Genomic DNA, 288,358 nt, shown 5'->3' with positions numbered 1-288,358 from the left:
TCCCAGCGGATCTGGTGGGATCACCTCCAAGACAAAAAATGAAACCATTGCAGTGTCAAATTTGTTGTGCAGACCAATGTAACTGGAGTTACAATTTTTCTATTACCCAAGTAACAAGTATGATCTCCAATTCTTTGTCCAAAAGGCCGTATCATTTTACCAACATAAAGTGCTTTATAACGGCACCTAGTGTCTAACGATACATGACACCTTGTGTCTTACAGTTTGTGAATGTTCAAGACTTGTGCCCTTTGGTAAATGAATGCTCTGGCCTTCAAACACCCATGGACACCGTTGGTATCCACCACAATGGTAGGTACTCCGTAGTGCTGGAGTGTTATTGTCTTGTTATAGTACTGGCTAGATGTCAGCTAAACTCACAGGGTGGTGGCTTAATACCATTTTTGTGGAGGGTCATAAATATTTGGATAGAGTGTGTTCTTCAGTCAAAAATGCCAATGTCTGGAAATAATAGACCGTGATGTTTGTTCATGTGTTGAGTATATAAAATGTCACAGTTCCAGTGTCCCGCTTGGTAGTATTCCAATATAGGAAAAGAATTCTGGGCCAGACCTTAGCTTTATTATAAGCTTTTCTAAGCAAAGATCGTGAATACCCCTGGGCAATCAGTCATTGCTGTAAGAGGTCCACTTGCTCTTTAAAATCAGTATCAGATGAACAGTTTAAATCACAGTTGTAGATATTGTGCAAATGGGATGCTTGTTATCAAGGGAGGGGGGTGTGAGATAGAGGCATACAAAAGTGTGTTGCCTGCGCTTTGTTTAAGATAAAGGTTGGTGGCTATATAACCCTCTGGTCAAACAATGATTTCTAACTCCAAATATAAATATACTTTCTTATCACTGTATGTGTGTGTAAATTTCAAATTAAAATCCCTAATGTTTAGAGCTTCCAAGAATGAACATAAACATTCTTCTGAGCCTGTCCAAATTATTAAGAGATCATCAATTAAACAAAACCAGTAGAGTATATGTGGTAGCCATGATGTAAAAATATTATTAGAAAAAATTACTCTTTCTCACCCCCCCTAGATATAAATTAGTATATGGTGGTGCACAACAAGTGCCCATAGCGACACCTTGGGTTTGCAAAAACAATTGATTCAATATAGAGTTAAGCAGTTCAAGAATGAGCTTATTCAATTGCCATGTTGATTCTTGTTGTTCCATGAGAAAGGACTCAATTCCCCGCTTTTGCGGTATACTAAAGTATAGGGCATTGATATCCACAGCAACAAGCAGGGCACCCGGGGGAACATGTTTTAACATGTTTGATGTATCACATATATAAGACAGGAGTCTCAACACATGAAGAAGAAGGAATTCATCTACAAATCTACTTGCAAGTTTAGCGAAAAAGGAGGTCCTAGTACTGAAGTACCTTAACATACAGGGTGACTCTGTAGGTACTTGATAGTCATTTGTGCCAACGTCCCCAACAATATAGTGTAGGCATCAAGAGACTAAATAATGGGACTTTAAGGGCACAACTATATAAAACTAGAAAATATAAGATAGGTTTTTGAAATTTTATTAATGTCATACAAAAAACAAAAGCAATAAACATGAAAATTTAAAAACAAGTCTGATTTAGACATACATCTCCAGTAAAATACACCGTATTGGATCCTATCCTGCAGTCTCTTATGATATCTCCCCTAACTTAATATAGACAGTTCAAAAATGAATTCCAAATAGGAACAAGAAAAAGTGTGCGCATTGGCCGAGCCTTGTCCCTCTGGGATTCGTTTTGGCGCATGCGCAGAGTTACCCCTGCCGCGCCTGCGTCGTACTACGTGGAGATGACGTTTTCCAGCGCATGCGCAGCTGCCCGCAATGGGGCCATGAGACGCCGTGTCGATCAGACCGGCTGCTTCCGGTCTGGGCACCCCTATATATATGGGGCTTTCTTGAGCTCCTTGTGATAGGCATAGACCAAGCACTGGCAGGATTAAGCGACGCACTCCCAGGCTCTCTCTGCTATTCATTCCCAGGTAAGTTTAGCTGCTGATGCTTCTCTTTGTTGGGATTCCTATGTATACTAACAGGGATTGGCCTCACAACTGATACTTATTGTTATGTCTACTTCTGTTTTTCTTGTATACTAGAACTACAGTCTACACAAGCTATTCTATCTACCCATGACTAGCAGATGTGACAGATACCTGGGAGTCCCCCTACCTCTGTTTGCTGCCTATCTGACCCATCTCAGATATACATTTTTACTTCCGATCGCCTCAGCTATCTACTAATCAATCGTACCATTGTGAACGCTCCTGTTCATCATATTTATTTGGTAAGTGCTCTTTTTCTTGGTATGAACATTTTTGTCAATATATTAGACTCCTATTCAAATTCACCCTTCCTTCCCTTTTCTTTTTCCTTGTTTTGAACTTTTTCTCTCTTTCCCTCTCTCCTTATCTTTTTCTTTTCCTTTTCTTGTTTCTTTTTTTTTCCCCCTTTTCCCTTCCTCTCTTTTTTTTCTTCTTTTTTTTTTCTCTTTTTTTTCTTTTTTCTCTTTTTTTTCCCTCCCCTTCCCCCTTTTTCCCCCTCTATTTTCTTTTCCCCCCTCCCCCCCTTTTTTCCCTGTTTCCCCCCCTTTCCCTCCCCCCCCCCTTCCTTCCCTTTTTTCTTCCTGTATTGGAGCTTTAATCACTTATGATCATATACGATCGCAACTTTGTGGTTCTTCTTCAGAGTTTACTCATTCTTTACCTGCTCATTTTAGTTTTTACCATCAAACATTTTCAGGCCTCATGTACGGGTCACCCTAGACCACCAGGTTGTGCTATCCTTCTATTTGAGACCATAATCTTTTGTAGAGCCTTTGCCTTGCTTCGCCATAGGGGGACGGAATTCCCAATATATTTGCTACATGTATTTAATTGCAATTTATCTTTTGATATTAGTTTATTTTGTTTATGATACATGTTCTCTTTTTCTATATGTATTTTTAATAGAACCTCTAGCTCCTGAAGAAGCGTTCCTTGTCAACGTGAAACATGTAGAGCAATTAGAGTCTATACCACCTTGGAACACCAGACCTGCAGTGCTCTTTTAACCCCAACTTCACATTTCTCCATCACTCCACATCAGGGGAAGTTTTTTTTCTTGTTCCTATTTGGAATTCATTTTTGAACTGTCTATATTAAGTTAGGGGAGATATCATAAGAGACTGCAGGATAGGATCCAATACGGTGTATTTTACTGGAGATGTATGTCTAAATCAGACTTGTTTTTAAATTTTCATGTTTATTTCTTGTGTTTTTTGTATGACATTAATAAAATTTCAAAAACCTATCTTATATTTTTCTAGTTTAATATAGTTGTGCCCTTAAAGTCCCATTATTTAGTCTCTTGATGCCTACACTACTTGCAAGTTTAGTTAGTGCCATATGATTGGGCTGCCTGGGTTTTTTTTTTTACATTTTTATGTACTTTGTTGTGGATATTTAATCACAAGATAATAAAGCGTATCTTTGTCTATTAATCATTCTAAGAATTGATATAACTGATTTCTGATTGGGACTCTAAAACAAAGTTAATACTGCAGCTGCAGGAGCAGATTCACAGGACTCAATCACTGTGTTTAAAATGTCCGTTCAGTGAAAATTTATTACATGTTATTTTATACATAGATAATAAAGGGGTGGTGTGAGATGTTATTAAAAGCTAACAAATAAAAATATATTATTAAAAACTAGCGAATAGAACAATTGCAAAAGTAAAACCTTGAGAAGGGAGGGGGGAGTAGAGAGCATTTAGTAGAAGTGTCTGTGTGTTAGGTGAAGGTTACAGAACACATTTCAACAGTGAGAACAAAATGGAGTCTATTGTGCTTAAATGAACAGTACAGTGAATGTCCATGTCATTTACCCCCTTTTGTTTATTTGACACCATTCTTCTCCGTGTTACATTCAGCCGATTGCTGGTAACTCCTGTTACATTGGAGCAGAGAGACGGCATCCTGTTCAGCTCTCTCCTAGCTTTCTCACAATAATGGGTTCATCAGGGCTGGTGGTACATTTGTTGGTACAGCGGGTAGTCACACAGAGGCATAGCCTGATGAGGAAGTAAATAACAAATATGAGAAATAGTAACATCACAATGTAAGCACCTAGTTTTTGTTACCATGTTGCTATGCCATATAAAAATTACCAAAACTTCCTAAACCCTGAAAGGGGTTCCATCCATCTTTAGCAATATCCCTGGCCTTATTCTGTAGTTCTCTTATCTTAGCAAGATGCCCTTTAATAATGTCCTCATTATCAGAAATGTATATACAACAGTCAGTGCGAAATACCTTACACATCCCACCTTGAGCTGCAGTGAGATAATTTAGCATCTGTGCTCTAATACTACTTTTTTAAGCTGAGCCATTTCTTCACTTAATAAACCTATATCAGTGGTAGTAAGGTTAATAATCTCATCTACAATTCTAGTGTAATTATTTATTCTTTTCATTGCTTCAATTCCCCATCCTGTCCAGGAAGGGAACCATGACCATGCCATGTCACCTTGAGTGATCACCTCTCTTTTGAACACTAAAGGGTATTCTGGACTTTGATCTGGTCGCACTGTATCTTTGCGAACAGCCAAAACAGGTACTAACTTCCCAATATAACATGTACCTGTAACATTAGTAGGAAGCCAGGCGTAAGCTTTATTTCCGCATATATAATATAACCCTCTATGTATGGACGGTATGCCTGCTCCTAAAAAAACTGGAAGCAATAACATGGAATCTCAGGTAACCGATATTTTCACATATTGGGAACTGTGAGTAATTTGTACTATAAAGGGTTCTATTTAGTTCTGGATCTGGGATATAATAATATTGACCATAGTTTCCTCCATAAACTGTAATTTTTGCTCCGGTGCAATCTGAATTGCCTAACCGTGTACATTTAGTATTAAACGGGCATGTAATGTTTAAACAAATCTGTGGAGTGTTTATCTGTTTTGAAACCATCAAAGTTACTGATCTGTGCTCATTAGCTGTGGAGAAAATGTATGAGCCATTTATTCTGGTCCTGTTTAGATCAGTGAATTTGAGAGGCATTGCTATCATGGGTATTGTTCCTGTTTGGGGATGTAAGTGAGAACACACCCAGCAGTTACTAGCGTTGCTATGGGTTGCATACAATTTTAACATTTGGATGAAAGGGTTATTTTTCCATGTCTCAGTTCTCACAAACAACAAAAAGAAAAGAAACATTATCATCATTTTTTTTCAAAGGATATCATCACTTCAGGATTTTCTTGCAGTGACTGGCGTGAATCCAGGTGGGCTTTCCTTCCAACTTGACAGCAGAACCGGTTGTCAAAAGCACCAAATGTGGTCCATCAAATTTTGGTTCTAGTGGCTTTCTGACGTGTCGCTTGACCACCACCCAGTCACCTGGTTGGATTCTGTGAATACCTGAAACAGAATCTGGGTCGGGGATAGATTTATGAACACCTTCATGTATTTTATTCAATGTCCTTTGCAAAATCTGAACATATTCTAACAGATTAGAGTGAGAAGCCTGCAACTGTTGGGGAAAATATAGCCCTGTTTTGGGTGGCCCTCCAAATAAAATCTCATAGGGGGACAGCCCATGTGGTTGTTTAGGGGTAGTTCGTACAGAATATAGGGCTAATGGCAAAGCTTCCACCCATCCTTTTCCTGTATCTGCTTTAATTTTTGCACATCTGTTTTTCAAAATTCCATTAAGTCTCTCAACTTTACCACTACTTTGTGGATGATAAGGTGTATGGAAAGCTTGCTGTATGTGAAGGGCTTCCATTACCTCTTTCATTACTTCCCCAGTAAAATGGGTTCCTCTGTCACTCTCAATAGTTTCAGGAACTCCATATCTACAAACTATTTCATTCAAAATTTTCTTTGCATGATGAGTTTTGCATGTCTCACTGGCTTCCCTGCACTAGTCAGAAAGTTCCATGCTTTCCAGATAGGCCCAAAATCGTGAGCTATTCCAAATGCATATCTGCTGTCAGTGTTTGTGTGTATCCACGGTGCCACTCCGTGTTACGATACACTTCCATTTTTTCAATTGATTGAAATGGGTGGAAGCACCCGGGCCCTTGGTGACCATTTGATTATGGGAACCAATTAGTGGTTCATATAATAGACTTTTCTATTTATACCAGTAGACAGTATATATTTTCCTCCCTAAATCTATAGTTCCCTTTTTTTAGTTCACTTGGTTTAGTATTTGAAAAGGAGTGACCTATGGACTTTGTAGGTACAGCATGGACGGGATATATGTCAGAAATTCAGACCAACTGCAATGTTGATACGGAACAAGAAATTGGGATCAATCAATATATAGCGAAAATGAAACGCCTTTTGAAAAAGAAGGCCAATCTTTATTGGCATATAGAATTCCTTAATAAGTATGTCCTGGAGAATATCAGTCCCTTGGGACTGAGGGTACAAGTATATCCCTCATTTCAGACCACAACTCCTGAGTTTAAGGTAGCATGGGAAAGTGCACTCACAACTTGCAGTATCAACTTGATGAAATTACTCATCTCCCAATACCAATCTGAATTGACTACACTCGATCAAGAGATCGTAATGCTACAATCCTCTAATGAGAGCATTAAAACCCATGCTTTATACACCAAACGATGGCAAGACATTAGAGATTTTGTCACCAAAATTACTAGAGATATAATTTATAAAAAACAAAACAAACTTTCTAAAGACAGATTGGCTTTTATGGATGGTTTTGCGTATCACTGGCAACTGCCTTCTCAGAACAAAGGGTCTAGGACCAGAAATCGTACTTTGAGAAATCAAGGGAATGTACCACATACTACAGATGATGACACATAATCTGATTCTTCTCTGTTTTCTTCACAGCCTTCTTCCAGGAAAAGCAACTCCACTACTCATCACTCTCATCTAGGAGCACGTAAGCGGATCTTGGTGGTGGGTCTTACACTCCTTATTTCAAAAAAGTCCTCCCCCGGACAACACCTCCTTTCACACCAAACCTTCACATGATACTTCTCTTAATGCTGACACTAATGGACATCCACCTGGAAAATACCTGGGAGCCATGGCTCTACAGGCGATCCAGCTTCTCAATTTACAATCACAGGCACATACTTTGTCGATGAATGCGACTCCATCTTCCACAGCCAGCGACACAGGCAGACCCTTAGTGCAGGGAGCCACTGCCGTTGAGAATATACAACCAACACCTCCAAACACTCTTGGTAACAATACACCTGGTACACACCTCCGACAAAGTACACTAGACTCACATGTCTCTCAAACAAGGAATTTGTTACTAAATTTTCAAGTGCCAGAATACAAACTACCGCTCACGTAAATGCGAACCTGGACATTCTTAATTTAACCCCTTATTCTTTCAATGCCCACCAAGTGGAGGTTCTCCAACTTGGTTTGAGTTTCTGTCCATCCACCGCAATTGACAAATACGAGACCATTAAGGACCTATACTTATTCTCTCGGAATCTCACATACAAATTTTTGTTCGATAAGGATCGGGCTCGATCTATACAGGACAAGCAGATTTCTGAACAAGTCAAAAACTTCACAATGGAGGACTTTCGAGCCCTCCGAGATCTAATTTTATTACTTGATGAAAACGATCAATCTAGCCAAGTAGAAACTCTTACGGCCCCCAACTCCAATCTTGGAGTCGCTACCCCTATTAACCCATTTAGAGCCAAATCTCAACGTTCTCCCGATCTGATGACTAACCCCAATATCTGGGCCTTCCTGATGGGCACGATCAATGATGTCAAGAAAATGAATGTAACACCTAAACACAAGAATTTGACTCAAGCCCAGGCACTAGCAATTACACAACTACAGAATCACCCCGACCTGGTGATAAAACCCGCCAACAAAGGCGGAAATATTGTTCTCATGACCAAAGCTGATTACAAACAGATGGTCATGAATATCCTATGTAACAAAGCATGGTATAGATGCATTGACTCTACAGAAATTGACCAGTATAAAACAGAGTTTTTGACTATCGTTGGTTCTGCCCATCAGGAAGGCCTCATTGACCAGGATCTTTACAATTTTCTGAATGTACGCCATCCCAGGATGGCTACATTCTATGCACTTCCTAAAGTGCATAAAAACCAGACTAAACCCCCGGGAAGACCCATAGTGTCAGGTATTGGGTCCTTAACGGAAAATGCCAGCCGACTAGTGGATTCAATACTCTTACCACATGTACTGTCCCTACCCTCATACATCAGAGACACACTGGACCTTCTGAAGCATATCAAAGGTATGGTCATGCCTCCTGATGCCCTGCTCGTGACTTTGGATGTCGAGGCCTTATACTCGAGCATCCCTCACGAGCTGGGCATCAGGACAGCGCGTACCTTCCTTCGTGAACAAACGCATCATCGTTGAGACTATTGCGAATTTATTTTGAAACTGTTACGTTTCATCCTCACGCACAATTGTTTTACATTTGACAAATCCCACTTCCTCCAGGTACAGGGCGTAGCAATGGGCACCTGCTGTGCGCCCACCTACGCCAACCTGTACCTGGGGGGGTGGGAACGTACAGTGTTCTCGGACGAAAGTTTATCACACTTTACAAGTCAGGTGATGTGCTGGTTGCGCTTCATCGATGACATCTTTATTGTATGGTCAGGTTCTATGGAAAGTCTAAACACTTTTGTTGAGAGATTGAACTGTAACACGTTCAATTTAAAATTTACAGTATGTAGTGACCACTCTACCATCACTTTCCTTGACCTTACAATTTGCAAGGATGGAGACGGTCGACTGGCCACCTCTTTGTTCCGCAAAGAAACAGCAGGCAACACCCTGCTACATGCGGAAAGTGCTCACCCACACACCCTCATACCTAGCATACCCTACGCACAATACCTCAGACTCCGTAGAAACTGTACGTTCACAGAGGATTTTAAACAACAAGCCAATACACTTCGCGATCGTATGAGGGCAAGGGGATACAGTAAATCACTACTTCGCCGCGCCTACAATAAAGCTCTGCGTCAACCACAAAATTCTCTTTTATACCACAATAAAACTCCTAAATCCAATCTGACGGTAAGATATATCACCAAACATTCCCAACATCACTCAGAATTACGTGACATCTTAACCACACATTGGTCTTTGTTACGTGAGGACCCAATCCTGGCCAAATATGTAACCCCTACCCCAGCTATTACATTTCGGAGATGTAGATCCCTTAGGGACAAACTTACATCTAGTCATTTTTGTAATGACCCTTTAGTACAATTTCATCCAAAAGGGATGCAGGAGATGTTCCTTTTGCCCCTGGATCCGTGTAGGGACCTGCTTTAAACTCCCCAATGGGGAAATATTCACCCCTCACTTTCATGCCAACTGTGAAACTCAGGGTATAGTTCACCTTATGACAGGCGAGTGTCAAGCTTTCTATGTTGGAAAGACTATCAGACAATTTTGTTCACGTATTAAGGACCATATTTATTATTCGGCAGGGGGGAAAATGATTACATCAGTGAGCAGGCACCTGGACCTCTATCACAGATTCGACACCTCGGTGGTCTCCTTCATCGCCCTTGCGGTGGTTCCAAGGAGCCCCCGAGGTGGTGACTGGGACAAACAGATCTTGAGACAAGAAACACTCTGGATAGAACGCCTAAATGCGACCCGGGCCCCTGGTATCAATGAAGCGCAGTCCTACAAACCCTTCCTTTGATAACCATTTTGTCATATAGGTTTCAATCATAGTTAATCTATGCAGGATCCACTGGCTTTTATAGTATATAGTAATGGTTGGGTAACCTACTGGTCCATTTCTCTATTTCCATCACCGCAGTTATTTCTCCTTCTTCCTTTTTTTTTTTTTTTTCCCTCCCCCCTCTTGTCATGATATATTCCCCCCTCTCACACATTTTTTATATATGATCTCCGACACATCGCTGCTATATAGGTCTATATCCTTTTAACCCCAAACACATAATAATTTTTCTACACATATACAGAGACATAATCAGGTGCTTATGAATGCTGGAGTACAGAGCAAGTATCCCTTATATTAACATTATAGATTTGGAGGTTATATATCATTAAAGAGAAATATCTTTAATGTTTCAATGTTAAGGTATGTTTAAAATTATCCATTGTATAAGTTATATATATTTTTTCTTCTTTTGCTGAGTTCACACAGTGCGGTTGATGTGGGTGCCACCTAGTGGTGGGTTCTTGGCTGCTATGCGGCCGCCCAGCGTCACACCAGCTTCTCTTGATGTGACGCTTACATCAGCTGGCATATCACATGCCGGCTTTTGTAGCTTGCAGTGGGCATGCGTTGTTTCCCCCACTGGAAGCGCCGTCGTTCACGTTGACGGCGCTCCCGGCTGGCTGGCGCGCATTCGGCCCGGTCCGGATGACGTCACGTCGGCGCCGCCGATTTGATGACGACGGACGGGACGTGCACACAAATAGGACGGCGTCCTATTACAGTGTGTATTCCGCTCCAGCCATAGGAGGACATTGCACGCTGCAGGTCTCTTTCCAACCAGATCCAGGTAAAACCCCCCCTTCTCTATTAGAGTACTAACTACTAGGAATCTGTCACTGCTGGATGTTTTCCATTGCAGATCATATATTAGCTCATCCCCTCCCCTTACTCTGCTCATATTCTAGGAGAAAGTACTGTTAGCCTACCCTGGATGATACTGTGCCTGCTGGCACCTAATTATCTATGACTACCTAAGCCCTACTGCAGAACCCAGGTGCATATAGATCTGAATTTGTCATTTCCAAGATTAACACTGGTGAGTGCTCTATAACATAGCGGGGGCTATATCACCACAAATTTTATTTATTATTTTCACGTATTTTTACTTTCTTGTTTCAAATTAGCTGTTTTCTTTCTAGGGATAGACCTACGCAATAAGCTAGCATCAGTTTATAGCTACCTCAACGTGCATAGGTACATTATATTGCCGGTTGTCCGATTCCTCCATACCTGCGGACTATTACCTTTTTCATGATTTTATATATGTTCTAGATGTGAGTATTCCCTTACATACTTACTATTCTCCTGTCTTTTTCTTCTTATTTCGTTCTTCGTTTTCTTCTTTTCCTATCCCCCCTTTTTTCCCTCCTTCTCCCTTCCCTCCCCTCCTCTTCCTTTTCTCCTCCTCCCTCTCTCCCCCCCCTTTTTCTATAGACTCCTCTTATTTTCCATCCTCCCTCCCCATTTCTTTGTTCCCTCCTTCCCTTCCACGCTTCCTTTTTTCCCCCCTGATTTTCCTCCCCCCTTTCCCTTTATCCTTTTTTCTTTCAGTTTTTCCTTTTCTTTTTCCTTGATTGTCCCTTTATCCCCCTCCTTTCTCTCTCTTCTTCTTCTCCTTTTCTGTTCACTCCCTTTTCTTGATATTGGGAATACAATACTCTACTTCTACTTCATGAACTTCTTTTATTGTGTTACACCCTTGAGATATCATCTAAGATTATGTTGTGCATGCCCCCATAGTAGCCTTTCATCACCGCTTGGTCCTTGCACCCATCACCATTCTGTCTGAACTAGCATACGTTTTCTTTTTTTAAATACAATATATGTGGCGTCAATATGGATGTCTGTTCCTTATGGATGTATATACTAATCATATATTTGCCATGTTATGTACTTTGATAGCCACAACACATACTGTTTCGCTCTTGAAGAACCGTGGCGACACGCGAAACATGTCGAGCATCGAATATTCACGTGACATGATTTGATTGTGGATCTGCTATCTAGCCATCTTCTCGGACCATTCTATATTTGGAGTGACTATCCAGACGTCCAAATAACTGTACACTGGTGTTGTATAGCAAACGCTTGAATATATACACATGTTGTGGTTTTTAAGTTATGATTCTTTTTACTATGTATTTTTCTAAGTGAATAAAATAAAATTTTAAATAATTAACGTTTTGTAGTTGTGCCTAAAAAGTCCAAAAGCCCCTCCTTTCTGGTTCTTGAATACGATTGTGTTAGGACGCGGCACAGGTTTATTTTGTGTGTATCCACGGTGCCACTCCGTGTTACGATACACTTCCATTTTTTCAATTGCTGTCAGTGTAAATGTTTCCCCTTTGATTCTCTAGGAGATTACATGCTTTGACTACAGCACACAACTCCGCTTCCTGTGCTGACATCTGGGGTTTCAATGCTTCCTGATGTAAAATGGTGTCTGTAGTTGTTACAGCAAACCCTGTGTGTGGCTGACCATCAACAGTGTAAAATCTGGAACCACCTACGAATAAGTGTGTGTCACAATATGATAAAGGCTCATCTTTTGCTGGTGTGACAGAGGCCCTTTTCTATCTCCATAAGAGACATACAATCATGAGAAAAACTCTCAGGTTCTACATCAGTACCATTTGTTGCATCTTCCTCATCAATTATGGGAAGAAGAGCCGGATTTAAAGTAACACATTGTTTGATTGTTAAATTCGATGGAGCAAAAAGAGCAGACTGGTACTTGTCAAATCTACTGGCTGACACTTGTCTGGTATTTACTTGATTCATGATTTCCTGTACTGCATGTGGCACATACAGGATCAGAGCAGAATCTAATACAAGCTCTGTTACTTTGTCTAGCGGCAAAATGCAGGCTGCTATGGCTCGCATACAACTGGGGGAGCCTTTGATGACAGGGTCTAATGAGGCTGATACATACATCACAGGCCTCTGTTTGCCTTCACGTAGCTGGGTGAGTACACCTGCAGCAAATCCATTGACTTCATGACAGAACAACGAGAAAGTCTTAGTATAGTCAGGAAGTCCAATGGCGGGAGCTTCAGACAAAATTTTAATAAGCTCCTTCATCTGCAATTCATTGTCCCATGTGAGTTTGAAAGGGTTTCTAGTGGTAGCCTCATATAGAGGAGCCATAAGTTCTGATGCATTTGGAATCCAGTCCCTACAATATCCCACTAACCCCAGGAAGGCACGTAGTTGCTGTACATTCCTTGGCTTTTCAAAGTTTTGTAGAGTTTTTAACTTGATCTTGGGTTAGGTGATGGATTCCATGTGAAATGCAGTGACCCAGGAAGATCACTTTCTCTTGGCAGTATTGTGGCTTATCTTTGCTAACTTTGTTGTTACTGTTATAGAGAAACATGAGAAGACTTACTGTTTCTCTGCTACAAATGTCCTTTGTATCAGAACAAATAAGCAAATCATCTATGTACTGAAACAAAACTGTGTTTGGGTGTGAGGGGGACCATCGGTCCAATACTTGGTTTAACGCAGTATTATATTCAGAGGGGCTACTCACACAGCCTTGGGGCAATCTTGTCCATGCTAACTTTTGGGCATCATGGGTAAATGAAAAATGGTGCCAGCAATCTGGGTGCAGGGTCACCGAAAAGAAAGCATTTGCAAGATCAATCACTGTAAAGCAGGTGCTGGAGGCAGGTATTCCACTTAGTAAAGTGCGGGGGTTGGGCACGATCTGGGCATCTGCCTCTATTATATTGTTAATGGCTCTCAAATCATGCACCATGCGGTATGTCACCTGCCCACCCTTCTTGTCTGGCTTCTTTGCAATTTGGAACAGGGGTGTATTGACTTGGGACTTAATTGGTACAACAACCCGTGCTGCTTTCAGTTGAGTGATTTGATCCTTTATCCCCTCAGTCTGAGCAATACTCAGTGGGTACTGTTTAATCTGTGGGAGATGGGCTCCTGGTTTAATTTTTATCATGACTGGGGTGCAATCCGGCAGACCTACATCATATTTTCTGGTGGCCCATAATTCAGCGAGAATCACTTTCAATTCTGGTGGAAATGACGGAGTGGAGTCTTGGATTAAAAATACTCCAAAGGCAGAATTTAAAACTTCTCCTGACAGACTACTAACCACCTGGACTCCTGTAGGAGTGTAGTCTATGTTTGCTAAAATTTGGTTCAAAATGTCAGCTCCCAAAAGATTGGTAGGAACTGTGTCTGAAACTAACACTTTAGTGACAATTTCTGTTTGCTGTCCTAGCCTGAGTTTAAGTGGCTTGGACTCAACCAAATCAGTAGAGGTCCCGGTTAGGCCAACACCAGGGATAACATTTGTAGATAATAATCCTGGAGGTAAGTCCTCTATATTAAAAACACTTCGGCTTGCACCAGTATCAATTAAACAGGTTAACCACTTGAGCCCCGGACCATTATGCTGCCTAAGGACCAGAGGTCTTTTTCCAATTTGGCACTGCGTCGCTTTAACTGCTAATTGCGCGGTCATGCAATGCTGTACCTAAACGAAATTTGCGTCCTTCTCTTCCCACAAATAGAGCTTTCTTTTGATGGTATTTGATCACCTCTGCAGTTTTTATTTTTTGCGCTATAAACGGAAAAAGACCGAAAATTTTGAAAAAAAATGATATTTTCTACTTTTTGTTATAAAAAAAATCCAATAAACTAAATTTTACTCATACATTTAGGCCAAAATGTATTCGGCCACATGTCTTTGGTAAAAAAAATGTCAATAAGCATATATTTATTGGTTTGCGCAAAAGTTATAGCGTCTACAAACTAGGGTACATTTTCTGTAATTTACACAGCTTTTAGTTTATGACTGCCTATGTCATTTCTTGAGGTGCTAAAATGGCAGGGCAGTACAAACCCCCCCCAAATGACCCCATTTTGGAAAGTAGACACCCCAAGGAAATTGCTGAGAGGCATGTTGAACCCATTGAATATTTATTTTTTTTGTCCCAAGTGATTGAATAATGACAAAAAAAAAAAAAATATTTACAAAAAGTTGTCACTAAATGATATATTGTTCACACAGGCCATGGGCCTATGTGGAATTGCACCCCAAAATACATTCAGCTGCTTCTCCTGAGTATGGGGATACCACATGTGTGGGACTTTTTGGGAGCTTAGCCGCGTACGGGGCCCCGAAAACCAAGCACCGCCTTCAGGATTTCTAAGGGTGTAAATTTTTGATTTCACTCTTCACTGCCTATCACAGTTTCAGAGGCCATGGAATGCCCAGGTGGCACAAAACCCCCCCCCCAAATGACCCCATTTTGGAAAGTAGACACCCCAAGCTATTTGCTGAGAGGCATATTGAGTCCATGGAATATTTTATATTTTGACACAAGTTGCGGGAAAGTGACACTTTTTTTTTTTTTTTTTTTTGCACAAAGTTGTCACTAAATGATATATTGCTCACACAGGCCATGGGCCTATGTGGAATTGCACCCCAAAATACATTTAGCTGCTTCTCCTGAGTATGGGGATACCACATGTGTGGGACTTTTTGGGAGCCTAGCCGCGTACGGGGCCCCGAAAACCAATCACCGCCTTCAGGATTTCTAAGGGTGAAAATTTTTGATTTCACTCTTCACTGCCTATCACAGTTTCGGAGGCCATGGAATGCCCAGGTGGCACAAACCCCCCCCCAAATGACCCCATTTTGGAAAGTAGACACCCCAAGCTATTTGCTGAGAGGCATGGTGAGTATTTTGCAGCTCTCATTTGTTTTTGAAAATGAAGAAAGACAAGAAAAAACTTTTTTTTTTTTCTTTTTTCAATTTTCAAAACTTTGTGACAAAAAGTGAGGTCTGCAAAATACTCACTATACCTCTCAGCAAATAGCTTTGGGTGTCTACTTTCCAAAATGGGGTCATTTGGGGGGGTTTTTTGCCACCTGGGCTTTCCATGGCCTCCGAAACTGTGATAGGCAGTGAAGAGTGAAATCAAAAATTCACGCCCTTAGAAAGCCTGAAGGCGGTGCTTGGTTTTCGGGGTCCCGTACGCGGCTAGGCTCCCAAAAAGTCTCACACATGTGGTATCCCCGTACTCAGGAGAAGCAGCAGAATGTATTTTGGGGTGTAATTTCACATATTCCCATGGCATGTTTGAGCAATATATCATTTAGTGACAACTTTGTGCAAAAAAAAAAAAAAATTTGTCTCTTTCCCGCAACTTGTGTCGCAATATAAAATATTCCATGGACTCGACATGCCTCTCAGCAAATAGCTTGGGGTGTCTACTTTCCAAAATGGGGTCATTTGGGGGGGTTTTGAACTGTCCTGGCATTTTATGCACAACATTTAGAAGCTTATGTCACACATCACCAACTCTTCTAACCATTTGAAGACAAAGCCCTTTCTGACACTCATTGTTTACATGAAAAAGTTATTTTTTTTTGCAAAAAAATTACTTTGAACCCCCAAACATTATATATTTTTTTAAAGCAAATGCCCTACAGATTAAAATGGTGGGTGTTTCATTTTTTTTTTTCACACAGTATTTGCGCAGCGATTTTTCAAACGCATTTTTTGGGGAAAAAACACACTTTTTTAAATTTTAATGCACTAAAACACACTATATTGCCCAAATGTTTGATGAAATAAAAAAGATGATCTTAGGCCGAGTACATGGATACCAAACATGACATGCTTTAAAATTGCGCACAAACGTGCAGTGGCAACAAAATAAATGCATTTTTAAAAGCCTTTAAAAGCCTTTACAGGTTACCACTTTAGATTTACAGAGGAGTTCTACTGCAAAAATTACTGCCCTCGATCTGACCTTCGCGGCGATACCTCACATGCATGGTGCAATTGCTGTTTACGTTTGACGACAGACCGCCGTTTGCGTTCGCCTTAGCGCGAGAGCAGGGGGCGACAGGGGTGCTTTTTTTTTTTTTTTTTTTTTCTTTATTTTTTTTTTGCTTTTCTATCTTATTTTTAAACTGTTCCTTTCATTTTTTTTTTTTTTTTTAATCATTTTTATTGTTATCTCGGGGAATGCAAATATCCCCTATGATAGCAATAGGTAGTGACAGGTACTCTTTTTTGAAAAAATTGGGGTCTATTAGACCCTAGATCTCTCCTCTGCCCTCAAAGCATCTGATGACACCAAGATCGGTGTGATAAAATGCTTCCCCAATTTCCCAATGGCGCTATTTACATCCGGCGAAATCTAAGTCATAAAATGATCGTAGCTTCCGGTTTCTTAGGCCATAGAGATGTTTGGAGCCACTCTGGTCTCTGATCAGCTCTATGGTCAGCTGGCTGAATCACCGGCTGCATTCTCAGGTTCCCTGTTGAGACAGGAGAGCCAGAGAAAAACACGGAAGACGGTGTGGGGGGGGCATTCCCTCCCACGGCTTGTAAAAGCAGTCTAGAGGCTAATTAGCCACTAGGATTGCTTTTACATGAAAGCCGACCGCTGGCTGAAAAGAATGATACCAAGATGATACCTAAACCTGCAGGCATCATTCTGGTATAACCATTCAAAGTCGTGAATGGCGTACCTGAAGACAAAAAAATGGTTAACAATGGTTAACAATAAAGCACAGTAAACAGTAAAGTATAAATAATTACATACCTGAAAAACAAACATGATAAAACATAATAACAATAACAATAACAATAAAACATTGCAGAATAGAATACAGTAAAAAAAGAGCAGAACAATAGAGAGAGAGAATAGAGAGAGAGAGAGCAATAAAACGACAACTATTTTTTTTTATTTTATATATATATTTTTTTTTTACACTTTTTTTGTAACTAACTTTTATAACTGTAACCGGTTCCAGGTTCGGGTCTCTCAAAATGCGATGGCATCTTGGGAGACCCTGTGAAAGTGTGCCTAGTCTGTGGAATGCTGTACCCTACGCTAATACTCAACTAGTGCATGGTAGCGTTCAAAACATTCACCAATGCAAAGACCAGGATTGTCAGGACAGGAGGGACAATAATAGCGGGTGTCACGCCTATATCCGCGCTTGCTGCAGACACGACATCTTTTTGGGGGGGTTCGTTGGGTAGGGGTACTCGGGAGGACATAAAAATGCCTCTCATGCAGCCGACTGCATTTGGTTGGGGATGTGAATGGGGGAAGTACGGGCGCTGCAGAAGCGGTGTGTTCCCAATTAGGATTGGCGAATGCAGCAGGAAGGGCACTATGGGCATGACGGGCCTGTGTTTGTCTTTTTGGTGGCAGCGGGACACTACTTGTGCTTGCCACCTCACCAGCTTGAACTGCACTTATGGGACTCGCCACGTCACCAAGTGTTACTGCAGCGCTGGTTTGACTACGACCGGGGTGTACTAGGCCGCTGGTGCTTGCCAGTTCAATAAAAAGCTTCCAAAAAAACTGTTAGCGATCGCAGGGATCAGGCCTGACTCTGCAAACGCTGCAGTTATGCGTTTAGTGTTTTGTAAGTGACAGTGATCTGCACTTGGGTGGGCTGGGCTGGGCCGGGCGGAGGGGCAAAACGCAGGTGCTAGCAGGTATCTTGGCTGATCCCGCTAACACTGCGTTTTTGGGAACCCTGGGTGTTAGTGGTACTGGCACTAACCTGACGCTGCCTGGGGCCGGTGCTTGCTAGTTCACCAAAATGCTACCAAAAAAACTGTTAGCGATCGCAGGGATCAGGCCTGACTCTGCGAACGCTGCAGTTATGCGTTTAGTGCCTTGTAAGTGACAGTGATCGATCGATACTGCACTTGGGTGGACTGGGCTGGGCTGGGCCGGGCGGAGGGGCACAACGCAGGTGCTAGCAGGTATCTGGGCTGATCCCGCTAACACTGTGTTTTTGGGAACCCTAAACTGCTGGGGACGCTAGTATAGATCTGATCGGACCAGATATTGATCCGTTCAGATACTATACCACTAAGGGAGGTGTATGGTACGTGCGTGGGTGTCAGTGGTACTGGCGCTAATCTGGCGCAGCCTGGGGCTGGTGCTTGCCAGCTCACCAAAATGCTACCAAAAAAACTGTTAGCGATCGCAGGGATCAGGCCTGACTCTGCGAACGCTGCAGTTATGCGTTTAGTGTTTTGTAAGTGACAGTGATCGATCGATACTGCACTTGGGTGGGCCGGGCGGAGGGACAAAACGCAGGTGCTAGCAGGTATCTGGGCTGATCCCACTAACACTGCGTTTTAGGGAACCCTAAACTGCTGGGGACGCTAGTATAGATCTGATCGGATCAGATATTGATCCGATCAGATACTATACCACTAAGGGAGGCGTATGCTGCGTGCGTGGGTGTTAGCAGTACTGGCGCTAATCTGACGCTGCCTGGGGCGACGCATATCACCGTCGGGCGACCGGGGGGCTAAACCTTTATTCGGTAATAAACGGCGGGTGCCCTGACACTATAAAAAATAAACAAACTAACCAGCGTCACCCGTAACAGTTATACGGTGATCAGTGGTGAAAGGGTTAACTAGGGGGCAATCAAGGGGTTAAAACATTTATTAGATAGTATATGGGGGTCCCTGTCGCTATAAAACGCTGACGGCGAACCTAAATATTTACCTCACTAACTAGCGTCACCAGCGACACTAATACAGCGATCAGAAAAATGATCGCTTAGTGACACTGGTGACAGGGGGTGATCAAGGGGTTAAAACTTTATTAGGGGGGGTTAGGGGGGTATCCTAGACCTACAGGGGGGTAATACTAACTGTCCCAACACTGTAACTGTCACAAACTGACACCAATGCAGTAATCAGAAAAAAAAAAAAAAAAAAACTGCTGGTGTCAGTTTGTGACGGGGGGGGGGGGTGATTGGGGGGGGATCGGGGGGGCGATCGGGGGGGGATCGGGGTGTTTTGTGTGCCTGGCATGTTCTACTGTGTGTGTGTTGTGCACTCACTCACTTGTCTTCTCTCCTCGGGCCGGAACGGAAATTACCAAGCCGAGGAGAGATGACATAATTTCCTTTGCTGCTGTTTAGCATACAGCAGCAAAGGAATGTTCTCATTGGCCGGCGGCGATCGCGAGGGGGGGGCCACGAAGGATGGCCTCCCCCTCATCTCCGATCGCCGTGGGAGAAAAGACGACCGCCTCGGGCACCGGGGGGGGGGTCCGATCGGACCCCCCACCCGCGGAAGGCAAATCACGTACATGTACGTGATTTTGCCTGTCCGTGCCACCTTGCCGGCGTAAATCGGCGTGAGGCGGTCGTCAAGTGGTTAATTCTGTTTCTCCTCCAGGATAGGGGAGTTCTTGTAAAAATACTTTTACTCTGGCCTCGGGACCATTGTCTCCCCTATTTAACATGATTGATACTGGCATGCCATTTTCCTATGCCTGATCCACTGCTTTTGGCAGAGAACTGGGATCAGCATGAGGTGCCTCTAAGCTCTTTTCCAGTCTACGGTCAGGAAGATGGCAGAATTTGGCTATGTGTCCTTCCCCATCACAATTGTAGCATATAATTGGTCCCCGATTGCCATGATTTCTGAAATTGCCTTTGCCTCTTCCTCTTCCTCTCTGCTTCCCCATGTACATAACCTTGGGTTTGCTGCCTTTTTGGTTAATCCTGTTTTCTATGGATAACAGGATAGGCAGGACGTCTCGAATAGACATATTGCCTGCCTCAGGCCTTGCTGTGAACAACTTTTCTTTCAACTGGGGTATTAAACCATCAAGAAACCTTCGTTTCACCAGTTGTGTAGATGGACTTGCAGTTTCTCCCACCTTCTCTTCCTCTATTTTAATGCCTGCTTTCTCAGCCATATCGCTTAACCGCCTCCAATAAGCCCCTGCTGCTTCCTCTTTCCCTTGCTTAGCATTCATAAATTCAGCATGTCTGGTTTGTCCATATATTTTGGGCAATTTTTCCTTCAATTTCTCACAAACCTCCCGTCCACTAACCATCTTACCTAGATTTTTGACGTCTACACCACATTCTTAAGTATATAGCCATACATGTTGCTTCCCACTGCTTTAATATGAAGCTGATGAATGTCAGTAGCAGAAGCCTCATATGCTTCCTGTGCAGCGCTGTTTGTTTGCAAACCCAATTGGATTCTTTCTAGGATCTCCCAATCCCTCTAATATGGCTCTCATATCTTGGGGACTAAAAGATACATGCCATTTAATTTGAGACTTACTGTCAACAGCATTACCTTCAAAAACTAACTGGGTTCTGACAGGATAAACTGCAACAGATTTCTCTATGCCAGGGGCAGAAGGGCTGGCATCTCCCTTCCTTCTCTCTTCATCTTGCTGCCACAATTTGGAAATTATGGTTTGCTCCAGAAGTTCAGACTCTATCTCTCTTTCTCTGGCCAAAGCCTTAAGTTCAGAGAGATCTAGTTTTGCATATGTGCCTTTTGATTTATGCCAATCATCTGTTTCTAGGATACAAGCCAAAATCCTCTTTGTAGGTTGATATGGGGCTGTTAAACCTCTGCTCTCTACTATATTGCATAGCTCATCTTTTGTGTGTTCCATGTAATCTAATTCTTGTGCGTGGACCCCTTAAAGCCAAACTGGCAGCCACATAAGGTGGGGGGTCCTCCTCTTCAGAGTCTTCTGGCCAAACGTAGTAAATTTGGGCAGTACTTTTATTAAATATCTCCGTCAAGCCAGTTTGATTTGCTACTTAGCTTCTGTCTTCCATGTGCAAGCTATTCTCCACGTTCCTTCACTGCACAGTAGTGGGCCATAATCGTGCAGAAAAGTTTGCCATACTTTTAAATCAAAAGTCCCTTCAGATTTTAAAAGGTTTAGCTGTTCCCTTTGTCCATTCTACCCATTTATCTAGGGGCTCAGTATAGGCAGAACCGTACCTTCGGTTCATATATTCACTAGCGCTCATCTTGCGCTGGGCATTTTCTGAAGGCCTCTCTCCCTTCATTCCCTTAATGAATTTAATGCCCATAATGACTGGCCAGTCTTCTCTACTTGTGCCTATACCCTCTTGCCTCTAAAACAAATAGTACAGCAAATCTGACAATAGACAATATTAGACAAATTATGACAATAGACAAAACACTCATTAAGAGACCCTCCTCGTCTCTTCTCTTCTTTGAGTTTTATCTGACCCTACCATGCGCCTCTGACCCAGGTCGCCCACAAGGAGTCAACGCAGGGAACTGCAGAGGATTTTCCCTATCCACACACAGTCCAACCCATGAAGGAGGACACATTCACACACACGTTACCCAACCAGAAAGGTCCGAGAGTGGTCTGGTTTCCTTGAGAACCGACAGATAGGATACATAGGAAAAGGCAGAAATATAGCAAGCTTAAGGGCAGCTTACCTAGCCGGCATTTGAGGTCTGCGTTTCCCGATGATCCCGATCGAAGCGCGGTTCCTTCTGGAGACTCTGCCAAACTCCTGATATGACTGATTTCTGATTGGTATTCTAAAACAAAGTTAATACTGCAGCTGCAGGAACAGATTCACAGGACTCAATCACTGTGTTTAAAATGTCTGTTTAGTTAAAATTTATTATTACATTTTATACATAGATAAGAAAGGGGTGGTGTGAGATGTTATTAAAGACTAACAAATAGAAATATGTTATTAAAAGCTAACAAATAGAAATATATTATTAAAAACTAGCGAATAGAACAATTGCAAAAGTAAAACCTTGAGAAGGGAGGGGGGGAGTAGAGAGCGTTTAGTAGGAGAAGTGTCTGTGTGTTAGGTGAAGGTTACAGAACACATTTCAACAGTGAGAACAAAATTGAGTCTCTTGTGCTTAAATGAACAGTACAGTGAATGTCCATGTCAGAAGGTACCAACGCACAACGTGTGGAATTCATTCTCAAAAAGAGATACTTGTTTAGAATCAATGGAACAATACCATTATCTTTTTTAAAGAATGTCTAGACATATTTTTTGATACTGGTAATGGAACATAATAACAATGTTACCACCTTTATCTGATGGTTTAGTGATTAGGTCATTACGTGTTTTCATGAGTGTGGTATGGAATCTTAATGATAATAAATATTGGGAATTCTAATTAACACTATAAGTACAGTGGTTTTACAGTGCCCCCAGGTACAGCAATTAATAAACAAAATATGAACTTTGTTCAGACAATCAGTAAAATACCACAATCATTTCCTGAGTTCATTAATCTATGGGGAATTCTTACCAATGTATAAATATATCCCAATCAGATTAATAAGTAAATACATTTTATTAATTTACAAGTATAATTATACAACTTCATACAAAACTGTAATTTCTGGTTATTAATATTTCACACACATTACCAAAGACATCAACGCAACAATAAAACTATTTTCCTTAATATTTGACAAATAAACCTAGGGTAGCTCCAATCGACTATGTTAAAAAGGGTGTGGTTAAAAGCGCTTTAAATTCAAAAACACAATATCTCTTGCCGCTCGGAGGACAAGTTTCTGCCTTTTTCCGACCGGAAGTCAAAATATATCTTGAGGAGCCAACATATAGATATTATCAATTTGAAAGACCTCTTAATTTAACAGGTCTTCCAGATTGGATTGGGCAATAAATAATTTCCCTGGGACCAAAATAGCTAAATTAGTTGCAATACAGGTTGATCTTAATTTCATCCACACACGGCTTCAACACAAGACAAGACAAATAATGTGGGACAATTATTAAATACTAAACTAAATATAAACAGTAAAATACTACTCTTATAATTTTGGGAGGAAAACGTTGATCAATATTTATATGGTCAGTATCTCACCACTGTTTAAAAGGAAAGGATGTATATTCGATTTGTCCTAACAACAGCGTCCAATGAGATGGGGAGTGGTCACTTAATACCAAGCTTGTGTTCATCCAGAGAGTGTATGTCAGCGTGAGGATCTGTGGTCCTCGGTCCCTTGAAATGTGTGTGTGTGTCTCTTTTTGTAGGGTGCAATGTAATCATTGGATGGTTACCTCCTTCTCCTTATGTTTACCATCTCGTGATTGGTTGGTTCCAAATATGGGAGGAAACTGCCCTAATTCTCATCAGCCCAATATGGTGATTGCTTGCCTTCATGTCCGGTTGTACTCTGTCCCCATGTATTTTTCTGGCTATAAGAATTTTAAACAACTATATTGAGATTAACAGAGATTTATGGAATCAAACAACACAACCTTTTAACCATAAAAGACTGGCGTCAAGTCTTTGTCCAATATGTGGATGACTCCATTATACACTGATTCTTACAAAATGCAATACAGTAAATTATATAAACATACATATATGCATATATATATATATATATATATATATATATATATATATATATATATATGATACACTCAGTTCTGTTTCAACTTGTGAATGGTGTCCTTTTGGTGTATAATTAACTGGGCGTCTCTGTCATTGTCTGGGGCCCGTTAAATCGACACAATTATAGAGGCAACTTTTTCTTTAAACATTGGGGCTTGTTTGACATGGACTTTCTTTGATCAAAGGTATTGATATCCTGGCCTCTCAAAATACCAGTTTGACCATTGTCAGTTGGTTTCGTGTAAAGAGGCACCATTGTTCAGGTTATTCTGTTTATCCTCCACTGGAGGGCATAATCCACTCAACCTTTTCTCTGGTGGGGGGAAATGCTCCCCTGGTATGACGACTCCTTGGCTGAGTGTTTCATGAATTATGAACATTTTTATTTATCCTAGCCATTAGGGATGAGCACCAGAACCTGCGAACGGAGCGAAAATTCGCACAAATGTTAGAACCCCATTGATGTCTATGGGACTCGAATGTTCTAAATCAAAAGTGCTCATTTTAAAGGCTAATTTGCATGGTATTGTCCTAAAAAGGCTTTGGGGACACGGGTCCTGCCCCAGGGGACATGTATCAATGCAAAAAAAACTTTTAAAAACTGACGTTTTTTCAGGAGCAGTGATTTTAATGACGCTTAAAGTAAAAAAAAAAAAGTGACATATTCCTTTAAATATCGTACCTGGGGGGTGTCTATAGTATGCCTGTAAAGCGGCGCCTGTTTCCCATGCTTAGAACATTCCCTGCACAAAATAACATTTTTAAAGGAAAAAAAGTCATTTAAAACTGCTTGCGGCTTTAATGTAATGTCGTGTCCTGGCAATATGGATGAAAATCAGTGAGACAAATGGCATGGGTACCCTCCAGTCCATTACCAGGCCCTTTGGGTCCTGTATGGATATTAAGGGGAACCCCGCACCCAAATTAAAAAAAGGAAAGGCGTGGGGCCCCAAGGCCCTATATACTCTGAACAGCAGTATACAGCCGGTGCAAACAAGACAGGGACTGTAGGTTTGTTGTTAAGTAGAATCTGTTTGTAATTTTGAACTACATTTTGAAAGTGTAGCTCCAGCCAAAAAATCTGTTTTTAAGCTTTTTGAAAAACATAGGGAACGGTTATCACCCCTGTGACATTTGTTTTGGTGTCTGTGCTACTCTTCAGAAGATTTCACCTCACTTTTTGTCCCAATGACAAATGTTTTTTGAAAATTTGGGGGTTTTAGTGAAACAAGGATTGGTGATAAAGCATCAGTGGAAAGGAGAAAAGTTTTTCCCATATTAACTCTTACAGGAGAGAACTTCCCTTCCTATGGGGTAGATTTAATCTCACTTCCTGTTGTCTCCTTCCATTTGCAAGTAGGAGTCATTTGTAAGTTGGATGTTTGAAAGTAGGGGCCTGCCCTATATACTCAGCAGAAATTTGTGCCTTAGGTGTTGTTGTGGCCTCAACACTGTAAGCCCTCACAGGGCCCTGCTGTGAAATATAAGATCAAGAATTGTAATTACATGCCCCTGTTGAACAGGGCCAGAAAAATTGGGCCTTTGGTGATGGTAGTGCTGGTGCCACAACACTGTAATGCCCCGTACACAATGTGTGATAGGACCTTGTTGTCGGAAATTCTGACCGTGTGTAGGCTCCATCACACATTTTCCATCGGATTTTCCGACACACAAAGTTTGAGAGCAGGCTATAAAATTTTCCGACAACAAAATCCATTGTCGGAATTTCCGATCGTGTGTACACAAATCCGACGCACAAAGTGCCATGCATGCTCAGAATAAATAAAGAGATGAAAACTACTGGCTACTGCCCCGTTTATAGTCCCGACGTACGTGTTTTACGTCACCGCGTTCAGAATGATCGGATTTTCCAACAACTTTGTGTGACCGTGTGTATGCAAGACAAGTTTGAGCCAACATCCGTTGGAAAAAATCCTACGATTTTGTTGTCGGAATGTCCAATCAATGTCCGACCGTGTGTACGGGGCATAAGTCCTCACAGTTACTCTTGGTGGGCGCTGGAATGGGCCCTGCTGTGAAATATTAGATCAAGAATTCTAATTACATGTCCCTGTTGAACAGGGGTTGAAAAATTGGGCCTTTGGTGGTGGTGGTGGTGCTGGTGGCACAACACTGTAAGTCCTCACAGTTAATCTTGGTGGGCGCAGAAACGGGCCCTGCTGTGAAATATTCAATCAAGAATTGTAATTACATGCCCCTGTTGAACAGGGCCAGAAAAATTGGGCCTTTGGTGGTGGTGGTGCTGGTGGCACAACACTGTAAGTCCTCACAGTTAATCTTGGTGGGCGCAGAAATGGGCCCTGCTGTGAAATATTAGATCAAGAATTGTAATTACATGCCCCTGTTGAACAGGGGCTGAAAAATTGGGCCTTAGGCACTGGTGCTGGTGCCACAACACTGCAACCCCTCACAGGTACTCTAGTTGGAATGCAGGAACAAGCCCTGCTGCAAAGTATTGCATCAAAAATTGTAATTACACGCCCCTGTTAAACAGGGGTTGAAAAATTGGGCCTTAGGCACTAGTGGCGGCGCCCAGAACCAAAAATGTTCTTACAAGCTATCAGCATGATCATTGAGGAGGAAGAGGAGTTGTCACTCAGCATAACAGGATAGTCTCTCAGCATCAGCATAGGGATCTGAGATTTAAAAAAAAATTATTCGGTTACATCAGCATCAGGTGCTTGGTAGCTGGTGGTGATCCAAGACTGATTCATTTTTATGAAGGTCAGTCGATCGACTGAGTCGGTGGACAGACGCACCCTGTGATCGGTTACAAAGCCTCCAGCAGCACTGAATGTGCATTCCGAAAGAACGCTCTGGACAGTGATCCATCCTCAAGACCCAGTAACCCAGAGGATTTTCGGTGGGAAAGGTGTCCAAGTCAGATCTTGCCCCTAGGTATTCCTGCACCATGTAAAACAGGCACTGCCGATGGTAGCTGGAACCAATCATACCTTGTGGCTGCGGACTAAAAAATTGTCTGACCGCATCGGTCAGACGGCCACCTTCTCCACCGATCCTTCTTTGACTGACCGAAGCCTCAGCAACACATTGTCCAGAAACATGAGTTTGTAACCTCTCAGTCTCTGGGAACGCGTTGCACAGACCTTTCTGCAAGTCCTCCCGAAGATGCTTCATCCTCTGCTCCCTCTGCGACGGCAAGATAAGGTCCGCAACCTTACCCTTGTAACGTGGATCAAGGAGGGTTGCCAGCCAGTATTGGTCCTTCTCCTTGATACCACGAATACGAGGATCCTTACGCAGGCTTTGCAGGATCAGGGAGGCCATGCAGCGTAGGTTTGCTGAGGCATTCGGTCCGGAGTCCTCTGGGTCACTAAGGACGACATGGTCCGCAGCCACCTCCTCCCAGCCACGTACAAGTCCATGTGTTTCTTGGGACTGATCCCTTAAAGACTGCTGCTGATGCTGAGTGCCAGGCTCCACCTCCATACTGACACAATCCTCCTCCTCCTCCTCCTGGATAAAGGGGGCCTTGAGAGCTAAGGAAGTCCTCCTCTTCCTGCCTCTGTTCTGCCTCAAGTGCCCTGTCCATTATTCCACGCAGCGTGTGCTCCAACAGGTGGACAAGGGGGACAGTGTCACTGATGCATGCACTGTCACTGCTCACCATCCTCGTGGCCTCCTCAAATGGTGACAGGACAGTGCATGCATCCCTGATCATGGCCACTGGCGTGGGAAAAAAAAACAAGCTCCCCTGACCCTGTCCTGGTGCCATAGTCACACAGGTACTCATTGATGGCCCTCTGCTGTGTGTGCAGCCGCTGCAGCATGGCCAACGTTGAGTTCCAGCTGGTGGGCATGTCACAGATTAGGTGGTTCTTGGGCAGGTTAAATTCCTTTTGGAGGTCTGCCAGCCAAGCACTGGCATTATATGACTGGTGGAAATGCACACAGACTTTCCTGGCCTGCCTCAGGACATCCTGTAAGCCCGGGTACCTGCCCAAGAAAAACGCTGAACCACCAAGTTAAGGACGTGAGCCAAACAGGGCACATGGGTCAGTTGTCCCTGTCAGAGGGTGGAGAGGAGGTTGGTGCCATTGTCGCAAACCACCATTCCTGCCTTAAGTTGGCGTGGCGTCAACCACCTCTGAACTTGCCCCTGCAGAGCTGACAGAACCTCTGCCCCAGTGTGGCTCCTGTCCCCCAAGCACACCAGCTCAAGCACTGCATGGCATCTTTTGGCCTGCGTACTTGCGTAGCCCCTTGAACACCTACGGAGCACTGCTGGTTCCGAGGACAAAGCACAGGAAATGGCCATGGAGGAAGAAAAAGAGGAGGGGGTGGAGGAGAGAGGTGTGTCACAATCATTAGTAGTGGCATTTTGGAGGCATGGTGGCAAAACAACCTCCAACACTACTGCACCTTGTCCTGCATCCTTCCCAGCTTCCAGCAGAGTCACCCAATGCGCGGCGAAACTTAGGTAACATCCCTGCCATGCCTGCTGGACCATACGTCAGCGGTAATATGCACCTTGCCGCCCTGTCCAGTGAGGCATGGACATTGCCTTTCACTTGATGGTAGAGAGCCGGAATTGCCTTCCGCGAGAAAAAGTGGCGTTTTGGTACCTGCCACTGAGGAACCGCACATTCCACAAACTCCCGGAAGGGGGCAGAGACTACCAACTGAAAAGGCAGCAGTTTAAGTGCTAGCAATTTTGCCAAGCTAGCATTTGACCAGTGGGCATGTGGATGGCTGGGAGCGAACTTCTTTTGGCGGTGCAGCAGCTGGGGCAGGGAAATTTGCCTGGTACAATCTGACATTGTTGTACCGAAAGCAGATTGCCCACAAGTACTTGGCTGTGACACACCTAATTCTACACCTTCATTCCTCTCAGTGCAGGTCTCAGAGAGGACTGAAGGTATAGTGGGGTTGGAGATCTCAGCTGATGAGGAGCAGGGAGAGGTCCTCTTTGTTCTTTGGCGTGGGTCTTCTAGATACGCTTGCCAACGAACTGCATGGCAGGTCAACATATGTCTGGTCAAGCATGTGGTGCCCAAGCGGGAGATGTTTTGGCCACACAAGATACGCTTGAGACATATGTTGCAAATAGCAGCGGTGCGATCTGATGCACTCGTCTCAAAAAAGGCCCACACCAAAGAACTTTTGGAATAACGCGCAGAGACAGCAGCGCCCTGCACATGCGAAGCTTTGGGGTGTGATGCAGTCAGTGTGCTGCCCTTAGGCTGGCCCCTGGAGGGCATCCTGCCTCTTTGGTGATGTGCCTCCTCCTCCTCTCTCCTATCAGGCACCCACGTTGAGTCAGTGACCTCATCATCCCCTCCCTCCTCATCACTGGAGCAAACCTGGAAGTATGCTGCAGCAGGGGGAGCATGACTGCCAGACTGCTGTCCTTCTTGGACACCCCCTCTGTCCATGCTCACGTTACTGCCTTCATCTAGCTCAGTATCATCATCAGAGCCTTCTAAACGCTGGGCATCCTCCTGGAGCATGTACCCAACACTGTGGTCAAACAGTTCAAGGGACTCCTCAGGAGGACATGGTGGGGCTAGGGAAGGAGTCACTGATGCCATTGAGCCGAGGGAAGAGGCCACGTTGGCAGCTGCTTTGCCAGACAAAGTACCCTGAGCATGGGTGAGAGAGGATGAGGAGGATGAGGAGGGTGAGGACGGCTTGGTCATCCACTCAACCAAGTCTTCCGCATGTTGCAGCTCAACACGGCCAGCTGCCGAAAAAAAGGCCAAGCGTGTCCAACGGCCACGTGCTGATGAGGATGCACCGTCTCCACGACCAGCACTGTTGCCTCTAGACACAGAGCCTGCTTGCCCTCTTTTATTGGCTTGTGACTGTCTGCCTCTCCTTGTTGGCCTTCCAGACATACTAATGGCCTGTAGCTGCACTAAGATGGGATATAAATATATATATAGATATAAATATAGATAGATAGATATAGATATAGATCTATCTATCTATCTATCTATCTATCTATCTATCTATCTATCTATCTATCTATCTATCTATCTATCTATCTATCTATCTATCCACATATACTGATACTGCAGGTAGCAAAATCAACTGCCTGCCTGTAGTATGAGAACACCACCAACCTTCTACAGGTAGCTTTAGCTGAACACTGTGCAGAGCTTGCAAAAAACTAACTTGTAGCTTATTTAGCTGCCTGTGGTAGTGATAGGATCAGGAAAACACCACCAACCTTCTACAGGTAGCTTTAGCTGAACACTGTGCAGAGCTCGCACTACACTAACTTGTATTTTTAGCTGAACACTGTGAGGAGAACGCACTACACTATCTTGTAGTTTTAGCTGAACACTGTGAGGAGGATGCACTACACTAACTTGTAGCTTTAGCTGAACACTGTGCAGAGGTCGCACTACACTAACTTGTAGTTTTAGCTGAACACTGTGAGGAAGACGCACTACACTAACTTGTAGCTTTAGCAGAACACTGTGCACTACACTAACTTGTAGTTTTAGCTAAACACTGTGCAGAGGTCACACTACACTAACTGTAAATAGTCTAGCTGCCTGACTGTGGTACTAATAGGATCAAAAGAACACCAGCAATTTTCTTCAGATACTGTAACAAGACAAGCCTGCCTGTCAGTAGGAAGATAACAGGAATGGATCTAGCTAAACTGAATACAGTGTGTGTATAAATATATATATATATATATATATATATATATATATATATATATATATAAAAAACACCTGGGATGCATATATATACACAATACACTGTACGTGCAGATAACTCACTGACTGTCCTGCCTAATCTATCTAACTTAAATCAAATGACACTCTCTCTGTCTATCTCTTTCAATGCCGGAACACACACTACACAGGGCGGCCGTGTAGGCGGCCTTATATAGTGTGTACTAAATCCCCTGAGCCATAATTGGCCAAAGCCTCCTTGGCTTTAGCCAATTATGGCTCTCTGTTCAGACGGCGCTGTGATTGGCCAAGCATGCGGGTAATAGTGCATGCTTGGCCAATCATCAGCCAGTAATGCACTGCGATGCCGCAGTGAATTATGGGCCGTGACGCGCCACAGGAATTTGGCACGAACGGCCCATATCGCTCGCAATTCGGCGAACAGGCGAACAGGCGAACAGACGATGTTCGAGTCGAACATGGGTTCGACTTGAACATGAAGCTCATCCCTACCGGACATGATAAATTGCCCCTTTGCATTCCAGGTATGTAAGTAAAACATGCATGGAATTCACCCCATGACATGGTGATGATCAAATTTGTAGCCTCCACTGATAGGTGGCAACTTTATAGGGATCCGGGGGGCCTTTTCTGTCAGTCATTTCAGATGACTCTAGGTGCATTTTGGGGAATGATGATTTCAGAGGAAGGTCCTGGTCGGGCGATGAGACCGGCCTGACTTGGAAAGGACTCCCCTTTTAGTGCCGGTCATTACCACTTCCGATCACTGGTTTGGATGGCGGCAGGGACCTCATTGTGCTCACGCATGCTGCAAGGGAATAGACAGTTAGAGTATCACATAGGTATAGAAAGATATTGATGGAGGCAGGAGGCGGAGCCTAGCGGAGCAGACATGCATTGTTAGAGCTCCACACCGCTGAGGAGAGAAGAGAAGGACAAAGCGGAGCCTGCAGGCTCAAAAGGTATCCATTTGAACCTTTTTGCCCCAGGGAACAAACTGTGAAAGTTTGGGCAGGAAATATGGTACTGGGAGGAAACCGTGGCAGAAATAAAAATCACCTCACAAAAAGCTCACAGGCACTCACTGCAGCTGAAGCAGCTCCAGTCACCTCACAAGATACAGCATCAGGGCGCTCTCACAGACAGAAAATGTCACAGCAAGACTCTCCATTTGAGTCAGATACAGAACAAATCCTCTCACAAACTTCTCCACAAGCCTCCTCAGTAATATTATTACAATTTGAAAAGATGCTTCATAAGGCTTTAAAACAAACCTCAGACCAAATAACAAAAAGCCTAACCAAAGAAATAAGAGAGCTGGGAAACCGCACCGCAGCCTTAGAAATAAAAATGGATGAAATTGAAATTACAACCCAAGAAAATATAACAGAATTGGAACAATTAAAAAAAGAGAATTTAATACTTCAAACTAAGCTCGAAGATTACGAAAATAGAGCCAGACGTTCAAACTTGCGCATAAGGGGAATACCTGAAACTGTGACAGACCTGCAATCTACTATTACTGCTCTATTACAAGAACTAAAGCCAGATATCCCTATTGAACGTTTAGAACTGGACAGAGTACACAGAGCCCTCACAGCCAAAAAGAAAGATGGACCCCCACGTGATATAATCACAAAATTTCATTATTACAGAACGAAAGAACAAATACTAATTGCTGCAAGAGAAAAAAAGGAACTTAATTTTCAAGGACACAATTATCAAATTTTTGCTGACCTATCCCAACTTACTATTACTAAAAGATGATCCATGAAACCCCAACTAATGGAACTGCAACGCCACAACATTATGTATCAATGGGGCTTCCCCTTTTCAGTCAGATTTAACTACCAAGGTACAATTTACAGAAGCAGATCAGCAGATGAACTACAACAAACCCTTTTAAAATTAAATCTGACAGAACCCACAAGCAGCAACACTCCCACACGCAGAAGAATGGCGTCATCTTCACCTTCAGGCAGCACCCAGAAAATTTCAGAACAAAATGGGAATCATCATTCTCACAAAAGAGGCCGTTATGCCACACCATACATGGACCAAGAAGATTCAATGGACTGACATCCTAATTCCTGATATCTCTTCATTTATTATACTAAGAGATGGTTCTCTATAAAAAACCTATATTTATAACTGAATGTAACTGCATTCTGATAGTCACACACTGTGTGGGATCATGTTACATTCCAGTTATATTTCTTATTACTTCTGATTCATATAGCCTTAGAATATATAAGTGAAATAAGGAAATTCTTGTTCAGTTATATATTATCAGGTAATAACAATAGATTTATTATTTTTTAGGACAAATATGTTCAATAATCCAGAAGTAATGGAAGCTTTTTCTTTCTTTTCTTAAAACAAATATATTATTACCTAACTAGTTCCTAGAATTATGTTTTTGTTTATTCTAATCTGAAGCAATACAACCTCAATTTTATGAGTTAACATATCTAAACAGTTACATATGAATAAAATATGTAAGTGTTTACTCTAAAAGGATTAAAATCCCAAAATAATTCAAACTATCTTCATCAATACCAAAGTTATTAACAGTACCTTTCTAACTGAATTATTTAGCCTAGGGCAAGACTAACCATATACAACCACCCTGGAATAAATAATTTCAACAAAAACTATATTCTGCACTCCAATTAATGAAACATCATTTTGATGTCTTTTGACATAGCACTTCTCTCCTGTAAGCGGAAGATCCGTGTACCCCCATTAGCCCTCCTCATTCTCCCAACCATATTATGTGGGAGTGTGACGAAGGCACTTATTCCCCTGAGAGAGATATTTATTCTCTTTCACGGGTAAATTGTGATTACTTGCAAAAAATAATTTATACAATGTATCATCTAATCTCATATGTTTTTTGTTTACTCTTTACTCCAGAATTCACTGGTTTCTTTTCTATCTATTCATCTCTTCAGTCCACACAGGTTGATCTGCGCAGTCAGCTCTGCATAACAAAAAGTAAGTCAAAACTATTTGATCTATTGCCATGGCACCACTGAATATACTTTCCCTGAATGTTCAGGGAATAAATGTCCCTCAAAAAAGGACCAAAGCCTTCCGTACTTTCCATAACAAGAAGGCTCACATAGTATGCCTCCAAGAAACACACTTCACCAAAGATTCTACTCCAAAATATATTTCTCCTTTTTATCAACAAATTTACACGGCTTCTGCCTGTACCAAGCAAAGGGGAACTCTAATTGCATTTCACCGATCCACACCATTCACCTTATCATCAGAAATTAAAGACCCAGAAGGTAGATACCTGATACTCATGGGTTATATAATGGATACAGCAATCACGGTGATTTCCTACTACGCTCCTAACAAACAACCTACACCATTCCTCTCACATATATTACAAGTGATTAATACACACAAAATAGGAACAGTGATAATGTGTGGGGATTCGAACCAGGTCCTCCTCCCATTTCTAGATAAATCACCTTTTACACCATCCAAAATAACCTCTAGATTACCTTTTTCTCAACTTCTTTCCAAATACAATCTGGTAGATTCATGGAGAGAAAGTAACCCAATGAAAAAGAAATTCACTTATTTCTCGCACCCTCATCAAACCTTCACCAGAATAGATCATATTTTTCTAACAATAGGAATGATACCAGAAATTATTGCATCAGATATAATTCCGATTCCGTGGTCTGACCATAATGCAGTATACACTACTATAGCCTCAGCCATACCAAAAGCGCATGACCCAACGTGGTACTTACCGGACATAATGCTCAAACACCCACTACATCAGATGGCCATTGAACAAGCTTTAAAGGAATACATATCAATTAATAATACAACAGACATCTCCCCAATAACACTGTGGGAAGCTCATAAGCCTGTCTTGCGTGGTACAATACAAAGACAAATGGCACTATTTAAACGGGAACGCAAAAATCTAGCAAAAAAACTAGAACTCAATTTTAATGCAGCCTACATATCATTTCAAGATAATCCATCTCAGAGTACAAAATCTCATCTGGAAAAATCTAGATTGGAATACGATCTATTTCTCACTGAGTCAGTTGATAAATCCCTCAAACGCTCCAAACACAATTTCTACATGAATACAAACAAACCAGGTACATATTTGGCTCGGGCATTAAATTCAACTAACAAATCTTTCAAACCAATACATTTGAAATTATCAAAAAATGTTTACACGTGTAATCCAGTTAAAATAGTCCATAAATTTCACTCACATCTCGCAACTTTATACAAGACAAACAATGAATTTAATCCTACAGAAGCTGAATCCTTCTTCTCAAAAATAACCTTACCTGAGTTATCTCAGAATCAAAAAAGAAGTTTGGATGAGCCTATAACTATAGATGAAGTTGCTAACACCATAAAAGACCTAAAACTTAACAAAAGACCAGGCCCAGGCGGCTACTCGGCTTTATACTATAAAACATTCTCAGAAATACTCTCTCCCATTCTCACTGAAACTTTTAACAAACTTCTAGATGGACATTCTTTTCGGCAAGAAACACTAATGGCAATTGTTTGTATGATCCCAAAACCCCTTTCTGATGATACTTCCTGTGTGAATTATTGGCCTATCTCTCTGTTAAACCTCGATATTAAATTATTAGCAAAAATAATAGCAAAACGCCTCAATAGCATTATAGGAAAATTAATACATAGAGATCAAGTAGGCTTCATGCCAAATAGACAGGCAGGCGATAATATACGCAGGGCAGTGTTATTGGCACATATTGCTAAAAAACGGAAAATCCCTTTATGTTTTCTATCTCTCGATATTAAGAGGGCATTTGACACAGTATCCTGGCAATATATGCAATATACTTTACAAAAATGGGGTTTTGGACCCCACTTTTTAACATGGATCAAAGCATTATATAATAAACCCAAAGCCTATATAAAATATGCTGGATACAAATCTGAAGCCTTTAATATCGAAAGAGGTACCCGACAGGGTTGCCCATTATCTCCCTTATTATTTGCCCTTATACTCGAACCCATGGCCCAATACATCAGAACAAACCAAACTATAACTGGCATTGAAGTAGGAGGTATTACACACAAATTATGTATATTTGCAGACGATATATTACTTTTTCTATCATCACCACAGGTCTCTGGTCCTAACTTAATACCAGCTCTTGATGGGTTTGCAGCCCTATCCGGCCTTATAATTAATCCTAAGAAATGCCTAGTGCTTAATATTTCACTCACAAACATGGAATTGATCCCGGCTAGGGCTGCACTCCCATTCACATGGGCAGAAAAATCAATCCCATATCTTGGAATTCATTTAACAGCATCTCATTCTGACTTATTCTCAACCAATTATCCTCCTGTATTAAGACAGATCACAAATCTAATAAAACAATGGTCGCAACTTCCTTTATCCTGGATAGGGAAGATTAATGCAATCAAAATGACTATTCTACCCAAATTGCTTTATCTATTCAGAGTCCTCCCTATTCCAATTCCTTCCTATTTTTTGAGAATAGTACAAAAAAGAGCAACTTCGTTTATATGGGGCTCTTCTAAACCACGTATACCTATACACACACTACATCTTCCCAAAAATAAAGGAGGCCTGGGATACCCTAATTTTACTAACTACTACAGAGCAGCACATTTGGCCAGTCTGTCCAAATACCATGCAAAACAGGAAATCCCATTATGGGTATTTATAGAGGCTTCAGAAAATGACCCTCTATTAATATCAAATTTATTATGGCTTGATCCTAAAGACCGCTTTAAAATTCATAATCCCATAACTAAACACTTCTTATCTCTCTGGGATAAACTAAAAACCAAATATCAGTTACAATCTCCACACAATCCTCTCCTTTCTTTTATCAGAAATCCGGCCTTTTATCCGGCATGGATCTACCCAAATTCTTTTAAAGCTTGGACAACATCAGGCATTCAGACACTAAATGACTTCATAGCATCTAAATCATTCCTTTCATTCCCATCGCTTAGAGAAAAATATGATCTACCAAACTCTGAGATATTTAGATATCTCCAAATCAAAAATTTCTATACACCATTCCTAAAGGGGGATACACCATTATCCCAATTATCCATTTTTGAATCAATCTGTACAAAAGATCCATTTGCTAAAGGTACAATTTCATCACTTTATAATCAATTATATGGAGTAGCAAATCTTAATAGACCCTCTTACGTTCAGAGGTGGGAGGAGGACCTGGGACGAACTTTAGAAGACACGGACTGGTCTAACATATGGCTCACATCTAAGTCATCTTCACCCAACATCTTAGCACTGGAGACAAATTATAAAGTCCTAACTCGCTGGTACCTTGTACCCGCTAGAGTGGCAAAATATTCACCTAATACCTCAACTCTTTGTTTTCGAGGATGCCCAGAAATAGGCACATATTTACACATATGGTGGACGTGCCCAGTAATCCAAACCTTCTGGAAGGAAGTCTTCGTGATTGCATCTAAAATATTTAAAAAAATAATACAACCAGATCCATATTTAACTTTACTTAATCTAAAACCGGAATGGTTAACACTCTCTCAATTCAAACTTATGATCCAACTAATAACGGCTGCAAAACAAACAGTGGCCAAGGCATGGAAATCTCCTACATTGGTACTAGCAGAAACAATTCACAGAATGAATAATACAATGTCCCATGCTAAGATGGTAGCCATCGATCATAATCAAATTCCAAAATTTGAAAAACTTTGGCATCCTTGGATAAAACAACAGTTCCTGTCAAACTTCAATGACTCTGTCCTGTTGCCATGGTAACAGATTAAATGACTTACAGAGACACCCATTCTAAGGCTTCAAAGAGAACTAAAAAGAATAATAAACTGACGAGCGGGACAACCTTGTGGACCATACCTCTACCTTTCAACCCTTTTTCTTCTTTCTCTTTCCTTTTCTCCACCTTACGATTAAAGCTCATTATCAGAATTTATTTGACCTATATACACTCTACTTGTAAACAATATGTATAGTAGGTATAAATCATTTAAATACCTACAAAAGTAACTAAGGAAATGATATATATCTTTAATTTAGGTTTACGTGAACCCAACGTTTAATATTTGAAATTTCATGATATTTACCTATATAAACCCTACTGTAAAACAATGAGCTTACTTTATAGATCCTTGTAAACTTACTTTATGTATCTTTATAACATTGTATACTCAATAAACTTCTTTTAACAAGGAAAGATATTGATATTCTGGTGAGGTAACATTTTTAATTCATCTTAAATTTAGAGGTTGCCAATCATGATCTTTCAATCACCAAGGAGGGGTAGGTGGGTTAGTCCTCCAACAACTGTTATTGGAATTTGGGATGGCAAGCACGTAATTGATTGATGTGTACCCATATCTCACTGATTTCACTATTGCATGGAATATGTAATTTATATGCCACGGGGGAGATCCTGTCAACAATGTTAAATGGACCTCTCCAGAACGGTAGAAATTTCCGTTTCTTGACCTGGTTCCTCGCAAAATTGTAGAAATATACCTTGTCCCCCAATTTCATATTCATTCTTGGTGGTCTTAAAATCATAGTATGTTTTAGCGCTATTTGCAGCTCTTTTAATATTGGGCGAAGGAGAACGCATTTTGTAAGTGTTTCATTAAATCCTCTATGTTTTGGTGAGTTGTGTTGGCATTGACCAAATTATGGTCAGTGGTGCGGTACAAGAGGTGTTGGGGCAGGACCATCCGCCTTCCGGTCATGAGTTTAAAAGGTGACATTTTCGTGACCGTATTCGGGGTTGCCCTTAAAGCCATCAGGACTAAGGGAAGCTTTATATCCCAGTCCTTGCTTGTTTCCTTGACAAATTTCTTGAGAATGTTTACAATTGTCTGACCGTTCTACTCCACCACTAAAGGCGGGCTGATAGGTGATGTGTAATTTCCTTTTTACAATATTTTCCACAGTTTAGTTATGACTTTACTAGTGAAATGTGTACCCCTATCAGACTCTATTCTCTGGGGGAGGCCGAAGCGTGAAAAGATATGATTACTCAATAGAGCAGCACATGTGTCAGAGCTGTTATTTGGTGCTGGAATACACTCAACATACTTGGTAAACAAACATGTCACAGTTAACATATATATCGATTCCCTCGTTAAGCTTTAGGTACAGGTCCAATGAAATCCATTTGAAGGTCTGACCAAGGCGTGCAGATCCACCTTTTCTGAAGGGGTGCCTATGGGTGGGCAAACCTGGTTGAAATTGAGGACCTATTAAGCATCCTTGGCAGTATGCCTTCACATCACGGAGCATAGGAGGCCAGTAGGCGTGATCCCAAAGGATCTCATAGGTGATCTTTTCTCTGCAGTGCCCGGAGGTAGGGGCGTCATGGGCATGCTGTAGCATTAAACCTATGAATTTAAGTGGGACTACCCATTGTTGTATACCCCCTTTTGAGGTGTGGATCAACAATCCCTGATGCAGTGTAAACTGGGATTTGGATTTCATTAAAAAATGTACATCTTCCTTGCCAGTATAATTTCCTTTGGTTTTGGCCCTGGTGTTCTGAATGGTTATAAAATAAGCCAATTATTGGGTCTTCTTTTTGGGCCATGATTAAATCTTCACTGGGGTTTTCATGACACCGTTGCAATACATTTGAATCATCAGTCATCCTAGCTTGTTGTCTAGTGACAACTTCTAACTGTACTGTACCTAAGAGATGATCTATGTCTAGCAACTCACCTGCAAGGGCCCCTTCTTTGGCTATGGAATCCTGATTATACCTTTCCTTTTTTTCACCTAGGACTTTGGAGTGGCCTTTGGTTTTCTTAAAATACAGAGTGATCTCTTTTTCCCTTACCAAGTGGTCTATTTGACAAAATAACTTACCATGTTTGACAGGTTTATGGTTACTTTTTACCATGTCATTCCTTTTCCATTGGGGAAGGTACTCAACAAAACTATTCCTGACATAATTTTAATCAGTGATGATGCCGAATTCTTTAAGGTGGTAATCTATGGCCATCTCAACAGCTTTCAGGATTTGTGGCAAGTTCAGCAACTTGGCTGCTCTGCGGCCCATGCTTGTATCCCATAGAGATTGGGGCTACACTTTGGTGTAACGAGCCCCTGCTCGCTCGGTTCCACTCTCCCGACACTCCTCTGTGGCTATTGAATCAGATTGCAGACCGCAATGTCTGATGGTTCGGTCATCTCATGCTCTGGGAATCGAACTACAGCTATGTGCCGTTCGAATCCAGTTGTAATAGCTCAGAACAAACACCAGGCAGGCTGTATGTAAGTTCAAACAGAAATCTCCCTTTTATTGGATGCACACAACACTCTTTTATACACAGCAGTTTGAACACCCCGCCCCCAACAATCACTTTCCTATTGGTCAATTGTAAAGTACACTTTAGTCCTCAATTAGGTCCTCTTGGCCATGCAAATGAGGACTTGAAACAGGGTCAGCAGGGATTGGTCCGATAGCTTGAATAGGAGGACTGATTGTGTAATGACACAGAGAAGCCCCAGGGGGTAAGTAAAGTACATAAACAAACAGTCAAACACAGAACAATGCCTTCCTTCCAGACCATGGAGCCGTCTGGAGGGGGTTAGCCTTAAAACGGGGCAGAAGACCCCCCCACTGTATAAATAGAATCAAAGGAGAAATACTTCAGTATTCCAAGCTTCATGACACTTGGGTCCATATAATCCCCATACCAGCCACTAGTTGGAGATGTTCTTTGTCCTTATGATGATAGGCGCAACTATCTACATATACACACGACAACTGTTTATAGTATTTATCTTCATAAACCTTGTAGGGAGACAACAGTTGTTCTTCTAAAAAGTCAATGTCCATGGTCCCTGCACAGGGATCAAGGGCGGAACAATCATGTAGCTCAGCAAGGCCCTGGGCTACTGGACTTTTCTTGTTCTGTTTGTATCGATTTTCCAGGGGCCACCCTTGCAAGGACAAAGTCCAAGCAGTGATGGGGCTATTAGACACATTTCCATCCCTGATATGTTCACTCTGTAAATACTGTAAAGGCTGGTGTGCGGTCTCAACAATAATACTTTCACCTTGAATATAACTGCGGAAATTCTGTAATGCCCAGACAGTGGACAATAAAGCTTTTTCGCAGTCAGAAAACTTAATCTATACAGACAATGTTTTACTGGCATAGGCGATAATCTTACTGACATTCTCTTGTTTTTGGTAAAGAACGGAACTCATACTCACCTGCGTGTACCCTTTCTCAAGAAAAAAGGGTTTACCTCCTTCTGGATATGCAAGGCAGGGGGCCTGGGTGAGTCGTACCTTCAGTTCCTTCACAACGTCTGCTTGTTTCTTGCCCCATGACCATTCGGTGTCTTTCTTCGGCAGATAAAGCAATGGTTTGCTAATCTCACCGTAATTGTCTATGAACTTACGCAAATAGTTAACCATTCCTAGAAACTATCTAAATTCTTTAAGATTAGTAGGGACCATACAGTTGAGTATGGAAATGGGGAGTTTTAAGTCTCTCATATTTAATTGTGGAGTTGACTTGTGACCACATTACTTAAAGAGGGCCATTCTAATTATCATATAATGATGTGGGAGATTTGCAATCATATTAAGGTGCCTAATTTCCTTATTACCTAATTTAAGTTTAAGCCAGGCAGTACCCATTACTTGCATTGGCTCTCCCTCCACCCGATTAGCGAGCAATCAAATCTCCTAAGTTTTGGTTTGTTGGGCATTGAATTTACTACTTTATTAAATTGTTCCTGCGACAGGATGGTGGCTTGGGATCCCATGTCAATTAAACATGAAATGGGGTGATCACCGGCCTCATGTACCTTTACTGTAGTTAAATATCTTCCATCAGATCAGATTTGGTCATTTACAACTACTCCAAGCAGCTCAGCTACATTAGAGGGGTTAGAAGGATACTGAAAAACAGGAGCAGAATTAACAACCCAATACTAATTCCCCCTGTCCCTTTGATTGAGCCCCCTGTTTAGGGGCATGTCAGGGGTATGGTATGTGTCTCCTGTCATCACAACCAGGGATGTCCCCTGCTGGAGGACTGCCTGGGGTTTTATGCATTCTGTGACCCTGGGTTGGTCACAGGAGTGGCCCCTAAAAAAGACAGGTTAGCAGATTGGAGGTTAATCAGGTGTGTCATTTGTTGCACATTCAATTAATCTGGGTCTCTACCTGTTCAATTCGCCGGCCCATGACACTTTGGCGATTTGCCCTATTTTGCCTGACCCGGTTACGTTCATAACAGGACCGCAGAGATGCATCAGACTCATCACCATTCCTCTGATCTTGATGCTGCAGCCATTCTCTCGAGAGTTCCCATGGTTCCCTATGATTTTGGGGAATTAGGGGAGCTACACCAACCCTGGGGTTACTTACGTGTTCCTGATTGGGAGGTGACCTGCGATTATGAGGATTTTCATTAAAATTAGGGTCGCTTATGAAGTTGGGGTCTCGGTTAAAGCTAGGGTTTCTGTAATAACCGGGGTGCCCGTGTCTGCCATAATGTCGCAGCCCTGATAAAAATTGCAGATTGCCTCCATTACTAGTAAAAAATAAATAGTAATAAAAATGCCATAAAACTATCCCCTATTTTGTAGACGCTATAACTTTTGCGCAAACCAGTCAATATATGCTTATTGCAAATTTTTTTACCAAAAATATGTAGAAGAATACATATCAGCCTAAACTGAGGAAAAAAAACATTTTTTTATATATTTTAGGGGGATATTTATTATACCAAAAATTAAAAAGGATTTTGTTTTTTTTCAAAATTGTCGCTTTTTTTTGTTTATAGCGCAAAAAATAAAAACTGCAGAGGTGATCAAATACCACCAAAAGAAAGCTCTGTTTGTGGGGAAAAAAAAGACATCAATTTTGTTTGGGTGCAATGTCAAACGACCGCGCAATTGACAGTTAAAGCGACACAGTGCCAAATCGCATAAAATGCTCTGGTCAGGAAGGGGGTAAGTAAATCTTCTGGGGCTGAAGTGGTTAATTTAACAGGGCTACCAGATTGGATTGGACAATAAATAATTTCCCTGGGACCACAATAGCCAAATTAATTGCAATACAGGTTGATCTTAATTTCATCCACACATGGCGTCAACACATGGCAAGACAAATAATGTGGGACAATTATTAAATACTAAACTACCCTTCACACAGTACTTGATAAGATTAAATATAAACAGTAAAAATGAGGTTCTTATAATTTTGGGAAGAAAAAGTTGATCAATATTTATATGGTCAGTATCTCACCACTGTTTAAAAGGAAAGCATGTATATTTGATTCGTCCTAACAGTAACGTCCAACGAGATGGGGAGTGGTCACTTATCACCAAGCTTGTGTTCGTCCAGAGAGTGTATGTTAGCATGTGGATCTGTGGTCCTCGGGCCCTTGAATCATGTGTGTGTCTCTTTTTGTAGGGTACAATGTAATCATTGAATGGTTACCTCCCTCTCCTCATGTTTACCATCTCGTAATTGGTTGGTTCAAAATATGGGAAATAACTGCCGCCCTAATTCTCACCCGCCCATCTGTGATCATGATAAAGGTGTAATCAAAATATGATGTCTAGTAATAATAAGAAATGTATTTATGTTAAGATAATATGGTGATTGCTTGCCTTCATGTCCAGTTGTACGCTATCCCCATCTCGTGTATTTTGCTGGCTATAAGAATTTTAAACAACTATATTGAGATTGACAGAGATTTATGGAATCAAACAACACAACCTTTTAACCATAAAAGACTGGCGTCAAGTCTTTGTCCAATATGTGGATGACTCCATTATACATTGATTCTTACAAAATGCAACATCCTAAAATTTATATATATACATATGCATATATATATATATATATATATATATATATATATATATATATATATATATATATATATATATATATATATATAATATATACACTCGGTTCTGTTTCAACTTGTGAATAATTGTGTATAATTACCCGGGCACCTCTGTCATTGTCTGGGGCCTGTTAAATCAACTCCATTGAAGAGGCAACCTTTTTCTTGAAACAATGGGGCTTGTTTGACATGGACTTTCTTTGATTAAATGTCTTGATATCCTGGTCTCTCAAAATACCAGTTTGACCATTGTCAGTTGGTTTCGTGTAAAGTGGCACCATTGTTCAGGTTATTCTGTTTCAACATAAAGCTTGTATATTGACCTTAATCCTCCACTGGAGGGGATAATCCACTCAACCTTTTCTCTGGTGTGGAGGGGGGGGGGGAAATACTCCCCTGGTATGACGACTCGTTGGCTGAGTGTTTCATGAGTTATGAAAATTTTTATGTATCCTGGCCATGATAGTGCCTGCAATTGTTTTAGAGCTATTTACTGCTGTTGTGAAAGATTAGAGGGAACCGTGTGACGTCACTGGTGTTTCAAATCCCTAATAGTCTGTTGAAGGAATGTCCAAACATTGGGGCAAACCAAAATATCAGGGAAGTGACAAGATTTTGGTTTGAAAGTTGTGCGCTCATGAGTAAAGCCTATCTACACTGGGGGTCCAATTCAACTGCCCCTTTATCATATAGGAGCATTAGGTCACAAAGGGCCGTGAACTCATCCATCGTGAAGTTTTTTACTTGTTCTGAGATTTCTTTCTCCAGCCTCTTCATAAAATAGAAATGTATTGGTTAAATTGGGAACAAAAATACATAACTCTTTAAGGCTGGACTTCGATGCGTCCCTGTTCTCCATTTCAGGCCCAAGTTTTTGCCTGAATTCGGAGCTTAAATGGAGACAAGGACTCACAGGACCTCTGTGCAATCCGTTCTGCAGCTGCCATAGAGATGTGTGAACCAGCTCTATTGGGAGTCAAGCACACTCTCCTGTCATGCGAAAAACCTGCATCCAGTTTGCACTAGTGTGAACCCAGCCTTATGGTCAGGGGTTCAGGGAATGGGAATGATTTAAATTGTTTTTGCACTCATTAAATAATACTACGTGATACTGCAAAAATAAAAAAAGAAGTTTGTAAACTCTACTATCAAACTACTGTGCCACCAACCAATTTGTACAAAGTTGAGGGTTTTATTTATTTTTTAACAACTTCAGCTCTCATATCTGTACATTCTATATAGACTACAGCGATTATTACATTGCTGCTATAGATCTGTTCATTCAGCAATAACTTTGTAATTACTTAAGGTGAAAAAGTAAGATATATTTCTTTTTTAAGAACAAAAAAGTCTTTTTTTTTCATATTATTGTCTTGCCAATTAATTTTTTTATGCAATCTCTAGGTAAAAAAGTAGCAAAACAAAAAAACACTGTTTTCTTTTTTGACCTGTGTTAGTTTAAAAATATGCAAAAAGGGGTGAGGTAGGGACAGTTGCTGAAGCTGTCTTCCTACAAAAACAGGGGAAAATGGACTATCTCGGTATCAATGAGCGCAAATAGACTTTGAATAAAAACTATTATTTATTACATAGAATTAAAAGAATCAAAATATAAAAGAAGGAAAGAAAGTCAATACAGTATACATATACTTGTAGACATCCGGGTAAATTTCTGGTTATGGAAATTTCTCATAGATTATGTAATCCTCTACCAGTTTTGTGTTCAAAGGACCGCTTCATCAGGAGGATAAATCTTTAAGGTAAATGACATATTTGAAAACCTGTACAGAAGATGGCAACACAATATAGAAAAAATGCATTTACACTAGAAATATATCAAAAAGCATATATATAACAGATACAGAAAAAGGCCCGGGTACAATCGCTTATCATGAGTCCAATGATAGAAACATGCTTCAATCACCAAAGGATTCCCCCGCGGCGGACATGGGGGATTTACACGGATAATATATCTAAATAAAAATGTAAATATATATGTACAGATGGTTATTAAATTATGGTGATACCAGGCCTGATGCGAGTGAGGACCCATATCTGTACATATGTAAATATATAAGTACAGATGGATATTAAATTGTGGTGATACCGAGCCCGCTGCGAGTGAGGAGGAAGGGGAAGGGGGGTAGGAAAGAGGAAAAAAGGGGGAGGGAGAAAAGAAGGATAAAGGGAGGAGGGGGAGGGGGAATGGAAAAGGGGAAAGAGGGAAAGGGAAGGAGAAAGGGGAAATGTTTTAACAGATCTGATGTATCACGTATATAAGACGGGAGTCTCAACACATGAAGACGAAGGAATTAATCTACAAATCTACTTGCAAGTTTAGTTAGTGCCATATATTGGGGATCTTTTTACATTTTTATGTACTTTGAGCAATGTATAAAACATTGGCAGTTGTTAACTACTTTAAACTTTCTCAAGAAAGTTGCTAATCAGGATGGTCTCCAAGCAAAAATCATAAGATCAGTCCTGGTGTTGGAAAAAGAGAAAAATGACTTTTCACCATCCTTTAGATTTCCAATATCTCACAGCAGCGGACGTAAAGTACTGGGAGAGCCCTGTGCCAACTTCTAGGAAAGCAGCAAGCCAATCAGACAAGCAGAAAATAAGATTTCTGGGGGCTTTCTGAACAAAGACCCGTAGGGCTGCCATCTGTAATTTGTCTTGCTAGATTTAGAAAATCATAACTGGCTGCAATGCCAAATGGAAAGGCAAATAGCGATTAATTAGAAATAAACATGGATAGTCAAGCATATCTGAGACACATACTGCAAGTTTCCTTTCTCCAAAAAACAGTTGTTGGAATGAGTGTTTTTTGATAATATGGAAGTAATCTTGTTGTGGAATGATTTTATACAGTTTCCCTATAACATATGAAGGGTTTGCACACTGATTATTTATAGATAAATTGTTTTAATAACAACCGTATTATTGAGTGTGATATGGTTTAGACATAGCAAAGTCAGATTTTTATTACATGTTTGTAATATACTGTATCCCCTTCCTGCCGACCATACGCATATGTGCGTACTCGGCTTTCCGGGGTTATACCAGGATGATGCCCGCAGCTGCAGGCATCATCCCAGTACCGTTGTTTTGAGCGGGCGATCGGCTACCCATATATAACAACCAATGTGGCTAAAAGCCGCTCGGCTGTTATACCGGAGGAGCGCCGCCTCCCGCCGCTCTTGTCCAATCAGCTGCCTCCAGTGGCTGTGGGCGGGCTGGAACGAAGCTGTGGGCGGCTCCATTCCAGCCTCCTCAATGTAAGCGCGGAAGCGACGTCATGACGTCACTTCCCGTTTACTCGGCTGCCAATGGCGCCGAATTTAAAAAGATACACAGTATTCAGAATTGCCGTTTTCCGTGATCTGAATACTTTGAAGTGCAGAGGAGGGATCGGGGGTCTTTTAGACCCCCGATCCCTCCATAAAGAGTACCTGTCACCACCTATTACTGTCACAAGGGATGTTTACATTCCTTGTGACAGCAATAAAAGTAAAAAAAAAAAACATTTTTTTTAAAAACACAATTTATAAGTCTAAAAATAAAATAAATTAAAAAAAATGTTTTAAAGCGCCCCGTCCCCGCGAGCTCGCGCAGTGAAGAAAACGCATACGGAAGTAGCGCCCGCATATGTAAACGGTGTTCAAATCACACATGTGAGGTATCGCCGTGATCGTCAGAGCGAGAGAAATAATTCTAGCCCTAGACGTCCTCTGTAACTCTAACCTGGTAACCGTAAAAAAAATTTAAAGTGTCGCCTATGGAAATTCATAGCTACCATAGTTTGTCGCCATTCCACGAGTGTGTGTAATTATAAAGCGTGACATGTTTGGTATCTATTTACTCGGCGTAACATCATCTTTCACATTATACAAAAAAATTGGGGTAACTTTACTGTTTGGATTTTTTAAAATTCATGGAAGTGTCCCTTTTCCAAAAATTTGCATTTAAAACACCGCTGCACAAATACCGTGTGATATAAAATATTGCAACAATCTACATTTTATTCTCTAGATTCTCTGCTAAAAAAATATATATAATGTTTGGGGGTTCTAAGTAATTTTCTAGCAAAAAATATGGATTTTAACTTGTATACACCAAATTTCAAAAATAGGCTTAGTCATGAAAGGGGTATATAGGTAACTTTAATAGGGCATACAGACATTTTGGGAAACACTAGAATAAAGAAATATCACACTAACCATATTTAAATATATGTTTCTAACTTTCTTAATTTTGCTTGGAAATATTTAGTATCACTTGTATTCTAATTTCGTTTTTAGTTTTTTTACACCATATTAGTATGGTAAACACAAAATCTCTTTCAGTATGTTTGGCATTATGTTTCACTGTATACAGGCTGCTTAAGTAGTTCTAAAAGCCTTAAATTTTTTCACCTTAATGGATTTATATCCATTAAGGTAAAATACCTTCTGTGCACGAGAGCAGGGGCTCTTGCTACTGTCTCCCTCTTTATTGGGCAGATTGATAGCAGCCATTGGCTCTCACTTCTGTCAATCAAATGCTGTGATGAGGGGGCAGGGCAGAGTCGCCTGGGCTGAGCAAGCACACACGGGTGTCCCCAGGGAAAGCCACTTTCCCTGGAGCACTCACCGAAGAGGAGGGGTGTGGAGCGCCAGAGGGGGAACCCAGAAAAGAATGATCAGGGCTGCTCTGTGCAAAAGAGCACAGAGCAGGTAAGTATAACATGTTTGTTATTTTAGTATTTAAAAAAAATATATTTTTTTTGTCTGAAAATTTAGAAAGCATACTTTCTGCTGCAGGCTGACAACACTAAGCTCACAAGAGCATTATCAGCCTACTATTACCATTTGTGTATTGCTTCAGTTGGCGGTTCTGATACATATCAAGTCTATCAGATAGGCAGCCCAACCACCAACTGATGGGGCTCATGCAGCAGGCTTATCATGAGTGGACTGGTGAATTACCTAGACCACATTCCCTGTGTACAGCAAGACAAAATATGGGAGAAAAACGGACATTTATGTCTGTATAAGATTTTAAAGACATCCCTGACTTAATCAATGTTCTAAAACTTTTTTTTATTAATACAAAACCAATATTATAAAAGACACTTAAATGAAGAAAAGTCCATGTAATTCAAATTATTGAAATTACACAGTTTGTGATACTTTTCTAACCCCATTGGTTTCACACATGCCTGATACCTCTGAGAGCTTCCTCCTTTGCTTCTTAACCAATTGTCTTCACAGATAATTACTTTACACAATACTTGTTTTTTAACCATTATGGCAAATTTCAAAGCATGTCAAGCTAAAATTTATCGGGGAGGGGGGCAGAAGTTATATGATACAGGTGAAAGCTGTAAAGAAATGCATTATGAAACTATTGGGCCACGCTTTCCCCACACCTGCCCTTGTTGGGGCTTCAAGGGAAGAAAAAGAGAAGAGCCATACAACAGCCACTGGTATTGATATCTGCTGTTTACTGCTATATCTACATTTAGTTGCACATGCACCCTTAAAACAAGGGGTATAGAGGGCCCAAACTGAAGGTTACACCATTCTTAAGCTGTAATTACCTTTCCATCATATAAGGCTGGAGCCAGTGATTGCTATCTGAAATGTCTTCTTACAGTACGGAGAACTGCTTAACGCCCACAGTGGCTGTTGCTTGGCTCTTCCTTTTTTTCCCTTTGTGGTCCCCTGCCTAGCAGGTGTGAGGGAGACTTGCTGCAGAAAACTGCAGGTTTCTGCAGATGGTTGCGAACAAGCCCTTACGCTATTAGCCTGCAGTATATAACCTTTATCTTCCTGATGAAGCTAAGTGTAAAACATGTTAAAGTTAGGAGCCTTCTAATCTAACTATCTACAAAAGCATGACTTACTATATTGGTTTAAAGACAAGTATTGAGTACACTTAAGTTATAGACATGAGAGATGGGCCATACACCCCTCGGTTTGGACATGAACGACCAACCCATTGAAGTCTATGTGACCCGATCAGGAGAAATCAGAAGTCCCCATTTTAAAAGCTTATATGCAAGTTATTGGCCATAAAAAGGGTATGGTACTGCCCTAGGGGACATATACCAATGCAAACAAAACTTTTAAAAAACTTTGTTTTTAAAGGAGCATTGATATTAACCGCTTGAGCCCCGGAAGATTTTACCCCTTCCTGAACAGAGCACTTTTTGCGATTCGGCAGTGCGTCGCTTTAACTGATAATTGCGCGGTCATGCAATGTTGCACCCAAACAAAATTGACGTATTTTTTTCCCCCCAAATAGAGACTTCTTTTGGCAGTATTTGATCACCACTGCAGTTTTTATTTTTTGCGCTATAAATATAAAAAAGCGACAATTTTGAAAAAAATATATTAAAAATCAATTTTTTCCCTCAGTTTAGGCCGATATGTATTTTTCTACATATTTTTGGTAAAAAAAATTGCAATAACTTAATTGCAATAATAATATTATTTTTTTTTTTACTAGTAATGGCGGCGATCTGCAATTTTTATTGGGAATGCGACATTATGGCGGACCCATCGAACACTTGACACATTTTTGGGACCATTGGCATTTATACAGCGATCAGTGCTATAAAAATGCACTGATTACTGTAAAAATGTCACTGGCAGGGAAGAGTCCAGTTTATCGATTTAATAAAAGCACTTTATATTTAACATTACTACACTATTGGGGTACTCTTTTTCTTCCATCCCTTCCCTGTTCTCCCCCCCCCCCGCCCCCCGTGGAGTACAAGAACATTATGATGATGTGGATCTAAGGCTTCCATTCAAGTGTCTTACTGGTTGGAGCGGAGGACACCATGGTGGTGGATGCTGGAATAGCGGAATATATTCCTTTACACAACTCTATGCTATTGATTAAAGACATTGAGGTGAGGGTTTTGTGAGCTTATTGATGGGATTTTATACCTCTCACATGCGAGATGTGGCGATCTGTCTAAACCCATTTTAAAGGAACATCTTGGACATTAATTTGAAAAACATCTGATTACACACTGATTTTATATAATTTTATCTATTCATGAATGCCCCCGGACTGATTTATTACTTCATTTATTCATTTATTTTTTAGGCACTGTCTGCACTTTGTATTGCTGGAGCGCGGGATCATTAATTGATTATTTTGCTTTTATGAGTGTGATGTGAACACTGTTAGATTTTGCTGCAAACGGCGTTTAATATATTTATTTGGTTGCACTTTAATTGCACATACGCACTTTGATTCTTCACAAATTTATGATAGTTGTTTTCATTTATTATTATTATATATCTTATATTATTTGAACACATCTTAGTAGCGCAAAGGCTTTTCGCATTTATTTATTTATTTATATTCAAATAAATGTTAATTCAATTTGAATGATTTCATGTCCAAAATAGGAGGCAGCTGTTTCAGTAACCACAAAGGTGGATGCCAAACCAGGATAGCTGGATGCATAAAATATAATGGTTTCACAAATATGTATAGCAGTAAGTGTGCTTGGCAGTGATCAGACTCCACCCATGGACGGTAGCAGCATATATAGTATCACCGGGACGGGATGTCTCTAAAGCTACAAATATAGTTCCTCAATAAGCCAATAGGATCCGTGGTGGTGGTGGTGCCACAACACTGTAAGCTCTCACAGGTACTCTTGCTGGGCGCAGGAACGGGCCCTGCTGTTAAATATTATATCAAAAATTGTAATTACATGCCCCTGTTAAACAGGGGCAGAAATATTGGGCCTTTGGGGGTGGTGGTGGTGCCACAACACTGTAAGCCCTCACAGTTACTTTTGGTGGGTGCAGGAACGGGCCCTGCTGTGAAATATTTGATCAAAAATTGTAATTACAATACAGTGTAGCCGTTGTGCAGTTGCTACTACACTTCTGGTGGTGTACACAGTACACAATACAGTGTAGTGTGGTGTTGCAAAACAAAATATACACCATGTCCGGAAGGCCACCAAGGAGAGGCAGATGCTCACAGGCCACTAAAAGAGGACAAGCAGCCTCTATGTCTACAGTCAACAGTGCTGGTCATGGACATGGTGTATCCTCTGCAGGTGGCCATGGGGCACGCTTGTCCTTTGTTTCTGCTGCTGGCCCTGTTATTGAGCCAGAACATGTAGAAGAGTTGGTGGAGTGGATAACAAAGCCATCCTCATCCTCCTCATTCTCTGTCACCCAAGCTCAGAGTAGTTTGCCTTCCAATGCGGCCTTCCAAAGTGGCCTATTCCACTCACTCTTTGTCCACAGTCACTCCTTCCATAGCCCCACCAACATGCACGAAGCAGTCTCCAAAATTATTCGACCACAGTGTCGGGTACATGCTGCTGGAGGATGCGCAGCAATTTGAAGGCTCTGATGTTGGTTCCCAGGTTGAGGAAGGGAGTAACGTGAGCTTAGAGAGAGGGGGTGCCCAAGAAGGACAAGAAACTGGCAGTCATGTTCCCCCAGCTGCAGCATACTGCCAAGTTTGCTCCAGTGACAAGGAGGGAGGGGATGATGAGGTCACAGACTGTACTTGGGTGCCTGAGAAAAGAGAGAAGGAGGAGGAGGAGGGGGCACAACTCCAATGAGGCAGGTAGTCCTCTAGGGGCAGCTTAAAAGCAGCCATCCTACTGCCTCACACCGCAGAGCTCCGCAGGTGCAGGGCACTGCTGACTCCCCGCTGATTTTGAAAAGTTCCTTGGTGTGGGCCTTTTTTGACATGTGTGCAGCAGATTGCAACATTGCTGTTTGTAACCTATGTCTGAAGCGGATCAAGCGAAACCAGAATAGCAGCCGCTTGGGCACCACATGCTTGACCAGACATATGATGACCTGCCATGCAGTCTATTGGCAACAGCACTTAAAAGACACACATCAAAGAAAAAGGCAGACTTCTCCTTGTTCCTCATCTGGGATCTCCAACCCCACTATACCTCCAGTCCTCTCAAAAACCTGCACTGAGAGGAATGAAGGTATAGCAATAGGTGTATACTTGCATCCAATCTGCTATCAGTACACCACCATCTGATTTTAGCAGGCAAATTTCCCTACCCCAGTTGCTAAACCGTTAAAAAAAATTTGGTCCCAGCCATCCACATGCTCAGCATCTGAATGCCAGTTTGGTCAAATTGCAAGCACTGCAACTGCTGCTTTTTCAGCTGGTAGACTCTGCCCTCTTTCGTGAATTTGTGGAATGTGCTGTACCTCAGTGGCAAGTTGCAAAATGCCATTTCTTTTCGCGGAAGGCCATTCCGGCTCTCTACCAGCATGTGGAAGGCAATGTTTTGGCCTCATTGGACAGGAGCGGTCAGCAGTATTTTAATATTACCGCTGACTCATGGTTTAGCAGGCATGGGCAGGGACGTTACCTTTCCTTCATGGCGCACTGGGTAACTCTGCTGGCAGCTGGGAAGGATGCAGGACAGGGTTCAGTATTGTTGGAGCTTGTTCCGCCACCACGCCTACAAAATGCTAGTGGGGATTCTGCCACAGGTCTCTCCTCCACCCCCCCTCTTCTTCTTCCTCCATGGCCTCTTCTGCAGATTTGTCTTCTGAACCAGCGGTGCTCTGTAAGCGTTCAAGGGCCTACACAAGCACTCAGTTAAAAAGATGCCATGCGGTGCTCGAGTTGGTCTGCTTAGGGTACAGGAGCCACACTGGGGCAGAGATTATGTCAGCTCTGCAGGGGCAGGCTCAGAGGTGGTTGACGCCACCCCAGCTTCAGCCAGGAATGGTTGTATGCGACAATGGCACCAACCTTCTCTCCGCCCTCCGACAGGGACAATTGACCCATGTCCCATGTTTGGCACATGTCCTGAATTTGGTGATGCAGCTGTTCTTGAGCAGGTCCCAGGCTTACAGGATCTCCTGAGGCAGGCCAGAAAAGTCTGTGGTCATTTCCACCAGTCATACAATGCCAGGGCTCGGCTGGCTGACATTCAAAGGGAATGCAAGCTGCCCACCAACTGCCTCATTTGTGACATGCCCACCAGGTGGAACTCAACGTTGGCAATGCTGCAGCAGCTGCACATGCAACAGAGGGCGATAAATGAGCTTCTTTTTGCCTCGCCAGTGGCTACTGATCAAGGATGCATGCGCTGTCCTGTCACCATTTGAGGAGGCCACAAGGATGGTGAGCAGCGACAGTGCTTACATCAGTGAGACTGTCCCTCTAGTCTTCCTGTTGGAGCACATGCTTCGTGGAATCATGGACAGAGCACTTGAGGCAGAACAGCGGGAGGAAGAGGAGGGCTTCCTTATCTCTCAAGGCCCCCTTTATCCAGATAGTATTCTTGCGGATCATGTGATCAGAATTGAATACCAGAGGACTCAGAATTGAATGCCTCAGCAAACTTACGCTGCATAGCCTCCCCGATTCTGCAAAGCCTTTGACCCTAGAATTTGTGGTATCAAGGAGATGGATCATTACTGCTTGGCAACCCTTCTTGATCCACATTGCCAGGGTAAGGTTGTAGAACTCATCCTGCCTTCGCAGAGGCAGCAAGGGATGAAACATCTTCAGGAGGCCTTGAAGAAAGGTTTGTGCAACGCATTTCCAGAACCTGGGAGGCTACAATTTCCTGGTGCTGGATAACATGTTGCTGAGGCTTCGTTCAGTCAGAGGAAGAGCGGTGGAGAAGGTGGCCGGCTGACCGATGCCTTTAGACAATTTTTCAGTCCTCAGCACCAAGGTCTGATCGGTTCATGCAACCATCGCCAGCGTCTGCATTACATGGTGCAGAAATATCTAGGGGCAAGAACAGACTTGGAGACCTTTCCAGCATCCACTGGGTTACTGGGTCTTGAGGATGGACCACTGGGCAGAACTTGCTCAATATGCAGTAAGCTACTGTCCTGTCCTTCATCCAGCGTTCTTTCTGAATGCACATTCAGTACTGCTGGAGGGTTTGTAATGGATCATAGAGTGTGCCTGTCCACAGACTCTGTTGATAGGCTCACATTCATAAAAATTAATCAGTCTTGGATCAGCAGCTATCAAGCACCTGATGCTGATGTAACTGATTGATTTTTCTATGGATGTGGGATCCCTTGAAGACTGTCTGTGCTGAGTGACTATCCTATTCCTCCTCAATCTTGATGATGCTAGCTTCCAACAATATTTTTTGTTTAGGGCACCACCACCACTGCCTAAGGCCCAATTTTTCTGTCCCTGTTTAACAGGGGCATGTAATTGCAATTTTTGATCTAATATTTCACAGCAGGGCCCATTCCTGCACCTGACAAGAGTATCTGTGAGGGTTTACAGTGTTGTGGCACCACCACAACCAAAGGCCCAATTTTTCTGCCCCAGCAGCAGAAAAAAAGGACAAGCATGCCCCACAGCCACCTGCAGAGGATGCACCATGTTCATGACCAGCACTGTTGACTGTAGACACAGAGGCTGCTTGCCCTCTTTTAGTGGCCTGTGAGCATCTGCCTCTCCTTGGTGGCCTTCCGGAAATGATGTATATTTTGTTTTGCAACATCACACTACACTGTATTGTGTACTGTGTACACCACTACCAAAGTAGTAGCAACTGCACTATGGCTGCACTGTATTGTGTGCTGTGTATACCACCAGAAGTGTAGTAGCAACTGCACTACAAAAAAGGAAAAGAAAGGCGCCTCTAAGTGCAGTATGCAAAATTTAATAAAGTAATTAAAGTAAGATGGTTGAGTGTTAAAAGACATGATAAAATCAGGAGTCCTCATCTGTGGCATGTGTCCATCCTCAGCATGGTGGTAGAGAGCAGTGTAGAGCCGTCCAGCAGCTGTAAAGCATTCTCATACATGTTGGAGAGAGGAGGCACAGTCTCCCCATCTACCTCATACCAGACTATCCCAAATTTCCATACAAGTATGTCACATACATCTCATAACCTTCCCTCAAGCAATTCCACTATTCCATCCACTCCCAGCTCCAGAGGCATCATAGACTATTCCACTGTAACTGGTGCTCAACTTACTTCAGATGCAGTACTACCTGTGGTCTCTTTTTTAGGGCCCAGCCTCTTCCCCACCAGACCGTCAAAAAGAAAACACACCGAAGAGGCTGTAGGGGATGAGGAGGAAAACTTAAACCCAAGCCCATACAGCAGAAAACAACGCCTACGGTGAAGATTTTTAACTTATTTTCACACTCACAATGAAGGAAACTACACTACTCACACGAGGACTTACTTTCGCACCAACTATTTTGCCGAACGCCTTCCAGTTGTTCAAAGATTTGAACAAGTTTATGCGAAACCTTACCCTCAAAAGATTTTATAATATAAAAGCAGCTAAAGATGCACCTATCATTTCAATCAACATAACCTCCCCCTCTTCAGCCTATAGCAACATCCTAGATGAAAAAATAGCCTTGGATATATTGGAAGAATTATATCAGGAAGGAACTGGACCGCTCCTTAACCCTGATAATCCTAAATCAGACGCCCTTTTATAAAAATATCTAAATTGTTCTTCTGCAGTTAAACACACCAATTTTGTCCCCTGTCTAATTTTTATCCCACACAATACAAAGGCCCATGCCTTGAAACATTTTACGGCATGGTATGCTCTGAATTATTGATGATGTGCCAACAGCAACACAACCCCTATAAAAATCACAACTTAACATACCCAGAAAGATCAGCCCTCAATTTATTGAAAACCAATGAGAATGTTATCATTAAATCAGCAGATAAGGTTGGTAGCATTGTACATCAAAGAGGCCAGTAGACTACTCAGAGACTCACAAACCTATAGAAAATTGCAAGAGGACCCCCTACCAAGTTTCACCATTGATGCTACAATTTTAATTAACCAAGCTACCAAAGATAATGTAATTACCAAAAATGAAGCTTCATTCTTGGTCAAAAAATATCAAACTCCGTATTTCTACCATTTGCCAAAAGTTCCCCCCGGCAGACCCATAGTTGCCTCTATGAACAGTATTACTAGTGTTTTTTCCCAGTATGTAGACCTTTTTCTACAACCTTTTGTTTCCAATTTACAATCCCATATCAAAGATGGAATACACCTGCTTGAACTATTAGGTCCATACCAATGGGAGCCCAACTACACCTGGCTCTCACTGGATATCCAATCATTATACACATCCATCCCCCATAATGTCGGCATGCAGGCCATACAGCACTTTCTGTCGGAAGACCCATCTATCCATCCAAACCAAGTTAAATTCTTTCTAGATGCCACATTCTTCTGCCTGACTCATAATTATTTCATGTTTGAAGACCACTACTACCATCAAACCCATGGCACTGCCATGGGCACCAATTTTGCACCTTTATATGCCAACTTAACTATGGGTCTCTGGGAAACACGATACATATGGGCGAATAACCCTTTCATGGCCAAAATTATATTTTACAGTCGTTTTATTGATGACGTCATTATTATCTGGGACGGTAATACCGATGATATTGAATCGTTTGTTTCCCATTGTAATAATAACAACATGGGGCTATCCTTTACATCTGTTCATGATAAAACACATCTAGCATTCTTAGACCTTGATCTATTTCATGATACTGGTCACATTCATGCAAAAACATTATTGCAAACCTACTGCTGGGAACTCCTATCTGCACTTCAATTGTTGCCATCACCTTCGTTGGTTAAAAAACATCCCAAAAAGTCAATTCTGCCATCTCAGACATAATTGCACCATGCAGTCAGACTATCAGACACAAAGCATAAACCTCAAACAAAAATTTATCGAAAAAGGCTACCCTCCATTACTCATCGAACAAGCCTACACCACATATGTCAATCCTGATACTCATACCCATAAAATGAATTCATCAAAGGACATTCAGTTCACTACTCAATTTCATAACAAATACAAAAATATGGAACACATAGTTCATAAACATTGGCCAATACTACTGCAGGATCCCCAGCTCAAAGACAGTATACCAAATAAACCCACATTTTCATATAGGAAAGCACCTAACATTAAGGGAAAGATTGCCCCAAGCAAACTCAAAAAGAAAACAAATACGTCATCTTCACTCAAACTCTTTTTTATGATTGTAATGTATCAATGCCGCAAACCCCTTTGCCTTACATGCAGTTTTGTACAACATGGTCAAAAAACGTTCACGATTAAAAAAAAAAAACATATAAAATTTCGCAATTTTACACTTGTTCTACAGACCATGTAGTATACTGCCTGACCTGCCCCTGCGGCCTCTACCATGTAGGTCAAACTATACGCCCCCTAAGCCGGTGTTTTGGAGAGCACCGCTGATTCATCGAGACTGGTAAAGACCAGCATAGCGTCACACGACATTTCACCCAACATCATACTAAATCCATCGTAGGCCTAAAAGTATGGATCATCGAATCCATACCAGCCACTCTCCCCGCGGCAGAGAGATTTAAACGTCTCTGCCAACGGGAGACTTATTGAACATACGCTCTTGATGTACTTTCACCTGGAGGTATTAATAAAGAACTGGAAATTAGCACCTTACTCTGGATAATACTACATTTAACATACAGACTGTGATATTAGGGTGTCTATTTGTTATCTACTATTAGTATACTATCCACCTCTAACCTCCTAATCTTATCTTGTGTAAGTTATATGATCTACTACAGTAAGTTATATGATCTACTACATTTAGTTGTTCATTTATCATTCATTCCCTCTTATTATAATATCTATACGTCATGGTGTTTGCCTGTCATACATGTACATATCTGCCATCTGTCAAAGTCAAATATGATCTATTATCGACAACTGTAGGCACAATCTGTACTATTTGTAGAGCATCCATTACATCTTATTACCTATTCCTATAAGTAAATTCTTTATAGTAGATTTGTGACCTTATTTGTGGGTGTGTAAATGCCAGGTCGCCCCTGTAACACACCTGCATACTTACTTACAGTCTATTATTATCTTCTATTATCGTCAGAGTATTGCTACAGGCATAATCTGTACTATTTGCATAAGCATCCACCACCTCCTATTACCTTTCTGTAGTTTATAGACGCCCAGCCACCCCTTAACACTTCTATATACTAACTCACAGTTGAGTAATACCTCTCACCGTGAGATTATTGCTACAGGCATAAACTGCCCAATTCGTACAACTTGTGTAAGCATCCACTATTTTCCTCTACCTGTCTTTAGTATATAGATGCCCGGCCGCCCTTGTAACACACCTATACACTTATTCATAGTCAAGTAATATTCAGCATTGTTTTATCATTGTTACAGACATAATCAGTACAATTCACACAACATCCACTATATACTATCGCTTATTCCTATTTTTAAAATCCCCTTTCAACAGATTTATTACTTCATTTGCATGAGTGTAGATGCCTGGCCTCCCCTGTAACACAGGAGTATAGCCACCCGGCCGCCCTTGTAACATGGCTGCATATTTATTCATTGTCAATTCAACATTAGACTTACAACCTTATTTGCATGTGTACAAACGTCTCATCACTATCATCTCTCTGACCAGCTATCCACCAATATATATATATACACATACTAGACTTTGTATATATATATATATAAATACACTACCTGAAGTATATTAGAAATAACACACCACGGAATGAACTGTAGATATAAGCTACACTGGATGCAGAATATATATACATATAGAAATAGTACAACACGGAATGAACAATGAACTGTAGATATAGCCTACACTGGATGCAGAGTGTGTATATATATATATATATATATATATATATATATATATATATGTGTATGTATGTATGTATGTAGTATAGAGTATAGTGCATACACTGTGCAGAAATAAGAAAAAACAGTCCACCTTAATAGATGTGTGAAAAAATTAGTCCATGCTACTTATAACTGGGAGCATGCGCAGTTACAATTTCCCTGATCCCGTTCACTATATATAATGAATGTTTGTGTCACGCTGCCTCATGGCCACTCCCCCTGATGACGTCTGTTGTGCCGAAAACGTGTCAGGTGGGGCCAGCACAAGTGACGTGACATGTAAGCCAGGCAAGTGCATACACACGAGGAGGAATTTCGGCAGCTGGCTCGTTTATGTATGGATTAATTGAACATGCCTGATTGACTTGCTGGATTGTGAGTACTTTTTTTTATTTCAATGGTTTTATTGAGTTTTAGGGAAACAAAAAGGACATACAGGAAAAAAAGGAAAATGTATACGTATAATGATTGTCGAACAACGACAATGCAGTTGAAGTACAGTTACATTATATGTGTGAGGAGTGAAGATCATCAAACATGGGATTACAAAGCGTATTGAACCTCTAAAGTTTAGATAACATAACGAAGGAAAAACTCCAGACCTTTGGTACCAAGTGGTCCAAGGTGCCCAGTTATTGATGGCAGAGGACAGATGGCCTTCAGCCGTAGCATACATACGTTCATATGAGCCATGTGTGTGCACCAAGCGTACTACTTCATCTATAGTAATATGGTCAGTAGATTTCCAATGACGGACAATAGTTAGTCTCACTGCTAGCAGAATGTGGATGGTTACACAATAGAGTTGGTAAGGAAGGTTATTAATTCCAATGCTAAGCAAGACTAATTCAGGAGTTGGGTGATGGGGATACCTATGACCTCTGTCAGTATATGGAACACTTCTTTCCAAAATGTGACAGACTTGGTGCATTCCCATAGTATGTGATACAAAGTCCCTGGATGTCCACAATGTCTCCAACATGTGGGTGCTATGGATGAATCATAAATATGAAGTTGAGATGGGGTGATATACCATCTGAGGTGGAATTTATGAGTGAGTTCCCATAGGTTGGAGGAGCGTGTCGCTTTGTGGCTGGAGATCAGTGCCTCCTGCCATTGGTGGTCAGTAAAAGAACAGCCTATGTCCCTTTCTCACTTTGCCATAGAATGGAGTTTGTTGAAAATGGATTTGCCTTTTAGTGTGTTATAAAAGAGTGAGATGCCTTTGGAGGAGGTTTTTCTATTTGATAGGAATTGCCACACTCCTTCAGGTATATCTTTTTGAAGCTGGGGGTTGTGTAGTAGGCAGTGGGTTATCTGGATATACTTGAAATAGTCCTTCGTGGGGAGTGAGAATGTTTGTTGCTGTGATGAGAATGGTTTGAGGAAATTGTTTGTGTATAGATCAGCAACTTGGGTTATACCTTTGTTCTGCCAGGAGGACAGATGTAAGTTAGGGATCAATAAGGTTATAGTGGCTATTGGGAGTGGTATTTTACATGTTTTTGATCCCTTGGAGATGTTAGCAAGGAAGTAATTGAAAGCTGCGATGGAGGCATGGATGGTTGGGGAGATATTTTTATTATTTTTCTTCAATTTAGGTGCACTTATGCCGTGTACACACTGAAGGACTTTTCGGCATCAAAGGTCCGACGATCTTTCCGACAGACTTTGGACGGACTTCTGACGGACTTTCGAACGAACGGACTTGCCTACACACGATCACACCAAAGTCCAACGAATTCATACATGATGATGTACGACCGGACTAAAATAAGGAAGTTGATTGCCAGTAGCCAATAGCTGCCCTAGCATCGGTTTTCATCCATCAGACTAGCATACAGACGAGCAGATTTTTCGACCGGACTCAAATTCGTCGGAAAGATTTGAAACATGTTCCAAATCTAAAGTCCGTCTGTCTTTTCGATTGGAAAAGTCCGCTGCAGGTCTGATGAAGCCCACACATGGTCGGATTGTCCAACGGATTCGTTCCCTGGGACCAGTCTGGTCAAAAAGTCCGCCCGTGTGTACATGGCATAAGAAGCCAGTTTTTTAGGTTATTTCCAGGGATCAGGAGGGCTTCAATGGTACTCCATGGGCAGTTAGAGTCAGAGTCAAAGGTTTTAATTTGTGCCAGAATTGTAGCATTATAGTAATATCTAAAATTAATATAACCCGTCCCCCCTGCTGGTGTGAGAGCTTCTAGCTTTTGTTGCCATACAAAGTGTCCTAGAATAGATTGCATTTGTGTAAAAAATGATGCTGGAATTGGGATGGGGAGTGTTCTAAAGAGATACAATAGTTGAGGTAATTTTAAGCTTAGGGAGGTTGTGCAAAAAGGGAATAAAGTTGAATTGGTAAAGAGCAGATGTTGATTTGGTTAAGGTAACCCCTAAGTAGGTAAGGGAATCTGTGGACCATGCATAAGGATATTTACTTTTTAAGGAAGTTTGTTGCTGTGTTGTCATTCCTAGAGGTAGGAGATTCAATTTAGATGCATTTACCCTAGAATAAAAGACAAAGCTAAATTCATCCAGTATTTTTTGCACCGAGGCCAGGGAAAAGACTGGGTTGGTTAACATGAGGATGATATCATCCGCAAAAAGGCTGATTTTTTGTTCTGTTGGACCAATAAGGAATCCTGAGATGTCATGCTGGAACCTAATTTTTTCAGCCAGCTCCATCATCAAATTAAAAATTAGAGGTGATAGGGGGCAGCCCTGACTTTTGCCATTATTTATATTAAAGGATGCCGACAGCATGGAAGAACAATATACTTAGGCTGAGGGTCATGAGTATAAGGCCAATATAAGGTCATAGCTAGGTAACACCAGTGGACCCTGTCAAATGCCTTCTCTGCATCCAGGGAAAGAAGCAGAGAAGGCATTCCATGGTTTACCGCGTGGTGGATACCATTGATCATCCAGCGGGTAGCGTCGGAGGTTTGGCAAACTTTAGAAAAGCCCGACTGGTCGGAATGAATTAACAGTGGCATTAAATCAATCAATCTGTTTGCAATTACTTTGGCATATAGTTTTACATCATGGTTAAGCAGGGAGATAGGATGGAAGTTTTGGGGTGAAGTGGGTTCCTTCCCTGGTTTCGTTAGAGTGATAATCAAGGCCTTTAGCATTTCTTGAGCAAAGGAGGCTGAGGAAGCAGCAACATTGAAGAGCAGGGTAATGTGGTCAACCAGAACGTGTTTAAATTGCTTGTAATACTCTCCAACAAAACCATCAGGGCCCGGAGCTTTGTTATTAGGAAAAGAATCTATGGCTCTGCCAACCTCCGCAGAAGTGAAATGGACATTAAGATCTTCTAATTGTTCCAGAGTTAGATAAGGGAGATGGACCAAGTCTAAGAAGGACTGGATATGAGAGGTTTCAATTTGGTTAGAGGAAGCCTCATCTTTTAAATTGTATAGGGCACTATAGTATATGGTGAATGCGTCTGCTATTTCTTGTGGGTTTGTTTCTTTTGGAGTTTGTGCTAGGGTGGTAGATAAAGGGGATAGAGGTTTTGGATTGGTAGCCCTTGATTTGATGGGCAAGCAGTTTACCTGCTTTATTACCAGAGGCATAAAAATGCATTTTAAGACGTTTCTGGGATTTGTCAAAATTTTCTAGGAGGAGAGATCTTAGTTCTAATCTGGGTGAAATTTATTTGGATTTTAGATCAGGGTTTGGTTGTTGTTTGTTAAGAGAGTCAGTGGTTTGAATATTTGACAAAAGAGCATCAATGCGCTGTTTCCTCTGCCTTTTGTCAAGCTCCCACTTGAATAAAAAGCATAAATATATGCGGCCCATACTATGCTTGAATCAGAAACCGAGTCCTTGTTCTGTGAGAAAAATATTTCCAGGTTTTTGCGGAGGGATTGAGTGTAGGGTTCAGTTTGCAAAATCTTAGTGTTCAGTCTCCATAGAAATGTAGGGGCAGATTTTGAGTTATCTTCTATTACTATGCTCACTGGGGAGTGGTCGCACCACGTACTGGGGGGGATGGTGGAAGAAGATATTTTTTGCAGTGTCCATTGGTCTGAAAGAAACAGATCAATTTGCGAATATGAGTTGTGGCACGGGAAGAAGAATGAATAATCTCGATCGTCTGTGTGCTGGCATCTCCACACATCATATAAGCGGAAACTTAAGAGAAGAGGGTTTAGCATGTGTCTACCTCTTTTGGGATGAGAGGTGGTATCCATTGGAGGGTCAGGGGTAATATTGAAATTCCCACACCAGATTGTTAAACCTTGCTGTAGAGCACTAACTTTTTTATGCAGTTTACTCAAAAAGCGCGATTGATGAACATTGGGCGCATAGAATGTAACAATGGTATAAGGGGCATTATTGATGTTGCAGAGCAGGATAAGGTAATGGCCTTCAGGGTGCTTTATGCATTGTTGAAGTTGAAAAGAGAGGGAGTTATTGATAGCGATTAGAACACCCTTTTTTTTTTGAAGGCGTATTGGCTGTAAAGATGTTATTAAAGTTCTTGTTGGTGCAGGTGGGTGGGTTAGCTGCTTGGAAGTGTGTCTCTTGTGTACATAGGATGTCACAGTGAGTCTGTTTGGGTGGTTCCACAAGAATGCTCTTTTCACCGGGTGATTGAGACCTTTGGCATTAATGGATACAATGTTGATTGTCATAGTTGGTAGGGTCTTAGAAAACTGTGAGTTAAGTGACTCACACTTACGGTGAGATGAGGTCCGGGCCTTTGTTTGCTGGATGTTATAGATGACGTAGTTGAAAACATTGCTAGGAGATATCAGGAGTGTGGTCCGGACAACCAAGTAGTTTACATCAGCTTAAAAAAAATAAAATAAAATAAAAAAAATAAAAAATAAGGAGAATCTTTAGGTAGTAGCTTGTATTAGCCGGGTGCAACCGCACTTGGAAAACTGGACAAAGAGAAAGAAAGGAAACTTGGTCTAGGTCAATACCTAGAAATTGCTTCCTTGCAATAGGCACAACTGGTGCCTAGGAATGCGAGGTAGGGGTTAAAGAGTTTTTGTGATGGAGAGAGGGTAGACGGCACAGCAGACCACTTGGCTGTAGATTTTCCCGAGCCTGCTACTTGGTTGGATGATTCTTGTTGGATCTTTGTGGTAGAGGTTGTGCTTGCCTGTTACCCGTATTGCTCTGGTCCATGGGGACTACATCAGAAGTATCCGGAACAATGTCCCATTCTTGTAAGAGCCTTATCCCATTTTGTACCAAGGCTACTGTGTATTTGGTTCCATTGTAGGCGATAGATATTTTGGCAGGTGCTATCCATTGGTATTAGATATGGTTGTTGTGGAGTGACATGGTGATGGTGTTAAGCTGCCAGCGACGCCTTAGGGTATGCTGAGACAGGTCTGCGAAAATTTGCAGCTGACCGTAGGGGTCAGGCAGGGTTCCCAGTGCTCTTGTTTTTTGCATAAATTGTTCCTTCAGGTGGTAGAAGTGAATCTTAAGGATCACGTCTCTGGGCACCGTGTCGGATAGGAATGCAGGTTAAGGCAGCCGAGGAATGTGGTCAATGACCAGCTCGATGTTTTTCATGTCGGGAAGCATGGCTTTAATCAGGCCTTGTGCATATGAAGACAGGTTGGCAGATTGCACCAATTCTGGAATCCCGTGAATCTTGCTATTGTTCTGTCGGGACCTGTCTTCTATATCAGCTATTTTTTCCTTTATCCATTTGCTATCATGAGCCTGGTCCTCTTGGGTATTGATTATGTCATTTACAGTATTAGTAAAGTCATCTATATTGCCTTCAATGTGTGTAACCCTGTCCTCCAGTACACCAATGCTGTGACCGAATCTCTGCATGAGGGAGAGCCTGTCTGACTGCAATGAGCTCCTTAGGGACACTAGCATGTCTTTAAATGTAGTGTCCAGCACTGCTTGTCCTACTGTAGGGAATACAGCTATAGAGTCTGGCTTGGGGCTCTGGTTTGGTGTCATGGAAGGAAGTAAAGGAATGTGGCTCACCTCATAGTTGATTGCTGCTGTATTCAGGCCCATTTTTGCCTTTGCTTGGCTGCTGGAAGCCAGGGTGCCTGGATGGGACATTGTGGGCTCCCTCCTAGAGCTCATGGATGTGGCCGGATCTTTCTGGTGCAGAGCAGGTTGACTGGGGTGAGGGAGAGAGATGTCCTGGGCTGTGAATGCAGGGAGCCGCCCGCGGCGTCATTTTGGCTGCGTCTCACGGTCGGCTGGTACATATATGCCGTCAGCTTGTGGGGCAGTTTGTCTTCCTTCCTTTTAAGTAACATGTCTCTCGGGAGCTTCGGGACCTCGGGTGAACAGGTAGCGGCAGTGGGAAGCAGGCAGAAGCTGTATATCATGGGCTGGTGTGCGGAGCTCCTTCCTTAAGTGGCCATCATACTCACGCGCCGGTCATGCCCTGATTGTGAGTGTTTTTAACCATTTTAATAGACGGTTTACTATTAGTACTACACCATGAGCGTTCTCTGTTATCTTTTGACATTTTTGATTGATACTGTTTGAGCAATGCAGTGGAAGTGTCTTCGGAGATACAGTGATCCCCTTGCAATAGTGATTATTAATGTATTTAGACCATCTGTTACAGGTGGTCTTACTAAATGGTAAGGTGAACTTATATTCATGAGTGGTGTTTTGGTTAAAAGCTTTTTTTGCTGCTCAGCTCTTCCTATAGTCACAGAAGAACAAGGTCTCTATAGGGGACCTGTCACATGTGTATTTGGACTAATTTTTTCACACATTTATTAAGGTGGACTTTTGCACACAGTGTATAGACTTTATTTTATTATACATTATACTGGTTATGTTTTTTCACTTCATACAGTATGTGTAATAAATTTCTGATTTATCTATTTACTTGCACAGTGGTTGAAGAGTTTTTTGTTTATTTATTTATTTATTTAATACATTTTTTTTCACATTGGATTACATTGGAATGTAATTATGTTGATCATGTCTGAGTAGCGCTGCACTTTCCTTGTAAGTTCCATGATGCCAAACATACCAAAAAAATGATATGGGGTTTACATACACTTTAGGACAATCATTTAAATAGTATTAACTTTTTAAATTTACCAGAACTTTTCTTTATCTTAAGAGCATCAGGAATAAACTTCAATTTGATATAAGTCTCCAATGCCTTTTTAAAATTTCCTTATAAAACATTATTATGTATAAACAACACCCAAAGGTTAAAGACTGACATTTTACAGTTTAGAGTGTTTATATAACACAGCTCTAGAAATGATTTTTTTTTACAACACAATGCTGTATTAAAATATGGTTGACACAGGCTATGCCACAATGAAAATCACAAAATAAAAAGATGATTTCCAAAGGCTATAGTAAAAAATGATGAGTTTTAGCAGTTTTTCGTGTTGTAAAATGCACCATTCAGTTGAATTGGGTAGATGAAAAGAGCAGATTTTTTTACAAAGTTCACCCATCTCTAGTCATAGCATTATGCATGTATCTGAATGACCCATACTTTGTCATAAAGGAATCCAACTTCTTTTATTATGATTTGTGAGCAATTTTAAAAAGTTAGACAGTATATGTGGTATTTTCAGCAAAATAGTCACATCACAACAATAAATCTAGAGGTGCACATAGACATTTTATTTTCACATGTAATTTGTTTCTTTGGCATAATATAGATTGATTTATGCACAGTAATATAAATGCAATATTTTCATGTCTAAAAAAATACCAGTTGATTATAAGAAAACCACTTCAGGACAAAAGTACAGAAAAAATAAAAATATTTTAAACAAATACATATACCATATTTATTTTTATTTTGTGGTACTTAAAATTCAGGGCACAAAATTAGTAACATCAGATTGCTGCTAATGAAATACTGACATACCTGCCAGCCTTTGGATTTAATAAACTGCTATCCGCAGCCAAGCTAAATGTACTAATTCACATTATAGACATTATAACATCTATTAACTAGTTAACTACATTTGAAAATACATAAGGAAACAGGCAAGACAACATAGGTATCTATGTACTTAGAGAACCCAAATGACATGTCATCTTATGCAGTTAAATACTATTTCCTGAGAAAAAATTGGATGGATTTAAACATCAGTGCGCTTAGAAATCAGGCCAATAGTAATAATCTCATAAATCCACAAACAGTTGTTTTTACTACAGGAACAAGTTTCTATGATATTGTAACATCTAACAGTGTTTCTCATCCGTATCCTAGGCCATTGCTGATCATAGATCTGGTATCTGGTACATAGGTCAGGGTGGAGAAGCATAGGTCTATTAGCAAACAATGGGGTTGAAAGGAGTAGACCATGTCCACTTTCAAAGTACATTTTTACTTATCTAAGTTAAAGAGTTATAGTCAGATTGATGGCTGTACACCAGGTAGCCAGTATCCTGGTTGGGATCCACAGTGCCAGCAACCAGTGGAACCCCAGAGTGACAGAAGCTGAGCATTTGTTTCCTGACTGGGGGATCCTTGTCTGTGCATGTGTGCTTCTCCGCTTCCATCACTCTGGGGTTCCACTGGTTGCTGGCACTGTGGATCCCAACCAGGATACTGGCCACCTGGTGTACAGCCATCAATCTGACTATAGGAAACCTTTCTGCTTTTCAACCGGGCATTTTTCTCTGCCTATGCAATTTTGTAAGTATGCAGCTTATTTTTTTGGAGCAACCATATATTGAAATGTAATTACTGTAAAGACAATTTGGTTTTGATATATTATTAAGTGTACACTCTTACTTTATAGAATGTGATACACAACTGACTTAAATATACCTCTGAAGAAGGACCCTTTGAGGTCTGAAACATGTAAGGCATCCACACCTGGAATGTACAGTGGTTTGCCCTATCAACATGTTCACTGTCTTTTATCCATGACGTGCATGTTGGGTAGCTTACTACGTGCTTTTATACAATTTTTTGTCATTGTGTATACTTTTTCTATGTGATATTCATGTTTGTTACTATTTCATAATAAAATATTTTGTACTTTTTTACCTACCTGGTCTGTCCCTTGTCAAATCCATGAGGGGTTTTGCTTTGTGCCCTAGGGCACTACTAGTTCTATTTTTCTGACTATACGAATTGGACAAGACCCGGTATACATACACACCAATCCCTCAAAATTTATTTTTAAATCTAAAACATGTTCTACTTAAATTGGGGTTAATGTCATGACTTTATCTGTGATCACGCAATCGTAACTTGTCTACTGTGAAAGACAAGAGTCTATTAAGTTCATCCACTGTTTAATCCACCTGAGTAGAAAACGAACATAATAGCACCAGTTGCTGATACCTGATAAGGATGAGATTAATTAACACAAACAGTGCATTACATAGATTACATTACAAATGCTTATTATACAGTCTTAAATTATGAACATTGTATCATGACTTGATTGATGTTTTATGAATATACACTGTTTTGCTAGTTTTAACAAAGAGACAATAAACATTGTTTAGAATTGTTTAAAGTGTATCTAATGACATACATTTTGAATCTATGTCTGTGAAGTTGAAGCAAAGTGGTTAGGGGTATATGATGACTACTATAACTATAATATTTAATATATAGAGTCCTAAATATTTAATCTCCTTATCTACATGTTTGTTCTAGGTCCCTTAAAGTATCAAAGCCAGTGGAATAGGATTACAGCCAGGAAACAAACATCTTTAAAAAGATGACAAAAATAGTAGCCTATGCAGTTCTTGCGGAACAGATTTTCTATACGTGTTGTCATGTAACTTTTGATTTATATTTTGTATGATGAGGGACTTCATGCAAAAATGAAATAATTAAATAGTGCACTGAGGCACCTACTAAAGTGCAGTAAAACATTAAATATCTGTTTATCAAGAAGAGATAGCCTTCAAAACAGTAGTTATTGAATACTTTCCTGAGCTTAAACTATGTAAGTATTTACAAACCAGGAGCCGCTCTTTGGCAAGGAAAGCTGTACTTTGCAAGGTAATTTTCCCTAGACGTTAGTGAATGAGATGAAGTTCTGCTGATGTCTATTATTCAGTACTAGGGATGAGCTTCAAGTTCGAGTAGAACTCATGTACATGGCTGTACGCAAGTTTGCCGAACAGCGAACAATTTGGGGTGTTCGCGGCAAATTCGAATGCCGTGGAACACCCTTTAATAGTCTATGGGAGAAATCAAAAGTGCTAATTTTAAAGGCTTATATGCAAGTTATTGTCATAAAAAGTGTTTGGGGACCCGGGTCCTGCCCCAGGGGACATGGATCAATGCAAAAAAAAGTTTTAAAAACGGCCGTTTTTTCAGGAGCAGTGATTTTAATAATGCTTAAAGTCAAACAATAAAAGTGTAATATCCCTTTAAATTTCGTAGCTGGGGGGTGTCTATAGTATGCCTGTAAAGGGGCGCATGTTTCCGTGTTTAGAACAGTCTGACAGCAAACTGACATTTCGAAGGAAAAAACCCATTTAAACCTACTCGCGGGAGTCGCGGCTATTGCATTGCCGACAATACACATAGAAGTTCCTTGATAAAAACGGCATGGGAATTCCCCACAGGGGAACCCCGAACCAAAATTTTAAAAAAAAATGACGTGGGAGTCCCCCTAAATTCCATACCAGGCCCTTCAGGTCTGGTATGGATATTAAGGGGAACCCCGCGCCCAAAAAAAAAAAAACGGCGTAGGGTCCCCCAAAAATCCATACCAGACCCTTATCCGAGCATGCAACCTGGCAGGCCGCAGGAAAAAAGGGGGGGACAAGAGGGCGGCCCCCCTCCTGAACCGTACCAGGCCACATGCCCTCAACATTGGGAGGGTGCTTTGGGGTAGCCCCCCAAAACACCTTGTCCCCATGTTGATGAGGACAAGGGTCTCATCCCCACAACCCTGGCCGGTGGTTGTGGGGGTCTGCGGGGGGGGCTTATCGGAATCTGGAAGCCCCCTTTAACAAGGGGACCCCCAGATCCCGGCCCCCCCCTGTGTGAAATGGTAAGGGGGTACTTACACCTACCATTTCACTAAAAAACTGTCAAAAATGTTAAAAATGACAAGAGACAGTTTTTGCCATTACCTTTATTTAAATGCTTCTTCTTTCTTCTATCTTCCTTCATCTTCTTCTCCTTCTGGTTCTTCTGGTTCTTCCTCCGGCGTTCTCGTCCAGCATCTCCTCCGCAGCGTCTTCTATCTTCTTCTCCTCGGGCCGCTCCGCACCCATGGCATGGGGGGAGGCTCCCGCTCTTCTCTTCATCTTCTTCTTCATCTTCTTCTCTTCTTCCTTCTTCTCTTCTTCATTTTATTCTCCGGGCCGCTCCGCATCCATGCTGGCATGGAGGGAGGCTCCCGCTGTGTGACGGCGTCTCCTCGTCTTACGGTTCTTAAATAACGGGGGGCGAGGCCACCCTGTGACCCCGCCCCCCTCTGACGCACGGGACATGACGGGACTTCCCTGTGGCATTCCCCATGACGTCACAGGGAAGTCCTGTCAAGTCACCGTGCGTCAGAGGAGACGCACGTCAGACGAGGAGACGCCGTCACACAGCGGGAGCCTAACTCCATGCCAGCATGGGTGCGGAGCGGCCCGGAGAAGAAAATGAAGAAGAGAAGAAGAGAAGAAGAGAAGAAGAGAAGAAGAGAAGAAGATGAAGAAGATGAAGAGAAGAGCGGGAGCCTTCCCCCAATGCCATGGGTGTGGATCGGCCCGAGGAGAAGAAGATAGAAGATGCCACGGAGGAGATGCTGGACGAGAACGCCGGAGGAAGAACCAGAAGAGCTAGAAGAACCAGAAGAAGAAGATGAAGGAAGATAGAAGAAAGAAGAAGCATTTAAATAAAGGAATTGTCAAAAACTGTCTCTTGTCATTTTTAACATTTTTGACAGTTTTTTAGTGAAATGGTAGGGGTAAGTACCCCCTAACCATTTCACACAGGGGGGGGCCGGGATCTGGGGGTCCCCTTGTTAAAGGGGGCTTCCAGATTCAGATAAGCCCCCCACCCGCAGACCCCCACAACCAACGGCCAGGGTTGTGGGGATGAAGCCCTTGTCCTCATCAACATGGGGACAAGGTGTTTTGGGGGGCTACCCAAAGCACTCTCCCAATTTTGAGGGCATGTGACCTGGTACGGTTCAGGGGGGGCGCACTCTCGTCCCCCCCTCTTTTCCTGCGGCCTGCCAGGTTGTGTGCTCGGATAAGGGTCTGGTATGGATTTTTGGGGGGACCCCACGCTGTTTTTTTTTTTTTTTTTTGGCGCGGGGTTCCCCTTAAAATCCATACCAGACCTGAAGGGTCTGGTATGGAATTTAGGGGGAACCCCACGTCATTTTTTTTTTCAATTTTGGCCGGGGGGTTCCCCTTAATATCCATACCAGACCTGACGGGCCTGGTATGGAATTTAGGGGGACTCCCACGTCATTTTTTTTTTTTAATTTTGGTTCGGGGTTCCCCTGTGGGGAATTCCCATGCCATTTTTATCAATGAACTTCTATGTGTATTGTCGGCAATGCAATAGCCGCAAGTAGTTTTAAATGGGTTTTTTCCTTCAAAATCTCATTTTGCTGTCAGACTGTTCTAAACATGGGAAACATGCGCCCCTTTACAGGCATACTATAGACACCCCCCAGCTATGAAATTTAAAGGGATATTACACTTTTATTGTTTGACTTTAAGCATTATTAAAATCACTGATCCTGAAAAAACGGCCGTTTTTAAAACTTTTTTTTGCATTGATCCATGTCCCCTGGGGCAGGACCCAGGTCCCCAAACACTTTTTATGACAATAACTTGCATATAAGCCTTTAAAATTATCACTTTTGATTATTCATGTTTGTATCCCATAGACTTTAACGGTGTTTGCGTGTTCAAATGAACTTTTTTCCTGTTCGCATGTTCTGGTGCGAACCGAACAGGGGGGTGTTCAGCTCATCCCTATTCAGTACGGTACAAGCAGAAGTGCTGTTTCTTTATTTGCTTTGCATGTAATTGGGTGTTTTTTGCAAAGTGATATTTCATCCACATTCAAGATCTGGGGAAAATTCCCTTGCAAAGTGCAACTTTCTTTGTAAAGTGAACAGCCTATTTGCCTTTAGAATATCAACCACGAAGAGTAAAGCCTAGTACATACCACTAGCTTTTTTTCCTTCAACCCGTTGGGTTGAAAGAAGAAAAATTCACAGCTCAGGTCGGAGCTGCTGTACTAACATTACAGTGATCTCCCCTGCTGTGCTATTGTGTTCTGACAGGGGGACAGCCCCCCAGAACACTCTGGTCAGTGCTCTCAGCCATTGGCATTAGCTTTTAAGGGACTGGATGCCATACACACGGGCTGAAATTTTGGCCATTTTTTATTGAACCGGACGATGTCGCCAAACATTCAGCCCGTGTGTACTAGGCTTTAGACAACACTACCCTAATTGCTCCATGTGAAATATGTTCCTAAAGTAAATCTATGTAATCTTTGGTAACAGATTTTACCCAAAATCATATGAAATATTTTACATACCACCCCCTTTTAATAAATTAAGACAAAAGTAAATATTTATTTGTAGGTAACTGGCGCACATATTGGAACCTGGCCTAAAAGCCATAATGTACATTTATATATATATATATATATATATATATATATATATATATATATATATATATAGGCCATGTCATAACAGGAAATGTATTGATGGACAACTCTTTCACAATCTCAGCAGCTATATATTAATTTTGCATGATGTGATATTTTTGTCATAATTAAAAACAATCTTATGCTCACGCTTAAATTAATCTTTACCTTACCATTCTTTCACCAGTGGCTTGCTATTTTGGTCCTTACACCCAGCTACACAGATGAGAGTTTGACCAATAAGCTTTAAGCTTTGCCCAAAAACTCATGCTACCCATTCTAAATATATTACACAAAAATGCTCTCACCAATTTAACTAACTTATCAGCCAGCATATTGTTTTGGCTATAGTGGCTAGAAAGAGCCATTTCCTCTACAAACAGGATACGAGGGAATTTGTATTTAATTTTTATATCCTTGTGAGTAAGTCAGGTCTTTCACTGTACTAATTAAAATATATTTCCATAATTAAATCATCCCTTGATGTTTTCAGCACAAATATTTTGATGAGAGCCTAGTTAAAGCTTTGTCTTTCTTAGCATTTCAGATGTAACATTTAATGTGGTAATTTACGGCTTTATGCAGATATCAACTTGCATTCAAACAAGTGAATGAGTAAGTTACAATGCAGTATAGGGGTTGAATTACTAAAGGCAATTAGACTGTGCACTCTGCAAGTGTAGTTGCTCCAGAGCTTAGTAAATGAGCAGAAGCTCTGCTGACTTCCACCATCCAATCATGTGCAAGCAAAAATGCTTTTTTAAAATTTAGTTTGCACATGCTTGGGTAATCTTTGTGTAAGCTTTACCTCATTTACTAAGCTCTGGAGCAACTGCACTTGCAAAGTGCACAGTCTATTTGCCTTTAGTAAATCAACCCCATATTGTTACTGAACACTGGGTTTGGAGGTAGATTTACTAAAAGCAAAAAGACTGTGCACTTTGCTAAGTGCAGTTGAACTCTGCAAGTGCAGTTGCTCCAGAACTTAGTAAATGAGCAGAAGTTCTGCTGACTTCCATCAACCAATCATGTGCAAGCAAAAATTCAGTTTTTTTTTAATTTTCCTTGCATGTGATTGGGTATTCTTTGCAAAGTGAAGTCTTACCTCATTTACTAAGCTCTGGAGCAACTGCACTAGCAGAGGAAAACCGCACTTTGCAAAGTGCACAGTCTATTTGCCTTTAGTATATTAGCCCCATAGTGTGCAATTAATGATACAAGCTTTATTAAATGTATGACTATATTCAAACAATAGCATTCAGAGAATAAGTATAAAACATCCACCTAGAATCAGTACTTGGCTATATGTAAATTCAGATAATGTTTTGTATAGTCTGTGTGCTTCCAGTAGTAATAATAATATTATCAATAATAGTCATTCCTGATAAGCCATCACTTCAATAGCACTCTGCAGAGTGCTTTTTGTGGTGTAGTGTAGAAGAAAGGTGTATTAAGCTGAGTGGCTTAATAAAAGCACTACTTTTTCAGAATGCAATGCACCAAACTGCATTATACTGCATTACCATGTGATTTGGTGCCCGCAAAAGTGCTGCTTTTGTGATTTGGGGTGCCGTAACCAATCCATTGGCACCTGCATGTTCTCTTGTAAGGCTAGAGCATGTTTTACATAAAATCATCAGATGAAAAAAACTGCAGTCCACCTATGTAACATAAACCCTGAGTTTCCTATTACCTATCACACTAAAATGATCAACTCAAGGAGAAATCTGAACCCAAAAATGTTCAATTAAAAATACTAACATCAAAAGCTCTCCAATGTCCCTTACCAATGACTGGCCATATATGACCCAATAAGAACATCTGAAGACAGAGGGGTTGATTTAATAAAGGCAATTAGACTGTGCACTTTGCAAAGTGCAGTTGCACTCTGCAAGTGCAATTGTTCCAGAGCTTAGTAAATGAGGTAAAGCTTCACGTTGCAAAAAATACCCAATCACATGCAAAGGAAAAAAAAATAGCATGTTTGCTTGCATGTGATTGGATGATGGAAGTCAGCAGAGCTTCTGCTCATTTACTAAGCCCTGGAGCAACTTCACTTTACAAAGTGCACAGTCAATTTGCCTTTAGTAAATCAACCCCACGGTCCTTTACTGCAGCATATAACAGAACTAATGATTACAAACACTTAGGTGCATAAAGATAGATAAAGAACATCTGTGCAACTAGATAAGAGCCAGGACATCAGACACCTCTTAATTGTGTATCAAAAATAACATACTTATAGGTTCCAGTGCACTGACTGATTTGTCATCTTTGAAATGGGTCCAAGATCAAAACATGCAGGGCAAAGCAACATACTTGCTTCAATTACCCCCCACCCACTGTGGGACAAAAATGTTTTGGAAAATTCAGCCTATTTATAAATAGTACATTTTCATTTAACATATACTTGCTCTTATGGTATAAGTAAATTACACAGAAACAAGTGTAATATTTCACTTTGAACAATAATGTGAACTCAATACATATTTAGTTTGTTTTCTGAAAACTACCCTATTCATGACAATAAAAAGAGAATTTGGTGCATTAATGTTAATGTTATGCTGAAATCTTTGTCTAGAAGGCTTCAAAATAAATACAGTACATTTCAATCCTCAGGTTACGGGTTTTCCATGAAGCTTAAATATAATTTTTGGATTATAAACATGTCTTCACTGGGTGAATGTCTTTAAAAGAGAAGTATGTTTTTTGTTTGTTTTTTTGATTCATACTTACCTCGGTGGATGGAGTGGCCTTTTATTGCGGCCAGCCTAAGGCACACCTGTGCAATAATCATGCTGTCGATTCAGCATCTTGATATGCCACACCTGTGAGGTGGATGGATTATCTTGGCAAAGGAGAAGTGCTCACTAACACAGATTTAGACAGATTTGTGAACAATATTTGAGAGAAATAGGCCTTTTGTGTACATAGAAAATGTTGTAGATCTTTAGGTTCAGGTCATGATAAAAAGGGCAAACACAAAAGTGTTGCGTTTTTAATTTTGCTCAGTGTAGTATGCCAAAAAAACCTTCTTACTTGTTATAATATGTTTTTGTGAACGCTCCTGCTAGTATTTTGCCGCTACCATTACTACTATTGTCTTCCGTGTCTATACAGTAATATATTTCCGTCCTCAGTATGTAGCTGTGGCTATAATCACATGCGTGCGCATTATTCCCTGAAGCCGAGCCTTGTCTCCTCTCCACAACCCCGGTGACGTAGCGAGTCACATGGGGTACAGGCTCAGCTTCTCAATGGGAGTATCGCAGTATCTCGGGGCATTAGGAAATGACGCATCCCCAGGATATACACAGCATTTTTCCACCAGCAATAAGCTTGCCGGAAAATAAGGGCTAACAGCGCCTGTGCCAGTGACATCATTTAAGAGAAACAAGGATTACACCGAAAGCAAGCGGGTAAGAAGCAATAAAAACATAGCAAACAATACTATAGCCTACACTTATTCATTTTAAAGAAACTGGTTGGAATGGGTTTAGAACTGCTGTAACAGGAAGACGCTGGGATTTCAGAAAATCTATTTTTTTAAACAGTTTCAACTCAGCACTATTGCCCCCAGCCCCTTTTGTGCATTTTTTTCTAAAAGAATGTACTCAAGGCAGTCTTTCTCCATTGAATAAAAGTGCAACCCCAGGACACTCTCTAAATATAAAAAATATTTACGTTCTATATTTTGCCATATTTGCTTTCATTATTATCACTTAAACACAAACTTAGGGCAAAGTAAAGAATCTAATCTCTGTTAATGGTATTTACAAACTAGTTGCGTAATTTCAGAGGACCCATCAACAATTTGACATTATTTGATAATTAGACTTTTTTCAATAGTTCTGTGTAATATTAGTGAAATGAATATTAGAAACATATGTAAGAAACAATGAGGTTGATTTACGAAAAGCAAAATGACTGTGCACTTTGCAAAGTGCATTTGGACTCTGCAAGTGCAATTTCTCCAGAGTTTAGTAAATGAGCAGAAGCTCTGCTGACTTCCATCATCCAATCATGTACAAGCAAAAATTTAGTTTTTTTTATTTTCCATGCACGTGATTGGGTACGCTTTGGAAAGTGAAACCTTACCTCATTTACTAAGCTCTTGAGCAACTGCACTTTGCAAAGTGCACAGTCTATTTAACTTTAGTAAATCAACCCCAAAGAGCAACTCCAGGTAAAGCGGTGTCTCAGACCTTATTGCATTGTAATAGGTTCAATCCTCCCAATCCTTGAGCCAAGCTTTCTATGACACCTAGAGAGATGAGTTCTCAGTACATTTATATAGAGTATCCACTAGGTGTCAGCACAAACACATAAAATAGTGTATGTGCCCTTTATCTGCCTTTTTAACATATAAAAAAATATATGGTAAAAGAATTCTTCTATTCCAGTGACAACTCAGCTCAGCCAAAGAGTCCCATTCTGTCACAGGCATTCTTGGACTGGGGAGATATCTCTCCAAAAGAGATACAGTATCTCCCCAAAAGGATCCCAGATATCAGTGAAAACGAAAAAATATATATTACAATTCACCCCATTCCTTCTAAGGCCTCTTTCACACGGATGATCCGTATGTCCGTTTTTCATCCATCCGTTTTCGGATGAAAAACGGACATACAGTCATCCCTATGGAGCGTCGGATGTCAGCGGTGACATGTCCGCTGACATCCGACCCCGCTCCGATCCGAAAAGTGTAACGGAGGAAAAACCTACTTTTCCCTCCGTTTTCGGATCGGATCGGATGACGACGGACACTACGGACCGTCATCATCCGATCCCCCCATAGGGGAGAGCGGCGCTCTGACAGGTCCGTCGCTGCACAGCGTGCAGCGATGCACCTGTCATCTTCCTGCTCAGCGGGGATCAGCGGAGCGATCCCCGCTGAGCCAGCGTGTGTTCACGGGGCGGATCATGACTGATCTGCCCCGTGTGAAAGAGGCCTAAAACATACATACATTTTTGGTGGATTTTCTCTTTTAAATTGAGAGTAAAACCTTTAAATGAGGTGCTTTTCCTATGCATATAGTACACTGGAAATAACTTCTGCCCAATGTTCATGTGACATGGCGCATGGCCGATCAGAAAAAGAAAAAAAAAAAGCCTTGTTGGATGGTTGAAACTTCCTAGTTTCACTTATCCCAATGCAGTTATTAAACGTTATATTTAGCTAAGTTTTGTTGGAATAATTTAGATCAGCATGACATATGCTTAAAAGTACAGTTGCTGGAATAGCTCTTTTGCTACTTCCCTGTGTTTTACAGACATGATTGTCTACATTCATTCCTAAGATAATGTACAGTTGTGCTCATAAGTTTACATACCCTGGCAGAATTTATGATTTCTTGGCCATTTTTCTGAGAATATGAATGATAACACAAAAACTTTTCTTTCACTCATGGTTAGTGTTTGGCTGACACCATTTATTATCAACCAACTGTGTTTAGTCTTTTTAAATCATAATCACAACAGAAACTACCCATATGACCCTGATCAAAAGTTTACATTCCCTGGTGATTTTGGCCTGATAACATGCACACAAGTTGACACAAAGGGGTAACCATCCTCACCTGTGATCTGTGCTTGTAATTAGTGTGTGTGTATAAAAGGTCAATGAGTTTCTTGACTCCTGACAGACCCTTGTTTCTTCCATCTAGTGCTGCACTGACGTTTCTGGATTCTGAGTCATGGGGAAGCAAAATAATTGACAAAGGATCTGCGGGGAAAAGGTAGTTGAACTATATAAAACAGGAAAGGGATATAAAAAGATATCCAAGGAATTGAGAATGCCAATCAGCAGAGTTCAAACTCTAATCAAGAAGTGGAAAATGAGGGGTTCTGTTGAAACCAAACCACGGTCAGGTAGACCAACTAAAATTTCAGCCACAACTGCCAGGAAAATTGTTCGGGATGCAAAAAAAAAAAACACAAATAACTTCAGGTGAAATACAGGACTCTCTGAAAACATGTGGTGTGGCTGTTTCAAGATGCACAATAAGGAGTCACTTGACGAAAGATGGGCTCCATGGTCGAGTCGCCAGAAGAAAGCCATTACTACGCAAATGCCACAAAGTATCCTGCTTACAATACGACAAACAGCACAGAGACAAGCCTCAAACCTTCTGGCACAAAGTCAGTTTGAGTTATAAGACCAACATTGAGCTTTTTGGCCACAACCATAAATGCTAGATTTGGAAAGGAGTCAACAAGGCCTATGATGAAAGGTACACAATTCCTACTGTGAAACACGGAGGTGGATCGCTGATGTTTTGGGGATGTGTGAGCTACAAAGGCACAGGAAATGTGGTCAAAATTGATGGCAAGATGAATGCAGTATGTTATCAAAAAATACTGGAGAAACATTTGCATTCATCAGCCAGGAAACTGCGCATGGAACGTACCTGGACATTCCAACATGACAGTGATCCAAAACACAAGGCCAAGTCGACCTGTCATTGGCTACAGCAGAATAAAGTAAAGGTTCTGGAGTGGCCATCAGTTTCTTGACCTCAATATCATTGAGCCACTCTGAAGATATCTCAAAACTGCAGTTCATGCAAGACAACTCAAGAATTTACAGGAACTGGGGGCTTTCTGCCAAGAGGAATGGGCAACTTTACCATCGGAGAAGATAAAGAGTCTCATCCACAAATACCACAAAAGACTTCAAGCTGTCATTGATGTGAAAGGGGGCAATGCACGGTATTAAGAACTGGGGTAAACTTTTGATCAGGGTCATTTGGGTAATTTCTGTTGTCATTATGATTTAACCACTGCAGCCCCGGAAGATTTGGCTGCTCAATGACCAGGCCATTTTTTGCGATACGGCACTGCGTTGTTTTAACTGACAATTGTGCGGTCGTACCACACTATACCAAAACAAAATTGACGTCCTTTTTTCCCCACAAATAGAGCTTTCTTTTGGTGGTATTTGATCATCTCTGAGGTTTTTATTTTTTGCTCTATAAACAAAAAAAGAGACAGTTTTGAAAAAAACACAATATTTTGTACTTTTTGCTATAATAAATATCCCCATTTTTTTTTAAAAATGAACATTTTTTCCTCAGTTTAGGCCAATATGTATTCTTCTACTTATAATACAATAAGCGAATATTGATTGGTTTGCGCAAAAGTTATAGCATTTACAAAATAGGGGAAAGATTTATGGCATTTTTATTATTATTATATTTTTACTAGTAATGGCGGTGATCAGCAATTTTTATCAGGACTGCGACATTATGGCAGACAGATCGGACACTTTTGACACATTTTTGGGACCATTGACATTTTTACAGCGATCAGTGCTATAAAAATGCACTGATTACTGTGTAAATGTCATTGGCAGGGAAGGGCTTAACACTAGGGGCGATAAAGGGGTTAACTGTATTCCCTTGTGTGTGTTCTAACTGTAGGGGGTTGGGACTGACTAGAGGAGATGACAGATCGTTGTTCCTAGCTAGTAGGAACACAAGATCTGTCTCTCCTCTCCTCACAGGACAGGGATTTGTGTGTTTACACACACACGTCCCTGTTCTGGCTCTCGTGCCCGCAATCACGCATGGCCAGTGGTTATCGCGACCGCTGGCCACGTGCATTGGCACCCCAACAGTGCCTTATGCGTGCCTACTATCCCCACATAAAGGGCGGACGTACAGCTACGACGGTTAGCAGGAATGTGCCAACCTGCCGCAGTATAATGATGGCAGCTGGTCGGCAAGCGGTTAAAAAGAGATAACACAGTTGATTGATAATAAATGGCTTCAGCCAAACACTAGCCATAAGTGAAAGAAAAGTTTTTGTGTTATCATTCATATTCTCTGAAAAATGGCCAAGAAATCATAAATTCTGCCAGGGTATGTAAACTTATGAGCACAACTGTATTTATAACATAAATAAAAAGTGATCATTTAATCAATATTAATACAAGTTTGCTAGTGGCAGCATGTTGTTGCAGCTTGCAATAAATAGTGATATGCTGGATATTTATAGATCACATATTCACATGTAAAATAGGTCTTATTTTGATGTCCTAATTATTTTAGTTTATTTTAGTTTATTTTTGTAAGCTGTAAAGGGGCATACAGTATATGAAGGTCCTGTCCTAAATTAGCATAGCTGGGATTTTCTGGGTGTAATTTAGGTAGGGTAGAAGTATTGTAACCATTTAGGGCACTAATAAAGGAAAATGTAAGGTTACCGTCATACTGAAATATATATATATATATATATATATATATATATATATATATATATATATATATATATATATTGTTAGCAGAAAACCTTTAGAATAATAATTTGAATACCTCAATCTTTTTGCATATTGGGAATAAATTTGTGAATTTTGAACTTTGTTTTGGAACCCATGAAATTTTTTTACCTCTTTTTGGTGCATTGTGTTAAACTGGTCTATTTGTATTTAATGCGCCTTCAATGCACATCCCCAGACCAAGAACGCATCAGACTTTTTTTAACACATTTGTTTGTGCATGCTCATTTGAGTGCCTTAAACAACGAATGACAACCAACCCATGCGTAGTTCATAAAAAAATGAAAACATACTGCACTGGTCTACATCTGTTAAAAAAAAAGCCTTTGTGATGGGTTAGTGGGTACTCAAGGTTTTTCTTTTGTAGTTAAAAACAAAACAAAACAAAAAAAAACAAAAATCATGCAATGTAAAAAAGATCATTACCCTGTCAGGCACTTATGAAAATATGTTGTAGAATGCAGTGGAATAATGTTTGACATGGGAACTACACTATCTTCTTAAACCTCATATTAGGTTGTGATGTCATGTGTTATGTAACTTCAGAGTCCTGCATTTTTAAACTACAAAGCACAGTAACGGGGAAATTCAGACCCATACTGAAAAGCATGAGGGGTATTTATAATGTAGTGAATATGACATTCATGATATATTCACTGCAAGTGAATCTTCCTAGTGCATGTGTTTAAATTACAAGGAATGATTAATCACTTCTGAATGTCACACTCACTGCTTTATATACAGTATATATCTCTATGTGTTAAAGCATGGTATTATTCAGTGTGAGTTTTTGTTTTTTGGGTTTTTTTTTTGCTTTTTGTTTACAAAATGCAAAAATTCAAGTTCCCACCATTACCTTGCCTTAACATTTTTCAAATGTAATTTACAAGTCTTTACATAATAATGCTCACAGTACCATTTTCTGAGTTCTGTATAATACTTGCATATCACTGGTTTTTAAAATATTAACAATAAATACAAGTTCTGATTATATATTAGTTTCTCGTTCGGATGAATTCGTCTGTGTGTTAGATTGCTTTTTGACTACATCAACTGAGTTTGGTGCGTTCAAAGGTTCAGCCTCTTTTTCAGCATTTTGTGCCTTGTTTGCCAGCTTTTCCCTTGCAAGTAATCTGTAATTGATAGCATTCCCAATGAACAAATAGATACTTGCTACAATTACAATAAGGCCACATACAAAGTACATGTATTTGTAGCTTCCGGTTACGTCCACTAAAAAGCCTAAAAAAAAGAAAAAAAAAATGTAAACTTTGTAACTTCCGTCTATACAGTTCATACATATTCTATTTTATTTTCATTTACAAGTTATGTTGGTTTCTCGCATTTTGGCCACTTCATAAGTATGTGGAAAAATATAAAGTGTGGAAAAAAAAATCAATATTGAGAGGATGCCCACAGAAGCTTCTACTTCTTTAAGTAAAAATACTAATCTCCTTATGAATGACCATGTTTACATACAGCGGTACATAACAGAAACACACAGAATGCAGTAACAAAAACGGAGATATATGAGCTGTATCTGCTACAGATAGGAGATTGATTGCGGCTGTTCTATTAGTCTCTTATGAATGTTAAGGCTGCAAAACTCCTATTAAAAAAAAGAGGTTAGGGTTTAGTGAAAAGGTTGCAGTAAATCATGATTTCATAACTGGAACCATTTAGGAACTATAACCTAGAGTTTCTAAAGTGTTAAAGTAGATAGCTCCTGAGACAGTCATTGCAAGGAAACCAATATGCAGCAAGCACTGTTAAACATGTCACACCTAAAACAAATACACAATTTATCGCATTCATATATCTACCATTGTGTATAGATGTAAACTTTTTTTCCTGGCCCACCTCATGTCAGCACACAATGAGCTCACAGGACCACCTCTTCATAGCTAAATAAGAGACTGCCCCTCCCCTACTGAAGTGTTCTTTTTTGGGTCAGGCTCCAGGCCACCTGTGGATTGCAGTTGGTAAGTGCTTTGCTTGCTGCACGAAAATCCCCCACTGCCAAACCTACCCCTCCATGTTCAGCCTCCCATGGAGTTGGAAGACCCTGAATGTTGGATGGTAAACCCTCCTAAAAACTGGGTGTCCTTTGTGCCAGGCCACAGGCAATGTTAATTAGATAGCACAAATATTTCACAGGTGTGGTATTACTAAGCTCTGCAATGTCACCATTGGGGTTTTTCTTGTCTTGTAGAGGCAGTGTGCTGCACTGCTCTCATGGCTTTGTCTTAAGTCTGAGAGTGGCGATGGATAATGTCACAGAGGGCAGGGAGACGGGCGGACCAGAGTTGTGATCGCCAGTCACCAAGCAGCAGCTTAAACAGTCTGAAACAGGCAGAGGAACTGCATTCTCTCCCTCTCTCTGCAGTCCTGCCGGTTTTCTCATGTGAGGTAAAGACTTGTTGCTGTTTGCTCCCCTGCTGTGCTGTGTTCCTGGGGGGTTAGACAGTCTGACTGTTTTTGTGTCTCCTGTCTGCCTCTGGAAGGCTGCCTGACCTCACTGCCGCTGGAAGGCTGCTTCTGAAGTAAATGGATGAAAGTAGATGAGTCTTAAAAGCACAGTGCACCTGTTTTTCTTAGTGAAATTGTTTTACATATTTTTAATTTTTTTCTGCATGAGCTCACTACACCTGTCAGTGGCACAGAAGATTAGCAAAAGGTAGGAGGGGGCGACATGGGCAGTGATCAAACAGGAAAAGCAGTTAACTCCATCTTAGTCTATGAAAGATCTTGGAGTAGTTTTTCATGCCAGAATAAGTCGAGTGGTTTTCCAAAACTGAAAAATTTGCAAAATGAAATCTGTGTACGAAAAGTCATGGAGACAGAATTTATGTCTTATGATTGCATTGACCCCATTGGGAGATTTTACAGCAGCCATTCCAGTGCTGCCTTGGGCCAGGTGGCACATGGAGGCTCTTTAATTCTCCTTCCTCAGTCAATAGGATGGGCTATCTATGGATCAGAAGGTGTTTGTGTCTGCACAAATTAGCAAAAACTGGAGTTTTTGGACACCAGTGTGCCTCTTTTGTGGCGTGCCTCGCAGCCCAGGAAATTGAATAATTATGACATTGGATGCCAGTCTGCCTCCAGTCTGGGGAGACAAGTGCAAGGCCATTGGAGCCTGGTGGAATGCTGACTGTCTTAAATTTAAGGAAGTTATCCCGGATCTGGATTTGGAAGACTGGGAGGACGACTGGGAATATCCTTTCTTACAACTCATCTCTGTCAGAGATCGGTTGATACAATTTAAACGGATTCATAGAGTCTATTTGTCACCCCAAAGATTATCCAAAATGAACCGGAATTCCTCCTCCAACTTTTGGAAGTGTGATATGGCAAATACCAACTTCAACCATATGTTGTGGTCTAGTCCCAGAATCCAGCCCTTTTGGGCGGAGGTCACGACCTTCATTGAAACCTTGACCATGATTCATGTTCCCCTGAATGTATCAATCTGTTTGCTTGGTCTGGTGGGCTCCTTGAACCAGAACACTAATAGAACTTCTCTTATTTTACGCTAGAAAGGCTCTACTCATTAAATGGAAACAAACGGAGGTACCTATGCAGCGAGAGGGTTTACCCCGCACCAGTGTGGATCCAAACCAGGTGTAAAGTAAATGATTCTCTCCAGGAGTAAAGAGCCCCAGGTGTTGGCTAATGCTGAGTAATGCTGAGAGTAGATGGGAAAATCCGGACAGCCGCACACCAAGAAGATATAATCCAAAAAATTTATTGTAAAATCAGGGCCGTACCATATACAGGACACCGTAGCAAACATATGTACAGGCAATAAGCTAACGCATTTCGCACTTATGTCAAGTGCTTACTCATAGCTAACCATGATAAAAATGTGACCACATATATACTTTCTATCATAAATCACGTGACTATGCAATCATGTTGAAATCCGGTCAAGCTGGGATCCGTCTGTGAAGGGTGCGAACACCTGTCAATGAATGATAGACGAGAGGATTAAACATCCTTGTGGATACAAAGTATATAAATGTAAGCATCGGAAAATAGGGCACATATAGATTAAATATTAAATAAAGATTAATCTATATGTGCCCTTTTTTCCAATGCTTACATTTATATACTTTGTATCCACAAGGATGTTTAATCCTTTTATCTATCATTCATTGACAGGTGTTCGCACCCTTCACAGCCGCATCCCAGCTGGTCCGGATTTCAACATGATTGCATAGTCACATGATTTATGATAGAAAGTATATATGTGGTCACATTTTTATCATGGTTAGCTACGAGTAAGCACTTGGCACATATTTTTGCTACGGTGTCCTGTATATGGTACGGTCCTGATTTTACAATACATTTTTTGGATTATATCTTCCTGGTGTGTGGCTGTCCGGATTTTCTCATCTACTCTCAGCAAATGGAGGTACCTACTTTGAATACATGGAAATCGCTGATCAACTCAGCGGTGCCACTATACAAAGAGGTCTATCTTGCCAGATGCTGCCCAGCCAAGTTTGACAAAATATGGCGCGTATATTTAGAATCAGATATCACGATCGCAACACAATAGGCACTGTTCCCTTTGATTGTCTACTTCAGCTAAAAGTCTTGTAGCAGTGAAGACCTAATTTTGCCATTATTTAAAGGTTCTCCTAAAGGTGTTATCCTCATCCTCAGCAGCTCTTCCCGATGTGGTCACCTGAAATACATGACACACTATCCTCCCCCTGTCCTCTCAATCTCTAATTACACAAGTAGTTTAAGTTATATAAGTTCTATAGATAAGTATAAATGTATAGGATTGTTTTATTAGTTGTTACCTCAGCCGGTGTATGCCCAGAGGCTGTATTATGTAACTTGTTTTATTTTTTTGCAAATTCAATAAAAAGAATTTTCAAAAAATTAAGGAAGTTTTTTTCTAGCATTGCAAGCCTTTCAGGATCTTCCTCCATGGGGCCTGAGTGAAGTTGATGACAGACAACAAGAAAGCAGTAGCCTACATTGTCCACCAAGGGGGCACCAAGTGTCTTTTGCTATTAATTTTTGGAACAAACTTTTTGCTGGGCTGGGAACCGCTTATGGGCAGTTAACGGAAGTCTACTTATTGGGAAAGCAGGATCCAGTAACGGATCAGTTAGGCTAATTTTTTTCCAACATTTCGTACCTCAACTAGTATTGACTCTATGGTGCATTCCAGCGGTAGTTCTCATAGAGCAGGCATGTCCAAAGTCCAGTTTCGGATGGCCTGCTTGGTAATTTTGACATATATATCTTTTGTGGCTCCCAACGAATCCTTGAGCACCGGGGGCCACAAAAGATAGATATGCTGGCTGCCTTGGAGGGGACAGAACGAGTGCTGTGCATACAGGAGAAGAGTGTTTCCTGTTTACACTGCATCCTGTGTAAAAGGAAGTCCCATCTCCTGCACTGCCATTGGACAACTGTTCTGTCCATCATAGGAGGTGGGACTTTCAATTAAAGAGGCCGCCGATAAAAACAGGAGTTTCTCCTGTATGTCTGTTGGCGCTCATTCCGCCCCCTCCCTGTCTCCTCCAAGGTTGCAGATGGACATGAATCAGGCTGCACTGATGGCAATGGTGAGTCTGCATTCATGTCAATGTGGCTGCTGAATTAATGGCAATGGTGTGGGTGCCGCATTAATGGCAATGGAGTGGGTGCTGCATTTATGGCAATGGAGCGAAGCTGCATTCATGGCAATGGAGTGGGTGCTGCATTCATGGCCATGGAGTGGGTGCTGTATTCATGGCAATACGGTGGATGCTGCATTCATGGCAATATGGTGGGTGCTGCATTCATGGCAATGTAGTGCAGCATTCATGGCAATGGAATGGGTGCGGCATTCATGGCAATAGAGTTGGTGTGGCATTCATGGCAATGGAGTTGGTGTGGCATTCATGGCAATGGAGTGGGTGCTGCATTCATGGCAATGGAGTGGGTGCTGCATTCATGGCAATGCAGTGGGTGCTGCATTCATGGCAATATGGTGGGTGCTGCATTCATGGCAATACTTGTGAAGCTGCAGATTGGCACTGATTAGGCTGCATTGATGGACACTGACCCTTATTTTGCTTCACAGTTCTTTATTTAAAATTTAAGATTTTTTCACGAAACTTCCTTTTTAAAGTTAAGGTGCGTGTTATAAGCCGATAAATACGGTATATCCAAATAACACGCCCAAGCTCATCTCTTCACCACACACAGTCACAAAGGTAAGAGAATTCTCATTGGGCAGTGTATTAGTGCTCGAACGAACACACTTAGACCAAATTTTAATGGTTTACAGAATGTCAGGAAAAATGATCGGCCCTCAAACATGTTCATTTCATCAAATCTGGCACTCTTTGAAAAAAGTTTGGACACCTCTGTCATAGAGAGTCTACAGAACACGCAGCTTCCGGTATTTGCAACAAGGTACAAAGGTAAAGTGATAGAATGTGGATTCACAGTGGCATGTGTTTTTTTCCGTTGGTGCTTCTCTTCCTCCAGTGTCCTTGATTATGAAAATTCTTCTGAAGATTTGGACAGAACATGTTTTAGCCTTGGTTTTCATTGCCCCCTCCCTAGATGCCATCTGCACCACCAATCCTGTTTCTGGTCAAACAAGATATTTTATGCCAATGTCAATAACAGCACCCCAATCCAGTGAAATTCTTAATAGCCTGGCTATTGATTCAGTGGGACTAGAGGTGCAGGGATTCTCACCTGAGGTGGTTCAGAACCTTGACCACAAGATCATGAACCCTACATATAAGGATATGAAGGAAGTTTGTCCTGTTTGCTCAGCAAAGTTTTCTATCCTGTGACCCCAGCTCTGGACATTTTTACAATCGGTGCTTGGTCTGGCATACAACGCCATTGAACAAATGCTTTATGCAGGCCATAATTCTTATACGACTACCAAGGAAACTTGTTCCCTTCACAGGACTTAGGCTTGGTTCTGAAAGCACTAGTACAGACATTCCTTGCTCCAATAGCTTCATTTCCATTGCTGTTCCTAGTGGTAAAACTAAAGTTTGCAAAGACTAATGCGCAAAAACCACAACCTCCTATATACAATATAAACCTGAATAAAATATTAAATATTGTGGTACCAGATAGAAAGCAGCCAACATAAATGGGTGCACTCAACACCCCAGAATCTAAATGCTAAAAACAGAATGATATGTGGCGCTGCTCTATCCTCCCGTACCAGACTGCAGGGAAGCAAGGTTAGCACTAATAGGTTAATCAACTTCCAGGTAAACCTCCTAATTACAGGTACTAAGTATATGACTGAAAGGTCTTAGCCACTGAACCAACAGATAGCCTGCATGTCAAATAAATAAATAAACACCTAGTGTAAAAATGCAGTTCCTAGTGCAATAGACCAACCTCCACACTATAAAAAATCCTAATGAGTAACCTGCATAGCAAAATAAATACATAAGTAAATAAAGTGACTTGTGCACAAGTGCAATCCCTGGTACAATGACCAATCTCCACAATGTAAACAGTAATCAAAGTGACATATTAATGACTCTAAAATACAATCCAAATATTGTAAAAGTGCAAATAGTGCATAACAAGTGCAAATATATTGAATGTTGCAAAAAATAATTACATTTATATTGTGGCCTCGTTTTCTCTAAAGTGCAGTGACTAAACCAGTGTAAAAAATATCCTGAATAATGTGCGACTACGGATGCCAAAAAAATGCTCCGCAGTAATAAACTTAGAGGTAAAGCAAAAAAATGTGAAAAAATGTAAAGCAAAAAAATGATAACATAAGTGCAATAAATGATATTATTGGTAATAAAATCGCATCACTTAAATATGAGGTGCAAATGGAGCACACACAAAAAAAGGAAAAATGAAACACAAAAAATATTTGTAATATGGTCCAAAGTGTGACAATAGTGCAATGCAATCCACACCAATATCATGCAATCTGTGACTTCCAGTGTTCAAACAGTCTTTTAAAGACATGCAGATAGCAGTGACTTGTGATGTTCTTTGCTTCTGGTGCACACACCAATTAGTCCCCCCAGCCTCTCACCTCCAGTAGCGGCCCCCAGTGGGCCGTCACACCACGTGATCCCTTTGATAAAGTCACGTGGTGTGACGCAACGCATCAGAGTAGGAGGAGCCAGGTGCCGACGCTTCTCGGGGACGGCCGAACCCGGAAGCTATACACTTTTTCTCGCTGCTCGTTGTGAATCTTTATGTAAGTTATTGCATTTGTTACAATAAACCTATTTTAAAGTACTACACTATGGGAGCTATTCCTTCTTTTTAACTATGGCCTTGGGACTACTATGAGTGGCCGGAGTTGAAGCGGAGTGCTATATCTACAGTCACCCCATAGGGAAGGCGAATGCTTGAAATACATCCCCGTGATAATAATATTATCCATCTGCTTGACTCGGCCCACTGGGGGGCCGCTACTGGAGGTGAGAGGCTGGGGGGACTAATTGGTGTGTGCACCAGAAGCAAAGAACATCACAAGTCACTGCTAGGGATGAGCTTCGAGTTCGAGTCAAACTCATGTTCGACTCGAACATTGGCTGTTCGCAAGTTCGCCGAACAGCGAACAATTTGGGGTGCTAATTTTAAAGGCTTATATGCAAGTTATTGTCATAAAAAGTGTTTGGGGACCTGGGTCCTGCCCCAGGGGACATGGATCAATGCAAAAAAAAGTTTTAAAAACAGCCGTTTTTTCAGGAGCAGTGATTTTAATAATGCTTAAAGTCAAACAATAAAAGTGTAATATCCCTTTAAATTTCGTAGCTGGGGGGTGTCTATAGTATGCCTGTAAAGGGGCGCATGTTTCCCGTGTTTAGAACAGTCTGACAGCAAAATGACATTTCGAAGGAAAAAACCCATTTAAAACTACTCGCGGCTATTGCATTGCCGACAATACACATAGAAGTTCATTGATAAAAACGGCATGGGAATTCCCCACAGGGGAACCCCGAACCAAAATTTAAAAAAAAAAAATGACGTGGGAGTCCCCCTAAATTCCATACCAGGCCCTTCAAGTCTGGTATGGATATTAAGGGGAACCCCGGCCAAATTAAAAAAAAAAAATGACGTGGGGTTCCTCCTAAATTCCATACCAGACCCTTCAGGTCTGGTATAGATTTTAAGGGGAACCCCACGCCAAAAAAAAAAAAAACGTTGTGGGGTCCCCCCAAAAATCCATACCAGACCCTTATCCGAGCACACAACCTGGCAGGCCGCAGGAAAAGAGGGGGGGGACGAGAGTGCGGCCCCCCCCTCCTGAACCGTACCAGGCCACATGCCCTCAACATTGGGCCGGTGGTTGTGGGGGTCTGCGGGCGGGGGGCTTATCGGAATCTGGAAGCCCCCTTTAACAAGGGGACCCCCAGATCCCAGCCCCCCCTGTGTGAAATGGTAAGGGGGTACTTACCCCTACCATTTCACTAAAAAACTGTCAAAAATGTTAAAAATGACAAGAGACAGTTTTTGACAATTCCTTTATTTAAATTCTTCTTCTTTCTTCTATCTTCCTTCATCTTCTTCTTCTTCTGGTTCTTCCTCCGGCGTTCTCGTCCAGCATCTCCTCCGCGGCGTCTTCTATCTTCTTCTCCTTGGGCCGCTCCGCACCCATGGCATGGGGGGAGGCTCCCGCTCTTCATCTTCTTCTTCTTCTCTTCTTCCTTCTTCTCTTCTTCTCTTCTTCATTTTCTTCTCCGGGCCGCTCCGCATCCATGCTGGCATGGAGGGAGGCTCCCGCTGTGTGACGGCGTCTCCTCGTCTGACGGTTCTTAAATAACGGGGGCGGGGCCACCTGGTGACCCTGCCCCCCTCTGAAGCACGGGACATGACGGGACTTCCCTGTGGCATTTCTCGTGATGTCACAGGGAAGTCCCGTCAAGTCACCGTGCGTCAGAGGGGGGTGGGGTCACCGGGTGGCCCCGCCCCCCGTTATTTAAGAACCATCAGACGAGGAGACGCCATCACACAGCGGGAGCCTCCCTCCATGCCAGCATGGGTGCGGAGCGGCCCGGAGAAGAAAATGAAGAAGAGAAGAGAAGAGCGGGAGCCTCCCCCCCATGCCATGGGTGCGGAGTGGCCCGAGGAGAAGAAGATAGAAGACGTCGCGGAGGAGATGCTGGATGAGAACGCCGGAGGAAGAACCAGAAGAGCCAGAAGAACCAGAAGAAGAAGATGAAGGAAGATAGAAGAAAGAAGAAGCATTTAAATAAAGGAATTGTCAAAAACTGTCTCTTGTCATTTTTAACATTTTTGACAGTTTTTTAGTGAAATGGTAAGGGTAAGTACCCCCTTATCATTTCACACGGGGGGGGCGGGATCTGGGGGTCCCCTTGTTAAAGGGGGCTTCCAGATTCCGATAAGCCCCCCCGCCCGCAGACCCCCACCGGCCAGGGTTGTGGGGATGAGGCCCTTGTCCTCATCAACATGGGAACAAGGTGTTTTGGGGGGCTACCCCAAAGCATCCTCCCAATGTTGAGGGCATGTGGCCTGGTACAGTTCAGGAGGGGGGCCGCACTCTCAACCCCCCCTCTTTTCCTGCGGCCTGCCAGGTTGCGTGCTCGAAAAAGGGTCTGGTATGGATCTTTGGGGGGACCCCACGCCATTTTTTTTTTTTTTGGCGCGGGGTTCCCCTTAAAATCCATACCAGACCTGAAGGGTCTGGTATGGAATTTAGGGGGAACCCCGCGTCATTTTTTTTTAAATTTTGGCCGGGGTTCCCCTTAATATCCATACCAGACCTGAAGGGCCTGGTATGGAATTTAGGGGGACTCCCACGTCATTTTTTTTTTTTTAATTCTGGTTCGGGGTTCCCCTGTGGGGAATTCCCATGCCGTTTTTATCAATGAACTTCTATGTGTATTGTCGGCAATGCAATAGCCGCGAGTAGTTTTAAATGGGTTTTTTCCTTCGAAATGTCATTTTGCTGTCAGACTGTTCTAAACACGGGAAACATGCGCCCCTTTACAGGCATACTATAGACACCCCCCAACTACGAAATTTAAAGGGATATTACACTTTTATTGTTTGACTTTAAGCATTATTAAAATCACTGCTCCTGAAAAAACGGCTGTTTTTAAAACTTTTTTTTGCATTGATCCATGTCCCCTGGGGCAGGACCCAGGTCCCCAAACACTTTTTATGACAATAACTTGCATATAAGCCTTTAAAATTAGCACTTTTGATTATTTATGTTCGTGTCCCATAGACTTTAACGGTGTTCGCGTGTTCGAACAAACTTTTTTTCCTGTTCGCATGTTCTGGTGCGAACCGAACAGGGGGGTGTTCGGCTCATCCCTAGTCACTGCTATCTGCATGTCTTTAAAAGACTGTTTGAACACTGGAAGTCACAGATTGCATGATATTGGTGTGGATTGCATTGCACCATTGTCACACCTTGAACTTGACCCGGCGGGGACGCGCTGTTTCTCTGCCCGGGGTTCTCAGCTCTAATAGCAGTGCAGCCATTGGCTCCCACTGGTGTCAATCAAATCCAATGACGTGGGCACTGGGGAGCGGGGCCGAGTTATACATTCGGTGGCTATGGACACTGAATGCTTGACTCAGGAGCGCGCCCGCAAGGTAACCCCCTCGGGAGATCGCTTCTCCTAGGGGGTTATCTGAAGTGGGGAGGAGCCGCGAGAGTCACCGGAGGCCCCAGAAGACTAGGTTCGGGGCCACTCTGTGCAAAATGAGCTGCACAGTGTAAGTATGATATGTTTGTTATTTAAAAAAAAAAAACCCTTACAATCACTTTAAGTTCAATGAAGTGCATGTCATCTCTTGAACTTCTCTATATTATTTATACCTGACAGGTTTATAGTACTCCCAGAAGACAGCTGTCACTGTATTTCCAGGAGCCCAAATGCTAATCCTCCAGGTCTCAGCATCTTCAACAGTAAATATTAAAACAGTGGTTTTAATATTTAGGTGTATAGTGCAGTGTGTTAATATTGCTCTTGAATCTTTTATGTTTATTTCTAAACTAATAAAGATTTTGTTGATTTGATACATATGTATAACTTTTCTACAATTGAAGCCACGAGACTCACTAAAAGTACCCACTTTTTGAACTCTGGCGTCTGTCCAGTGTTCACCTATGCTATTGAAGGAATGTTGCAGTACAGGATTTTTACAAAAATGCTCAGTTGCTAAGTATAACAATATCTAGACACTATCTAGCCATCTCAACCAGAGTGTATATTTTTTCTGTGGTCACAGATTTGGGTAGTAGGATGAATTAGTGATTGATGTGGCAATTTGTAATGACAAAAAAGCAGTGGGGCTGTTAAACAAGGGTAGTGGTTTGAAAAAAGATTGGTCAATTGCTCTCCTCAATCCCTTTCTCAGTATAGAGAAATCTGCAAAGTTAAACCTAACCACTGTATTTGCTGCGATTGCTCCAAAACAGTTACCTAATTCTTTAAAATGTTATTTAATTATAAAAAAATCCCCTTAAAATGTAGGAGAAATCAACAATGAGGATTAAAGTAGCAAGATTTAGAATAATATGCAGATTTGGATATTGTGGATACTTATACTATGAAAATGTTTTTAATAAAAGAAAAATGGAAAATTCTTACCTCCCAACGGAGGCCCAATTAATACTGGGCAACATTCCACAATGGTCACAAGTCCAACAGCACTAGAGAATCTTGCTGCTCCAACAAGGTCCATTAGTGTTTCAAAGAGAACACTGCTTACCATACCAAAGGCAAAGCCAAAGAATATTGCGTATATCACCAATCCCATGTAATTGTTAGCAAAGGGGCACAATATATGGCATATACCATTATATAAAATTGCAAAACTGAAAAAATATTGTATCCTTGGACGGACATATTTAGAGTTTGCAACCATTCCCATGCTAGGTCTTGCTACCATGTCTACAAAAGCCAATATGGATAGTAAAAAAGCAGATGAATACTCATCTATTCCCATATGCTTGGCATATGGTGCCAGGAAAACAATTGGGGCAAAGAAGCCCAAGAACATAATGACATTTCCGGATAAATAAATAAGAAATCCCCTGTGTTTAAAAAGTGATAAATCTAAATATTTGTTAATATTCTGACATACTGTCAACTTCTCTGCTTTCTCTGTGACTTTTTGTACAGGTTTAGGTCCAATAGGTCTCATGAGAGACCCAGCCACACAGCAATTTAACAAGAGTCCTCCTAGCACTAAAAAACTCCCTCTCCATCCTAATTTATTGAAAAGAAACTGATTTAGAGGCGCTAAAGTACTTAAAAATACTGGGCTTCCTGCCATGGCCAGTCCATTTGCAATAGGCCGTTTTTTGAAGAAGTATTTCCCAATAATTGTTAAAGAAGGCTGAAGATTAAATGCTAATCCGAAACCTACAACAGAAAAAAAAAAAAAACCTTAGTCAATCGGAATTGCATTATTAACAAATGCAAAGCAATGCCAAGTTACAAGAACAAAGTCAATTTGTTAGTTGTGAATATTGGCTTTTTTTCTAGTTAGAATGGAGGTAGAATGTTATTTCACATTTTCTAAATTATATGTTCGTATTGTTCTCTTCAAAGTTTGGTTATCAATAGTAAAGTATTTTTGGTATTTAAGTTGTAATTATTGCACATTACTTTGACCATTATTTTTGTTCAACATGTTCAAAATTACATTATTTTAAAGTGCAGATGCATTTTACTATTTCATATACATATGCAAAAAATATATGATCCTTATCCCTAAAACTTATCACCTTCACAATAGTTAACCTGTCTTTCCCACTTATCTACCCTTACAATTTAAATTGCGTTTTAGGATAATCCATAAAACTGAAAGATTGTCCTTACCCACCCTGAAAAAGAACACCTAATCTGCCCTAACACTTATCAACAGATTAAACAAAATATTATTTCTAATTATCAACTAAAAAAATACTCCTAAAGCGTAATATACAGTTGTGCTCATAAGTTTATATACGCTGGCAGAATTTATGATTTCTTGTCCATTTTTTCAGAGAATATGAATGATAACACAAAAACGTTTCTTTCACACATGGTTAGTGTTTGGCTGAAGCCATTTATTATCAATCAACTGTGTTTACTCTTTTTAAATTATAATTTCAACAGAAACTACCCAAATGACCCTGATCAAAAGTTTACATACCCTGGTGATTTTGGCCTGATAACATGCACACAAGTTGACACAAAGGGGTCTGAATGGCTATTAAAGGTAACTATCCTCATCTGTGATCTGTTTGCTTGTAATTAGTGTGTGTGTATATAAAAGGTCAATGAGTTTCTGGACTCTTGACAGATCCTTGCATTTTTCATCCAGTGCTGCACTGGAATTGTCAAAGGATCTGCGGGAAAAGGTAGTTGAACTGTAAAAAACAGGAAAGCAATATTAAAAAATATCCAAGGAATTGAGATTGCCAATCAGCAGTGTTCAAACTCTAATCAAAAAGTGGAAAATGAGAGGTTCTGTTGAAACCAAACCACGGTCAGGTAGACCAACTAAAATTTCAGCCACAACTGCCAGGAAAATTGTTCAGGATGCAAAGAAAAACCCACAAATAACTTCAGGTGAAATACAGGATTCTCTGAAAACATGTGGTGTGGCTGTTTCAAGATGCACAATAAGGAGGCACTTGAAGAAAGATGGGCTGCATGGTCAAGTCGCCAGAAGAAAGCCATTACTACGCAAATGCCATAAAGTATCCCGCTTATAATATGCCAAACAGCACAGAGACAAGCCTCAAACCCTCTGGCACAAAGTCTTTTGGAGTGAGACCAAAATGTAGCTTTTTGGCCACAACCATAAACGCTACATTTGGAGAGGAGTTAACAAGGCCTATGATGAAAAATACACCATTCCTACTGTGAAACATGGAGGTGGATCACTGATGTTTTGGGGATGTGTGAGCTACAAAGGCACAGGAAATTTGGTCAAAATTGAGGGCAAGATGGATGCAGTATGTTATCAAAAAATACTGGAGGAACATTTACATTCATCAGCCAGGAAGCTGCGCATTGGATGTACTTGGACATTCCAACATGACTTTGATCCAAAATACAAGTTGATCTGTCATTGGCTACAGCAGAATAAAGTGAAGGTTCTGGAGGTGCCATCTCAGTCCCCTGACCTCAATATCATTGAGCCACTCTGGGGAGATCTCAAACGGGCAGTTCATGCAAGACAGCCCAAGAATTTACAGAAACTTTGCCAAGAGGAATAAGCAGCTTTACCATGTGAGAAGATAAAGAGCCTCATCCACAAATACCACAAAAGACTTCAAGATGTCATTGATGTTAAAGGGGGGAATACACGGTATTAAGAACTGGGGTATATAAACTTTTGATCAGGGTCATTTGGGTAGTTTCTGTTGCCATTATGATTTAAAAAGAGTAAACACAGTTGATTGATAATAAATGGCTTTAGCCAAACACTAACCATGGGTGAAAGAGAGGTTTTTGTGTTATCATTCATATTCTCTGAAAAATGGCCAAGAAATCATACATTCTGCCAGGGTATATAAACTTATGAGCACAACTGTAAAATTTTAACACTAAAATGTACCCTCTAATCCTGAGCCTGACATTGCTAGTTAAAGAACCCAATTGCACAAAAAAATCTATTTTATATATTCAGTAAATATATATATATATATATATATATATATATATATATATATATATATATATATATATATATATATATATATATATTTTTTTTTTTTATTATTAAAAATTTTATATATATGTGTGTGTATATATATATATATATATATATATATATATTATAAATTATGTATAAATATAAAAATATAAATATAAGCTGAGTGACTATAAATAAATATAAATAAATATATATATTACAGTGACAGTGTGACAGTTAGGCCTCGCTCCTACTTAAAGAGGTTTAGACTAAGAAAAAAAAAAAAACTAAAAAAAACCCCCAAATCTGTAAGAAAAGGCACAATGAGCTAGTGTGCATCACATACTAGCTCATTATAAAATACATAACTTAGAACGAAGCCTTCCAGCGGCGCGCGCACACCGCTGAAAAGGCTGACATGTTTTCCGGAGTTACTTCGGGGTTTGCGGGGCTCCAGTGCTGTGAGTGTCTGGAGCCGTGATGATGTCACTCCAGCACATGTGTGGCGTAGCTGCTATTCATGGCACAGGGCTCAGAAGGAACAGTACCCATGGCCGTTCCTTTAGGAGATATTTAGGAGATATTTACACTACCTATAGGTAAGCCTTTTTAAAGGCTTACCTATAGGTAAGTGTCAGCAGAGGAAGTTTAACTGTGTAGAAAACTCCTGCGCTGTCAGAGGAATCCTATACTAAGGGGACACTGCTGCAACACACAAGGCTGCTCCAAAACAGACAAAATAATAATAGACTAAAAGAGTGGTGGCTGCGCTGTGATGAGAAGGGAAGGAGAAGGGGTGGGGGTGGGGGGTGGGAGGGGTGGGGGCTATACTAAATAGATAACAAATAGATAACAAATGACCTAAAATATAAATAATATAAAAGCGTGCTCACAAATGTATAAATATACACACAAACAAACAACCCTAGATGATGTATGCAAAATCTTGTGATCAAACCAAAATGAAAAATAAAAATAAGCTGGGAGTGTATACCAGCAAAGAATGTGCAGGGGTATGTGAGTCTGCTAAAGAGGAAACATAAATCCGAAATCTATCATAATATCATAAAAAAGTTCACCAATGACATTACTAAAGCCATGTATATATAAATAAAATAAAATAATCAACTGCTAATATATGTATACACGTGATTGATAGAAAAAAATAAATCCAGAATAAATATACATAAGTGTCCATAAAAAATCCCAGTGATTGATGTTGGTGTCCCGCTCACACTTGGCGAAAAGATAGAAAAGATAAAAATAATATTAACAAAATGACGACAGTCCCACCACCAGATGTGCCAATCCTGGGTATATAAAAGATATTGATGAATCGGGGGGGGAAGGAAGAAACCAGTGTGCTGACAGGTGGGGGCACCTTCGTGTTCCCAGGCCCCTTACCTTACAGCTGTAAGGTATACAGCATATGCAGAGGAGACCCCCCAGACGGGGAAGTCCAACGGTACAGCAGGTGGCGTTGATTGAGAATGCCGTATGTCATATGTGGAAAACAAAGAACAAGTGGTATATGGTATGATACCGTTTGAAGTAGAGACACAGGTGGGGGAAAGGGGAGGGAGGGAGGGGGGGGGAGGGGGGGGTTGCACTCACTTTTAAGACAATGAGCGCACGCCTCAACCCACGAGCGCTGAGCTCGTATAGTCCCAGACTCTGAATCTTCTGAGGAACTCTCCCCGCTTCCAATTTCACCACCCGTTATGCAGAGTTGTTTAGTGCGGTATATAAAAAACAGAAACCGCACATAGCATAATCCCGTATGTCTTATAGTTTATTGAAACATTCATATAGATTCGTACACTTACATTTAAAAACAGCTGGGGGGTAAAACATCCACGAGCGCCGAGCTCGTCACATCCAGCTAGTGAGTGGCAGCGTCCCGTGCTCCTGAGGATCTCTGAAGAAGTCACGTGACGTGACGATACGCGTCAGGAGCACGGGACGCTGCCACTCACTAGCTGGATGTGACGAGCTCGGCGCTCGTGGATGTTTTACCCACCAGCTGTTTTTAAATGTAAGTGTACGAATCTATATGAATGTTTCAATAAACTATAAGACATACGGGATTATGCTATGTGCGGTTTCTGTTTTTTATATACCGCACTAAACAACTCTGCATAACGGGTGGTGAAATTGGAAGCGGGGAGAGTTCCTCAGAAGATTCAGAGTCTGGGACTATACGAACTCGGCGCTCGTGGGTTGAGGCGTGCGCTCATTGTCTTAAAAGTGAGTGCAACCCCCCCCCTCCCCCCCCCCTCCCTCCCTCCCCTTTCCCCACCTGTGTCTCTACTTCAAACGGTATCATACCATATACCACTTGCTCTTTGTTTTCCACATATGACATACGGCATTCTCAATCAACGCCACCTGCTGTACCGTTGGACTTCCCCGTCTGGGGGGTCTCCTCTGCATATGCTGTATACCTTACAGCTGTAAGGTAAGGGGCCTGGGAACACGAAGGTGCCCCCACCTGTCAGCACACTGGTTTCTTCCTTCCCCCCCCGATTCATCAATATCTTTTATATACCCAGGATTGGCACATCTGGTGGTGGGACTGTCGTCATTTTGTTAATATTATTTTTATCTTTTCTATCTTTTCGCCAAGTGTGAGCGGGACACCAACATCAATCACTGGGATTTTTTATGGACACTTATGTATATTTATTCTGGATTTATTTTTTTCTATCAATCATGTGTATACATATATTAGCAGTTGATTATTTTATTTTATTTATATATACATGGCTTTAGTAATGTCATTGGTGAACTTTTTTATGATATTATGATAGATTTCGGATTTATGTTTCCTCTTTAGCAGACTCACATACCCCTGCACATTCTTTGCTGGTATACACTCCCAGCTTATTTTTATTTTTATTTTTCATTTTGGTTTGATCACAAGATTTTGCATACATCATCTAGGGTTGTTTGTTTGTGTGTATATTTATACATTTGTGAGCACGCTTTTATATTATTTATATTTTAGGTCATTTGTTATCTATTTGTTATCTATTTAGTATAGTCCCCACCCCTCCCACCCCCCCACCCCCACCCCTTCTCCTTCCCTTCTCATCACAGCGCAGCCACCACTCTTTTAGTCTAGCAGAGGAAGTTTACTTCCTCTTTAAGCGTAGACACTTGTGAGGGCTATGTTTTGCCTACATATGCGTGAAGGCATTCCTATTCATATCAATTGGGATGCAATGGCTACATGGACACAACTGCAGCACTCTCTCAAGTTTCGTTAGAAAGAGAGAGCTCTTTCTTTAGGAGTGGAAGTATTTCAAAATCTCTTCAAAAAGGACACTGGAAGATACTACTAAAAAAAAATATAGACACTAAATAGATATAGATATTTACTAAAGGCAAATAGACTGTTCACTTTGCAAGGGGAGTTGCACTTTGCAATGAAAAGAGCTTAGTGAATGAGGTGAAGCTCTGCTGATTTTCATCATCCAAACATGCGCAAGCAAAAATGCAGTTTTTTTCCTTGCACATGATCAGGTATTCTTTGCAAAGTGATTTTTTTACCACATTCATTCTGGGGCAAGTTCCCTTGTAAAGTGCAATTTTTTCTCAAAGTTAACAGCCCTACTTGCCTTTAGCAAATCAACCTCTCATCTTTGTTAGAAATATGCAAAAACATAATAAAAGTTATGGTTTTTATGATATAATCTGGAGTGTGTTCACTTATGATTTTGTGGGACTTTAAAATTCTCAGTGTTTACAGACAGTCTAGTCTTATATATTTTCTGACATGGTGTCTTGACTAATTTTAGAGACTAGTTGCAGTATTTTCAGACTTTAATATTTTTAGTTAGCCACTGAAAGGTATCATTGTGAAAATGATATCTGTCTTCTAGACCTGTGTATGAATACTTGCAGGCATTTTTTGATCATGTCTTAATTTAATTACTCTAAACAGAAAAAGTTTATTGAATGCCTAATAGTGTTGTATTTACAAGCTAACTATACATTTTAGAAACAATAAAGCAAAACATTCTGTCAGTACCAGTGTTAGTTGTTGTACTTTAGTAGTAATAGTAGTAATAGTAGCAGTAGTAAAAGTATGAGCAGTAGTAGCAGCAGCGGCGGCAAGAGAAGCACTAGAAAATTAGTAGTATATTAGCACTTACCACCAATGACTCCAATGCAAATGTATAACTGAAGGACACTGGTGCAGAATGAAGCAGCAATCATTCCCAAGGAGCATAGTAATCCTCCTGCCATTACGACTGGACGACTCCCATATTTATTTACCAGAATACTGCTTATTGGGCCTGTAACAAAAACAAATAATGTCATGTAATTATTAAATCAAGAATATTTGTGCTTCATCACCCATTATTTTTGCTCAAAGCTATCCATGCTTGTAACCTTTCTACCCCTTTAAATGCTAAATTCACCTTTTGTACCATGTTACATATTACATCTGTATTTAGGGTGTAACGTGTAACATGGCGCAAAGCAGGGAATAAAATCCATTACTTGCCTAAGTAAAAGCACCACACACAGCACAACCAAGTGCTGTGCATTAGTACAGTGGCATATTTTTAGCACTGATCACTGTATTAGTGTCACTGGTTCCCAAAAAGTGTCAAAAGTGTCAGTTAGTGTCAGATTGTCCGCCGCAATATCGCAGTCCCGCTATAAGTTGCCGATCGCCACAAATACAAGAAAATAAATAAATAAATAATTCCAGTATATATACCAAAGTTTATAAATGCTATAACTTTGCACAAACCAATCAATATACGCTTATTGGGGTTTTTTTTTTACCAAAAATATGTATCAGAATATGAATTCATAAAGGCCTAAATTCATAAAGAAATTAGATTTTTTACATTTTTTATTGGATATGTTTTATAGCAGAAAGTAAAAAATATTCTTTTTTTTCCCCAAATTGTCTGTCTTTTTTAGTTTATAGCTCAAAAAATAAAAAATGCACAGGATGCAAAGATATTCATATAATTCATCCTAGGTTTTCAAATTGGGCCCCAGTGGCAGCCGTGGCTTTCTCCTGTCTGTACCCCTGATGGCGATTCTTTTCTGAAACACATCGGGTAACAGAAGATGCTATATCATGCTGGAGAACAATGACTAATCAGTTGTACTTATGCCTTTTCTATTTTTTATAAATGCTACTTGTCAATGTGCCATTTAAAGTCCCACTTAGGGAAAATACCTTGGTTCTTAAACTATAGACTGAGATGTGGCACATACCCACAGGACATGTCCATCCATTTTTCTCTAAAAAAAAAAGAAAAACATTATAAACACCTTTTTCGCCCTTATTTATAAGTGATCGTATCCCATCTGTTTTCAGCTGCATAGGAGCAGAGGGAGGAGGAACAGCAGTATACTGAGCTTCCCAGTGAAAGGCTGTCCAAGTAGGCCATGTCAGGACAAGTCTGATAAATGGAGGAGAGCACACTGACCTCGGTGTGTTCTCCTGCTTAATGTGGTCAGTTTTTAATAGGAAAGCTGAGTGACTGGCAGGAACACCAGAGATTTCACACAAAGGAAGCAATACAAAGAGAACAGGGTACTTTTTCATACAAGTACAAGGTACAGCAGGTACATATCAGGAATATACAATGTTGTGTTTACATAATAAATTAGGTGAATCTATTTTGACTTCTTTTAGCCAATCATGTGCATGAAAAATGCAAAGGAGCAGCCTACTTGCTTTTAGTAAATCAACTAAAATGATTCAAGCATAATAAACCAATACATCAACATGCCAGCTAAGGAACCAACAATTTCCACGTGAAATATCAGCAGTTGTAGCCTCATATTTCTGTCATGATGGGTTTGTTATTCCTGTTGTGATGGGTTTCTGCAGTGATGATCTATAATATGGTACTCAAACTCCAATAAATACAGGCGATACTAGAAAAATTTGAATATCGTGTAAAAGTTCATTTATTTCACTAATGCAACTTAAAAGGTTAAACTAATATATGAGATAGACTCATTACATGGAAAGCAAGATAGTTCAAGCCGTGATTTGTCATAATTGTGACGATTATGGCTTACAGCTCATGAAAACCCCAAATCCACAATCTCAGAAAATTAAAATATTACATGCAATCAATAAAATAAGGATTGTACATAGAACAATATCGGACCTCTGAAAAGTATAAGCATGCATATGTACTCAGTATTTGGTTTGGGACTCTTTTGAAGCAATTACTGCCTCAATGCGGCATGGAAGCTATCAGCCTGTGGCACTGCTGAGGTGTTATGGAAGACCAGGATGCTTCAATAGCGGTCTTCAGCTCTTCTGTATTGTTCGGTCTCATGTCTCTCATCTTTCTCTTGGCAATGCCCCATAGATTCAGGTCAAACGAGTTTGCTGGCAAATCAAGCACAATAATCCCACGGTCATTGAACCAGATTTTGGTGCTTTTGGCAGTGTGGGCAGGTGCCAAGTCCTGCTGGAAAATGAAGTCAGCATCCCCATAGAGCTCATCTGCGGAAGGAAGCATGAAGTGCTCCAAAATCTCTTGGTAGACGGCTGCGTTGACCCTAGACTTAATGAAGCACAGTGGACCAACACCAGCAGATGACATGGCTTCCCAAATCAATACAGACTGTGGAAACGTAACACTGGACTTCAAGCATCTTGTAGTGTGTGCCTCTCCATTCTTCCTCCATACTGTGGGTCTTTGGTTTCCAAATGAGATGCAAAATTTGCTCTCATCAGAAAAGAGGACTTTGGACCACTGAGCAACAGACCAGGTCTGTTCTTCTTTAGCCCAGGTAAGATGCTTCTGACGTTGTTTGTTGTTCATGAGCGGCTTGACAAGAGGAATACGACATTTGAAGCCCATGTCCAGGATCCGTCTGTGTGTGTTGGCTCTTGATGCACTGACTCCAACCTCAGTCCACTCCTTGTGAAAGTCCCCAACACTTTTGAATGGCCTTTTCCTGACAATCCTCTCCAGGCTGCAGTCATCCCTGCTGCTTGTGCACACTTTTCCCTTCCACATAACTTTCTATTAATGTGCTTTGATACAGCACTTTGGGAACATCCAACTTCTTTTGCAATTACCTTTTGAGGCTTTCCCTCCTTATGGAGGGTGTCAATGATGGTTTTCTGTATAACTGGCAGGTCAGCAGTCTTTTCCATGATTATGATTCCTACTGAACCAAACTGAGAGACAATTTAAAGGCTCAGGAACCCTTTGCTGGTGTTATGGCTCAATTTGCTGATTAGACTGGGACACTTTGAGCCTAGAATATTGCACCTTTTCACAATATTCTAATTTTCTGAGATTGTGAATTTGGGGTTTTTCATGAGCTGTAAGCCATAATTATCACAATTATGACAAATCATGGCTTGAACTATCTTGCTTTGCTTGTAATGAGTCTATCTCATATATTAGTTTCACCTTTTAAGTTGCATTAGTGAAATAATAACTTTTGCACAATATTCTAATTTTCTAAAATCACCTGTATTAGTGTTCATCGAGTATATAGCACAGATTTGGAATCAGCTAATTTGAACATAGATAGGTGGGAGGCTTTTTCTTGCTATGTCAAACTGGTATTTGGATAAACTTTATTATGTTATATGCTTGATCTTCTTGCCATCTAAACAAAACTATGGGGGTTATTTACAAAAGGCAAATCCACTTTGCACTACAAGTGCATTTAGAAGTGCAGTCACTGTAGAGCTGAGGGGGACATGCAAGGAAAATAAAAAACAGCATTTTAGCTTGCACATGATTGAATGAAAAAATCAGCAGAGCTTCCCCTCATTTCAGATCTTCCCCTCAGATCTACAGCGACTGCACTTCCAAGTGCACTTGTAGTGCAAAGTGAATTTGCCTTTCGTAAATAACCCCTTATGTTCTATAAAGAAAGAGATTTAGGAGGAATTGTCTACTTAATGACTAATAAGATTAGGAAGACTTTACCTGGCATGTTTCAAAACTATATATACACTCTGGATTCATTTCTGCCAGCATTTTAATGATCTGTTTCACAATGTAGATATATATATAGAGAACGCTAGAATTGTATGTATATTTTGGGGGATTGGGAATATTTTGTAATATATATACTTTAGGAGTGTCATATACATTGTGATCTTTTAACGTCATGTTATGTAATGTTGTGTCTTTTTCTAAAAAAATTCAATAAAAATATTTTAAACACAATGTAAATTAGTAACATTTTTGCACAGTAGACACTGACAATAGGTTCTCTTCACAAGAGAAGAGAATACAATGAAACTATACAAAACCTGACAAGTATTACACTCTAAATGTTTCAAATATTTTATTAATGCAGTTAGTGGACAGCTTTGCATCTTAAGGAAAAAAATCCATACATGCTGCTAAAGGAGTAATTGCAAAAGTACATATAAAACACACCTTTTATAGTACAGAGATGCATGTCCACCTTTTACTTTGAAATTGCAGGGGTTTTAAAAGATGTAATCATCATGGGTTTGCTATGATCACAGCCTGGATAAATAGGGAAATATTATCAAAGGTGGGTTGGGAAAGAAGGGAATTTTACTCCTCATATCATCTTGCCATATAAACATCTGTAGTATATTGTATCTCACAGTTATATTAACTTTAGGTTGATATGCTACAGAATTTTCATCATGTTACTTATTGTTAGTATCTGCAATTATCTGATCCTTGAAGCACACATAGGTGGTCAATCTACCACTGGGGTGGGCAAACTTTGAGAGGTGGAATTCTACTTGAACAATGTGGAAAAGATCAAAGATCACCGGGGTCTGGCACCTTTTTATTTATTTATTTTTAGAAAAAGGAATTATCTAGCAAGCCCCCAATAAAAAGTAAGGACAACATGAAGAAAACTGAGAAAAATCAAATTAAAAAGTGTCACTTTAGAAATATAAAAGTAGCCTACCGTAAAAGTTAGTTCAGTGAGAAACTCTGCATTCAATTCACAATTTTTTCATGTTTTGAGTTTAATTGATCACCCCCACAGTCTGATGCAGGAGTCCTTCATGGAGGCAGAACAAGTGGTACTGCAGACAAACTTTCTGGTACAATATTTTTTATTGAAAAAAGTTATCAAGAAGATATACAGTATGAATAATTCCCACACATAGGGAAATGAACAGAAGAACATTAGAAAAATTGCATCAATGATAAATAAGATTCAAGAGTATATGAAATTATAAAACAAGGACACATGGCCGGCTAAGATAGGGGTCAACACTAGGTGTCTGGGTCCTAAGACCCAGGGGTTACAGGGAGGGGGAGGACATGATCAGACCCCACCAACTCCAAGTGGAATGGGAACAACCTAAATATATGTGAGGGGGGAGGTGGAGAGGGTAATGGAGGGCAAAAAAAGAAAAAAGGGGGGAGAAGAAGAAAAGACAGCACTGGAGCCAGGAAGAGGAGAGCAAGAAGAATGAAAAAAGGGGAAGAAGTAACAGTTTTCTGTGGGCTGAAGAGCAGACTTGAGTTAGCCAGGGGTACCCAAACTAATAGGGTGCAGAGTCGGAAGGGCATATGACCACCACGGGGCCCACACCTTAAGAAATTTCATGTGCGAGTTGTTGAGGATACTGGTCATCTTTTTGTTAATCATTAGGGTTGTCAAGATGCTCTTCACTTCCACAAATGGGACTGTGGGTTTTTTCTAGGCTTTTTCACATTTGGTGGCTATGAAGAGATAAGTGGGCAATGTTTTGTGATAGGAGAAGAGGCCCAGGATTCTGGTAGTGGAGAAGTGCCAGCTTAGCATCTTTAGTAATGGATACGTAAAGTGTAAACAAAAGGCAAGAAACCGTCGAACAGAACCCCACCAGGCGAGGGCACGACCACCAAATATGGATCTCGTCTCCATGTTGACCACAGCCCCAGAAGCATCTATCACTATATGACAGGGTCGAGTTGCTGAAATCTTTGCTCCAGTCCCCAGGGTCAATAAAGGGCCATAGATCTCATTCCCATCTGGGAACATATGAATGGGACATGGGGAGCTGCAGCATTTAGAGAGGAATAGACCGTGAAAATGGTGCCAAGGGCACCAAGAGAATGCAAGCAAATATGTTCAAAGGCCATTTCCTGAAATGGATAAGAGGAGTTAGGTATGATAACTTATTTATAGTTTTCTAAAATTATTTTTGGCTTATGGGGTTAAACAGTTTTAAAGGAAACAATAACTAACCTGCTGCCCATTAGCAACCAATCAAGTTCCAACTGTCAAATTGAAATCAAAACATCTAGTTGCCATAAAAAACAAGAAGAGGCAAAAAGCCTCTTTTAGGCTCCCTTTTTAACGACGTCACGTAATGCTCTTTGACTCCAGTCAATTAATTAATTTTAATATATATGTGTCACCAGCGCAAAAAAACTTTTCTTTTTCCCTTTAAAAAACTATTTTGAGTTGCTGCATTCAAAAAAAAAAATTCAGTGAAATGGGATATAACTATAATTTGTGTGTGTGAGTGCGCTACTCTTTTGCCATACACCACTGATGTTCATACATCACTTTCATGTCAATTGTACAATCAATGAATTAATACAGACTCCCTCATACCCCCTTAAAATTATATGTGTTTACCACGTATATATCCCCCCACTATCAAAACATATTTATAAATCATCAATATCCACCAATCTGCAAGTAAAAATTACTAACAAAAAAGAATTAACATAAAGTCCATGTGCCAAAGTGCAAATACGTCAATAAATGCTGTATATTCAGCCTTTAGGTACCGCTGTGTATCATCTGTGATTCATCGTGACTTTTGCGGCCACTCACCAGATACTTCTTGTATAATAAGCCTTCGGTTCATTAATAGGGATAACCACTCCACCTGTTTGTACTTTTCCACACCTGCTATGCCTGAGCTTTGGTGTTCCTCATGCAAAATATATGGACAAAGATCATTGCGCAGTGTGTTTAAAACTCATTTATTATCACTGAGTGGTGTATGGCAAAAGAGTAGCGCACTCACACACACAAATTATAATTAATTAATTTTGGCCATTTTTAAGGCTAATAGGCAAGAGATTGTCAAAAAAGGGCATTAGGAGCTGGGCAGTGCCATAGCAAACATGTACCAATGCCAAAAACATTTTAAAAATTTTGTACGGTGGGGTGAGGGTCTTCCTTTTATTGAGAGTTTGAGGGTGATAGGAAAACACCAATCTTTTCAATTACATGCTTGAAAAATATCTGTATGTGGCAATTTAGCCAGTGGCAAAATAGTTTTATAACAGGGATATACAATTAGCGGACCTCCAGCTGTTGGAAAACTACAAGTTCCATCATGTCTCTGCCTCTGGGTGTTATGCTTGTGGCTGTCAGAGTCTGGCTATGCCTCATGGGACTTGAAGTTCTGCAACAGCTGGAGGTCCGCTAATTGCATATCCCTGTTTTATAATAAAGTTTGTGAGTTCCTCTTTTCAAAGTACTTAACTGTATTGTCCTAAAATGTGAAAAAAGTCAAAATAGAGAGCCGAAAAAAAACTTTAAAACCATAACCCTACATTCCCCTCGAACCCACTTTTATATATTTAAAAAATAGACCTCAGTTATGAGTTTGATAGAAAACTGGATCTCATCAGGACATTATGTAAGCACATAAATACATAGATAATTGAAAGAGACAAGGCAGGTTTTGTCTCTTAACAAAATTAGAGTGTATTATCTGAGAGACAATAGCCATTAATATTATTCAATATCTAGACATTATTTAAGCAGCTTGGTTACATATAAAAGGGAGGGGTGAGGCAGATTTTATCCTGAAATAAACAATTAGCTTGTATTGTTCAGAGATAATTACAACACATATTGACTGGACAGTATGTACAGACATGGACCCTTATAGCTTTTTTAAACAATGCTTCATTCCTCCTAAAAAGTGATGAAAGGAAAATTGATTGTTCATGTATAACTGCATTCTTTTGGTATGCCATAGACATAAAGTAAAGGAAGGAAAGTATATAAAAGTGATACTTTGCTGCTTATTCTACAGAGATGTTCTAAAATGGCCTGAGCAACCCTAGAAAAGATTATACAATATCTGTTTGGTATCGTTGTATGCACCCTAAACATGTACCAGAGAAAGCAAAGGAAGGAGTTGCTGTCTGCGAAGATCAGAAAGCAAGTAAAGATCGTTCTCAAACAGCTTGATGTACCTGTGACTATAGTTACAAATAATATTAAAACAATTTAACATCCATGGGAGTGTAGCCAATCATCACCCTGGATTTGAGAAAAGGAAAACTGACCTCAGATTGAAAGAAGAATATTGCAAAAGGTAGGCAAAGAGCCAGGGAAGACTTCTAAAGACATACAAATTGAACTCTCAAGGTAATCAGTGTCTGAACATATCATCCATCACTTTTCAAGTGATGTGGGGCTCAAAGAAAGAAGACCCAGGAGAACTGAACTGTTAAAAGGAAAAATATATAAAAAGACAAATTCTAATTTGCTAAAAATGCATATTGACAAGCCACAATACTTCCTGGATAAAAAAAAAACTAACATTTTCAAAGATAAAACATTTTAATTCCTGTAAAACATTGAGGAAACTCAGTTATGTTTCAGGGCTACCTTGCTATGCCTATATGGCTATATGGGGTGCCATGCCATGAAACATGGCACCCTCAAACTCTTTCTTACCTGAAACAAGACCTCCTGGGAAATAAGGTACTTGACCAGAAATGGCTGTACCACCGGGTTGGTGACATGTAACTGGCAAGGTAACCTTTGTGTTACCTTTAACTGATGAAGGGCAGACAGCAGGTCACTGTCATTCTCACACACAACCCTGCCTGTCACAAGATGACATGGGTCATCCACTACTTAGCCCTGACCCTGGAGAGCTTTCAGAATCTCTGTCCCAGTGTGGCCCCTGCACCTATGCATACCAGTTTAAAAACAGAAAGACAGCAATTGCCTGTGCCCTTGCATACTGTATGCTCTTGGGTGCTTGTGTAGGACTGGTGGTTCTAAGGAGTCAGAGAATTAGGCCATTAATGAGTCAAAAGTTAAGGTAATTGAGAAAGTGGTGGTAAAGGTGCAGGGCAAGGCTTTGTGGTGCAGATTCATGTGTCTCCTCATGCATGTGATACCCCAATGGCTGGTAGTTTTACTATGGCTGACCACAGCCATGTTGTCAGCAGCAGGTGTGTAAAAAAAGGTCCATGTCACTATGTTGCCTTGAGAAATGGACCCTGTAAGGCCCTGAAACATCAGTTTCGTATGCCTTATGATTGGCTGCCTTCACAAAAAACATGTGAAATGCATTTATTTGAAAGCGACTTTGAATATTTACAAGATGGCCCAGACTTCAGTGGCCTATACCCCTGGGGCAGTGCCGTCTAGTGGAATAGGATGAAAGCCTCCTCCAGTCACTGCAAGCTGCCCCAAATCATCCCTTGCTGCTGTTGCTGTGCAGTACCTCTCCCTCAGCTTTCTCTTTTCCAATATCTTCAAGCCTGGTATGATCTGCCACCCCCACCCTCATCATTACTGAAGCCCACTGGGCAGAAACCTGCAGCTGCAAAAACATTGCTGTCTCTTGCTGCTCTCTGCCTTATGTTCACTCCCTGTACAGTTCTGGTGTTTTCTTCCTCATCCTCAGCATCTGAAATGAGGAATTCTTGTGCATTAACAAGATCCTGCACCTGCAGCAAATGACTAATGGTGTTAGAATATAATTACTTTGACTCCTCGATGCCAGTTTACAGGCCTATGGTAGGATTAGTGGTGGAGGAGGAAGAGGAAAAGGAGAAAAAAGAGGACACACATTCAGCAGTTGCAAATACCTGCTTGTTCTGCACCTAGGAGGGGGAAGAAAAGGAGGGACACTACCTCTTCCACATGCTCCAGCTGTAAAGCATGGCCACTCTCAAAAATGAAGGGTAGATGTGCCCTGCCTCTTGATCATGTGGCCTACCACTATTTTGTCCTGCAAGACCTGATCATTCCCTACTACCCCTATGTGCAGAACCTCTCCCTTTTAGGACTGCATGGCATTTTAAATAAAGGGGATTGACTCATTTTAATGACAACTATGGCAATAGGGGAATTAAGGATGTGGTGCTTTGGTGGACTAAAGATGTGATGATTTAGTATACAATGCTTTATTGCACAATAATGGGGGGGGGGGCATAACAAAGTGCACATTATTGCCAGTTCTGAGCCATCTGACCTAAGTTCAAAGGCGGGGAATTGCATTAATCGTAGTTAGGGATGAGCTGAACACCCCCCTGTTCGGTTCGCACCAGAACATGCGAACAGGCAAAAAATTTGTTCGAACACGCGAACACCGTTAAAGTCTATGGGACACGAACATGAATAATCAAAAGTGCTAATTTTAAAGGCTTATATTCAAGTTATTGTCTTAAAAAGTGTTTGGGAACCTGGGTCCTGCCCCAGAGGACATGGATCAATGCAAAAAAAAGTTTTAAAAACGGACGTTTTTTCGGGAGCAGTGATTTTAATAATGCTTAAAGTGAAACAATAAAAGTGTAATATTCCTTTAAATTTCATACTTGGGGGGTGTCTATAGTATGCCTGTGAAGGGGCGCATGTTTCCCGTGTTTAGAACAGTCTGACAGCAAAATGACATTTTAAAGGAAAAAAAGTCATTTAAAACTACTCGCGGCTATTAATGAATTGCCGGTCTGACAATACACATAAAAGTTAATTGATAAAAACGGCATGGGAATTCCCCATAGGGGAACCCTGAACCAAAATTTTTAAAACAATGATGTGGGTGGTCCCCCTAAATTCCATACCAGGCCCTTCAGGTCTGGTATGGATATTAAGGGGAACCCTGGCCAAAATTTTTTTTTAAAATGTTGTGGGGTCCCCCAAAAAATTAAAAAAAAAATGGCATGGGGTCCCCCCAAAAATCCATACCAGACCATTATCCGAGCACGCAACCTGACAGGCCGCAGGAAACAAGGGGGGGACGAGAGAGCGCCCCCCCTCCTGAACCGTACCAGGCCACATGCCCTCAACATTGGGAGGGTGCTTTGGGGTAGCCCCCCAAAACACCTTGTCCCCATGTTGATGAGTAAATGCATATACAAGTGTAGCGCTGTGGATTAAAAAGCTAGTAAAATAATAAAAATAAAGGAAAAACGTCTATGTCAAACAACCGTAGTTGCAAATTATGTTAATCTTCACAGATAAAGAAAATAGACAAAAATAAACAAAATAAAGTCTCTGATGTTTCTTCAGATGTTTTTAAAGGTTTGAAGAGAACTGGTGTTAGTCCAAAGGTATGTATAGTTCCCTATTCACCACGTGGATAATACATGCAAACGAGTGATGAACCCTCCACATAAGGAAAAATGAAGGCTTACCAGAAGGATTGAACTCATAAGAACATATGTTCAATGAGTCAATCAAGCTTGTAACCCCAACGGGTAATCAAAGAGAAGAGCCTTGCGATTGGATGGTGGTAAGGCTTCAGTATATGTCCACACTTCTGACGGAACTCAAGGTAAATGGCAAACCTTCCCACGGGTCATCTCAGATGGATAATCCATATATGAATAAAGAAGGGGAGCCACATAGCATAATACCGTTTGGAAAAACAGATTTATTAAAATAAGTAAACAACTTACATTTCGGTAGTAAGAAAAGCGCTTCAAATTAAAATTATGGCAGGCAGTGGAGTCTCCCGACGCGTTTCGTCTCAAAAAAACAACTACAGACTCTTATAACCAAAGGTTATGATTCTAAGATTCTAAATAAAAAGGAGAAAGCCTTCCTGGTACCCTCTGCACCAAGAATCCCCACCATCTACTATTTGCCAAAAATCCACAAAAACCCGACGTGCCCTCCAGGGAGACCCATCGTGAGTGGTATTAATTCTATCACGTCTAGAATAGGCAAATACATTGATTTTTATTTGCAACCTATTGTTTCAAAGACACCTTCTTTTTTGAAGGATACCAGCTCTACGATTAAACGCTTGGAAGGGATTCAGTTACAGAAAGGTTTCATCATGGCTACAGCGGATGTGGCCTCGTTATACACGTGCATACCACATGAAAGAGGCATAGAGGCTGTCAGACACTTCCTTTACCGGGAGGAATCTCTGGCTTCTTTCCAGTGCGATTATTTGATAGAGTTGCTTGAATTCGCGACCAAACATAATTATTTTTGGTTCGATCAAAGGTTCTATCTGCAACAACGTGGAGTGGCCATGGGAGCGAAATTCGCTCCGAGTCTTGCGAACCTCTTCATGGCCAAATGGGAGGAGGATGTCGTCTATTCCTACGGGACTACCTCACTAGTCCTGTGGGCTAGATACATAGACGACATCCTCCTCCTATGGAGTGGTACTTCAGAATCATTGAAACAATTTTTTGAACACCTTAATAATAATGATAGAGGTATCTCCTTATCTTATGAAGCGAATGAAGATGTGATTCACTTCCTAGATCTAGAAATCAGGATTGTTAACGATCAATTTGAATTTAATACATATTTTAAGCCAACAGATCGAAACAGTTTCATTCCCACAGATAGCTGTCATCACAGATCTTGGCTTAATGCAGTTCCTCGCAGTCAGTTTCTGCGTCTTCGTAGGAACTGTACAAACGTGGAAGTATTTAGAGAACAAGCAAATATTTTAAAACAACGGTTTCTAGACAAAGGGTATGACAATACTACTTTAGAATTGGATCTCCAGAGAGTTATAGATATTGACAGAAATTCCCTGTTCGAAGTCAAACCTGATAGGGAACCAGATTCCACATACAAGTGGGCAATGCTAACTTCATATTCAGTGCAACACAAACAAATTAAAAATATTATGAAAAAGCACTGGGGGGTGTTGAAGCAAGATAATATTTTAGCTAAGATATTACCGGAACAAGCCAAACTAATTTATAAAGGAGCACCATCCCTACGTGGCCTGGTAGCACCCAATGTTACGAACCCTCCAGTTCGCCCCTCTTTTTTCCATAATTTGACTGGATTTTTTCCATGTAAGAAATGTGTTGTATGCCGACATAATACATTAACGGGACGCAAGACCACACATTTTATGTCGACAGTCACAGGGAAAAGGTATACCATCAAACCTTTCTGTACATGTAATTCCAGATATGTAGTATATTTGATTACATGTCCATGTGGCCAACAATATGTTGGCCGCACAACGAGAACTTTTACTAGAAGAGTGGGTGAACATATTGCCCTAATCAAAGGGAGGAAGTTCAAACACAGTGTACCTAGACATTTCAAAGAATTCCATAACGGTAACCCACTAGGCTCACAATTTCTAGTTATCGACCAATATACTCCACCTTGGAGAGGGGGTGCTAAGACCAGGGGCGTCTCCCGCCTAGAGACTTTCTGGATACATGAGCTACAGTCCCTCTCCCCAAGGGGTATGAATATGGAAATTGACATTAATGCATTTATCAATGACTCCTAGTTTTACTTCAGAGTAATCATAAATTTTTGTATACTGGTGTTTAACTGTGAATTTTTTTGAGAATATATCTCGAGTCTATAGAAGCCAAATTTATGTACACATATACACAAAGATTTCACTGATAAGGATGATGTCACTACTAATGATTTTCTACACTTTACATCTAAAAAAATTTTTTTTGAGTCACATCATAACATTCGGAGATGGTATATGGAGATGAAAATCTCCTTACCACCCTTTATATGCACATTTATCTATATTCATTTTTTATTTATTCATTTTTAATTTTTCATTTTTTATTTTTTATTTTTTATTTATATTTTTTTTTTTTTATTTATTTTTTTTTTTTATTAATTTTTATTTTTTATTTTATGTTTTATTTTTATTTTTGATTTTAATTTTATTTTTAATTTTAATTTTATTTTTATTTTTATATTTATTTTTATTTTTTATTTTTATTATTATTTACTTTATTTTTATTTTTATTTTTACTTTTATTCATTTTTTTATTTTATTTTTTTATTTATTTTTATTTTTAATATAGTTTTTAATTTTGTTTTTATTTTTATGATTTATCATTATTAATCTATCACAATATCACTATTCACGGAACACACTAAGAGTCACTATGTCTAAATTTTCCATTATTCATTAAAAGACCATACTCTCTGTGGCGTAGATTTTTATGTTATTGCACATTGTGCTTTTCCACTGTTATTCATATAGAGTTCTTTACTGATGTCACTATGTTGTTGGTTATCAAAACGAGGCTTGACTTATGGTTTATTTTCTGCAGCCCATGTGATAGTGAGTCACATGCTCTCGCCCCGTGTGACGTGGCGATGCACGCCCCACTTAGGCATCAGAACGAGGCTTAAACCGCCATTGACCTATAGCGGTCCAGGCGAAGGGAAGTGACGTGTGTGCGTCCCTCCCGAACGGTTGACGCACATCAGACATCTCGGTCTCCCTATCTCCACTGATAGGTCGATAGGCATCAAAACGAGGCTTGAACCGCTGTTCATCCATAGCGGTCCATGCGAGGGGAAGTGACGCGTGTTCATCCCGTCTGAACGGGTGACGCACGTCCGGTATCTCGTTTCTTTTTCTCCATTACGATATGGAAGAATGGTAATAACAGCTTTTATATTGTAAATATCCTTACTAGGAAGTGGTTCCTATTTCAGTTACATTCCTACTTTGTCCCTACACTCATATTTTGATTACATCTTATAGCAACTTCTCAGTACAATGCTGGAACGCATATACATACACCCAATTGAGGCGTGGAACGCACGCGGGTCCGCCATTTTGGCCAAACCCGGAAGTACCTTTGTAATTTAGACACAAGCTATATCCTCATTAAGGGGGCTTAGATATCTATATTAAGGGGTATGGCAGCAGTGAGTGAGCACCCCAGAAGAAGTCTTTTGAGACGAAATGCGTCGGGAGACTCCACTGCCTGCCATAATTTTAATTTGAAGCGCTTTTCTTACTACCGAAATGTAAGTTGTTTACTTATTTTAATAAATCTGTTTTTCCAAACGGTATTATGCTATGTGGCTCCCCTTCTTTATTCATATATGGATTATCCATCTGAGATGACCCGTGGGAAGGTTTGCCATTTACCTTGAGTTCTGTCAGAAGTGTGGACATATACTGAAGCCTTACCACCATCCAATCGCAAGGCTCTTCTCTTTGATTACCCGTTGGGGTTACAAGCTTGATTGACTCATTGAACGTATGTTCTTATGAGTTCAATCCTTCTGGTAAGCCTTCATTTTTCCTTATGTGGAGGGTTCATCACTCGTTTGCATGTATTATCCACGTGGTGAATAAGGAACTATACATACCTTTGGACTAACACCAGTTCTCTTCAAACCTTTAAAAACATCTGAAGAAACATCAGAGACTTTATTTTGTTTATTTTTGTCTATTTTCTTTATCTGTGAAGATTAACATAATTTGCAACTACGGTTGTTTGACATAGACGTTTTTCCTTTATTTTTATTATTTTACTAGCTTTTTAATCCACAGCGCTACACTTGTATATGCATTTGTAATTTGACAAAATCCTTATTTGTTGTGTGAGCTGCTTCCTTTGTTTGGTAAGCGCAGGGTTACATTTTTATCTTTTCTGCCCATGTTGATGAGGACAAGGGCCTCATCCCCACAACCCTTGGCCGGTGGTTGTGGGGGTCTGCGGGTGGGGGCTTATCAGAATCTGGAAGCCCCCTTTAACAAGGGGACCCCCAGATCCTGGCCCTCCCCCCTGTGTGAAATGGTAAGGGTAGTACCCCTACCATTTCACAAAAAAAGTGTCAAAAATGTTAAAAATGACAAGAGACAGTTTTTGACAATTCCTTTATTTAAATGCTTCTTCTTTCTTCTATCTTCTTTCTTCTATCTTCTATCTTCCGTTGGCTTCTTCCTCCATCTTCTTCTTCTTCTGATTCTTCTGGTTCTTCCTCTGGTGTTCTCGTCCGGCATCTTCCTCCGTGGCGTCTTCTTCCCTTCGTCTTCTCGGGCTGCTCTGCATCCACCATGATGGGAGGCTCCCGCTGTGTGACGCTTCTCCTCTTCTGACGGTTCTTAAATAACAGATGGTGGGCCACCCGGTGACCCCGCCCCTCTCTGATGCATGGGGACTTGACGGGGACTTCCCTGTGGCATTCCCCGTGACATCAGAGGGGGACGGGGTCACTGGGTGGCCCCGCCCTCCGTTATTTAAGAACCGTCAGAAGAGGAGAAGCGTCACACAGCGGGAGCCTCCTATCATGGTGGATGCGGAGCGGCCCGAGAAGACGAAGGGAAGAAGACGCCGCGGAGGAAGATGCCGGACGAGAACACCATAGGAAGAACCAGATGAACCAGAAGAACAACAAGAAGAAGAAGATGGAGGAAGAAACCGAAAGAAGATAGAAGATAGAAGAAAGAAGAAGCATTTAAATAAAAGAATTGTCAAAAACTGTCTTTTGTCATTTTTAACATTTTTGACACTTTTTTTGTGAAATGGTAGGGGTACTTTTGTACCCCCTTACCATTTCACACAGGGGGGAGGGCCGGGATCTGGGGGTCCCCTTGTTAAAGGGGGCTTCCAGATTCCGATAAGCCCCCCTTGCCCGCAGACCCCCACAACCACCAGGCAAGGGTTGTGGGGATGAGGCCCTTGTCCCCATCAACATGGAAACAAGGTGTTTTGAGGGGCTACCCCAAAGCATCCTCCCAATGTTGAGGGCATGTGGCCTGGTCCGGTTCAGGAGGGGGGCCACTCTCTCGTCCCCCCTCTTTTCCTGCGGCCTGCCAGGTTGCGTGCTCGGATAAGGGTCTGGTATGGATTTTTGGGGGGACCCCACGACATTTTTTTAAAATTTTGGCGCGGGATTACCCTTAATTTAGGGGGACCCCCATGTCATTTTTTTTTTTATTTTGGTTTGGGGTTCCCCTGTGTGCCATTTTTATCAATGAACTTTTATGTGTATTGTTGGACCGGCAATTCATTTATAGTCACGAGTAGTTTTAAATTACTTTTTTCCTTTGAAATGTCATTTTGCTGTCAGAATGTTCTAAACATGGGAAACATGCGCCCCTTTACAGGCATACTATAGACACCCCCCAGGTACAAAATTGAAAGGAATATTACACTTTTATTGTTTCACTTTAAGCATTATTAAAATCACTGCTCCCAAAAAAAGTCAGTTTTTAAAACTTTTTTTGCATTGACACATGTCCGTTGGGGCAGGACCCAGGTCCCCAAACACTTTATATGACAATACCATGCATATAAGCCTTTAAAATTAGCACTTTTGATTTCTCCAATAGACTTTTAAAGGGTGTTCTGCGGCTTTCGAATTTGCCGCGAATACCCCAAATTGTTCGCTGTTCGGAGAACTGGCGAACAGCCGATGTTCGAGTCGAATATGAGTTCGACTCGAACTCGAAGCTCATCCCTAATCGTAGTTCATTACTATAACTGTAAATGGCTGCATTAGCTCACCATTTCAGCAAACCGGTTGGGTTAGCCTCTAGTCCATGTTCGACCTGAAGAAAAATACAAAAACGAACTTGCATTTCCTAACTGCAGTAGGGAAAAAAAAGGGAGGTCAGTAATCTGACTGTGCTGTCTGGCATGACTGTGTGAATCTTAGGGCTGTCTGGACAAAATTACAAATTCTGTTTGTTCGGCTTTCATATTCAGTTTTTTCCAACCAATGTCACTCTTGCCAATATCTTTGTAAGTTTATTTCATTTAACCTACCAAGTGATTGCTCTTGCTGTCTACACCCCTGTATTTATACTTAATCACCTTTGTGAATATAACAAATTATTGAAACCACTGTGAAAATTTCTCACCAAGTCTCATTATGCACTTTGCAAAAAATTGCACTAATGATTTGACTTTTGTGACCTTTACATACTTTGCTGCATTCATTTGTCTCTCTGTGGAAATAAATAAACAAAAGCTATCCAACAAATATGTAAAAGAATGATAATTATGTTTATCACTTATTTCATATTGAGAATTCATTATATAAAATTACAGTAAACCATCTGGTTGTCCATATGGTGTTTTGGCTCATCCTGGACTATAGGTTTAGCAGAGATTCCAAAATTAATTAATGCCAACCAACAATTAAAATGGGAAATGATGAGTATGAAAGGAATATGAAGTATAGCTAGTTAAACTGACATTTAATTTTAGCAAACAGGCAGTTTACTGAAGGATGTCTGCAGGTCACAGCATGTGGAAGAGAATATGCTGAAATAAGCCACATAATTTGAAGATAAAAATACATGTTATATCTAGTGCACTATAACCAAATTGGATTTTGGTTTATTTAAAGCTGAATTTAAGAGAATAATGCAGCTTTTATCCATAACTACAACATTGAATGTATTTTTATTGCATGAAGTTTAAGTACCTGAATTTTACTTGTTGTCAGCCTCTTGCACTTTCTGTGCAGCAAAGTTCAGACTGGGAGAACAAGAGGCAGCACAAGGAGACAATCAGTTGTAGAGCTGTGATTGTGTGCTAACAAGGAATATGCTGAATGGAAGAGAGGGCAGAGTGAAAGAGATGAGCTCATCAGTGTGCTTCTTTTCCATTCACTGCCCAGTTACAGGGTGGAGAAGGGACGAGACTTGTAAGTGTTACTGAACTGCAGCACAGACTAATCATTGCTCCCACGCTGCAAGAAAGGACTATGCTGTATATCAGAGTTGTGTAAATCTTATGACTGGATGACAAGAAATACAAACCCTTTGTCAAATAAAACAGCCTCATATATGCATTCCATCTGTTTATTTAGCAATTTAACTGACATTCAGCTACAGTGAATTAAAAAAAAAAAACCCTCAAGTAAATATTAGAGGAATTTTAATGCGGGGGCAGTTTAAAGCACATCTGTTATAAGGTTTTCAAAGACTAACTCATAGTGACAGCGTGCATTAAAGTTCTTTAGGGGGGCTTCTTCTGAATTAATAGCACTAAGCTCTGCAGCCCCTAAATCATTGCTCCCCCTAAATATAATGTGAATACCAACTTTCTAAATTACCACCCCCCACTCCCCACCCTTGTGATATCCTGGCTGTTGCCCACTCAAGCAAATAATGAAAGACAAGGGAGGGTTTGAGATAAGACATCATGTAGAACTTGTTTTCCATTTCAGAAATTACAGACAGCAGGTATAAAATGTATGCCCGGTGCTATCACCTACCTAGAAAGTTATGGACCAAACTCAGGCATTAACTGTAAAACAGAATAACGAAGAGCCAAGGGTAAAAAAGCTGCCTATATCCCTAAATTCAATTTTGATAACACCGCGCCTAAGTAAGATGACATTTAGAAATATACAAAAGATTTGTATCAATAAAATAAAACATAAAAGTAAATGCGAATGAAAAGCAGCTACTACAACTGACATAATCCAAAATACTATATATGAATATGAACAAAGAAGAATGCTGAATGTGAACAAAGAAGTCTTTTTATAAACAGTAAGTGCCCTAATATGATGAAATGTAGAAATTTGCTTCTTGGAATAAAAATCACTACTGTGCTTTTACCACGTGGAAAAAACACTCACCAAATATGGCCTTCCAGATCACTGGAAGCTGAAAATGAGTGTATATTGTAAATCAAACTTGTGAAGACTCCCGGGATTCCAGTACAGTGCTCTCCTTTGTGTATACATTACACATCTAACAGGTGGTTTGCGTTATACATATTCCCAGAAACCATTTTATATTCTATGATAGGATAGCACTAGGTCACAGTGTAAAAAGGCAGTTGGAGTGCATTTTGGCATGTGAGCAACTAAACAGAGATGATACTGGATTTCAGGGTCATAAAAGGTACTGGTGTCACCTAGGGTTCTTGCCAATACAGAGTCTGGGATAGTTGTGTTATAGGGAGATATCTGGCTTTGCAGTTTTCTCTGTGAGCCTCAAAGCTTTGTAGAGACTTATGTGGGATGAAGCCTCCAACCATGGCTCACATTTTGTTTACAACCAGCATCCTCATTGTGCAGGTAGGCGCAGCCCTTTTAGTACAGGTGCTGACAATGGTTCAGGACTTCACCCTGGAGACAGAAGGGCTTCACGTAGATGAAGGTGAACCAGTGCAGCTAGAGCTGTGATACAGTAGATGTGTAAACAGAGAATTGTGAGAGAACTCTATGGAGGAGGAACAGGCAGAGGCCTAAACCTGAAACTAGAGCTGCAGCATGCCAAAAGGTAAAGAGGAGACTTAAAGTGTCACCAAACCCACATCATAAAAAAAACATCAATGAATGCTGTATTACATGCTGTTCATACTCACTCAGTCACTATGAGATTTGTTTTCTATATTCTGGAAAAAAAAACTGGTTAATCCTGCTGTTCGCTATCTCCATCTTCTGTTCATATCCCCAATTCAGCTAGGGATTTTGCAGCTGTGGGGGCAACTCTGCACATGCTCTGTTTTCAGTGAGTTTCTATGCTGAGCATTTCCTCCCTATCACATCTGAGCAGCCCATGTGACTATAGTATCACACAAGTGGGTGTATACACAGTGGTAAAGGACAGCCCACTCCCTCCCTCCCCCTCCATGCCCACTAACCACCTAAACACAATGGGGGTGGGGTTTTACATCTTGATTAGGGATGAGCCGAACACCCCCCTGTTAGGTTCGCACCAGAACTTGCGAACAGGCAAAAAATTTGTTCGAACAAGCGAACACCGTTAAAGTCTATGGGACACGATCATGAATAATCAAAAGTGCTAATTTTAAAGGCTTATATGCAAGTTATTGTCATAAAAAGTGTTTGGGGACCTGGGTCCTGCCCCAGGGGACAAGGATCAATGCAAAAAAAGTTTTAAAAATGGCCTTTTTTCGGGAGCAGTGATTTTAATAATGCTTAAAGTGAAACAATAAAAGTGTAATATGCCTTTAAATTTCATACCTGGGGGGTGTCTATAGTATGCCTGTAAAGGGGTGCATGTTTCCCATGTCTAGAACAGTCTGACAGCAAAATGACATTTCAAAGGAAAAAAAGTCATTTAAACTACTCACGGTTATTAATGAATTGCTGGTCCGACAATACACATAAAAGTTCATTGATAAAAACGGCATGGGAATTCCCCACAGGGGAATCCCAAACCAAAATTTAAAAAAAAAATGATGTGGGGGTCCTCCTAAATTCCATACCAGGCCCTTCAGGTCTGGTATGGATTTTAAGGGGAACCCCGCGCCAAATTTTTTTTAAAAAATGGCGTGGGGTCCCCCCAAAAATCCATACCAGACCCTTATCCAAACATGCAACCTGGCAGGCCGCAGGAAAAGAGGGGGGATGAGAGAGCGCCCCCCCTCCTGAACCATACCAGGCCACATGCCCTCAACATTGGGAGGGTGCTTTGGGGTAGCCCCCCAAAACACCTTGTCCCCATGTTGATGAGGACAAGGGCCTCATCCTCACAACCCTGGCCGGTGGTTGTGGGGGTCTGCGGACGGGGGGCTTATCGGAATCTGGAAGCCCCCTTTAACAAGGGGACCCCCTTCCCCTGTGTGAAATGGTAAGGGGGTACAAAAGTACCCCTACCATTTCACAAAAAAACTGTCAAAAATGTTAAAAATGACAATAGACAGTTTTTGACAATTCCTTTATTTAAATGCTTCTTCTTTCTTCTTTCTTCTATCTTCCTTCGGTTTCTTCCTCCATCTGCTTCTGGTTCTTCCTCCGGTGTTCTCGTCCGGCATCTTCCTCCGCGGCGTCGGCGTCTTCTTCCCTTCTTCTCCTCGGGCTGCTCCGCATTCATGATGGCATGGAGGGAGGCTCCCACTGTGTGACGCTTCTCTCTTCATCTTCTTCTCTTCATCTTCTTCTCTTTATCTTTTTCTCTTCATCTTCTTGTCTTCATCTTCTTTTTGGGCTGCTCCGCATCCATGATGGCATGGAGGGAGGCTTCCGCTTTGTGACGCTTCTCCTCTTCTGACGGTTCTTAAATAACGGGGGCGGGGTCATCTGATGCACAGTGACTTGACGGGACTTCCCTGTGGCGTCACAGGGAATGCCACAGGGAAGTCCCGTCAAGTCCCCATGCATCAGAGGGGGCAGGGTCACCCGGTGGCCCCGCCCCCCGTTATTTAAGAATCGTCAGAAGAGGAGAAGCGTCACACAGCGGGAGCCTCCCTCCATGCCATCATGGATGCGGAGCGGCCCGAAAAGAAGATGAAGACAAGAAGATGAAGAGAAGAAGATGAAGAGAGAGCCTTGCTCCATGCCATCATGGATGTGGAGCGGCCCGGAGAAGAAGGGAAGAAGACGCCGCGGAGGAAGATGCCGGACGAGAACACCGGAGGAAGAACCAGAAGAACCAGAAGAAGAAGATGGAGGAAGAAACTGAAGGAAGATAGAAGAAAGAAGATAGAAGAAAGAAGATAGAAGAAAGAAGAAGCATTTAAATAAAAGAATTGTCAAAAACTGTATCTTGAAATTTTTAACATTTTTGACACATTTTTTGTGAAATGGTAGGGGTACAAGTACCCCCTTACCATTTCACACAGGGGGGAGGGCTGGGATCTGGCGGTCCCCTTGTTAAAGGGGGCTTCCAGATTCCGATAAGCCCCCCGCCCGCAGACCCCCACAACCACCGGCCAGGGTTGTGAGGATGAGGCCCTTGTCCTCATCATCATGGGGGCAAGGTGTTTTGGGGGCTACTCCAAAGCCCCCTCCCAATGTTGAGGGCATGTGGCCTGGTACAGTTCAGGAGGGGGGCGCTCTCTCGTCCCCCCCTCTTTTCCTGCGGCCTGCCAGGTTGCGTGCTCAGATAAGGGTCTGGTATGGATTTTTGGGGGGACCTCACGCCGTTTTTTTTTTAAATTCTGGTGCAGGGTTCCCCTTAAAATCCATACCAGACCTAAGGGTCTGGTATAGATTTTGAGGGGGAGCCCACGCCATTTTTTTTTTACATTTTGGTTCGGGGTTACCCTGTGGGGAATTTCCATGCCGTTTTTATCAATGAACTTTTATTTGTATTGTCGGACCGGCAATTCATTAATAGCCGTGAGTAGTTTAACCACTTGCTGCCCGCCCACCGTCATATGACGGTGGGACGGTGCAGCTGTTATCCTGGGGTGCCGTCATATGACAGCGCTGCCTTCCAGGATCCCTAGGCGGCGCGTGCCCGCTGCATCACTCGGGTCCCAGTGCGCGTGCCCGGCGGCCGCGATGTCCGCCGGGCACCCGCGATTGCCCAGTAACCGAGCAGGACCGTGGATCTGTGTGTGTAAACACACAGATCCATGTCCTATCAGATGGGAGGAGACCGATGGTGTGTTCCTTGTACAGAGGAACACCGATCGGTCTCCTCCCCTTGTGAATCCCCTCCCCCCACAGTTAGACTCACTCCTTAGGAACACATTTAACCCTACAGTGCCCCCTCCTGGTTAACCCCTTCATTGCCAGTCACATTTATACACTAATCAAAACATTCTTGTAGCACGGATTGCTGTATAAATCTGAATGGTCCCAAAAATGTGTCAAAATTGGCTGATGTGTCCGCGGCAATATCGCAGTCATGATAAAAATCGCAGATCACCGCCATTACTAGTAAAAAAAAAAATAATAATAAAAATGCTATAAATCTATCCCCTTATTTTGTAGACGCTATAACTTTTGCGCAAACCAATAAATATACGTTTATTGCGATATTTTTTACCAAAAATATGTAGAAGAATATATATCGGCCTAAACTGAGGAAAAAATTTGTTTAAAAAAAAAATTTGGATATTTATTATAGCAAAAAGTAAAAAATATTGTGTTTTTTTTTCAAACTTGTTACTCTTGTTTTGTTTATAGCACAAGAAATAAAAACCACAGAGGTGATCAAATACCACCAAAAGATAAAGCGCTATTAGTGGGGCAAAAATGATAAAAATTTCATTTGGGTACAGTGTTGTATGACTGCGCAATTGTTATTCAAAGTGTGACAGCGCTGAAAGCTGAAAATTGGCTTGGGCAGGAAGGGGGTGAAAATGCCCTGTATGGAAGTGGTTAAATGACTTTTTTTCCTTTGAAATGTCATTTTGCTGTCCGTGTCAAACACGGTAAACATGCGCCCCTTTACAGGCATACTATAGACACCCCCCAGGTACGAAATTTAAAGGGATATTACACTTTTATTGTTTCACTTTAAGCATTATTAAAATCACTGCTCCCGAAAAAACGGCCATTTTTAAAACTTTTTTTTGCATTGATCCATGTCCCCTGGGGCAGGACCCAGGTCCCCAAACACTTTTTATGACAATACCATCAATATAAGCCTTTTTGATTTCTCCCATAGACTTTTAAAGGGTGTTCCGCGGCATTTGAAGTTGCCGCGAACACCCCAAATTGTTCGCCGTTCGGCGAACTTGCAAACAGCTGATGTTCGAGTCGAGCATGAGTTCGACTCGAACTCAAAGCTCATCCCTAATCTTGACTGATGGAGGCTTCACCTCCCTCCTATTCTAAGACACAGGCTGGAGGGGTGTAGCACAGCCTGTGACTGGCAGAAATCCACTCACACCATGTTATTTCTACAAAATAATAAAGATTTCATTTCATATATATTTGTATGCCAATTTAAAATAGTTTAGTGATATTATTTTTACTCTGTATTCCAAAGGCTGTTTTTTTATTTTTATTTTGAACATGTGACCAGCAGCAGATGACTAGAGACTCCTCCTGCTTATGTTTCTCTGTAGACAGGCTAGGAAAGATCTAGTTCATGTGACAGCTGTATATCGATTAGGAAAAAGGTACGTAGATTTTTTTTACTTAAAATAATTACAGTGCCATCATCCACATACAGAAATAGAAGAGACAATGTAAATTAAACAGTGTGTGTTTAGTATCACCACCTCCCCCTCCTGCTGCACACGCACAGGAGGAAACCGTAATCGGCTTGGGTGCCGACATCACCGGAACCCTGAAAAGGTAAGTGTCCTTGTATTAAAAGCCAACAGCTACAGTATTTTTAGCTGCTGGCTTTTAATTTTTTGAGGGGATACTGGAGCTCATCTTTTAGGGAGGTGTTTGGCAGGTGGCAAAAATGCAGCTCAACCATGCATTTTTGGCCCCCCTCAATCGCAAGTATCGCAAGTCTAAACAAAACCTAAGACCTTGTTCACGTGGGGCATACTACAGTGAGGCTGTGTTTAGCTGATCAGGGATGCACAGGTGTTCTGTACATCCTATTCAGGCAGTCCCATTCATATCAATTGGGACGCAGTTGCTGCATCAAGATAGGGACTGCTCCCAACTTGACATCCACGTGGGTGCATGTCCCTGATCCCACCCTGTCTGCATTTAGGGCCATATACTTACACCTGCATGCATGTCAAATCTGCCCTTGCAGCTGCTGCATCCCAGTTGAAATGAATAGGACTGCCTGCACAGAGATGCACAGAACACTTGTGCATCCGCATGCGGGTAAACACGGTCCTCCTTGGGCATACGCTGTAGCACACCTCATTGAATAGGGCCTTAGTAGGAATTTAGCAGGAGTTTTGTAAGTTATGTTGTGCTTTCATGTGCAAGTAAGGGTTTTAGTGGGTTTTTTTAGTTAAAAAAATAGGGATTTCATAAACATTTGCGCAACTATCGTGAGGCTAAAAAAATCAGTAGCACATTCTTTTTATTCTACCGGTTGTGTGAAAATGTATGGTTTAGGGGGTCTTTTACAAAATCTGAAAGCTGTAAGTGAAAAATGAAAACCTCCAGAGCTTTAGAGATATTTTTGCGTACGTTCGATTTTCACCATTTCGCAAAAAGACGCGGTTTTGTAAAATGTGCTGTATTTTTATCTGCTAATAATGAATTTAGTGTATTTTTTGTGAAAATATTGTTTTGATAAACATTTGGGCGAACAATGTGGAGCCAAAAAAATTAGTATCACCTTATTTTTATTTAACAGACCATGTTTTTTCAAAAAATACTGTATTTATTGGTGTATAACATGCACTTTTTTCCCCTTAAAATCAGGGAAAGATCGTGGGTGCGTGTTATATGCCGATCCCCGCTGATTGTGAGCGGAGCGATCACCGCCGACATACACATAGCAGAGTGTACTTGGCTCTTCTAGGCTCCGCTCACAGTCATGCCCAGTCCTGCCATTGGACCTGTGTTATGTCCATCATAGGGCGGGACTGGGCATGACTGTGAGCGGCGCAGAGAAGAGCCGAGTACACTCGGCTATGTGTATGTCGGCTCCGCCCAGTCCCTGTGATCTCGGCGGCGCTCGCTCCGCTCCGCCGAGTCCCTGCAATCTCAGCGGCATATTTAAATCTGTCCAAGCCTGTAATGGACACTGGGGGCAAGGCTGCGCTGGGGCAAGGCTGCAATGGACACGGGGGGCAAGGCTGCAATGACGAGGCTGCACTGACCACTGGGGCAAAGCTGCACTGGGGTAAAGCTGCACTGACAAGGCTGCAATGAAAAGGCTGCAATGACACTGACAAGGCTGCAGATGGACACCGATAAGGCTGCATTGATGGGCATTTAAATTTAAGTTTTTTCCTTAAACTTCCCACCTAAAAGTTTTTTTCCTTAAAATTCCCTCCTAAACTTGGGGTGCGTGTTATACGCCGGTGCTTGTTATACGCCGATAAATACAGTATATGGTTTAGGGGGGTCTTTTACAAATTCTGTAGCTGTATGTGAAAAATGAAAAACTCCGGATTTTTTGGAGAAATTTGGATATTTACATTTTTGTGAATGTTCAATCTTTACCATTTTGCAAAAAGGTGCAATTTAAAATGTAAAAATATTTGTTATTTATTAGCTCAATACAGTTAAGCTTTTATATTTAGCAGGGATTTTGTAAAATTTGCTGTTTTGATCTGCAAATGATAATTTTAGTGTATTTTTAGTGAAAATAAACTTTTGTGCAAATATCATGGGGCCTTGAAAATCAGTCACACCTTTTTTTTTTTTTTTTTTATTATACTGGTCATGTGCTTTCAGAAAATATATGGTTTGGAGGGTCTTTTATAAATTCTGTAAGCTGTAAAGGAAAAATAATAATGCAATGAAAAAATTGCAAAAATGGTCTGATCAGTGGAGTTTAAAAAAGGAGCGCAGGGCCTGACAGCAAAAGTGTTAACCTCCCTGGCGGTATGATTATTTCGGATTTTAGGTGCTGAAAGCGGTACAATTATTTTGCATGGAAATTTGGCGTTTTATATTGTAGGTCTGTAAATCTTAACAATAACACACTTAAATCTGTCCAAACCAGAGTCTAGTAGATATCCCGGGTATGATAAAGTTTGAAACACAAAAACATAAATTATAATATAATAAATAAAAATTAATAATTAAAAAAAAAAAAAAATAGTAATAAAATAAATTTCCCCACAATTCACTATCGCTCAATTCTGCAAGTGTTCTAATTTACTATCGCTGTTTTCTAGCTGGTCTAAAGCCACTTTTGACGTAAAGGGACACTTTTTGGTTGCTATGGACAATCTCCAGTTTCCAGGCAGAAAGAACAGTATATATCATGTAAAACTGCATGCAGGACATGGGCCAAAGCACTGGGGACAAAAGGGATGTGAAATCATTTCATACAGTACTGTAATCTGTAAGATTACAGTACTGTATGTGTTATGATTTTTAGTTTTTTTTTAATTTGCCACCAGGCTCCGCCCCCGTGCGTCGCGCCGCTCGCAGGGAACGGAGCCTGGCACGGAGAGGCTTCAGAGGAGGACGGAGTCCTCGGACACTGCGTGTGACATCGCAGGATCCCGGGGACAAGGTAAGTAAAGCCGCCCCAGGATCCTGCAATGCGATCCCGAGTGTGGCTCGGGGTTACCGCTAATGGTACTGAATTTTAACCCCGAGCCACACTCGGGAATACCGCCAGGGAGGCTACACAGCAGCCATTGAATTTACCAGCATGTCTTTTGAGTGTGGGGGAAACCAGAGTACCTTGAGGAGATCAATGCAAACACAGGGAGAACTTGCAAACTCCATGCAGATAAGGTCCTAACTGGGATTCAAACTAAGCACCCAAGTGTTTTGTATAGCAGAGGTGTTAACCACTAAACCACTTTTCTGCTTTACTGATCTCTGTTGTCCAGTCAATTGGATAAAGCAGTACCAGCTGACATCACCTGGATTATTCAAAATTGTTTTTAAATTTGCAGGATAACCAGGACACTTGATCATTACTTTGACATCAATACTATGCTGAGTGTTTCCCAAAACAATATGATATGTGAACTATCTGAAAGCAGAAATATGATTGTGACCTTAGCTGAATTTTAAATAATTGGGGCAATTTGTGGATACGAGTGTTGATACCTTTATTATGTGAACAATTTTGAGTGTTGTTGCAGATATTGCTGGGGCCATGGGATATCTTTAAATTATTCAACTGAACACGTATTTATAATATATTGATGTATTAAAAGTGATATTTTTAAGATAAATAATTTTGTCCCAGATCTCATCATTTTTGATATCTGCATATATTGTATTTTTTTGAGTGAGATACAGGAGTGTCCATTTTATAGGATTTTGGTAAAGTAATGTACTGATTCATAGAATTTAACACAATTGAACGTAAATATTTCCCTCATATGTACTTTTAGATGGGGCATCACCTTTATATGACCACAGCCCTAACCTTAGGTCTCTGTAGTAGTTGCAATGTATGACAGTTGGTTGAAAATGTAATATTCAACCACTGGTCTACATCTTGAATGTAGGTAAATATACAATATTTCACAAAAGTGAGTACAGCCCTCACATTTTTGTAACATTTTATTATATTGTATTATGAAGAAATTACACTTTGCTACAATGTAAATTAGTGACTGTACAGCTTGTATATTAGTGTAAATTTGCTGTGCCCTCAAAATAACTCAACACACAGCCATTACTGTCTAAACCGCTGCCAACAAAAGTGAGTACACTCCTAAGTGAAAATGTCAAAATTGGGCCCAAAGTGTTAATATTTTGTGAGGCCACAATTATTTTCCAGCACTGCCTTAACCCTCTTGTGCATGGAGTTCACCAGAGCTTCGCAGATTGCCACTGGAGTCCTCTTCCATGCCTTCATGGTGACATCATGGAGCTGGAGGATTTTAGAGACCTTCCGCTCCTCCAACTCCCATTTGAGGATGTCCCACAGATGCTCAATAGAGTTTAGGTCTGGATACATGCTTGGCCAGTCCATCACCTTTGCCCTCAGCTTCTTTAACAAGGCAGTGGTCATCTTGGAGGTGTGTTTGGGGTCGTTATCATGTTGGAATACTACCATGAAGCCTAGTCTCTGAAGAGAGGAAATCATGCTCTGCTTCAGTATGTCACAGTACATGTTGGCATTCATGGTTCCCTCAATGAATGTAGCTCCCCAGTGCTGGCAGCACTCATGCAGCCCCAGACCATGACACTCCCACCACCATGCTTGACTGTAGGCAAGACACATTTCTCTTTGTACTCCTCACCTGGTTGCTGCCACGCACGCTTGACATAATCTGACCCAAATAAGTTTATCTTGGTCCCATCAGACCACAGGACATGGTTCCAGTAATCCATGCCTTTAGTCTTCTTGTCTTCAGCAAACTATTTGCAGGCTTTTTTGTGTATCATTTTTAGAAGAGGCTTCCTTCTGGGAAGACAGCCATGCAGACCAATTTGATGCAGTGTGCGGAGTATGGTCTGAGCACTGACAGGCTGACCCCTCCACCCCTTCAACCTCTGCAGTAATGCTGGCAGCACTCATACATCTATTTCCCAAAGACAACTTCTAAAAATGATGCTGAGATCATGCCCTCAACTTCTTTGGTCTACCATGGCGAGGTCTGTTCTGCGTGGAACCTGACCTGTTAAACCGCTGTATGGTCTTGGCCACCGTACTGCAGCTCAGTTTCAAGGTCTTGGCAATCTTCTTATAGCTTAGGCCTTCTTTATGTAGAGCAACAATTATTCTTTTCAGATCCTCAGAGAGTTCTTTGCCATGAGGTGCCATTTTGAACTTCCAGTGACCAGTATGAGAGAGTGAGAGCGATAACACCATAACACACATGCTCCCCATTCACACCTGAGATCTTGTAACACTAACAAGTCACATGACACTGGGAAGGAAAAAGGCTAATTGGGCCTAATTTGGACCTGCTCACTCAGCAGTGTACTCACTTTTGTTGCCTGCGGTTTAGACATTAATGGCTGGTTGTTGAGTTATTTTGAGAGGACAGCAAATTTACACTGTTATACAAGCTGTACACTCACTACTTTACATTGTAGCAAAGTGTCATTTCTTCAGTGTTGTCACATGAAAAGATATAATAAAATATTTACAAAAATGTGAGAGGTGTACTCACTTTTGTGAGATATTTTATGCCTTGAGATGGTTAGATCTTTGTATAGTAAAGGGGTACCATCATCCAACATTGCTACATCTTGAATATTTACAGTATAGTCTAGAGAAACTGTGGGCATGTATAATCATTTCAGAACTCCTAACACAAATGGAGGCTGGCCTGGTTAATACTCTGGAATTTTACAACACTGCCAAGTTTTATCTATGTATTTAATTGTAATTTAGTATTTTGTTGTTGTAAAATTCTGTTGCTATTTCAAGCTAACACTTCATTAAATAGTATATACATTCACTGTAACAGCACTTTTTTTTTCAGAACAAAGGGCCTTGAAACATTTAAAATGGATTCATGTTACTCTGTTCTTCAGTGTTTTGTCTGCTAGGCTAGTAAAAAGTGTATTGTACCTTATCTTTGACATTATGCCTTATAAATGTATGACCTTGCTGAGTAGAATTCATGAGAAAGAAAAATTAGACTTTGTTCTTTTTGTTTGCTTTAGCTGTTTACTCAGATAAATAAAGATTAGCGAGCCACGTAAGAAAGTCTGTAGCATTCACAATTACGTCTGTTGGCTTTTGGTAAGGCCTACAGGAAAGTCATTGAGTGCTTGTTTGATATTGAGTATTTTATTTTTATCAATATGATATGCTAGCATTTCATAAAAACAAAAGGTTCTGCTATGTGGGCAATTCTGCAACAGCGGAATCCAAAACTGCCTTTGTACTATGGCAAGGGATGAGGGGAGTGATTAAGGTAAAAGTGATTTGACAGCAAAATAACTGATTTCAATTAAGTGGAAACTTAATTATGTACACCGAGCTGCTTAGGCAAAATTAGCTTTAACTATTTTTGTTTAGAGCGTTTTTTTGGAAGGGGTGTAGTTTGGGCAAAGAAGGGTGAAAAACTATTTTTTGTATAAATTTTAAAGCAGAGGACTATGCTTGCTACACTTATTTTATGGCACTAAGAACAACGGTTATAGCATTTGCCTAAAGGAGTTGATGCACCAGAGATTGTTTTTCACACACTTTGTGCAACTTGAATACTTTCACAAACAAAGTCACAATCAATAGACATTATTAATGTTTGTTGCACAGGCATATTTCTCATTTGCATCAGCCAATTGGAAATTATGACATTTGATTTATTTTGTACACATTGATTGCTTTGAAAGTCCCTACCTACTATTGGATAAGATCCTGCCCTCCCAATATTCCTGGGTATTCCCATAAACAATGCTGTGACCTTTTGATATCACCTATGCTGTGATTAGCTGTAAGCAGCCTCGTTGAAAGCAATATGAGGCTGCCAACTCTCGCAGCTAATCACACATGTAATCTCTCATGCTGCGATCACATGTGAGTGATCTGCCTTGAACTCAGACCCAGACATGCATAGGGAATGGATATCCCTATGTCAATGTACTGTATTAGTGACTTTCTGTTGACATAGGAGGATCAGTGGGACACAAAAATATGAAGAAACAAATATCAAGGTATGTGTTAACTGCTTATGCCCCCTAAAGACAAAGATACCTATTGATATCCATAGAAAACACCTCACTTCCGGTTCTGGTTGCATGCATAATGATGTCACGGGGCTTTAAAATCACACAGCACAGACTCATCTACCTCTTTCCTCTTCCCTCCATTTAGTCCTGCTATGTTTTTCAATTGAGATTGCGTGTTTAAAAGAGAACAGTCTCTACCCTCTTAGTAAATATACCCAAATGAGTGGTGGGTATAAGCTCACCAAGGGCTGTATGTCTAAAATGCTTGGGAGCAAAACTGAAAAATTATCTGCAGCAGCCAGTTACAAAGCAGTTTTGAGAGGTCTGAATCCACAAAGCGTATAGGCAGCCCTGTGCAAAATTGTTGGTGACTCAAAGAGAACAAAATAAATAAAAAGATGTGCCATATGGTTTGGGAGAATCCTGGCAATGTTAACTTCTAGCTGCTGGATCACCCCAAATCATATTCTATTCTCTAAGGTATGCAGATAGTAGGCACATCTTATGTCTTATTCCACTAACTCAGCACTGAAAACCTATTCGCTTTATTGTGTTGCAGCAATGCATGCATTGGTATTATGCAATGTCACTAATTTTGAATGGTACCCCAACACACCTTGCCAACAGATGTGTATTGCAGTTTAGTGTGCTGCGAGAATAGGTCCATAGACTTTTTTGTGGTGCATTAGACCACCCATTCACACTGCAATGATGTGAATGGGCCCTCAGTGACTTATCACAACACCCAAGCAGGGTCACATTTAAAAGTACTGTATAAGCAAAGACTGACTTTTATAAAGTCAAACATTCAGGATGCTCCAGCATTGCATTGAAAGAGTTAATAAAAATGCTGCATAATATAAATACTATACAGGGTCATTTTTAGTTTAAATCATTTTTTTTTCTTTTTAACAATGTTTATTGCATTCAAACAGTAGTACAGAAAAATAAAAGTGAACATATGTTCAGAATTGAAGGTAATGTATCTGAGCATAAATATGTTACCTAAAATAAAGACTGGAACAGTGACAGTCGTGACGTGTACTTTTGTTACTTACATGCATTCAAAAACACGTTGCCGAGAAGTGAAGCAGTTATAATTTTAGGGCTGGTAAGTTCACCCTGAATCTAAAATCTAAAATTTGATAAAATTTCAAAGGGCAGTTTCTATTTATATTAATAGTTTTTGATAAGGAATAAAGGATCTGATAACCAATGATTTCCAATAGGCTACACTTAGAGAAGATGGACTTATTCATTTTATAACTATGGCTTTGTGAGTCATGAACAAAATTTCTTGCAAGAATATTTTAGTATAGTGTGGGCAATATTCTTCATCTAGTATACCAAATACAGGGAAGAGGGAGTTGCAGTAAGGTGCTGAACACAGTAACCAATTGCTGCCAGAAGTCAGATATAATCTGGCAACCCCAAAAGAGGTGCATAAAATCTGCCTGGGGCTCATCACATAACATACAGGTGGGGGTGGCCATATGTCCCATTTTGTGCAGGTGAACAGGAGATAGGCATGTTTTGTGTGAAATATACGATTGAATAAATCTATTAATAACTGCTGTTGAGACCAACATATAAGAGGAGCATATATTATTCTATTTCTCTATAGACATAGTACATAGTAGGGTCTGTCATTAAAGTGGTAGTAAAGTGCCAATTAGAAAAACCGCTGACAAGCAGGGTTTTTATAACACAAGAACCCCTAGAGGTCTCTTCTGTCATAAATGCCCCCCTGCCTGACGACGGGTAATGTGATCTGAGCTGTGCATGCGCAGCTCAGACCACATTTACAGCCCACTCTTTGTGCCGCGGTGATGTAACTCCCATGCGCATGCTTGAGAGTGACGTCACCCTGGTCCGGTCATTCAAGTGACCGAAGATACAAAACTCGGAGAGAGGACCAGACGAACGTGGAAACACAGAGGAGCCGAGGAGCCGTGAAAGTGCAGCGCTAGAGTGCTTTGTTTATTGTTAAGTCTTTCATAATATGGTAATATTGCTCTGCATACTAGTACATTATGACCTAAACCTGCAGGGGGCACACTTCTTTACTTTTCTTGCTGACATTGACAGCAGTGAGCCATGCTGAACACATGGCAGCTGTTTTTTAACAAAACTTTATTGACATATCACAGGTGGCATTTTAATACAGTCCCATTTACTGCAGTGATGTTCAAATCAAAAAAACCCACTGTGCTGAAAAAGTTCTACATACAGTACTTTTTTCAGCACACACCACAGAAACACTGTCATGTGGACTAACACCACTGGAAACAAGGAATTTTGCTTTGGGGATGCGCTGGAATAGCTGATAGCATAGCCCTGACACATCTGATGTGAATGGGCCCTTAGTCTTAATAGCCAGTGGAGTTTTATCCAGCTTAGTGTGTAGCAAGTGGGAAAAAAGAGAGGATATTAGCCTTGAAATGTTACCACTTCAGTTAGTGGTGTGACAGTGCTGGGTCCTGCCACTGTGGAAAAAGAGGCAAGAGGGTTCTCACGAATACAGTGTGGGGGGGCTCCACAATGGCTATTCTAAGCCTGAAAGATAGTTTGTCTCCAGGTTTTGTTATTCCAAGGTTGGGTTCTGGAGTCAAGAGACTTTGAAAAGCTTTGGGAGGGAAGAAGCCTCTAACACTGTGTCCAGGTCTTACTGGAAATCAGCAGGTTGAGTGTGCAGGTGTGCACATCTGTTATAATCAAAGGCATAGCAGTAGTTATGGGATCCATCTGGGAGACAGGAGGTCTCCTGCTCAGAGGCCAGAGTGTAGGCCAGATCAGCAAGGAGTTGAAAGAGAAAAAAAGCAGAGAGCTGTGGTAAAGGTGGAAATTCTGCGTATGAACACAGTGGTGCTGGATAAGGGTCTGAGGCTTTACAGTGGTGCTACCAGAGCAAGCCAGGTGGTTAATAAGGAGGTTAATATAGTTTATTTTTGTGTTGTGATGGGGGTAACCTTTTGTTTCATTGAAACTGAAACTTTTTTACTTTTTTTCTTGAATAAAAGTGAGCCATAAAGCCGTAAACAATATTTAACGGCTGGAGTGTATTCACTTATATAGTTCTACACTTAAGTAAAACCCCACGAATATCACAGTGGATATTCAGAGATGAAAACCCAGTGGTGATCAAATACCACTAAAAGAAAGCTCTATTTGTGTGGAAAAAATTAGGGTTGCACCAATGCCGATACTAGTAGCAGTATCAGTGTTGATACCAAGCATTTGCAGAAGTACTTGCTCTGATGCTTGAACCGATAGTTGGGCAGCCTCAGAGATGACCGGTGCAGCGGTGGGAGGAGTTACAAGCACCGATCTCCCTGTATAGCTTTTCTGACAGCCGCTTTTCATCCTCTCCCTCTCGCAGCTGTCAGGGAGATCGGTGCTTGTAACTCCCCCTACCGCCGCACCAATCACCCACGGCTATCCCCCTCTGTGCTTCCTGGGTCCTCCTCCGGTCCCCCTCTGTGCTCCCCGTGTCCTCCTCCAGGTTCCGATCTGTTTTGTTCTCCAGATCCCCATCTGTGTCCTCCTCTGGGTCCCCCTGCATCCTCCCCAGCTCTACGTGTCCTCCTCCGGGTCCCGATCTCTTTCATCCTCTGGGTCCCCCTCTGCATCATCCTCCGGGGCCCCTGCGTCCTCCCTGGCTTTCCGTGTCCTCCTCCAGCCCCCCCCCCATCCCGGATCTTTCAGGATAGAGAGCAGAGATAGGAACAGGTAAATCTGTCATTTACCAGCTCCTTCCTTTTCTGAATGCACAGAGTCAGTGATCACTGACTTTGTCCATTCATAACTGAAACATCATAACCTGTGTTTATGAACAAACAGAAGCCTCTGTCTCCTGTCCATTTATCTTCAGGCAGCTGCGGCTTCTGAGAAAGGGACTGCGCAATCCCTATCCTCAGTCCCTTTCAATGTCTCAAAGGGGAGATATCAGGGGTCTGTTTAGACCCCTGATATCTCACCAAAGCTCCCCCCCAACAGGGCTGTTAAAAAAACACCAACAAAAAAAATATTTCAATATTAAATTGTAAAAAAAAAAAAAAACAATTTTAAAAAATAATAAAAAAAACTACTGACACATGTGCCACTGTCACATGACATTTTAAAAAAAAGTATCGGTAATCAGTATCAACAAGTACTTGAAAAAAAGTATCGGTACTTGTACTAGGTCTTAAAAAAGTGGTATCAATGCAATCCTAGAAAAAATTATATCAATTTAATTTGGGTACAATGTTGCATGGCTGCGCAATTACCATTTATAGTAGCACAGTGCTACATAGCAAAAATTGGCCTGGTCATGAAGGGGGTAAAATCTTCCGGAGCTGAAATGGTTAAAGGTCATTGACACTAAAGACAGTGGATAAGCATTAGAGCCAGAGATCTAAGATTTTCAGAAGGAGAGCTCATGAAAAGCAGTCTCTATAGTTTCTAGGTTTATAGGTTTTGTTTTAAAGAGGAGTTCCACCCAGGGGCTCCATTAAAAAAAAAAAAAAAAATTAAAAGTCAGCAGCTACAAAGACTGCAGCTGCTGACTTTTAATTGGACACTTACCTGTCCCTGGGTCCAGCGATGCGGGGGATCGAAGCCCCGCTCGTCCCCCCCTCCACTCGTCGGCGCCGGCATTTCAACTGTGGGCGCCGGGCTGTGGCTTCACAGCCTGGCACCCACTGCGCATGCGCGAGCGGCGCCGTGATTGGCCGCTCAATCACCTGGGACTTGTAATGGGTCCCAGATGATTGACAGGAGGGAGGGAGCAGAGCCGAGCCCTTCCTGTGCCTGGGGGGAAGTGATGTCACCAGCCCAGGCAAAGGAAGAGGCAGACTATGAGGGACCACCAAGCAACAGGCATTTAGAGATAAGTAAAAAAAAAAAAATGTTCAAATGTTTTTTTTGTTTTTTTTTTACAATTTTTCAGGTATTTTTGTTTTTTTGGGTAGAACCCCACTTTAAGTGCACGTTTATGTTCAATAAATGTTTCCACTACTGATGACCATACCCAGATGTCTTACTTAAATGCTTAGTCTAAAGTCTCGTACACGCGATCACATTTTCCGATGGGAATTGTGTGATGACAGGCTGTTGGAGGAAAATCCGACCGTTTGTACGCTCCATCAGACAACTGTTGGCCAACTTTCCGTGGACAAATGTTGGATGGCAGGTTTATAAATTTTCCGCGGACAAATATCTGTTCTCCGATTTTCCGAGCGTGTGTACACAAGTCCATGAGACAAAAGTCCAAAGTACAAACACGCATGCTCGAAGCAAGGAAGAGCCATAAGCAGTGGGTCTTGTAAACTAGAGCTCGTAATGGAGAATTAACATTCAGGACACAGCAATTATGAAATCTAGAAATGCTGCGCACAATTCTCCTCTTCTTTAATGTGATAATAATGAAGCTGCTTTGTTGGTGATACTGATGGAGTTCTGCCAAACGTATTTTCAAAGGCTTTCTTTTTCTAGTGATATCAAGAATAATATTATTATGCTTGTTTTTTGGGGGTTTTTTTGGGCAAGTTACCACAACACCATTATCCCATAGTTTTTAAGATCAAAGATACAACTATGTTGGTGTCCCTTGTTAATTTAACATTGTACTTTTTAAAATGTAACTGCCAGTAGAACTTAACCAAAAAAGTGCATTCTATGCATCCAAAAATATAGAAAATATACCAAATCAAATCATTATTCAACCAAAAAATAAAATAAAAGCCTCATGCATGTGTCCTGCTTCTTAATATAGGGGGTCAACAATGGCAAAAGTTGGTGAAAGCAGGGGTCCGTCATCCCACAGCAAAGGCATATGACATATTTGGTCACAACTAATAGAGCAACCAATTTTTGGTCTAAGAAATCCTCCTCCTGTTACTGGACTGGACTTGAGTCAAAGCAATAACTCCAAGGCCAATAATAATTATTAACATTATATATAACATTATTCCGATTCAGCAAATGGCTGTTTGACGAACGGCCGTTCAGAAACTGAAAAGTGCAAATTGAAAAGCGTGAAATGAAAAGTACGAATCAACACCCACCAAACTTCTACTAACATGAAATTAGCAGAAGGAGCCCAAAGGGTGGAGCATGACAATTGATCTTCCTCTTTGTAGTCTCGTAGTACATCTAATATGTCATTACGTTCATGTTTGTTGGCCGACAATTCCTTGCCGTTTGTATGGAAGACAAGTTCCTGGTCAACGGCGTTTGGACAAAAGTCCGAGGCTTTGTCTGCGGAAGATTCGATCGCGTGTACGAGGCTTAAGCTTGTTCTACAAGTCCTAAATGATGTTTTTTTTTCATTTTTTTTTCAAATTTTTATGTAGGATGAAACATACTAACATCTTATGATGTGTAGTAGAAGCTGTTTGTAATTATTTATGAAGAATAATATGAACAAAAGTTTTCTTTTATTGAAATAGAATCATTTTAATTAAGTAGAAAATATTGTGCAAATGCTATATTTTTCTATTGTCTGGTACAAGGACATAAATAAAATAAAAAAAGTATCTTTGACAATTCATACATAAAAGCTGAAGTTCCCTTGCTTTCCCTGCTGTAATCAAGCCCTTCAGACTACATTGAAGGTCATGGACATGTGATATCTAGTTAACAGAGGTTCTTTAAGTTCAATGACACAAATTATATGTTTGATTCATAGTTTATTATGAGGTTAGTGAAGCATGTTTGCAAAATCCGAGCACTTTGTTACTGGCAATTATTTTCTCACTAGTTTTATTGTGTATTACTCCAAGGTAATGAACTGCATTTCCCATGCAGGGGGGTGTCATGTATGTTGCAAACAAAGTAAACTAGATCAGTGAAAGTAAAATTACTGTAATAATCTAGGATAAGACTGTTTAGACTGACAAGTATTTACATTATATACAGGACTTAGGATATTTGTTCTGTGCAGTGTTATGACATTGCTACTGTTCCTATTTAGAAAATAATAGTATTTATTCTTTAACATGCAAGTGAGGATTACTTTACAAGATTGGTTTATCACATTGTGCAGACCACTCTAAATTCTGAACAGTACAGTAGAGAAAAGAATCCAACCTAAAGCCCCATACACACTATTAGATTTTCTGCAGATTTTGGTCTTCAGATTTACCAAAACCATATAATATGAGGTCAAACCTTAAGAGTTTAATTTTGTATGCAATCAGGCAGGCCCTTGCACTACATGGTTTTGGTAAACCTGCAGAAAATCTAATAGTGTGTATGGGGTCTTAGTTGTCCCTCTTTATAGACCGATGAGTACATCTACATGCATTGGGGGTTATTTACTAAAGGCAAATCCACTTTGCACTGAAAGTGCACTTAGAAGTAAAGTCACTGTAGATCCGAGGGGGACATGCAAGGAAAATAAAAAACAGCATTTTAGCTTGCACATGATTGGATGATAAAATCAGCAGAGCTTCCACTCATTTCAGATCTACCCCTTAGATTTAGAGCAACTGCACTTCCAAGCGCACTTTAAGTGCACTTTTAAATGCACTTGCAGTGCAGAGTGGATTTGCCTTTTGTAAATAAGCCCCATAGTGTACTATTTTACTACCAAAGTGTTGTGATGCACTAAAACTTGTATCCCAACCTCTATATTACTGCATTTGTTATTTTGAAAGCCAATAAAAAGGAAAAACAGAAATCAAAAAAGCACTTGTATGGTTAACCCATCCTTTTCTGCATATGAGATCTTTGTGGTCAGTGTAACTGGGGCCTTGGCAGGGACGCATCCTTTGCCTTCATAATGTGTTCTAAAAGGTGTCCCTCTATATAATTTCAGAAAGTTAGGAGGTACTGTATGACAACCTGATACCTAGGATTCTATTCACTTTATTTAAAGGAACTATGATTGTATAGAGGTGGGTGGTCCTTATCCAACAATTGGGAAGAGAGCTATACGATAACATCTGGACATTTCAGTCAATTTTGGTCTTAGCTCTTAGCTAAAAGCTCTTAGCCTTTTTTTTAATCTCCTGTACATCAGCACTCAGACTGGGTGAAAGAAGATTAATATTAGGAGACAATAACTTGTATTGCATGCAAATGTGCTGATGAGGTGTATGGTGATAGGATGAGAGAGTGGGGTGAAAGTAGAGTGAGTTGACAGATTTGGTCTGCTACTACTTCTACTGTCCAAATAGTACATTGGGGTAGAGTTGATGACACATCTACAGTATATCCTCTATATGCCTTGTAACAGAAAAGCTGGTATTATTCTCCAAACTGTTCTGTGTAAGGGCTTTACAAAAGGAAAGAATATAGAGAACTGAATAATTTGCAGGAAAAACTACTTCATCGTGTGTATTTCGATGTTTGCCTGAAGTTCAACTTTAAATAATATATCACTCTTCAAATAAATTGTTCAAACTGTTCACTAAATTCCTGCAACATAGCACTGATCACTCTCCTGCTGAGCTTCAGTAAATAACGGAGACAAAAATTCTGCTATGCTTGCTGAAGCTTATTTGCCCTGCTGAATCCAATCTGTTAAATGAACAGTCTACCTTTTTATGATGTTCAGTAGTTTTTTCATTCAGGCATTGCAGTAGCACAGCAATCCAACCTACTGTCATTTACAAGTAATCTGTAATCTGATAACCTGGGAACGTCAGCACTAATATGTTTCTCAAATCCACCGTAAAAATTCAATTGGCGATTCAGGAATCAGAAAAAGAGAAATGTTCACAGTGCTTACAATGAGAATGTGAAGGGTGCCTTTGATTTTGGCTTCAGTTAACTACATAGAACTTACAGAAGAGGTTAAGATATATTGAGTAAGCCTTCTGAGGCTTACTCACAGTTGCTGAGCACAGTTGCTGAGCTTGTTGGCCAACAGTAGCTCCCTGTTTGGTCTCCCTTATTGCCTAGAACTGCTTTTAGCAGTTTGGCAGGAAAAAATATTGTCACAATAGGATATTAGACCTAAAGACAAAGTTTAATCTGTTTATATTTTGCTTTCCCTGGTTTTCCCTTCATCAACATGATAGTGACATTTTTTAAATAAAGCTTAAAGTAGATGTAAACCCTCACATATATACCCAGTGAAGTGAACAGCCTCAGATGATACACAGAGATGAAACACATCCCCCTACAAGTTGTATATGTATATCTGCTGTCTTCAGCTTTCTATATTTTTTAGAAAGTGCACATTGTGTTAGGAATCGTTCTTCCTGTTTCAGCAGTGGGAGGAGAGTCTTGGCATACACTGTGTGTGAGCTGATTGGAGGAGAGGCACACACCCCCACTCCACATAAGCAGAGGAACAAAGAAACTTGAGAGCTGTGCTGTGACTAGTCAAGCTCTTTGCTTATCTATCTCTAAGTTACCACCCCAACACAAATTTCCAGCTGCTTTTATCTTGCGTGTCAGAGAACTTGTCGGAAGTTATCATGCTGATAACCAAGAAATGGAGCAGCAGAAAGACACAGCACTTAAAGCTTTGGAGAGAGATAAGTAAACACTACAGATATATGTGCCCAGGTCAGATTTCATGAAGGGGGTTTACATCCACTTTAAGGCCCAGTGAAGTCATCACTGGGTCTCTGTGCTTCTCTATGTGATGCAAGCTGATTATGACTGGTGGGGATGGGCTACCAAGATGCTGTATATATCTACCTGAAAACATCACAACACCCAGCCTCATTACTCCTCTCAAGGGCCCTTAGCCCTGATGCAAGCAGTATTCTGAATCTTAGAAGAAGTTTTGCAAGCATCAAAATACCATGATGGGTGAATGTCCATCTAGAAGAGTGGGCATTTCTAGGCATTTGCATGTGATGTTAAACCTCTAGGATTGAAAGAACTGAAATCCTATGCATAAAAGAGCAAGCTACAGCCAGGCTGGGATGGAAAGAGCAAAATGTTGCAAGATGCCATCCAGCCAGCAAATGAGACAAGCTGTATCTGACTCGCTGCAGCTTTTAATTCACCCTGTAAAAAGTTCACAGTATGCAGTGGAATCAAAGTGAGTAATTTCAGTTCCGGAGAGAAGCCTGTACAACTGTGCAAGATTGAAGGCAAGGATGGCGTTCAGCTTTAAATTTGTTGCAAAGAAAAGTTGCATTCTCTGCATTAAAGTGTTACTAAAGTCAGTTTTTTTTTTAATTAAAATAACAAACATAAATAGTTACATAGTTATATAGTAGGTGAGGTTGAAAGAAGACACAAGTCCATCAAGTCCAACCTATGTGTGTGATTATATGTCAGTATTACATTGTATATCCCTGTATGTTGTGGTTGATCAGGTGCTTATCTAATAGTTTTTTGAAACTATTGATGCTCCCCGCTGAGACCACCGCTTATGGAAGGGAATTCCACATCCTTGCGGCTCTTACAGTAAAGAACCCTCTACGTAGTTTAAGGTTAAACATCTTTACTCTAATTTTAATGAGTGGCCACGTGTCTTGTTAAACTCCCTTCTGCAAAATAGTTTTATCCCTATTGTGGGGTCACCAGTATGGTATTTGTAAATCGAAATCAGTGCTCCCAACCTTTCCTCATAACTAAGGATGAGCCCCCTGGTTTGGTTCTCATTAGAACATCAGTACAGGCAAAAAATTTGGCAGAGCACACAAACACTGTTAAAGTCTATGGGACACGAACATGAAAAATTAAAAGTGCTCATTTTAAAGGCTTATATGCAAGTTATTGTCATAAAAAGTGTTTGGGGATCCGGGTCCTGCCCCAGGGGACATGTATCAATGCAAAAAAAGTTTTAAAAACGTCTGTTTTTTTTGGAAGCAGTGATTTTTTTAATGCTTAAATTGAAACAATAAAAATTAAATATTCCTTTAAATACCGTGCTTGGGGTGTCTATAGTATGCCTGTAAAGTGGCACAGTTTTCCCGTGTTTAGAACAGTACCGCATCAAAATTACATTTCTAAAGGAAAAATTGTCAATCAATACTAATCGCGGCTGTAATGAATTGTGGGGTCTCGGCAATATAGATGAAAATCATTAAAAAAAAACGGCATGGGGTCCCCCCCAGTCCATTACCAGGCCCTTCAGGTCTGGTATGAATATAAAGGGGAACCCCGATCCAAAATCTTTAAAAAAATTTGCATGGGGGTCCCCCCAAAATCCATACCAGGCCCTTCAGGTCTGGTATGGAAATTAAGGAGAACCCTGCACCCCCAAATCCACACCAGACCCTTCAGGTCTGGTATAGATTTTAAGGGGAACCCTGCACCAAAATTTTAAAAAATGGCGTGGGGGTCCCCCAAAATCCATACCAGACCCTTATCCGAGCATGCAACCTGGCAGGCCGCAGGAAAAGGGGGGGGACGAGAGAGTGCCCCCCTCCTGAACCGTAACAGGCCACATGCCCTCAACATGGGAAGGATGCTTTGGGGTCTGATGCCACAGGGGCTTCCCCATGGCTTCCCTGCGGTGTCAGTGGGGGGGTGGGGTCACCACAACCACCGGGCAAGGGTTGTGGGGATGGGGCCCTTGTCCCCATCAACATGGGGGCAAGGTGCTTTTGAATCAGACCCCAAAGCACCCTCCCCATGTTGAGGGCATGTGGCCTGGTATGTTTCAGGAGGGGGGGCGTTCTCTCGCCACCCTCTTTTCCTGCGGCCTGCCAGGTTGCGTGCTCGGATAAGGGTCTGGTATGGATTTTGGGGGGCCCCTACGCGTTTTTTTTTAAATTTGGCGCAGGGTTCCCCTTAATTTCCATACCAGACCTAAAGGGCCTGGTATGGATTTTGGGAGACCCCACGCAATTTTTTTTTTAAATTTTTGGTCCGGGGTTCCCCTTAATATTTATACTAGACCCAAAGGGCCTGGTAATGGACTGGGGGGACCCGACACCGTTTTTTTCAATGAGTTTTACCTATATTGCCGAAACCTGCCAATTCATTAGAGCCGTGATCAGTTTTAAATTACGTTTTCCTTTAGAGATGTAATTTTGCTGCGGTACTGTTCTAAACACGGGAAGAATGCGCAGCTTTACAGGCATACTATAGACACCTCCCAGGCATGATATTTAAAGGAATATTTCATTTTTATTGTTTCACTTTAAGCATTAAAAAGATCACTGCTTCAGAAAAATGTTCGTTTTGAAAAAAATTTTTTGCATTGATACATGTCCCCTGTGGCAGGACCCAGGTCCCCAAACACTTTTTATGACAATAACTTGCATATAAGCCTTTAAAATTAGTACTTTTGATTTTTCATGTTCGTGTCCCATAGACTTTAACGGTGTTCCAGCGGCTTTTGAATTTGGCCCGAACAAATATTGTTCGGTGTTCGCCCGTGCATTCGAACAACCGAAGTTCGGCCCAAACTTATGCTCGGGCCAAACCATTGACCCACCCCTACTCATAACTAACATCCTCCAGACCCTTTATTAGCTTTGTTGCCCTTCTTTGTACTCACTCCATTTCCAGTACATCCTTCCTGAGGACTGGTGCCCAGAATTGGACAGCATACTCTAGGTGCGGCCGGACAAGAGTCTTGTAGAGTGGGAGAATTATCGTTTTATCTCTGGAGTTGATCCCCTTTTTAATACATGCCAATATTCTGTTTGTTTGTTAGCAGCAGCTTGGCATTGCATGCCATTGCTGAGCCTATCATCTACTAGAACCCACAGGTCCTTTTCCATCCTAGATTCCACCCAGAGGTTCTCCCCCAGTGTATAGATTGCATTAATATTTTTACCACCTAAATGCATTATTTTACATTTTTCTACATTAAACCTAATTTTCATGTAGTTGCCCACCCCATTAATTTGTTCAGATCTTTTTGCAAGGTTTCCACATCCTGCAGAGAAGTTATTGCCCTGCTTAGCTTAGTATCGTCTGCAAATACAGAGATTGAACTGTTTACCCCATCCTCCAGGTTGTTTTTGAACAAATTAAATAGGATTGGTCCCAGCACAGGACCCAGGGGGACTCCACTACCCACCCCTGACCATTCCGAGTACTTCCCATTTATCACCACCCTCTGAACTCGCCCTTGTAGCCAGTTTTCAATCCATGTACTACAATAAATGTTTATGGGGAACTGTGTCAAATGCTTTTGCAAAATCCAGATACACCACATCTACAGGCCTTCCTTTATCTAGATGGCAACTCACCTCCTCATAGAAGGTTAATAGATTGGTTTGGTAAGAACGATTCTTCATGAATCCATGCTGATTACTGCTAATACCGTTCTCATTACTAAAATCATGTATATAGTCCCTTATCATTCCCTCCAAGAGCTTGCATACTATTGATGTTAGGTTAACTGGTCTGTAATTCCCAGGGCTGTAATTTGGGCTTTTTTTAGAGGTGCTACATTGGCTTTTCTCGAATCAGCTGGTACCATTCCAGTCAGTAGACTGTCAGTAAAAATTAGAAACAATGGTCTGGCAATTACTTAACTACGTTCCCTAAGTACCCTCAGTATCCTCAGTGCAAGCCATTCTGGTCCCGGTGATTTATTAATGTTAAGTTTCCCAAGTCTAATTTTAATTCTGTCCTCTGTTGACCATGGAGGTGCTTCCTGTGATGTGTCATGAGGATAAACACTGCAATTTTGGTTACTAAAGCCCCCCTGATTCCTTCGTGAAGACTGAGGAGAAGAATAAATTCAATACCTTCGCCATCTCTCCACATCCTTTGTAACCAGATGTCCTTCCTCATTCTTTATGGGGCCAATATGGTCTGTCCTCCCTTTTTTACTGTTTACATACTTAAAGAATTTCTTGGGATTTTTTTTGCTTTCCTCAGCTATGTGTCTTTCGTGTTCTATCTTAGCCGCCCTAATTGCACCCTTACATACTTGTTGCATTCTTTATAAAGTCTGAATGCTGATGATGATCCCTCAACCATGTTTTTTTTAAGGCCTTCTCCTTTGCTTTTATATGCATTTTTACATTGGAGTTAAGCCATCCAGGACTTTTGTTCGCTCTTTTAAATTTATTACTCATGGGATGCATTGGCTAATGCCTTTATTTAATATGCTCTTAAAGGAAACCCATCTCTCCTCCGTGTTCTTTGTTCCTAAGATTTTATCCCAATTTATCGCGTCTAACAAGGTCCGTAGTTTAGTGAAGCTCTTTTGAAATTCAGTGTCTTTGTATTCCCCTTATGTTTCCTATTTGTGTGATATATACTGAAGCCAATTGACCTGTGATTGCTGTTTCCTAAATTGCCCCGTATTTCCACATCTGTGATCAGGTCTGTATTGTTGGTAATCAGTAGATCCAGTAACGCTTTATTTCTAGTTGGTGCATCTACCGTCTGAACCATGAAATTGTCCTACAAGACATTTAGGAACTGGCGAGCCTTAGATGAATGCGTGGTTCCCTCTGCCCAGTCTATGTCTAGATAATTAACCACTTCCCGACCGCCGGCTGTCATATGATGTCCTTGACTTTGTGCGGGTATATCTGAATGATGCCTGCAGCTACAGCTATTATAAGCTATATAAGCTATTGTCTTTTTCAGCCGACGATTCCCTACACCATACAATCAATCATAGCAGCTGGTTAGCTGCTTGATTGTTCTTACAAGCGGCAAGAGGGGACGACCCCCCCCTTCCCACCGCTCTCGGGTGCTTCTTTTGACTCACCGCTGCCATCCGTGAGTCGTATAAGGGATCCGCCGGCCCTGGATTTCTATGATCATTCGGCATTCAAACAAATGGTGCCGCCTTGGCTGGGAAGCCGAGATCATTTTCTTTTTTTTATTTCAGCTGGCCCAGCCTAGAGTTGAGATGTGGGGTCTTATTGACCCCATATCTCACTGTAAAGAGGACCGATCATGCCATATTCCTATTACAAGGGATGTTTACATTCCTTGTAATAGGAATAAAAGTAATCAATTTTTTTTTAAAGTGTCAAACTAAAAAATGTAAAGTAAAATTAACAATAATAAAAAAAAATTTAAAGTGCCTCTGTCCCCGTGTGCTCGCACACAGAAGCGAATGCATATGTAAGTCCTGCCCACATATGAAAACGGTGTTCAAAATAATATTCTAGCCCCAGACCTCCTCTGTAACTCTAAGCATGTAACCAGTAAAAAAATTTTAATCGTTGCCTATGGGGATTTTTAAGTACCAAAGTTTGGCGCCATTCCACGAGCATGCGCAATTTTGAAGCGTGCCATGTTAGGTATGTATTTACTCGGCATAACTGCATCTTTCACATTATGCAAAAAGATTGGGCTAACTTTACTGTTTTTTTTTTTACTGTCCGCACGCTCCCAACCTATGTGTCTATGAGTCTCCATAGACTTACACAGTGGGATGTAGGCCCACCTCACACTTCCTCTTCACTGCATTTGATTGACAGCAGCAAGAGCCAATGGTTCTTGCTGCTTCTTGAATGCTGTGTGAGCCGTACAGAATGCTGTGTCAGCCGCGCAGATCGCTGATCTCGTCTCCCTTCTCTTACTCTTACCCAGAGGAAGGTGGGCACAGGGAGATTGAAAACCTTTTTTAACTTAATGCAAATAATGCAATGTTTTTAGATTTAGTAACACTTTAAGGTAAAAAACCTTTCAATAGTAACACCCCCCCCCAGTCCCCCATCAGGTCCTGCTGCTGGCAGTCAAATCATGTAAGGAGGGAGCGGGGTGAAGGGCCAAGCCATGCTGTGTGTGTCTATTAGGGATGAGCTTCGAGTTCGAGTCGAACTCATGTTCGACTCGAACATTGGCTGTTCGCAAGTTCGCCGAACAGCGAACAATTTGGGGTGTTCGCGGCAAATTCGAATGCCGCGGAACACCCTTTAAAAGTCTATGGGAGAAATCAAAAGTGCTAATTTTAAAGGCTTATATGCAAGTTATTGTCATAAAAAGTGTTTGGGGACCCGGGTCCTGCCCCAGGGGACATGGATCAATGCAAAAAAAAGTTTTAAAAACGGCTGTTTTTTCAGGAGCAGTGATTTTAATAATGCTTAAAGTCAAACAATAAAAGTGTAATATCCCTTTAAATTTCGTAGCTGGGGGGTGTCTATAGTATGCCTGTAAAGGGGCGCATGTTTCCCGTGTTTAGAACAGTCTGACAGCAAAATGACATTTCGAAGGAAAAAACCCATTTAAACTACTCGCGGCTATTGCATTGCCGACAATACACATAGAAGTTCATTGATAAAAACGGCATGGGAATTCCCCACAGGGGAACCCCGAACCAAAATTAAAAAAAAAAAATGACGTGGGAGTCCCCCTAAATTCCATACCAGGCCCTTCAGGTCTGGTTTGGATATTAAGGGGAACCCCGGCCAAAATTTTTTAAAAAATGACGTGGGGTTCCCCCTAAATTCATATGGATTTTAAGGGGAACCCCACGCCAAAAAAAAAAAAAAACAGCGTGGGGTCCCCCCAAAAATCCATACCAGACCCTTATCCGAGCACGCAACCTGGCAGGCCGCAGGAAAAGAGGGGGGGACGAGAGTGCGGCCCCCCCTCCTGAACTGTACCAGGCCACATGCCCTCAACATTGGGAGGGTGCTTTGGGGTAGCCCCCCAAAACACCTTGTCCCCATGTTGATGAGAACAAGGGCCTCATCCCCACAACCCTGGCCGGTGGTTGTGGGGGTCTGCGGGCGAGGGGCTTATCGGAATCTGGAAGCCCCCTTTAACAAGGGGACCCCCAGATCCCAGCCCCCCCCCTGTGTGAAATGGTAAGGGGGTACTTACCCCTACCATTTCACTAAAAAACTGTCAAAAATGTTAAAAATGACAAGAGACAGTTTTTGACAATTCCTTTATTTAAATGTTTCTTCTTTCTTCTATCTTCCTTCATCTTCTTCTTCTTCTGGTTCTTCTGGTTCTTCCTCCGGCGTTCTCGTCCAGCATCTCCTCCGCAGCGTCTTCTATCTTCTTCTCCTCGGGCTGCTCTGCACCCATGGCATGGGGGGAGGCTCCCGCTCTTCTCTTCATCTTCTTCTTCATCTTCTTCTCTTCTTCCTTCTTCTCTTCTTCTCTTCTTTTCTTCTTCATTTTCTTCTCCGGGCCGCTCCACACCCATGCTGGCATGGAGGGAGGCTCCCGCTGTGTGATGGCGTTTCCTCGTATGACGGTTCTTAAATAACGGGGGGCGGGGCCACCCGGTGACCCCGCCCCCCTCTGACGCACGGGACATGACGGGACTTCCCTGTGGCATTCCCCATGACGTCACAGGGAAGTCCCGTCAAGTCACCGTGCGTCAGAGGGGGCGGGGTCACCGGGTGGCCCCGCCCCCCATTATTTAAGAACCATCAGACGAGGAGATGCCGTCACACAGCGGGAGCCTCCCTCCATGCCAGCATGGGTGCGGAGCGGGCCGGAGAAGAAAATGAAGAAGGGAAGAAGAGAAGAGAAGAAAAGAAGAAGAGAAGAAGATGAAGAGAAGAGCGGGAGCCTCCCCCCATGCCATGGGTGCGGAGCGGCCCGAGGAGAAGAAGATAGAAGACGCCGCGGAGGAGATGCTGGACGAGAATGCCGGAGGAAGAACCAGAAGAGCCAGAAGAACCAGAAGAAGAAGATGAAGGAAGAAAGAAGAAGCATTTAAATAAAGGAATTGTCAAAAACTGTCTCTTGTCATTTTTAACATTTTTGACAGTTTTTTAGTGAAATGGTAGGAGTAAGTACCCCCTTACCATTTCACACGGGGGGGCGGGATCTGGGGGTCCCCTTGTTAAAGGGGGCTTCCAGATTCCGATAAGCCCCCTGCCCGCAGACCCCCACAACCACCGGCCAGGGTTGTGGGGATGAGGCCCTTGTCCTCATCAACATGGGGACAAGGTGTTTTGGGGGGCTACCCCAAAGCACCCTCCCAATGTTGAGGGCATGTGGCCTGGTACGGTTCAGGAGGGGGGCTGCACTCTCGTCCCCCCCTCTTTTCCTGTGGCCTGCCAGGTTGCGTGCTCGGATAAGGGTCTGGTATGGATTTTTGGGGGGACCCCACGCCGTTTTTTTTTGGTATTTTTGGCGCGGAGTTCCCTTTAAAATCCATACCAGACCGAATTTAGGGGGAACCCCACGTCATTTTTTTTTTTTAATTTTGGCCGGGGTTCCCCTTAATATCCATACCAGACCTGAAGGGCCTGGTATGGAATTTAGGGGGACTCCACGTCATTTTTTTTTTTAATTTTGGTTCGGGGTTCCCCTGTGGGGAATTCCCATGCCGTTTTTATCAATGAACTTCTATGTGTATTGTCGGCAATGCAATAGCCGCGAGTAGTTTTAAATGGGTTTTTTCCTTCGAAATGTCATTTTGCTGTCAGACTGTTCTAAACACGGGAAACATGCGCCCCTTTACAGGCATACTATAGACACCCCCCAGCTACGAAATTTAAAGGGATATTACACTTTTATTGTTTGACTTTAAGCATTATTAAAATCACTGCTCCTGAAAAAACAGCCATTTTTAAAACTTTTTTTTGCATTGATCCATGTCCCCTGGGGCAGGACCCAGGTCCCCAAACACCTTTTTATGACAATAACTTGCATATAAACCTTTAAAATTAGCACTTTTGATTATTCATGTTCGTGTCCCATAGACTTTAACGGTGTTTGCATGTTCGAACAAACTTTTTTCCTGTTCGCATGTTCTGGTGCGAACCGAACAGGGGGGTGTTCGGCTCATCCCTAGTGTCTATAGATGCACACAGCCTGGCTCAGAATTGTGCCTGCATGAGTACATCCATAGCATGTGGCTTGCTATGGCGGCACTTGGAGAAAAGGAGACAATCCATTGGAGAAAAAGTTAGCACCCAGGTAGTTCAACAAAATGTGGTCTTCATTTATTGAAATACATAAATACAGCTGTAAAAAAGCCAACGTGTTTCAGCCGTTTCCCCTGGAGAAGAGGGGAGCCAAGAGCGCTGGTGGAGGACATCAGAAGAGAAGGTTTGGGACCGCTCTGTGCAAAACCATTGGTAACACAGGTAAGTATAACATGTTTATTATTTAAAAAAAATAACCTTTACAAGCACTTTAAACATCTATTTGGACTGTGTGACACTAAGCAGTGTTTACCATCATTTTAGCATCATACGCTTTCATGCATACTGATTTGATTCCTTGCTGAATGTAATTAACCACTTGCCAACCAGATCACGCCAATATATGTCGGCAAAGTGGCATGGGTGCAGAAAACGAGCTTGCCTCAATGTCTGCCGGTGGCCTGTGATCGTGACACGGAGAGGCAGAATAAGGAGATGTAAACAAGGCATTTCCCTGTTCTGCATAGCAACATGACAGGGATCTACTGCTCCCAGTGATCTGGAGCAGTGTTCTCTGTCATGTTCTAGTGAGCCCATCCCCCCTACAGTTAGAACACCCTGAGGGAACACCCTTAACCCCATTTACACAGTAATCAGTGCATTTTTATAGCATCACTGTATAAATGCCAATGGTCCCAAAATAGTGTCAAAAGTGTCCGATCTGTCCACCGCAATGTTGCAGTCATGATAAAAACTGCAGATCGCCTACTAATAAAAAATAATAATAATAATAATAAAAATGCCATAAATCTATCCCCTATTTTGTAGACATGATAACTTTTGCACAAACCAATCAATATACGCTTATTGTGATTTTTTTTTACCAAAAATATGTAGAAGAATACATCAGGGCCTAAACTGAGGAAGAATTTTTTTTTTTTATATTTTTTTGGGGATATTTATTATAGCAAAAAGTAAAAAGTATTGCTTTTTTTTTCAAAATTGTCTCTCTTTTTTTGTTTATAGCGTAAAAAAACAAAAAACAGAGGTGATCAAATACCACCAAAAGAAAGCTCTATTTGTGGGAAAAAAAAGAACATCAATTTTGTTTGGGTAGAACGCTGCACGACTGCGCAGTTCTGTATCGCAAAAAAGGGCTTGGTCAGGAAGGGGGTAAATCCTACTGGGGCTGAAGTGGTTAACATGTTAATAAAAATTGTCAGTAAAAAACAATTACTAAGGTATGTTTTCAATGATTCATCCCTTTTATGAGTTAACTATGTAGTGATAAATTATTATATGGTATTTGGATTTTCCCAAAACTGGGAAATGAAAATGAAATGATTTTTGTACTCACTATAAAATTCTTATATCTCTTTTCTCCAATGAGAGAGACAGCTTGATGATAATTAAGCAGCCTAGAATTAGGCTTCAGCCTACAAGAGAAATGGACATTATTCAAATATAAAATTGAAAGCCAGCAACCTTAAAGCTAAAGCCCCTTCTACCTCACACCTGCTCAGTTGTAGCAAGCAGTCCAAGAGGAAACAATGTATGAAGAGGGAGGGAGCTGTGTCCCTCAATGGACTTCAAGAAATGGATTTCACAGTGAGTATAAAAATTCTCTATCATCCGTTGTGGGACACAGCTTGATGATAATTGAAGCAACCTAGGGACATCTAAAAGAAATCCAAACAGATGGGACAGCACAACAAACAGGCAAAACAGTTCAAGAAGAAAAAAAAAAGGAAAGCAAGGGCAATAGAAAGACACTTGCAGAGGCTTTTGACCAAAACTAGCATCTGCTGTGGCAGCCACATCGACTTTGAAAAAATTACAGAAGTATGTATGGAAGACGAGGTTGCAGTCTTACAAAACTGAAACATACAGACCTGATGATCAAAAACGTAAGAAACACTCATAGCCCACGGTGGAATGGGCTTAAAGGAAAAAAGAGGTACCTATCTCACAACTGATAGGCCTGCACAATAATCTGTCAAATCCACCTAAAAATAGGGGCTTTAGAAGAGGGAGAACCTCCTTTAGGACCTTCTGGAATGACAAACAGGTATACCATCTGCCTAAAGAAGAGGTGATCTCTTTGGGTACCAGATACAGGGATTGGACATGATGTCTAAAATGGATTGATGATAACCCTAGAATGTTGATTGGGAGTAGGGATGAGCCGAACAGCCCCCCCCCCCCGGTTCGGTTCACAACAGAACATGCGAACAGGCAAAAAATGTGTACGATCACGAAAACATTGTTAAAGTCTATGGGACGCGAACATGAAAAATCAAAAGTGCTCATTTTAAAGGCTTATATGCAAGTTATTGCCATAAAAAGTGTTTGGGGACTCGGGTCCTGCCCCGGGGGACATGTATCAATGCAAAAAAAAGTTTTAAAAACGGACGTTTTTTTGAGAGCAGTGATTTTAATAATGCTTAAAGTGAAACAATAAAAATGAAATATTCCTTTAAATATCGTGCCTGGGGGTGTCCTTAGTATGCCTGTAAAGTAGCGCATCTTTGCCATGTTTATAACAGTGCCACAGCAAAATGACGTTTCTAAAGGAAAAAATTTAATTCAAAACTGCTTGCGGCTGTAATATATTGTCAGATCCCGGCAATATAGATAAAAATACAAGAAATATTTTTAAAAAATGGAGTGGATATCACCCCCAAAATCCATATCAGGCCCTTCAGGTCTGGTATGGATATTAAGGGAAACCCCGCACCAAAATGCAAAAAAAATGGCGTGGGGGTCCCCCAGGCACTATATACTCCAAACAGCAGTATATATACTATACGGCCTGCCCTATATACTCTGCAGAAAATTGGGCCTTAGGTGTTGGTGGTACCAGAACACTGTAAGCCCTCACAGTTACTCTTGTTTGGTGCAGGAACAGGCCCTGCTGTGAAATATTATATCAAGAATTCTAATTACATGCCCCTGTTAAACAGGGGCAGAAAAATTGGGCCTTTGGTTTTGGTGGTGCCAGAACACTGTAAGCCCTCACAGTTACTCTTATTGGGTGCAGGAATGGGCCCTGCTGTGAAATATTAGATCAAGAATTGTAATTACATGCCCCTGTTAAACAGGGGCTAAAAAATTGGGCCTTGGGTGGTGGTGGTGGTGCCACAACACTGTGACCCCTCACATATACTCTTGTTGAGCGCAGGAACGGGACTTCCTCTGACTGAACGAAGCCTCAGCAACAGATTGTCCAGCACCAGGAAATGGTAACCTCCCAGGGTCTGGAAATGCATTGCAAAAACCTTTCTTCAAGGCCTCCTGAAGATGTTTCATCCTCTGCTCCCTCTGTGAAGGCAGGATGAGTTCTGCAACCCTTCCCTTGTAACGTGGATCCAGAAGGTTTGCAACTCAGTAATGATTAGGGATGAGCCGAACACCCCCCTGTTCGGTTCGCACCAGAACATGCGAACAGGAAAAAAATTCGTTCGAACACGCGAACACCGTTAAAGTCTATGGGACACGAACATGAATAATCAAAAGTGCTAATTTTAAAGGCTAATATGCAAGTTATTGTCAATAAAAGTGTTTGGGGACCTGGGTCCTGCCCCAGGGGACATGGATCAATGCAAAAAAAAGTTTTAAAAACGGCCGTTTTTTCAGGAGCAGTGATTTTAATAATGCTTAAAGTCAAACAATAAAAGTGTAATATCCCTTTAAATTTCATACCTGGGGGGTGTCTATAGTATGCCTGTAAAGGGGCGCATGTTTCCCGTGTTTAGAACAGTCTGACAGCAAAATGACATTTTGAAGGAAAAAACTCATTTAAAACTACCGCGGCTATTGCATTGCCGACAATACACATAGAAGTTCATTGATAAAAACGGCATGGGAATTCCCCACAGGGCAACCCCGAACCAAAATTAAAAAAAAAAAATGATGTGGGAGTCCCCCTAAATTCCATACAAGGCCCTTCAGGTCTGGTATGGATATTAAGGGGAACCCCAGCCAAAATTTTAAAAAAAAATTGACGTGGGGTTCCCCCTAAATTCCATACCAGACCCTTCAGGTCTGGTATGGATTTTAAGGGGAACCCCGCGCCAAAAAAAAAAAAAAAAAACGGCGTGGGGTCCCCCTAAAAATCCATACCAGACCCTTATCCGAGCACGCAACCTGGCAGGCCGCAGGAAAAGAGGGGGGGACGAGAGTGCGGCCCCCCCCCCTCCTGAACCGTACCAGGCCACATGCCCTCAACATTGGGAGGGTGCTTTGGGGTAGCCCCCCAAAGCACCTTGTCCCCATGTTGATGAAGACAAGGGCCTCATCCCCACAACCGTGGCCGGTGGTTGTGGGGGTCTGCGGGCGGGGGGCTTATCGGAATCTGGAAGCCCCCTTTACCAAGGGGACCCCCAGATCCCGGCCCCCCCCCCTGTGTGAAATGGTAAGGGGTTACTTACCCCTACCATTTCACTAAAAAACTGTCAAAAATGTTAAAAATGACAAGAGACAGTTTTTGACAATTCCTTTATTTAAATGCTTCTTCTTTCTTCCTTCATCTTCTTCTTCTTCTGGTTCTTCTGGCTCTTCTGGTTCTTCCTCCGGCGTTCTCGTCCAGCATCTCCTCCGCGGCGTCTTCTATCTTCTTCTCCTCGGGCCGCTCCGCACCCATGGCATGAGGGGGGAGGCTCCCGCTCTTCTCTTCATCTTCATCTTCTTCTTCATCTTCTTCTTCATCTTCTTCTTCTTCTTCTTCTTCTCTTCTTCATCTCTTCTTCCTTCTTCATTTCTTCTGCGGGCCGCTCCGCATCCATGCATGGAGGGAGGCTCCCGCTGTGTGACGGCGTCTCTTCGTCTGACGGTTCTTAAATAACGGGGGGCGGGGCCATCCGGTGACCCCGCCCCCCTCTGACGCACGGTGAATTGACGGGACTTCCCTGTGACGTCACGGGGAATGCCACAGGGAAGTCCCGTCATGTCCCGTGCGTCAGAGGGGGGCGGGGTCACCGGGTGGCCCCGCCCCCCGTTATTTAAGAACCGTCAGACGAAGAGACGCCGTCACACAGCGGGAGCCTCCCTCCATGCATGGATGCGGAGCGGCCCGCAGAAGAAATGAAGAAGGAAGAAGAGATGAAGAAGAGAAGAAGAAGAAGAAGATGAAGATGAAGAAGAAGATGAAGAGAAGAGCGGGAGCCTCCCCCCTCATGCCATGGGTGCGGAGCGGCCCGAGGAGAAGAAGATAGAAGACGCCGCGGAGGAGATGCTGGACGAGAACGCCGGAGGAAGAACCAGAAGAGCCAGAAGAACCAGAAGAAGAAGAAGATGAAGGAAGAAAGAAGAAGCATTTAAATAAAGGAATTGTCAAAAACTGTCTCTTGTCATTTTTAACATTTTTGACAGTTTTTTAGTGAAATGGTAGGGGTAAGTAACCCCTTACCATTTCACACAGGGGGGGGCCGGGATCTGGGGGTCCCCTTGGTAAAGGGGGCTTCCAGATTCCGATAAGCCCCCCGCCCGCAGACCCCCACAACCACCGGCCACGGTTGTGGGGATGAGGCCCTTGTCTTCATCAACATGGGGACAAGGTGCTTTGGGGGGCTACCCCAAAGCACCCTCCCAATGTTGAGGGCATGTGGCCTGGTACGGTTCAGGAGGGGGGGGGGCCGCACTCTCGTCCCCCCCTCTTTTCCTGCGGCCTGCCAGGTTGCGTGCTCGGATAAGGGTCTGGTATGGATTTTTAGGGGGACCCCACGCCGTTTTTTTTTTTTTTTTTTGGCGCGGGGTTCCCCTTAAAATCCATACCAGACCTGAAGGGTCTGGTATGGAATTTAGGGGGAACCCCACGTCAATTTTTTTTTTAAATTTTGGCTGGGGTTCCCCTTAATATCCATACCAGACCCGAAGGGCCTTGTATGGAATTTAGGGGGACCCCCACATCATTTTTTTTTTTTTTATTTTGGTTCGGGGTTGCCCTGTGGGGAATTCCCATGCCGTTTTTATCAATGAACTTCTATGTGTATTGTCGGCAATGCAATAGCCGCGGGTAGTTTTAAATGAGTTTTTTCCTTCCAAATGTCATTTTGCTGTCAGACTGTTCTAAACACAGGAAACATGCGCCCCTTTACAGGCATACTATAGACACCCCCCAGGTACGAAATTTAAAGGGATATTACACTTTTATTGTTTGACTTTAAGCATTAATAAAATCACTGCTCCTGAAAAAACGTCCGTTTTTAAAACTTTTTTTTGCATTGATCCATGTCCCCTGGGGCAGGACCCGGGTCCCCAAACACTTTTTATGACAATAACTTGCATATAAGCCTTTAAAATTAGCACTTTTGATTTCTCCCATAGACTTTTAAAGGGTGTTCCGCGGCATTCGAATTTGCCGCGAACACCCCAAATTGTTCGCTGTTCGGCGAACTTGCGAACAGCCAATGTTCGAGTAGAACATGAGTTCGACTCGAACTCGAAGCTCATCCCTAGTAATGATCCCTCTCCTTGATACCACAAATCAGAGGGTCCTTTCGCAGGTTTTGCAGAACCAGGGAGGCCATGCAGCATAAGTTTGCAGAGGCATTCGATTCTGAGCCCTCTGGGTCACTAAGGATCACATGAACCGTAACTACCTCCTCTCAGCCACGTACAATTCCTTGGCTTTCTGGGGACTGAAAACCATCCCTTGAAGACTGCTGCTGAGTGTTATTCTCTACATCCATGCTGACACAATCCTCCTCCTCCTGTTCTTCCTGTGTGTTTGGCGGGCCCACAGAAATGCTATCTGAATAAAGGGGGTCTTGAGAGGAAAGGAAGTCCTCCTCTTTCTCCCACTGTTCTGCCTCAAGTGCCCTGTCCATGATTCCACGAAGCAATGATTTCAATTTACAAATACTGTACTGGTGACCCCACAATAGGGATAAAACTTTTTCGTAGAGGAGAGTTTAATAAGACTCGTGGCCACTCATTACAATTAGAAGAAAAGAGGTTTAACCTTAAACTACGTAGAGGGTTCTTTACTGTAAGAGTGGTAAGGATGTGGAATTCCCTTCCACAGGCGGTGGTCTCAGCGGGAAGCATTGATAGCTTCAAGGAACTATTAGATAATCACCTGAATGACCGCAATATACAGGGATATGTAATGTAATACTGACACATAATCACACACATAGGTTGGACTTGATAGACTTGTGTCTTTTTTCAACCTCACCTACTATGTAATTATGTAACTATGTGCTCCAGCAGGAAGACTAGAGGGACAGTGTCACTGATGCATGCATTGTCGCTGCTCACTATCCTTGTGGCCTACTCAAATGGTGACAGGACAGTGCATGCATCCTTGATCAGTAGCCACTGGCGTGGTGAAAAGAAGCCAAGCTCCCCTGACCCTGTCTTGGTGCCATACTCGCACAGGTACTCTAGACAGACAATGAGAGCTAGTGTGAGAAGGGTTGAGGTGGTGTCTCAGTCCCAAATTCGTATGTACAACACAGAAAAAACATTTTGCCCAAGGAACTTTTAAAGAGGCACACCTCAGACAGTAAATGTAAAAATATGATTTTTTTTATTATCATATATTTAAAAACATATGTACCACAATGATAAAGAAACATAAATGATGAACATGAATAGTGCTGCATAGAGTTCATATAAAAAAATTAAATATGCGGGACCTGAAAGCACCATACAGATACCCCTGCATGAATGATCTCTATGCGTTTTGTGAGGTAATTCTCGCTTCTTCAAGAGAGGCGCAGGTAGGTATCTGGAGATAAAAATAAATCAATCAATGATAATAATAAAAAAAATAAAATAAACAAAAAGGGAGGAAGGGGTAGTAGGGGGAAAGGGAAAGGGCAGGAGGAGAGCCATGTATGTATGAGTATATCTCAATATCTGTAACTTACAGGTAGTGCCAAATGCTGGTCAACTCTCGCCGGATAGGTAATCCAGTTGGAATAAGAAGGCACGCTTATGTGTAACAATATATATGGTAACATACAGAGGATCTCCCCCGGCCTGTACAGAAGTCAACTCCTTTTCCCCATGGGAGTTGTGAAGGGGCGGGGATATGGTAACAACGTGGTGTGTTCACAGATCTGACATCCTGGTGGTCAATGTAAATGCAACCAAAGGAAAGAAAAAATGCCACACACCTGAAAAAATAATGGTGTTGTTTAACCACTTGCCGCCCGCCATATAGCAGAATGACGTCGGCAAAGTGGTTTCAATATCCTGACTGGACGTCATATGACCCCCCGGGGGCGCGCATCGCGACGATCATTGTTGCGGGGTGTCAGTCTGACACCCCGCAACACCGATCTAGGTAAAGAGTCTCTGACGGAGACTCTTTACCACGTGATCAGCCATGTCCAATCACGCCTGATCACGATGTAAATAGGAAGAGCCGGTGATCGGCTTTTCCTCACTCGTGTCTGACAGACGCGAGTAGAGGAGAGCCGATCGGCTGCTCTCCTGACAGGGGGGGTCTGTGCTGATTGTTTATCAGCACAGCCCCCCCTCGGATCCTACCCAGGACCACCAGGGAAGCCGCCCAGGACCACCAGGGAAGCCGCCCAGGACCACCAGGGAAACCAGCCACCACCAGGTATGCCCCCTAGACCCCCAGGGAAATACTGATCTGTGCTAAGGCAGCTGCCAATCAATGCCCAGGCAGCTGCCAATCAGTGCCCACTCCCATGCCTACCACTGCCAGTGCCACCAGGGATGCCCATCAGTGCCGCGTATCAGTGCCTATCAGTGCCACGTATCAGTGCCCATCGGTGCCCATCAGTGCCACGTATCAGTGCCCATCAGTGCCGCCTATCAGTGCCCAGCAGTGCCGCCTATCAGTGCCCATCAGTGCCACCCATAAGAACCCATCTGTGCAGCCTTTCAGTGCCCATAGGTGTTGCCTAACAGTGCCCATCAGTGCCCACCAGTGCCACCCAGTGCCACCCAGTGCCACCCATAAGTGCCCATCAGTGCCGCCTATCAATGCCCATCAGTGCTGCATATCAGTGCCACCCATCAGTGCCGCCTACCAGTGCCCATCAGTGCCGCATATCAGTGCCCATCGCCAGTGCCCGTCAGTGCCCGCTCATTGGTGCCACCTCATGGCTGCCGCCCTATCAGTGCCCGTCAGTGCTGCCTTATCAGTGCCCATCAGTGAAGGAGAAAACTTACTTATTTACAAAATTTTTAAACAAAAACAAAAGCAAAACTTTTATTTTTTTCTGAATTTTCGGTCTTTTTTTATCTGTTTCGCAAAAAATAAAAACCGCAGTGGTGATCAAATACCACCAAAAGAAAGCTCTATTTGTGGGAACAAAATGATAAAAATTTAGTTTGTGTACAGTGTTGGATGACCGCACAATTGTCATTCAAACTGCGACAGCACTGAAAGCTGAAAATTGGTCTGGGCAGGAAGGTGTCTAAGTGCCCTGTATTGAAGTGGTTAATATATGGGTAAAAAATGCGCTAATGGCTAAGGAGGAAAAATCAGTGAAGTGATAAAAAGTGTATGTGTGTCACCAATAAAGAGAGAAAAATCCCAATATGTGATGAAATAAACACAACAATGATGGGGATTCTTTGATAGTAAGGAGGTAACCAATAAGGAGTGTATAGGATAGTAGTAATAGTAAAATAGTAAACACATACCCGGTCCACAGTTGCTGAAAGTTGGACATATTTATATATGTGGTAGTAGTATTACATTCATCTAAAATACCAGTTAATTCATAAAAGTACAAAGTGTGGTCAAATATATATGTATATATGTGCAAGTGATAGCAGACAGGTATGGCTAAAATGATCCCTCAAAATATAAACTTAATTGGCATAGAAATGCTATCTAGACATTAATCAAGTAAATTAATGAGTGAAGGTGCAAAAATAGTGATGGTGTGTGGCCCCAGTGTATAATGAAAGCTTCAAATGGAAAGGGGATTGCATCTGAACAAACAAAACACCAAATGTGCAGTGAAACCCTGACCACCCAACAGACACAAACAATGAACACGAATTATAAAGTGAACAGGTACAGCATGAACGTCAACCATGGATGAACACGATATGACTTACCCTTAGGGGAAGAAAGACCAACACAGGATAGCCAAGTTCTGTACTGCTGGAAGCACAACACCGAACCCATGTTAGAGCCTGGACTAAATAGTCCCGGTGTCCAAATGAGCCCTGCCCTTTCAGCGTCATCATGGTTGAAATCAACCAATGGGCTCGCAAAGTGTGAGGGGATGGGGCACGCCCCTGGATCCCCTCCCATAGTTGTGGCCGATGAAAATCAGTCTCACCAAGTAAGCACAGATGAGAGTATCAGCTGTGCATAATGTGGTGGACCCTGCCCAGTACTGCGCATCCTCACCGCCAGGGGGGTGGCAATGTGATGACGCAGGAGACGAGGGAGCCGGAAGTGTCAAGAGATGCTGAAGATGACGCCAATCCCTCTTGGCTCTAGGGGTGAAAGCGGAAGGAGGCATAAACCACCCCATCCGGTGCTGGGGACATGAGGAACAGGATGATTCCCACGGACGGGTGTCACCCAACAAGAATTTCCGGCGAGAGTTGACCAGCATTTGGCACTACCTGTAAGATACAGATATTGAGATATACTCATACATGCATGGCACTCCTCCTGCCCTTTCCCTTTTCCCCTACTACCCCTTCGTCCCTTTTTATTTTATTTTTAATTTTTTTATTTATTATTATTATTATTATCATTCATTGATTCAATTTTTTCTCCAGATACCTACCTGTGCCTCTCCTGAGGAAGCGAGAATTACCTTGCGAAATGCGTAGAGATCATTCGCACAGCAACTCTAGATCGATTGGGGTATCTGTATGGTGCTTTCAGCTCCCGCATATCTAATTTTTTCATATGAACTCTATACAGCACCATTCATGTTCATCATTTATGTCTTTTTTATCATTGTGGTACATATGTTTATTAAATGTATGATAATAAAAAAAATTCATATTTTTACATTTACTGTCTGAGATGGGACTCTTTAAAAGTCACATGGGCAAAAGTTTTTTTCTGTGTTGTTCGCATAGGTTCTCATTGATGGCCCTCTGCTATGTGTGCAGCCGCTGCAGCATTGCCAACGTTGAGTTCCACCTGGTGGGCATGTCACAAATGAGGCGGTTGGTGGGTAGGTTGCATTCCCTTTCAATGTCAGCCAGCCGAGCACTGGCATTGTATGACCGGCAGAAATGACCACAGACTTTTCTGGTCTGCCTCAGGGAATCCTGTAAGCCTGGGTACCTGCTCAAGAACCGCTGCACCACCAAATTCAGGACATGTGCCAAACATGAAACATGGGTCAAGTCTCCCTGTCAGAGGGCGAAGAGAAAGTTGGTGCCATTGTCACATACAACCATTCCTGGTTGAAGCTGGCATGGCGTCAACCACCTCTGAGCCTGCCCCTGCAGAGCTGACAGAATCGCTGCCCCAGTGTGGCTCCTGTCCCCTAGGCAGACCAACACAAGCACTGCATGGTATCTTTTAGTCTGACTGCTTGCGTAGCCCCTTGAATGCTTACGGAGCACCACTAGTTCAGAGGACAAATCTGCAGAAGAGGCCATAAAGGAAAAAGAAGAGGAGGGGTGGAGGAGAGAGCTGTGGCAGAATCGCAACTAGCATTTAGGAGGCGTGGTGAAGCTGGCATGGCGTCAACCACCTCTGAGCCTGCCCCTGCAGAGCTGACAGAATCGCTGCCCCAGTGTGGCTCCTGTCCCCTAGGCAGACCAACACAAGCACCGCATGGCATCTTTTAGCCTGACTGCTTGCGTAGTCCCTTGAATTCTTACGGAGCACCACTAGTTCAGAGGACAAATCTGCAGAAGAGGCCATAGAGTTAAAAGAAGAGGAGGGGTGGAGGAGAGAGCTGTGGCAGAATCGCAACTAGCATTTAGGAGGCGTGGTGGTGGAACAAGCTCCAACAACACTGAACCCTGTCCTGCATCGTTCGTAGCTGCCAGCAGAGTTACCCAGTGCGCCGTGAAGGAAAGGTAACATCCCTGCCCATGCCTGCTGGACCATGAGTCAGGGATAATATGAACCTTATTGCTGACTGCCCTGTCCAACAAAGCCAAAATATTGCCTTCCACATGCCGGTAGAGAGACAGAATGGCTTTCCTTGAAAAGAAATAGCGTTTTGGAACCTGCCACTGAGATAGAGCACATTCTACAAATTCACGAAAGGGGGCAGTTGCAGTTGCAGTTCTAGCAATTTGGCCAAGCTAGCATTCAGACACTGAGCATGTGGGTGGCTGGGACCGAATTTCTTTTTATGGTTCAGCAGCTGGGGTAGGGAAATTTGCCTGCTAAAATCAATTGGTGGTGTACTGCTAGCAGATTGGCTGCAAGTACTTGGAACACCTATTGCTATATCTTCATTCCTCAGTGTAGGTTTTTGAGAGGACTAGAGGTGTAGCAGGGTTGGAAATCCCAGATGAGGAGCAAGGAGAAGTTCGCCTTTTTTCTTTGATGTGGGTCTTTCAAGTGCTGTTGCCAACGGAATGCATGGCAGGTCGTCATATGTCTGGTCAAGCATGTGGTGCCCAAGTAGGTGCTGTTCTGGCCACGCTTGATCCGCTTCAGACATAGGTTGCAAACAGCAATGGTGCAAACTGCTGCACACATGTCGAAAAAGGCCCACACCAAGGAACTTTTAAAAGTCAGCAGGGAGTCAGCAGCGCCCTGCACCTGCGGAGCTCTGTGGTGTGATGCAATAGGGTGGCTGCCCTTAAGCTGCCCCCTAGAGGACATCTTGCCTCGTTGGAGTTGTGCCTCCTCTCTTCTCTCAGGCACCCAATACAGTCAGTGACCTCATCATCCCCTCCCTCCTTGTTACTGGAGCAAACTTGGCAGTATGCTGCAGCTGGGGGAACATGACTGCCAGTTTCTTGTCCTTCTTGGGCACCCCCTCTCTGTAAGCTCACATTACTCCCTTCCTCAACCTGGGAACCAACATCAGAGCCTTCAAATCGCTGCGCATCCTCCAGCAGCATGTACCTGACACTGTGGTTGAATAATTCTGGGGACTCCTCCGTGCATGATGGTGGGGCTACGGAAGGACTGACTGTGGACAAAGAGCTGGTGGAATAGGCCACTTTGGCAGCTGTGTTGGAAGGCAAACTACTCTGAGCCTGGGTGACAGAGGATGAGGAGGATGAGGACGACTTTGTTATCCATTCCACCAACTCTTCTGCATGTTGTAGCTCAATAGCATGGGCAGCAGCAGAAAAAAAGGACAAGCGTGCCCCACGACCACCTGCAGAGGATGCACCATGTCCACGACCACCACTGTTGACTGTAGACACAGAGGCTGCTTGCCCTCTTTTAGTGGCCTGTGAGTGTCTGCCTCTCCTTGGTGGCCTTCTGGAAATTATGTATTTTTTGTTTTTCAACACCACACTACACTGTATTAGATACTGTGTACACTGCCTGAAGTGTATTAGAAACTGTACACACTGTATTAGATACTGTGTACACCACCAGAAATGTAGTAGAAACTGTACACACTGTTTTAGATACTGTGTACACCACCTGCACTGTATTAGAAACTGTACAACGGCTGCACTGCATTGTATACTGTGTATACCACCAAAAGTGTATTAGAAACTGTACACACTGTATTAGATACTGTGTACACCACCTGCACTGTATTAGAAACTGTACACACTGTATTAGATACTGTGTACACCACCAAAAGTGTAGTAGAAACTGTACACACTGTATTAGATACTGTGTACACCACCAGAAAAGTAGTAAAAACTGCACACACTGTATTAGATACTGTGTACATCACCTGCACTGTATTAGAAACTGTACAATGGCTGCACTGTAGTGTATACTGTGTACACTACCAAAAGTGTAGTAGAAACTGTACACACAGTATTAGATACTGTGTACACCGCCTGCATTGTATTAGAAACTGTACTACAGATGCACTGTATTGTGTACTGTGTACACCACCAGAAGTGTAGTAGAAACTGTACTACTGCTGCACTGTATTGTGTACTGTGTACACCAACAGAGGTGTAGTAGAAACTGTACACACTGTATTAGATACTGTGTACACCACAAGAAATGTAGTAGAAACTGTACACACTGTATTAGATACTGTGTACACCGTCTGCACTGTATTAAAAAGTGTACTACGGATGCACTGTATTGTGTACTGTTTACACCACCAGAAGTGTAGTAGAAACTGCACACACTGTATTAGATACTGTGTACACCACCTGCCATGTATTAGAAACTGTACTATGGCTGCACTGTATTGTGTACTGTGTACACTACCAGAAGTGTAGTAGAAACTGTACACACTGTATTAGATACTGTGTACACCGCCTGTACTATATTAGAAACTGTACAACGGCTGTACTATATTGTATACTGTGTACACCACCAGAAGTGTAGTAGAAATTGTACACACTGTATTAGATAATGTGTACACCACCTGAAGTGTATTAGAAACTGTACACACCACCAAAAAAGTAGTAGAAACTGTACACAATGTATTAGATACTGTGTACGCCGCCTGAATTGTATTAGAAACTGTACAGCGGCTGCACTATATTGTATACTCTGTGTACACCACCAGAAGTGTAGTAGGAACTGTGCACACTGTATTAGATACTGTGTACACCACCTGAAATTTATTAGAAACAGTACACCACCGAATGCACTGTAAACATAGGATGCAGAGTATATATATATATATATATATATATATATATATATATATATGGGTGGCACTGGTGGGTGGCACTGGTGGGCACAGATAGGTGGCACTGGTGGGCGCAGATAGGCAGAACTGGTGGGCACGGATAGGCATCACTGATAGTCGGCACTGATGGGCACTAATGGGCATTGATGGATGGCATTGAAGAGCAGCAGTGATGAGCATTGATGGGCGGCAGTGATGGGCATTGATGGGCATCACTGATAGTCAGCACTGATTGGCATCACTAATGGCCACTGATTGCTGGCACTTGTGGGCACTGATTGCTGGCACTTGTGGGCACATATTAGTGGCAATTGTGGGCACTGGTTGGCACTGATTGCTGGCAGTGGTGGACACACAGTTCTGGCACTGGTGGCACTTAATTGTAATCAAAGCACTGATGATCAGTGCCCTGATTACATCCCCAGATGTCCTCTGTGAGGAGATGCTTCTGATCGGCTCTCCTCTCCTCACACTCTGTCAGTGTGAGGCCAGGAGCGCCGATTACCAGCATCTCCGTGTTTACATGTGACCGGCTGTTATTGGACACAGCCGATCACATGGTTAAAGAGCCGCGGCACTTTACACAGATTGGGGTCACGCCATGTCCTAGCAACACGGCGCAGCCGCAATCACCGTGCTGCATGCCTACTGGGGCGCGCAAGAGCTGTCGTTCTGGGCGGCTGTCATATGACGTCAACCCAGAACGACAGCTCTTGCGAGCCCCAGTGCATTTGTATTCAGCCCCCTTTACTCTGATATCCCTAACTAAAATCTAGTGGAACCAATTGCCTTCAGAAGTCACCTAATTAGTAAATAGAGTCGACCTGTGTGTAATTTAATCTCAGTATAAATGCAGCTGTTCTGTGCAGCCCTCAGGGGTTTGTTAGAGAACCTTAGTGATCAAACAGCATCATGAAGGCCAAGGAACACACCAGGCAGGTCAGGGATAAAGTTGTGGAGTCGTTGTCCTGCAAGTGCTGTGAAGCCATGTGGGCCAGGTGCTCAGTAGCGGTGCTGCAAGCCAGGTGCTCACTAACGGTGCTGAAAGTGAGTAAGCCAGGAGGCTGAATGTTGAACTATACAGTCATGGTGGAAACCCTGCAAGGGAAATTGCTGTTATTTTCTTTGAACTTTGTTTCCTTTAAATAAAAGTGGGCTGCCGTGCTTTTAAAATGCAGTCTGGACTGACGCGTGTTCCTAAAATTGCATGCACCACTTGAGTTGAATCACCCCAATATCTTACAACGCACATGAACTTTAATGACATCCCAGTCTTAGTCCATAGGGTTCCATATTGAGTTTACCCCCCCCCCCCTTTTACAGCTATAACCGCTTCAACTCTTCTGGAAAGGCTATCCACAAGATTTAGGAGTGTGTCCATGGGAATGTTTGACCATTCTTCCAGAAGCGCATTTGTGAGGTCAAGCACTGATGTTGAGGAGAAGGCCTGCCTTGCATTCTGCGCTCTAATTCATCCCAAAGGTGTTCTATGGGGTTGAGGTCAGAATTCTGTGCAGGCTAGTCAAGTTCTTCCACCCCAAACTCGCTCATCCATGTCTTTAAGGACCTTGCTTTGTGCACTGGTCCAAATCATTTGGTGGAGGAGAGGTTATGGTGTGGGGCTGTTTTTCAGGGTTTGGGCTTGGCCCCGTAGTTCCAGTGAAGGGAACTCTTAAGGTGTCAGCATAGCAAGACAATTTTGGACAATTTCATGCTCCCAACTTTGTGGGAACAGTTTGGGGATGGCCTCTTCCTGTTACAACATGACTGCACACCAGTGCACAAAGCAAGGAGCATAAAGACATGGATGAGCAAGTTTGGGGTGGAGGAACTTGACTGGCCTGCACAGAGTCCTGAACTCAACCCCATAGAACACCTTTGGGATGAATTAGAGCGGAGCCTGCAAGCCAGGCCTTCTCGTCCAACATCAGTGCCTGACCTCACAAATGTGCTTCTGGAAGAATGGTCAAACATTCCCATAGACACACTCCTAAACCTTGTGGGCAGCCTTCCCAAAAGAGTTGAAGCTGTTATAGCTGCAAAGGGTGGGCCAACTCAATATTGAACCCTAAGACTGAGATGCGATTATAGTTCATATGGGAGTAAAGGTAGCCGTCCCAATACTTTTGACAATAAAGTGTATAAACAGATGAACAGAATCCACATTTTAATAATGCCCATGAGGCAGACCTCCAATGTAGGTTATTTAGAAGGACCCATGGACATGTTCAGAACATGTGGAATGTATTGGCTGTTTTTCATGGCATATTGGACATTCTGCATGCGGCATACGTCTCATGTATCACAGTTTTTCAAGGGTGTAGTGCCATTGATGTATGAATTTAAAATGCACAATTTTGTTTTTCTGCAGTGCTTACAGTATATTAACAAACCCATATGTAACGATATCAAGTACAGGACATGACAAGCTGTAGCTAGCTGCCATCTTGTGTGGAAGTAGCCATGACAGTTTGGCTACTCATGTAACCTCACAGAGAACTCTGAACTCCGTCTTCCCCACCTTAGGAATTCAAAGCTTTTTAAGTTCAACAGAAAAGGTTATCTCAACAGAGAAAACAGAAAGGTTAGGTCAGTAGAAAAACATTTGTTGTAAGGGCAGTGTTCAGGCCTGTCGTAAAACTGTCACCCTCCCCATTCAGAGACATAACAGGTCTAGGTCGTAAAGTCTTCTGAATACACCTCACTAGAATAAGTATGAAATTTCAGCATGTTTCATAACTTCTGACTTAGTAATAGCACAGACATAATCTGGACATATTTAGCTTCCTCAGATAATATGGAACGTTTCAAGTCCAGACACCCCTATGTCAGGTCATATGGGAAACCCCTGGGACCACTTATTCCTCCAAAGCAGGCTATACGTTATAGATATGGCATGTTTAGACTTGTTTTGAAGGAAATCTCAAGTTGAATTATAATATGGATATTTGGAGTCTGTAAACACTATAGATGCAGATATATGAGTATGTATTACAAAATCACCTGGGACGTGGTCATGAGTGTAGACACCTCCCAGCAACCAACCCCTAAAACCAGCTGATCAGATGATTGGTTACTGGTCGCTGTCAACACCCCCTTTGATTTGACAGAAAAGAGGAGATGCCAAGACAATGGTCAGTTCTCCTTTTACCATCCAAGAAGAAACATCTGCCAAGTTGAGAACCGATTACCTAGCTCATCGATTGAACTCTGATCAACCCTCGGACATTAATTGCAAGTATTCTCTCTTCCCAATTCTACCTTATTGCTTTGTGGCTGTATATTGTCTTTATCTTTTTGAAACATCTTTTTTCTGTAAATATTTTATTTGCATCAACTTTGACCTTTTCATAATAAACCCTTATGTTGAAAAGTGTTAACCTTGTCTCTAAAGCTCTTAATGCAAGCTATAAACGAACCTGCCTCTTGAAGGGCGCTACTGTTATAGAGTAAGACTCTGAGCAGGCCTGTCTGTAGTGGCAGTGTGTGTGGCAGACGCTTATTCTAAAATTATAATTGGTATTGCAAAATTACGAGTCTCCCCCGGCTCGGTCTTTTAAACGGGGGTGGTGGCAGTTAAAGGGTTAATTGTGTAATTAGCCCAGTGACAATCACTCTCAGGCTGCTCGCACCTAGATTGTGGTCCCGCAAGCTGGAAAATCTTTGTGCTGGGCGCAGCTGAGAGTGGCATTGTTACGTAAGTGACAGCGTGGTGTGAGGTTGGCCGGTCCTTTGTCGCGAGTTAGCGAGGAGGGCAGGGATCTGACACCCGCGTTCGTCACACCATATATCATGTAACTTCTTCCCACCTCCTTTGTGAAATTTGGGATAAATTTAAGCCAGTTGTAGTGAGATGATGTAAATGGCTTTGCACCTTTGGGTTGTTTACAATTATAGTGTCGCAGTCAGCTTGGTTTTACTGGTAGTTCCAATGAGGTAGAGGAGAGACCTAATGCAGGGGAACCAAACGGAGCTTTAATAGCATGTTGTAGTAGGAGATATTTAAATAATGATCGGTCACTCATTTGTGTATCTTATAAAAAAAGAATCCACCCACAAATAAATGAGGAAGGTACACAATACCTTGGCTGAAGCGCCAAGTGGAGTCAGGATTCCTTCTGTCCCTAAACACTTTAAAGGATATTGACAAGATATAAAAAAAAAAAAAGAAAGCCAGCGGAAATCTCTTAAATAGAGACACAGGAAGCAGCTGAACTTTCTTTTGGAGGGAAAAGTTTAAACCTCTCAGTCAGGGGCATTGCTAAGTCTACAAAAGATCTTGGGCCAGAGCCCATAGCAGCGAAGTAAAGACAGTCATATGCTTGGACGGGCATTCACATGTATGGAATATACACACACACACACACACACACACACACACACACACACACACATATATATATATATATATATATATATATATACAGTCTATCTATCTATCTATCTATCTATCTATCTATCTATCTATCTATCTATCTATCTATCTATCTATCTATCTATCTATCTATCTATCTATCTATCTATCTATCTATCTATCTATCTATCTATCTATCTGTCTATCTATCTATCTATCTATCTATCTATCTATCTATCTATCTATCTATCTATCTATATGCACACACACAGGACAGAAGTTGCAGACATGGTACAGATGTCAGAGGCTGCGGACATGGTACAGATGTCAGAGGCTGCGGACATGATACAGATGTCAGAGGCTGTGGAGGGGTCTTACCGGGCTGTGATAAGAGGTGCCTGTAGAGACCTCACAAAGTGCCACTGCTGCCTTACATTTAAAAATGGTGCCACCCAGTGCTATTATGTCACTGTGCATGCGCCTGCCTGTCCAAAAATGACCAAGCGTGTACGGGCTTGCCCAAGCGGCAGCAGCGCATGCACAGATCACACTCCAGCCCCCTCATCATACCATACAGGGTTAATGTTCCTTTATGGTATGTGATGAGGCTGGGGTTTTAGTGGAAGAAGAGAGCACTGCATCTAGCTGGAGCATGAAAACAGGTAGGTGAAAGAGCTCCCCCTTCCTTCCTCCCCCCCCCACACACACACACACACACACACTGCAAGATAGGACTTTATTTTCATTTCCTGGAGATGGGCTGTATTGTGGCACCAAATCCTTTGCTGTTAATGCTCAAATTTCCTGAATATGTTAGAAATATACTGGGACTTTATAGGTGCTACAGAGATATATTCCACACACACATAAATTAAAAAGAATGATTTTGTGAAAATGCATTTACTGTATGTAGTACCTAAAAAGTCCCAGTATATTCCTAACATATATAAGAATTTTACTTTCACTTTCACCATACCTGTTCTGCTGAAGTACAGGACAAGTTTACAGCACACATTTATACAGTGTGGAAGGCGGAACAATTGTGACTCACAGGAGAAGAATGCAGTCTGCCATCTGTCCTGTTATCTTCATTAAGCTTTGGGGGAGCTCCAGTGACTGCTTTATGGGTAGCAATGATTGCTACTGTGTTGTCCTGTTTGCTCTGTCCTCCCCTGGGAGGGGGAAGGGAGGCTCGGTGCTGACAGGAACACAAGTCACACAGAAACACATTTAGAGATGGAGTTTCTCCTTTCTGGACATTCCTCTATGCTCACAACCCGCTCCTCCCTTGTCTATGGACAGGAGGGGTGTCTCAACTTAGCAGTGACAATGTCCAGGCTCCTAGGATGACACTCTCCTCCTCCCTTGCTCGCTCAGCCCTGTGTCCAATCTGCGCTAGTTGTCAGTGCTGACATTTCTCATCCTTCCTCCAGCTAGCTCCTCTCCTGCTCAGGACTCACACTTGGCACCAAAAATTCAGCTCCTCTGGAGCCAATATGAGAGGAGGGGTGTGGATTGGAGGCGGAAGCCCGCCTCCCAGCAATTAGCGAATAACAAGCGATAGAACTCTTTTATCTACACACAGCCACGGCACCGCTGCACCCAATAAGAGACTCGGGGCTATGGGCCCTAGATTCGGAGTTACAGCCCCAGTAGCCACCCCCTAGTGACGCCACTGCTCTCAGTTTATTAATACTTTCTGTGTCTGGGTCAATATTTTTTACTCACATTAAGCATTGTCATTGACACAGGAAAGTAGAGGTACAGAGGTTTTTTAAACCCTTCTTTATTCTATCAAAACTAAAATGTTTTTTACTGGAACTGCACTTTGAGCACCATCTATTTCACAGAGGACAATGGAATCCACTACATCAGTTTACTGTGCAACCAACAGTATGTGTTTTGTAAGTCACCTTACACATACAAAGAATGATTTTTTTTTTTTCCTCAGCATTACAATCTACTAGGCTGTGTAAATATCAACAAAACATTAATGGTTGGTAAGACCTGAGGACAGGTTTGGGAAAAACTGGGTTAGAAAGACATATATAGGTATTGTACTACTGGATTACCATCCTGCTGTTCATGACAAGCTGAATAACTTCAATAAACTGCTATAAAAAATGAAACAATAGGTCCAATGATCCAGGAAAAGCAGCACACGGATAAATTATGCTTGGTGACTTACCTCCAGCATACATGACCGCCAGCATTATGGAGGATATCCACGCAATTTCACTGTATGAGGTGTGGAATATCTCCTGGATTTCTTTGAAGAATACTGTAATGGCTTTAGGAAATGCATATGAAAATCCAATTGAAATAAATGAAGCAAAGACAACAACCCACCCCCATCCCCCATCTGGAGGGGTGTGAGAGAGTGTCACTGGCATATCAGGCATCTTTTCCGGGGATTTATTGTCTGAAAAACACAATATTACAGAGGCACTTTTGAAAATGCATTTTGATTTTAGGACAGGTACACACAATTTAGAGAACAGCAACAAACAATTTTGTATATTATAAGCCTGACACATCTGATCATCAATGGTCAGAAATGATCAGACATTTGAAAATTGCTATCTTATCAACTAACTGATCTCATACACTGTCTTTTAATTTCATTTTCATAGCTATGATAAAAAATAACAGACCCCTCTGGTTGCTTACATTCTCATTTACAACTCAATTACAGACTTGTTATGCACTCTCAAAAGTTGGAAGATAGAGGTTGATTTAATAAACGCTGTTCACTTTGCAAGGACATTTTCCATTAGCTTACTGAATGAGGTGAAGCTCTGCTGGCTTCCATCATTCAATCATGTAAAAATGTGAAAGCAAAAACACTTGTTTCCTGCATGTGATTGGGTATTCTTTGCAAAGTGAATTTTCAATACATTTTCTAAGCTATGGGAAACTTCCCCTGCAAAGTTAACAGCCTCTATGCCTTTAATAAATCCACCCTAGTGAGGTCAGGCTCACATGGTAGATATTTCCAAACTTTACATGAATTCTAGAATTCCAGTTGAAATGTTAGGCTGGGACAATGTACAACAAGTAAAGATAAACAAGAGGGAATGTAAATCTTCAAAGGTAAGATTACACAATTTTCAATACTTTCCAAAGTATCCAGACTACAATGCAATATAATGAGAATCTTGAATAATCCTAAACATGACTGATTGTCTTTAAAGTGGACCACCAACAATTACATCTCCACCATTGTATTCCTCCGGACTCCACAATTTAACAAAAAGACAACGTTTTATAAGTTCCTTTTAGGTTTTCTTTTTTTGTTTATTTCCAATATAGCTCATCCCATACATCCATTCCCACACAGGCAAGAATGATATGAAATCCTGTTTCTGCAGCCCACATCACATATCCCAGGAGGCATCAGCTAACAGACAGCGCTAGACGAGGAAGGATCTGGAGCCACATTATCAGGGGGTAGCAGCAAGAACCAGGAAAACACAGCAGGCTCCTGGCGACCTAAGAAAGGAAGATGGCAGCACGGGACTGGGTGTGCAACAGTTAAGTGGCAGATCACAACAGAACAACACTGGATTCATTGCACATGTGAGTATGTTTATTAAGGATAACCCAGCAAAAACGTAGGAGGGAACTGGAAAAAAAAAAAAACACAATGTGGAGAGCTCTTCCGTAAAGTGCGATACAGTGGGTATCTATCCTGGATTGGTGTTATTTGAGCACAGCCTGTAAGAGGCATTAACAACTGACATCATATAACATTTTCATAAAAAATTTTCTTTTATGGATATTTATTTCATAGTGTTTGGTTATCCCGTCATAAACTGATATCTTTATAGCATCACATAAGACAAGTGAAAGTTGATAAAAAGTTAAAGAAGACTTTGTAACACGTAAAAGCTGTTTAAACACAAGAAGCCTGTCATTTAAAAAAATTACCTTTACAGTGTGACATGACTGAAATGTGAAAAATAAGCAAATATTAAATTATTGGGGCATTGAGTTACATAAGACAAAGCCCATTTCTAAGATGTATTACACTGCTCAAAATACACACCTTAAAAGATTAAAGAACTAAAACCTAATGTCCTATGGCATTTACACTTCCACTCTGTCCTGTCTAACAGGCTTTTGTATAGCGTTAGAGATAGGCTTGGCTGGAGACCTTTAGGTAAATAGAAAACAGGCGATGAGCTTTACATTTAATAGAATGAAGGGTGTAAAATACAATTTGTGATAATTCAACTGCAAACTGAAAAGGTAGTAAAAGTAAACATTATGATCACCTAAGTTCCTTATGGTGAAAGCTGTACTGCTAGCAATGCAACATCACTAATTTAAAGTAGGATCACCGTAGTAAGTACAACAATTATTTCTATCATGAGTTCAGTTCAAAATACTTTCTAGTATCTTGGGAAATTTATTGTGATCAATCTACAATTGTTACCTTTTCAAGAAGCATTAGATCCTTAACTGAAAATGTGCTGAACACAACATTCCTTTAGGTTGGAGCACAGGTCACTGCAGGCATTGTGGTACAGGCCGACCTTCAGTTGTATGGAAACATGCTGTATGTCCCTTCACATAAAGTCACCTTAACACCACATCCTAGTCATAGAAAATTTGCAATAATTGTATCAAATTAGACTTTTATGGTGTCACACCATTCACCACAGAAGACGTGTTTACCAAAAATAATGTATAAAATCATTTTAATGTATTTACAAATAATGGGATACATACTGTAATATACTTTTTATGTATTTACAAATAATGGGATGTTGTATTCAGGGGTAGTACATGGCATAATATTACCATTTATCCTTCAAATTTGGTAAGATCATTATGACAATCATATCATATAAACGTTTTCCCTGAAGATTATATTGATTTTTTTTATTGCAAGGGAGTTATGTGTTTCGCAGATTTTTTTAGCTTCTTCAGACCCCAATACTCAGAATTCGGTAAGTATTTTACTTTTTTTTTGTTGCATGTTTCACAGATCTTTTTAACGTTCTCAGACTGTAGGATTAGCATATAAGGCAGTGTTGAAAATTTTCACCTAGGCCTATATGGGCTAGGTTAGCCTGGATGAAGCCCCAGATAACATTATCAAAAGCTTTTATCTGCAGCTGTGGATACTAGAATAAAGGGTATGTGCTTGGTCTGTGCTAGAGTAATTACATTAAGGGCATATTGGGGTTGATTTAATAAAACTGGAGAGTGCAAAATCTGGTGCAACTGTGCATGGTAGCCAATCAGCTTATAACTTCAGCTTGTTCAATTTTTTGACAAAAATAAAAAATAAACTGGAAGCTGATTCTATCTGATTTTGGTTTCTTTGCAGAGCAGCGCCAGATTTTGCACTATTCAGTTTTAATAAATCAACCCCAGTGGTTATTGTGCCTGGCCTCTCGTTCCAGCACAAAGCCAGACTGGTTCTGGTGGATAAGTGTCGGGATGTGGGATAATATTCTGGAGCTCAGAATTTTGGTAAAAATCTTTGAATCTACATTCAAAAGGGATATTAGGCGATAGGTAGGAAAGAGTTGGGGATCTTTGAGCATTACAGTAATAAGTGCCTGTAAAGTATCACTGGGAAGTGGATGACCCTGTAGAATAGAATTGTACGCTTCCAAAAATCTGTCTGCTAGTATCTCTTGAAAGGTTTTGTAATAGGTCAGTGTGTAGCCAGCAGGCCCTGGAGCTTTCCCAGGTGTCATGTTTTTAATAGCCTGATTAGTTTCAATTACCAAAATTGTTTTTTCAAGGTCTTTTACTGCTTCTTCAGTTAGGACAGGCATGTCTGATTCTTTGAGATACTGTGTTAAAAGTAGCGATGAGCCGAACACCCCCCGATTCAGTTCGCATTAGAACATACCGAACAGGCAAAAAATTCGGCAGAACACACGAACACCGTTAAAGTCTATGGGACACGAACATGAATAATCAAACGTGCTCATTTTAAAAGCTTATATGCAATTGTCATAAAAAGTGTTTGGGGACCCGGGTCCTGCCCCGGGGGACATGTATCAATGCAAAAATTTTTTTTAAAAACGCCTGTTTTTTCGGGAACGGTGATTTTTTTAATGCTTAAAGTGAAACAATAAAAATGAAATATTCCTTTAAATATCGTGCCTGGGGGGTGTCTATAGTATACCTGTAAAGTGGTGCATTTTCCCCATGTTTAGAACAGTACCACAGCAAAATGACATTTCTAAAAGGAAAAATTGTCATTTAAAACTGATCGCGGCTGTAATGAATTGTGGAGTCTTGGCAATATAGATAAAACTCCTTGAAAAAAGAGCATGGAATCCCCCCCAGTCCATTACCAGGCCCCTTGGGTCTGGTATGAATATTAAGTGGAACCCTGAAAAACATGTAAAAAAATGGCATAGGGGCCCCCCAAAATCCATACCAGACCCTTATCCGAGCACGCAACCTGGCAGGCCACAGGAAAAGAGGGGGGGCGGGAGAGTGCATGGGGACAAGGTGCTTTGGGGGCATGTGGCCTGGTACGGTTCAGGAGGGGGGCGCATTCTCATCCCCCCTCTTTTCCTGTGGCCTGCCAGGTTGCGTGCTCGGATAAGGGTCTGGTATGGATTTTGGGGGGACCCCTACGCCATTTTTAAAAAATTTTGGAGCAGGGTTCCCCTTGATTTCCTTATCAGACCCGAAGGGATGTAAGCAGGCCAAACTGATCATGCCCTTTGAACAAACCTCCACATTTTTTCTGGGAAAACACTTCAGATAACAGTCCTTTCCCATAAGAATATGCCAGTGCATGTAAGTAAATATACACGTGGGAAAGGACTGTAATCCATCTATACAGCTGGCAGCCAAAAGGGGCCCTTGGACATACAGAGAAGTGTTGACCTTCTGTGGTGGATAGTATGTAGGACTTAGAATGGCAATTACTGTAACAAATATTGAAAGGGATGCAAATATACCCATGTGTTGTTTGGGCGTTATGGCTATGTAAGATTGTCATGCAACTGTTATGTACACCCTGGGTGTCATTAGGTCAGCTGACGTAATTGCCCAGTATATATAGAGTTTTTGGTGGAACAGCACAACCTGTAAGTCTGTAAATATACTTAAGGGGTGTGATTCGTTGGCCTTATTACATCCCCTGCAGTCCCTCCCAGGTGTCTTGAGATAGCCACATAGAGTACTGCACATGTACACTATATGATAAAAAAATGTAATATTTCCATACAGTCTGAGAAAGTAGAAATGATCTGTGAAAAATGTAACTGTCTTGCACAAAAAAAAAACATATAATCTGCAGGAAAAAGTCTGTTTGACATGAATGTCATAATGATCTTACCAAATTTTAAAAGAGAAGTATGGGATTTGGAAAAAAAAAAATCCCCTAGGTGGGTGCAGCAATGATCCGATGCTGTATCTGTCCCTGGCTGGCTCTGCAGTGAGAACTGAGAAATCAAAGGGCACTGGTCGCTCAGTTCTTCTCCTCTGCTCTGGAGCGATTGGCTGTGGAGGGGGTGGCCCAGGATCTCAGTGGCTTCTCGAGAGGCTGAGTCAGGTGCCAATCCAGGCTTCTAGGTGGATCCCAACCATATCAGAGCCTGGCCTGCTGTTGGCTGAAAACTGATCACAGGAGTGCAGAACAAACTTTACTCCTGTTATCTATAGGAGAAGTATAGCCAAACTAGCTTTGGCTATACTTCTCCTATAAGGGGTAAATGGTAAATGTGTCAGAATATTATGCCTATGCATATGGTTTTGGTACTATTCTTAAATACTGTTAAATACAATACTCTATTCTTTTTGTTTGTTTTATTAATTGTCTATACAATTTTATGGAGTTGTAAATAGATAATGATTATTAATATATATTTTTGAAAAACGCCTTTTCCTTGGTGAATGGTGTGACACCTTAAAAGTCTCTTTGATACAATTATTGAAGCCATTTATGGGCAGGTCCTCTCCATCAACAACAACCTTGTTGCATTGTGTTCCTTTTCTTTCCATAGCCCATCAACCCAGGCTTGTTTGTATATATACAATGTGCCCTGTAAATAAATGTTCATGCTTTTAAAATAATATATTGTTCTTTTTAAATAACTAATAAGTTTATATAAGATTTTACATATAATGAAACATCATATTATCACACTGATTTTAAATTGGCAGGCAGGAATAACTCATGATTTTATCAGTTGTAGCTCTGTTAGAGAGAAAATCATTATTTGATGGACTGATCAACAAATTGTATCCATCTATGGCTAACCTTGAAGTAAACCCGTGACTAAGCTGAATAAACACAGTATAGTATAGTATATCACAGCAATCACCACATACTGCTAGAACATAATGCCATTTTAATTCTGAGTGTAATCACAGATGGTGCCCCACATATTTAGTCAGTTCACCCGTATGCCACAGTACAATGTCTGGAGTCTGAGAAAATGATTATCAAGCCCAAACATTGTCATATAGGAATAATACTCAGTTTATGCAACTGTTGCCCCTAATGCCGCGTACACACGGTCGGACTTTCTATCCTACTTGGTCCGGCACACTTTCCGACGGACTTTGTCCGCCAGGTGCGCCGGACTTTAAAACGGACGGACTTGCCCACACACACCCGGACTTTCCGGCGGGCTAAGTCCGCCCGTCTTTCCAACGGACTTTCGCCGGAGTTCCGGCAGACTTTCAGAATGAACGGACTTGCCCACACACGGACAAGTCCGTTCATTTTGAACGTGACTCAGGTGCGACGGGACTAGAAAAGGATGTCAATCTTGCCGCTTTTATCGGCGAGATTGACACCTTGCGAGCCCCGTCGCGGGGCATACCAGGCCCTTAGGTCTGGTATGGATTATAAAGGGAACCCCCTACGCCGAAAAAACGGCGTGGGGTCCCCCCTAAAATCCATACCAGACCCCGATCCGAGCACGCAGCCTGGCCGGTCAGGAAAGGGGGTGGGGACGAGCGAGCGCCCCCCCCTCCTGAACCGTACCAGGCCGCATGCCCTCAACATGGGGGGTGGGTGCTTTGGGGGAGGGGGGCGCCCTGCGGGGCCCCCCCCTCCCCCAAAGCACCTTGTCCCCATGTTGATGAGGACAAGGGCCTCTTCCCGACAACCCTGGCCGTTGGTTGTCGGGGTCTGCGGGCGGGGGGCTTATCGGAATCTGGGAGCCCCCTTTAATAAGGGGGCCCCCAGATCCCGGCCCCCCACCCTATGTGAATGAGTATGGGGTACATGGTACCCCTACCCATTCACCTAGGGAAAAAGTGTAAGTAATAAAACACACTACACAGGTTTTTAAAATATTTTATTAAACAGCTCCGGGGGGGGGGATCTTCCTCCGGCTTCGGGGGTCCCTCCGCTTCATCTTCTCCCGGCGTCCGGTTGGTTCTTCTCCGCTCTCTTCTCCCGGTGTTCCTGTTCTTCGGCCGGCTCCTCTGCTGTCTTCAAGTAGCTCTCTTGCCAGCAGAGGTCCGGACTTCTGGGCTTCTGGGCTTCTGGGCTTCTTGTCTTCTCTTCCCCAGATGTTGACACGACGCTCTCTCCTGCTGGACTGCTCTCCGAGGGCTGCGTTGTGACTTATATAGGCGGAGACCCCGCCCCCTTTTGATGTCACAGTCCCTGGGCATGCTGGGACTGTGACGTTTTAGGGGGCGTGGTCACTGGGTGATGTTGACCACGCCCCCTAAAACGTCACAGTCCCAGCATGCCCAGGGACTGTGACATCAAAAGGGGGCGGGGTCTCCGCCTATATAAGTCACAACGCAGCCCTCGGAGAGCAGTCCAGCAGGAGAGAGCGTCGTGTCAACATCTGGGGAAGAGAAGCCCAGAAGCCCAGAAGCCCAGAAGTCCGGACCTCTGCTGGCAAGAGAGCTACTTGAAGACAGCAGAGGAGCCGGCCGAAGAACAGGAACACCGGGAGAAGAGAGCGGAGAAGAACCAACCGGACGCCGGGAGAAGATGAAGCGGAGGGACCCCCGAAGCCGGAAGAAGACCCCCGAAGCCGGAGGAAGATCCCCCCCGGAGCTGTTTAATAAAATATTTTAAAAACCTGTGTAGTGTGTTTTATTACTTACACTTTTTCCCTAGGTGAATGGGTAGGGGTACCATGTACCCCATACTCATTCACATAGGGTGGGGGGCCGGGATCTGGGGGCCCCCTTATTAAAAGGGGCTCCCGGATTCCGATAAGCCCCCCGCCCGCAGACCCCGACAACCAACGGCCAGGGTTGTCGGGAAGAGGCCCTTGTCCTCATCAACATGGGGACAAGGTGCTTTGGGGTGGGGGGGCCCCGCAGGGCGCCCCCCTCCCCCAAAGCACCCACCCCCCATGTTGAGGGCATGCGGCCTGGTACGGTTCAGGAGGGGGGGGGCGCTCGCTCGTCCCCACCCCCTTTCCTGACCGGCCAGGCTGCGTGCTCGGATCGGGGGTCTGGTATGGACTTTAGGGGGGACCCCACGCCGTTTTTTCGGCGTAGCGGGGTTCCCTTTATAATCCATACCAGACCTAAGGGCCTGGCATGCACCGCGCTCACCGCAATAGGAAAATTTGTTTTTCCTATTGCAGAGAGCGCGAGATGCAATACCCTGCCCTCGCGTCGTATCTGGTCCGTCGGACCAGCCTACACACGAGCGGGCTTTCCGTCGGACCAGCACACACACGAGCGGACTTTCCGCCCGAAACTGAGTCCTATGGAAAGATTTAAAACTTGTTTCAAATCTAGGTCCGGCGGGCTTTTGGGAAGAAGTCCGCCGGAAAAGTCCGCCGCCGCCCACACACGGGCGGATTGTCCGGCACACTCTGGTCCGCCGGACCAAGTATGCCGGAAAGTCCGACCGTGTGTACGCGGCATTAGAAAGAATTGCAAAGGTTGTTCATGGGGCTCTATGCACACTTTGAATGGATCAGTACTGAAATTGGCAGTGTGTTCTGCCATAATATGGTGCCTGCTTTTGCTTGTTCAGCCTAGCAATAGATGAGAAGACCAGTTTCCCAACTAATGACATACTGTACATACACCTAGAGCTACAATTGTAAGGATCAATGGTTATTCCTGCCTGCAAAAAAACAAAAACTCAGTAGTATATTTTTTTAAACTTCCATATACAAATTACACTTGTCAAGTCAATACAGTGGGAATTTGCTATCCAATAAACAGTGTATACAAAGGGAATTGTCACAGTGCTGGAGTATCAAAGCCTTTAAATTTCATACATACCGAAGCAACAAACAAGTACATCCATGTATATGCACAATCAGAAAAATCAAACAGGAAGAAAAAACTTACATTAAACAAGCAACAAAAAAAGAAAAAAACAGAGTAAGCAATCAGACAAGAGAATACTGCTGTATGTTAGTAGACTGAGTGTGTCCACCCAGGCGCCCAGCACCAAAAGTCATAATAACACTCTGAATTCCAGCCCTAACAGGGGTGTAGAAAGAACAGAGGGGAGGGTTTGACTTAAACTAGACGGTAACTAAGGTATAGGGTCAGAGACTAAATGTAGAAGAGAGTCACTGGTGTCTTGTGTGTCCAGCTAGGGTCCCCAGAGTCTAGTAAACTTCCCTGGACACCTTCTCACCTCATAAGTTAGCTTATAAAGTGGGAGGTTCTGGTTAATTAAACATTTCTACAAAGCAATGTGCAGGGAGTCAGAACATATCCACTATAATGCCCTGTACACACGGTTGGACATTGATCGGACATTCCGACAACAAAATCCATGGATTTTTTCCGACGGATGTTGGCTCAAACTTGTCTTGCATACACATGGTCACACAAAGTTGTTGGAAAATCCGATCGTTCTAAACGCGGTGACGTAAAACACGTAAGTTGGGACTATAAACAGGGCAGTAGCCAATAGCTTTCGTTTCTTAATTTATTCTGAGCATGCGTGGCACTTTGTGCGTCGGATTTGTGTACACACGATCGGAATTTCCGACAACGGATTTTGTTGTCGGAAAATTTTATAGCAAGCTCTCAAACTTTGTGTGTCGGAAATTCCTATGGAAAATGTGTGATGGAGCCTACACACGGTCGGAATTTTCAACAACAAGGTCCTATCACACATTTTCCATCGGAAAATCCTATCGCGTGTACAGGGCATAACAGTGGTCATCAACCCTGTCCTCAGGGCCCACTAACAGACCAGGTTTCCAAGATAACTGAAATACATCACAGGTGATATAATTTGCTGCTCAGTGATTGCAGTCTGCATCTCCCCAAGGTAATACATAAAACCTGGCCCGTTAGGGGGCCCTGAGGACAGGGTTGATGGCCACTGCACTATAATGCAATGGGCTTCCTGGCATAATAAAGCAGTATCCATAAGAAATGTTTAGCTTTAGCAGTCAGTTCAATACAATCAAATGCAAAGAGAAGACACCACTTAGGGCTTCAACCATTGGGTTGATCAAAATAAACTTTCCCAGACACCCTCTCGCCTCATTGGTTAGCTTATAAAGTGGGAGGTTCTGGTTGATTAAACATTTCCACAATTTGCAGGGGGTCAGAACGTATCCAGTATGATGCAATGGTCTTCCTGGCATAATAGAGCAGTATCCATAAGAATCATTTAGCTTTAGCAGTCAGTTCAATATCATCAAATATCCCCCGAGAAACACCATTAAGGGCTACAGACATTGAGGAAATCAAAATTAATTGAAATAAATGCAGTATCCTCAAACCAAAACAGTCTGACCTTAATGCACGGCCAAACCATATGCATAAAGTCCCCTTGTTCTGACTCACATTTATGGGACGTGTGGGTGACGTGCTTGCACATAAGAAATAAACGTAGGTGTATAATATGTTTTGTGTAAGTATCTTAATTGTATGAGTATGTCCCTAGCAGAGATTAGAGTATCGGGATATGAGGCATACACCTCCTCCCAGTCATCTGCAGAGAGGTCTGGGATATCAACCAGGCACCTGTCTCGTACTTTAGTTAGCTGGGTGTAAGGTCTGTCTAGTAGTAAGGAGTAGTAAGTAGAAGTAAATCATGCGATTAGATGAAAGAAGAGCACACTCCGGTTCAGAAATACTTAAAGAGGAGTTCCACCTGGGAAAAAAATAAATAAAAGTCAGCAGCTACAAATACTGCAGCTGCTGACTTTTAATATATGGACACTCACCTGTCCAGGGAACACACGATGATGGCACCGTAGTTGGGTGCAGCCGCCGCCATCTTCACCAAGGCAAAATGGCCGTAAAGCCTTTTCGGCTTTACGGCTGGTTTCCTACTGCGCATGTGCACTGCGCTTTCTAATTGGCCCGGCCACGGAGGAGGGGGCCAAATTTCCAAAGGGACTATGTCGTGGGGTCATCTCCCGGAAGTGGGGACAGGGACCTGTCAAAAACAGGTCCCTGTTTCCTCCTCCCACCGAAAAGTACCAAATGTGGCACTGGAAAGGGAGCAAGCAAATAAGCAGAGATTCCACTTTTGGGTGGAACTCCGCATTAAATGCACCTCCCGAAGTCCCAGCCAAGCTTCTGCCGCATGGCATAATTGTAAGTACCTAAAGTGTCACCCAAGGGGGATATGTAGAGTATTATAATTTAATGCTTTAACATATAACATTCTATAACGTTGTAAAAACAATGTAAGTACACATTTAATAGGGATATATTGTAGACATACTTGTCAGTGACAGAGTGGCAAAATATACCTAAGATCTTTGGGCACCTTTAGACTGGCATATCTTTATACATAAATTAAATATTACATTCTGGTTGCTGTTTCCAATGAAATGTATCATTTAGTATATCACAGTTGCATTTGCATTCAACTCTAATTGTAAAAAAATGACTGAGCATAGCACAGTGGCTGTACAGAATCCTTAAAAGCAACAGCATATATGGAGTGGAAACAGACTTTTAAAGAGAACAGTGAATCAAGAAAAAGTGTCACCTTCTCTATTTTTATCTACACATCAGCTGACATGTCTAATTCGTCCAAGTACAAAGCATGTGACTTACGCTTGTACATTCAGTGATACTGGCTGCTGCTCTTGGAAGGTTTTGTTGAAATAACAATGCTATGTAAAATATGCAGTTAAAGACCCACATGTCACTTAGAACATTGACAGTAGAAGCTAGATCTGGTAGATTGTGATTAATTACCAAGGGAGTAGAGGTTTTTCATTTAACAAATGTGTAATTTCACTTTGCAAAATGAATCTTAGCAAATAAGATGAAGCTGTATTCACTTTGAAAACCCAATCGTGTGTTAGAAAAACAAATCTTGTTTTTTTTCTTCCCTTGCACATGATTTGGTATTCAAAGTGAACAGAGCTTCATCTTATTTAGCAACATATACTTTGAAAAGTGAACTTTTATAGGTGAACAACCTCTATCCCATTAGAAGCATATAAAAGGGGAAAAAGAAAAAAAAAATACATTAGCAGGTAGTATAAACGAATTCGCCATAAACACACTATATTATCAAAAGTATCAGGACGTCTGCCTTTACACGCACATGAACTTTAATGGCATCTCAGTCTAATGCCCCTTTATCCGTCGGATTTGTGTACACACGATTGGAATTTCCGACAACGGATTTTGTTGTCGGAAAATTTTATCTCCTGCTCTCCAACTTTGTGTGTCGGAAAATCTGATGGAAAATGTCCGATGGAGCCCACACACAGTCGGAATTTCCGACAACGCGCTCCGATCGGACATTTTCCATCGGAAAATCCGACCGTGTGTACAGGGCATTAGTCCGTAGGGTTCAATATTAAGTTGGCCCACCCTTGGCAGCTATAACAGCTTCAACTCATCTGGGAATGCTGTCCACAATGTTTAGGAGTGTGTCTATGGGAATGTTTAACCATTCTTCCAGAAGCGCATTTGTGAGGTCAGACACTAATGTTGGAGAGAAGGCCTGGCTTGCAGTCTGCATTCTAATTCATCCCAAAGGTGTTCTATCGGGTTGAGGTCAGGACTCTGTGCAGTCAAATTCCTGCACCCCAAAGTCACTCATGCATAACTTTTCTCACAAAGTTGGGAGCATGAAATTGTCCAAAATTGTCTTGGTATGCTGACACCTTAAGAGTTCCCTTCACTGGAACTAAGGGGCCAAGCCCAACCCCTGAAAAACAACCCCACACCATAATCCCTCCTCCACCAAATGATTTGGACCAGTGCACAATGCAAGGTCCTTAACCCCTTCCCGACCGGCGCACGCCGATGTACGTCGGCAGAATGGCACGGCTGGGCAAATGGACTTACAGGTACGTCCATTTGAAGTTCCCGCCGTGCCATTGCGTGCGCGTCGACGGCGGCACACGCGCGCGCCGGCTGGGAGCTCCATGGGTCGGGTCGCGGGTCCCGCGGACTTGATCGCCGCAGGGATACCCGCGATCGCCTCACGGAGAGGACAAACGGGGAGATGCTGATGTAAACAGCATCTCCCCGTTCTGCCTAGTGATAAGTGTCACTGATCACAGCTCCCTGTAATCGGGGGCAGTGATCAGTGTAATGACACTGCTAGCCCATCCCCCTACAGTTAGTAATCACTCCCCTAGGACATACTTAACCCCTCCCTGCCCCCTAGTGGTTAACCCCTTCACTGCCAGTGTCATTTACACAGGAATCAGTGCATTTTTATAGCACTGATTGCTGTATAAATGACAGTGGTCCCAAAAATGTGTCAAAAATGTCCGACATGTCCGCCATAATTTCGCAGTCACAATAAAAATCGCTGATCGCTGCCATTACTAGTAAAAAAAAAAAATTATTAATAAAAATGCCATAAAACTATCCCCTATTTTGTAAACGCTATAACTTTTGCGCAAACCAATCAATAAACGCTTATTGCGATTTTTTTTACCAAAAATATGTAGAAGAATACGATCGGCCTAAACTGAGGAAAAAATTTTTTTTTATATATATTTTTGGGGGATATTTATTATAGCAAAATGTAAAAATAATGCGTTTTTTTCAAAATTGTCGCTCTTATTTTGTTTATATCGCAAAAAATAAAAATCGCAGAGGCGATCAAATACCACCAAAAGAAAGCTCTATTTGTGGGGAAAAAGGACGTCAATTTTGTTTGGGAAACACGTCGCACGACCGCGCAATTGTCAGTTAAAGCAACGCAGTGCCGAATCGCAAAAAACGCTCTGTTCGGGAAGGGGGTAAAATCTTCCGGGGCTGAAGCGGTTAAAGACATGTGGGTGAAACCTTGTGAGCTGCCAAAACTATAAGCTACCGTGGACTAAAAACTAAGAACAGCTGCCTGCACTTCCCACACTTCCCCACAATGTGAAAAAAACTATATTATGTATATATACTGTGCCACGCTACTACTGACCATCAATTAATAAAACCTGTGCTATAAAACAATATAGATATAATGCATAACATAAAACAGTGAATTGCAATAAAAGTTAAATATATTATAAAGTGCTCATGCTCCGTGAATCATACACAGTCCATAATGATATAAAAGTGATCAACAAAGTCCATAAAAATAAATCAAGTGATAAGGTGTCTTCATGCAATGTGCACTCCTCCCCCATCAGTTGTACCCTCACCTTAAGGGCTTAGAAAATAAGCCTAAAGTTGTTATCAATGCATTATATCTATATTGTTTTATAGCACAGGTTTATTAATTGATGGTCAGTAGTAGCGCGGCACAGTATATATACATAATATCCTTAAAGACATGGATGAGTGAGTTTGGGGTGGAAGAACTTGACTTGCCTGCACAGAATTCTGGCCTCAACCACATAGAACACCTTTGGGATAAATTAGAGTGCAGACTAAGAAGAATGGCCTTCTCTTCAACATCAGTGCCTAACCTCACAAATGCGCTTCTGGAAGAATGGTCAAACATTCCCATAGACACACTCCTAAACCTTGTGGACAGCCTTCCCAGAAGGAGTTGAAGCTGTTATAGCTGCAAAGGGTGGTCCAACTCAATATTGAACCCTACAGACTAATGCCCCGTACACACGGTCGGATTTTCCGACGGAAAATGTGTGATAGGACCTTGTTATCGGAAATTTTCCATCGGATTTTCCGACACACAAAGTTTGAGAGCAGGCTATAAAATTTTCCGACAACAAAATCCGTTGTCGGAATTTCCGATCGTGTGTACACAAATCCGACGCACAAAGTGCCACGCATGCTCAGAATAAATAAAGAAATGAAAGCTATTGGCTACTGCCCCGTTTAGAGTCGCCGCGTTCAGAACGATCGGATTTTCCGACAACTTTGTGTGACTGTGTGTATGCAAGACAAGTTTGAGCCAACATCCGTCTGAAAAAATCCTAGGATTTTGTTGTCGGAATGTCCGATCAATGTCTGACCGTGTGTACGGGGCATAACACTGGGATGTCATTAAAGTTCATGTGTGTGTAAAGGCAGGCACCCCAATAATTTTGGTAGTATAGTGCATCTGGTAAATCCGTGCAAACCTGACCCAACTGAATTTTTTACTCTGTTCCAGTCATACATACAGTATATGGTACATACAGGGCCATAGGTATTTTTTGTTCTGGGAGGGTTCTTTTTAAATAACACAAATTGTGCCAAATTCATAAAGACTTGAAAAGGGAAAACTTATGTGTTGCTCAAAGTAAGCAATCACATCCTTAATTCTATTTTCTCAGATCCTCTTGAAAATTGAACCTGATTTCCATTTTGCCTTCTTCCAGTTTGTATGAACATTGCCCACTAAGGTTGGCTATTGTCCAGTCTAAAGCCTGGTACGGTCTGAATGAAAAAAAAAAACTGACAGATCAATATACTAACACACGTGGTGTTAGTACAGCGATCTCCCCCGCTGTGCTATTGTGTTCTGACAGGGGGATGCCCCCCCCCACCAGAATACAGTGGTCAGGGCTCTCTGCCATTGGACTGCCTGGTGCACTGTAATAGCCAATCTTACTGGACAGGTGCAAATGGCACCATCTTGTGAAGGCATCACACTCACTGATTTTAAAGTTACCCAGCATACCAGACAAGAGAAGTGGTACTGTATAGAGTCCATGCATATAGAACATACCTCACAACTTTTGAGCTTGAAAATGAGGGGCATGACAGGGAGGCAGTGGCCTGCGGTGCGTGCAGTGCGCCACTGCAAAAAAGTGGGTGTGGCGCAACATGATAGTGGGAGGGTCTTAAGGGACACGGTTAACCACTTCAGCCCCGGACCATTATGCTGCATAAGGACCAGAGGACTTTTTCCAATTTGACACTGCGTCGCTTTAACTGCTAATTGCGCGGTCATGCAATGCTGTACCCAAACGAAATTTGCGTCCTTTTCTTCTCACAAATAGAGCTTTCTTTTGATGGTATTTGATCACCTCTGCCGTTTTTATTTTTTGCGCTATAAATGGAAAAAGACCAAAAATTTTGAAAAGAAATGATATTTTCTACTTTTTGTTATTAAAAAAATCCAATAAACTCAATTTTAGTCATACATTTAGGCCAAAATGTATTCGGCCACATGTCTTTAGTAAAAAAAAATGTCAATAAGTGTATATTTATTGGTTTGCGCAAAAGTTATAGCGTCTACAAACTAGGGTACATTTTCTGGAATTTACACAGCTTTTAGTTTATGACTGCCTATGTCATTTCTTGAGGTGCTAAAATGGCAGGGCGGTACAAAACCCCCCCAAATGACCCCATTTTGGAAAGTAGACACCCCAAGGAAATTGCTGAGAGGCATATTGAGCCCATTGAATATTAATTTTTTTTGTCCCAAGTGATTGAATAATGACAAAAAAAAAAAAATTACAAAAAGTTGTCACTAAATGATATATTGCTCACACAGGCCATGGGTATATGTGGAATTGCACCCCAAAATATATTCAGCTGCTTCTCCTGAGTACGGAGATACCACATGTGTGGGACTTTTTGGGAGCCTAGCCGCGTACGGGGCCCCGAAAACCAATCACTGCCTTCAGGATTTCTAAGGGCGTAAATTTTTGATTTTACTCCTCACTACCTATCACAGTTTTGAAGGCCATAAAATGCCCAGATGGCACAAAACCCCCACAAATGACCCCATTTTGGAAAGTAGACACCCCAAGCTATTTGCTTTGAGGCATGTTGAGTCCATGGAATATTTTATATTTTGACACAAGTTGCGGGAAAGTGACAATTTTTTTTTTTTTTTTTTTGCACAAAGTTGTCACTAAATGATATATTGCTCACACAGGCCATGGGCATATGTGGAATTGCACCCCATGGCATATGTGGAATTTGCTGAGAGGCATGGTGAGTATTTTGCAGCTCTCATTTGTTTTTGAAAATGAAGAAAGACAAGAAAAATTTTTTTTTTTCGGCGCCGGAACGGAAACTGCCGAGCCGAGGAGAGATGACATCACATCCTCTGCCTGTGTGTACTACACACAGGCAGGGGAGGATTCTCATTGGCTGGGAGCGATCGCGAGGGGGGGGCCATGATCGGATGGCCTCCCCCTCATCTCTGTATTTTTATTATCACCTGTATTTTAATTATCACCTTTATCTTTATTTATTTGACATTCACTAATTTTTTTGGGTTGTCATTTATAATCTTGGATTTATCACATATATTATTACAACTCATTTCTATTTTAATATTTAACTGCTCAGGTTTTAATGAGAGCAATGCTACATGCACAGGGACCCCTTGGGGCTTTTTGTCTTCTGGTGATAGATCTTCTTTAAGACTGAGATACCACTAGGACATCCGTTGTAAAGCAGTCACATTTGATGCTTTATGCCGTGTACACACGACCGGACTTTTTTAGACCGGAATGGCATGACAGAACGAATCCGTCGGACAAACCGACCGTGTGTGGGCTTCATCAGACCTTCAGCAGACTTTTTCTGTCGAAAATCAGACAGACTTTAGATTTGGAGCATGTTTCAAATCTTTCTGACAGACTTGAGTCTGGTTGAAAAATGCGTTCATATGTATGCTAGTCCGACGGACAAAAAAGGACACAAGGGCAGCTATTGGCTACTGGCTATGAACTTCCTTATTCTAGTCCCTTCGTACGTCATCACGTTGAAACCAACGGACTTTAGTCCGTTCATGTGTGGGCAAGTCCGGTCATCCGAAAGTCCATCGTAACTCCGTCGAAAGTCCGTTGGAAAGACAGTAGGACCTTTGATGCTGAAAAGTCTGCTCGTGTGTATGCGGCATAAGTGTCCAACCTGCAAAGCCCTATGAGAGAGGGACTCAGAAAGTTAAAGCAAATAAGCCTTCAGGTTTCTTGTGCTCCTTCCACCTTCCTTCCTGTTCTTCATGCACTAGTGCAATAAAACTACAAAATCTTATCTGAAGAGACTGGCACCCATCTTTTGAACATGCAGAGAAAATAATCATTCCTTTGGATGAATGTGCTTGGGACCTTATTGCCAAGTAAGTGGGCTTTGGACATTCACAATGTAGCTGTTGGTCAGTTATACATTGATAATTAGTTAATAATATGTGTATTTTAAAAATCATAGTTTCTATCATTTTTATTAACTTCTTCAATCGAAAGTACCTGGTCGATCCTGCCAGTCACCTTCCTTCCTTGTTCTATACTGAGAAGTTGATTTGTGCTTGTGTGGTCAGTTTTCATCTTTTGGGTGACAATTCAGAAGTACAGGACACTGTGTAGACACAATATGCCTGTATTGGGTAGTTTATTCAGCCACCATGACCTCTGACCAATTACAGCATGTCACTGACACACACCCACCTCCTAATCACAGCTTGCCTCTTAAACACACACCCTGCTCAAGCACAGCCTGAATCTTGCCTTAACCACTTAAGCCCCGGACCATTTGGCTGGCCAAAGACCAGAGCACTTTTTGCATTCGGCACTGCGTCGCTTTAACTGACAATTGCGTGGTCGTGCGACGTGGCTCCCAAACAAAATTGACGTCCTTTTTTCCCCATAAATAGAGCTTTCTTTTAGTGGTATTATTTTTTACTTTATGCTATAATAAACATCCCCAAAAAATGTCTAAAAAAAATGTTTTTTCTCAGTTTAGGCCGATACGTATTCTTCTAAACCAATCAATAATCGTAATAAGCATTTATTGATTGGTTTGCACCAAAGTTATAGCGTCTACAAAAAAGGGGATAGTTTAATGGCATTTTTATTAATAATTTTTTTTTTTACTAGTAATGGCAGCGATTAGTGATTTTTATCATGACTGCGACATTATGGCGGACAGATCGGACACTTTTGGAGCTATTTTGGGACCATTCACATTTATACAGCAATCAGTGCGATTAAAAATGCATTGATTACTGTGTAGGAGTTAAGTGTGTCCTAGGGATGTGTTTTAACTGTGGGGGGATGGGCTACGTATGTCACGACACTGATCACCGCTCCCGATCACAGAGAGCTGTGATCAGTGTCCTGTCACTAGGAAGAATGGGGAAATGCTTGTTTACATCAGCATTTCCCGTTCTTCCTCTCCGTGAGACGATTGCGGGTCTGCAGGACCCATGATCATACTCGCGGTGCTCGCGGCAGGGTTGCCCACATGGCAGCAAATTTAAAGGAACGTACCTGCACGCCCATTTGCCTGTCCATGCCATTCTGTCGATGTAAATGTTCGTACGGCGGTTGGCAAGTGGTTAAGCTGAACAGGCATTGGAATAAAGGCACATTGTGTGCCTGCACAGTGTCCTGTAACCCCACTCCTCACTATCAGGAAGAAGAGATGGTCACATGACAGTTCTTTGTAAAAAGGTAAGAAAGATCATTTCTGTTATGGTGCCTGCATAGTTATAACTGTATTAGGAAGTGTCTATAATATAGGAAGTTTACAACAACTTTAACAACAGCATTGCAGATGTACATCTAAGGTTTCAAAGTGCCTACTATTTTTTTCTTTTGCAGTTGTGTACTATTTTATAAAGAGGAAAGATCAGATCAAAACTGAAATGTTATTGGATAAATAAATCTTTTAAACGCCTTAAAAGTATAATAATAAAAGTAGTCCAACCAGTTTATTAAGTGTCCAATTAAATTACTGAACTGTTGTAGTTTTATAAACACAGGGTAAGTCAAGTTGTACTGATTCCTGTTATGAATGCAAACAGGTTGCTTATGGTCTAACCATAACCGTTTTAATTAATGTTTTTTAGACCCTTAGAATTATAGAAATATTGTCATGTTCTTTTTTTTTTTATTATTTATTCTTTAATAAGTTTTTTTCCTTCAAATTACAAAACATCATATAAAAACATTACAGCAAGATGTATTTCAGTGTGTTGTCTTTTTCCATATTATGATACATACAACCAGTCTTTACCCTCTCCCATCTCCCTTCCCCCCTCCAATTCAGTACTCCCTGATCCTACTCTCTTATTCTTTTCTCCAATCTATGGCTGTTTTTATATATACCTATATATATTAACTATTTTATTCTAGTCTAGATTACTCATCCATTATTTCAGCGCATCTTTAATATCTTACCTAAAGTATTATTTCCATCCCTATCCTGTTTCTTTAGGTGTTTCTCTGATCTTTCTCTGTTTCCTTCCGTCTAAAGGAGATAACCCATCTTATTTATCCAGGCCCTCCACATCTTTTCAAATTCCTTAAGATGTCCTCTTTTAGTGTAGACTACTTTTTCCTTCCATACTATCATTTATGGTGTGGGTCCATTCTTTCACTGAAGGGGGTCTCCTCGACAACCATCTCTGCACAATCAGTTTTATTGCTTGGAATAAACAAATAAACACCTTAATACTACTACCATAGTACTTGCCACTTCACTCGATTTCTCCCTCTATTGTACAATCCCATATACCCAATTCTATACCCACAGTTGATCTAGAGGAGGGCAAAAAATCCCCAGCAGAGCATGCTCCAATTTGCTACAGCAGGGGAAAAAATTCCTTCCTGATCCCCCAAGAGGCTATCGGATTTTCCCTGGATCAACTTTACCTATAAATGTTAGTACTCACTTATATTATGTACATTTAGGAAAGTATCCAGGCCTTTCTTAAAGCAATCTACTGATCTGGCCAGAACCACCTCTGGAGGGAGTCTATTCTCATCTTTTCCTACTATTGAGGGGCTCCAGACCTGCAAAAGCTCGATTACATAGCTGTGCATATAGTTCGGAAATAAGCCCCTTGGTCATATCTGGCTTAAATATACTTTGGAAGAGGAGGGTTTTACTCCATCCTAATGCTCGTGTCTTAAACTGGGCTTCTAAGACATGTCTAATCTGTAGATATCTATAAAATGAGTGATTTGGTATATCGTACAATCTTCTCAAATCTGAAAAAGTTTTTAAAGTTCTCCCATTAAATAGATGTACCAGCCTATTTATACACTGAATTTCCCATTCTTTAATCTTTCCTATTGGCAACAACTCCTGCAGGTTCTTATTATTCCAAAGGGGGTATGTTCTAGTACCCCTTTATACCCCATTAGTGTTTTAACTGTTTTCCATACTTTTATAACCATCTTTATAGTTGGATTCCTCAAAGAATAAAGAGTCTGCCTCCAACGCCTCCACCATTGTATTATGCAAGGCTCCTGACAACATTATTCTCCCACTCGCACCACCTCCTTCCAGGGTGTCACAACCCCTTAAGTGCTGCAGCTGTGCTGCCAGGTGGTAACTTCTCGGGTGAGGTACCGCTAAGCCCCCCTCCCTTGTTGGTACCTGCACATTTGCAGTCGGATCCTAGCCTGGCCCTTTTTCCGTATTAACTCTCTAAAAGGTTTTCAAATTTTATAAACCATTTTTTACATATCCACACTGGAGAATTATGTAGTAGGTATAACAGTTATGGCATCCATATCATTTTAATCAAACTGCATCGATCCGCTACTGATAGAGGAAACCGTCTCCAAATATTACTCTTTTTTTATTTAGTCAATAGTGGTATTATATTCTTACTAATGTATTGATTAGGGTCTCTCGTCAGATATACCCCTAAGTATTTAATTGTTTCTGCTACCTCTAGTTGGGGCATTTCAGGTATTACCGGGTTGCTAATAGGGTCCACTGGTAACAATATTGACTTCTCCCAGTTTATTGCTAAGCCTGTGAATCTTCCAAACTCCTCTACTATATTTATTACCTTTCTGAGAGATTGCCCAGTGTCCCCCAAAAAAACAAGAACATCATCCGCATATAATGCAATCCTTTCCTCCCCCGTCTTCCTTTAGAATCCTTTCATACCTGGACTTGATCTAATTGCAATTGCCAATGGCTCCATCGCAAGAGCAAAAAGCAGAGGTGACAATGGGCACCCCTGCCTTGTCCCCCTTTTCAGTTGGATCCTTCCTGAATATTCATTGTTAATTCTAACGTTAGCACTTGGGTCATTATACAATGTTTTTAACCATCCAATAAAAGAAGGTCCAAACCCAAACACCTCCAGAACGTACCAGATGTAACCCCACTCTAGGCTATCGAAAGCTTTGGTCACATCTAGGGACAGAACAGCTCTCGATCCCATATTTTCTGACGGGGTCTGCAGGTTCAGGAATGCCCTTCTGATATTTATACTAGTGGATCTATTACCAATAAATCCAGTTTGATCTGGGTGTATGAGTTTTGAGACAATTTTATTCAGCCTAGCTGCTAAAACCTTGGTTCATATTTTAACATCCAAGCATAGCAGGGATATTGGTCTATATGATGATGTAGCTAACGGATCTTTCCCCTCTTTGTGTATCACTATTATAGTTGCTTCTGACATCGAGGCGGGCAGTTTTCTCTCCATCTTCGCCACCTCAATGCCCTAAGCAACAATTCTCCATAATGTTTATAGGTCTCCGCAGGGAGTCCACTTGGTCTGAGGGATTTTTGGTTAGCCATTCTGGCTACTGCCTGCTATAATTCCCCAAGATTTATTGGGGCTTCCATATCCTCTCTGTCCCCTTCTGTAATGGCCGGTATATCCAAATTCCCTAAAAATGTATCCATTTCTCCCTCCTCATCTATCCTCTGCAACTTATACAAATTTGTGTAATAATCACTAAATGTGTCTGTAATCTCGGACGTGTGTGAAGAAATCCCTCCTTTTATTGTCCTAATTGTCGGTATAGCTGAGGGGGGAGAACTGGTTTTCACCAAATGAGCCAGCATTCATCCCACACTTTCCCCTTTACCAAAAGAACATTGCTTCTGAAAAAGCCACCTATTCTCTGCTTTCCTTACATATGATCTTTTGAACTTCAAAGACATGTACTGATTTATCACATGCCAATATGGGGGAGAGTTAGTAAAACCAGTGCAGTCAGAATCTGGTGCAGCTGTGAATGGTAGCCAATCATCTTCTCAGCTTGTTCAATTAACCTTTGGCAATAAAACCTGGAAGCTGATTGGTTTCTATACAGAGTTGCACCACATTTTGCACTCTCCAGTCTTAGTAAATAACCCCCACAATGACAGCCTTAAGTCATTATTTTGACACCACACATATCAATGGGTATCATTTCTTTTTGCATGGATTTTCTTGAATCAGATGATTGACAGACAGACAGACTAGGGGACAGGGATGAAAATAATATTCTGACAGAAGCTCTAACATCTAACAGAAAAAGATTTTGCTGTCTGGTACAAACACAAAGCATCATAGAATTACAATCATAGAAGACTAAGGACTAAAAACTTTGTACTGAAGAAAGACTTAGCAAGTAAAAGGAAGAAAAAGAAAAAAAATATCCATTCTTGCAAAGCTCTATCTACATTACTCTAATTTTCCCAAAAAAACTGATTAAAATGCAATTAATGATAACTTAGAGCCAGGATAACTAAGGAGGAAAAATCATCTTTTCCAATTTGTGAGGTATGACAACATTGCCTCTATAGCTCTTAAGTGATGTACACCCATGGTATACTGCGGCAGGTTGGCAGCCGTGCCAACCTGCCGCAGTATAATGATGGCGGATGGTCAGCAAGCAGTTAATCGCCACTGTTTTTTTTTATTTTTTTGCTATATAAATGAAAAAGTACTGAAAATATTGAAAACAATATTGTTATATAAATTTGCAAATAAATAATCTTTCTTCGCTGCCATTAGCTATCTGCAAAGAATGACAAAGGGCAGGTTGGGGGTGTGGCTTAGAGATGGCTGGGTGAAGACGCACATCAATGGATCTCCCGGCTAGCCCCTGCCTGCAATTGTCTGTAAGCCGACTGCCCTGCGCGTGAGCACGGCATGACAATGCGCCAAAGGTACAGTACCGGATGGGCCACAAGAGGGACCCAGCCACCACATCTCAGAGCGGGATCCAAAGATTTCTCTGTGACCCGCAGCATCCATCATTGGGAACTATTGCTACATGGATCTGGTACGGACAATAGTGCTGCTTCATCCCTATCTGGATTCCATACTTCTCCCCCTGCCTTCGATCAGCCTTTAGGGACTCCAGCTGTCCTCCGGGCGGATATGGCGGGCTCTTCCCAGTGCCAGAGCCGCCTGGAAGACGATCTCAGGATCATGCTGCAAGCCCTCCCCACGAAGGCTGATATAGAAGCTTTGATTACCCGCATAGAAGAAGCCCACAGCAGAGACATCCAGGAGGTAAGGGTGGAAATACATTCTCTCTCTAGCCGGTTAGACACTGGAGAAGCCTCTGTAACCTCTCTGGAGACCAGAGTAATAGCTCTGGAGCGATCCTAGTCCTCACAGGCTTCCACGGCAGTGGACATACAGCTCCACCTGGAGGAATTGGAAGAGCGCAATAACTTGCAGCTGCTGGGTATCCTGGAGGCTACAGGCTCAGAAGACTTAGCGGCGACCGTAACAGCGCTCTTTCATAAAGTGCTGGAGGCCCCGCTGCCTTCTCTGGAGTTGGATAGAGTGCATAGAACCCCTGGGGGTAGGCCCTCAGATCCTGACAGACCCAGAGATGTCCTGTGCAGATTACATCATTATCAACAGAAGGAGCTCATTCTCTGCAGAGCATGGGAACATGGAGCTGTAGATTTAGACGGAGCAGTGTTAAAGATCCTCCCAGACCTATCAAGAGCTACATTGCAAAGGCGAGCCATGTTGCGACCGATCCTAGACATGGCTAGACGCCATGATTGCACCTACAGATGGGGATAGCCACTAGCTGTCACATTCCGCAAGGACCAGTGGTCCTTTACCTTGTGTCCCCCGGCAGAGCTTCCAGCCTTCTATACCTTTTTAGATGCAGAACCGGTGCAGGTGCATAATTGGCTTCAGATCATTCTTAGACCAACGGGTCGGTCGGGCCCCTCTGTCATCCAGAACAACCAGACTACCCGAACACAACGGTCCAGACGGAGGTCTTAAGCACCGTCTCTAGACAGGTCACGTGAGTCTTGATTAATTGTATTAACTGCCAAACATTACTATATTTAGACTGACCACCGTTCATTTTTGTATTAAGTGGCTATGTTATCCACCTCTGGAGAATAATGTTTGCTCGCCTTATGGTGGTTTGACCCTTATTTTTTCCTTGTCCCTGATTCTAGATGTTACTGATAACAGCCATATCAGTGGCTGTTAATAGACTTCCTTGCTACATCTTCTAGAGACCTCCACCCTTCCCCTTCCCCTTTTTTTTTTCTCTTCCTTTCGGAACCTCTCACCAAAGGGATATTTTGACCCCCCTCAACCCTGACATTCCAGCACATGGGCCCTCCCCTGATACACGCAAGTTGTGGACAGAGATCTGTACATCTTCCGCCATCAAGCTGAATGAACAGTCAACAACAGCTCTCAAGGAAGAATGTATATTTGAGTCCAACGACTGTATGGGGCTTCCCTTATCTCTGTACATGGTGGTAGCTCACTATATTTTGTCAATGATTACTAAATACTATGATGGGGTATGTTCTGCCTGGCCTGAACTTTGGTCTCCTTGTGGTTCCAAGGGGTTAAGGGCCCTGATGTTTTTACCTCTTAGGGGTGGTCACCATACTGGTTTGGGCTGGGTGGGTACACACTGATTTCTGCCCGTCAGGGGGACGCCTCGGCAGGGCACCCCAGGGGGGCCAGAGAATTCCTGCCCCGTTGGGGTGCGGCCGGGGCTTCCCCTCATGAAAATCATGCATCCATGGGGACTTTGTGTAATAACAGATTTAGGGGCAGGAAGCACCAAAGGGTAGTTACTGACATTTGTAAGTTATAGTTACTATCCAGTGGATATGGTTTGTGTGATGTGTTTCTTAAATTGTCTTTTAGGTCACACACCATGCATTCTCACTATTTACTTATATTGAAGTACTTGCTTCACAGGGTGTGATTTTTATTATTATAATTTATATTTATCGCTGTTAATTATAAAGCACATATGATTGGGTGTGTTTAGACTTAACCAAAATTTGGAGTCTAGGTTATTTTTATTTACAGGGATGCATCTGTGTTCACTTACCGGTATTTAGTTAAACAATAAATATATATTTTTTTCTTTTTTTTTTTAAATACTTGAATATATCACTAATCTTTTTCACTTATTACATGGATTGCTCTTATCTTAGCACCTTTGAGATTTGAAGTTTTGACTTCATTTATTGGGTTCACATTTTATCACGCATTCATGCGATTTTGTGCAATTTTATTTTTCACTTTAAAATTTAAGCGATTCTTTGCGATTATATTAATTGCTGCACTGATAATTATGTTTGATTTCACTTTTTACTACACATACTTCTCTATGAGTGATATATGAGTGTATTTGTAATATATATACCCTTGATTTTTATATTTTGGATGTATTCCTGTTCCTAACATACACCATCAGTGCTACACACTTCCCCCATATCCCTTATATACAGTTATACTGATACCAGAGACGCGAACACCTGGGCTTGAACAGAATTTGCAGCCTGTGCTGCTGTTTTGTTTTTTGGGGGCTCACCCTCACTCTGTGGAGTTCATAACAGAGAGTGGGCAATAGATGGGGTGATAACTAGGGATGAGCTTCGTGTTCGAGTCGAACCCATGTTCGACTCGAACATCGGCTGTTCGCCCGTTCGCCGAATTGCGAACGATATGGGCCGTTCGCGCCAAATTCGTGTGGCGCGTCACGGCCCATAATTCACTGCGGCATGGCAGTGCATTGCTTGCTGATGATTAGCCAAGCATGCACTATGACCCGCATGCTTGGCCAATCACAGCGCCGCCTGAACAGAGAGCCATAATTGGCCAAAGCCAAGGAGGCTTTGGCCAATTATGGCTCAGGGGATTTAGTACACGCCCCACACTATATAAGGCCGCCTGCACGGCGGCCCTGTGTAGTGTGTGTTCCGGCGTTCATTGAGAGAGAGAGAGAGACAGACAGTGTCATTTGATTTGAGTTAGATAGATTAGGCAGAACAGTCCGTCAGTTAGTTGCACTTACAGTGTATTGTGTATATATATGCATCCCAGGTGTTGCATATATATATATACACTGTATTCAGTTTAGCTAGATCCGTTCCTGTTATCTTCTAGACTATTTACATTTAGTGCAGTGCGTCCTGCTCACAGTGTTCAGCTAGATCCGTTCCTGTTATCTTCCTACTGACAGGCAGGCTTGTCTGGTTACAGTATATAAAGCTACCTGAAGAAAATTACTGGTGTTCTATTTGATCCTATTAGTACCACGGTCAGGCAGCTAGACTATTTACATTTAGTACAGTGCGTCCTGCTCACAGTGTTCAGCTAGATCCGTTCCTGTTATCTTCCTACTGACAGGCAGGCTTGTCTGGTTACAGTATATAAAGCTACCTGAAGAAAATTACTGGTGTTCTATTTGATCCTATTAGTACCACGGTCAGGCAGCTAGACTATTTACATTTAGTACAGTGCGTCCTGCTCACAGTGTTCAGCTAGATCCGTTCCTGTTATCTTCCTACTGACAGGCAGGCTTGTCTGGTTACAGTATATAAAGCTACCTGAAGAAAATTACTGGTGTTCTATTTGATCCTATTAGTACCACGGTCAGGCAGCTAGACTATTTACATTTAGTACAGTGCGTCCTGCTCACAGTGTTCAGCTAGATCCGTTCCTGTTATCTTCCTACTGACAGGCAGGCTTGTCTGGTTACAGTATATAAAGCTACCTGAAGAAAATTACTGGTGTTCTATTTGATCCTATTAGTACCACGGTCAGGCAGCTAGACTATTTACATTTAGTACAGTGCGTCCTGCTCACAGTGTTCAGCTAGATCCGTTCCTGTTATCTACCTACTGACAGGCAGGCTTGTCTGGTTACAGTATATAAAGCTACCTGAAGAAAATTACTGGTGTTCTATTTGATCCTATTAGTACCACAGTCAGGCAGCTAGACTATTTACATTTAGTACAGTGCGTCCTGCTCACAGTGTTCAGCTAGATCCGTTCCTGTTATCTTCCTACTGACAGGCAGGCTTGTCTGGTTACAGTATATAAAGCTACCTGAAGAAAATTACTGGTGTTCTATTTGATCCTATTAGTACCACGGTCAGGCAGCTAGACTATTTACATTTAGTACAGTGCGTCCTGCTCACAGTGTTCAGCTAGATCCGTTCCTGTTATCTTCCTACTGACAGGCAGGCTTGTCTGGTTACAGTATATAAAGCTACCTGTAGAAAATTACTGGTGTTCTATTTGATCCTATTAGTACCACGGTCAGGCAGCTAGACTATTTACATTTAGTACAGTGTGTCCTGCTCACAGTGTTCAGCTAGATCCGTTCCTGTTATCTTCCTACTGACAGGCAGGCTTGTCTGGTTACAGTATATAAAGCTACCTGAAGAAAATTACTGGTGTTCTATTTGATCCTATTAGTACCACGGTCAGGCAGCTAGACTATTTACATTTAGTACAGTGCGTCCTGCTCACAGTGTTCAGCTAGATCCGTTCCTGTTATCTACCTACTGACAGGCAGGCTTGTCTGGTTACAGTATATAAAGCTACCTGAAGAAAATTACTGGTGTTCTATTTGATCCTATTAGTACCACAGTCAGGCAGCTAGACTATTTACATTTAGTACAGTGCGTCCTGCTCACAGTGTTCAGCTAGATCTGTTCCTGTTATCTTCCTACTGACAGGCAGGCTTGTCTGGTTACAGTATATAAAGCTACCTGAAGAAAATTACTGGTGTTCTATTTGATCCTATTAGTACCACGGTCAGGCAGCTAGACTATTTACATTTAGTACAGTGCGTCCTGCTCACAGTGTTCAGCTAGATCCGTTCCTGTTATCTTCCTACTGACAGGCAGGCTTGTCTGGTTACAGTATATAAAGCTACCTGAAGAAAATTACTGGTGTTCTATTTGATCCTATTAGTACCACGGTCAGGCAGCTAGACTATTTACATTTAGTACAGTGCGTCCTGCTCACAGTGTTCAGCTAGATCCGTTCCTGTTATCTTCCTACTGACAGGCAGGCTTGTCTGGTTACAGTATATAAAGCTACCTGAAGAAAATTACTGGTGTTCTATCCCAGCTTAGTGCAGCTACAGGCCATTAGTATGTCTGGAAGGCCAAGAAGGAGAGGCAGACAGTCACAAGCCAATAAGAGAGGGCAAGCAGGCTCTGTGTCTAGTGCTGGTCGTGGAGACGGTGCATCCTCATCAGCACGTGGCCATGGGACACGCTGGGCCTTTTTTTCGGCAGCTGGCCGTGTTGAGCCGCAACATGCGGAAGACTTGGTCGAGTGGATGACCAAGCCGTCCTCATCCTCCTCATCCTCTCTCACCCATGCCCAGGGTGCTTTGTCTGGCAAAGCAGCGGCCTCTTCCCTCAGCTCAATGTCATCAGTGACTCCTTCCCTAGCTCCACCATGTCCTCATGAGGATTCCCTCGAACTGTTTGACCACAGTGTTGGGTACATGCTCCAGGAGGATGCCCAGCGTTTGGAAGGCTCTGATGATGATACTGAGCTCGATGAAGGCAGTAACATGAGCACGGACAGAGGGGGTGCCCAAGAAGGACAGCAATCTGGCAGTCATGCTCCCCCTGCTGCAGCATACTGCCAGGTTTGCTCCAGTGATGAGGAGGGAGGGGATGATGAGGTCACTGACTCAACGTGGGTGCCTGATAGGAGAGAGGAGGAGGAGGAGGAGGAGGAGGAGGCAGCACATCACCAACGAGGCAGGATGCCCTCCAGGGGCCAGCCTAAGGGCAGCACATTGACTGCATCACACCCCAAAGCTCCACATGTGCAGGGCGCTGCAGTCTCTGCGCGTTATTCAAAAAGTTCTTTGGTGTGGGCCTTTTTTGAGACGAGTGCATCAGATCGCACCGCTGCTATTTGCAACATATGTCTCAAGCGTATCTCACGTGGCCAAAACATCTCCCGCTTGGGTACCACATGCTTGACCAGACATATGTTGACCTGCCATGCAGTTCGTTGGCAAGCGTATCTAAAAGACCCACACCAAAGAACAAAGAGGATCTCTCCTTGCTCCTCATCAGCTGAGATTTCCAACCCCACTAGACCTCCAGTCCTCTCTGAGACCTGCAGTGAGAGGAATGAAGGTGTAGAATTAGGTGTGTCACAGCCAAGTACTTGTGGGCAATCTGCTTTTGGTACACCGACGTCAGATTGTACCAGGCAAATTTCCCTGCCCCAGCTGCTGCACCGCCGAAAGAAGTTTGCTCCCAGCCATCCACATGCCCAGCGGTTGAATGCTAGCTTGGCAAAATTGCTAGCACTTCAACTGCTGCCTTTTCAGTTGGTAGACTCTGCCCCCTTCCGTGAGTTTGTGGAATGTGCGGTTCCTCAGTGGCAGGTACCCAAACGCCACTTTTTCTCACGGAAGGCGATTCCGGCTCTCTACCGGCATGTGGAAGGCAATGTCCATGCCTCGCTGGACAGGGCGGTCAGCGGTAAGGTGCATATTACCGCTGACTCATGGTCCAGCAGGCATGGACAGGGACGTTACCTAAGTTTCACGGCACATTGGGTGACTCTGCTGGCAGCTGGGAAGGATGCAGGACAAGGTGCAGTAGTGTTGGAGGTTGTTCCGCCACCACGCCTCCAAAATGCTGATTGTGACACACCTCTCTCCTCCACCCCCTCCTCTTCTTCTTCCTCCATGGCCTCTTCCTCGGAACCAGCGGTGCTCCGTAGTCGTTCAAGGGGCTACGCAAGTCTGCAGGCCAAAAGATGCCATGCGGTGCTTGAGCTGGTGTGCTTGGGGGACAGGAGCCACACTGGGGCAGAGGTTCTGTCAGCTCTGCAGGGGCAGGTTCAGAGGTGGTTGACGCCACGCCAACTTAAGGCAGGAATGGTGGTTTGCGACAATGGCACCAACCTCCTCTCTGCCCTCCGACAGGGACAAATGACCCATGTGCCCTGTTTGGCTCACGTCCTTAACTTGGTGGTGCAGCGGTTCTTGGGCAGGTACCCGGGCTTACAGGATGTCCTGAGGCAGGCCAGGAAAGTCTGTGTGCATTTCATATAATGCCAGTGCTCGGCTGACGGACCTCCAAAAGGAGTTTAACCTGCCCAAGAACCGCCTAATCTGTGACATGCCCACCAGGTGGAACTCAACGTTGGCCATGCTGCAGCGGCTGCACACGCAGCAGAGGGCCATCAATGAGTACCTGTGCGACTATGGCACCAGGACAGGGTCAGGGGAGCTTGGTTTTTTTTCCCCACGCCAGTGGGCCATGATCAGGGATGCATGCACTGTCCTGTCACCATTCGAGGAGGCCACGAGGATGGTGAGCAGTGACAGTGCATGCATCAGTGACACTGTTCCCCTTGTCCACCTGTTGGAGCACACGCTGCGTGGAATAATGGACAGGGCACTTGAGGCAGAACAGAGGCAGGAAGAGGAGGACTTCCTTAGCTCTCAAGGCCCCCTTTATCCAGACAGTGTTCCTGCGTGCCCGCCGATCACACAGGAAGAGGACGAGGAGGAGGAGGAGGAGGAGGAAGATTGTGTCAGTATGGAGGTGGAGCCTGGCACTCAGCATCAGCAGCAGTCTTTAAGGGATCAGTCCCAAGAAACACATGGACTTGTACGTGGCTGGGAGGAGGTGGCTGCGGACGTTGTCGTCCTTAGTGACCCAGAGGACTCCGGACCGAATGCCTCAGCAAACCTACGCTGCATGGACTCCCTGATCCTGCAAAGCCTGCGTAAGGATCCTCGTATTCGTGGTATCAAGGAGAAGGACCAATACTGGCTGGCAACCCTCCTTGATCCACGTTACAAGGGTAAGGTTGCGGACCTTATCTTGCCATCGCAGAGGGAGCAGAGGATGAAACATCTTCGGGAGGCCTTGCAGAAAGGTCTGTGCAATGCGTTCCCAGAGACTGGGAGGTTACAAACTCCTGTTTCTGGACAACGTGTTGCTGAGGCTTCGGTCAGTCAAAGAAGGAGCGGTGGAGAAGGTGGCCGTCTGACCGATGCGTTCAGACAATTTTTTGGTCCGCAGCCCCAAGGTATGATCGGTTCCAGCAACCATCGCCAGCGTCTGTTTTACATGGTGCAGGAATACCTAGGGGCAAGATCAGACTTGGACACCTTTCCCACCGAAAATCCTCTGGGTTACTGGGTCTTGAGGATGGATCACTGGCCAGAGCTTGCACAGTATGCAATTGAGCTACTGGCCTGTCCTGCATCCAGCGTTCTTTCGGAACGCACATTCAGTGCTGCTGGAGGCGTGGTAACCGATCACAGGGTGCGTCTGTCCACCGACTCGGTCGATCGGCTGACCTTCATAAAAATGAATGAGTCTTGGATCACCACCAGCTACCAAGCACCTGATGCTGATGTAACCGAATAATTTTTTTTGAAATCTCAGATCCCTTCAAAGACTGCCTATGCTGATGCTGAGTGACTATCCATGAGTAATTATCCTCTTCCTCCTCAATCATCACGCTGATAGCTTGTAAGAACATTTTTGGTTCTGGGCGCCACCACCAGTGCCTAAGGCACAATTTTTCAGCCCCTGTTTAACAGGGGCGTGTTAATTACAATTTTTGATGTAATACTTTGCAGCAGGGCTCGTTCCTGCATTCCAACTAGAGTGTCTGTGAGGGGTTGCAGTGTTGTGGCACCAGCACCAGTGCCTAAGGCCCAATTTTTCTGCCCCTGTCTAACAGGGGCGTGTAATTACAATTTTTGATGCAATACTTTGCAGCAGGGCTCGTTCCTGCATTCCAACTAGAGTGTCTGTGAGGGGTTGCAGTGTTGTGGCACCAGCACCAGTGCCTAAGGCCCAATTTTTCTGCCCCTGTCTAACAGGGGCGTGTAATTACAATTTTTGATGCAATACTTTGCAGCAGGGCTCGTTCCTGCGTTCCAACTAGAGTGTCTGTGAGGGGTTGCAGTGTTGTGGCACCAGCACCAGTGCCTAAGGCCCAATTTTTCTGCCCCTGTCTAACAGGGGCGTGTAATTACAATTTTTGATGCAATACTTTGCAGCAGGGCTCGTTCCTGCGTTCCAACTAGAGTGTCTGTAAGGGGTTGCAGTGTTGTGGCACCAGCACCAGTGCCTAAGGCCTAATTTTTCAGCTCCTGTTCAACAGGGGCATGTAATTACAATTCTTGATCTAATATTTCACAGCAGGGCCCTGTGAGGGCTTACAGTGTTGTGGCCACAGCAACACCTAAGGCCCAAATTTCTGCTGAGTATATAGGGCAGGACCCTACTTTCAAACATCTAACTTACAAACGACTCCTACTTGCAAACGGAAGGAGACAACAGGAAGTGAGATGAAATCTACCCCTAGGAAGGGAAATTCTCTCCTGTAAGAGTTAATATGGGAAAACAATTTCTCCTTTCCACTGATGCTTTCCAATCCTTGTTCCACAAAAAACCCAAATTTTCAAAAAACATTTTTCATTGGGACAAAAAGTGAGGTGAAATCTTCTGAAGAGGAGGAAAGACAGCAAAACAAATGTCACAGGGGTGATAACCCTTCCCTATGTTTTCCAAAAAGCTTAAAAAAGATTTTTTGGCTGGAGCTAAACGCTTTAAAAATTTACCCGTTCAAAATTACAAAGAGATTCTACTTAACAACAAACCTACAGTCCCTGTCTTGTTTGCACCGCCTGTATACTGCTGTTCAGAGTATATAGGGCCTTTCCTTATTTTAATTTGGGTGCGGGGTTCCCCTTAATATCCATACAAGACCCAAAGGGCCTGGTAATGGACTGGGGGGTACCCATGCCGTTTGTCTCACTGATTTTCATCCATATTGCCATGACCCGACATGACATTAAACCCGCAAGCAGTTTTAAATGAGATTTTTTCCTTTAAAAATGACATTTGGTGCAGGGACTGTTCTAAACACGGGAAACACGAGCCACTTTACAGGCCTACTATAGACACACCCCAGGTACGATATTTAAAGGAATATTTCACTTTTTTTTTTTTACTTTAAGCATCATTAAAATCACTGCTCCCGAAAAAACGGCCGTTTTTAAAAGTTTTTTTTGCATTGATACATGTCCCCTGGGGTAGGACCCGGGTCCCCAAAACCTTTTTAGGACAATACCATGCAAATTAGCCTTTAAAATGAGCACTTTTGATTTCGAACGTTCGTGTCCCATAGACGTCAATGGGGTTCTAACGTTCGTGCGAACTTTCGGTCCGTTCGCAGGTTCTGGTGCGAACCGAACCGGGGGGTGTTCGGCTCATCCCTAGTGATAACCCTTGAGGAGGGAGGGGATAGGGCCACCACGTGCTGCCCCTAGTACAGATGGGGGCTAGCTGAGTGGGAGAATAGTCGATACCTGGTGGGGTGATAGGGGGAGTGATAGGGGGATCAAGGTTAACTGGTATCATAGAGGATTTTTCAAAAGGTTTGGTCTGTTCTAAATCTATGTATGCTAATGGTGGAAAGTTGGTGTTATATATCTATGGTTTGGTATAAATGTATGTCATTTTGCATTTGTCAGCTAGTGTTCAATACAAAAAAGAAAATATTATAATCCAACAGAGCGATGGCGGTCAGGGGTGGCTGGAGAGTTTCTCCCCGGCTACCTTTGACTACATTCCCCCGTAGGCCAGTGCTCATTTTCTAGCTTGGAACTGGACAGCGTAGTAGCAAGATTTTGATTTCTTTTTTAGAATTCTCTCCCACTAAGGTGGGTCTTTTTATTAAATATCTAACGCTCTCTGAACCCTCATTTGAGGGATACTTGCTTGAACGAGATTCTATATCTCTATTCCTTTTGCTTCTTTTCCTTATCTATCCTATAACCCTCACCTATATTTTCCCTCCCCCCTTACCTTTTTTTTCATAACCTACTGGGGACATGGAGGTGGTGAATGCGCTCTCCCTAAATGTAAAGGGCCTGAACACCCCCGAAAAGAGACGCATGCTTCTGCAAGACCTTTATCGCATGAAGTTAGATGTCGCTTTCATTCAAGAAACGCATTTTAAGGACGGCAAATTGCCTATCCTGAAAAATATATTCTTCCCGGCAGTGTATCATGCCACTAATGAGTCTACCAAAACATGTGCTGTGTCTATAATTATTTCATCCAAGGTTCCCTGGACTTGTGTGGACGTAAATGCAGACCAGGGGGGACGGTACCTCTTCTTGAGAGGCATGATTGGCGGTACCGAAGTAACCTTAGCAAGTTTATACGCACCTAACACTCACCAAGACCTTTCTATCATCAAAACTCTAGATTCATTAGTCGAATTTGCAAGGGGTCAACTGATACTCTGAGGCGATTTTAACATTCCGCTAATACCATCCGAGGACACTGCTCAATACTCCCTAGCTCCCGGAAACGAATTGCCCGATCCTTACATAAAACACAATTGATAGATGCCTGGCGTCTTTTCCATCCTTCTGAAAGAGATTATACTTTTTACTACCTGCCATACAAACAATATTACAGAATTGATTATTTTCTTATCTCCCATTCTCAACTGCAAGCAGTTTGTGACACTTCGATTGGCCATAATACATGGTCAGACCATGCCCCGGTTATGCTGTTCTATGCACTGACTATCTTACATCTAAGACGAGAACCCGGAGACTAAATGAAAGTCTCCTACAGGATGAAGAAGTGCCTAAAGACGTGACCAAAGAACTGGACTATTATTTCCAGACTAATGACATTCTAGACAGTAACAGGGGCATGGTGTGGGAAGCACACAAGGCAGTAATCTGCAGTGTATTCATTAAACATGGGTCCCGTATTAAAAAACAGCGTTCCTCTCAGTTGACTTCTCTACTTAACGAATTAAACATACTCGACATAAACATGCCCAAACACCCTCAACAGAGATTGAACTTTTGATCTTACGTAAAAAAATAGCGGATCTAATGCTTTTTAAAGCCAAAGCACAAATACAGATTTGCCGGAAAATATTTTATGAATCCAGCAATAAATGTGGCAAATTCTTGGTTAAAGCTTTGAAAAAAACAAGCCCTGGGGAACTATATACCACATATAATGGCGTCAAACGGTCAAAATTTCCCTCCCCAAAAACATAGCGAAGGAATTCCAAAGACATTATTCATTCTTATATAACCTTCAGAAGGATTCTCTTTCATCGGCCCAGACAGAAGAATATTTAGCTAACTCTCAAATTTCTAGACTACCCTTGGAGGTAAGCAAAATACTAGATGAATCCATCACACTGGAGGAGATTCAAAATGCGATAGGATCTATCAAAATGGGGAAGGCTCAAGGCCCAGATGGCTTTACCATAGCGTACTATAAGACCTTATTGCCATCCCTTGGTAAATTTATGTACAAGTTCTTTAATGACTTAGGACCTGACACGACATTCCCTCGAGATACACTTATGGCATATATAGCAGTGATACCTAAGGAGGGAAAAGACCCCACCTCATGTGGCAGTTATAGGCCGATTTCATTGATTAATACTGACCTAAACATATTTACAAAAGTCTTAGCCCCCAGAATTCAAGAACACCTCCCAACCCTGATCAATTTAGATTAGGTTGCATTTGTGCCTATCCGCGAGGCTAGGGACAATACAACCAAAGTCTTGAACCTTTTACATGTGGTAAATAAAAATCATACCCCCCTGTGTATTCCTGGGAACCGATGCAGAAAAGGCTTTTGACAGGGTAGATTGGCAATTTATGGCCTTAGTGTTGAAATACGTAGGGATCAGGGATGTCATGCTCTACCTTATAGGTACATTGTACTCTGAACCCATGGCTCAAGTTAGAGCTAATGGAGTACTCTCCGAGCCTTTCATGATTAAGATTGGTACGAGACAGGGCTGCCCCCTGTCGTCACTCCTCTTTGTCTTGTCGCTGGAGCCTTTCCTGTGTACGGTCCGGTTAAACCCGGACATAGGGGGAGTGGCGATCAGGGACACCCAGCAGAAGGTATCTGCAAATGCGGACGGCATGATGTTCTCACTTACAAATCCCTCGATCTCCTTGCCGAACCTTCTCCACGAATTCCATAGATACGGCACTCTGTCAAACTTGAAGATTAATTTTAATAAGTCTGAGGTGATGGGGGTGTGCATAACACAGCCCCAGCTTACACAACTCCAGACAAGCTTTAAGCTTAAGTGGATAGTAATTGCCCTGAGATATCTAGGCACATACATCCCCCAATATATCTCAAATATTTGCCCTGAATTTTCCACCTTTATTGAAAACTATAAGGGCACTACTTAACAAGTGGCACACAGGATACCATTCCTGGTTTGGTAGGTGTAACATTCTTAAGATGAGCATTCTCCCCAAATTTCTGTATCTCCTTCAGGCATTACCGATTCATATTCCCTCTAAATATTTTGACCAGGTTGCAATAATGCTCTCTGATTTTATCTGGGCCCACAAACGGCCAAGATTAAACAGACGGCAACTTTCATTTCCCAAAACTTACGGCGGACTGGCGGTACCCGATATACGGCGATACCAACAGGCAATACATCTAACTAGACTTATGGACTGGAGCCGCCACCAAACAACTAAATTATGGCCTAGACTGGAATAATCTCAAAGTACTACTCTACTTACTAGAGCACCTTGGTGCTATCCACTAATACCAAACGAGATAAAGAATCATCTGTTAGTGGGACTGACTACACGGATTTGCTTGTCACTTTTTATTAAATTCCCTCTTACGTCAACCCACTCTCCACTTTATCCGATATTGGGGAATCCTTTATTCCCCTCAGGAATTCAGGATTCAGTCTTTCGTTCTCTGAGACAAGGTGGCCATTTTCAAGCATTCCATTTTCTTATCCATAGTAATTGGCCATCCTTATTAGACACACAGTGGGTCCCTATGGGTTAGACCACTGGAGAGCCCTTCAATTGAATCATTTTTTACGGTCTTTACCTCCTTCTGACAATTTTAGTCAAAACTTTACCACCTTTGAGACTTATTGTTCAGGGGACGGGACCTTGCCGCATGCCTTGTCGGCTGTATATCAGTTACTGATTACGCCAGCTGGTGACTATCGGCTGTCGTGCCACAGTGCATGGGAGACAGATATTGGTCATAGGTTTACATCACGCCAATGGCAAAACATTCTTTCTTTTACATATAAGTCCTCCATATGCAATAAGATACAGGAGACAAATTACAAAATTTTCACTAGATGGTATAACACCCCAAATTGTAAAAGATATATCCCTCCTCTTCAGACCGTTGCTGGAGATGTCAAGAAGATAAGGGAACAATTCTTCATGTCTTCTGGTCCTGTCCAAAATTAGAACAGTTCTGGAAGACGATTCAACAAGTAGCACAAAATTTCACGGAACACCCAATACAGAACGATCCAGCTTTTTTTTTGCTTCATGCATCTAATATTTCGAGTAAAACTTATAAAGAAACAGTTCTCCGTCATCTTTTTGATGCAGCCAAGGCGTGCATCCCCTTCTGCTGGAAGTCTACACAAGCTCCATCTATAGGTCTGTGGTTCAAAAAAGTAGATGAAATTAAGAAAATGGAGGATCTCATCCTCACAGCACGCCATCAAAATGAACGATACACCAAGACATGGACATCTTGGAATACGTTCATCTTTTCGGATGAGGGACGGATCTTGTTTGTAGGCAATACGGCAGATTAATTTAACTCCATAGGGTTACATTGCGGATTGCAGTGGAGATCTACATACTCCTCATGATTGTATATAAACCTGAGGGGAGCACATTTGCCACCTCCACCCCCCCCAGTCTCTTAGGTTACTTTGCTCCGGTCCCGGCCCTCTTTCCCATTCCCTAACCCTTCCCTATCCTACCAGTACCCTGCTCGCTACCCTCACTTTACCCCCATAATGCAGGGGTTTTATATATATATATAAATAACAAGTGACATTGTTGTTTGTAAAAGTTGAGAAGTTTTAATAACTGGTTTTATGCTATGAGCGTTTTTGTATCCTCCCTGTGGCATACATGTAAACTGCGGTGTGGGTTGTGAGGTGACCTTGAGGGGGAGATGAAATGGAACAGTAAGGAATAAACTCTGTCATCCTTGGATTAAGCATTTATTGACACATCTTTGATATAAAGGGGTCAGCTTTTTCTGGTGAGTTCTCGCAGGTGTGGAAAGTGGAGAAGGCACTGGGGACACAGTGTTAAAGTGTGCTGTGGAGACACTGAATATAAATCTGCAAATTTAAAGCTACGGCATACTTTTTTGGAAAAAAGGACACATGCTTTTCTTTTTTTTGAAGAAAGGACATTGAGCACTTCTTTAGTAAGAAGGATATGAAGTAGCATGAATTGATTTTTATACATATGAATTGAATTGTATGCATTTGTCACTGTATTAATTGCTTGCCGCCTACCAACAGTACACTTACTGAGGACAGGCTAGATGATGTACCTGTACGTCACCTAGTACATGCGCACTAGCATGCCTCAATCCCATGACTGCTGTGCCAGGTTGACCCAGTGAATCACAGTGCTCTGTACCCACTATGAGTGGCCGGGGTATCATGTGATCACTATGATTGGTCAACACATGATTACAATGTTAACAAACAGTCATGAATGGCTTCATTTCATGACTGTGTTGCTTACTATTGTGATTGTGTGACAGTATGTAAAAAGAAAATTAAAAAAAAATTTATTTTAAATTTCTTTATTTTCTAAAAAATTGTTGCAAAAATTTACTTCGAAAAAACTTGCCATGACTCTTACTAAATACCTTGGACTGTCTACTTCCAAAAAAGGGGTCATTTAGGGGAGTATTTGTGCTGTTGTGGCATTTTAGGGCTTCAAGAAATGAGACAGGCAGTCAGTACAACAGGAGTGATACATTTTCAAATATATACAGTATATACCATAGTTTGTAGACCCTATCATTTTCACACAGACTAAAAAATGTTCACTGATTTAGGTTATTTTTACCAAAGAAATGTAGCAAACTACATTTTGGTCTAACTTTATGAAAAAAATGATTTGTTTGCAAAAGTTTATAACAGAAACTAGGAACAACACGTTTTTTTCCAAATTATCTGTATTTTTTAATTTATATAGCAACAAATTAAAAATCCAGTGGTGATTAAATACCAGCAAAAGAAAGTTATCTTTGTGAAAAAAAATGATAAAAATGTCATTTGCGTACAGTGTTGTATGACTGAGGTATTGCTAGTTAAAGTGGCACAGTGCTGAATAGGAAAAAAATGGCCTGGTAGTGATAAAACCTTCTGGAGGTCAAGTGGTTTATTTGCACATGTGTTTGCAAAGGCATCATTAAGACTGTTACTTATCAAAACACAATATTTAGGTTTTTCTTTAAATGGGGCTCCATGAAGGCTGTCATAAATTTGCAAGACGTAAGTATCAAAATTATACTTTTATCTGCGGGATACTTCAGCAGATCAGAGCTATGGAATGGGCTGGGACGCATACAGGCACAGGCAGCCAAGTGCATCAGGTGAGTTTGGAAAAAAGGAATCAGTGGAATCCATAAAGAGTATTGTAGACATTCTTTAGAATTCACACACATCTGCACCATAATGTCACGGCTTTGTGACAGATTCATGTACCTCTTGTGAACATGTACATAAATTTGTCACAGGAGGTGGCTGGCACTGATACCGAAGTGTCTATAATATCAGATATTTTAACCTCAGTGCAGCTCACTAACTCAATGCATGACGGTGAGAAGTTTTTTATGGAATGGATAAGTCAAATCGGAAACTCTGAGGCTAGTTTCCTTTTAGGTTCACTTTCCTTGTGATAGACAGTGGGAAACAGTGAGAGGATTACATAGCTGCTATTCAACTGAGTAGTGGCTATGGTATTTGCCCACTGCCATCCACTGTCAATCACAGACAGGCAGACCCGATGGAGAACTATTCCTTCAGAATTCCATACCAGCCTCCTTTCACTGTCAGAGTGCCCCTACATCATTGGTTGCTAATAATTCCATAGCTGTTATTGGACCAAATAGTGGCTATGGAATGCACCCACTGCCGTCTGCTGTTTATCACAAGATAGACCTGACGGGGAACTAGTCTCTCAAAGTTCCCCATCAGGCTCCTTCCACTGTCAGAGTACCCCTTCATCACAGACATGTAGAAGACAGCATCATGTTTCATCCCTGGCCCATTCAGCTACCTGCTGGGAGATTCCTCTCATTGTCAAAATATGGCCATTGCCATATTTGGGTGCTGACATTAGCCAGCATCTCCACCCCTTTGTTTACATTCATCTGTCTGCTGGCAGCTGAATGAGGCTGGAGAAGAGTCATCAGTTGCTAGGACATCAGGGACAGTTGGTCTTAATTACCATAGGATTCTTAATCTGACACTGGTGATTCTTTTTGAATTTGTTGCTACCATAGCAACAGGTTCCTAAAGTTATGGTAATAAGAACTACCTGAATCTGTTGCACATGCTAAAAACCTTAACAAAATGTCACAAATCTTTCCTGATGTAGATGAAGGTTGATTTAAAGGGACCCTACTGTCAGAAAAGTGTGTTAAACACGTTAATGAATTCCGTCCATTAAGCTGTCTTGTTCTTAAAATTTGAGTGGTAAACTGGGTCCAAGGCAAACAAGGCACAATTGTGGGAAGAGTAATTAATACTGAGCATGCACTTCATTTTTCTGAGTTGCACCCTTCCCCTGCAATTCATTGCAATGTTGATAAAACATACAAATTCCTGCAGTCCCGAACAATTATTGCTTAGGGCTGCATACATTTGTACAATCCACACAGTCCCAACTGAGAATAATACTGCTACAGAACTGCAAATAATTACAAAAACATAGTATATATGTATATATATATATATATATATATATATATATATATATATATATATATATATATATATATATATATATATATATATATATATATATATATATATATATATATATATATATATATATATATATTGTATGGGCATTATGTAAAATACAGCAATGAAAATATTTCAAATGTTTAATATGTAATTTCATTATATTTCACCTACAAAATATTTAGAGCTGAAACTTTTAAAGTGTGTGTGTATATATGCACAGATCTTCACAGAGCATACTACACAAAATAACCTGTTGCATTCAAAACCTTACAAACAAACAAAGCTCCAAAAATGCTAAAATTATAATATAATCTGTCATATAAAAGGAAAACTATACTGCACCTGTTGAAGCAGCAGGAGCAAGGTTATCTTGAACCGTTTAATGTTTCCTACCACGTCTTACAACAATGTTCATGAGAGTTCAATTCATTACACCAGCTGCACTAGGCTCCCTGTGATTGGCTGAACAGAGCCATGCCCCTTATTGTTTGCATGAAGAGTATTACATGTGAGGTTACATTTGTTAGTAAGCACGAGACTTAACCCCTTTTTGACCACTGCCTTACCTTAAAAAAACTGTACTGAAAATTGTACTGCCAACAAACAATTAAAATGTCATGTGTAGTTGAGTCCTTAACTGGGATATTGTGCAATGACCTTTAAAGCAAATATTCACATTGAGATTCCTTTTTATCAGGTGACTCTAAAGCACATTTTGGAATGGTGAATGAAAGGACTCTAGAGCTTCACATTCTTGCTTATGTAATATATGTATAAATAGGATCCGCAGTTGCAGGAGTTGTATGTATTTAAAATAAATTAAAAAATTCTTCCACAAACATAGTTACATAGTAGGTGAGGTTGAAAAAAGACACAAGTCCATCAAGTCCAACTTATGTGTGCGATAATAAGTCAGTATTACATTGTATATCCCTGTATGTCGCGGTCGTTCAGGTGCTTATCTAATAGTCTTTTGAAACTATCGATGCCCCCCGCTCTAACCACCGTCTGTGAAAGGCAATTCCACATACTTGCCGCTCTTACAGTAAAGAAACCTCTACGTAGTTTAAGTTAAATCTCTTTTCTTCTAATTTTGATGAGTGGCCACGTGTCTTGTTAAACTCCCTTCCATGAAAAAAGTTTTATCCCTTTTGTGGGGTCAACACACCAGTAGGGATGAGCTTCGAGTTCGAGTCAAACTCATGTTCGACTCGAACATCGGCTGTTCCCCAGTTCGCTGAACAGCGAACAATTTGGGGTGTTCGCGGCAAATTCGAAAGCCGCGGAACACCCTTTAAAAGTCTATGGGAGAAATCAAAAGTGCTAATTTTAAATGCTTATATGCATGGTATTGTCATAAAAAGTGTTTGGGGACCTGGGTCCGGCCCCAGAGGACATGGATCAATGCAAAAAAAGTTTTAAAAACGGCCGTTTTTTCGGGAGCAGTGCTTTTAATAATGCTTAAAGTGAAACAATAAAAGTGTAATATTCCTTTAAATTTCGTACCTGGGGGGTATCTATACCCTGTTTCCCTGAAAATAAGACCTAGCGTGATTGCCAGTGATGGCTGCAATATAAGCCCTACCCCCCAAATAAGGCCTACTCTGTTTCCCCGAAAATAAGCCTTACCCTGAAAATAAGACCTACAAGGACTTTAACTAGGGCTTATTTGGGGGGTAGGGCTTATATTGCAGCCATCACCGACAATCACGCTAGGTCTTATTTTCAGGGAAACAGGGTAGTATGCCTGTAAAGGGGCACGTGTTTCCCGTGTTTAGAACAGTCTGACAGCAAAATGACATTTCAAAGGAAAAAAAGTCATTTAAAACTACTCGCGGCTATTCATTAATTGCCGGTCTGACAATACACATAAAAGTTCATTGATAAAAATGGCATGAGAATTCCCCACAGGGGAACCCCGAACTAAAAATTAAAAAAAAAAGTGACGTGGGGGGTCCCCCTAAATTCCATACCAGGCCCTTCAGGTCTGGTATGGATATTAAGGGGAACCCCGGGCAAAATTTAAAAAAAATGGCGTGGGGTCCCCCTCAAAATCTATACCAGACCCTTCAGGTCAAAAGTGTCAAAATGTTAAAAATCACAAGAGACAGTTTTTGTCAGTTCCTTTCTTTCTTTCTTCTATCTTCTTTCTTCTATCTTCTATCTTCCTTAGGTTTCTTCCTCCATCTTCTTCTTCTGGTTCTTCTGGTTCTTCCTCCGGTGTTTTCTTATGGCATCTTCCTCCGCGGCATCTTCTTCCCTTCTTCTTCTTCTTCTTCTTCTTCTTCTCGGCAGGCTCCGCATCCACCATGATGGGAGGCTCCTGATGTGTGACACTTCTCGTCTTCTGACGTTTCTTAAATAACGAAGGGCAGGGCCACCCGGTGACCCCGCCCCCTCTGACACACGGGGACTTGATGGGGACTTCCCTGTGGCATTCCCCGTGATGTCAGAGGGGGGCGGGGTCACCCGTTATGTGGATGCGGAGCGGCCCCAGAAGAAGAAGGGAAGAAGACGCCGCGGAGGAAGATGCCGGACGAGAACACCGGAGGAAAAACCAGAAGAACCAGAAGAGCCAGAAGAAGAAGATGGAGGAAGAAACCGAAGGAAGATAGAAGATAGAAGATAGAAGATAGAAGAAAGAAGATAGAAGATAGAAGATAGAAGATAGAAGAAAGAAGAAAGAAGAAGCATTTAAATAAAGGAATTGTCAAAAACTGTCTCTTGTAATTTTTAACATTTTTGACACTTTTTTTGTGAAATGGTAGGGGTACTTTTGTACCCCCTTACCATTTCACACAGGGGGGAAGGCCGGGATCTGGGGGGTCCCCTTGTTAAAGGGGGCTTCCAGATTCCGATAAGCCCCCCGCCCGCAGACCCCCACAACCACCGGGCAAGGGTTGTGCGGATGAGGCCCTTGTCCCCATCAACATGGGGACAAGGTGTTTTGGGGGGCTACCCCAAAGCACCCTCCCAATGTTGAGGGCATGTGGACTGGTTATATATGTATATATAATGTGTGCTGTCTCAATTTGTTGTGTACTATTTGCTGTGATGGTTGGGGTGTGACTGTATTCTATTGTCTATTGTGGCTGTCTGCTTCAACTATTATGGGATGTCTAAGTTTCTTGCTGTGTTTGGAAAGAGGGAGGGGGGATTCCTCCAGCAGCCCCCCTGTTAAGACTGTTTACTGATGAGAAGTTAAACACACCTGACCTGTGTGTCCATTGTCATTGGACAGTTTAACCCGCCCTGTTTTCCGGGGGGAGGAAGTGTTTTGAAGTGGGATCTGTATAACGTGTTTGAATAAAAATTCATTCCTGCTTGAACCTCAAGACAGAGCCTTGTCTCGTACTTGGGGTTGAATTATTTGTATAGGTTCCTTGTTTGGCTGATGGAAGTGTTCGGTAGCTGCCTTTGTGTTTGGGTATGGAATGTCCTTAACGACTTTAACCCCTTTCATACTCGGGGTGTTGTTACAGTCTGTAATTCCCAGGAATGTATTTTGGGCCCTTTTTAAATATTGGTGCTACATTGACTTTTCTCCAATCCCCTGGTACCATTCCAGTCAGTAGACTGTCAGTAAAAATTAGTAACAATGATCTGGCAATTACTTAACTGAGTTCCCTAAGTACCCTCGGGTGCAAGCCATCCGGTCCCGATGATTTATTAATGTTAAGTTTCCCAAGTCTAATTCTGTCCTCTGTTAGCCATGAGGGTGCTTCCTGTGATGTGTCACGAGGATAAACACTGCACTTTTGGTTACTGAAGCCCCCCGATTCCTATGTGAAGAATGAGGAGAAGAATAAATTTAATACCTTCGCCATCTCCCCATCCTTTGTAACCAGATGTCCTTCCTCATTCTTTATGGGGCCAATATAGTCTGTCCTCCCTTTTTTACTGTTTACATACTTAAAGAATTTCTTGGGATTTTTTTTGCTCTCCTCTGCTATGTGTCTTTCGTGTTCTATCTTAGCCGTCCTTATTGCACCCTTACATTTCTCAACCTCAACCTTGTATTTTTTGAAACAATATATGTTTTGAAAAATGTGGTAAATATATATATATATATATATATATATATATATATATATATATATATATATATATACCAAAAAATGTGGAAACACATGACAGTGGTAAGCAGCAACTACACTAAGACACTACAGTAGTTTTTAATATAATTTTAATATATTTTTTGGTTAGGTGCAAGTGTTTTTTTTTTTATATTTATATACAGTGGGGCAGAAAGTATTTAGACCCCCTTAAATTTTTCACTCTTTGTTATATTGCAGCCATTTGCTAAAATCATTTAGGTTCATTTTTTTCCTCATTAATGTACACACAGCACCCCATAAAAACACAGAATTGTTGAAATTTTTTGCAGATTTATTAAAAAAGAAAAACTGAAATACCACATGGTCTTAAGTCTTAAGTATTCAGACCCTTTGCTGTGACACTCATATGTTTAACTCAGGTGCTGTCCATTTCTTCTGATCATCCTTGAGATAGTTCTACACCTTCATTTTAGTCCAGCTGTGTTTGATTATACTGATTGGACTTGATTAGGAAAGCCACACACCTGTCTATATAAGACCTTACAGCTCACAGTGCATGTCAGAGCAAATGAGAATCATGAGGTCAAAGGAACTGCCTGAAGAGCTCAGAGACAGAATTGTGGCAAGGCACAGATCTGGCCAAGGTTACAAAAAAATTTCTGCTGTACTTAAGGTTCCTAAGAGCACAGTGGCCTCCATAATCCTTAAATGGAAGATGTTTGGGACGACTGGAACCCTTCCCAGAGCTGGCCGTCCGGCCAAACTGAGCTATCGGGGGAGAAGAGCCTTGGTGAGAGCGGTAAAGAAGAACCCAAAGATCACTGTGGCTGAGCTCCAGAGATGCAGTCTGGAGATGGGATAAAGTTGTAGAAAGTCAACCATCACTGCAGTCCTTCACCAGTTGGGGCTTTATGGCGGAGTGGCCATGAGGAAGCCTCTCCTTAGTGCAAGACACATGAAAGCCTGCATGGAGTTTGCTAAAAAAACACCTGAAGGACTCCAAGATGGTGAGAAATAAGATTTTTTGGTCTGATGAGACCAAGATAGAACTTTTTGGCCTTAATTCTAAGCGGTATGTGTGGCGAAAACCAGGCACTGCTCATCCCCTGTCCAATACAGTCCCAACAGTGAAGCATGGTGGTGGCAGCATCATGCTGTGGGGGTGTTTTTCAGCTGCAGGGACAGGACGACTGGTTGCAATTGAGGGAAAGATGAATGCGGCCAAGTACACGGTTATCCTGGACGAAAACCTTCTCCAGAGTGCTCAGGACCTCAGACTGGACCGAAGGTTTACCTTCCAACAAGACAATGACCCTAAGCACACAGCTAAAATAACGAAGGAGTGGCTTCACAACAACTCCATGACTGTTCTTGAATGGCCCAGCCAGAGCCCTGACTTAAACCCAATTGAGCATCTCTGGAGAGACCTAAAAATGGCTGTCCACCAACGTTTACCATCCAACTTGACAGAACTGGAGAGGATCTGCAAGGAGGAATGGCAGAGGATCCCCAAATCCAGGTGTGAAAAACTTGTTGCATCTTTCCCAAAAAGACTCATGGCTGTATTCGATCAAAGGGTGCTTCTACTAAATACTGAGCAAAGGGTCTGAATACTTAGGACCATGTGATATTTCAGTTTTTCTTTTTTAATAAATCTGCAAAAATGTCAACAATTCTGTGTTTTTCTGTCAATATAGGGTGCTTTGTGTACATTAATGAGGAAAAAAATGAACTTAAATGATTTTAGCAAATGGCTGCAATATAACAAAGAGTGAAAAATGTAAGGGGGTCTGAATACTTTCCGTCCCCACTGTGTATGTATATATATATAGAGAGAGAGAGAGCGAGAGCGAGCGAGAGAGAGAGAGAGCGAGAGCGAGCGAGATTTACAGAATATAGAGAGATAAATAATGCAGCCCTAAATGTGGTGGTGCATTAGGGTTTTTTTTTTTCAGGCTGCATATATTTTCTGTAAATAAGCTTATAAGCTGTCTTCTCCTAACTACAGAACAACTCCCCTTTATGTAATGCAGAGGGGATGGTGTTTATAGTCCAAATCAAAAGGACATCCTAGGGTAACAAAGCTACTTATACAGTTCAGTGAGTAGGCATTATCACTGTCTGATAGGAAGTGTTTTAGGGGCAGGACCACCAGATGAAAGTAAAGAAAATAAGGCACCACATCTAAAGGGATGATAAGCTGCAATATATAAAGTATTTTCTTTCTGAGTTTACATATGTTTTCATTTGCTGATAGCTTCCCAATGATAACAGGAGCAAAAAGCACATGACTCCTAAAACATCCAGAAAACTTGCATAAAGGTTACTGGAATCCACTAGTTCTGACAAATGTCATTTATTTTACTTTTCTACCTGTAAAACTGGAAGCTGCATACTATGGAAAATAGGTGAAAAGCAAAATAAGAGAAAACTAGAGTAATTTATAATAGAAAAAAATCATAAAAAAAATAAATAAAAAATAGATTCCTGTTCGCACAAATGTGTCCCCAAGAGTCACATTATGAAGGATTTATCTCTAGCAGTGAGTTTGGTCCTTCGATCCACTTCACAGGACTGTTTATATGCCAGGGTATAGCCTTTGAACCCCACACTGTGTGACTTCAGTTTTTGGACAGCACACTCCATAACAGAGCGCAAGATGTGTTGCTCAATTAGTGACTTTTCAGTCAACTGAACTGACAAGTTGGCACCCTATACTTATTTTGATGGTGTAGCAGACAGCCTTATGAGTGCACCTGGCCTCATAACATCTGGACTTATTTGGACCATTTGTATAATCAAATTCAAATATTGCCAATCATTTGAAGACAACAGGATCAGCTCAATAAATGCAGGGTGCTAAATGATTAATTTATTTAACATTTTTTTAAAAGGGGGCAGCATATTATTATGCAGAAACACCATCTCCTTCAAATCCACCTGCTCTGCTGCAAACACTGGACTGGATAGATAACTCATGCTTATTCCTGATCAAACCACTAATCAGGGAAATAAAGAGCAACAGCTGGTGGAAGAAGTAAAACAGTGGACACAAACAGACAAACCATCTTCAGTGTACTAGTCCCTTCTTTTGCCAATAATTATCTTTGGAAGCAGATAGAAACATCAATGTTCTAAGTCCTAAGATGAAATAAAAGGATAAAACTATATTTAACATATGAATATTAGGCCTCAAACACAAGGCCTGGATACGTAAATGCATGCAGCTGACCAAAGCATACCAATAAAAACTTGAGGTCTTGAAAATGGTATAGTTTTCCCATCATACTGTTAGTACAATGCTGTTTTTTTCAAAAGCAATGCAAATCTATGTGTTTTCCTCCAGATACAAACTTATGGCAAGGAACTCCTTGCTAGTACATACTATGAATTGCACAAATGAATTGCACAAATGCTCATCATCATAACATCTAAATAAAGCACAGTATCTCACAAAAGTGAGTACACCCCTCACATTTTTGTAAATATTTTATTATATCTTTTTTCGAGACAACACTGAAAAAAATGACACTTTGCTACAATGTAAAGTAGTGAGTGTACAGCTTGTATAAGTGTTAATTTGCCGTCCCCTCAAAATAACTCAACATACAGCCATTAATGTCTAAACCGCTGGCAACAAAAGTGAGTACACCCCTAAGTGAAAATGTCCAAATTGGGCTCAAAGTGTCAATATTTTCTGTGGTCACCATTATTTTCCAGCACTGCCTTAACCCTCTTGGGCATGGAGTTCACCAGAGCTTCAGAGGTTGCCACTGGAGTCCTCTTCAACTCCTCCATGACAATATCATGGAGGCGGTGGATGTTAGAGACCTTGCGCTCCATCACCTTCCGTTTGAGGATGCCCCACAGATGCTCAATAGGGTTTAGGTTTGGAGACATGCTTGGCCAGTCCATCACCTTTACCCTCAGTTTCTTTAGCAAGGCAGTGGTCACCTTGGAGGTGTGTTTAGGGTCATTATTAGGGATGGGCTATCTGTTTGAGTCGAACATGAGTTTGACTCGAACATTGACTGTTCACCCGTTCACCAAACAGAGAACAATTTGGGGTGTTCGCGGCAAATTCGAAAAGCCGTGGAACACCCTTTAAAAGTCTATGGGAGAAATCTAAAGTGCTAATTTTAAAGGTTATTATGCAAGTTATTGTCATAAAAAGTGTTTGGGGACCCAGGTCCTGCCCCAGGGGACATGTATCAATGCAAAAAAAAGTTTTAAAAACGGCCGTTTTTTCGGGAGCAGTGATTTTATTAATGCTTAAAGTGAAACAATAAAAGTGAAATATTCCTTTAAATTTCGTACCTGGGGGGTGTTTATAGTATCCCTGCAAAGTAGCGCATGTTTCTCGTGTTTATAACAGTCCGAGAGCAAAATGACATTTCTAAAGGAAAAAAAAGTCATTTAACTAGCGCTAGTTCCGGCTATTAATGAATTGTCAGTCCCGACAACACACATAAAAGTCATTGAAAATCATTAAAAAATAAAAAAAATAAATAAATAAAAAAGAGATTCCAGCAATGTAATCCAATAAATCCATGCTCCTACTCCAGCAATGTAATCCAATTCTCGATCTCCAGCGATGGATGATCTCCAGTGACTCCAGCGAGGGACACTCACAGGATCCTGCCTCCACTGGCACCCAGCCAATGACGCGTCGCCAGCTTGACAGCTCTTATGTAGCTGAGGGCGGGGCCACCCGTCACGTGACCCCGTCCCCCTCTGACAAGGGGAAATGCCGGGGTTTCCCAGTGATGTGTACGGGTGACCCCGCCCCCCTCTGATGCAACGGGAATCTTTTATTGCATCAGAGGGGGCAGGGTCACCCGTACACGTCACTGGGAAACCCCGGCGTTTCCCCTTGTCAGAGGGGACAGGGTCACATGATGGGTGGCCCCGCCCTCAGCTACATAAGAGCTGTCAAGCTAGGCTGGGTGCCTCTAGTGGAGGCAGGATCCTGTGCGTGTTCCTCGCTGGAGCTGCTGGAGATCATCCATCGCTGGAGATCGAGAATTGGATTACATTGCTGGAGTAGGAGCATGGATTTATTGGATTACATTGCTGGAATCTCTTTTTTATTTTTTATTTTTTTATTTTTAATAAAAGACTTGTTCCAAGCTGTCTCCTGTGGTTTTTTATCATTTCAACACTTTCTTTTTTGTGAAATGGTAGGGGTACAATGTACCCCTTACCAATACACATGGGGGGGCTGGGATCTGGGTGTCCCCTTTGTTAAAGGGGGCTTCCAGATTCCGATAAACCCCCTGCCTGCAGACCCCTCTCGCCCCCCCTCTTTTCCTGCGGCCTGCCAGGTTGCATGCTTGGATAAGGGTCTGGTGTGGATTTTCAGGGGAACCCCACACCATTTTCTTTTCATTTTGGCGCGGAGTTCCCCTTAAAATCCATACCAGACCCTTCGTATGGATTTTTGGGGGGAACCCCGCGCCATTTTTTTTTTTTAATTTTGGTGCAGAGTTCCCCTTAATATCCATAACAGACCTGAAGAGCCTGGTAATGAAATTTTGGGCACCCCCACGCATTTTTATTTATTTTTTATTTTTCAATGACTTTCAATGACTTTTATGTATATTGTCGGAACCGACAATTCATTAATAGCCGGCACTAGCGCTAGTACCTTTTTAAATGACTTTTTTTTCCTTTAGAAATGTCATTTTGCTCTCGAACTGTTATAAACACGGAAAACATGCTCTACTTTACAGGCATACTATAGACACCCCCCAGGTACAAAATTTAAAGGAATGTTTCACTTTTATTGTTTCACTTTAAGCATTATTAAAATCACTGCTCCCGGAAAAACGGCCATTTTTAAAACTATTTTTTGCATTGATACATGTCCCCTGGGGCAAGACCCGGGTCCCCAAACACTTTTTATGACAATAACTTGCATATTAACCTTTAAAATTAGCACTTTTGATTTTTCATGTTCATGTCCCATAGACTTTAACGGTGTTCGCGTGTTCAAACAAATTTTTTGCCTGTTCACATGTTCTGGATGTGAACCGAACAGGGGGGTGTTTGGCCCATCCCTAGTCATTATCATGTTGGAATACTGCCCTGTGGCCCAGTCTCTAAAGGGAGGGGCTCATGCTCTGCTTCAGTATGTCACAGTGCATGGCGTTCATGGCTCCCTCAATAAACTGTAGCTCCCCAGTGCCAGCAGCACTCATGCAGCCCCAGACCATGACACTCCCACCACCATGCTTGACTGTAGGCCAGGCAAACTCGTCTTTGTACTCCTCACCTGGTTGCCACCACACACACTTTACACCATCTGAACCAATAAGTTTATCTTTGTCTCATCAGACCACAGGACATGGTTGCCGTAATCCATGTCCTTAGTCTGCTTGTCTTCAGCAAACTTTTTGCGGGCTTTCTTGTGCATCATATTTAGAAGAGGCTTCCTTCTGGGATGACAGCCATGCAGTCCAATTTGATGCAGTGTGCAGCATATGGTTTGAGCACTGACAGGCTGACCCCCCACCCCTTCAACCTCTGCAGCAATGCTGGCAGTACTCATACGTCTATTTCCCAAAGACAACCTCTGGATATGACGCTGAGCACATGCACTCAACTTCTTTGGTCGACCATGGCGAGGCCTGTTCTGAGTGGAACCTGTCCTGTTAAACCGCTGTATGGTCTTGGACACCATGCTGCAACTCAGTTTCAGGGTCTTGGCCATCTTCTTATAGCCTAGTCCATCTTTATGTAGAGCAACAGTTTTTTTTTTCAGATCCTCAGAGTTCTTTCCCATTTTGCCATGAGGTGCCATGTTGAACTTCCAGAAGTACATCTTCGCCAGCACACCATGGATCAGAAAACAAGGTTGTCCAAAGAAGGTTTTTTAATCGAAAATGGTCACATCACAAGGGGGGTGCAACGTTTCGGGGCCGAAACGTTGCACCCCCCTTGTGATGTGACCATTTTCGATTAAAAAACCTTCTTTGGACAACCTTGTTTTCTGATCCATGGTGTGCTGGCGAAGATGTACTTCTGTTTGATGCTTCCAGAACCCAACTGGTAATCGTTACAGCACCCATTAATGCTCTATGCCGTTTATCCGGGAACGTGTGCGACTGGAATATTGAATTGATGTTGAACTTCCAGTGACCAGTATGAGAGAGTGAGAACGATAACACCAAATTTAACACACCTGCTCCCCATTCACACCTGAGACCTTGTAACACTAATGAATCACATGGTACCGGGGAGAGAAAGTGTCTAATTGGACCCAATTTGAACATTTTCACTTAGGGGTGTACTCACTTTTGTTGCCAGCAGTTTAGACATTAGTAGCTGTGTGTTGAGTTAGTTTGAGGGGACAGCAAATTTACACTGTTATACAAGCTGTACACTCACTACTTTACACTGTAGAAAAGTGTAATTTCTTCAGTGTTGTCACATGAAAAGATATAATAAAACATTTACAAAAATGTGAGGGGGTGTACTCACTTTTATGAGATACTGTAAATATAACAAAAAAATTGGAAGGAACAGATTCAAGTATGTTGGTGGTAGATTTCATGTTAAATTACTGAGAGGTTCAGAGTCAAGTAGAGAAAAGTGGGAGAGAGAGACAAGAACCAGTACAGCCAGGTAAACCAGAAAGAGATGTGGAAGAAACATGTGTTATGGAAAAAATGTGATGTGGGATTTTGTCAGTCTTGGAGGTCAAAAAATATAAGAATGTGTAACAAAGCTTTCTTGAGGCTGGTAATTTTAACAGTAAGGTTTTAAAGGAAGGAAAAGTGCAGAAATATAAAAAATAAACATACATACTCACCAACCTGCTGCAGCATTGATCTGATGTTTTAAGCTGTGGCTTGCTGGCTCTAAGCCTGAGAATTGAACGATTATGTGACTGCTGATCATTCTGTTTTTGGGTCTGCTCTGAGCACAGCGACGTGACTGTCAATTTTTGCTATGGGCTCTGCCCCTCCAGCACTCACTGGAGCACAGGGTCCATTCACCCTGGTAGTGCTAATGCATGGACAAGGCAATTTGCCTTATGTCCTATTTGTTCTGTTCACACAATTGTGTTGCAATAGCATACACTGAAAAAAAGTAGGACACGCAGCACTATTTTTTCACACTGAGTTAAATACACCTGAATGGAATGTCATATAGTGAAATTCCAATAAAGCAGAAAAAAAAGAAAAAAATAATTAGCGTGTCAACACTGTGAACTCCACATAGTAAACTCACATTACAAAGCAGTTGCTGGTGTTAACCAGCGCTTAGCCTTTACAATTAGCAGTTATTATAGGAATTTGTAATTCTGAAGCTACTTCCTGATTAAATTCCTCATATTAAAGTTAAAGAGGAAGTAAAGTCTTATTTTTTATTTTTTTTTAGGAAATAAAGTCTTACTTTTTATGTATTTTTTATAGGTAAGCCTATAATAAGGCTTATCTTTAGGTACTGTGAACATCTCCAAAACTTGCACCGTTTAGGAGATAGAGTGCATGCAGCCGATGAATTCATTGGAGCATGCGCTCTGAAGGTCCGGCTTACCATTCTGGACCTTCAGAGACCCTGACATTACAGCGCCAACGCCCGCGTACCGCCCGCGTACCTGGAAGAAACACCAAGGAAGATGTCAGCTGTATCAGTGGTGTGCGGGCACCGCTGGAAGGCTTTGTTGTAAAGTAAGATGCAAAATAGCTTATTATGCCTTTGTCTTATGCCCCGTACACACCATCGGACATTGATCGGACATTCCGACAACAAAATCCATGGATTTTTTCCGACGGATGTTGGCTCAAACTTGTTTTGCATACACACGGTCGCACAAAGTTGTTGGAATTTCCGATCGCCAAGAACACGCTCACGTACACCACGTATGACGAAACTAGAAAAGGGCAGTTCCGAACCAAGCGCGGCACCCTTTGGGCTCCTTTTGCTAATCTCGTGTTAGTAAAAGTTTGGTGAGAGACGATTCATGCTTTTTCAGACTCGTGGTTTTCAGATCGTTTTCTGCTGTTCAGTTTGTGCTTGTGGGTTTGTATCTGGTCTTCAGTGTGTGCAGCGAGTATAATTGACTTGTTGTTGTGTTCGTGTTCGTTCGTTACTGATTTTCAGGTCGCTCTTCACAGGCTTTGCTGTTCTTCAGTGCATTCTGTTACTTCGTTCTGAGCAGCCGACCGTTTTCTAGCCATGTTGCGTATACGTACTACTCGTAGAGTTCGTGCTGTGTGGGGGCTTGGTGTTGGGGTCCTTACCTTGACACAAGCCCAGTCCATGAACAGGGCGAGGAGGAGTTCATGGACCAAGAATTGGTTGCTCCAGGATGACCAGTTCTGTCATATGCCTTTGCTCCATGAGATCCGTGAGAATAATCCTGATGATTTCAGGAACTTTCTCCGGATGACGGACCCCGTATTTCACCGTTTGTTGGCTTTGCTGACCCCTTATATTAGCAGGCAGGATACCTGCATAAGGCAAGCCATCACTCCAGAGCAGAGGCTAGTCGCCACCCTGCGGTACTTGGCGACGGGGAGAAGCCTGCAGGACCTCAAGTTCTCGACAGGCATCTCCCCCCAGGCTCTGGGGATCATTATCCCAGAGACCTGTTCTGCCATCATTCAGGTCCTGCAGAAGGAGTATATTGAGGTAAGATTTTTAACCTTTAACATCACATTTTATTGTATATAATGTTTGTTAATATATTGTATTTCTTTCCTCATTCCCTAATTACCATGATTGTAATATGCTGCAAATGTCCCCTTTGTCCTCATGCATGCTGGATTTTTTTTTCAATTTTTTTTGTCCTTCATACATATTTGCCTTCACTTACCTCCCCAGCATGCTCTTCTGGGCGTATATCCACCTTGTGTAGTCACTTAACATTGTATTTTGTCAGATCCATAGTAGTGCTTTACCCCAAACACCCCCTAAAATGTGTAAAAATGTGATTTGTGCTTTAAAGTGGCAGAGGCTTTTTTTTGGTGTCCCAAAATCATTTGGAACCCTCCCTCCCCCCAACTGCTAACTCAGCTGATAACAATCCTGTATCTGCTGACTTTGCCAAAGCCATACACACTATACCCACCTCTTTAGTGGTCAGATTTATGGATGAATTCCCCAAAGCAGGTAGTGCAAGGGCCTGCCTGAATACTTTTAAATGGTACTGTTTGAAGTTTTTGTATCATGTTATTATCTTGATAGGTAATATCAGAATGTAAAAATGTGCTAAAATGTGTACAGTGTTCATTTATATTTTTGTATTATGACACTTCTTACCTGTCCAGTGGGCTGCCAATAGTGTAAGGAAGGAGGGGCTGGCCAAAGTAATACACATTATTTATTTACAGGGAGCTGCCCTGTCTGTGGCAGGTGAAACACCCCCAATACAACAATAAACAAAAGAGGCAGGCAGCGCTGGAGAAACTGCTGAAGTTGGGGAAGCCGGTGGTCCCCACGGCAACCATCCCCTATAAGCCAAAATTGGTGGCCTGAGGAGCACTTATCTTAGGGAGCGCAAGAAGGTCACAGATTCCCAGAGATCAGGAGCTGCAGCAGATGACGTTTATGTCCCCAGGCTGTGGTACTATGAGAGACTTTGTTTTCTGTCAGACCAGACTGGAGTCAGGGAATTCCTCTCAACCCTTCCTTCCACTCTTCCTTCCACCCTATCTTTCACCCCAGCTGAGGCTTCCGATGTCCAACCTGGGACTTCCAGCCAGGAAGAAGTGGAGGAGCCTAGCTGGAGCCAGGTATAGCATTCTTCTACACATTTCTGGTCAATAAATAAATGATGTTTACTAGATGTTATTATTGATCACTAATTGCTGAATGAATAAAGTGTTTTACATATCAATAGACAGTAGTGGGCAAAAATAATTGGAACAAGAATGAAAAATGCTGGGCTCAGAATGATAATCTGTTATATTTGTTAACATTCAATTTGCAACAGTCATGAGATGAAAATTGTGTGTGACTGATGAAGAAAAAACTAAAACGATGTCCCTTTTTCATACACAGGAAGACCTCAGCCAGGAGGAGGCTCTGCAATGTGGCACACAGGAGTAGGCTGTGGAATGTGGCACACAGGAGGAGGCTGTGGAATGTGGCAGCCAGGAGGAGGCGGGGGTTAGTGGCAGCCAGGAGGAGGCGGGGCTAAGTGGCAGCCAGGAGAAGGCCGGGCCCAGTAGGAGCCTGACCGACTCGCAGGTTCCTCCCCTCCGCCTTCCAACCAAAAGACCCAGGAAGGGGAGTAATGGGCAGGATTCAGCATTAAGGCTGATTCGGGAGGCTTCTGCGTCCCTCAGAGCCACCCCCACTCCTGAAGAGGCCTTTGCCTGCATGGCTGCCACAAAACTGCAGGGCATGCAGGAGGGTCAACGCCTCCTGTGTGAGGACCTTCTTTAGAAAACACTAACTAAGGGGGTGAGGGGCGAAATCACACACAAAACCCACCTGTGTGAGTTGGACCATCCTCCTCCTCCTCCTCCTCCTACCACAACTCCACCACCACAGCCACAGCGTGGAAGGAAGACTAGAGAGTGATGACCTGGGTTCAGTCTGGTCTGACAAAAGATGCAGGCTCTTGTATGACCACAGCCTGGGGACATACATCTGCTGCTGTTCATGATCTCTTGGACATCTGGACCAGATTGAACTCCCTTATATATGGACTCCTCAGGCCACCAATTTTACAGTAAAATAATTCATGTCTGCCCTGGGGGCCAAAGGCTTCGCCCAATTTCTGCTGTTTCTCCAGCGTTGCCTCCCTCTTTGTTTGGTTCTGATCCCTTAATAAAGGATTTTTTGTTTCAGTTATAATTGACTATGTGTGTTTTCCTTCAAAAAGGACAGTTTGTTTGTGAGGAGGCTGGTACATTTCTAAAATACAATGTGAAATTAACAAGAGACACCAAACAATCTCCTTGAGATGTAAGCTCTAACGAGCAGGGCCCTCTGATCCCTCCTGTATTGATTTGTATTGTAAGTGTACTGTCTGCCCTATGTTGTAAAGCGCTGCGCAAACTGTTGGCGCTATATAAATCCTGTATAATAATAATAATAATTAAATAATACAAGATAATAATGGTGTTGTGGTAACTTGACACACAAAACACACACAAAAATATTCAGGATGTAAAATAAATAAATAAATAAATAAATAAAAACACGATCAGGCTTGAAAACAATACAAACCAAAAAAAATATATATATATATCTTTTTTGTCAGATGTGACAAATCAAAATATATTGATGAAATCACAATAAATAATAAAGAAAGAAGTTTGTGAGAACTCTGTGTGAATATCAGCAGCAAAACTACTTAATTCTTCTAGCATTATAAAGAAGAAGAGAGTGTGCTGCATTAAACAATTTTAAATATTGCAGCCTGACGAAAGTGCTATATCCATTCCGAATGCTAATTTTACCAGACCGAGCTGTTCCGTCTTCTGAGCATGCGTGGCTCTTTGTGCGTCGAAATTGTCCACACATGGTCGGAATTGACGTGATCGGATTTTGTTGTAGGCAAATTTTATAGCCTGCTCTCAAATTTGTGTGTCGGAAAATCCGATGGGAAATGTCCGATGGAGCCCACACACGGTCGGAATTTCCGACAACACGCTCCGATCGCACATTTTCCGTCGGAAAATCCGACCGTGTGTACAGGGCATTACAGGTTTTTGGTTTTTTTCCTCAGGGTTTACAACCTCTTTAATATTAAATTGCTTGCATTATAAAAAAAAAAAAAACAATAACAGTTTAAAAGCAATATGCTGATAAAATATACAAGACTCTTTTAGCAAAATACTACTGGATAGCTCAATTGTTCTGAGGAATGTACAATGTGTATAGTATTTCTTTCAAGCTTCTTTGGTAACCAAACAATAAGTATACAATTTGTAATTACAGTGCAATGACAGTTAGCAACGAGCTAGAAGAGAAGGAAGCTTACATTTTGGTCTTACCTTGACAATGCTTAAAGGGAAAGTATGGATAAATATACCCTGGTATTAGATGTCAAATAAAAAAAATTATCATCAGTCATTAGTAGCTGGGAAATGCTCCATCAGTGATGTGTAGGCAGAAAAAATGCATTGCCAGTGGTCACTAGCAGGTAAAAAAAGCCCTGTCAGTGGCCTGTAGAAGGAAAGAATACCCTAGTATCAGTGGTCAAATAGAGTAAAAAAATGCACCAGTGATAAAGATCAATGGTAGGAAAAAATGATCTGGCATCAGTGGTCAGTAGGAGAAAAAAAATGCAATAGCATTGGTGATCACTAGTAGTAAAAATTCCCCCATATTAATGGTGAGTGGGATGAAGGAAGCCCCAGTGTTAGTGCTCAGTTGGAGGAATAAATGTCCTGACATCAGTAGGAGGAAAATCATTAGGAACTCTAAAGCCCACTGGAAAGCTGTGAAGGGGGCTGTGAGGGTCCCCTTAAAATAATTCAACACACAGCCATTAATGTCTAAACCACTGAAAACAAAAGTGAGTACATCTCTAAGTGAAAATGTCCAAATTGAGCCCAATTGGCCATTTTCCCTTCCCGGTGTCATGTGACTCATTAGTGTTACAAGGTCTTGGGTGTGGGTGGGGAGCAGGTGTGTTAAATTTGGTTTTATAGCTCTCACCCTCTCATACTGGTCACTGGCAGGTCAACATGGCACCTCATGGCAAAGAACTCTCTGAGGATCTGAAAAAAAAGTTGCTCTACATAAAGATGGCCTAGGCTATAAGAAGATTGCCAAGACTCTGAAACTAAGCTGCAGCACGGTGGCCACAGTGGTCGACCAAAGGAGTTAAGTGCACGTGCTCAGCGTCATATACAGAGATTGTTTTTAGGAAATAGACGTATGAGTGATGCCAACATTGCTGCAGAGGTTGAAGGGGTGGGGGGGTCAGCTTGTCAGTGCTCAGACCATACGCCGCACGCTGCATCAAATTGGTCTGCATGGCTGTAGTCCCAGAAGGAAGCCTCTTCTAAAGATGATGCACAAGAAAGCCCACAAACAGTTTGCTGAAGACAAGCAGACTAAGGACATGGATTACTGGAACCATGTCCTGTGAGCTGATGAGACCAAGATAAACGTATTTGGTTCAGATGGTGTCAAGCGCGTGTGGCGGCAACCAGGTAAGGCGTACAAAGACAAATATGTCTTGCCTACAGTAAAGCATGGTGGTGGGAGTGTCATGGTCTGGGGCTGCATGAGTGCTGCTGGCACTGGGAAGCTATATTTCATTGAGGGAACCATGAATGCCAACATGTACTGTGACATACTGAAGCAGAGCATGATCCCCTCCCTTCGGAGACTGGGCTGCAGGTAGTATTCCAACATGCTAATGACCCCAAACACACCTCCAAGATGACCACTGCCTTGCTAAAGAAGCTGGGGGTAAAGGTGATGGACTGGCCAAGCATGTCTCCAGACCCAAACCCTATTGAGCATCTGTGGGGCATCCTCAAATGGAAGGTGGAGGAGGGCAAGGTCTAACATCCACCAGCTCCGTGATGTCGCCATGGAGGATTGGAAAAGGACTCCAGTGGCAACCTGTGAAGCTCTGGTGAACTCCATGCCCAAAAGGGTTAAGACAGTGCTGGAAAATAATGGTGGCCAGAAAAAATATTGACACTTTGGGCCCAATTTGGACAGTTTGTACATTTTGTAGCAAAGTGTAATTTCTTCAGTGTTGTCACATGAAAAGATATAATAAAATACACAGAAGTGGTTGCAGAACCTAGGATTCATTTGGACAGATAATGTTTTTATGCTCGAGATAGACATGTCTCATGTAGACATGTGCAATTCATTTAATTACGAATCAAAATTCAAACATAATTTTCGTTATTTGGAGATTCAGATGTATCTGAATCTCTGAATCACATCAGTAACGAATTTCAACAAATCCAAAATAATTTATAACGAAGCAACAACATTTATTTATATTCATTAATATAATTAATTTCATTCAAAAAACCATAGCTGCTGATTTTTAATAAACAGACACTCACATGTCCAGGGATCCAGATCTGTCCTAACCCGAGCCAGTTTCTTTACCAGTCTTCAGATCCCAACACCAGCATCATAACTGTGGGCAGCCAGCTGTGACTCCTTGTAGCTTCCCAGCCAGCTGCCCACTGAGCATGCGCGAGCCTCGCTGTGCTTTGTGAATGGTCCCAGAGGGCTGCAGACAGGGAGGGTGGGAGGAGAACTTCCGCTCAGATCGCCTAGGCAATCTGAGCGGAAGTAGGAGTGTGTAACCCTCAAAACTAGTAACCCACTCCTCCTCCCAAATAAATACTATCCAAATGAGGCAGAGGATGAGAGGGAGGGAGAGGTAAAGCAGAACCCTTTTGAGTGAAGTTTCGCTTTAAGCTAAGTCATAATAATAATTGCAGTGCCAATCAATTTCGGCTGAACCCAAAAAAAAAAAAAAATCCTTCTTTATTATCTATTTAGGTTGTAAGGATTTTAGCAAACTTGTACAGCCCTACCTATTTCTATTTATATGGAAATTCACATATGGATTCCACTTTCTACCTTGCTGAAGCTACTTTCTAAATTATGATTGTGGAGTGCTGTAGTCACATGGTCAGTCATGGGGACAGCAACCAGCTAATTTAGATGGCAATGACATTTCTGAGGTATACCTGTAATGTATAGAGAAAGCCCCAATATAAAAAAAAGTCATGTTAATTCAATAGGAAACCCCCTTTCAAAAAGTGACAGGGTGTAGGGGATTATGAAGTAAGAATGTCTGTCCCTTGTAACTTAACTAACCTAATAAAGAGTAGAATACTTTATTTATTAAAGGAACTTATATAGTGCCAATTATTTATGCAGCACTTAACACATATTGTGCATTCACATCAGTCTCTGCCCTGAAGGAGCTTACAATATAAGGTCCCTACCTCACATTCATACATACACATACTAGGACCAATTTACCTACCAGCATGTCTTTGGAATATGGGAGGACAACTGAGTACCTAGATGAAATATGTACAGGGAGAACATGCAAATTCTGTGCAGGTAGTGCTGTGGTTGGGATCCAAGCCAGCAGCCCTCATGTTTCGCCACTTTCTCATTAGAACATTATAAGATTAAGGAAGCACAGTATTTCCTTATTAGGGCCAATAGACCATGGAGCAGGGATCCTCACTCTATAACTATCACTCTACTCACTCTATACAGAATCCTGCTCAATTACTAACCTCCAGTCAGATGTGTGGTACAGAAAATAAAGGATAGAACATGAACCCAATAATGAAATGTTAATTATTATTAATACAGTTCTTGAATAGTTTCATACATTCAAATAGAAAGTATGGGCTCATTTCTATTTTAAGGCTAAGTTCACATGAGGGTATGAATAAGGGGCAGTAACAAACAGTAAGTTGATCTATTTTTTTACTGCTCCTTGGCTGCTTCCTAACAAGTTAACATTGCACTTAAAGTGTGCTGTACACATTGCCTTGGCCAAGATACTTTGCTTCGTGGTGCAGCAAAAAAATACAGCATGCTGTCATTGGCTGGAGGTGCTGGCTACCACATGCAATCATTGAGGTGAACAGTACCACACCACAACCATGTGCCAAATGGTTCCAGCACTGTAGTTCCATGTAAAATTTCCCTTTGAATTAAAAAAAAAGGCAGACACTCAAGAGGTAGCAGTGTCCCCTCCTGAACATCTGGAAGTTGCTTTTCTACCACCCTCTGAAAACAATCTACCAAGGGGGAGCAAAGTCTGTTGCCCAGATGAACGAACTGTAAAGCAATTTTTATGTGACCACTTAGTGTAAAATATACAGAGTAGCAGAAACAAATATACTAATATATTTTAAACTGAAATTAAAATTATTACAGAAAAAGTGTTATTCAATGTAATTCTTGTGCTTGATATGCATGTTATCCAAGATCTGTATTTGATTATTTTACATAAGGCTATTATTAACCAAGCACGGATGTGCCATATTTCCTACAAATGTAGTACATTCCTTACAGCTGCATTATCAGATAGCGGTTGTGTCTCACGCGGTTCTCAACCTCTGAACAGCAGTTTTGAAGACACCATATGTCACATATTTTCTTGTAAATTGTAAAAAAAAAAAATAAAAAAAGGAGAGGAAGAAAACACATTTCTGTTAAAGCTAGCATTTTCTTTTTTTAGTGTTTGCTTGAACAAATGCTTTAAATCAGTACATAGCTCCGATTAAGTGTATGTTTGTGCAGACATTGTCCCATGGATTTGCAAGCCTTCTGTATAATGCAGATTTCACTCATCCATACGCAGTGTAAACATGGCAGTGTGAGACTATTCAACGTCACAATGACACATTTATTCCTCTCCACTGGTAGCATGGAACAAGCTCACCCACCCCCTGAAATGTAGGACAGCTAGAGATATTTCCCAGCCAAGTCAAGGAAGATTCTGTACTCTCAATGCAAGCTGTAGATTTCACATACTACTTTACTGAGAGCCACAAACACAACAAAGCAGCAAATAACCACAAAACAGTACCAATGTCAGCTGCCTCAGTGGTATTATACCATCCATCCTTAAAGCTAACATATTGCACAAATACAGTGTTAACTAAATGATCTCAATATATTACACTATTATCATTAGGCTGTAAATAAATGTATGTTGAATCAGGTTACCTGATCAATGCTGGAATTCCTATTCACGTCTTGCTTTATATTTCTTTTTTTTTTTAGAAGTATGAATGAATACACTAGAGTGTTTCACTGACGTTTCAGAGGTTTTAGTAGGAGGAGTAGACTGAGAATGATCTTGCTGTTTGTATTAGCAAGGGAAGGGAGGGTGACGAGTCTTGGGCTGGTCTTTCTTGCTCACTTTCTGCATTCAGCGTTCTGTACAAGCGCCTCAGGCAACCCAGCCCAAATATTTCTATGGATGTAATGTGCTATTAAGGAAGCTGGTGTTAAAGTGAGGCTTCAAATTGTTCAGCAATGCAAATTCAGCTTACTGTCTGACTAAAGGATTTCGCAATGGCTTCTTTAACAATGCACCGCATGAATTGATACATACGGCGTACCTGCCCATAGCAACAATTCAGCTTTTACCTTTAAAAACTTTAGGGTAGTCAAATAAAAAAAAGTCGCTTGCTGACTGGTTTTAGATTGTTTACATTCCTAAAGTATGTACAGCCCAAACTCCTTTTTTTAGTTTTGGATAGAGCAGGGAAGGATTAAAACCCTTGCCAGATTTATATTGCTGTTTGTGTCCTGGCTAGGTAGATTCATGCCTCAGGGGACATGGATCAATGCAAAAAAAAGTTTCAAAAACGGCCGTTTTTTCGGAAGCAGTGATTTTAATAATGCTTAAAGTGAAACAATAAAAGTGTAATATTCCTTTAAATTTCGTACCTGGGGGGTGTCTATAATATGCCTGTAAAGGGGCGCATGTTTCCCATGTTTAGAACATTCTGACAGCATAATGACATTTCAAAGGAAAAAAAGTCATTTAAAACTACTTGCGGCTATTAATGAATTGCTGGTCCGAAAATACACAAAAAGTTCATTGATAAAAACGGCATGGGAATTCCCCACAGGGGAACCCTGAAACAAAATTTTAAAAAAAATGACGTGGGGGTCCCCCTAAATTCCATACCAGGCCCTTCAGGTCTGGTATAGATATTAAGGGGAACCCTGTGCCAAAATGTAAAAAAAAATGGGGTGGGGTCCCCCCAAAAATCCATACCAGACCCTTATCCGAGCATGCAACCTGGCAGGCCGCAGGAAAAGAGGGGGCACGAGAGAGCACCCCCCCTCCTGAACCGTACCAGGCCACATGCCCTCAACATTGGGAGGGTACTTTGGGGTAGCCCCCCAAAACAGCTTCTCCCCATGTTGATGGGGACAAGGCCTCATCCCCACAACCCTTGCCCGGTGGTTGTGGGGGTCTGCGGGCGGGGAGCTTATTGGAATCTGGAAGCCCCCTTTAACAAGGGGACCCCCAGATCCTGGCCCTCCCCCCTGTGTGAAATGGTAAGGGGGTACAAAAGTACCCCTACCATTTCACAAAAAAAACTGTCAAAAATGACAAGAGACAGTTTTTGACAATTCCTTTATTTAAATGCTTCTTCTTTCTTCTATCTTCTTTCTTCTATCTACTATCTTCTATCTTCTATCTTCCTTCGGTTTCTTCCTCCATCTTCTTCTTCTTCTGGTTCTTCTGGTTCTTCTGGTTCTTCCTCTGGTGTTCTCGTCCGGCATCTTCCTCTGCGGCGTCTTCTTCTCTTCTTCTCCTCGTGCCGCTCCGCATCCATGATGGCATGGAGGGAGGCTCCCGCTGTGTGACTGTCAGGAAAAGCCCTCTTGCAGTTATCCCAGCAGATTGAGGGTTAAACGAATGCCTGTGCATAGAAGCGCCATCTGGCACTCGCACGCGCGCAATAGTGCCAATAGCGCTAATGGCGCTAACAAACGTACGCGCATGCGCAATAGCGCCAATAGCGCTAACGGGCATGCGCAATAGCGCCACTTGGCGCCAAAGATAGGCTATTTAAAGAAGATTGTTCCAATGCTGCCTTGCTGTCCGGTCTACAGTGTTTCCTGAGACCCCTGCTACTTTGTTACCAGTTTTCCTGTATCCAGTACTTACTTGGCTTATTCCTGACTTACCTGCTTGCTGCCCACCCCGATCTTGGCTTGGACTCTGACTATTCTCTTGGTTTGCCCTTCTGTACCTGATCTGCCCACCAGTACCTTGACCCGGCTTGTCCTGCATCAACATGGGGACAAGGTGTTTTGGGGGGCTACCCCAAAGCACCCTCCCAATGTTGAGGGCATGTGGCCTGGTATGGTTCAGGAAGGGGGCGCTCTCTCATCCCCCGCTCTTTTCCTGCGGCCTGCCAGGTTGCGTGCTCAGATAAGGGTCTGGCATGGATTTTGGGGGGGACCCCACGCCATTTTTTTTTAATTTTGCGTGGGGTTCCCCTTAAAATCCATACCAGACCTGAAGGATCTGGTATAGATTTTGAGGGGGACCCCACGCCATTTTTTTTTTTTAATTTTGTCCGGGGTTCCCCTTAATATCTATACCAGACCTGAAGGGCCTGGTATGGAATTTAGGGGGACCCCCACATCATTTTTTTTTAACATTTTGGTTCGGGGTTCCTCTGTGGGGAATTCCCATGCCGTTTTTATCAATGAACTTCTATGTGTATTGTCGGACCGGCAATTTATTAATAGCCACGAGTAGTTTTAAATGACTTTTTTTCCTTTGAAATGTCATTTTGCTTTCAGACTGTTATAAACATGGGAAACATGCGCCCCTTTACAGGCATACTATAGACACCCCCCCAGGTACGAAATTTAAAGGAATATTACACTTTTATTGTTTCACTTTAAGCATTATTAAAATCATTGCTCCCAAAAAAACGGCTGTTTTTAAAACTTTTTTTTGCATTGATCCATGTCCCCTGGGGCAGGACCCAGGTCCCCAAACACTTTTTATGACAATAACTTGCATATAAGCCTTTAAAATTAGCACTTTTGATTATTCATGTTCGTGTCCCATAGACTTTAACGGTGTTCGCGTGTTCAAACAAATTTTTTGCCTGTTCGCAAGTTATGGTACGAACCGAACAGGGAGGTGTTCGGCTCATCCTTAATCCCCACTAGCCCTCATGGTGATCACTGTCACCGAGCCAGAAAGTGATGGGGAATACAAAATTTTGGAACTGTCACTAGAAGAGATGAGGCTAAAACATCCAGTGGGGACAACTGTTATGCCTCGTACACACAGTCGGTTTTTCCGATGGAAAATGTTCGATGGGAGCCTTTGATCGGAAATTCTGACCGTGTGTAGGCTCCATCGGACAGTTTCCAACAGAATTTCCGTCGCACTAAATTTGAGATCTGGTTTTCAAATTTTCCGACAACAAAATCCGTTCGCATAAATTCTGATCGTGTGTACACAATTCTGACACACAAAGTTCCACGCTTGATCAGAATCAAGCAGAAGAGCTGCACTGGCTAATGAACTTAATTTTTCTCGGCTCGTTGTACGTGTTGTACATCACCACGTTCTTGACGTTCGCAATTTCCGACCAACTTTGTGTGACTGTGTGTTTGCAAAACAAGTTTGAGCCAACATCCGTCCGAAAAAATCCATGGATTTTGTTGTCGGAATGTCCGATCAATGTCCGATCATGTGTACGGGGCATTATACCGACAACTGTCTAAAGCTGGCCATATACTGCAGTGGTGGCCGGTGATCTATTTTTTGGGGAGACCCCCCTCCCCCGTCGCTTGGTTGCTTGGTGAACAAACCCCCCCCTGCTCACCGTCTGCTCACCAGCCCCGTACCAGCCACTTACCCCATCCAGGTTGCGGGCAGCTTCGTGGCTTCCCTGAGTCTCCGAGCGAATATAAATTTGCTATTGTCACACAACTGGGTGTGCTTGGGGGTTGATTAGGGCCTCACATGCTTAAAAAAAAAAAAAACATTGAAATCCATGCATCCAGCGCCCTGCATGTTGATTAGGTGCATGGATTAGGAGGGCGGCCCCCCTGCAGCCCTAATGGAGCGGCCGCCACTGATACACTGTAGGATTTCTTTATTGATTCCCCAATCTGTGCTAAATAGCATGCGTGGAGGAATCTCTACTGATGGGTATTGTATTCTGACAGCCAACACCCACAGTGGACAGTTTTTTAGGCAGTGATACAGGAGCGGCTGATACTGCCACCTCCTGAATGCCTGTTTTTTTGACAGGCAAACAGCGTATTTTAATGGGAAAATGATGTCCCATTCAAGTGAACGGGGTGGTGCTGCAACCATGAGCCAAATGATAGGTTTGTGGTTGCAGCACAGCCCCTTTCACTTGAATGGATCGCAGGCAGCAGGGTACTGCAGGTCAAAAGTGAAAAAGTCAAAAGGGATATGATTTTTGCTGGAGTAGGTGTACAACTTTATTAGGTCACTGTGTTATTTTAAGATGGTCATCCAGGGGCTGAAAAACCATGGCTCAACTACTTATTTTTACCATTCCCCGATAGCAGGTGTAAATGAACCCTAAGGGCTTGTTCACATCAGCAGCATTGGGCCCTATTTGGCAACAATGCGCAATGCAATCCCAACTCAAGAACAAGGCAATTTACCTTATGCCCAATACTTCAGTTGTTAACAGAATTGCACTGTGCGTTCCAATGCAACGCAATGCATTGAAACGCACAAAAAGACATAGATTTATATAAATGTAAAAAAAAAGCAAACACTGCAATATGTTTTAATAATGCACTGCTGTTCATATTGCACAACAACTTACATGTGTTATGTGCACAATAATGCAAGCCATGGGATGTGAACAAGCCAGACCCTGCTTCTCTATGTGCTATTCAACTTGTGACCTATTTTAAATACAGTAAACAAAATAAAAAAAAGTGAAGTGCTATCTAAAATATGTAATCATGTAAAACAAACTGTGTGACAAATTTCAAACTTCATGTAAATTAAGTAAACTAAGTAAAGATACACTATATTACCAAAAGTATTGGGGCGCCTTCCTTTACACGCACATGAACTTTAATGGCATCCAAGTCTTAGTCAGTAGGGTTCAATATGGAGTTGGCCCACCCTGTGCAGCTATAACAGCTTCAAACTATATATAGACTGATTCTATATGCATATACTCTATGCTGGTCCATGTATGATCTGGGTTCTGTCATATAACCCACCGGCGCTCCTGGCCCCTCCCTCCTGCCGAGTGCCCCCATAGCAAGCTGCTTAATATGGGGGCACCCAAGCAGGCTTGCTCCCGAATCGCTGCTCTGTGCGTCCATTCACAAATGGAGCATGGCTTGGCCCCGCTCTCTCCTCATTGGCTGACTGGATGTGATTGACAGTAGTGGGAGCCAGTGGCTCCCGCTGCTGTCTCAGCCAATGAGGAGGAAGAGGCCAGGGAGAGCTACTGCTCTCGTGCACATCTCTGGATTGAGATGGAGCTCAGGTAAGTATTGGGGGGGTTGAGGGGGCTACTTCAGGGTCTATGCGTAAAGGTAAAAAACCTTCTTTGTGCAGCAGTCCCCCAGCCCCCTTCTAATATTTACCTGAGCTCCCTCTTGATCCAGCGATGTGCACGAGAGCATCAGCTCTCCAAGGACTCTCCTTCCTCATTGGCTGAGACAGGAGTGGGAGCCATTGGCAATTGTCAATCACAGCCAGGCAGCCAATGAGGAGATAGAGGGGGCGGGGTCAAGTCACACTTCTGTGTCTGAATGGGCACGCAGAGCAGCCACTCGGGAGCGCGCCTGCTTGGGTGCCCCCATTGCAAGCTGCTTGCTCTGGGGGCACTCGACAGGAGGGAGGGGCCAGGAGTGCCAGTGGGGGGGAACCAAGAAGAGAAGGATCCGGACTGCCCTGTGCAAAACTGCTGCACAGAGCAGGTAAGTATGAAATGTTTGTTATTTTTTTTTGCCTTTAATATAACTTTAAGTTGGCTGTTGTGTTGCCCATTAAATCTGTTCGATAGGCCTCCCAACATCTAACTGAAGGAACACAGGTTGTAGGCTAACAGTACTGCTGCTAATTGCAAGGTACTGTAGTAGCTTATCTCTGTCAGCCTGAAGCAGGATCTCCAGGTAAAAAAAAAACTTTGCAATATATTCACAAAAATAATTTTTATAAGAAAACTGACATGATGCCAAACATACAAAAAAATAGGTTTACATATACTAAATCTAGGAGGATGCTTATTGTTGATATTCAAAAACATAATAATACCTTATCTATCATTACTTATTATTAGATTATTAGATAAAGTTGCATTTTAAAATGAATAGTAAGTTTTAAATACTTTTTTTATTTGAAGATCTTAAAAAAAATGTCCTTCAAAGTCATTGAGATCACGTTACATCATATGACTTTTATACTGCTGGAAGAGGCACAAGAAATACAGGATCTCTGCCAGAGAAGCATGTAGGGGTGGGATTTCAGTGTAGAGTTAACACTTTAGATGAATTATATTCTTCAGTAATGTAACTGCATGTATATTCTACAGAGACCAATAGAATATAATAATATAACCAAACCATAACAATTCATTCCATAACATTACACACATTTGCTAATACATAGCCACAAGCAAAAGTAATGAAAATACAATTCTTCATACAATAAACAATATTTGCTGTGATTTCTAAACTCTGACAAATACTGGTAAATCATAGGAATGGTTCCCCTGCCGTGTGCAGCTATTGAAAATAATACATTGCAATGTTTATTACTGAATTTGCTAAGTTCTTGTGCCTGGCTGACATATGTGATTTAGCCTAATGGATATGCTTACAGTTAGCACATTTGCAAATGCCTATCATAAGATTTAGCAAATTTATACCTTTGCTGAGAATCATGGATCTGTTACTGAATTGCACATTTCACTAACTAGCAGCTTGAGGCTAAGAATAACAAAATTTGAATTATTCTCACATGTTATGTTTTGATAGAAAATGTGTACATTGTTATTGTTGCAGGTGTTTTTTTTTTTTTTTCTTTCAGATACTGAACAATGTTAATAATATTAAGCTGCCTAATGTATGGTACTACTTTTTGCATACTCTTGTAAAATATTACAGTATAACATTATGTAATGTGTTTACTGCAGTAGAAATAAAACACTGGTCAAGAATTAATCGAGAAAATAATTTTACAAGCCTGATGGTGAAAGAGTTCAGTTCAGGTGAGCTTGCTTGCATGGGATAAACCTTGTTATTCAAAATACTGTGAATGGAATGAAATCGCGTGAGACACTTAATGAAGTGAGGAAGCAATTAATGATGGAAAAGTCCAAGCAACAACTGACAGGTAACTAAACCAAATGTATTTTGTGTCACGATACCGGTAAATGTACTTGAACCATGTAACCACAAATATGTATATATATTTTTTGTGAATATTTGGTCAGACATAAATTCATTCATACTTAACAATAAAAAAGATTTACCTCTAATTGGGACTTTGAACGGGCAGTACTTCTCTACAAATCAACCCGTAATTATAGAAAAATAATGTTATTTTATTGGAAAAAGTTAAAAATAGTTGGATATACAATACATAGAAAATGCAGGATGCTAATACAAAGATATAAATGTATGGAGACTAATGCGCAAAAACCACAATCTAAACAGGAAATAACCAATCTAAGACTATCAGTAAGGTACTAGGTAAAGAGCTGCCAACATAGATGGGTCCACTCAGCTCCCCCAAAAGAAACAATAGGTTCATATAAAATATGTGGCGCTATTCTACCCTCCTGTACCACACTATGGAAAAATGTCTACTGAAATGACACTTGTTGTGTCTAAAGTCCTTCTAATCCATATGGCAGATGTATAACAAATGTATGCCTTAAGAAACAACTCCGATTGCTAGATCACAATAATAAATGAATAAATAAGACGTGTAGGAATAACGGTCCGTGCCCATACAGGACCTAACACACCTCCTGATAGAAATGAATAATAAAGTGGCTAGTGCAGAATAAATCTTCTAGTGCAAAAAACCAAAATCAAAATGAATTAAATAAATAACATGTGTCACAAAAATAATTTACAAATAGATAGCATCTCGAAATGGCTGTAAATATAGCCCACACAATTAACTGAAATCAGTGATGAGTGTATAGATAATAGAAAATATATAGCGTGTAAATATCATAAGCAAAGTGAATTCAACATCTCAAACCCAGTGATGAGCATAAAATAGTGCACAAAAGTGTCATGAGTGACAAACTAAAGATATGGAAAAAAGTTATTTACAGCAGCACGTAACTGATAACAAAAAAGTGCAACATTAATGAATAATTAATAAATAAACAAATAATAGTCCATAAAAGTGACAATGGTGCAATACAGTCCACACCGATGCTAATGTCATGCAAAATGTGACAGTGCAGATAGCAGTGATTTGTGCTGTTCCTCTCAGTTTCTTCTGGTGCACACACCAATAGTTCCCCCCAGCCCCTCACCTCCAGCAGCGGCCCCCAAATGGGCCGAGTAAGGCAGATGGATAATACTCTGGTGGAAGGATTCCTGCAGTGGTAGCCTTATCCTGGGGGATGTCCGTGGAGCAGTCTATCCGTCTCCCCTCTCGCCTCTCACAGCACTCCCACAGCGGTAGTTAAAACGAAAGGAAAAACTCCCATAGTGTAGTAGTTATAAATTACATTTATTAAAAAAATGTAGTAACTTACAGAAAGTATAAAAACGAGCAGTAAGAACAAGTAGCTTCCAGGTTCGGCCGTCCCCGTGAAGCGTCGGCACCTGGCTCCTCCTACCCTGACGCGTTGCGTCACACCACGTGACTTTATCAAAGGGATGAGGAGTCCGGTGCCAGCTAGTCAATTTAAATGCGCGCCGCTGACATGGCAACGGCTAAACAACAATTAAAACCAGACCTACGTGCATGATACCGCGCTATGGGGAAGGTATAGGTAGTTCATAAAGCCATTCTAATAAATACATGATCAGTAAACCTCCTCTCCTCTCAGTAAAGAAAGTGGATTTAGAAAGATAGGACATTTGATGGAGAAGAAAATTAATGCATGGTGGGATATGGTAACTCATGAAAAGTACATTAAGGATAAAATAGTACCCAGGAGACTCCGCTGGGATGTACCTATAAATGATGGTTTGGTAGATCAGGAATCTACAGATGAATGGTTTCACTTCTTTAATGAGAAGGGTTTGGAGCTATTAGAATTCCTGAGAAAGAGAAAACAAAAGAAAATCAGACTCTTGAATAAAACCATTGAGGAAATTAAAACCACTCTGGAACCATCCAAAGAACTACCAGAATTTAGGACATTATCCAAACAATTGAATCAGGATATGGAACTGAAAGATAAAGAAACAGCTGCACGAAAAAGAAAAAAATACCAGAGGGATATAAAAGATTTCAATGATGATCTGGTGTTTAAGTGGCAAAATAAAATTGAAGAGCCAATTATAAATTCAAACAATAGTACTCCGGTAAAAGAAGTAAAAATGATGGAGAACTTAAACGAAAGAAAAAATGAAGAGCCTCTACCCGCTAATAGTACTCAGGGTAATTATAACACTTACAACACCCCCCAACAAAAACAAAGGTGGAAAGGCTATAATTGGAATAAACCGTTCTGGAAAAATAATGGAAATCCAAATAATTACCAAGGAAGATCTCACCATCAGTCCCCATGGGATAGAAGATCCCCCTATCGGAGGTGGAAAAACTATGAGAACAATGGAGATAGAAACAACCACCACCCAGATAGAATAAGAAGGGAAGAAAGACCTTTGAGGGATGAGAGATACGAAAGGAGAAGAAGGGACTCTCCTCCATGGCTTGATCATTATGCTGTTCCCATATATAATAGATATGAACAATTGCAAAGGTATGATGATGGAGGGAGATCACCTTGGTATCAAAAACAACAATCAGAGAGGTATGAACGAGAGAGAACACCTTACCGTTTTTTAGATCAACGCCAGCGAGTGTCTCCGAGACGCCATTATCGCGAGGATCCCCCACGGAGACAGGACAGGCGTACCCCGAATCCCAGTCCAGACAGGAGAACAAGGAGGAGAGAAGACAGGAAACAAGAAGGACAGAGGGACCAAGACAGGGGGGAATATCAAAGAAACACCCCAAGAAAATCTGTAGAAAAAAAGAAAGGAAAAAACGAAAAACGAGAAGAGGATGCCGAGCAGGAATCAAAGAACAAAAGAAAAAGAGAACAGTAGGGGAAGGCATTATCAACATTAGTGGGGTAGAACTAACACCGGAAGAAATTAAAGTCCTTGACAAGGGATTAAAGTTCGCCCCAAGGAAGAATCTGAATAAATTCAATGCATATGTTGATATTAATAAATTTATCAGGAGTCTCAGCATAAAGGAATACATGATCAGTAATCCATTAGAAAGAAGAGGAAAAACTATACCCGAGAATAATGGAACGGTATTCAGTAATTTGAAGAACAAATCTCTTTTTAACCCACCTGCTGGGAAAGATGGACACATTGAGGTTTTTAAAAGAATAATTTTAAAAGATTTACAAGAACTAAAAGTGAAAAATGAGCGGGATCCAAGAAGTATAAAGAATGGTATAAAGAAATTAGAAACAAGAAATGACATTGTAATCAGGCAGGCCGATAAAGGAGGAGCCATTGTCATCCAATCCAAGGATGACTATAACGAAGAGTTGAATAGACAAGTTAATGATAAAGATACTTACCAGTTATTATTAAGTAACCCAACGCTAAGATACAAAAAAGAATTGGCAAAGGTTATCCAGAAAGGAGTAGATAAGGGCCTCCTAAATAAAAAAGAGGCTCTGTATTTACAGCCAAAAACTTGCAAGATACCTGTAATCTATACGCTGCCGAAGATTCACAAGGATAAGGACAAACCCCCAGGGCGGCCTATAGTGAATGGGATCAACTCGGTGAGTGCAAGAATTGGCGAATACATTGATTGGTTTTTACAACCAGTAGTGAAGATGACGAAATCATACCTGAGAGACACCAAACATCTTATTCAACTCCTCAATGATGTTACCTTGAGTGATGGCCCTATATATCTGGCAACATCCGATGTCTCGTCCCTGTACACAATTATCAATCACGATGAAGCCATACAAGCAACCAAATGGGCCTTGAGAAAGTTCAGTAGTTTGAAATGTAAACAGAGAAGATTCCTACTAGATTGCCTAAAATATAGTCTGGATTCCAGCTACTTCTGGCATAATAACAATTACTATAAGCAAATACGTGGAATTGCAATGGGCACTAAATATGCCCCTAGCGTGGCTAACCTGTACATGTCAGAGTGGGAAGAAGAAGTACTTTACAGTAATCGACCACATCAGCTGTTAGTATATAAACGTTTTATTGATGATATTTTTATTATCTGGAGGGGAAATAGAGAAAGCCTCAGTGATTTTTGTTTTTATCTAAATACTAACAACAAAAACATAAAATTGACCTGGGAGATCAGTAACGAGAAAATTAATTTTTTAGACCTTGAAATTAAGAAAGAAGGAATAAAATTATGTACCCAGACGTATTTTAAGGCAGTAGATAGGAATAGTTACTTACCCCTGGACAGCTGTCACCACTATGGTTGGATAACATACCTAAGGGCCAGTTGGTAAGACTAAGGCGAAACTGCACTAAAAAAGAAATTTTTATGGAACAGGCTAAAATGATTGGAGAAAGATTTATCCAGAAAGGATACGATGCCAAATTTATTGAAGAAAAAATTAATGATGTCACACTAATGGAGAGAGAAAAACTAATACAGGATGGGGAAAAAAATCCAGTTCAGCAAGATAATGTACCCATCATTATGGACTATAACATCCAATATAAACAAATTGAAAAAATTGTTAAAAAATATTGGGACATCATCAAAACTGATCGACATTTGGGCCCCATTTTATCGAATACACCAAAATTTATATATAGGAGAGCCCTGACATTGAGGGATCGTTTAGCAAAAAATGTTCTAGACCCCCCGAAAAAGAAAAAATTCTCCTTCTTTGAGGGAAAGGGGTTTTACCCATGCAAAAACTGCTATGCTTGCAGACACACAAGAGAAGATAAAAAGAAAAAATCAAGCTTCACGTCCACTGTTACAACACGAAACTACGAGATAGAGGACTTTATCTCATGTAGGACTGAAGGAGTTGTTTATCTTTTAGAGTGCCCCTGTCGTATCCAATATGTCGGTAGAACGAAGAGGGCATTGTGGATCAGACTGAAAGAACATGTACAGAATATTAAAAAAAGATTTGACAAGCATAGTCTATCCAGACACTATGTAGAACATCATAATAGTGACCCTTCATCACTGAGAATATGTGGGATTGAAAAGTATAAACCCCATTGGAGGGTGATAATAAAATTATTAGAATTAGTTACAGACTTTATCGCCTCTAGGACATAACGTGGAATTTGATTTAAACTGTTTTATCTCCAATTTTTAGTGGTGTTACTTACATCTATATTTATTACGCACCCTTTTATTTGGGTATTGTATCAAGCGTGTATTCCTTTTCTTGATCTTATTTTTAAACATTTTATATTTCCCTATCAGATCTATTAATCTTACATAACACCTTGGGTATGGTTCCGATCCAGCTTACTGTATGTTAGGCTTTATTATATATTTATTTATATTTTTAATTATTATGTGTAGTCTATATGAGTATTTTTCCTCTTTTTAAATATTTTTTTCCAGATGTTTAAAATAACTCCTGTGTATCTCGATTTGTTTATACGAGCTGGTCATTTATTTTGTTATATTTGGCAAATTGACCAGTGTTCTGGATGGAAAATTATTTTTTCCTTGTTTGTTTTTTATACATTATTGAGGTAGATATTCCTAGTCACCACAAGATGGCGATGATGGCGCGGTTGTTGCAGGAATCAATAATGCTCATTGTAGGAACTCGCAAGGCTAATTGTTTTATAATGACTATGCTTTTATATATAATTTTAATCTTTATTCACTGAGAGGAGAGGAGGTTTACTGATCATGTATTTATTAGAATGGCTTTATGAACTACCTATACCTTCCCCATAGCGCGGTATCATGCACGTAGGTCTGGTTTTAATTGTTGTTTAGCCGTTGCCATGTCAACGGCGCGCATTTAAATTGACTAGCTGGCACCGGACTCCTCATCCCTTTGATAAAGTCACGTGGTGTGACGCAACGCGTCAGGGTAGGAGGAGCCAGGTGCCGACGCTACTTGTTCTTACTGCTCGTTTTTATACTTTCTGTAAGTTACTACGTTTTTTTAATAAATGTAATTTATAACTACTACACTATGGGAGTTTTTCCTTTCGTTTTAACTACCGCTGTGGGAGTGCTGTGAGAGGCGAGAGGGGAGACGGATAGACTGCTCCACGGACATCCCCCAGGATAAAGCTACCACTGCAGGAATCCTTCCACCAGAGTATTATCCATCTGCCTTACTCGGCCCATTTGGGGGCCGCTGCTGGAGGTGAGAGGCTGGGGGGAACTATTGGTGTGTGCACCAGAAGAAACTGAGAGGAACAGCACAAATCACTGCTATCTGCACTGTCACATTTTGCATGACATTAGCATCGGTGTGGACTGTATTGCACCATTGTCACTTTTATGGACTATTATTTATTTATTAATTATTCATTAATGTTGCACTTTTTTATTATCAGTTACGTGCTGCTGGAAATAACATTTTTCCATATCTTTAGTTTGTCACTCATGACACTTTTGTGCACTATTTTATGCTCATCGCTGGGTTTGAGAATACAAAGATATGCAATATTGAAAATACAGTTGAGAAACAACCAATACTCTGTTGAAAAGAAACAGAAAAAGCAACAAAGATTATCCAACGCGTTTTAAATCTCCAATAATAGTTCTCTTCTTCGGGGGTATGTGGTTACAACAGGACAGTAATATGTCTACAATGGATAAATAACAGATCTAAGAATATATACATCGTATATTACGCATGACATCAAAAGGTTTTTTTTTCAAAACTGCAAAATTTTATGTTTGATCATACAATTTGCATAGAAGTTCAGAGATCTTGCATTCAAATTAAAAAGACTTTAGGAAATGCTGCAGCCTCAAGCCGACCAGTTTGGATCCAGAAAGAGATGAGTGCACACAAGGAAACAATCCAAGACTCAGAAAGATGTCACTTCACAAAGGGTGCTCAAGAGTGGCCCCCATAGAGACCCACATAAAGCCCGGAGCAACAGATATCGCTAGGGGCAAAAAAGAAAAGAGATTGATTCAGCGTAACAACCACATAGATGGAGAAAATTCCCTTAGAAATCATTGCATATGTGTCTCAGCAAATCATACATACCTAGCCTATTTATGTGTGATGTGAAAAACAATTGATTCACCATAAACTAGCCCAAACCAATGGTGAAATCAAATAGCAGCGCTAAATCAATTAACCTCAATACAAGTGAAAAAATTGAAAATAATATTTTACACTAAAGTGTAGTGTAGTGTAGTGTAAAATATTATTTTCAATTTTTTCACTTGTATTGAGGTTAATTGATTTAGCGCTGCTATTTGATTTCACCATTGGTTGGGGCTAGTTTATGGTGAATCAATTGTTTTTCACATTATTTATACACACTGTAAGCGGCTGCTCAATTTGAGGCTTTGTTTCCATCAGCGCAGAGTTTGGCATATAGGAGGGGGCGGATTTCCTATACACCATAATACTGATATTATTTATGTGTGATGTATATGCAGGGAAGGACCTACTGGATGGTATGAAGCCTCAAACGTCAGGCGAGAGAAGATATACTTCCAAAGGCCCAGGTAGACAATACAAGGTCTAGAGGGAGAGGAGGGAAAGAAACAGGGGACACTATTATGTTACCCAAAATCATGCATATGTATGCACCCCATCTAGTAATACCAATCTCTAGAGGTCTATGTGTTGCTATGTATTCCCCCTCAAAAAAGAGGGAGGAGAGGCCACAAAGTTAGTTTTTTGCCTGGGCGATTACCTTGTTTGGAGCTCGATGCCTATCTGGTCGTCACCCTGAATGAGCATCATAAAATGGTGTGTGGCTTATGAGCCAATTTATATGGGGGTATAGGGGGTCTGGTGTCCAATCCTGGTGAGCATGTGGGGAGGGACCAGATCTACGGAGTGCCCCTCCAAGACATCGGTGCGCAGCGGCGCCTCCACCAAGCTGCCCTATGGAGAGTGTGGAACATCCGGCATCATGAAGACGTGTTAACTTCATGACGAGGCAGCGACTTGATGTCACATGAACATGGCTCCACAACTACCAGCGGGGAAGATGCCGAGCACATCATATGAGGCGTGAACGGCCCCTGTCCGCCGAGTAAGGGACAACAAAGAGCGGGTGCTTGAAGTGCGACCAGTCATCTGAACACAAACAGGAAGGCAGAGAGGCAAATATGTCAAAAACACAGAAACCAAAAAACATAAAATACTATAAATAGATTATTAGGAGACATTTAATTCTATACAATGAATAACTGACAGATTATGAACAATATTTGTTAAGAAATTATAACTGCCGGAGTAAGAAATTAAATATATAAAAAGAAATACTACATATAGTGGCATATTATAATTCAATTGCCAGAAAATAGACAAATAGGAGGCTGCAAAGATCAGGGTATTGGTTCACTCAGGTGTCACTAATTGGGATCATTGGGTTCCCATTCAGATCCCCCCAAGGTGAAATCCTCCAAGAAAGGTCTGAAGGAGATAGCCCCATTTAGCCCAGGTGGTTTAGTCGCATTCAGGCGAAATATCCACCTTTGTTCGTGTTGTAACAAAATCTTATTCCAGTCCCCTTCCTGCATACCAGGATATATATGGTCGAGGATTAGGAAGGAGACCTTTGAGAAAACCCCATCATGTATGTTAATTACATGTCTACCAAGGGGGAGACTTGGATTACAGGTCCTCATTAAGGTAATATGGCGATAAGCTCTTCGCTAGGGATGGGCCGAACACCCCCCTGTTCGTTTAGCAGCAGAAAATGCGAACAGGCAAAAAATTTGTTCGAACACGCGAACACCGTTAAAGTCTATGGGACACGAATGTGAAAAATCGAAAGTGGTAATTTTAAGGGTTAATATGCAAGTTATTGTCATAAAAAGTGTTTGGGGACCTGGGTCTTGCCCCAGGGGACATGTATCAATGCAAAAAAAAGTTTTAAAAACGGTCTTTTTTCAGGAGCAGTGATTTTAATAATGCTTAATGTGAAACAATAAAAGTGAAATATTCCTTTAAATTTCGTACCTGGGGGGTGTCTATAGTATGCCTGTAAAGTGGCGCATGTTTCCCGTGTTTACAACAGTCCGAGAGCAAAATGACATTTCTAAAGGAAAAAAAGTCATTTAAAAGTACTAGCAGTAGCGCCGGCAGCTATAATGAATTGTCGGGTCTCTGCAGTACTCATAAAAGTCATTGAAAAAACGGCCTGGGGCTCCCCCACAGTGCATTACCAGGCCCTTTGGGTCTGGTATGAATATTAAGAGGAACCCCGAACCAAAATAAAAAAAAAATGCACGGGGTTCTCCCCAAATTCCATACCAGGCCCTTCAGGTCTGGTATGGATATTAAGGGGAACCCCGTGCCAAAATTTTAAAAAAATGGCGTGGGGGTCCCCCTAAAAATCCATACCAGACCCTTATCCGAGCACACAACATGGCAGGCCGCAGGAAAAGAGGGGGGGCGAGAGAGCACCCCCCTCCTGAACTGTACCATGCCAAATGCCCTTAACATGGGGAGGATGCCCCCATGGATGGGGACAAGGGCCTCATCCCCACAACCCTTGCCCGGTGGTTGTGGGGGTCTGCGGCTGGGGGGCTTATCAGAATCTGGAATCCCCCTTTAACAAGTGGGCCCCCAGATCCCGGCCCCCCCCTGTGTGAAATGGTAATGGGGTACAAATGTACCCCTACCATTTCAAAAAATGTGTCAAAAATGTTAAAAAAGACAAGAAACGGGTTTTAACAATTCCTTTATTAATGTCTTCTTCTCTCCCCGCTTCTTCTTCCGTTTTCTTCTGGTCTTCATTCGGTTTTCTTCCTCAATCTTGTTCTTCCCCCGCTTCCTCTTCTTCCTCCGATCCTCTGCTTCTTCCTTCGATCTTCTCGTCCACATCTTCCTCCGGCGTTTTCTTACCCGCTTAGGTTCTCCGGACGATTCGTATCCATGGGAGGTTCCCGCTGTGTGACGCTTCTGTTCTTCTGACAGTTCTTATATAACTGAGGGCGGGGCCACCCAGTGATCCTGCCCCCCTCTGACGCATGGAGACTTCACGGGGACTTCCCTATGGCTTTCCCCGTGATGTCAGAAGGGGGCAGGGTCACCGGGTTATAACTGGGTTGAGTTATTTTGAGGGGACAGCCAATTTACACTGTTATACAAGCTGTACACTCACTACTTTACATTGTAGCAAAGTGTAATTTCTTCAGTGTTGTCACATGAAAAGATATAATAAAATATTTACAAAAATGTGAGGGGTGTACTCACTTTTGTGAGATACTGTATATTAATTGAAACTGTGAATTTAAAACCAACACAGCTCTGTGCTGTATTCTCTATTCTGTGCTATACACACCTCTGTGCTATTTTTAAGGCTTGGATTTCCATTACTACAGCCTGTAGGCACACAATCTTTGATGCTCAAAGAGTCACTTAAGTGGTAGAAGTACCTTCTTTCAATAGAGCAGTTTCTTGTTTTACTTGTGCTAACCTGGCTTAGAATATTGTGCCAATGCGTGAATAATTTTATATGACATGATTCTGAGAAAGAAAGTGTGACCTTAACCGTTCCATAACAGTAGTAGAAAAAATCAGCTTCCTTGACTCTGCTGCCTAAAGGCACAGGGTGGATATGCCTAATGGTAAATATGCCTATGTGGCTATATTTGAAGTAAAACTGTCAGAAGCCATGAAACCAGGCTGAGACAGAAGTACAGTTAAATCACACTTGTTTAATAATAAAAGTAAAAAGAACAAACGTACAGGACTGACAAGCAGGATATCATCAACGGCTGTGTAACTGTGGAATGATAGGAGCTGGCAATTAGCCGACAGTTGAGCAGCCAGCTCTGAGAAGGAAGGGCTGAGTCCAGCCCTGACAGTACCCCCTCTTCAACGACCCCTCCCCCTCGGAGGATCACCAGACTTGAGGGGAAAACGTCTATGGAAATCACTGAGGATGACAGGGGCATGTACGTCAGAGGATGAGACCCAAGAGCGTTCCTCTGGATCGTACCCCTTCCAATGCACCAGGTACTGTATGCGCCCACGGAACCTACGGGAGTCAACAATGGACTATACTTCATACTCCTCATGGTTCTCAACCTGTACAGGGTGAGGACATGGCACCGAGGTGGTAAAGCGGTTGCAGACCAAAGGTTTTAATAAGGAGACATGCAATACATTTGAAATACGCATATTAGAAGGAAGGTCTAATGCGTAAGCCACGGGGTTAATCCTGCAAAGAATACGGAAAGGCCCAATAAACCGAGGTGCGAACTTCAGTGAGGGAACACACAAAGTCTGAGATTGCAAGATGACATCCAGACCCTGTCCCCCAACCTGGTAGGAAGGCACAGGCAGGCGTCTGCGGTCAGGATGGAGTCTGTATCTATCATTAGCATGTTGCAAAGCCTCCTGGATTTGTGTCCAAGTGTAATGAAGACCACAGAGATGCTGCTCTAACGCAGGAATACTCTGCGGAACAAATGAGTCAGGCAACATGGAAGGTTGGAAACCATAGTTCGCCATAAACAGGGACAATCGTGAAGCAGAATTCAAGGCACTATTGTGAGCAAACTCTGCCCATGGTAATAGGTTTGACCAGTTGTTGATATGGTTATAAATATAGCAATGTAGGAATTGTTCCAAGGACTGAATGGCTCTTTCTGTGGTCCCATTAGACTGCGGGTGATACGCAGAGGAAAAGGCAAGCTGAATTCTCAACTGTGCACAAAAGGCTCGCCAGAACCAGGACACAAACTGACTACCCCTGTCCGAGACAATCACCTTAGGTAGCCAATGTAAGCGAAAGATCTCCCGAGCAAAAATGGAAGCCAGTTCCTTAGAATTGGGCAACTTCTTAAGTGGATTACAATGAATGTTGCCCTGGGAGTTAGGTAAGTCCACAATGAAATCCATAGACAGGTGGGTCTAGGGCCTCTCTCCATTGGGTATGGGTTGTAGGAGGCCCACTTCTTCCCAGGGTGGCCAGCAGCACCAGCAATAAGTCTGGAGCACGGCAGTACGGAGACTCTCTGGGACAAAGCAGTGGTCACAAGATTTCTCAGGAGGATCATGGACCTGAGCAGCAAGAATTTTGTCATCCAAAGTGGAAGTGAGACTGGTACGAACCGTAGCCAGAATACGATCAGGAGGAATCGCAGGAACCGGAACTGACTCCATCTTGGAAGTGGAGGAAAATTGTCGTGACAAAGCGTCAGCCCTTACATTCTTAGTACCAGGTAAGAATGAGACAATGTAATTAAAACTTGACAAGAATAGAGCCCATCGTGCCCTTCTGGGAGAGAGGCGTTTAGCCTCAGACAAGAATATGAGATTCTTATGGTCAGTAAGAATAAGAACCAGCACAGTCAGGGGCAGACTGACCATCGGGCAATTCGGACAGGGACCGAGGGCCCGTGGCTAGTAGGGGGCCCCATGACAGCTTCCACTTCGATCTACCCGTCAATCACAGCTAGCTGACGGGTAGATCGGGTCCCGAATCACTGCTCCCTGGTAAGAGACTGCTGCAGTGTAAGCGAACCTCTCATGATGTGCTCCTCCCCGCCGGCCCCTCCTTCCCTCCCGTCCATCCCAGGTGCTTGTATTTGTCATCACCTCGGACGGACGAGAAGAGAGGAGGGGCCGGCGGGGAGGAGCACATCATGGGAGGTATGTTTACAGCCGCTTCCCGCGCTACTCTGCATCTAGGAAGGAAAGTGCAGCAGCTGCTGCCCTGTCTCCCTCTATGTGCCCAGCATCCTACTCTCTGCCCAAAAGCCCTGCTGTCTGCCCATACCCTGATGTCTGCCCATACCCTGCTATCTGCCCCATGCCCTGATGTCTGCCCATACCCTGCTATCTGCCCTGATGTCTGCCCATACCCTGCTATCTGCCCCATGCCCTGATGTCTGCCCATACCCTGCTATCTGCCCCATGCCCTGATGTCTGCCCATACCCTGCTATCTGCCCCATGCCCTGATGTCTGCCCATACCCTGCTATCTGCCCCATGCCCTGATGTCTGCCCATACCCTGCTATCTGCCCCATGCCCTGATGTCTGCCCATACCCTGCTATCTGCCCCATGCCCTGATGTCTGCCCATGCCCTACTCTTTGCTCCATGCCCTGCTGTCTGCCCATGCCCTGCTTTGTGCCCCTATTCCCTGATGTCTGCCCTATGCTCTAATGTTTACCCCATGTCATGCTCTGTGCCCCCTTGCCCTGCTCTGTGCCCCCATGCCCTGCTGTCTACCCTATGTCCTGCTCCGTGCCCTCATGCCCTGCTGTCTGCCACCATGCCCCGCTGTCTACCCCCATGCCCTGCTCTGTGCCCCATGCCCTGCTCTGTGCCCCATGCCCCGCTCTGTGCCCCCATGCCCCGCTCTGTGCCGCCATGCCCCGCTCTGTGCCCCCATGCCCTGCTCTTTGCCCCTATGCCCTGCTCTGTGCCCCCATGCCCTGCTGACTGCCCCATGCACTATAGTCTGCCAATACCGTGCTATCTGCCCCATGACCTGATGTCTGCCCATGCCCTGCTCTGTGCCCCCATGCCCTGCTGTCTGTCCCCTCGCCTTGCTCTTTGCCCCATGCCCTGCTGTCTGCCCATGCCCTGCTCTGTGGCCCCATTCCCTGATGTCTGCCCCATGCTCTGATGTCTACCCCATGTTGTGCTCTGTGCCCCCTTGCCCTGCTCTGTGCCCCATGCTCTGATGTCTACCCCATGTTGTGCTCTGTGCCCCCTTGCCCTGCTCTGTGCCCCATGCCCTGCTGTCTACCCTATGCCCCGCTCTGTGCCCCCATGCCCTGCTGTCTGCCCCCATGCCCCGCTCTGTGTCCCCATGCCCTGCTCTGTGCCCCCATGCCCTGATGTCTGCCCCATGCCCTATAGTCTGCCCATACCCTGCTATCTGCCCCATGCCCTGATGTCTGCCCACGCCCTGCTCTGTGCCCCCATGCCTTGCTCTTTGCCCCATGCCCTGCTGTCTGCCCATGCCCTGCTCTGTGGCCCCATTCCCTGATGTCTGCCCCATGCTCTGATGTCTACCTCATGTTGTGCTCTGTGCCCCCTTGCCCTGCTCTGTGCCCCATGCCCTGCTGTCTACCCTATGCCCCGCTCCGTGCCCCCATGCCCTGTTGTCTGCCCTCATGCCCCGCTCTGTGTCCCATGCCCTGCTCTGTGCCCCCATGCCCTGATGTCTGCCCCATGCCCTATAGTCTGCCCATACCCTGCTATCTGCCCCATGCCCTGCTGTGTAACCCCATTCCCTGATGTCTGCGCCATGCTCTTATGTCTACCCCATGCCATGCTCTGTGCCCCCTTGCCCTGCTCCGTGCCCCCATGCCCCGCTGTCTGCCCCATGCCCCACTCTGTGCCCCCATGCCCTGCTCTGTGCCCTGATGTCTGCCTCATGCCCTATAGTCTGCCCATACCCTGCTATCTGCCCCATGCCCTGCTCTGTGCCCCCATGCCTTGCTCTTTGCCCAATGCCCTGCTGTCTGCCCCATGCCCTGCTCTGTGCCCCCATTCCCTGATGTCTGCCCAATGCAGTGCTCTGTGCCCCCTTGCCCTGCTGTCTACCCTATGCCCTGCTCTGTGCCCCCATGCCCCCCTGTCTGCCTCCATGCCCTGCTGTGTGCCCCCATGCCCTGCTCTGTGCCCCCATGCCCTGCTCTGTGCCCCCATGCCCTGATGTCTGCCCCATGCTCTGATGTCTACCCCATGCCATGCTCTGTGCCCCCTTGCCCTGTGTCCCCATGCCCTACTGTCTACCCTATGCCCTGCTCCGTGCCCCCCTGCCCTGCTGTCTGCCCCCATGCCCTGCTTTGTGCCCCCATGCCCTGCTCTGTGCCCCCATGCCCTGATGCCTGCCCCACACACTGCTCGGTGCCCCATGGCCTGCTGTCTGCCCCATGCTCATGCTCTGATGTGTGCCCCCATGCCCTGCTGCCTGCCCCCATGCCCTGCTGCCTGCCCCCATTCCCTGTTGCCTGCCCCCCATGACCTGCTGCCTGCCCCCATTATGTGCCCTGTGATGTGTCCCATGACCTACTGTGTGCCCTGTGATATGCCCTACTGTGTGCCCCATGATGTGCTCTACTGTGTGCCCTTGTGGTGTGCCCCATGTTGTGTCCTACTGTGTGCCCCACTGTGTGCCCAATTCCCTCTTGTGGGCCTTGTGATGTGCCCTGAGCCCTACTGTATGCCCCATGATGTGCCCTGTACCCTGCTGTGTGCCATATGATGTGCCCTGCTGTGTGCCCCTTAATGCATCATTCAGTGCCCCATAGTGTGCTTTTTCTGTGTGCACCATACAGTGCCCTATATGTGCCCTCTTGCTTCATGCAATATACCCTGCTGTACCCCATAATGTATCCTCTTGCCCCCACGTAATATGTCCTGCTATGCCTCATAATGTGCCCTGCTGTGCCCCATAATATGAGATTGTATCCCTCCTAATGTGCTCTGCTGTGCCCCTTAATGTGCCCTCATGCCCCCATGTAATATGCCCTGCTGTGTCCTATTATGTGCCCTCTTGTCCCCATGTAATATGCCCTGCTATGCCTCATAATGTGCCCTGCTGTGCCCCATAATATGAGATTGTATCCCTCCTAATGTGCTCTGTTGTGCCCCATAATGTGCCCTCATGCCCCTATGTAATATACTCTGCTGTACCCCATAATGTGCCCTCCTGCCCCATGTAATGTTCCATGCTGTGCCCCTCTGTCTCCCCATATGTAATGTGCCCTATAATGTTCCCTGCTGCCCCCCCCCCCCTGTAATGTGTCCTACTGTTCCTCCCCCACCTGTAATGTTCCCTGGTGTGCCCCATAATGTGCCCTGCTGCTATCCATGTAGTGTGCCCTCCTACCGTCCACACACACATATTGTGCCCTCCTGACCCCCTGTGCTATGACCTGCTGACTATACTTTGCCATGGTTCCTCCATGCTCTACCCTGCTGCCCCCTGTGTACTGTGCTTGCTTGACATCCAATGCTCTGCCCTTCTGCCCCCTGTGCACTGTTTATCTCAGGTTCAAGCCAGAATTGAAGCGTCCACGCAGTGCAAGATGGAGGGTGGGGCTTTGTGTGGGTGTGGCTTGAGTGTGGGCAGGGACACAGGGGGCCCCATGATCTCCTGTTGCCCGGGGGCCCCATGGCTTGTCAGTCCGCCCCTGAGCACAGTGGTACCTTCGAGGAGATGTCTCCATTATTTCAGGGCTAAAATGATCGCCAACAGCTCTCTGTCACCAATCTCATAATTGCACTCCACAGGTGACAATTTCTTGGAAAAGTATCCACAAGAATGCATTGCGCTCTCAGAGGTAGAACGTTGAGACAGAAGGGTGCCAACACCAATCTCAGAAGCATCAACCTCAAGGATAAAAGGTGATGTAGGTTCAGGATGTGCCAACACAGGAGCAGAAACAAAGGCAGCCTTGAGACTCTCAAAGGCCTTAATGGACTCCGGAGACCAACTCTGTGGGTTTCCGTGCTTTCTGGTCATATCAGTCAGGGGCTTGACCAGAGACGAGAAGTTACGAATAAACTTTCCAATAATAGTTGGCAAAGCCCAGAAAGCGCTGCAGAGGACGTGAACCCACGGGTTGGGGCCACTGTAGGACTGCCGAAATTTTATCTGGGTCCATCAAAAAACCAGCAGTGGAAATTACATAACCCAGGAATTTAACCTGTTCACAATGGAACTCGCACTTCTCCAGTTTACAATAGAGATTGTTCTCTCTTTGTTTCTGAAGCACACGACTGACATCTGTGTGGTGGCCCTCCAGGGACTTGGAAAATATGAGGATATTGAGTAGTTTTCCACTCTTTGCTCCTCACAAGATTGTATGCCCCTCTCAAATCAAGCTTCGTGAAAACTGTTGCTCCCTTGAGGCGGTCAAATAACTCCGTAATCAACAGAATCGGATAGACATTCTTAATGATGAAACAATTGAAACCCCTATAATCAATACAAGGTCTCAGTTCACCACTCTTCTTCTTCACAAAGAAGAAACCAGCACCAACAGGAGACAAGGATTTGCGGATGAAAGTGCATCTGCAACATACTCCTCCATGGCCTTATCCTCCAAGACTGACAAAGGGTAAACCCATCCACGAGGGAGTATGGCACCAGGTTGAACGGCTTAAATAGGTAGGACTGACAAGCAGGATATCATCAACAGTTGAGTAACTGTGGAGAGATAGGAGCTGGCAATTAGCCAACAGCTGAGCGGCCAGCTCTGAGAAGGAAGGGCCGAGCCCAGCCCTGACAAAAACTAAAGCATACACTATTTGAATTTTGTACAGTTTGTGATAAACTGGCTATAATTTGCTTAGTGGGCGAGTGTGTCAGTCCTCTCCCATCTGACATCCTTCAATTTAAAAATGGAAGGAGCCAGGTATAAAATTGTTGGCAGGACAGTGGCTACATCCAATCACCCCCACACCCCCCCAGAGGCTGCCAGGATACATTAGCAAAGCAGGCTTGAGGGCTGAATGAAAACAAATTTAATCATGTAAGACCAGCTTTACATTTTGACCGTTCAGAGAAAAGTAACAACTCTACCGGGTAGCCCACTCTCTCTATTGTAGATACTTTCTTTCATTGATTTTTTATTTTTTTTTATTCACTATCTGGTTTGCTAGCCAAAGCCCTGTGAAATGCCAATATCTTCTCAATATAAGGGAGCCTGTGACCATCTCCTCTTCCTCTCATGATGCAATACTTAGTGCTTGAGTGGCCAATCACAATGACCAAGCACTGTTACTTTCAGATGAGAGTCTTTAGTAAGAAGGACAGTCTTAGAGCTCACAATGGGCTTTTTTTTATTCTGGGTTCTGACAGGCAAATGAGTTAGTGAAATACATGGAATGTAATTATCAGTAGCAGATGAGGTGGGCTATCAAGAGGAGCTGTTGCATTGCCCAGAAAGAAAAAAAAAGAAAAAAAAGAAAAAAAAAATATTATTTTTTTATTTTATTATTTACATATTGTCACCAGTCTGATCAACGTCACACCAGTCATATGATGATGCTATACTGCTCTGGTGACATTATGTAAAAAAAAAAACTGTGATAAAAAACAAATTCAATTTAATTTCTTCATTTTCCAAAAAATTGTGACAAGAAATAACAACTTCACAAAATTCACCATGTCTCTTACTAAATACCTTGGACTGTCTACTTTTCAAAAAAGGGCCATTTGGGCAGTATTTGTACTTTAGGGCCTCAAGAAACATCAGTACATCAGTATTGATAACATTTTCAAATATATTGTATATACCATAGTTTGTAGACCATAACTTGCACACAGACTAAATAATATATGCTGATTTGGGTTATTTTTTCCAAAGAAATAAAGCAGAATAAATTTTGGCCTAAATTTATGAAGAAACATTATAGATTTGCCAAATTTTATAATATAAATTAAGAAAAATGTGGGTATTTCGATATTTTTTAAATTCATAAAGCAAATAAATAAAAATACCCAGCAGTGATTAAATACCACCAAGAGAAAGCGTTATGTGTCTTACAGTAATGATAAAAATGTAATTTAGGTGCAGTGCTGCATTACTGAGTAATTGGCATTCAATTTGTGACAACGTTGAACATTGAAAATTGGCCTATGCGGGAAAGTGTCCGGTATTGAAGTGGTTAAGAGAACATGATCAGGGAAATGGTATACATTTAAGCTGTTCTTAACCCGTTGCTGGTTAGTCAGACTATACAATTATTTTCATAGATTCTTTAACTCATGCAAGAGAGTATTTTAGAAAACTACTAGAAAAATGTATGCAAATATTAATTTTTCCTCCGTTTATACAGGCTAATAACCTTGCAATCATGTATGCAAATCTCAAATGGCAACACAAAATATCTTATATATAATTAATTATAAGTAATTTATCCTTGAAATTGTGTGTTATTTTACTCAACTAGTAATCTGACAAGCTCTAGTCTGATGAAGCATGCTGACTCATTAGAAAAAGCTACCATCATTCAGAGGAAGAATGTATTGTTCTAACAGGAAGATTTTAATAGTAACCTATACAGCTTTCAACGTAAACAGATGTATGATACATTCTTATCATAATGTTATAGGTGCATATTATTATGAATAATATCCTAAAGTTATTTAGGGATTGTGAATATCAGTGATACAAGTAGATTGGTGGCCACATCTATAGGTTTTGTGGATTTTTGAGGCAACGGGCCCCAATGATAGCAGCATATTTCGATTCCAGAGCAAGGCAGAAACAGAAGTCTGAATGCAATGCAGACACGCAGGAGAGCAGATACAAGTTCAGAGCTAAGGAGTACATAATCATGAGTAGATTCAGCACTGTGACTGGAGAACTGGTACAGCATCAGAACAGACAAACGAGTAAACTGTGTTGCCAGCTGATCGTGCATGGCTCTCAACAAGGTGCAGGAACAGGGAGCATGTAGACTTCACCTGAGCTGTGAAAGGTAAGGGTGGACCTTGTGCAGCAGGACAACTACTAGTATGTGATTCTCAGGATCAGGGTTGCAGACTCTGGTGTAAAGGGAAACTCTGATGTGAGGTGGTCTCTGGTCATCAAAGCCCCCCCCTTACATCAGAGTCCACAGCGTTCCCCTTTACATCAGAGTTCCCACTTACATTAGGGTCTGCAGCATTGCCCTTTACATCAGGGTCTGCAGAGTTCCCCCTTGCACGAACACTAAAGGTCAGACATTAGCAAATTATGTTTTTCACTATGTAAGAAAGTGAGTTTATAAAAGTAGAATAATGTACATCTTCAAAGTAGAATGCAGTTTTTATGTTAAATCCATGCATGGCATGTAATTTGTATGTGTAACACTAACATGTTTTTATTAGCTATCGCAGAGGCTTTCACTCCCAAGTCCTGGCTCCCCCTCCACCTCCAGTAATTCATAAAAGGCACTATGAAACCACCGCACGCTCACCCTCCGTCCGTGCTTGCCCGAGCCCAACAGGCTTCGGAACTGCACATGCATAGTTCTGAAGTCGACCCCAGCCATGTTTTTTACAGGCAGCCTCTGTCTGTAACAGACATTTAAGGACAGTTTGTAAATTGGCCCATTTTTACAAACTGTCCATAAATTTATGAGACTGCATGACCCCTGATCCTCTGTCTGGGCAGCACTGATTGGCCCTGTGTTGATCACATGTACCCTATCCAAAAAAAAAAAAAACCTCTAGCAGTACACACCAAACTGAGCATGTAGCGCACCCCCAAGGCTCTGTACCATCAGCAGATGGATTGGGGACTGTGGAAGGGGAGGATCAGAGAAGACAGGATCAAACAGCCTTTTTACACAATGCACAGGATTAACCCCTTATGTTCCACAGTGAGTATAAGCATATTTACTGCATATACAACATACTGTTGTGGGTTTATTAACACTTTAAATATTGATATTTGTACTGAATGGTCATTTTGGCTAACTTTTTGAACTGTCAGTAAAAATTTGTCTCTGTCAGTATTTTTTTTGTGCCATGACAGTAAAAAATTGGCTCTGCCAGTAAAAAAAAATTTGTGTCGTGTCAGTAAATTTCACTTGGCAACCCTGCTTAGGATCCCCTAGCTGGGCAACCACAGATAGATAGAAACATACAGTTTTAGCACACTAGTCACGTGGTAACAGATAGAATTGTAACCAGAAACTATATTATACAATTACAGACAAAAGCCAGTACAGACAGACAAACAGAATAGGAAAGCCAAGTCAAAACAGTCCGAGGCTGTAGTATGAAAATAACTACAGCCCAGTTGAGAGGCAAGCAACAATACTGTATGATGATGGTGGAGCTCCTAAAAACAACACACAGAGTCGATGAGATATAGGTGAAAAAGCAAAGAAGCACTGGCTTGAGCCCCATACACACTATTCGATTTTCTGCAGATTTTTGTCTTCAGATTTACCAAAACCATGTAATATGAGGTCAAACCTTAAAGCCTCATACACACGATTGGATTTTCTGACGGGAAATGTGTGATGACAGGCTGTTGCCGTAAAATCCGACCGTATGTACGCTCCAGTGGACAATTGTTGTTGGACTTTCCGTGGACAAATGTCGGATGGCAGGTTTATAAATTTTCCGCGGACAAATGTCTGTTGTCGGATTTTCCGAGCGTGTGTACACAAGTCCGTCGGACAAAATTCCAAATTACAAGCACGCATGCTCGGAAGCAAGAACTAGCCAGAAGTGGTCGGTCTTGTAAACTAGCGTTCGTAATGGAGAATTAACATTGGTGACGTGGTAAATTATGAAATCTCGAAATGCAGCGCATATTCTCTTCTTCTTTAATGGAATAATAATGAAGCTCCCGGTGATAGTGATGGCATTATTGCAAACAAATTTTCAAAGGCTTTTTTTTTCCCAGTGATATCAAGAATAATATTATTAACCTTTTTTTTTTTTTTTTTTTTTGGGGAGCAACACCATTATCCTGTAGTTTTTAAGATCAAAGATACAACTATGTTGGCGTCCCTTGTTAATTTTACATTGTATTTTTTAAAATCTAACTGCCTACTCCCAAACTGTCATTTGAAGTAAAACACATAGCCAAGTATTATTCTACACAATTTTTTTATTGTGCATTAAAAAAAGAAAACAAATAAAATTAGACATGCTATCTGCCAATAGAACTTAACCAAAAAGTGCATTCTATGCATCCAAAAATATAGAAAATATACCAAATCAAATCATTATTCAACCAAAAAAATAATGTTAAAGCAATAACTCCAAGGCCAATAATAAATAACATGTTATCTCCTCCGATTCCTCAACATCTTGTTGATGAACGGCCGTTCAGAAACAGGCTGAAAAGCACGAAACGAAGAACGCGAACTGAAAAGCGTGAAAAGAAAACCGTAAATCAACACTCATCAAACTTCTATTAACATGAAATTAGCAGAAGGATCCCAAAGGGTGGTGCTAAAGAGCTGAAGAACAACGTAGTACATCGCTACATTCGTATTTGTTGGCCAACAATTGTGTGGGGGTGTATATGCAAGACAAGTTTGGGCCAACGCCCTTCAGACAAAATTCCAGGGTTTTGTTGGCCAACAATCCGATCGTTCCCCCTTGAAAGCAGTCCCACAGTAGTGCACTGTAACGGGCACTGTGTTATAAAGGGGGCAGCACTGTAATAATTACAGTGCAGTCCCCTTTATAGCATAGTGCCCCTTGCAGTCATCCCCCCATCACAGTGCCCATTGCAGTCATAGGCTCCCCCATCACAGTGCCCCTTGCAATCATGGGCCTCCCTCAGCACAGTGCCCTTTACAGTCACGGCTCCTCCATCACAGTGCCCATTGAAGTCATGGGACTCCCCATGACTGGGTGAAGGTGAAGCTTTGAGGTGAAGCTTTGCTGATTTCTATCGTCCAATCATGTGCAAGCAAACATGCTCTTTGTTTTTATTTTCCTTTGCATATAAGTTGAGTAGGAATAATAGCCCTTACTGTTATATACCAATTTTTTTTTCTATAGTAATCTATAGTTAGGAATGTGCAGTGAATTTAAGTGATGCATTGTGAGGTGGTTTAGGTGCACATTGTTCTTGCACTTTGTTTTTGTTTTTTGAATGGATTGTCAACAACAATTCTCCCAAGCTAAAAGTTTTTTTTTTTTTTTTTTTTTTTTAAACAAGGGAAATTGCCCCATTTAATAGAAAAAGATAGTTTAGTTGTTGAAATTTGAAGAGCAAGCTATCCATTGTTGCAGACAGACATTGGTTCCCAAAAGGATTTAGAAGTGCAGATCTGTGAACACATGCAGGGCGCAAAAGAACATGTACCCCAGTTTTGCAATTCAAAGAACTCAACCATAGTTTGTTAAAGCATTTGTTAAACCCAACCACTAAAATACTATACTTTAACTGCTGGTGACACTAATATAAAGGTCCTTGTTTGGGCATTTCCTGTAATGGGATGACAGTGTTGTAGACCCGTCTTCTATAATATCCTGCCTGTAACTCACCCTGTGACCTACCTTCCCAAAGAAAAACATAAGCTTTTGTGCAGATGCACATTGCCATGGAATATTGCACTGGTTTTAAAGAAATTGGTATTTAAAAAAAATTGCAGCCTGCAGCTCTAAGTAAATATGATATGTGAAAAAAACATATGCAGCCAGTTACCAGTGAAGTGCATGTGGACAAAGAAAGGCTCCAAAAAATCTATTGCAGGCAGTCAAGACTAGGAAATACTGTATGTCCTAGGAAAAAAAAACACATACAGCTGAATATTAGTGAAGTGGATGTGAACAGCAATAAGCTGTGAAGAAAATCAATTGCACTTGTTATGACCGCAAACAGTACATGTGGAGCAGCTGCAAAATAAGCTGCAGGACGGACATCAGCAGCATTAAGATGGAAAAATCTATCCCTTTACCTCCCATAAATTCCCCAGGATACACAGCATTTTTTCACCAAGGGACAATGAGTAAGGGTGTAGGCAGATGCCTACAATGTCAGGGATACCGAGAGCAGGCATCCAACAGCAGGGATTGCCATGTCTTTGTAGTTGCACTCAGGAAACTGAAACCAGACTGTGTATAATTAGTAAGTTTGTTAACAATGACACAAAACACATTCAAATGCCAGCAAACAGAATATACAGCAAACATGAAGATATAAGTGAACCATAAACCAAGTGACAACATACCTAACTAGCAACCTAACTAAGGGCGGCCATACATGGAGCGAATTTGCTCGATTTCCCCATCAACAATGTCTGCCAAGCCGTTTTGTCTTCTCCCGGTGGGAGGGCAGGGGAAGCCATGGGAGAAGACAGTGATTATCGCTAGTGGCTATAGCAGCTATTAGCAATAATCGCAAGAGAATCCAGCAGGCTGGTTGTACCTAAGTTGATAGATCGATCAACTTGGTACATTCAGCTTGCCCATTAACAGTTTGAATCTCGGCCAGTTCAGCAGGATTCGTGTATGGCCATCTTAAGTATATAACAGACAAAAGGGGAGCATGGATCAAGAAATACAAGAAACAGTCAGGGAGAGGAACCAGGACTGGGAATTTGAAACAAGAGGAGCAGACACAAGGGTACAAGGTACAGATACAGGGAAGGAGAAGGATCAGGGTCTAGGCTCAGGCTATGTCAAGAGCATAATCTGGCTATCAGGCAAAACATGAAGCAAGAGGGAAAAGTAGAGGAGTAGAAGAGTAGAGGAGGTCATGTGAAAAGTCAAACATTATGGCAGTTCATTAACAGGAACCTAGACAGTGTTCTGGAATTTGGACTTTGCCTAAGATGGATCCTTTACCATTGAACTTAACACAGTTAGGTATTATGTCAGAATATGGGGCAGGGGCATCGTTCAGTATAGCCATTTCAATGTACTTATGACTTGTGGATGTATTCAAGGTACTCTGTTCTGTTGTGACTTGTATTGAAGAAATTCTATCGGCTGCATTCACACCTGGGTGTGTTGAATCGTGAGCAGAATCTCCGCGATTTCAAAATGCTCTGCTAAACTGACATTTTAATGAACCTGGTTCGGTTATGCCGCGATTGCTGCACGATAAATCATGCTGCAATAGTGGCAAACTGCATCGCACGAAGCTTGTTGCCCGAAAGAAGCTCCTGATCTTTTCTTGGGTGACAAAATTCATGTGATACGGTCCTGCTGTGATTGCAGCACGATTTAGTGCATGACAATCGCAGCAGAATCACACCACGTTTTTAGGTGCCAATAAAATGAATGGCATCTGAAATTCACGTGCGATTTGTCATTTTAATGGATGGTACCAAAATAGATAATTAAATCAATCTAAAGTGAGTATATCAGTTTACCAATAGTAAAGGCAAATATAAAAAATATAGCAAAACACAAATAAATTCAGTGATACAAAAAATACAGTGATCTCATAAAAAATCCATCAAATCAAGTCCATAATAGCTGAAATTATTTCAAAATTCATAAGTGGCTGGTGAAAAAATAATAAATAAAATAGTGATAGTGAATTAAGTCCATTCATTAAGTGTTCAGTGAGGGTACACCAATCATCAGGGGGAGAATCACATATCCACAGTCCGTTTGGACACAGCCCATGTAAATAAGAAAGAAGGTGAAGGAAGATATGAGGAGGGATCCCAGCAACCGGTGACTTGAGGGGGCAATAAGGATGGACCCTTACCGGACACGGTGGACCTCCTAAATAGCAAGGTCTTAAAGACTTGCAGATATAGCCCTCTGCAGGGACAGATGGATAGTGGCGTCTCAGTCCTCGTTCTGGCCGGGGGCGCGTCAGTCTTGGGGGAGGCACTCGCTGATCCAAAAGGCCATAATACAAAGGGGACCCTTTGCCCCCGGCTGGAACGAGGACTGAGACGCCGCTATCCATTTGTATATAATCTCTTTAGTTTACTACACTGATATTAGTGTTTTTTTATTGCAGCTGCAATTTAAGGCACCTTATTAGCTCTCTAGCGCGGTTTTCTTTTTTCCTTTATGATTTGTCATTTTAGCAGAGCGTTTTGAAATCATGGGCAGAATCGCTGCAGTTCTGCCTGCGATTCAAAATGCCTAGGTGTGAATGCAGCCTATGAAGAGTTCTGTTAAGTCTTTGCCTCGCCTGAAGTTATTTGAGGATACAAAGTGAAGTGTATGCAGGGTGTATTCCAGAACAGGATTATCTAATGGGAGAAAGCATTGCAAGGTGAGGATACAGTACAAGGGCTCCAAGAGCGGCTGAGTTAACCTTTGTGGTTGTGTTGCCGCAATCAGTGACTCAAAGTTAAGTGTCTACTAATATTATAGCCAGCCAGGAAGCGGGGTGGCTTGGTGTAGGTAACGGTTGTCCCCTGTAACAAAAGGGAGCACCTCACATCTCGGGTCCGACTGTGGTACGGGGCATCTTAGGGACCCGGCCTGTGAGTCATGGAGGAGAGAGAGAGCCCTCTGGGAAAAAAATCGCAAGAAGCGTATATTGATTGGTTTGCACAAAAGTTACAGCTACAAAATAGGGGATATATTTGTGGCATTTTTATTATTATTTTTTTTTTTTTTACTAGTAATGGTGGCGATCAGCGATTTTTAGGGAGACTGCAACATTAGGGCAGACAGATTGGACACTTTTGACACTTTTTTGGAACTAGTGACATTATTACAGTGATCAGAGCTAAAAATAGCCACTGATCACTGTATAAATTACATTGGCAGGAAGAAGGGAAGGGGTTAACACTAGGGGGTGATCAAGGGGTTAAGTGTTCCCTGGGAGGTGTTTCTAACTGTGGGGGGAGTGGACTAACTGGGACTTGGAGTAGAGAGAGATCGCTGTTCCTGATAACTAGGAACAGACGATCTCTCTCTACTCGTCTGACAGAACGGGGATCTGTTTGTTTACATTGACAGATCCCCATTCTGGCTCTCTGTGGAGCGATCTCGGGGGGCCAGCAGACATCGCGCGGCCACTGGCCACACACGTCGACTCCGGCGACGTGCCTGCTATAGCCGCCGTACCGGTATGGCGATTCGTGCGGCTAAGCCAACCTGCGGCAGCTGGTTGGCAAACTGTTAACTATGTTACTAAGATGAGTAATGGCTGGTGTCTTATTGTTATGCTACGAAATGGTATTACTCCTTTCCTATCTGTGAACATTAACAGACCAGTTTTTTCTATGACAACCCATACAATACTGCAATGGTGAATAAATGTGTATATGCATCACTTGTACTGTAAAGATCTGAATAAACACTTTTCTTGTTAAAAGAGAAGTATGTTTTTTTTTTTGGTTTTTTTTAGATTTATACTTACCTAGGTGGATGTAGCATCAGGCCGATGCTGCAGCTGTCCCCCGGAGTCTCTGCACTGAGAACTAAGCCACCGATGGCTCGGTTCTCTCACCTCCCCTCTCCTCTCTGCTCCTCCATGCTCTGAGCTGTGGAGGGGCGGAGGGTGGCTGTCTCAGTGTCTCAGCAGCTCGCTGAGACTGCCATCAGTCAAGGCAGCTGGTGGATCCAGACTTCGGAAGTTGGGATGATGCGCTGCCTCGACTGATTGCAGTGACGTCAGCGGAGAGCGGACTTCAGACTGCCCTCCGCTGAAAACAGGTAACAGAAGTGAAAAACGAATTGCACTCCTATTACCCTTAGGAGAAGCCCAGCCTAAAAAGTTCAGGCTGGACTTCTCCTTTAAGGCTACTCTATGTGTTTGGCAAATACGTCTTTTGGTCTCTAGGGGACCTGAACGCGCACATCTCCCTTGTCCCCACTTGAACCTGCCTACAAGGATTTACATCTACTTTAAAAGACCAGTGCCTACTAGCCGTATACTAATATGTTTATATGCACATCATCAGCAGCACTCCCTTAACTTTATCTATCACAGCTAAGCACATTGTCAGTATGGCTGCCTGGAACTCAGTTTTTTTTTATAGTTAGTGGGCTTGCACATAACAAAGACCTAGTTCTAAGCCATCTGACCTAAGTTTCAAGGCCAGGAAACACATTATTGGTAGTTTATATAAATATATGACTCAGAGGGTTGGGTGTGTCATTGCCATCATCCCTTGTAACTTTAAAGACCAAATATATACCTCAAATTGGGATTTTATGGGCAATGTAATGATTAGAAAAATTGTTAAATTAAAAGAATTTTATTAATACAAAAACGAATAGAATACATATAAATGTACAAATCAATATATGTTTTTGGGGTATTGAATGGTTAAAAAAGACATCAGATACATGAAAACAAATGATGCATCCTACTGCTAAATACAAGCACCACCCCAAATAGGTACGATGGCGTCTTGATAGCAGATTTCCAACGCGTTTCAACTTATTGTTAAAGCGGGGTTCCACCCAAATTTTGAACATTATCTCTATGCATTCTCTTCCTTGCCTAGATGCTGACATGCTGTGTAAAAAAATTTAAATCGCCGTAATTACCTTTTTTTCCTAATCTTCTTAGCACTTCCTGGTTTTCCTCCCATGGGAGTAGGTGTGTTTCTAGCCTCTCCCAGACCTCCCACAGTCCCCTGGGAGCTAGTCTCAGGCTTCCCAGCATGCATTGTGCAACAGTGTCATCACAACATCTCGGTGAATGCTGGGAGCACAGCATTCACCGCATCCAGGAAATACATGCTTGTGGGCTTCAAATGCCCACAATGAAGATGGAAACCGCCAGTGAATTTTATAAGTTATTCTTTACAACGAAATCGGACACAGGTGGACTTATTACACAGAACATGTGAGTAGATAATCATGAGAAGAAAAGTTTGTGAATGAACTCCAAAAAAAAAAAAAACGATAGATAGGTGGACCCCCGCTTTAAAGCAAAGTCTTCCTCAGGGAAGGACTGCATCACATTCTAAAATTTCAAACAACAACATGATTACTAATATATATACACATGTGCATATCAATTGTATCTAAAGCAATAGCATTTCAACTAAAAAATGACATATGCGACTTACATTGAGGCATGTAGCTGTGAAAAATGCTTTCCCAGTGCTGGCGGGGACCCTAATAACCGATTGTCTATATTGCTCAAGTATCCTCTACGGGGCGGCCTGGTATATTTAAGAGAACCAATATTTGGCAGCCATACAGATTGAGAGGCTGAAAAACATAAGGTATTTTAAATAAGAAAAATATTGAATGAAAAAAGAAAATTCAAAGAAATCAAAAATAAATAAAAGAAATGGTGGTTTTTAGGAGGCTAAATTTCCCAGAACCACCACAAAGTGAAAAAGTCCAATACCTTGAGATGGTCATATAAGGTGTAAGGGTGAGATTCCAGGTTGTTGATAACAGAGAGCTCAGGTCCTAGAGTACCTCTCTGTAAAAGAGCCAGTTGTGGAGTGCTGCCCTTGGCCGTCCCTGGCGTCCTAATATATGGGGTGTGGGCGTGGTCAGGTGGTGGGCGTAGCAACAATCTAGATAAAATCTCCTATTCATTGGTGATACAGTGGAGGAGGCGCAGCTTCAATTGGCCACCGTCACTGTTGAAAAACCCTAATAAGGTATGCTAGAGGGGAGCGTCACATACTGCCTGTTGTCTAGGCGACAGACACCTGCCCTCCTCCCTTTCTCTTTCCTCCCCGGCTGCGACGCGAAGCTGTCATCCTTCCACGTATCCCACAGGATGTGGGCGTGGCCTGAGGCGGGGAGAGAGGTGCATCAAGTTACCAGGGCAACATCTCACATGGGGAGTCTTTGGCATATGTGACGTCGGAGTCACGTGACTCCGATGTCCATTCACTAGAGGGGAAGCGCGCTGTGTGGTCTACGCAGTGCTATTGGTTGGTTTGTCTGTGCCGTGCGGGGTGTCAAAGCATAAAAGCCCCGCTGTCTGTCAGAAAAGACATTCAGAACTCTAGACGCCACTGATGTATGCAGCAATGTGAATGACGCCGACATTGTAGGAATGACGTTTCTGTTCTCCCTCACTAAGATAGATCATGGAGAGAAAAAAAAAAAAAAACTAAATGTCATTAATCTTTCATCTTATAAAATTACAACAACAGAACAGGAAGTGCTATCTCTAGGCCTCTCCTTCTGCCCTAATCGCAGTTTAGATAGCTTTGAAACCATCAAAGATATAAATCTGTTTGCCAGGAAACTTCTACTTAAAAGCTTATATACCAAAAAACCACAGTCACACCCGAAGTGGCACCTAATCTTAAAGCAGCAGACTTCAGAGCTCTTAGAGATCCTAATCTATTGTTGCAAGAAAGTGGCCCCTCGTTTCTGTTCTCCCTCACTAAGATGGATCATGGAGAGAAAAAAAAAAAAAAAAAGGAAAGAAAATATATACTCAAAAGAGCTCTTTAGATTACATGTATTCTGGGGGGGTCATTAATTATATTTAAACTGCAAATAGGAGTTTAGATGCATTTTGTATTTGCTAAGCTTGCCCAGACCAATCTATAGTGGTTTAACCGGCATTCAACCCGAATGACAGAAAACCAACATTAGGGCTTATAACCACCAGCACAGTGGGAAACCCCCGGGCACCAAACAAGAGTTGATGTTTTCGGGGTATTTGGGCCATGACAGATCATCATGGCCCCTCCTGTGCCGGGTAGGGATAAAGAGAGCAAAAGAACAATGGTGTCTCTGACCCAATATTTGAGGACTGAGAGGCAGAATCATAAAACGCAGCCACATGCAAAGTTGCATCTATAGTGATAACAGCGATCAAAATGACAATGATACTATGTACAGTAAATATATAATTTGGATCGAAAACTATTACAATAATTGCGATGAGTAGGATTAAATTAAGAAAACTCTCCTATATAGTTTGTACTGGGCAGGGTGTAAAATCAAGATCCTGGCAATTTAGAACATATGATCATCAACTAGGAGATCGCATCTGGAAACCATTAGCCTGTTATGTTGTTAATGGGAACCTTTATATCTCAATATGTGGGTAACCCAAGGATTTTGGGTAAATGGTTCCAGGGTGTGACTCCCATTACCGGAAAACAAAAACAGAAAAAACAGAAAAACAGAAGGGCAAAGGAAGGTATAGTGGATTCTTCATTAATCCGTTTTCCCCAAGCTAAAGCCCTCCAAGAAGGGTCTGAAACTTTCGATTTCATTCAGACCTGGGGGGGTGGTGGCCCTAAGGTACCTTATCCAGTGCATTTCCCTCTGGAGGAGGACCTTGTTCCAGTCACCCCCCCTTATTGGCAAATGAATCCTATCAAGGACTGTGAAATTCACAGAAGGTAGTCGATAATTATGGTATCTGGCAACATGCCTTCCCAACGGTAGATACAGGTTGCCGATACGCATGCTCTGCATGTGCTTATTGACTCGTTTTCCAAATTCTTATCTGATTTTACCTACGTAGAAGGCACCACACTGGCACTGCATGAGGTATACCACACCTTGCATTTTACAGTTGGCGAAATGGCGCAGGGAAAAGCTCTCCCCATTGGGCAGTGCCAGTGTGGTCCTCCTACCAATAACTTTACATTGGGCACAGGATCCACATGGGTAGGTACCCCATGTTTTGCAGGGATCCTTTCTTGCCATGCCCTTGTATTCACTTTGAATAAGTGCATTTCCTATTGAGCCAGGTTTCTGTAGGTAATTTGAGGTTTGGGACCAATTAGTCCTTTCAAGATTGGATCATCTGTAAGAATAGACCAATATTTGGAGATTATTTTATTGATTTTAAGATGCTCATTGGAAAATCTTACAATGATCCTTGTGGTGACATCCTATTTGATGGATTTTTTTGAGAAAATCAGATCCCTTCTATTAGTTAGCCTAACTCGGTTGAACGCCTTCTTTAGAGATGATTTAGTATAGCCTCTGTTCATGAGCCTGATGGTAAGTTTATCCTCTTCATGTTGAAAGTCTTCATTATTGCTGCAGTTTCTTTTGAGGCGGAGAAACTGGCTGTATGGGATAGATCTTTTCAGGGGTTCCGGGTGGAAACTACCTGCGTGCAACAAGGTGTTGCCTGCAGTTTCATTTCTATAGAGTTTACTTGATAATCTACCCTCGGAATTTTTGAAGATGGTAACATCCAGAAAGTTTATTTCATGGGTGTCAGATATCATTGTGAAGAAAAGGTTAAAGTCATTGTTGTTCATCAACTTTAAACAATCCCTCAATAAATCAGGGGGACCATCCCAGATAATGAAGAGATCGTCTATGTACCTCTGCCACATGCAGATGTGGCGAGTGTACATAGACGCTGCTTCCCCCTGTAGAAAGTTCTTCTCCCACTCCCCCAGGTACAGGTTGGCATAGGAGGGTGCACAGCACGTCCCCATGGCTACCCCCTGTACCTGGAGGTAGTGGGAGCCCTTAAACAGGAAAGTGTTGTGTCTGAGGATATACTCCAGCATAGTTAGAATAAATGCATTGAATTTCCAGTCAGTTGTTGCCCTTTGTTGTAAGACACGTTCAATTGCTGCTACACCCAGGTGGTGTGGAATGCTATTATAGAGAGACTCTACATCTACTGTAACAAGTAAGGCTGAGTTAGGAATGGATATTCCATCAAGGATTTGCAGCAGATGTATGGTATCCCTTGTGTACTATGGTAATTCCATTACATGGGGTCTCAGATACTGGTCTATTATTTGGCTGATTCCCTCTGTGATGGAGCCATTCCCAGAGATAATGGGTCTCCCCGGTGGATCATTTAGTTTTTTATGCACTTTCGGTAGTGCGTAGAAGGTGGGTTGACGTGGATGTCTAGTACGTATAAAATCCCACGTATCTCTGTCTATTACCCCTTCATTCAGGGATTCATCCACCAGGGAGAAAAATTCTTGGTTGAATTTGTCTACTATAGCTGGAGAAATCTTTTTGTAGCATTTGGTGTTATTCAATATATTGAAGCACATTTTTTCATACTTGGCATTGTCCATGAGGACAATGTTCCCTCCCTTGTCCGATGCTTTGATTGTAATTTCTGTGTTGTTTTTGAGGGAGTTTAATGCTTGTTGTTGTTCCTGATTTAAGTTGCTTCTTTTATTGTATTTTTCCATCTTATCAATTTCTTTGGTGACCTGTCCTACAAAAAGGGCTATAGCTGGATTCTGATTTAATTGTGGAAATCTGTGTGATTTCCTTTTGTATTTTTGGATAGTTTGGGCTTTGCTGGATTCCTCTTGTTCTTCCTCACTACTTTCACTGTCAAGATCCCTTTCCCAGAAGTCTTCTGAGGGGCCACTTTCTTGCAACAATAGATTAAGATCTCTAAGAGCTCTGAAGTCTGCTGCTTTAAGATTAGGTGCCACTTCGAGTGTGACTGTGGTTTTTTGGTATATAAGCTTTTAAGTAGAAGTTTCCTGGCAAACAGATTCATATCTTTGATGGTTTCAAAGCTATCTAAACTGCGATTAGGGCAGAAGGAGAGGCCTAGAGATAGCACTTCCTGTTCTGTTGTTGTAAGTTTATAAGATGAAAGATTAATGACATTTAGTTTTTTTTTTTTTTCTCTCCATGATCCATCTTAGTGAGGGAGAACAGAAACGTCATTCCTGCAATGTCGGCGTCATTCACATTGCTGCATACATCAGTGGCGTCTAGAGTTCTGAATGTCTTTTCTGACAGACAGCGGGGCTATTATGCTTTGACACCCCGCACGGCACAGACAAACCAACCAATAGCGCTGCGTAGACCACACAGTGCGCTTCCCCTCTAGTGAATGGACATCGGAGTCACGTGACTCCGACGTCACATATGCCAAAGACTCCCCATGTGAGATGTTGCCCTGGCAACTTGACGCACCTCTCTCCCCGCCTCAGGCCGTGCCCACATCCTGTGGGATACGTGGAAGGATGACAGCTTCGCGTCGCAGCCGGGGAGGAAAGAGAAAGGGAGGAGGGCAGGTGTCTGTCGCCTAGACAACAGGCAGTATGTGACGCTCCCCTCTAGCATACCTTATTAGGGTTTTTCAACAGTGACGGTGGCCAATTGAAGCCGCGCCTCCTCCACTGTATCACCAATGAATAGGAGATTTTATCTAGATTGTTGCTACGCCCACCACCTGACCACGCCCACACCCCATATATTAGGACGCCAGGGATGGCCAAGGGCAGCACTCCACAACTGGCTCTTTTACAGAGAGCTACTCTAGGACCTGAGCTCTCTGTTATCAACAACCTGGAATCTCACCCTTACACCTTATATGACCATCTCAAGGTATTGGACTTTTTCACTTTGTGGTGGTTCTGGGAAATTTAGCCTCCTAAGAACCACCATTTCTTTTATTTATTTTTGATTTTCTTTTTTTCATTCAATATTTTTCTTATTTAAAATACCTTATGTTTTTCAGCCTCTTAATCTGTATGGCTGCCAAATATTGGTTCTCTTAAATATACCAGGCCGCCCCGTAGAGGATACTTGAGCAATATAGACAATCGGTGATTAGGGCCCCCGCCAGCACTGGGAAAGCATTTTTCACAGCTACATGCCTCAATATAAGTCGCATATGTCATTTTTTAGTTGAAATGCGATTGCTTTAGATACAATTGATATGCACATGTGTATATATATTAGTAATCATGTTGTTGTTTGAAATTTTAGAATGTGATGCAGTCCTTCCCTGAGGAAGATTTTGCTTTAACAATAAGTTGAAACGCGTTGGAAATCTGCTATCAAGACGCCATCGTACCTATTTGGGGTGGTGCTTGTATTTAGCAGTAGGATGCATCATTTGTTTTCATGTATCTGATGTCTTTTTTAACCATTCAATACCCCAAAAACATATATTGATTTGTACATTTATATGTATTCTATTCGTTTTTGTATTAATAAAATTCTTTTAATTTAACAATTTTTCTAATCATTACATTGCCCATAAAATCACATTATTGGTAGTTGGCTGCTATATTGGTAAATGGCCACATTAGTTTTCCATTTTCCTAAACCCAGACCTCGTCAATATTGGTGAGCCTTTAAATGCCCATGCATATCATGAGATGAGGCAGATTTAAGCAGAATTTAAGCAGTGAATCTGAAATTCACAAAGCTTTCACTACAGGTGAATATTCCAGGTGCATGTGCTTTAAATGATAGCTATTGATTCACCACCAGTGAATGTTTGGTGAGAATCAAATTTACTGTTTTATAAATATGCCTCTGTGTATCCTGCCACGTCATGACTGAATGCTTGCTCTGGGTCAGTCACTCAAAGTGCTGCAGGTATAAACTACAGACCATTCAGACTGGTAGAGCTTCAACACTTCCAGGTAATGATGGGGCTTGCAGCTACTGCCTGTGCCCACAAATTCCTATTTGGCAACTACTTTGATTGCCTACCTCACTGGCCAATAGGAATATGCAAGAGGTACTGTAGGTAGGGTTGGACAAGCTTAAGCATAAGAATTGCTGGAGCTTTGCCTGTCAGAATGGCCCAGCATTAGATGGATTTTGGAGGCCTATATGTTATACCTGCAGCAGTTTTTTTCATTGACTACTTTACAATAGTTAAACAGGGAAAAGGAAGAAGCAGAAGAAGTAGAATGAAATCCTTGTAAATTCCTCCCTAAAAGGTGGCAAAAACTGAATCCTCCTTTTTCACATAATTACTGACATATTGTATGCAAATGTAAAACAATATAATGCATCTGCAATAACAAATAACTTCCCCACGGTATTACTTAGCATCTGTTTAGATTTACTGCAGCACATAACGAGGCATAGTATGGCAACACTTGCAAACCTGATTGTGAGCAATCTGTTATGTGTTAACACAATCTATTCTTAACACTGTAAAAAGACAATAAACAGAGACTGTATGTAGATGATAATACAAACATGTCATTATAAATGACAGGATACCATGGCACAATACTTAAAGGATCCTCGGTCTAATCTCAGCCATAAAGAGAATCTAAGCATTGAGATGGACCCAAGCCAATAAAAACAAACACACCAGGACAAGAAAAAAAAAGTCAGATATAAACTGAAATTTCTACTGTCCATGGTTTTCAAATGAAACAAATATTCTAATTGGTTGTTATGGTGCAAGAGATCATTTCAAATACATCAGCCTTCAAATTAAAGTATATAAAAAACAAATGGTCTGTGTTGCCCGGAAAAAACAGTTTCCAAGATTTTTCCCTGCTCGGTCTGTAAGCAGGTGCAGTCTATTTGCTCCACTGTAGGTGGCGCTCGACTGCAGCGGCATTGTAGTTGGAGGGGAAGTCAACATGCTTCCTCTATGGTCTCCTGGGTCACTTCAGCAGCTATCCGATTGGATATTGCCTCTCAATGTGACTCTGGCAGCCATTTTGGGTCAGGCAGAGCCTATTAAAAGCCCTGACTCCCAGACTTGGCATGCATTTCGAGTCTGGGTTTTGTAGGGACACCTGTCTGCCAGGGACAGTGATTAGTGGCAGGGAGAGGTTCCAGATGAGTAAGGAAACTATTTTGATATATTTTCTATTTATAAAGAAGAGGCATCAAGTATTGTCAAAGTGATACCTTATGGGATGGCTTCACACCACTGTGTTGCAGTAGCGCAAGATAAAACAAATGAATGCAACCTTAGGCAATGCTTAACACTGTGCAATGCATTGCAGTTTCATTCATTTACATTAACACCACAAAGTAAATGTTGTGCACATGCTGTGTGTTGTGATGAACTGTGCTGGAAAAAAAAAGGTTCCATTGCCTTGCATTCGTAACCAATTGAAGATTAAAGGGCTTCCCTAATGCAAAATGTGATAACACAATATACCACATGCTCACAACAGGCACATTGTCAATACTGGCTACTGGATATTTACATTTTTAGACAAAATGGGAGGCTATGGGCAAAATGGGAAGCTAATGCCAAAAGTAATTTGACACGCCTCCAAATTATTGAGTTTAAATGCACAGAACCAGGTACATACTGTAGCTCTGGTCTTGTCATTACTGAATGCATTTGGCATGGATTAGTATCCAAAATGTAGACAGGTCTTCTCTTCCAACATCAATACTTGATCTTGCAAAGGCTGAATGAGCACAAATTTATCACAGTCACACTGCAAAATCTTATGAAAAGCCTTGAAGAGTTGAGGCTACTATAATCAAGGAACAAACTCCACCTCGATGCCCATGGTTTGGAATGGGATTTTCAGAAAGCACATATAAGTGTGATGGTCAGGTGTCCACAAACTTTTGGCAACATAGTGTATTATCAATCCGCAATCTGCCCCCAACTCACCCTTGCTTTTCATGAGTCCGACTAAAACTACCTCTAGCTGCTAAGAGTCCCTCTCTGCTCACTAGTGCATCATGGTTCCTCCTCATCTACCACTGTCCAATCTGGCAGCAGCAACATTACTATCAATGACCACCTCAACCTGCATAGTGTCATGGCTATTTTCCTCATACCATAGCCATAGGTTGAGGAGAATAAAGCGCAATTAAAAAATCCACATATTAAAAAAAATCAATAAAACTCTTTATTTTATTATAAAAAATAATTTTCACTCCTATTTGGTGGTGCTAAGAACCACAAAGCTGTTTTGTGACTCTCGCCTGTCTTGACACTGAGGATTTTATAAGGTAAGTACTTTTTGGTGTTTAAGGTTAAGGTTTTTTGTTTCTTGTTTAACCAGTGGGTTGAAAGAAAAAAAAAACACAAATGCCTGCATCAATGCAAGTACTATATTGTATACAGATATACAGATCCACGCTGCAGCAATTGGCTGCAGCGGGTGATTGAATTATGGTTTTCCAGCAGGACTGCTCATAGGACCAGCTTCCTTCATACAGACAGAGGTGCATGCAGAGCGAAATTCTGCTGGATCGTGTTCAGCCAACACATAGTTATAATATGTTAAGTGTGCGGAGGGTTTATTAAAGTGGTAGTAAACCCAATCTGTTATGTTTCCGGCATATTATTCATTCTAAACTAGTCAACTAGTTCTTCTCATGGCAAGCTTTCCTATTTGGACACCACCTACTGGCTCTGGTTGGAAGTGCTAGGCAATTCATGCACTGTAGCTTGTCAAACAATGACTTTCCACCACGAATGCAGCAACCATTAGTGCTGGTAATCTGTGGTGTTTGTAAACGGGGAGCAAACACAATGAGAGGATTGTTCCATCTGTGATGAGCTTATTGGATGGATATCGTCTTCTGTGGATACCCGAATCTGCTCCAGATATCTGCTGTCAACAGTATATTTGATGTCGCCGATTGCCCACATGAAGATGTCCACTATCTGACGGACTCCTTGTTTTTTCACAACCTTCATCTTTTGGGACACTAGTTGTCAAGACATTCACCTTCCTTGTTTTTTATTGTTTACATAAAGTTGTCCATCATCTGATGGACTATTCATTGTCACTACCATTACCTTTCATCCGAGATTCACTCCTCTAATTTTTTGTTTCACTTGTGCTTTGTCACTGCATAAGATTCATGTGTTTAGATTCCTCACATGTTTATCCACATGTTTTTTATTTTTAATATTTTTTAGACCATGTAGCTGTTTCACACAGCCCTCATTAGCGCTACATTTACATTCACCTCGTGTTTACAGATTTTAGTCACATTTACATGTAGCTGCTCTAGTTTTTCCATTTTTTTCCTAAATAGTGCAGTTTTATCTTTCTACCTTATAGTCACCTAGTTGCTCTGTGTAGATTACTTCCTACTTTCCTTCTTCCAGTGCAATCGGTCATCGGCGCAGTGACGTCATCGGTGCATACGCATTTAGTCCCATTTTTCCGACAAGCTCTTCATGCTGGAAAAATTATATTTACATGCCGGGGCTACGTAATTTCCTTTGCCTGGCATTAGCCCCAAGATCCCACGAGACTAGATTCCCATTATCAAGCTGAGCCTTAACCCCATGTGACTCACTACGTCACAGCGGTTGAAGAGGCAGCAAGAGCAACACAGGAGAGAGTCAGAGAGAGCAGTATTACACAGGGGAGCTGCATGAGGCAACTTTTTATTGTGCACAAAGCATACCCCATCTTTAATATGAGGCTTGGATTGATAAGTACTGCGCATGCCCGAAATTATGGCCATCTTGAGGGAATAAGGGTGGAAGTTAGAATGGTATTGGACACGGAACACAGCAGTCAATATTGTGGTGGCTGCAACCAAGAAGATGCTTTCAGAAAAAGAATGTTTATTCAAGAAGCATTCTATATGCTTTGCCATGGTGGTGCATTGATTCACAATAACTAAATACATTGCATTATATAAAATTTAGGGACAAAGTATCAGAGTTTACTACTGCTTTAAGTGTGCTTGGATTTTTATTTGATATTTTTTCAGTGTATTTCATTAAACAAGGGTGTTGATAAACAGTGCAAAAATTCTGATAATATTTATGAGTGAGCATTGTCATGGCTTATCTTGACTTTCCCACAACCAATGATTCTATGGATTACTAGGTTTGCAGGATGGCTAGCCATCAATACAGACTTTGAATGATCAGAAATGATATACTTCTTCAGGTAAAAAAGGTTAATGTTTATCAGCAAAGCACTTTTTCAATAGTGATATGACCACATGCCTAAGGAGCACTTCTTTTGGAGAAGGTTTAAGATTACTGAGTCACCCTGCGATCCTCAAGTCCTTGCACTAAAATAAACAATAAAATTTGTTTTTAAATAAATCAATCAAACAAAAAACTCTAAACCGTGTGTGTGTGTATATATATATATATATATATATATATATATATATATACACAGTGGGGACGGAAATTGCTCAGACCCCCTTAAATTTTTCACTCTTTGTTATATTGCAGCCATTTGCGAAAATCATTTAAGTTCAATTTTGTTCCTCATTAATGTACACACAGAACACCATATTGACAGAAAAACACAGAATTGTTGACATTTTTGCAGATTTATTAAAAAAGAAAAACTGTAATATCACTTGGTCCTAAGTATTCAGACCCTTTGCTTTGACACTCATATATTTAACTCAGGTGCTGTACATTTCTTCTGATCATCCTTGAGATGGTTCTACACTAGGGATGAGCTTCGTGTTCGAGTCGAACCCATGTTCGACTCGAACATCGGCTGTTCGATCGTTCGCCGAATTGCGAACGTTATGGGCCGTTCGCGCTAAATTCGTGTGGCGCGTCACGGCCCATAATTCACTGCGGCATCGCAGTGCATTGCTGGCTGATGATTGGCCAAGCATGCACTATGACCCGCATGCTTGGCCAATCACAGCGCCGTCAGTAGAGAGAGCTGTAATTGGCCAAAGCCAGGGTGGCTTTGGCCAATTATGGCTCAGGGGATTTAGTACACACCCCACACTATATAAGGCCGCCTGCACGGCGGCCCTGTGTAGTGTGTGTTCCGGTGTGCTGAGAGATAGAGAGAGAGAGAGACAGTGTCATTTGATTTGAGTTAGATAGATTAGGCAGAACAGTCAGTCAGTTAGCTGCACTTACAGTGTATTGTGTATATATATGCATCCCAGGTGTTGCATATATATATATACACTGTATTCAGTTTAGCTAGATCCGTTCCTGTTATCTTCTATCTAGACTATTTACATTTAATGCAGTGCGTCCTGCTCACAGTGTTCAGCTAGATCCGTTCCTGCTATTTACATTTAGTGCAGTGCGTCCTGCTCACAGTGTTCAGCTAGATCCGTTCCTGTTATCTTCTAGACTATTTACATTTAGTGCAGTGCGTCCTGCTCACAGTGTTCAGCTAGATCCGTTCCTGTTAAATTCCTACTGACAGGCAGGCTTGTCTGGTTACAGTATATAAAGCTACCTGAAGAAAATTACAGGTGTTCTATTTGATCCTATTAGTACCACGGTCAGGCAGCTAGACTATTTACATTTAGTACAGTGCGTCCTGCTCACAGTGTTCAGCTAGATCCGTTCCTGTTATCTTCCTACTGACAGGCAGGCTTGTCTGGTTACAGTATATAAAGCTACCTGAAGAAAATTACAGGTGTTCTATTTGATCCTATTAGTACCACGGTCAGGCAGCTAGACTATTTACATTTAGTACAGTGCGTCCTGCTCACAGTGTACAGCTAGATCCGTTCCTGTTATCTTCCTACTGACAGGCAGGCTTGTCTGGTTACAGTATATAAAGCTACCTGAAGAAAATTACAGGTGTTCTATTTGATCCTATTAGTACCACGGTCAGGCAGCTAGACTATTTACATTTAGTACAGTGCGTCCTGCTCACAGTGTTCAGCTAGATCCGTTCCTGTTATCTTCCTACTGACAGGCAGGCTTGTCTGGTTACAGTATATAAAGCTACCTGAAGAAAATTACAGGTGTTCTATTTGATCCTATTAGTACCACGGTCAGGCAGCTAGACTATTTACATTTAGTACAGTGCGTCCTGCTCACAGTGTTCAGCTAGATCCGTTCCTGTTATCTTCCTACTGACAGGCAGGCTTGTCTGGTTACAGTATATAAAGCTACCTGAAGAAAATTACAGGTGTTCTATTTGATCCTATTAGTACCACGGTCAGGCAGCTAGACTATTTACATTTAGTACAGTGCGTCCTGCTCACAGTGTTCAGCTAGATCCGTTCCTGTTATCTTCCTACTGACAGGCAGGCTTGTCTGGTTACAGTATATAAAGCTACCTGAAGAAAATTACAGGTGTTCTATTTGATCCTATTAGTACCACGGTCAGGCAGCTAGACTATTTACATTTAGTACAGTGCGTCCTGCTCACAGTGTTCAGCTAGATCCGTTCCTGTTATCTTCCTACTGACAGGCAGGCTTGTCTGGTTACAGTATATAAAGCTACCTGAAGAAAATTACAGGTGTTCTATTTGATCCTATTAGTACCACGGTCAGGCAGCTAGACTATTTACATTTAGTACAGTGCGTCCTGCTCACAGTGTACAGCTAGATCCGTTCCTGTTATCTTCCTACTGACAGGCAGGCTTGTCTGGTTACAGTATATAAAGCTACCTGAAGAAAATTACAGGTGTTCTATTTGATCCTATTAGTACCACGGTCAGGCAGCTAGACTATTTACATTTAGTACAGTGCGTCCTGCTCACAGTGTTCAGCTAGATCCGTTCCTGTTATCTTCCTACTGACAGGCAGGCTTGTCTGGTTACAGTATATAAAGCTACTTGAAGAAAATTACAGGTGTTCTATCCCAGCTTAGTGCAGCTACAGGCCATTAGTATGTCTGGAAGGCCAAGAAGGAGAGGCAGACAGTCACAAGCCAATAAGAGAGGGCAAGCAGGCTCTGTGTCTAGTGCTGGTCGTGGAGACGGTGCATCCTCATCAGCACGTGGCCATGGGACACGCTTGGCCTTTTTTTCGGCAGCTGGCCGTGTTGAGCCGCAACATGCGGAAGACTTGGTCGAGTGGATGACCAAGCCGTCCTCATCCTCCTCATCCTCTCTCACCCATGCCCAGGGTGCTTTGTCTGGCAAAGCAGCGGCCTCTTCCCTCAGCTCAATGTCATCAGTGACTCCTTCCCTAGCTCCACCATGTCCTCATGAGGATTCCCTCGAACTGTTTGACCACAGTGTTGGGTACATGCTCCAGGAGGATGCCCAGCGTTTGGAAGGCTCTGATGACGATACTGAGCTCGATGAAGGCAGTAACATGAGCGCGGACAGAGGGGGTGCCCAAGAAGGACAGCAATCTGGCAGTCATGCTCCCCCTGCTGCAGCATACTGCCAGGTTTGCTCCAGTGATGAGGAGGGAGGGGATGATGAGGTCACTGACTCAACGTGGGTGCCTGATAGGAGAGAGGAGGAGGAGGAGGAGGAGGAGGAGGAGGCGGCAGCACATCACCAACGAGGCAGGATGCCCTCCAGGGGCCAGCCTAAGGGCAGCACATTGACTGCATCACACCCCAAAGCTCCACATGTGCAGGGCGCTGCAGTCTCTGCGCGTTATTCAAAAAGTTCTTTGGTGTGGGCCTTTTTTGAGACGAGTGCATCAGATCGCACCGCTGCTATTTGCAACATATGTCTCAAGCGTATCTCGCGTGGCCAAAACATCTCCCGCTTGGGTACCACATGCTTGACCAGACATATGTTGACCTGCCATGCAGTTCGTTGGCAAGCGTATCTAAAAGACCCACACCAAAGAACAAAGAGGATCTCTCCTTGCTCCTCATCAGCTGAGATTTCCAACCCCACTAGACCTTCAGTCCTCTCTGAGACCTGCAGTGAGAGGAATGAAGGTGTAGAATTAGGTGTGTCACAGCCAAGTACTTGTGGGCAATCTGCTTTTGGTACACCGACGTCAGATTGTACCAGGCAAATTTCCCTGCCCCAGCTGCTGCACCGCCGAAAGAAGTTTGCTCCCAGCCATCCACATGCCCAGCGGTTGAATGCTAGCTTGGCAAAATTGCTAGCACTTCAACTGCTGCCTTTTCAGTTGGTAGACTCTGCCCCCTTCCGTGAGTTTGTGGAATGTGCGGTTCCTCAGTGGCAGGTACCCAAACGCCACTTTTTCTCACGGAAGGCGATTCCGGCTCTCTACCGGCATGTGGAAGGCAATGTCCATGCCTCGCTGGACAGGGCGGTCAGCGGTAAGGTGCATATTACCGCTGACTCATGGTCCAGCAGGCATGGACAGGGACGTTACCTAAGTTTCACGGCGCATTGGGTGACTCTGCTGGCAGCTGGGAAGGATGCAGGACAAGGTGCAGTAGTGTTGGAGGTTGTTCCGCCACCACGCCTCCAAAATGCTGATTGTGACACACCTCTCTCCTCCACCCCCTCCTCTTCTTCTTCCTCCATGGCCTCTTCCTCGGAACCAGCGGTGCTCCGTAGGCGTTCAAGGGGCTACGCAAGTACGCAGGCCAAAAGATGCCATGCGGTGCTTGAGCTGGTGTGCTTGGGGGACAGGAGCCACACTGGGGCAGAGGTTCTGTCAGCTCTGCAGGGGCAGGTTCAGAGGTGGTTGACGCCACGCCAACTTAAGGCAGGAATGGTGGTTTGCGACAATGGCACCAACCTCCTCTCTGCCCTCCGACAGGGACAAATGACCCATGTGCCCTGTTTGGCTCACGTCCTTAACTTGGTGGTGCAGCGGTTCTTGGGCAGGTACCCGGGCTTACAGGATGTCCTGAGGCAGGCCAGGAAAGTCTGTGTGCATTTCCGCCGGTCATATAATGCCAGTGCTCGGCTGACGGACCTCCAAAAGGAGTTTAACCTGCCCAAGAACCGCCTAATCTGTGACATGCCCACCAGGTGGAACTCAACGTTGGCCATGCTGCAGCGGCTGCACACGCAGCAGAGGGCCATCAATGAGTACCTGTGCGACTATGGCACCAGGACAGGGTCAGGGGAGCTTGGTTTTTTTTCCCCACGCCAGTGGGCCATGATCAGGGATGCATGCACTGTCCTGTCACCATTCGAGGAGGCCACGAGGATGGTGAGCAGTGACAGTGCATGCATCAGTGACACTGTTCCCCTTGTCCACCTGTTGGAGCACACGCTGCATGGAATAATGGACAGGGCACTTGAGGCAGAACAGAGGCAGGAAGAGGAGGACTTCCTTAGCTCTCAAGGCCCCCTTTATCCAGACAGTGTTCCTGCGTGCCCGCCGATCACACAGGAAGAGGACGAGGAGGAAGAGGAGGAGGAGGAAGATTGTGTCAGTATGGAGGTGGAGCCTGGCACTCAGCATCAGCAGCAGTCTTTAAGGGATCAGTCCCAAGAAACACATGGACTTGTACGTGGCTGGGAGGAGGTGGCTGCGGACCATGTCGTTCTTAGTGACCCAGAGGACTCCGGACCAAATGCCTCAGCAAACCTACGCTGCATGGCCTCCCTGATCCTGCAAAGCCTGCGTAAGGATCCTCGTATTCGTGGTATCAAGGAGAAGGACCAATACTGGCTGGCAACCCTCCTTGATCCACGTTACAAGGGTAAGGTTGCGGACCTTATCTTGCCATCGCAGAGGGAGCAGAGGATGAAACATCTTCGGGAGGCCTTGCAGAAAGGTCTGTGCAACGCGTTCCCAGAGACTGGGAGGTTACAAACTCCTGTTTCTGGACAACGTGTTGCTGAGGCTTCGGTCAGTCAAAGAAGGAGCGGTGGAGAAGGTGGCCGTCTGACCGATGCGTTCAGACAATTTTTTGGTCCGCAGCCCCAAGGTATGATCGGTTCCAGCAACCATCGCCAGCGTCTGTTTTACATGGTGCAGGAATACCTAGGGGCAAGATCAGACTTGGACACCTTTCCCACCGAAAATCCTCTGGGTTACTGGGTCTTGAGGATGGATCACTGGCCAGAGCTTGCACAGTATGCAATTGAGCTACTGGCCTGTCCTGCATCCAGCGTTCTTTCGGAACGCACATTCAGTGCTGCTGGAGGCGTGGTAACCGATCACAGGGTGCGTCTGTCCACCGACTCGGTCGATCGGCTGACCTTCATAAAAATGAATGAGTCTTGGATCACCACCAGCTACCAAGCACCTGATGCTGATGTAACCGAATAATTTTTTTTGAAATCTCAGATCCCTTCAAAGACTGCCTATGCTGATGCTGAGTGACTATCCCTGAGTAATTATCCTCTTCCTCCTCAATCATCACGCTGATAGCTTGTAAGAACATTTTTGGTTCTGGGCGCCACCACCAGTGCCTAAGGCACAATTTTTCAGCCC

At 42.2% G+C, this 288,358-nt stretch overlaps 1 protein-coding gene across 4 annotated transcripts; it reads right to left on the bottom strand.

The window, feature by feature from the left end:
- Positions 1-82,012: 82,012 nt before the first annotated feature.
- On the bottom strand, positions 82,013-236,382 carry SLC16A7 (solute carrier family 16 member 7). 4 transcript variants are annotated; one of them, XM_073619983.1, is made up of 5 exons: positions 236,195-236,382; positions 172,585-172,818; positions 101,019-101,162; positions 93,819-94,595; positions 82,013-82,467 (listed from the first exon to the last, which is right to left on the bottom strand). In XM_073619983.1, the coding sequence occupies exons 2-5, from the start codon at positions 172,796-172,798 to the stop codon at positions 82,214-82,216; spliced, it is 1,389 nt and encodes a 462-aa protein (XP_073476084.1). In that variant the 5' UTR covers positions 172,799-172,818; positions 236,195-236,382; the 3' UTR covers positions 82,013-82,213. The 4 variants fall into 4 exon arrangements, with proteins under 4 accessions (XP_073476084.1, XP_073476082.1, XP_073476083.1 ...); XM_073619981.1 differs by lacking the exon at positions 236,195-236,382 and adding an exon at positions 226,357-226,580; XM_073619982.1 differs by lacking the exon at positions 236,195-236,382 and adding an exon at positions 226,353-226,570.
- Positions 236,383-288,358: the final 51,976 nt, after the last annotated feature.

The sequence above is a fragment of the Aquarana catesbeiana genome, linkage group LG03 (genome assembly GCF_042186555.1).
Source record: "Aquarana catesbeiana isolate 2022-GZ linkage group LG03, ASM4218655v1, whole genome shotgun sequence".
Lineage (NCBI taxonomy): Eukaryota > Metazoa > Chordata > Amphibia > Anura > Ranidae > Aquarana > Aquarana catesbeiana.
The sequence above is the reverse complement of the archived record's forward strand: the minus strand, read 5'-3'. Positions and strand labels throughout refer to the sequence as shown.

Coding starts and splice junctions, on each gene's coding strand:
- SLC16A7 (XM_073619981.1), bottom strand. CDS start 226,441: ATGATCAGCAGTCACATAATCGTTCAATTCTCAGGCTTAGAGCCAGCA. Junction 101,163..172,584: donor GGCGGTCATGTATGCTGGAG/GTAAGTCACCAA, acceptor TTTTTGTTACAG/GCCCAATAAGCAGTATTCTG. Junction 82,468..93,818: donor AATTGGGCCTCCGTTGGGAG/GTAAGAATTTTC, acceptor TCTTTTTTTTAG/GCTTTTTAGTGGACGTAACC.